Genomic DNA, 285,671 nt, shown 5'->3' with positions numbered 1-285,671 from the left:
GAAAATTCAGTGCAGATTTATCTTGACCTGATAAACAATTTTATCCCATGTCAGATTTGCTCTAAATGCTTTGGTTTTTTGAGTTATAAGCCAAAAAATGCATTTTACCACTATGTTCTATTTTTAGCCGTGGTGGCCATCTTGATTCGCTGGCTGGGTCACTGGACACATCTTTAAAACTAGATACCACAAAGATGATTGTGGCCAAGTTTGGATTAATTTGGCCCTGTAGTTTACTTACTACTAGTTTCAGAGAAGATTTTTGTAAAAGATTAAGATTTACGAAAGATGGTTATAAATAGACTATAAAGGGCAATAACACCTAAAGGGGTCAACTGACCATTTCGGTCATGTTGGCTTATTTGTAGATCTTACTTTGCTGAACATTATTGCTGTTTACAGTTTATCTATATCTATAATAATATTCAAGATAATAACAAAAAACAGCAAAATTTCCTTAAAATTACCAATTCAGGGGAAGTAACCCAACAAAGGGTTGCCCAATTCATCTGAAAATTTCAGGACAGATAGATCTAGACCTGATAAACAATTTTACCCCTGTCAGATTTGCTCTATATGCTTTGGTTTTTGAGTTATTAGCCAAAAACTGCATTTTACCCCTATGTTCTATTTTTAGCCATGGTGGCCATCTTGGTTGGTTGACCGGGTCACTAGACACATTTTTTAAACAAGATACCCCAATGATGAGTGTGGCCAAGTTTGGTTCAATTTGGCCCAGTAGTTTCAGAGGAGAAGATTAATTTTTGTTAAAGTTAAAAGGTTAAAAATTAGCACTTCGGAAGCTGTCAAAAGATTTCAAGGCGCCTTAAACATAAAATTGTCTATATTTTGAGTTAGAGCCTATGAAGTTTAATATAATTTTGATATAATTTGTCCCAAAAGTAGTACAACACATTGTAAAATTTTCTTTGAAAAAGTGCAGGTGTTTTTTTTTTGTTTTTTCTTCATTTATGTACAAATGCACTACGAAATAATTGTGGTCTCGGACCAGGAACAAAAACACTTGAAAAACTAAAAGCTGGTTTTTTCTAGAACTCAAAAAATTCAAATCTTTTGTTTAGAAATCAATTGATCAAGTTACATGCTTGAGGTGTAGCTGACCATAACTGAATTATGTTCACTTCTATTGAAAAAAAATCTATTCATTGAATTTAAATGACTAAGTGATTAATTATATTTTTGTCATCTCATAATTGATGAAAGATCAACCTTCTTTCCTATTGCTTCCTCTGCTTCTGCCTCAGATCATTTCATTTATTTTTCATTCATTTATTAAAGGGGCACTAGCTGTCAAATTCATGGTCACCGATTTGACTCAAATTTTCATATTTTATTTTTAACAATGTCAATGTAAAACATTTATCCGAACTATCAAAAGTGTGAAATAAACAGTTTACAGAGCATATGGTCAATAATATGTAGTTTCATTTCGTGTGTATTTTAGTCTAGACTCCATCTAATTAAATATCGAGTTGACCTCAGATGACCATATAAGGGATGTAAACATAAATATACTATAAATGATGAGATATAAATAGATAAACAGTGGCGTAGCTAGATGATTTTACGTGTACGCCCGAATCTCGGAGAGAGGTTTGAGGGTCCAGGTCATAGCACCTGTTTATAGTTGGGTTCAACCGAGATAATCCCCCATAAGCTAATAGATTAAAGAGAGTGAATTACCATTTCCATCATTAACAATTTTGATCAATAGCAACATACTTAAAGAATCAAAATGATTTATCTTTAATGTTTAGTTTATTCATTGTGTTAATTTGGAATCTAATCATCATTAGTCTTACAGAAAATGTCCAAACCTTTAAAATATGTTTAAAAGAAGCCATGGGGTAAATGTCGTTAATTAAAATGAAATAATACAAGTTCAGAGATGATCAGACACAATTTAAAATTTGCATGAAGTGTTCTGTTGAACCCTGGTTCTTGCTTGGGATTTCGCCCCCAAAAGGTGAATGCATTTACAGTTTTTTTTTACAGGATTAAAAAAAATCAAATATTTTCTTTAGATATTTTTATTTGTTTTGAAACTTCTGCCCAACTTTCCGACAATCTACATAGGTTTAAGAATTTATCACGTAAAATAAATTTGACTGTCATATTGCATAACTTGTCAGTACTGAAAGAATGGAAAGAATTGCTTTCAAATTTTGATTTAGACATTTAGCAGAAAAATATCATCTTCCAAAGTATCATAAAATTCAATCAAGGTTTGACAAAGTAATTGATGTGTAACAATTTCAAACTTTAACCCCAGACTGTATCTTCTTGCGCAAACAGAATTTATTAATTCTAAATGTTGAAAAATTAAATATTTAATTCATTAATATGCTCAGGATACTCTTTTTGACATTAATAATTTCTGTCCAACTTCCATAATAAGTTGAAAAAACTATTGATATCTAAAAGAAATAGACAAAATATAAGCTCACTATGTCTTGCTTTCGCGACTAACAAAAATGTCACAGGCTCAACAAAAATGCAAACCACATATCGAATCTCCAAAGATAATGAAATGCTTTAAACAAAAGGAAAGTGCACTGGGTAGAAGTATTAGTAGTTTCACAACTAGTAGATTCAGACCTTGAAAAACATTGAACAACTTCTAATAAAAATTGATACCATTTGGTTGAAAAGTAAATTTCGTCTCTTTTTTTCGAAATTACAAGCAATTGAAAAAAGAATTAGAAGGCTGATGTACTATTAATAAGTTATTTGTATTTTATTTACATTAAAATATTTTTATTATCCAAATTCAAGTGTACGCCCGGGCGTTTTGACGTAAACGTAGCTACGCGCATGGATAAAGCCAACACATGCATTTGAATTTTTACAGGTCTGTTTTATTTTATTTTATAGATTAAAAATATATGTTTCACGTTGTTTTTACATGTAGATTGAAGAAAGATTTTTAGTGGATCGAATCAGTCATCAAATGATTTACCTTTGTTTCACTTTCAATGTTGACATTCCTTTCCTTTAAATAAACAGTACACTACAAAGCATCTGTTGTCCTTCTCTAGTTAAGGGGTTTAATTGAAGTTCACATGAATACGGATTTAATGAGGTCGACTTATTCACTTGCAAGTGAATAATTCATTATCAATATTATTTACCTTAATTTGACAAAATTGAACCATTTTGTCTGATAAAAGCGAATTATTATTTTACTATTTCACTTTTATTATTGATTGAACAAAAACAAATCATACTTTAGATTTTTATATCTTGTAGCTAGTACCCCTTTAATATACAATCAGGGGCGGATCCAGCCATTTTAAAAAGGGGGGGTTCCTAACCCAGGACAAGGGGGGGGGGGGGGGTTCCAATTACATATCCCCATTCAAATGCATTGATCGTCCAAAAAAAAGGGGGGTTCCAACCCCCGGAACCCCCCCCCCCCCCTCTGGATCCGCGCCTGACAATTGTGCAACATCTTAAACTGTCTTTAATATTAATAATTTAAAAACATATTTGACAACAGAGTGGATTGATGTTTATTTACACTAATCGATTTACTTTAATCATACCATTTACCGGTCAACTCGACTCTTTGAATATGTCAACTTTTACACGTTTTATTGGTATGAGAAATTTGGACTTGAAATGGATAAAGTGGACTGGTAATAATAAGACATTAATCTAGTCATAAAGAGGAGAGATATGAAAAATCTCATAGCAAAATACAGGCTAAAGTCCCTCAATATACTTAAACTTCGTTCTTCTTTTTCTGGTACCAGTTATCCATCATATTTTTTGTGTTTACTAACTACTGCGCATGCGTACTAGGATAAAAAATGATAAAAAAAAGAAAAGTATCCGTAAAAAATAAATTAAATCCTAACATAACATGACGTGGTTAAAACTATTTACATACCTACTAAGGCAGCAACAATTTGATTTTCTGGGGGGAGGGGGGGGGGGGGGGGGGGGGGGCTGGTTATGGTTTTTTTTTGAAAAAAAAGTTTGTTTCCAGTTTTTGGAGAAAAAAATAATTTGTTTTTGATTCTGAGAAAAAAAAATTGTTTGTTTCACCCTCAGCTGCCACTATATGTAATGCTAATATTGAAAGGAAAAAATTGTTTTTGACTTGTCGCGAAAAAAATAGATTGTTTTTCGCCACAGGCGAAAAAAAAATTGTCCAGAAAAAAAAACCATAGCCCCCCCCCCCCCCCCTGAAAATTAATTGGTTGCTGCCTAAGGTTTACTGTTCTATATTGCAGAAAATGGGAGGTGTCAACTTTTCTCTAAAATACTTAGTATAGCGGAACAAGGGCGGGGGAGGGGGGGGGGGGAGAGGTCACATTTGAAAGTAGTTAATTCTATTGGGTAATTGTTAAAGGAAAGAAAGAACATTTCTACCAGTAATTTTTATAGCACTGCGACAATATGGTCCCCGACATTTGAACTTTATGAACAATTATGATTATAAAAAAAGAGGATGTGGTATGATTGCCAATGAGACAACTCTCCAAAATAGACCTAAATGACACAGAAATTGACAACTGTAGGCCCCGTAATGACAACGTAAAACAATTCAAACGAGAAAACTAACGGCCTTAATTATGTCTGAGGCTGCTATAACACATTATAGTAGTCTCAGTTTAAGTACATTATGAGTTTAGTTTTTTTTTTAAGTCTGCGTTGTTGAAATAAAGGAACTCCATTTAAGAGTATATAGCACGCCTGTATGGTAACGATTACAGTCATACCTAGTCGCACGCTGGGTCCTCTCAAGTTTATTGTATTGTTCAGCAGTATGAGGGTTCCAAACCGAGCAAGCATTGTCTAGTTTTGGTCGAACATGTACACGTGTCGTACGTAGGTATGCTCGTGACTTAATGACGTCCTTAATGTTTTTGATAGAGGTTGATATTTCTTTTAAGAAAGCCTAATGCTTTAATTTGCAATAATATCGTTTGTGTGGTGATCGAGCCTGAGTTTATTTCTAAATCAGATTGAAGAGTAGAATTAAAATGTGTTGAAGAGATGGTTCTATACAGTATGACTGTGACGAATGTAATTAATATGTTTGACGGTACTTTTCTTGTTTGAGGCAGTGAGGACTGTATATTGTCAGGGTGGAAAGCCATCATCTGTTATGAATGGTTGTATCATATACGGTATGTGAATAAAAAAAAATGTTTCTTTATGTGTTTTTAACTCGAACTCCACTTTCAAAATCACTAAAGCTGTAGTGTTAAAACATTTGCGTGTAAAAATCAAATTACACCGTCAGTAACAGGCCCGGGGTTGAGGTTATGGTTAGGGGGGGGGGGGGGAGTACTTTCTATATTTTTAGTGGTATGAGTGTGCCGCAAAACAGGGTCCCTTTTTCTACCCTGCTGGTTAGAATAGGGCCCCTTTTTTATGTTCTGCTGGTGAGAACAGGGTCTTTTTTTCAAACAAAGTATTTGTCTAGTACATTTAATTAACTGCTTAAGATACTATCTTAAACCTGGGTCTAGAACAGCCTCTATTTTATACGGTCTAGAACAGGGTATAAGTTTTCTGAGCGTGTTCAGAACAGAGTATGTTTTTCAATATTTCTGTTTAGAAAAGGGTACGTTTTCAATGTTTTCTGGTTAGAACAGGGTATGATTTGGCAAGTGCTGTCGGCACAGTTAGACCCGATTGTCAGTACCCATGGGGGGGGGGGGGGGGGGGTCGGGGGTCATGTTGCCCTTTTTTGTGTGGGGAAAAAAATTGGTTGATTATAAATTTTATGGAATCACAGAAGGAATCGACCGGGCCCCTCTTTAGCAGTGAGTGGGCCACCCCTATGGCACACATGAACCACTTTTATTAATTAATCTTAGATTATCTCAGACAATCCCGGTTTATCTCAGATTAATTCAAGTACGAGAAAATCGTAGTTTATCTCAGAAAATACAGAAAATTCATTATCTGGAGAAAATCCCGGTTTATCTCAAAATTTTAAGAAAATCTAGGTTTTTCTGAGCGATTTTCAGATAATCCTAATTTATCTCCAGACAGCTTATTAAACTTACCAAATTGCAACAAACAAATATTAACGTGTAATTGGGGAAAAGAGACAGAAACAAAAAAATAAATATTTACAATTTTACTAGCCAAGTTGAGAGTAAACATTGCTAAATTTTAAGATATAGGTAATACACAAATATTTTAAAAAAAGAAGAAAATAAGACATGGAAGGTTATCATAAAGCAAAGACAGCCAATGTGGTAAAATGTTGTAAGCACGCTCGTCCCAAGAGTACTGAGGTTGGCCTCAGATTTGTCCTGCGTTTGTTTAACCTATGGTATCAAACTAAGTTTTAAAGTTTCAAAACATTTTAAAGATAAAAAAAACGCCAAAAAATATTTAAAAAAAAAAACAGAATGTAAATCATATTACAAGACATCAAATTGTTATTTTGTGTTATTATTTTAAAGACAATTTTTCGCAAAATTAAAAAATTGTGCATGTAGTTGAAATTTTCTTTTATTTCAATGGAATTTTGCATTTGCACCGGGTTGAAGAAATAAAAGCATATAAAGAAGCAACTTCGAAAATCTCTGCACTTAAATCGGCTTTTTTTCACATGAGTAGAAGATAAGGTCAACGTTTGACACTTTCCGTAAAACAACGTAAAAAATCGTCGTTTTATTGGGAACGTCGTGTAACGCTGACTGGCACCAATTCCGTGTGTAACGCCCGTCCCTTGACCTATAATGGTTTACTTTTATAAATTGTAACGATTGGATGGAGAGTTGTTTTATGGGCACTTATACCACATCTTCCTATATCTAATTAATGACAAAGCGGAAAACAGATGCCACAAGACAGCAAACAAAACGACATTGACCATCTGCGACAATCACATGAAGATTTGGCATGGGAAAACATGTTTGTGAGCGCTCAACCTCCGTCTAATTTGGAAACAAAGAGTGCCAATACACATAGAAAAAAAACAACACTTTGAAACACCAAGTTATTTTTATACTCTTATCGAAATTTTAGAATCTTAATGAAACATGCAGTGTTATAATATCAGTATCATTAAGGTCCCTCTAAGTGCTGTTCAAAACTGTGAGACGTATTCTGTCATATAATTATTCATAAATATAGCAAATGAAATATCATATTCAGCGCTTTTTTAAACGTCCTGGTCTAGACATGTGTTTCAAATTTCAAGGAATGTGAATATAAGTTCGCACCAAATAGAAAACAACAAATTAAAATTCCTATTAGGTATTTATCAAACCCAAGGTCAACAGAGTAAGCGTCTTCTGCTTTACATGCCTTATCCGACAAGCTAATCCATTTTGAGTTAATTTTGAATAATATGACAGTGAATAGTACACCAAGTTTTTAGTTTAGACCACGGTTATTAGGTCTTTCCACTTTTCTGTGGATTATCTTTGAAATTAGTTAAAAACAAAAACAGGGTTCAGTTTTGGAAAAGTTAGGTCGGTTGCGTTTTAAAAGCAAGGTAGAACGTCTTGTGCCTTCATATCTGTTTGTATATGTTGGACTATCGGACCGTCGGACTAGAGAGCTGTCGGACTGTAGAGCGGACCTCATACCTCTTTTAATTTTTTTTCATATCTCTTACAAATTGTATAATTATCAATCTGTGTCTTGTTGTAAGTTTCCTCCTGTGACATAATCTTCAGTTTGTTGGAGGCGGTCAGTATATGGTAAAATAGAATAGAATATGCAGGGATACTGATTGTAGGTAACCTAATGACAAAGATTGAAACCTAAACCTAAACCTGATATGGCACCACTACACACAATTATTGTGTTGTAATGTTTTCACAACAGCAGTGGTTAGAATATGAATGTGTAAATAACAATTACTTTTAACAAACCTCAGACCTTTCTTTGTTAAAATTGAATGTAGCCGCCTACAACAAGAAACCTGTTCAGTCACAAGCTTCATTTTAATATCCTTATAAATGTCATGTAAATTAAGAGATCAATAAGGTTAACATAAGTATTATTTGTATTTTTCTGCGGGACATGATAGTTTTAGTTCTTTACTATATATAATATATCTTCATCCTCTATCACACAATGAATATATGTGATGAAAAATGTAACATTAACTCTAGTCCATGTCTAGTTTAGAGAAGCTAAAGTGTCTGAATAATGATAATGAATCCTATTTATTGCAAAGGATTTAGTACCTGTTTTTCTACAATTTGTATTTTTTTTTTTTTTTTTCATTTTCAGTTTCCAGTTGGCATGCTTCCTGTTGTTGTAATTAATTTGATTTGTCACAGTTAGGGGAAGTACTAGTATGTTGATTTCAATATAACATCTGGGACTTCCTCTCTTGTTTCAATTTCATTTTCAACACATTTACTGTCCCCGCTGGCTATTATAGTTAAGTATGAATATGGTTATCTCTGGTCAATGTTAAACACAAGTAAGTGTATTCTTATATTTTATGATATGGATGAACAGAGGCTTATTGATCAAACTCTAAAAGTAAAAATTAGAAAAAAGAGGTTTTCATTCTATCATCCAACTTAAAAAAAAAAGCAAGAGAAGCTGGTTGTTTCCCTAATAATATAAATGATATTATACATGAAAACTATATTACCGATCCGTGGGGGCCCACTGACAGCCTAAGAGGGGATCGCTCCGGTCATGCTTCAGTGGTTCTTTATATAATCAACCATTTTTTTCTTAGAAAATAGGGAGCCCGGGCCCCTGGGCCTCCCCCTAAATCCGCCTCTATATCTCAATTTTAATTTTCCAAATGCAGTGCCATATCTTATTTTTAATCCAGATTGAGAGCTTATGATAGAAATGCCATTGCTGACCCCCAAACTGTATCAAACGTTTTTTTTTTCTGAAAAGGTACTATTTTTTTTACCCTGATGAGTAAATAATAATAAGAGAATGTATAATGAAAATGTGATCTAATGTGCAATAGCCTTTTCTAAAACTGGTCTGGGTTTTAGAGAAGTTCTATCATTTCAGTATAAAATAGCAGGTTTAATTTTTTTTATGATCATTGAAATAACCAAACATTTTCCAGATTATAATAATGTCAATACAACAGTTATAGATTGTTATTAAAAGTTTAAATTTTGAAAGTTGAATGACTACCAATATTGTCACAGTTATTCCTCTCTTCATAGCCACGTTGGACTTATTTCTATTGGGATTCAAAGAACATGGTGTTGTTGCAGTGAAAAATGAGGCTTTTTTCTGAATTAGACTTATTGGAAACACTGCATTGCCTTAGAATTATGTATTGCCTAATTAAGGAACTCGGGATTAATAACACACTTATAAATCCTACAGCTTAAGAAGCAGGAGATCATTGAAAACCACAGATAGGTTCTAATCTTCTTTAATCGGTTTTAATCCAAAGGATGAAGATCAGGATCCTCCATCCTTATATTGGATTCCTACGCTTCACAAGAATCCTTATGATGAAAGGTACATTGCGGGTTCTATTAAGTGTTCCACTAAACCCCTTTCTAAAGTTCTTACTGCCATACTCACTGCAGTTAAAGAAGGACTTCAGAAATATTTCGAAACGGCATATTTAAGAAGTGGTGTTAATCATATGTGGATACTGAAAAATCTAAAGTCATTGGTGAATTTTCAATCTCAATCATTAAAACATTGTACCAACATTAACACCTTTGATTTTTCAACTGTTTATACCACTATTCCACACGCTAAACATAAAGCTCGACTGAAAGAACTCGTCAGCTTATGTTTCTTTAGCAAAAAGGGCATTAGATGTTTTAAATATCTAGTTTTGGGCAGGAATTCAGCTTACTTTGTGAAAAATCACACAGCGTCGAGCAAACAATACATCGAAGATTATATCACTGCCATGCTGGACTTTTTAATTGACAACATATCTGTTGAATTTGGAGGTTTGATTTTCCAGAAGACTATTGGCATCTCAATGTGCACCAATTGCGCTCCTCTACTTGCAGATTTGTTTTTGTATTCCTATGAAGCAGAATTTATTCAAGGGCTTGTACAGAAAGGAGAAAAGAAATTAAGTTTTTCTTTTATTTCACATTTCGGTATATTGATGGTGTACTTTAATTATAATAGATTCAGTGATCACTTACATTTAATATATCCAAGTGAACTTGCAATTAAAGATACTACCGACACAAATAAATCTGCTTCATATTTAGACGTTTTTTCTCGAAATGACTACTGATGGTAGGTTAAATACCAAAATTTATGACAAACGCGATGAATTTAATTTTCCTATAGTCAACTTTCCATTTCTGTGTAGCAACATCCGGGCGGCACCAGCATATGGAGTATATGTGTCTCAATTGATACGAGGAATACTGCTTTCTCAAAAGTTGCTTAGACAGGGCTATGAATCAATCAAATTAAGGTCATCACTCAAGAAATTTTACGATCGCCATAATGAGCTGATCGGTTGGTCATTTTGACAAAAGTGTGTCAAAAATCATATCTGATATTCTTCCTCAGTCATAATAACCTTCCATCATTGCCGAACTGAACAAAGAAATAACACGACGGGTGACGTATACGTTGCAGGAAATGCTTACCCTTCCAGAGCATCTGAATTCACTCTCGGTTTTAAGTGGAGTACGTGTTGTTTCTTGTTTATTATTTGTAACTGTTGATGTAAATGTCTTTTGATTTTATGAATCTTTGTTTACTTGTTGGTTTTGATTGTTATTGTCTTATAGCCGTATTTGCAGACCCATACTGAGGGAGGGTTGGAGGGGTCCTGATCCCGAAATCCCGGGCTTAAAAACACGAAATCCCGAGGTCCCGAATTTAAATAAATTAAAATCCCAAATCCCGAAATTCGAAAAAAGAATTCCCGGATCCCGAAAGGGTCAATCCCGAAATCCCGAGCTTAAAAACACCCGATCCCGGAGTCCTGATAAAGGTCCTATCCCCCCTCCATACTGTGCACTGCTAAAGTGTAGAATGGTAACGGATTCTCCTTCATCTAGTTTTTGTCGGAGTTTCCGCACTAATGCAAAAGAGAACAGTTTAATGTGTATTCTAAGTAGGATTTCTACTTCTTTAGAGAGTACTTGTACACTATTTACAGAGGTGGAAGAATATCAAGATACCATGCAGTTATAAGGCCACAACCAATTATGTTGACCGAAAATCGTGACAAAAATATAAAAGATGGTACAAAGTTATACGTGACATTTTGTTTTAATTACGAAAGGTTTAAACTAAGTTTTTGTACACGATCTAACTAACGGAAGATCGCTATTTTTTTCATCAATCATTGCTAAAAAAGAAAGCATTTAATTTAAACAAACTGTGTGATAAAAGTTGAACAAATCACGAGGGAACTGAATGTGAAGACATTATAATTTTGATGAAACGGTGCTACCGAAGTTGTAAGACCATTAAAGCAGTTTTCAAAACTGTCTTTTTCCAAATGTCTAGAATTGCAATAAAAACCAGCATGGCATTTTTCATCGCATGATTCTTCATAATTCTCATTTACACTAACTGTCCAGAATTTACGGAAAGATTGAAATTCGTGGTTCTTCTGAGTCCTCATCCGGGTAACAAGCTGTGCCATCGACGCAGGAGAGAGGTCAGCCAACTCATAGGCCGTGGTGGCATTATACTCGATTTTCCATTCAGATTGATTGTTCCTATTGACTTCTGGTAAATCCATGTAATACTGTGTAAAGTCTAGCAAGTTTCCATTCGATCGGTCATATTTTAGAAGCCTGAAACTTGGATTGTGAGCGGGTCCTGTTCTACCATCAAATTTGTACCTCCAAGGCGTTATGGAAGGCGCACAAAACTGCGCAAGTACACCAACACCTGTAACAATAAACATGACAAATAGAATATCAAAGCTTAAGTGATAAGTAGATCATCATGAAGAATGATTTTAAAATCTAACAATTTCATAAAAAATACTTGTAACTAAGATCTTTATACAAAGTATGTATGATCCCTATTTTTACAAAATGGCTACGTGTTTAGTAGAATTTAAAATACCTATACTATTATTTCATCTCAGTATACTCTTTCTCTAGTTGGAATAATGAATTTGTATTCTAAAAATTAATGATAATGGCATGAATGACTCTTCGTATGCAAAAAAAAAGAACATGATATAAAAACTATAAACACGAAGAGCATGTCACCAAATAAAATGTATCATTGCCACATCTTCTTTTTTATATATACTGACATTATTTCAGCTTAGTAAATTATTCGTTCTTGTTTGATTATTCAATTTCAGTTCTAAATTTCATGATACCATACAAATCTCAAATTATTGGTACCTGTGTCGTCATGGTAGATTCTAAAATTGTCAGAATGTTCGTGTCCAAAATGCATCCCAACAATCTGTTTTGTGTAGTTCATAAATATGTTGTTCAGTTTGGAATTATATTGTGGGTACATCCAGGGGATTCTATTAGGGGTGGGATTTACACCCGGTGGTACATGTGCTGTTACTAAAACCTGATGAAAAAGGAATGTATTTACGTTTAAGTTGTAGTTGTTTAAAAAATAAACAGGAACTTATTTGATGATATTTTATAAGTATTACTATATATGCGTTCCGTGGTATTCTCAAGTTATCAAAGTCGTTAGTCAAAAAGAGTTTAAGAGATTTTTACAGAACCTACTGAAGGTAAACCATAAATTCCAGGCAGCAGTCCTTTTGCGACAATTACTGTTTTTCATGGGTATCATTTGCGCCAAATTTTGTTTTCCAAATGTATCAATTGTGCCAATATTCGGAACTCATTTGCGCCAATTTACCTGTACACATATCTATGATCAAAAATATTAATGATAAATATTCTTATTTTTGGCTTAAAAAGTATTATAATTATGTTTGGAGATATTTCATCATGAAGATGAGCATCTGGAGAGAAATGACTTAAGATGCATTAATCTACAGTCCATGTACAGAGAGAGAAGAAAACGTATTGCTTTGCTGAATATTTAATACAAGATATGCCAAAAGAGAAGAATATATATAGAAGCTTTTGCTAATTATGTTTTAGCCATATTTTTTGATGGCACAGTGCTGAAACTATATCTACCACAAGAAGTACCTGTAATGGAGAAGAAGCATTCAACAGAAATTATTATGAACTGTTTTATGCAGTTCATTCTTCAATGTTTGTCTTTTTGGACAATAAAGTGAAGTTACAAACTACATCATACATTAAATGGGGAAGTAGACATGCAGCAGCAGTAAGAAGAAAGTATGTTTCAGAAAAGGAAACATTTGTCGTGTAAACTCCCGGTTCCAAGTCCAAATAAAGGTGGAGGGAAGTCATTTTTCTTCTAATTGGCGCAATCGTATGTTTTATTTTTGGCGCAAATGATACCATATAATTTTAAAACAGGTGGCGCAAACGTAGCATTGGAGAAAAAAGTTGTGGCGCAAAAGGACGCATTTTTGGCGCAAACGGATCTCTCCTAAATTCCAAAACATCAGAAAGGTATACAAAACCAAACAACATTTGTATATAACCATAGAAAAACTCTCATGTCGCTTCTCACTTAGGATATACTTCTGCAATCAATCCGAAACAGAACAAAATTTTCTATATCGTTTAAATTCACATACCTTCTCATTGGCTACCTTAGCTGCGTCTAGTACTTGTTCTAACCAGACAAACTGACCGGCGGGATCTTCTGTGGTACCAGTTTGTTTGTTAGAAGTATAATAAAGATTTGTATTCAGTCCAACTATTCTCATACCGGTTGCAGTCTTTAGTGTATAATACCCACCTTAAATAAAAGGATCAGAAGAGAACAATGGTGGGTTTAGAATAGAGGGCAAAAATATAGGCTTAAACAATAAAAATTGAAATATATAATTTAAGGAACTCAATCCAAACCCTCATATATAATGCATATAGAAATATATCCAGTTGTTTGAATTAATGTAATTATAACCAGTAGAAACTTTATAATTGCAGTATTTTGCACTGATCGTTAAACATGGTACCAAGAATATTACGCAAAGTTTTATATTTAGCGCTATATGCTTTTTAAAATCTCCTCGGACGGAGAATGAATATTCCAAACATTTACCTCGAAGAAAAGTATTCATGCTTTCTTCACCAATCCAGCTTTTCCATCTATCAAAAGACCTGTTATACAACAAATTACCGGTCTCTGGGAACTGGTTATGGGGAAAGTAGTCATGGTTTCCGAATGTGGCATATACGGGAACAGTCGTAAATACATCCTTGAGTAGATTTGTAATGTTTCCCAATATTGCATCATGGATTTCAAAATTAACGTTATCATCACTTGTATGGAGAGTATTGTCTCTGAAATCAATTCAAAATTAACGTTATCATCACTTGTATGGAGAGCATTGACTCTGTAATCAATTCAAGTTTCATCTTTACTTGACATAAACTTAAAGAATTTCGTATTTTTTTCAATGGATATCTGTCTTCTTTTTCTTTTTTTTTTTTTTTTTTTTTTTGTTGTTGTTTGTTTTCTCGATCTCGATACAATAGCAGCGGCCAAATTATAAAGCTTAATCACATAACTTTCTATACTCTCTGGACAGGTTTCAAATACATATACGTACAGAATATTTATCAACTATAAACTCTAAAGGTTTGACTTATCCTTTATGCCTACTGTCTTTTGTACAGTACAGGAAATTGTAAAATGGTGTAGGGCTATATATATCCTAAAAATCAGAGGTATATCATTGAAAAAGAAGCTAACATAATTTAAGATTCGACATAAGAAATTAAAATGAAGTCAAAAAAGTGTACCCTGTCCACAATATAAAGTCTGGATCAGGCTTCAGAGCCTTCATTGCTTCAACGCTGTCGTTCACAAGTTTCCAGGGCGCATCACACCAATAATCTCCATATAGACCATAGGTTTCTACGACGTCATTACAGGAAAGGTCCTCACTCATGTAAGTATGATCCCAGTGGAAATCTGTCACGTGCCAGAAATATCCTGTAACGATTTATTGGGAATACAATATCAAATAAAGGTAACATGGATGTATTACTAGTATTTCCATGCAAATGTATACAAAAACAGACAGTTAAGACAAACTACACCACTATATGTACGCCATCAGCATCTTCACTAGCCAAGGGTTACTATCCAATCCAAAACACGTGGAGAGGAAAGGGATGGATCGCAACCCTTGGTCTGCGAAAATGGATGTACACATGCTACAGGGACACTGTCTTAATAGCTTTAGATGTATCGCAGACGGGTCACTACGGTGCATATCATACCATTTATTAGTGCAGTTTACTTATGCCCGAGCTTTTGAATGATTTAATGCGGCGATAAGTAATTACCGGTTCCAACTATCATAGGGTTGACTGCTCTATCTTCTGTACAACCTTACTAGGGAAATGTTCATTTAATTAAAAACGCCAGTTTAAATAAATATAGGAGTTATAATGCTTTAATTTCTTCGGTGTCTTTTGTCTTTCAAGTCGAAAGAATACAGTTCTGATTCCTTCCTCCCTACCGACCCAAAATGTGCATGCATACTGAACAATTTTGGTTTAATATTGTTAAATTTATGACATATTTTGGTAAAGCACCATTAAAGTCTGAACATTTCCAAACAAGTTCTAGTCTGTATATCATTTCCCGTGTAAAATTATTGTACCTACCTACATACCTTATTTTATCTGTCAAGAGGCAGGAAAAAAACATATTTTTGGGGACCTAAATGATAGTAAAACAAAGAAGAAATCAGTACTATACATTTATATTACTATACACGTCTACCACCAAGTAATGTGTATATTATTCATTAGTTTCTTCAACTTTTGGAATTGCTGTAAGTAGATTATTAGTCTCGAGGTACCATTTCTTTAGCCATACAGAAGAAGTATAATTATGCATCAATGGTCACTGCTGCACTAACATGCATGACGGGCAAACATGTATCAAGTATTGAAATATTGATATATAAAAAATCAAACATGATTTGTACAATGTTTAATGGAATTATTCTAAAATCTACTCACCAATATCTGCTGTTACGGAAGAAACCGTCAGTATTAGCATCAAGATGATCATCTTTTCTTTGTTGCTGCTATAGCTTCAATATGATCATATTACAAAAAAATCTGTTTACAGTTGTGTCTTCGTGAGACATACCAGTCGAAAGTGATGTTTATTTTAAGTGGTGTTTCTTAAAAATTAAATGGTAGGTAGGTAAAATAATTCCACTTTCCATTTCATTGAATTTATTTAATGCCCTAATGATACTTTTTGAGCGAAAGAAAATTCACACGCACGTACGAAATTGTTACATTAATCTATACTCTGCCTGTACATACATGTATGTGGAATGCAGTTTACACACAGTGGTATTTATGGTAGCCCCATTATAATTATAGCATGTTGATATTGCGACAGGTAAACGATGTTTGTTTAGAGCATGTAGAGTGTCCTAGGTTTTGCATTTGAACTTAGTCAGGTAAATCCAATAAATCACGCATCCCACTTATTATAAATGAACGTGTTTTATGATTTATTGTATTATTTTACCACGAAAATGAAATTTTCTATGTGTCTATTACATATAATAAATATATGGAGTTGCACAAACATATTAGACTTAACCACCTCTGTCACCAACTGACCCAGTCTCATGTAAAACAAAAACAAATATTGGTTATCTCATTTTTGGATCAACTTTCAATTCTATCGAAAATCATCTATCGTTCTATACTACTAGTATTCTAGTTGCATATAATTTTTGACCATGTTGATCGTAATGCGTTCTACATAGCTTCTTGTATGCTTGGTATATATTCTCCTTAAAAACATATCATTCCTTTAAACTCGTGTGATAAATACTCGGACACACATCTAAATGCAATAGTTTAGCATGAAAGACAGAAATATCGACATGCATATACCCGATGATGAATCTCCTCATGTATTCTTCATTCTGTGTATTTCTCTTGATCGTGGCCGTCTTCTTATAATTATTATGGGTGTTGACTGTCCCTTACATCTAATGAAAAAAGAAGGCGCGGCTTAATTGGCATTGAAGACCAGAGGACAAAGGTTTGGACATTTTCAAGTCACATTCGGCCTTCAAACATGAGCAGAACCCCCATACCATATAGTAAGCTATAACAGACCTCGTTATGACTACAACTATGGACGGAAAAAAATATGAACGACAGAAACTAACGACAATCACCGGGCTGCCTTTAATATTCTGTGACAGTCAGTTTCTCAGTTTACTTTCAGGTTATTAATTAAATTTTCGTTAAAAAGAATCATTGCAACGTATTCACATCTGACTTTCTTCTTTTTCATATAATACTGTTTAATGGAAGAAATGTACCTTACGTCAAATGTCAGTTTTTTTTTTCAATTTCAATGTTTTTTGAGTGATAAGACCAATTTCTATTTGACTATCAGAATATCGTGACTACCTTTATTGTTCTACAGAATCATTGTAACATGTACATGGTCAGCTGACAAGAGACACCTGCATGGCATTAAACTTGGTCCACGCAGTTTACATTAATATTAAATGTAAGTTTGCTATTTGTGTTCTACAAAATCTTCTCAAGGTGAATATAGGCTATGTTATACTGTACATCAACCACCTAAGGATTCTGTTAGACCACAACTAGTAAAGCTAGTATATTAACTGTCAGTGGCGGATCCAGAACTTTTCCTAAGGGGGGGGGGGGGAGGGGGGGCGCTGACTGACCTAAGAGGGGGCCCGCTCCAGTCATGCTTCAATGATTCCCTATATAATCAACCAAATTGTTCCCACGAAAGGGGGGCCGGGCCCCCAGGGCCCCCCTGGATCCGCCTATGACTGTATGTGGTCTACATAATCTTTGTGAGGTGAATATGTCTAACCATGACCTCATCTTCATGATTCATTAATCGGTTAAGTTGGGTTCGACGACTTACAGAAAAGAGCGACGATTTACAGAAAAGAACCGAAAAGGACCGAAAAGGACCAAAAAGAACCGAAAAGGACCGAAAAGAACCGAAAAGGATATCGATTTTTTTTGTAATCGAAGGAAATAAGCAAATTGCAAATCATTGAAAACCTTATACTGTGAGAGGACTAATTTTAACTCACATGTATGTGAAAAATTACAGGTAGGGTTGGATGCCTATTTTATAGAATAGAAAAATAGAAAAGATTTTTTTTTATTCACCAAATAAGGGCCCCTAGGAGGGCATATAGCCATACAAACAATATATATATATATATATATATGCAATACACAGACAATAGATATGTAATATGAGTAATGAAAAAATACTACAGGAAACACGCAACAAAATAATAGCAATATACTCTAATAATTCAATAATACTAGTGTTGACATTGACTTATGCGCTCCAGGTTTATTAGTGTATTTTACCTATAAAAAGATAAACAATTTTCTAAATATTTACCTTAACAAGGACTGTTGGCAGTCAAAACTTTAACACTATAAAAAATCCATGTATATATACATGGTTTTAACTTTATTTAATAAATATATATGTATTCCTTTTCGGTTCTTTTCGGTCCATTTTCGGTTCTTTTTGGTCCTTTTCGGTTCTTTTCGGTTCTTTTCTGTTTTGTTGGTCTTTTCAACAACAAAGCAAAAGCCTGAAACATCTATACTTGTATATAAAAACAAAAAAATAGAGAATGTTTCAGAATATCCTTACTTGGGTCTGCTGATTAAATCAAATGGTAATCTTAGTCATAGTACAGCTGAATTAACAAAAAAGGCAAAAAAGGTTTTGTTCTCTATTAAAACATATACTAATTCTCTTGGCAGCCTTCCTATCAGAGTGTCAAATAACTTATTTGACACCTTAGTGAGACCTATATTGACTTATAATTCTGAAATAACATATTTGGACTCATATATAACATATTTCAAAGCTAAAAAAAGAGCTTTGGTTTCTGGAAAAATTGTGGACCCATTTAATTTTATTGACAAGACTCCAATAGAAAACTTGCATCTTGGGTATTGCAAGTTTACCCTTGGCACTAACAAGAGTGCCTCAAATTTTGGTACAAGGAACGAATTGGGAAGACTGCCTATTGAATGTCATATAAAAACCCAAACTATTATGTATTTAGCAAGGCTTTTCACCTCAAATTTGAATCCCTTATTACATGAATCTTTTCAATTAACTAAAACTTTGGATTCTAGTGGCACCTATTCATGGTTCACTTTTGCAAAAGATATTCTTTCTGAATCTAACATTGATATAGATAGACTAAAAACCTGTGATAATTTAAAACAATTAAAAAATATTAAAAGCTATATTAAACCCCAAATAAACTCATACTACAACAACCTGTTGATAAATAAGTTAACATCTATTGATGATAAAAGTAAATTAAATTTTTATAAAGCACTTGAGCCAAATCTATTGATCAAACCTTACCTCTCTAACCCAAACTTTGAATTTAGAAAATTAATTACAAAACTTAGAATCAGTGACCATTCATTATTAATTGAAAAAGGGAGGCATTTTAAAATTCCTCGCGAAGAGAGACTTTGCAAAAAATGTAAAGTACTAGATGATGAGAAACATTTCCTAATAAATTGTTCTCATAATTCAAATATTAGATTAACATATTTTGATTGCATTAATAGAGAAAGTAATTTATTTGCTAATCTCACTGACAATGACAAAGTTATATATATACTTAACCCATCAACACCAACACAAGTGAATAAACTAGGATCCTTTATAAAAAAGTCAATGGAACTGAGGACAGGGGACCCTTTAATATTTACCTGAATTTGTGTATATATATTGAGTTACTTAGTTATTGTCTTTATTTGTTTTTGTTGTTGTTATATGTCACAAACTGTAAAGTTTATATGGCAATAAAACTTTGAATTGAAAAAAAAAAAAAAAAAAAATTGAATTGTAAATCGTCGCTCTTTTCTGTAAATCGTTGGACCGGTTAGGTTTTGGTGATTATATGGATCTTTATGCCGGAAAGGGTTCATCTGTTACTGGAGACGTAAAATTATGTAATTAAATTCTGTATACCACGTAGAAACTGTGAGGTTAATTAGAAAGAAAATTTAAGCTTAAATAGACTGTAATCAAACTATTTCTGTTTATGCATCTTTCAATGTTGAACTTCCATGTTTTTATAGTTATATTTAATGGACAGATGGAATGAAAACCTGCTGTCCTTTTTATCGGAAATAGTCTGAATATTACATCAAGCTAGATTACCAGTTTATCCCGATTGCACCTGTTCTCAGTCAGGAATCTGATTTACAGTAGTTTTCGTTTGTTTATGTAATTTATACTTGTTTCTCGTTTCTCGTTTTTATATAGATTAGACCGTTGGTTTTCCCGTTTGAATTGTTTTACACTAATAATTTTGGGGCCCTTTATAGTTTGTTGTTCGGTGTGAGCCAAGGCTCCGTGTTGAAGGCCGTACACTGACCTATAACGGTTTACTTTTATAAATTGTTATTTGGATGGAGAGTTGTCTCATTAGCACTCACACCACATCTTCCTATACCTATCCAGTAATTACTGATAAACCAGATGCTATGAGGAACATTAAATCCATCAACTGGTCCAAGGACACAGTTTTATCGTCTTTTGGTGTGAACAGTGTATAACTTGCAATTTTTATTTGATACACTTTCCCAATTTATTTCTTGATATTTAATGCATGAAATATTAAGTAGGGGTTGGGGGGGGGGGGGAAAGGGGGGGGTGTAATTACATGTTAAAAATATTTGGGTGCTGAATCTTTTTGTTAAGTGGTGATTTGGTCCGGTTATAAAAGGTCAAATTTTATTACGTATGAAGCTGTCAAACTGAATTTTAGGCCCCCTAAACACATAATTGTCAATATTTTGGGTTAGAGGTGGTAGAAGTTTCTATAAATTTTATATTTTAATTTGAATTTATGATCTAAAAGAAATGCACTACAAAATAACTGTGTTCTCTGGCCAACTGGCATATAATTGCATATTAAAATCAATACAATGCGACAGGAATGTTCCTAAAAAGTGCAAAAAATCGGAAAATATCATGGCAACAACTCATATTAGGAATTGACTGGTGATTTTGGTTGTGTTATCTGAATTGTAAAACTTGTTTTGCTGATCACTCAAGTCTTTGGTTATCTAGTTTCAATGTATGCACTTAGTTGTGCAAAGACAAAACGGTGGGTATTAGTTGTCCATAAAGGGACTTAACTTCTAAAGAGGTCTGACGTTTTTGCAAAAAACTTAATTGTCTTCTGCCATTAAAATTTTCTCTATTTCTATGTCAGTTCCACAAAAAAAAACACGAAAATGAGTACAAATCTTCACTAACTTCTTTAATGAATTTCAGCCATACATACTTATTTGTTAATCTTGTCCTGTTGATCATTTTGGATTTTTGAAAAGATTCTCTTTATCGATTACCATTTTTAATAGCCTTAGGACAAAATTGGTAAAAAATGTCACCCAAGGGCAACAACTCCTTTAAAAAGTCTTCAGACACTTTTAATCAGCATAGGTGCAAGGTAGAAATTGACATTCACAACATTCTGTCCTAGCTTGTCTTAATAATCTATAATGGTTTACAAAGTAATTAACAATAAGTTGCATTGTACCCTATATTTTACAGTGTTCTCCCCAGGCCGTTTTAGCGTCGCGGTACCGCGACGCTATATTTTCTTCCCGTGACGCTATAATAATTTCCGCGACGCTATAATTATTTCCGCGATGCTATAATTATTTTCAGGATGTTATTTTTCTCGTTTCTATATGGCAAAGCCATGTCCTAAATTTTGAACTTTATTGTAATTACCGCTTATGATCATAAAAAATAAATTACCTTTAATTGTAATCCCTTCAAGTCGGACAATGGTTTTAGGTTATGTTTCATCCATTTAATGCATTAAAAACGTCATATTCATTTCCAATCTCTTGTCAAACATTGTTTATTTTCGTATTTTTCATTGCTATCGGCGGCCATTGATTATTTTAGTGTAAACTCCTTATCGGAACCGGACCAGATATGACAAAAATCCGCATTTTAGGATAATAACAGTAGACAGAATACAATGATACCTAAGCATTAACAGACTTTGTTAGATAACTTTGCTGGAAATAAATACTATTTTGATAAAAAGAAACAACTGGGACTAATTCATTGAGTACCATTAACCAATATATTTCATAACATGATAAAGAACAAGATTTTTAATTTAAAAGTTATTGCTATATGATATTTTCTCTTCCCTTTTTTTTTTTTTTTTTTTTTTTTTTTTTGTAAGAACCAGTGTTTTTTCCTACATATTAAGTGCAATTGTATCTATACAGGTTGCACTATAATAAACCATTCATTCATTTAGCTGGGTAGGTAGGGTAACTGAAACATAATATATTTTTATTTGGCCCAAGAGGAAAAAAATAATTCTGGAACTATAAATGAATATAGAAAACATAAACTGAAAAATCTGTTATCATGCATCATATGGTTAGTTTAATTGTATTCTCAGTTATGAATTCAACAAAATAGACACAAAGATTAGGGTGGAATGAAATATTTTATTAAAAAGATGAGGGGCAATAGCATACAAACTGTATAATAAATTTGTAATAAACAATAACGTATATAACATAAAGGAAATAGAGCATTGCCACGAAGCGACAAATTACATTGAAAAAATTACAATATTTTTTTTTACGCCAAATGTGATGCTATCCAAAATTTCTGGGGAGAACACTGTTTTAATTTTATGCTTGGCATCCATATTAGGTGGGACAAGGATTAGTATAGTATGTTATACAAATGCTTTGCTGGGAGGTGAGCACATGGTACACTTTTTCTTAACTATATACCAAAGGATGGTTGTGGTCAAGTTGGTCCCAATTTGCCCCAGAAATTTCAGAGTTGAAGACTTTTGAAGAAGTTAACAGACCACAGATGACAAGTGATTAGCATCACATCCATTAGGGACAGGCTAGCTAAAAATGAGGGGAAACTGATATTTTCATAAACATTTCTGACTCTCTGATACAGGGCTATAACTTTAACAACTGAAACTGAATCATAATCTGTGTATTTTAATATGAATACGTCATGTATATATCAAAATCTATTCAACAAACTGAATTATTAGAGAACAAATTTTGAAAAAAAACTTGATGGATGAGGATGAACTGCCAAATAAAAACCTAGTTCCCTTCTGCCCCTTGCCAGTATATGGGCTTACAAAAGGAGAAGTAGAGTTCAAATCAAAATAAAAGATGCATCAAGGAAAATAAAAGAGATTTTCATAGTTTTCAACAATGGACAGGTGTCTGCAAGATATGCAAAATTTATATCAATTTATGAAAAATAAAAATGAGGCTTAGGTAAGTGACCATGGACAGATGGACACCTTAAACCAATCAGAGTAATAATATCTACATCACAGTCGTTTGAACGAGACTTTACCTGCGCTATTTCTCGATACGCCATACTGTTTTGACACTGACAGCGTGTCTTGATCTTATAATTTTGGTAATTGGTAATTAGTTTTTTTAGTATAATAGTCCCAGTTAATAATACCATAAGGACATACCTTTAACTTTTTAAAAAGTATGTTTAATGCCAATAATAGAGCTGAATTCTGTCTCCAGGTGCTGGATTTTTTCTCGCTGTGTTGTCAAGACCCATTGGCAGCCTAATTCATCTGTGTGTTTTACTCTTTGCCACATTCCCCATTTTCATTCTCTATTTTATTCAATGGGTCTAAATCTGGACCAGGTAATTTCAATTTAGTCAGCATACACAATTACAGATAAAGTAAATTGTTGTTTGTTGGTGTATATTATTTTGTTTTTCTCTTGTTTTGTTGATAAATCAGGCCATTAATTTTCTCAAATTGTTTTACATTTTTCATATCTGGGCCTTTTATAGCTTCCTCTGAGGTATGTGTTTTGTTCATTATTGAAGGTCATACAGTGACTCTATAAGTTGTTAACCTCTATATGTCATTTAGTCTCTTATGGAGAGATGTGTCATTGGTTATGATATGTTTTCAAATTAAACCTCAGACCACAATTGCTGAGTGACTTTTATGTGTTCTACCAACATTTTCATGTCAATAGTGAAGCAATAATAATAATCTTCCTTCAGCATGTTCCTTTAGTAGGCTCCTATGATAATTGTCATAACATACACTTTCAAATTTGCTTACTGTTTGACATAAATTTCTAAACCATTAGTAAATTAAAAAATGGGAACATGAAGTACTTTCAGTACATTGATAAGTGTAATGTCAATTTTCATAAACATATTTTTTGTCCATTCACCATTCATGTAAAGTGATTATTAGAGAGTTCCGAATGAAAATGACGCCAATAACTTGACAAAATCTGTGTTGAATATTTGTGGAAATACTTCTAATTTGGTGAGTTTTTTGTATTGATATTATTGTATAAACCTTCCGTAACTTGTCTGAGTTGTATTGCTTAAGTTTAAGAACTTTTTTCAGTGAATATAGATGTCAAACTCCTCTCAGACCATTTGTAAAGTGTGAACTAATAATTACATTTTTGTGTCAATGATGTTTCATTGTTTTTTGGTTAATATTGTTTTTATGTATTTTCACTGGGTTAAACAAGATGTTTACAATTTTGGTATATAAATTTGTTTGTTTTCTGGATAACATGTATTTTTGCAATGTTTTGAACATTTATTATTCAAGTGAATGACAGTATTTTTCTTTTTTCTTTTCAGTAAATCATATTTACTGTATTTAGAGTATGACTTATTTGTCTGGAAAGTATTCGTATTGAAGAATTAAATATGGAACGTATTATGAAGTATTGAACTTTATTAGAATGTATCACTGTGTTTACTGTGTTCACTGGATTTAATAAAGGTTAATAAACTTTCTCTGGAATACGCATTTGCCTTAGAATATTTCCACACTCTAACTTTTTTAGCCAACACAATGAGACACAAAAACAAAACAGCAAAAATTTGAAAAAAAAGCTTCGCATTTAACAGCCTTCAGAAATGGACATGTGAAATTTACTAATTTCTAGGAGTTATTGCTGTCAATTGGAATCAGAAATCTATAAAGGAAAGACATAAAACATTGTCTTAGCATCAAATTCACTAAATAGTCTTTAAAAATCTTAAAACAAATCATAAATGTAAAACAAGCAATTTTATTAATAGATATCATACAATGTAACAATTTACAAATGAATTTATCAAAAATTAGCACTAGTTAGATAACATAAACACATTAATAACAACTAAAAAAGGATTTGTTCATATTAAATGATACCATGGCACTGTGACAAATTTTTTTATTTATAACATTCCAATTTTGGGAAAAGTTAAAGAAATATATTTAAAATTGAAGCCTGAAAGATGATTTTTTTCGAGGTGCTTAAACTGCAGATAAAACTTTCCTCCGAAAAACAGGATTTTATTTTAAGTTTTAAAAAATGCAATTCTTCACAGAAGAGTACAGCTATGATAAAACAAAATATATATTATGCAAGCACAAAGGAATGGGATTAATACCTTCTGTTATACCCTTATGTCTCCACCTCTTCAAATAAAATAAATAACACATAATTGTCTACGAATATTAAAATGTTTCAGATCTATTTTTTGGCTTTTCCTTGGTTTGCAACTTTCTCCATAGCTGCCTTAACTTGGGCTTCATCGGCCAGATAATAATGCTTAACTGGTTTAAGATTTTCATCTAACTCATAAACTAGTGGGATTCCTGTAAAAAAAAATAGAACAATTTTAAACTTTACCAAGTTTCCGCATTTTTATATTTATAAAATATACAAGAGTGCACACGCTGAAATGTCTCGCCTTCTTTAATTATCATTGATATTAGGTTGATAGTCCTAAACATAAAGCTTTATTACAACTGTCACATAAACTTAACATTAACCAAGAAAACTAAACATTGACCAATAAACGATCAAAATGAGGTCAAGGTCAGATGAACCATGCCAGGCAGACATGTACAGCTAACAATCGAATTCCATACAACAAATATAGTTGACCTATTGCTTATAGTTTTAGAAAAAGAGACCAAAACACAAAAACTTAACGCTTAGCATTGAACCGTGAAAATGAGGTCAATGTCAAATAAAACTGCACAACTGACATATAAAATATCTCCATATAACAAATATAGATGATCTATAGCACTATAGCATATAGTATCAGAAAAAAAAGAAGACCAAAACTAAAAAAACTTAACTTTGACCACTGAACATTGAAAATGAGGTCAAGGTCAGATGACAACTGCCAGCTAGACATAAACATCTTGCAATCATTCCATACACCAATATAGTAGACCATTGCATACAGTATAAGAAAAACAGACAAAAACTCAAAAACTTAACTTTAACCACTGAACCATGAAAATGAAGTTAGCTAACGCTGCCCCCGCCACCAGATCACTATCCCTATGTCAACTTTCTGCGACAAAAGTCGCCAGCTCAACAACAAATCTTAAGAGATAATATACATACCACAATTTTCAAGGGGAAACTAGCAATTCAAAGGCAAAATGTTAGTAAAGTCTGTTTTTTTCGCAGTACAATTTTAAAGGCATAGTGTTTTATTACAAAGTATGTATGTATTTTAATTTTTCACTGGAGATCTCTAAGTTTTGTGTTTAAGTAAGCAAGATGTGACATTTCTACATTGATAAAGTATTGGGTATTTATCTTATTTCAATTATAATACCATTTGCAGAATAAATGGAAAACACTTTTCTCAAAAACTTCTGTGATTTATCCATACTTAATGGTTCCGGTATATTTTCAATAATGCATGTATGGTTCGCCCGTTTTTCCTTTAAATTCATTACATTCTGACTTTATCAGATTTCTACAGTACATTTGTATTTTGATTTCAACACATTTATTTATCTTCGCCCAAAATTTAAATATGATTGAAAATGGGAAAAAAGTGTGTATAGACATTAACTTTTACTGACCTGTTGGGATATTGAGTTCTGGGATTTCTGAGTCTGGAATATTATCTAAGTACTTCACTATTGCTCTCAAACTATTTCCATGGGCTGACACTATAACTCTCTTTCCTGCCTATAAAAAGATTAAATATGGTATAACATTAAATCTTATTCATTCAGAAAACATATTTCATTTTTTTACATAAATAAGGCCGTTAGTTTTCTCGTTTGAATTGTTTTACATTGTCTTATCGGGGCCTTTTATAGCTGACTATGCGGTATGGGCTTTGCTCATTGTTGAAGGCCGTACGGTGACCTATAGTTGTTAATGTCTGTGTCATTTTGGTCTTTTGTGGATAGTTGTCTCATTGGCAATCATACCACATCTTCTTTTTTATATTAAATATCTATTATGTATATTCTAGTAACAGAGGAGCAATGTTCATTGACAGATGACAAGAGAAAGGAAAAGCTCACAATTGCCTTTGGACATGTGTGCATACCTTACAATGTAAACCTCTACACCCTGTATATATAAATTATAATGCATTCAAATCAGTCTTCACAAAAAACTTTCTTAAATTTCTTAAAATTCTTAAAATTTTCTTAAAATACTCAAATATCAAAAAGGCCCAAAACTCCTGTCTCACCTAATAAGTTACCCCATTTCTTATAGTATATTTCAACTAACTAAGTCATCAGGCTTGTGGTTTATCATAGATACAGAAAATATGGCAGGACAGATTTTTATAGCTTAATAAATTGAATTATATGTGTATTTAGATTTTCTTTTAATCATTTCAAAAAGTTACAATGGACAAGAATTTTTTTTTTGTTACAGGTAAATAATAAAATCAAGTTATAATATAGAAAAAACTACAAAACTAGCAAAAATTATAAGATTTATGTTTATGAAACATATACCATAACTTTTTAATCACTCCTATATCAATAACAATTTATTACCTTCATTGCTGGTACAATGGCATCATGCCAAAATGGTAAAGCTCTAATAACTGTGTCTTTTAAACATTCACATGGTGGAACAACACTTTCATCTATACTCTGAAATTAAAGAAAAACTCTAATAATTCCATGTCACCCTGAAAAATAGTTCATATTAAATTTTGCATTGCCCCCTTTTGAAAAATAGAAACCTTTGAAAGATGTTGTATTCAGAACATCTTAGATACAATCCATATTTACTTATTGATCCTTGAATTAACTTGTCCCTAAAAGTAATAAACTACAAGACAACACTGTAGTTAAATCTTTGGATATTGTCTTTATCTGAACTATAAACCTTGATTTTGTTTTTTATACATCAAAATTTAATATAAATATTTAAAATACATTTTGCATAATTTCTGTTTTGAAATATTTTTCAGTTAACCCTTATAGCAGTAGAAAATCTGCTGACTTCAACATTTTCAAATACAGAAGTTGTGTTTATTGTGCTATTAGCAATGTCTGACCGGTGGTATTTATGCTCATTCTATTATTTACAATTTAATAATTAACTTACTCCATATTTAACCTCATTAGCTGACCATCTCTTATCTGATTTCTCTAAAGCTGGAGGTGGTGTATCATAAGATCTTCTCCAAATCTGAAACAAACGTTTAATGTTGTTAAAAATACATATTCTAATAGCTGTTTGTACTGCACATCACATGCAAATTAAATCTTGATAAGGGTCAAATAAATAAATAAAGGGGATTTGACATGAGCTTATTTGGTCATGGTTTTATGCACCAATTTGCTCATGAAACATGTTTATAAGGCAAAAAAAAAAATATGTGTTTCTGGTTACCCGACCTACCCTATTTTTTTCCAGCCAAAATCCCGACCCTAAACTTTTTTGGGACGATTTCCGAAAAATTCGGATATCGGCTAAACGAATATATTGGCTATTGTAATATTATTTCAAAACACCAAACCCTTCCCTATATGTTTAATGTTAATTTCATCGTGTAATTGAATATCGGATAACAGAATATATTGGCAAATTGGATAAGAATATTCAGGTAAATTTGTTCAAATTCATGCACAATCGGATATTTTCAAAGTTTTTTCTGACAGGAAAATGGACCTGGAAGTTGCCAATTTACAATCTTGCAGAGAAGAAGATTTCATTTTTTCTTTATTTATTATCTTCCTTAACCATGTGAATAAGATGCCCTTTTACTTGAAATGGTTTGAATTTACAAGACTCAGTTGACAAGATCAGTACGTTGCTGTTTGGAGAATTTAATAAAACTCTAAATGCTCACATAATCAGAAATATAATCTTAACAGAATGTACATCTGAATGATTTATTGCAATGTAAATATAAATCCCTTTTGACAAGAGAAATCTGACTTTTGTCAGAATTTTTTTTTTCACAAGTGCAAAAGTAAACACAATGTCATGGACGCCATATTGGAATTTATACAAATTTGTGAGGAAGCCTCTAGAACCATGACCTAAAAATAAATAGTCTTCAGAAAATGTAAATTTTATGCAATTATATTTTATCAATAATGATTATTTTCATAAATTCAAACTTGATTATTTAAAGAAATAAAATTATAACAAATATGATCTATTCATAGCCAAATTAGTTTACCTGTGGCTGTGTGATAATGTAAATAATGGATATTAATTTGTTTACAAAACAAATAAAGACACAAACTATGGATGGTAGATAATAATTCATATAAATATTTTTGGACATTGATACTGCAAACAAATTTAATCAATTTCAACCCTCCTTTTATTAAAAAAAAACAAAAAAAAAACACCTACCTACCCTTTTTTGAAATTCCATGTAAGAGGAAACACACATATTTTTTTTTATTTTTTTTTTGTCTAAATTAAAAAAATTGGCTGTATATTTCCAACTGCATGAAATTTTAATTCAAAATATTTCTCAGACATACATTTCCCATACAAGAGTTAAACTGATTTTTTTTTTTATAAAGTAATCACTTTTACCAAATTTTTTTACTGTCAGTGACTCATATGAATGAAGCTATTAAAGGGATATCAACACAGAAATATGTGAAGTTTGGAAAATGATAACTCTTCACTTCATGCATGTCAGGTGCAATACAAATTTTAATAAAAAAAAACAAAACAAGACAACAAAACATGTGAAAATTCTGGAATAATTATAGATTATCGTTGGTTATCTCAACGAGATTGATTTTCTTGCTTGAGCCGGTCATGGCAATCGAGTTGAGATGACCAATGATAATCTGTTTATTACTATTTTTGCTATGACAATGTTTGAAAACATTGTCAATTTCATGTCAATTTTATTAGCAACGCCATGTGACTCCTTAGTTTCTAGCGATGATTTTCCATCTCAGGCGAGTAGCATGATAAATTGTCACAAAAAATGATCAAAGGAAAAATGCACAAAATAGCGATAATCACTAATATCTTACCTTCACTTGTGCCTCTCCATATTTTTCAGCTGTTTCTGATTTATTCAGTCCCTGTAAAGCACCATAATGTCTCTCATTCAACCTCCAATGTCTGACAACAGGGATCCAGTGTAAGTCCAGCTCATCTTGTACAAAATACAAAGTTTTTATAGCTCTCTTTAGTAAACTTGTGAAGGCTACGTCAAAGGTATATCCCTTTTCTCTCAACATCTACAAAATCATCATCATCATGTTAAAATTATCATATCAATATAAGCGAAACACTGAATAAAAGAAGCCTCCAAACAACTAAAAAAATTAAATTCGTAATCTTAAACTTATGCACATATATAAGACAACTTCTTTGGGTATTTCAAAAAAAAAAATAACATTTTGTGTAAGTTTCATTACCTTTGGATGAGATTATCTTTAGTTAGAGAACAGAAATAAAAAATTCTGCCATTTTTTTATTTTTAAAGGGGCATAACTCTAGAACAGTTTTAGGTGGCAGGTAGGTAAAACTTACATGAATGAAGAGATAAATGAAAAATGAACAGATTGATGCCCGATTTATAAAATTCAAAGGCCGTCAGATTACCCCAGAAGCAACGAGCCAGTGCATCTATTTTGGACAAGCAAATATCCACTTTTTGATATGGGACAAGCTCCAACGTCCCTAGCATGTCAGGCAAAACAGCCGCTGGACATCAGAGTAATCTTGGACTTTACTATAGGGGGCTAATAAAATGTCTAGGTTAGGGAAGGATTAGCATGATTAGCGCTTTGAGTTCAAGCTAGTTTTACATTTTTACCCGCCACATTCTGTATGTGCCTGTTTGAAGTAATTAGCAGCCTATAAATCGGTGTTTGTCTTTTGTTGTTTTTTGTTCATTATTTTGTATATAAATTCATCTGTTATGTTTTTGTATATAATTGCAGAATCTCAAAAGGGAATTTCGACAGCTGGCTATTATAATTTTTTTCTTTGACTTCATAAGGCGTCAAAGAAAAAAATTTGTAAGGCGTCAAAGAAATTTTTTTTATAATAGCCTTTCAACTTTTCAAGACGTCATAATTATTTTGGACTAGTCAAATTGGACTTAGGCCAATTAATTAATTGATAGATTTTCATCCCCGCCCGCCCCTCTGAAATCTTCCCGCCCCGATTTTTTTTATTTTTGAAAAAATTACGATTTCCGTATTTTGTTCATTTCCGTTACCGGTTACCGTCGATAATTTCGTTTCATGTGAAACTTCCTTTTTCTAATTTCGGTTTTCGTATTTCTTAGAGAATTCTTACTGAATGATTAAGTCGATATATTCTGCTGATATATAATGACAACATCATTTACCGAGAATAGAGATTGATTACGAAAAGGGCGTGAAATATTCAGGTTACGAGTAATACGCTGTGTCCAAGAACGCAAATCGCAGTATGTCACAAATGACACAAACTGACAAATGCTTGTGAGAAAAACACCTTGGATTTCTTTTATTTATACAATGACTTTGTGTCAAGAAATTTGGACTGTGAATGAAACCCAAAAGCGTAAGAATCGTGGAACACGTTTGACTGGAATACAGAAATTGACACAAGCATGGGCTTTATAAATTATAGATTGGTGACCGTATTTTGAGTTCAGAAAATCGACAAACATACGCATTTTTAATTTATTAATTTATAGCAAGCTCTTAGATTTAGATTTATCCATGCCTTTTCTCTTTTTGTAGAATAACAGCAAACATCCTCTGTCCCAATACCCACGATAGAGTCACTTTATGTTCTACATTGTAATTATATTTGCATCTTGCATATTAAGGACCAACCCTATTATTTCAACTCTGTTTGAGTTTTCATTTTATTCCGTACTTATCGTGCTCCTGTTGCATACCAATGCCTTTGTTTCATTTTATTAGAACAAAAAAAAAATTGCTTAGAAAGCAAAATACATTTGATATAGATAGTCCAACTTCAGAGAACATTTCTCCACATTTCTGTTGTTTACTTTAAAATAGGTTTCTAAAGGGGCAATTACATGTAGAACAGTGGTTGCCAATCAGATATATATATTTACGAATTTGAAAAAGCGGCATCAGCATATGGAATATATGTGTCTCAATTTATATGTTACTCTAGAGCTAGCTAAAAGTACCTTAATTTTGTTGAACAAGGAATACTGCTTTCTCAAAAGTTGCTAAGACAGGGCTATGAATCAATCAAATTAAGGTCATTACTCAAGCAATTTTATGGTCGCCATCATGAGCTGATTGGCCATTATGACAAAAGAGTGTCAGAAATCATATCTCAGTGATATTCTTCCTCAATCATAACAACCTTCCATCATTTCGAACTGAACAAGGAAATAACATGATGGGTGCCATATACGGTGCAGGAAATGCTTACCCTTCCGGAGCACCTGATTTCACTCCTGGTTTTTAGTGGAGTTCGTGTTGTTTCCTACTTATTATTTGTAACTGTTGATGTAAATGTCTTTTGGTTTTATGAGTCTTTGGTTACTCCTTGGTTTTGATTGTTATTGTCTTATACACGATACCTTATGGATGTATTTACATGATATAAGATTATTATTACACTTGCATATATTTTTAAGTAAAAAAATGAAATATTCACAATATGTACACGAAGAACATGAATTTATATTATAAACAACACACGATTACAGCTTTAACAGTAGTTATCATGATACGTGATATATCTGTCACTTTCCGGATTTTTGATCGAAAGTGAACCATTTCGGTATTTGTTTTAGTTTTATTTTCGTGTGGCCATCCATCTGTTATTCAGTATTTCCTATGTTGTACGAGAACGCATGTATGAAACTATGCTTTCGACAATTTTAAATTAAACTTAACTAATCACATTTATTTAGGAGCTCAATTAAGCAGAAGTTCCCTTTGTATTGTGAATCTTTTATGATATCGGAAATTCGTTACTGGTTGAATCAGTTGTTGGATAATTTTTTAAAGTGTCTAGTCTGACAGTACGTCTTGCGATCGTACGAGAACATTATGGTCAATGCCTTAGTAGTCAAACACTCCCATTCGTTGTAGTTTTTATACATGTCTGTTCAGCTTTCAACAATATTGAAATTCAAGGTCCTTGATGAAAACTTGAATAATCTTTAAATATGATAATTGTTTGCAAAACAAAAATATATTGCTTCCAGGTCCAAGCATTACTGATGAGTCTTTTAAAGTAACGTGTTATTTTAGCCATTTTACTGAGGGAAAAAAAATTCGGCGGTCACAATGTATTTAATGTTAATAATTAGCCCCACATGACGCAATTACGACTGGACACAATTACGAACGATTTCCAATGTTTGCCCTCTGAGATCATATTTGTCTATATTTATCAATAAATGTTTTTATAAATAAAAACCCTATTAAAAATCCCTTGTTTTCATGATAATACAATTTATGTGCACTTGGTGAATGTTGATGACGATGACCAAATCATTCTGAAAATATTATAAGAACGGCAATCTGACCTGGAAGTTATATAAAAAAATACATAAAGGTAAGTGTATATTGCCTTCTTTTGTTAATATATAGAAAGAAAAATATCTCCTGATTCTGTTCATATGCTTGATGCCTTTAATCATGCCCAAATAACCCCACTATTGACGTTTTTTAGGCTCTTGTGAACCTATTTATGGCCAAAAGAAAATATGTTAATTTTATTGAAAAGTCCAGAGAACTCCGAAAGAAATGTTGACCAATATAAAAAAAATCAGATGAATGATAAGTACACCACCGAAATGGATAAACTTGATTTTAGTGCTCCTTTAAAGGAGGAACTTACACAAAAACAAAAAAAATCAGAAATCTTTCCTTTACACATGACCGAGATTTCGTCTGCAACCACTGCTGAAGTAATTGAAGTAAAAAACAAACTTGTGCTTTTTATTTTCCTATGAAAATGTGTTTGAGATAAAGATTAATGTATGCTTTATCAATATAGACTGTTGTCATTGATTTCTTTTGCAAGATATATCAATATAGTGCTGTTCGGAATTGTGTCCATATGTGGCTCTCTTGACCCGTAAAACGAGGTCACGCAAATCTTACTAAAGTATCCCAACGTGCATAAAAATTTATGTGGGATATGATGCAAGATGGAAAGCCTTCATACATCTTAAATTCTATGCTATAAAAAATTCAAGAAAAGTAGTCTACATTAAAAAAATATTAATCACAGTTCAAAAATCGTTCGTAATTGTGTCCGGTGAGGCTATAGTTCAAAGTACGGCCTTCAAGACGGATGCTTGGCTCACCCCGAACAGCACTCACAGTTTGTTTTTGCATAAAAAATGCTTCCAGGTTCAAGCAATACTGATGAGTCATAAAGTAAGGAAATTGAAGAGAAACGGGTCATTTTTAGCCATTTTACTGAGGAAAAATTCGGCGGGGGGGCTGTGCCCCTAACCCTCCTTTCTTGGGGCCTCAATTGGTGACCCAAAATCCCTGCCTCCCATGAAATCGAACCCTATAGTTACGGCCCTGATTGTGATGGCTCAAACTGCAGATGTGCTTAACTGATGGTATGCAAATTACTTGTATCACTGTCTTTGTACACCCCAAGGCTCATACATGTACACCTATCACATACACAGAGAGAGTGTCAGACAACTGTCAAAATTTACCGTTCCAGCATTTTTAGCTTCAGCTAAGCCGGTTTCTGACAAATCAGCATCATGCCAGCCACAAAATAAGTTCTTTTGGTTCCATTCACTTTCTCCGTGCCTCACAAAAACGATTGTATATTTTGCCATGACTAGTCTGCTTCAGCTTATAGTTGGAATATGAGAAGTGACCTTCTGCCGGTGTCCTGTCCTTCACCTTTCAGGGAAGTAAGGGAGGTTATCCCAAAAGAGTTTCCGTGTCATGACGCTACTTTCATTTTGACCATCCTGCATCGATTTCTTAGCAGCCCTTTTATTGAAAATTTATATTGATTTCGACGAAAAATATTTAACTAGGTAATGCTATGAACTTATTGATAACATTATTAGTGAGTGTCAAATCCACTCGGACGAGGATTTGTATATTTCTCCCCCCCCCCCTTTTTTTGAAAGATTATTGTCTGTTATGTATATAATGATTTTAATGTATTGTCTTTATTTAGAACTTGATTGATTTGCTTATAATAAGCCCTATTATTAGGAAAACCAAAAAAAATATGCTATACTAGTTTACCACAGGCACAGAGCAGCTAGTGGCAGATCCAGAAATTTTCATAAGTGGGGGCCCAATGACTGGCCTAAGAGGGGGCCCGCTCCAGTCATGCTTCAGTGATTCCCTATGTAAGCAACCAAAATTTTTCCCAAAAAGGGTGGGCCCAGGCCAATTTCAAGTTTTTTATAGGCAGTGGCTACCGTTGCATACACCTTATATCGTTATTTCTGGCTAACCTGAGAATCTGTAACACTTGAACTATTGATTGTAATACAACAATCACTTTTCCATTGCAGCGTCAGATATTTTTGTATTATGACTTCAAAATTTTACGGGAACCTGTGTGATATCCAATAATCATGCGGCCATATTGTCGTGTCATATGTTTTCGTATGTCATATATGATTTTGTATCATCCATATTTCTCGGTTTTGATTGCACATGTGTATATATTGACGCGTTTTTGGTTTCTCTATTTGGAACAACAACAACGCTACAACTTGACAAATTTAAAACATATTCAAAGTCGCTTTAAAAGACGTTAGCACAAATTTAATAAAACTGACCTGTTTAGTCATTTTTATTTAATGTAAAAAATATGCATGACTAGAATAGTTGATGAGAAAAATTCAGAAGCATTTCATGAAGTACAGCTATGTTTTTTTCCTGTCAGACACTGGATCTTAAAGACATGTGACTTTCATGTGTTTTTTTGGTTGTTTTTATTACAAACAAGCGAGTTAAAATTTACAGGGTTCTTATATTAAATGGTTGTTCAAACTCCATTCATTCAATATTCTATTGACAATTTTTTTTATTTATTCTTAATACATAAAGATGAAAACAGTCTTAGCTTTTTACATTTAATCACAAATTTTGAAAACTGCATTTTAAGTTAAAAAAACTAATGTCTTTTGTAGAAAACCAGTGCCAATCTGGAAAAAAATCATAATGTTACAATTTCAGCACATGAAACATCAACTAAAAACTATTAACTAGTTAGTTTAAGAACTGAAAGGAATTAGATAACTTTTTATTTATGATTAAAGCCATTACCAGAACCACGACTTTAGAAAATACTCATTTCTGGATTTTATAGTCATTTCCTGTCTGTGTACTGATCCAGTTTTAACTTCATACGAAAACACAAGACAACGTTTTTAATCAGAATAATCGGAAACAGTAAAAACTCGTAGTGAGCCTTTACAAAATATATAGATACCTAAAATCATTCAACAGGACATGCTTTTAGAATTTGAGTACATACGTGTATGAAAACTCCACAGTGAAAACAGTAAGCAGTGAAAATTGTTATTAGTACGAAAACACATAACACGAGGATATATGGTGTATTGAAAGGTTACACAATAATAAAAAAAAAAAATGTTTAATGTTTGATGTACAGTACTACTACTAGCATGACTAGCATACAAAATTAAATCATGATTTCTTCTTCATTTTTTAGGCTGTACCTGTTAAGGAGATGATACTTAAACAAAGAATCATTTTGCTATTAACTATATTGTATACAGTTATAACTGATGCTAGTTTGTCTCCAAAAGACAAGAAAAAAGTCAAAAAGGATAAGGTAACATTCAGCAGAAATTACAATATCACACTACCACATGTCACAGACATGAATTGAATCAATTTTAATATCTTATTCAACTTTTAGCCAGTAGTCAGCCTACTTTAGTGTGCCATTTTGGAGACAACTACACTTACCATTAACACTTAGGACCATGATACCTTACCCATTATACAAATCTAGGATTTTTTGTAGTAGGTGAACTCAATAATGGTATACCAGAAAACAGTATTGTTAATAAAACTGGAATAAAATTTTATACAAGTATATTTTTCCCCAAACAAACATTCAAAAACAAACAAATGATGAATATATTAATTCTAATTTCCAACCATATATTCACATTCCTGCTGCTACAGCAATTTTGATTCTCATGCACCATATTTAAATGTACATTTTGAATATTAAACTGCTCTTTTTCTTCTCTATTCTAATAATTTAAACTTTTATTCAATGAAATATCTTGGCATCTTTCTGACATCATAATAATTCCTCTGCCAGATTTTCATAAAGTTTTGCCCATTTTTAAACTTTGGATGATGGTTATACGAATTGTAAAATTTTCTTTTCATTGTAGTTCAAACCAGTTACAAACAGTGTTATAGAAAGAGGTCTTGTAAAGGAAGAAATAAAACTGAAAGATATCCTGAAAGAATATGGTTCTATTAGTGAATCAAAGACTCCACATTTTACTGGTGATATTCTAGCTTATGTTACTCCTGTAAGTTCACATGAATACAGATCTTAAATTCTTCATTATGGAAAAACAGGTTTTATAAAACGAATTTGTATAATGTAAACATGTTACTTTTTGCAGCATATAAGTTTTGTTTGTCATGATATAAATAGCTTGTTTGTTAGTACTTTCATACCTGTCAAATGACCTGTATCAGGGTGTCACACTAGAGAATTTCACCCCATGCCTGGGATTTTTCAAATACCCTCCTGATTGTATATTCCATGATTTTATGATATTATATGTTCTATAAATATGGTTTTGTGTATGGTACAATTTTGTGTTCTTTTTTATGCATAAGCTCATATCTCCCAACCAACCGACCCAAACAAACTAAGATTCATATTTCAACTAGTTTTTGGAATGACTAACATGTCAAAGGATAGCACCAATAGGAGTTATATATTTGTTCTCCAAAAACAGGAGGTATGTTTTCTTTTAATAATTAGAAAATATTGGAAACATTGATTATAATGTGTTTGAAATTTCGATTTTTAATGGCAAGTATAAAAAAAAATCTTTAATTTTCTCAATTTGAATGATTAACTGATATTAATTTTGGAGAAGGTAATTGAGATTTATCACTTTCATAATAATAAGAAAACTGAAACTTCCTTTTCTTGATTAATTGAAGTTTATAAAAGAGTGTAAGACTTATGTGATTTATCAGCTAGATCTAATAAGATTATCTCCCCTGGATTAAATACACTTTGTGGAAAATTTTCTTCTTTTTTTCTGTGAATGAATCTTTTTAAGTCTGAATTGATTTCTAAAGTATATTCTTATTCAAAACATAAGATAGTTTGTCCTTTGTATATTAATGATGAATATGAATGAATTCTCAATTTTGCCTTTAAGTTTGTCAATACATGATATAAAAAATTATTTAAGTCCAAATTTGCAGGACATCTTGATAGATGTTGGCACATTATTTTGACTCACTGACTGTTGTAACTCTTGATGCTAAATTATATCCAGTGAGCAGCAATCACAGTCTTTGTTTTGGTTGAACTCAAAACCTCCAATAATCTGCCCCCTCCCCCCCCCCCCTGCGTAAGGGGGTAGACCTTGATTTAGGGAGATAACTCTTTAAGTAATTCATTCTTTTGTAAAAGTCAAGTTTCATCAATGTATTTTAATATTTTACCTGAGCAGATTTGAAAAAATGTCTTTAATCTAGAAGCTTGGAATATATTATGAAAATGGCTGACACAAACATACTGATGATTTTAAGAGTTATTTCTCTTGTCCTAGGCCAACCTCCTTAATTTGACTATTATTAACAAAGTAGTCTGTGCGTAGATATGAAAATAAGGAGATGTGATATGATTTATGATAGCCAAAAAAATAACTCTCTACCAGAGACCAAGTGATGGATAACCATTTCTGAATTAATTATTAATTCTTCATTGTAGTGGAATAGTCATGGATACGACATTGCAAAAACTTTCAGTAACAAATTCAGCATGGTTTCTCCTGTTTGGTTACAAGTAAAAAGAAGGCCTGGTGGATCATATCACATGCAAGGAGGTCATGATATAGATTCAGGTATGTTATATGTCACAAGCAAGGCCATGAATCATGATATAGATTCAGGTTGGTAAGATTTCAATCCTATCACTTACAAAGCCATCATATTTACTGGCGTTTGTAAATTGAGATTATTTCTGCCAGGATAGGAAAAAAGTAAGGATGTTAGTGTAACGGTTTAAATTTTTCCTCTGTGATATTTTATCCTGGGGATATTTTGTCACAGAATTTTTTTTCCAAAAATGGTATTTCACAGGTAGATTTTTTCCAGAGGAGTGAAAGTCTATGCAGATAGTATGAAACGGTATATATTTTCTGTACAATATTTCACAGAACCTTGTGAAACAGCGTACAATTAACTACTATGGAAGTTACTCCCAATCAATATATACCTGACTATAATTATAAATTGTTTCACAAAGGTAGAACAAATTTTCATAATTTATCAATCAAAGGGAGGTAATTATGAGCAATTTTAATATAATATATTCCTGAATCTATTTCATTGTGAAATTTTTTCCTTGAATCTTATTTTTAATATATTCAATTATATAAAAAGATGACTTACAACATGATTTAATAAAAAAAAAGATAACATTTCACAGATAAATACTATCCAGCTGTTGAAATTGCTTTTGTTCCAATATATTGTTATGTTATGATTTATCTGATTTCCATATAATCAACAACTACATCTCTGTCCCCAGACAAAACTATTTATTTAGTTAAAAATATCATCATACTCTAATTCTTCCATTACTGTTAACAGTATTAATGCAACTATATTTTGATCTTTACTTTTTAATTATATTTGTATTGAGATCTGAAAACAACTCACTTTTACATGTTTTTCACTTACCTTATTTAATCATAATATTATTTGAAATTACTTCTGGTTTTCTTTCTTATGTTTCATGATTATTTTCTTTTTAAAAGAATGATATTTACTTGAATATTTCAGGAAATTTTTTCAATGATAATTTGTAAAATTATTTTCCAATTTTTTAACAATTTAGCTTTAATTCAAATACACTATTATTATTTCATAGTATTTGTAAAGGTTAAGTTTTTTTCTATTAACTATTCAAAAAGTTAACTACCAAGATTGGAATTTCACAGCAAGGAAAAAATATCCCAGGGAAATATTTTCCTCTGGATGAAAATATAACAACAACTACTGTGACATTTTTTCCTCCAGATCAAATTTTACCTGGATATAATTTTGCTTTAGGCCACGGTTTTTTAATTTGTTGGTTTACGGATTTTCCCCATGAAAAAGGCGGGTCGGTCGGTCGGGAAAAAAAAGAAAAAAAATATCTTTCAAGACAGAAAAAAAAAATGCAAAATAAATATACATTTCACCATTCTAACAAAATGTTTTTTATGCTATTTTGTCATCATTTCAAATTTTAGTTCGATGAAATATTCTTGCTCAGCTGTCATAAATATCGCATGACATTGTCTAATGATTTGCCGTAAAAAAGGGGGGTGTTCACAGACAAAGACGAAATTAAATCGTTTTTTCACAAACAAGAAAAACAAATTCGCGTAGCTCTTAATCAATTCCAGAAAACTTGGTGAGTAATGATCTTCAAAAACGAAAACTGATAAAGAAAAAAATGTAAAAAACGTCGTACGAAAATAAGTTTCAACACACGTGTCAAAAACGTAATAGACTCGTCCATGGAAAAAACGAGAATATCGGGTTTATAATCTAGTGTCATGCATTCCCGTTTTTTATCCAAATGGACGATATTTTTTTTTTTATTATCCATGAAACAAGAAAATTCTAAATGACTTGTTGATATTCAGAACTTTTACTTCCAAGGTGCTTTCCACCTGTCCACATTTGGACAAGTCTATTTCTATGAGATTATGCATCTTACAGACTGATGACAAATAAGGGAAACGAACTTATTGTGTAATGGGTTTTAAACACAGATTTCGTTCCGCAAAATTATTTGCGTAAACGACATTTGAAGGTCAGTTATAATTGATTTGTCTATTTTTAGAAACGTAAACTGGGAAGTTTTATTTTTTCACAACAGAGAGTGTTATCAATTTTGTTAGTGATTCGTGCATTTCATTTCATAAAAAAAGAATCATTTAATTATTTTTCAGGGATAATGTATTTGTTTAGGTCGGCCGGAATAAAAAAGCATGAAAAGTAAATTTTATTTTTATTCTAGGAATCGGCAAAATCGGGTCGGCGGATCCGTAAACCAACAAATTAAAAAATCCTGGCCTTACATTAGCACATGAATCTTTTCAGCAACATTCTGAAATAGTTAGATTTTGAATTATGTTATTCCATAAATAGTTGATATATAAAACTACTGTTATTCCATAAATAGTTGATATATAAAACTACTGTTATTCCATAAATAGTTGATATATAAAACTACTGTTATTCCATAAATAGTTGATATATAAAACTACTGTTATTCCATAAATAGTTGATATATAAAACTACTGATTAAGTTATTAAAAAAGTTTGTTTATTCATACATTTCAGGATGGGTTGAAGAGGTCAAGGAAGGAAACACAAAAATGGGTGTGTATTAAACTATGCCTATAATTAAAGATCCTTGGTTTTCTTCCCCAAAGTTGTCAGGATGAAGAAAAATCCTTAAACAGCATGACTTCTATAACATACATATTGTGTAAATAAAGTTAATGGTATGACATTAATGGTAATCTTATTTAAATACAGATTATATATACATACTTTGCCTGCAAGGATCTAACAACTCTCCCTTCTACTTTATTTTCTGGTAATTATTTTATCAGCCAATGAAATTTCAGCCTGCATATTTTTGAAGATGTTTTTCATTATGACAATTTCACAAAATCAGAGCATTCTGAAATTACAATTAATTACAGATAATCTCAATACTGTGGTAGGCAAATAGAAGATGCAATTATATATACCTTTATCATATAGAATGTAATGACATTGATATCTATTTTAGTTCCAAGAGTATTATTTGATGGATGGAGTTTAAAAGATTTTGAAGCTACATTTTCTAGTGAAGATAACATTGAAGACTGTATAGATACAATGTTAAAGTTTACAAAGGTATTGAAAGAATACTACATGTAGTTTCTTGTTTCAAACCCTACGAAATTGTTTACTGTACACATGTTTTAGTCTGGACTAAATAAATATACAAGAAGATGCCTGTGAAATCAAGGTACAAAGGGGCAAGTGAAAAAACAAAGAGTGTGGACACAGTAAAAAGGTGAACACGGTTCAAAGACAAATTTAGGAAGTACAAAACACTACATTTATACCTCATATCACAAATATTGCCGGCTTTGTATGGTTTCAGAGGAGTTGCAGCTCAATGAAATAGGTCTTTTCTTTTAATAACAATATACATAAGTTAACTTAAAATTTGTTAATCAAGACTAAAACTGTTTTTTTGGTTAAAAAAATGTATTAATATAAATTTTAATGTTTTATAAATATTTCTGTATTCACCTTATTTCAAGTGAATATTTGTGTATGGAACTATTGAGAGAAAAACTTTCAATTATCTTGACTGATTTGGAACAACTAACAAAGATACAAACAAAAAAGACTGTAAAGTTTTATATTATCTCCCTTGTTGTTGTTAAACAATAGCTCTTAGAAAAAATGTGACAACTTCCTTTGAATTTGTTTTTCAGAAATATAAATTTGATGGATTAATAGTAGAAATATGGTCACAGCTTGGTGGACAAAAAAGAAAGTAAGAAGTTATTTCTATTTTATAGGAATGTACATTGTAAATATTCCTTTTTTATTAAATGATTGCATTTCAACATTTTTAAATTTCATTTCTGTCTAAAATTTCATAAATACAATATCAGACAAGTGGCAATATATTGTAAAACTATGAAAAAGTTCTTAAATCTCCCCTTTTTCTATTTAATTTATAATTTATTTTAAGTTGACAAGAAATTTTTATTAACATGAACTTGTCAAAGGTTAGTTCTGAAATACTTCTGACATACTGTCAAGAAAATTTATTAATAGATTTAAGATGGATCAGGACTATTTGACTGCACATAATTTCACATGTGAATTACCATACATATGAAAAGTTGTGTCATAGATTTACTATTATTTTTTTTATTTTCATAGATTAAGAATGCTAAATTATTGTACTTAGGGCTATTCCAGAAAAAAAAATGTATAGAGGGGGGCACATTATATTAATAATACATGGGTGATGGGTATCAGAGCAACTTTTCACACTATAATGCACTATAATTCTCAATTACAATTGTCTGGGTGGCAGGTGCTGATAAAAACTGCCTTGCACCCCCCCCCCCCCCCCCCCACTACCATACATTTTTTTCTGGAATAGCCCTTATGTCACAAACAAATTATTATCGTTATTATGTGTATCTGTGAAAGACTCAAAATGATATTTCACCCAATTTCACCATTTTCAAACCAAAATTTTAGGTGTAAGGCTAAATATATTTTTTTTCCTTATCTCTGACCCATGTTTTTTATTTGCTCATTCTTTAAAGCTATATTTCAGCTTTTTATATTTCACTTTTGGACCAAGTGTCATAGAATGTTTTTTTGATATTCTGATAAAAATATGTCATCACCTCTATTTTCTCTATCATTTCATTGAAAAAACGGCGCCTTTTACAGACCTCTTTAAAAGTAATATTCTGAGCTGAAATGGTCCGAGACCCATTATTTTTTTGAAAAAGTTTGATTCATTCTCTATAAAGATTAAAAAAACAAAAAATAATAGACTTCTGACAGAAACTTTGAATAGGCCGGAGCCACTACCCAAGATCTTTCATCAACACCTAATTCATAAGAGGAGAAAAGCACTGACATAATTTCTGGATTATTAATGAAACTTACTTATAGGAATGGATTTTTTTTTAGCTCACCATTCCAAAGGAACTGTGAGCTTTAGCCATCACTTGGCGTCTGTCGTCGTCCGTCTTCGTCCATCTGGTGTAAACTATTTCAAACATCTTCTTCTCTGAAACTACTGTACCAATTCCAACCAAACTTAAGCTGAATGATCCTTAGGGTATTTAGAATAAAGTTTGTGTTTTATTTTCTGTTTCTTCAAAAAACATGGTCGCCATAGAAAAAAATAAAAAAATAGAACATAGGGGTAAAATGCAGTGTTTGGCTTATATTTCAAAAAACCAAAGCATTTAGAGCAAATCTGACATGGTGTAAAAGTGTTCATAAGGTAAAGTTCTATCAGCCCTGAAATTTTCAGATGAATCAAAGAACCCATTGTTGGATTGCTGCCACTAAATAGGTAATTTTAAGGAAATTTTGCGGTTTTTGGTTATTATCTTGAATAGTATTAATGATACAGATAAGCTGTAAACAGCAAATATGTTCAGCAAAGTAAGATCTAAAAATAAGTTCATGTGACCAAAATTGTCAATTGACCCCTTAAAGAGTTATAGCTCTTTAAGGACAATTTTACACAATTTGTTTATCATGTTTTCTAACTTTGAAAAATCTTATCAAAACTACTGATTCTTCAAGTCAACTGCAGTTAATCACCTTTTAAAAACCTAACAAACTTCAAAATCTCACACCAAGCACCTTTTTCTTTTGCTTTTGAAAAAGTATGACAAAAAAAACTGCAAACTATGATGAAATAGGACACTTAAACTCTTAAACAAAAGATAAATGGCAAAAAATCAAGGTGAGCGATTCAGGCTCTTGGGGGCCTCTTGTTTTGGAACTGAACATTCCTACTTTTACTGCAAATATTGAAATAACAACAGGAGAAAAATGTTAAATGAAAAATTATTGCAGGAAAATCTTTTTTGTGATATCAATATTACAGATTATATAACAAACACAAAGTTGCACAAAACTGTATTATTATCAATTAAAAAAATTTGAATTGATTTATACCAGAAGTAGCTGATTTATAATAAAACACAAAGTAACACAAACAATTTGTGTTTAATTGTTGTTTCATAAAGGATTACCTCACATCTCTTATTTTCATTCAAAACAAGAATCAAAGGATATTTATATAGTCTTTAATGTTTTGTTTTTTTTAATTTCAGAGAGTTAGTACATTTCTTAACTCACATGGGAGAAACATTTAAAGCAGCAAAGAAAACATTAATTCTAGTTATTCCACCTCCAGTTTATGCAAGGTATATTATTTTACATTAAATTTTAATTTTGATAAATAGAGTTAAGCTAAGGAATTAAGTAGGAAACATGACTTTAATATTTCACTAACATAAAAAGGAATACAAATGAAAAACAATAAAACATAAAACAAAACAATATGTTTCTAAGGATATCTGTTCATTTATTGTGTGTCTGCATTAATTAGTTTGACTTTTTTTATCCTGAGTACAGATGATTCAGATTACCATTTTTAGTTGATAAGCATATACTTGGCTTCATTGTCATGGGTGTAAATGAAAATTGAATGGTAGGAAGATGGATTATGCAACTGTCCTGTCTGTTTCCTAATACAAAATCTTCCAAATGCTGCTTTTCCTTGAAAGAATTGACATCCCAATCAAATATCATTACCGCACAGTGTCACATGACATGTTTTTCCCAAATGGCCACAGATTAATCAGGTTAGTTCTTTCATAAAATCTAAATTAGAATGTTGTGTATTTACATTTCCTAAACATGCTATTCTTTCTACATTGTTTCTTACTCTATCTCTATATGTTTTGACTATTTTTCAGTGACCAAGCTGGAATGTTTGGTAAGAAGGAATTTGATAAGCTGGCACCAGTGATTGATGGATTCAGTCTGATGACATATGATTTCTCAAATCCACAAAGGTAACTTAATTGACCAATTTATAAGAAAATTGATGCACAATTCATTTTAGTATATTTAGGAGAAAAATTGCAAGTCAAATAGGAATATAAATAAATGATTACAAACTGTGAGTATGAATAAAAAGAGATGTAGGGTCATTTAGACAGCAATAACACAAAAAGAAGCCAAAAGAGACCCAAGGTTAACACAAGGTAATTAACAATACCGGTATACATGTATCTGTTCAGAATGTCAAGCTAAAAGGTAAGGTTGTTAAATATATATATATATATGCTGGTTGGTCGTTTTTATAGACTTTTATATATATATATGTATATACAACTCGTCTAAACATCAACCCAACAAAGTTTGATCTGTAAATTTGCTTTCGCAAATTTTTGGTTCTTCCCTCGCCGGGATTCGAACCCATGCTACTGTGATATCGTGACACCAAATCGCCTGCACTGCAGCCATCCCGCTAGACCACACGACCACCTGGGCTATATATATAATTTCAATGTTATATAACATGCATTTTAGGAATATTCATTGCTATTTTTTAAAAAAGGTGTTTCATTGAAGTTGAATAACTCGGAGAAGTAAAAGAACAACATCAATTTGAGTTACCACAAAAGCAAAATTGTGATTGAGTAAACTCTATTGCAAACTGTGTTTAACTATAAAGTTTAGTGAAAAATTATTTAACACTTTAAATTTTTTCCAGTTCTCATGTAGATGCCAATATGCTTGGTGTTTTTTTAGTTGATCCCTTTTTTCATTCATTATGGCATTTTTTTACTTTCTTATAACATCAGATCTACTTCAAAATGAAAAGGGGGAGACGATCAGTTGTAAGACCCTTTTTTAGCTCACCAGGCCCAAAGGACCCCATGTGAGCTTAAAGGGGCACTAGCTGTCAAATTCATGGTCACCGATTTGACTCAAATTCTTATATTTGATTTATAACAATGTAAAACATTTATCCAAACTATCAAAAGTCTAAAATAAACAGTTTACAGAGCATGGGGTAGATAATATATAGGTTCGTTTCGTATGTATTTTAGTCAAGCCACCATCTAATACCTATCTATTTGACCTTAGATGACCATATAAGCAATGTAAACATAAATAAAGATATGAATAGATTAAACCAACACGTGCAATTTGATTTTTATAGGTCTGTTTGATTTTATTTTATAGATTTAAAATAGATGTTTCTTATTGTATTTAACCGTCTAAGAATGATTTTATGTGCATCGAATTAGTAATCGAATGATTAACCGTAGTTTCACTTTCATTGTTGACATTCTTTTTCTTTAAATAACCAGTACACGTACAATGCATGCGTTGTCAATCTCTAGCTAGGGGTTAAATTGAAGTTCACATGAATACGGATTTAAAGAGGTCGACTCATTCACTTGCAAGTGTATTACTAATTATCAATGTTTCTTAGCGTAATTTGACAAAATTGAACCTTTTTGGCTGCAAAAAGCGAATTGTTATTTCACTATTTCATTTCATTATTGATTGAACAGAAAAAAGTCAAACTTTAGATTTTTTATATATCTCGTAGCTAGTGCCCCTTTAAGCCATCACTTGGCGTTTGTCATCATAAACTATTTCAAAAATCTTCTCCTCTGAAACTACTGGGCCAAATACCTTCAAACTTTATATTAATGATCCTTAGAGTGTCTAGTTTAGAAGTTGTATACAAAGTTTTGATCCATCAACAAACATGGCCATTGTGGCTAAAAATAGAACATAGTGTTCAAATGCAGTTTTTGGCTTTTATCTCAAAAACTCAAGCTTTTAGAGCAAATCTGACATTATTACGTAAAATTGTTTAATTGGTGTAGATCTATCAGCCCTGAAATTTTCTGACAAATTGAACAACCCATTGTGGGGTTGCTGCCACTAACTTGGTAGTTTTAAGGAAGTTTTTTGTTATTATCTTGAATATTATTATAGATAGATATAAACTGCTGTAAACAGCAAAAATGTTCAGCAAAGTCAGATCTACAAAAAAGTTTTCATATGACCAAAATTTTCAATTGACACCTTTATGAGTTATTGCCCTTTGAGGACAATTTTACACAAGTTGTTTATTGTTTTTTAATTTTAAAAATCTTCTATTATAAATTTTGTACTTCATTTCCTTGTATGTCAAGAAACATAGACACTATGGCTAAGGGTTGAAATGCATTTATTTGCTTTTGAAGAAAATATGACAGATAGTCATACAATGAACATTTAAATGGCATTTTTTAACCACTCCTTATTTAAATATACATGTTTATTGAAAAGCAAAAATAATCATTGATGAAAAATTTAAGCAAAAAATAACAGGTGAGAGATTCAGGTTGTTGATAGCCTCTTGATAAAACTTTAATATTAGCCCTTTTGTCTATGCCAATTTAATAACAATTGCAAAACACAAAGAACATGCGATGGAATCTAGAGTTCAACATAAGAGTTAAATATAGTGCATAATTGCCACTTCAAAATTTTGAATACTCATCAACACTTTTGTACTTTGTTATAGGCCTGGACCTAACAGTCCAATATTATGGATGAAACAGTGTGTAGAAGCTATAGATCCCAAAGCTACAAACAGGAAGAAGATTTTACTAGGATTAAACTTTTATGGAAATGAATATCATGCTGGCGGTGGTGGACCTATTTTAGGTCATCAGTAAGTGTATCCTTCATCACTTATTTTTTGATATTATTTTAAAGTACTACCACAATTACATTGCACATTTTCAAAGCAAAACACCTGCATATGGACTTTACTGGCTAATACTGGCAAATTTGTCTTAGGTTGAATGTTATAGTGCTTGAGCTAATGAATGCAGTTAATGCTATGTTAAGGATATTTTCACTAATTTTTAAGCTATAATCCTTTTACTGTATTGTAAAACTTTTATAATGATAATTACATGAGGTTTATATTTTATGGCCCTTTTGTTCATTTTGTGTTTTACATGTTTTCAATATTATACATCCAAGCATAAGTTTTGTTTGGTTATTTTTGTCAAACAAAAAATGTTTTTTTGCCAAACCAATATTGATTGAAAATGTAATTTGTTTATGTTTGTTTTTAGATTTATAGAGATTTTAAAGAAACAAAAACCTAAATTTAATTGGGATGCAAATGTAGCAGAACATATAGGTGAATACAAGTAAGTATTGTTTAATGTAAAAAAAAATATTTTTGTGGACAGGTCTTACCACACAAACTGTATTTTGTGATCACACATAAAATTAGACAGACTGAAATGTGCAACACTCGAACTATTAAAATGAACATTCCTATTTTTTCTGGTACATGTAATATCTCACTTTAACAAGTATAAAAATCTGTTTCATTTGTCAAAGTGGAAATAACACATACATTAAATTCTAAATTTACATTACTGCACAATATATAAACAGGTATTGAAAAATGAAAATAAACACATATTTAGTTTATATTGGTGGCAAAGAAATTTGCAATTTTGACATTAATATAATTCAGAATAGACAACTTTTGAGTTCGATGCATTTCCGTCAAAAACTCTGGTTTTAGTGAACATCAATCATGCGTTTAGGGGCACCGTCACTTCCATTCCAATGTTGAGCGAGTGGCTGGAAAATTATAATACTATATTGCACGATTTATTCAGCAAACTAAATTCTCATAATTGACAATCAGCACTGCTGTCATTAGGGAATTGTGCTTAAGTACCTACGAAACAAAAACTATTTCTAGTTTATCCTACACCATGACGATCACTTAGACGCTTGATGAACGTTGATAATAAAATGTATATTTATCAACATATCAACAAATATATTTTAAATAATTGTTTGATATAAAAAAAACATTACCTGATAACAGCGTTTCTTTGTTTACATTAAATATGACGTCGTAACTTAAATAACGTCACAATTAAATCCCTAACAACAGAACCAATATCGGAAACGTTACGGTATTTCCGTTTATCAACATGTTTGAATAAAAAAAAAATAATACAGACTTCGTCCCCATTCACAGGTAATGCCTGCCTCATATTAGTGCAGGGATACAGGCGACCCCCTCTATCTGGTAAATGACGTCACAAAGGCGCGCTAATTGACAAGTTTTTTCCGGTGATGGATGAACTCGAAAGTGGTCTATTGTCTTGCTGTTATTGATTGCTGTAATTGTCTTTAAACCTTGTAATTATTCATTTATGGTTGTTTATGAAGCTCAGATAGTTGCTCCTTAAAATATATATATGTGCATAAAGGGAGATAACTTGGATTTAAATGGATAATTTGAAATATTTATTAAATGCATGCACTTTAACAAACAAAAAAGGGGGAATCATTTAAAAGTTACAGTATCTCTAGATATTTCATCAGATGTTTTCAGCAAGAACATGCAATATATTATTAAACATGAAATTCTTCTAATAAACTGTACCTTTTCAATTTATTGTGATGTGTTATTTTTTTCAGACACAATCAGCAAGCAAATGTGATATTTTACCCAACATTAAAGTCTATTCAGATGAGATTAGATCTGGCCAGAGCATTAGGAACAGGAATTGCTATATGGGAAATTGGACAAGGACTGGATTATTTCTATGATTTATTATAGCATTAAAACGTGTGAAAAATTATCAGTTTATTTTTCTGATAATTGCAGAAACCAAACAATGAATGTCAAATATACAAAGGTTTATGGTTCATATCTAAAATTTTTAGTTGGGCTTTTGCATCCCTAAAATAGCACCTACTTACATACCTTTAAAGATTTTTAATACTGGATTTGCCCAATACCAAATTTTCCCAATTTGATTGTCTGGTGCAGAAAGTGTCAACTTTGATGATTTTTGTCCTATTTCTTGACCAAGAAGACTGAAGGAAGCTGATAGATGTATCCCAATGAAGTCTGTATTTAAAGTGGACTCTAGTGAACACATTAACCACAACAATGCGAGCAGAGTGAAACTGATCTAGGTACAGCAGTTTTAAGATTGTCATTTGCACAAAAAAAATCAATAATTCCTTGATTTTTCCTGATTTTAAGCTTCAACTGGACTTGCAGATGGAAGTAGTTGTTCACTTAGTGTATTTTAATAATAAACAGGATCAGTAGTTATATTCATGCTAGTTTACACTATTTTGGGAAGTTTAAGCCTTAAGGCGCTTGGACTGCATGTGTCAGACACCAATTGGAACTTGCTCCTCCAGAAAAAAAAATTTCCCAGTTAGTATATGAATTCAAAATGCATCATGAATCTGAGAAACATGACAATAAATAGTGTTTCATCCAGGAAACACTCATTCATTATGAAATAAATGTAATAAAAAGGACAGTATGGAGAGCCAATAGAGCCAAATATTGAAATAACAGTATTTTGGGTATTTAAGGCCATAATATTATGGTCGCTTCATGTAATACTGTCAGGGTTTAAAAGGTGGCACAAGTGGTCAATGTTTGTAACACAAAAACACCCATTTCTAATATATTTGGTTAATCTGCAATTTTCATCAAGTAAAAAAAGGTTTATAACTTCAAAATTTGTGGAATCGATCATGTAAAGTTCTAGGATTCTGGGTTGAAAACTGTAGGTTGATACTTGTACCCATTTTCATAAATTCTTGTTAAAAAAAGGAAGAAGTGGCCAAGTCTGAAAAAGTGAGAAAATAAAATCCTCAAACAATTCCATAATGCAAGTACACAACAATCATACTGGGACATTTGTGTAATCTTTCTGTGAAGTTTTAGGGATCAGTGTAAAAAATCTGTAGGAGGAGTTGATTACAAAAACCCTGTACCTTCTGTCATAAATTATACTGAAAAAAAGACTAACTTCCCAAGTCTGGAAAATGAGAAAAATATTCTCAATCAATACCATAATAGCAGTAGCACAACTTCAACATATGTGCAATCTTGCTGTGAAATTTCAGGGATCTGGGTTGCCATCTGTATAGAAGTTGATGACACAAATCTTGTACCCGCTGGATCAGAAACTGTAGGATCAACTAATTACACAAATTAGGTACCTACTTTTCAATGCCTGCATGTTTACCCAACATCAGTCATTGCCATACAATAAGCCAGATTCAGAACAACTTGGCCATACATAGAATTTTGAAGATAATATTTTTTCTGTTATAAAGAACAAAGCTCATGTCATTAATTAGTAGTTGTTGGTTCTTTGCAATTAATTATTTTTCAACTTTAACAGCTAGTATAGGATGTGTCAGCAACATTCTGGGGACTGGATAACTTATATATCAGTTACAACCTGGGGACTAGATAACTTATGTGTCGGTAGCATCATGGGGACTTGATGACTTATGTGTCAGCAGCTTCCTGGAGACTAGATAACGTATGTGTCAGCAACAACCTGGTGACTGAATAACTTATGTATCAGCAACAACCTGCGGACTAGATAACTTATTTGTCAACAGCATCCTGGAGACTAGATAACTTATGTGTCAACAGCATCCTGGAGACTAGATAACTTATGTGTCAGCAGCAGCCTGAGGACTGGATAACTTATGTGTCAGCAGCAGCCTGGAGACTAGATAACGTATGTGTCAGCAGGATCCTGGGAGCTAGATAACGTATGTGTCAGCAGGATCCTGGGAGCTAGATAACGTATGTGTCAACAGCATCCTGGAGACTAGATAACTTATGTGTCAACAGCATCCTGGAGACTAGATTACTTGTGTGTCAGCAGCAGCCTGAGGACTAGATAACTTATGTGTCAGCAGCAGCCTGGAGACTAGATAACTTATGTGTCCGCAGCAGCCTTGGAGCTAGATAACGTATGTGTCAGCAGCATCCTTGGGACTAGATAACGTATGTGTTAGCAACATCCTGGGGACTAGATAATTTATGTGTCAGCAGCAGCCTGAGGACTAGCTAACGTATGTGTCAGCAGCATCCTGGGGACTAGCTAATTTATGTGTCAGCAGCAGCTTGAGGACTAGATAACGTATGTATCAGCAGCAGCCTGGGGACTAGATAACTTATATGTCAGCAGCAGCCTGGGAACTAGATAACGTATGTGTCAACAGCATCCTGGAGACTAGATAACTTGTGTGTCAGCAGCAGCCTGGAGACTAGATAACTTATGTGTCAGCAGGATCCTGGGAGCTAGATAACGTATGTGTCAGAAGCATCCTTGGGACTAGATAACGTATGTGTCAGCAGCATCCTGAGGACTAGATAATTTATGTGTCAGCAGCAGCCTGAGGACTAGATAACGTATGTGTCAGCAGCATCCTGGGGACTAGCTAATTTATGTGTCAGCATCAGCTTGAGGACTAGATAACTTATGTGTCAGTAGCAGCCTGGGGACTAGATAACTTATATGTCAGCAACAGCCTGGGAACTAGATAACTTTTGTGTCAGCAGCAGCTTGGGGACTAGATAACTTGTGTGTCAGCAGCAGCCTGGGGACTAGATAACTTATGTGTCAGCAGCATCCTGGGGACTAGATAACTTATGTGTCAGCAGCATCCTGGGGACTAGATAACTTATGTGTCAGCAGCAGCCTTGGTATGTGATACCTCAAGTGTCAGTAACAACCCAGGGATATGATAATGCATGGAACAACAACCTGTTGATAGGCAAGCCTTATGAATAGGATATCCGGTTTGTCAGCAACAACCTGGGGACAGGGTAACGTATGTACCAACAACATCCTGAAATAAGGATAGCTTGTGTGCCAGAAACAAACTGGGGATGTGATAACTTATGTTTCAGAAAAAAACATCAGGATAGGATAGATAATATGTCAACAAAACCCCAGGTTAGGATAACTTATGTGTCAGCAGCAACGTGGGAATATGATAACGTTTGTGTTAGCAACAACCAGGGGTAGGATAACGTTTGTGTCAGCAATAACATGGGAAGAAGGTCACTTATGTTTCAGCATCAACTCCGAGATTATATTACAAATGTTTCAGCAGCAACCTGGAGATAGAATAACTTATGTGTCACTCGGCAACAACATGATGATAGGATAATTAGTGTGTCAGCAATAACCATTGGATAGGATAGCTTATGTGTCAGCAAGTACCATTGGATAGGATAGCTTATGTGTCAGAAATAACCATTGGATAGGATAGCTTATGTGTCAGCAATTACCATTGGATAGGATATCTTATGTGTCAACAATAACCTGAGAAGAGGATCACTTATGTTACAGCAACACATCGAGGATAGAGTCACTAATGTATCAGCAGCAACATTGGGATAGGATAATCTTTGTGTTCCCGTGAAAGGATCTTAACTTGTGTGTCAAAAAAACATGAGAAAGGATAGCTTATGTGTCAGCAACAACCTGGAAAGAGGATAAATTATGTGTCAAAAGCAACATCCGAAGAACCAAACTTGTATCCAAGCAATAAACCTAGGAAGATATAATGTACGCCGAAGTAGGATCAAGTAGTAGCTCGCGAAATAGATGTCAAAGCAACAACATGGGAAATGGATAAGTCATATCCACAAAACAACTAACTCATTCCAGATATATATTTATAGCAGTTACAATTACAAACTATAAAGTACATGCATCATATTGACTTTAGATAACTAATGTTGGTACTTTGCTACTTTCTAACAGATCAATTGATTCAACCAGGTTTGAAATATAATAGTTTTGGCAAGGCTTTGTTTTCTGTAGTCCTTTTTTTACAATCGTATTATTTTGCATTGACAAATATATTTTTTAGATTCTTGCTTTCCAGAAAAAAAATTATAACTGTATATTGACCTCAAAATCATTTTTGTCTACTAGTCCACCGTATCTCCACATCTCGATTTATTCAAATTAATCATGAAAATACATTTTGGTCTAAACCACTGATCCAATTTAGACATTTGCAAACCTTTGCCTAAAAATGCTGATATTGATAATAACGATTTTTTTAATGTATTGGGAAAAAACTGAAAATGTGATTCCTATTCCCGCTACCAGAAATGATTTTGTCCTCCCCGGCTTATTTCACGGAAAATTAATATTATTCGGCTCAAATATTGTTACGCAAAGATATCCGTACAAACATGCTTATTTCGAATTATTACAGATTGTTTTTATGTTTCACTATTTCTAAAAGAGCTCCTATATATACATAATACCAGATTTAAGTCTGAATATTTCGATAAGTTTCTGTTTGTGTGATGTTTCGTTTACTTTAAAAGATACTCTCGTCAGATCAAGATACAAGTTGACAACTACTTAACTTATATTTATTGTGATATCACGATCCAGGAACCTTTTAATTTAAAACTATTTGTATAGAGGAAGTAAGAAAAATAAATGGAAGGACGATATTTACAAGTATAAGGTTAGTCTCATTTTCATTATCTACCACGTGTGCAATAGGTAAACAACTTTTAAAACTATTATTTAACTACATGTATATATATATATGCCTGCTGTTCTAATTTCAACGTTCTTTACGAAAGACATTGAAAATTGGTCTAAAATTTTTAAAGGATTTGAATTTTCAATGATGAAAGAATTATAAAATTTGTGGTTATCGATGGACGGAAGAATGTAACTACTTATTAAGTGCATGCATGTAGTGCCATACTCAGAACGACGGATATAAGATAGTAAACAAATGCTGGCGAAGGAAAGGGGTTCGCAATGGTAAATTTAGACTGCCTCTGAAAAAGCTTTAGTGACATTTACAGCCCCGGTGTCGGAATTTGTTAACACTCCCCTACAGTGTGTTACTGATGAACATAGGTTCAAAACATCCTACAGTGTCATCTATCTAAATGTGAAACACTCTATAAAGCGTTATTAACTTTGATTTAAAACACTCCCCACAAGTTTCTAAACACTCCCTTTTTGTGGTTAAATACCAATGAGACAATTTCACACCAGAGTCCGAATGACGTTTGATCAAGGAATTGCCAGCGTATTGCATATTAGCTGTTTACTTCAACAACGAGCAAAATCCATACTATAAAAAGCGCAATAAAATGCTCAGAAATAATAAAATGTAAAACATATCAATCAAGTAACCCAACAGCCTGATTTTAGACAAAACAAGAAATGAAAAATGAATATTCTACAAACAGTCGATGCCCGCATTTTGGCATTGCACAATGCCATGTTTTCTCTGCATGACTGTTAATGACGTCTTTGCAGTTTACACTAAATCAATTGGATATTGAATGTGTCCTTAGTTTTTCTTGATCTTCAGTCTTAGTCCATTAATTGCGTTTAACATAGGATTTGTCGCCATAATAGCTAGGTTTCAATGTTTTGTATTAATCCCACGAGCGGAATTAACAAAAACAAAATTTCATAACAGCCAGTATATCAATGATATATGCCACATGTCTTACTGGATATATGGTAGAACTTTAAATCACATTATATATATGAAAACCGAACTGGTGTTGAAACTGTCACAGTCATGCGACTACCACGGGATCGTGACCCTTATATAGGAGTATACGACTGTTCAATTTCTTCTGGTGTAAATTGGATATGCTTCAAGTCAAAAGGATTGTATGTCTATATATAGGAATCTTTATAATTTCCCGGCTGTTGTTACCATAACAAGTGACGTTCCTGTGATAGTCGTTTATTTTTCTGAAAGAGCTAGTTTACTTTATCAAGAAAGTTCAAGATTTGTTTTTATACTCTTCAGTTTCAATTTTTTCAGACTTTTTCTATATCAGTAACGTCGTCCGTCTTTGTTCGGTGATCGATCAATAGGTCTCGATTTATTTTGAAAATGCCGCCAAATTGAGGGCCTTTTAAACAACATTTATTATCACACTAGACGTTAAGCAGACAACAATCGATCTTTTTTTAATTTAAGTTGCATCTTTAAAGAATAGTTTAACCATTATGCACTGTTCATCCATGTTCTTTTTATATAAACAGCAGTCGTTTTATCAACCAATTGATTGCATATTAGGAACAACTTTTAAACAAGTTGCCTGATGGGTGTGGTTGTAAAGCAAAATATTGTCCTATGAAATATTGTACCACAAGACAATATTTCATAACTATGTATCATGACATATTGTCCTCGTCAATGGAAAAATGTCAAGAGAAGGACAAATTTTCATAGTGAAATTTTGTCTGTATATACATGTAATATTTCACAGATGAATACTATGGAACTTTATCTTGTTAAAGGGAGGTTATATTTTGTGTGAATTGAGACAATATTCACAGATTAATACTATGAAATTCTTTCTGTTAAACGGAGGTTATATTTTGGTTATATTTTGTGAGTATTGAGACAGTATTTCATAGACAGATTGTCATGGAATTGTGTCTCATGAAGGGGGAGGGGGGTTATCAACATATTATATTCATGTTAGAGAAGGTACAATGTATATAGGAATTTTTGTGTATATATTTAACATACAATGGAGAGTTGTCTCATTGGCACTCATACCACATCTTCCTATATCTATTTGACAATTCTTAAATCTATTATTTACCATTTGTAAAGTATCTATGCAAATTTTAAACTCACTATTAGTAATAATATAAATTCCTTACTATAAAAACATGGCTATCGATGACTTCTTTACACTAAATCCATGGGATGTTGGATGTGTACGGATTGATAGTTTAGTCTTAGTTCCATGATTTTTTTATTAGTTGTTAGTGGCTTTGAACTAGCTGTCCGACCGATAACTGCGAGTACTCTTTTATACAGTTGTTGTACGTTTTAGATATTGCTTAGAGCGTTTGATAAAACTGCTAGATGCAAAACGCACATACATGGTGCAATTTCATACGTTTTATATGATAAACAATGCTGAATATCTTTTCGTGCATACACTTTTGCGTATTTTACCTTAAGCAATAATAAATAACTATACATTGAATTACTACGTGCCTTCAAATGTTCCCTAGAACTCAAAATAAACGCAATATCATACTTCTTAAGTTTTCTCTTACTGTATCGTTCGTCTCACCAAATGTGTCGAGTTCGTTGTGCGTTTTTAAATAATCACTGTACAGTTCGTTGACAAAAACCGTCATAAATCACTTTCTTATTAAGGTATTCGAGATGGCATCGACGACCCTTTTTCTGTATGTTATTGTAAATTTTTATCTGTTAACTTATTCGAAGTCGATGAACATAACATATCAGTCATCCAAAGCCAAAATTACAATGTTTAACCAGTGTACATCTAATAGGAATGTTTCTATCGAAAATTGGGACTTTCAACGTTATTCCATGCAGATGAAATCAACTGTAAATAAATATATTCCAGAGGAAATAAAGTTTCAAAAAGTATAGAACTGCCAAAAAAAACCAAACTTTAATGACTATTTCTTTTCACCATTTGAGGCTCTTTCAAATGCCGATGTTGGTCCAAATTTAGCCTAAACGAAAGCAGCCATAGGAGCTCGTTGAACTTAGTTTGCCGAGTGCCTTAGATTTCATTCCAACTGGTTTTTTTACATATAGATGTGGTGTTGGCCAGTGAGACAACTTTCCACCAAAGTTTATATGAAGTACATGTAGAGTTTGTATAAAGCAATTATTATAGTTCAACGTACAAAAGTCAACAATGAAGTAAAACTATACCGTATAGTCAGTTATAAAATTCCCCGATATATTTAAAAAAAAAAAGGTGAAACATATAAAGCTAGAAAACTAAGTAAGGAGCCTGTAATTCAGTGGTTGTCGTTTGTTTATGTGTTACATATTTGTTTTTCGTTCTTTTTTTACATAAATAAGGCCGTTAGTTTTCTCGTTTGAATTGTTTTACATTGTCTTATCGGGGCCTTTTATAGCTGACTATGCGGTATGGGCTTTTCTCATTGTTGAAGGCCGTACGGTGACCTATAGTTGTTAATGTCTGTATCATTTTGGTCTTTTGTGGGTAGTTGTCTCATTGGCAATAATACCACATCTTCTTTTTTATATTTTAGTTATAAATATAAAAATGTGCATGAAACATGCTTGTGTGCTACTATTTCTAATTATGTAATAATTCGGTTAAAAAAGATTTCCAAATCCAGTATTGATCAGTATTTCATAGTGAAGTATTGTCATGAACAGAATTTCATAGTGAAATATTGTGCAGAAGGAGATGACAAAATTTCATGGACAAGGACACTATTTCATAATAAAATATTGTCAATGACAATATTTCATTATGAAAAACTGTCAGTGGACAATATTTTATATGAAATTTTGTCCGACAGACAATACTTCATGGGGACAATATTTTATGTTACATGGTCAAGTTAGGTTTAGATGTAACAGTAGATTTGGTCCGGTAGGAAAATTTGTTCCCCAGACTTTTTCTCCTAGTTAATGAAGTCCATGTCCATGATTTTACTAGAAATATAAGTCCTAGGACAAGTTTTCCTAGGAAAATAAGTCCATAGGTAGTAAAATATGTCTGGCACTTGTTTTCCTAGGAAAAATGTCCCAAGACTTATTTTGCTATACATTTTTATTATAATATAAAAACTATTCAAAATAAAAAAAAGATCTTAGTTAAGATTGGAAAGTTTCATTGTTTTTGTTTTTTTCCCTGTTAAAATAAAGGACATGTACGTTATAACCTAGTCCTTGGAAAATTAATCTGGTACATTGGGACATGAATTTTACTTAAATAGTGATACACAACTGTAAAACTATATTAAAATATAACAGTTAAATTTACCTTTAAAATAAAGAGCATGGACATTTTTACCTAGGAATATAATGACATGGACATGATTTCATAGGAAAATTAGTCTGGACATGAACTCTATTAACTATTAATGCACAACACTTTAACATTATTAATACATAAATATTGAGTTGCCATTGTTTATAATATTTCCTTTTTAAAATAAAGGATATGGGCATCTTTACCCAGTAATATTAAACACATTGACATGATATCCTACGAAAATTAGTCTGGGGACATTCATTTTATCAAAAATATAAATACGCAACTCTGAAACAATAACAAAAAATAACATTTCAATTTCCCTGGTTTATAAGTAATTGAATATATTATACATATAAAATAGGATATTTTATAGGACATGATTTTCTAGGAAAATTAGTCTGGGGACATAGATTACTAACATCGGACTAAATTCTGTAACCATGGACTTTTTATACTAGACTAAAGTAATATTTGTCTGCCCAGACATATTTTACCAGGACAAATTAATCACTTACATAAAGTGGGCAGTCTACTAGTTTCGGACATGGTCTAATTGCCAGATGAACTATGACATCGGGCAAGTGTCAAGTCTACTTATATTGCAAATATATACTAATCGTGTAAAAAAACTGTTATTTACAATTTGATGTGTTTTGTTTTTTGCGTAAAAGTTGGAAACTCAGAACTTTCATATTAACGTAGTTATATATAAGCATCTAATTGTCTTTTTCATTAACAAAATGTTCATATTGTTAATTATGTTCTCTGCAGTTTTGTATACCTATAATAAAATTGAGAATGGAAATGGGGAATGTGTCAAAGAGGCAACAACCCGACCAAATAAAGCTTCGTTGGATAATTATCTTTTATCTAAAGACTAGGTGATTTAGTTAATCAAGGTCTCCCACGCAGCTACCAACCATTACAATGAGTGAAAGGCTGGAGATTCAAATTCAATAAAACTTATCAACCAAGTTTTTCATATATACATTAAGAAAAAGAAGGTATATATAGTACATACATCCATGACACAAAATCTGTACAAAGTGTCGTTCAGAACTTTTAACAATGGTACATCTGTAATTGAAATTACATAATAATGTCATCATTGTCACTTAGAGGTCATTTAGATTTCCGTATATATCATAATTATGTAATTCACCTTTTCTGTATAACAAAGCATTAGGTTTTACTTACTTAATCTAAATACTTTAAACTCGACATAGGCTTTCAGGACGTCCGATTTGTTTAAATCTACTCGTTATTGTTTTAGTGGTATAGGTCGTTAAAAATATGGAATTTTCTGTACACATTTGTTCAAAAATCATTTTCGACGAAAACTGTAATATATAATAAATGTTTAAATGGAAGTTTGTATGATCTATGAGTCTAAACATCTTCAATAAACACTTTTAACATCTATTTTGGTGAAATCAAAAGATATTAAATTTAGTTTTTGGGGTGGTAATTTAAGTGCGTACAGTTTCAGAGTACCATATTTCATGGTTAAAGTAGCTTTTTAGGACTGAAACGACTTCAAAAAGTATATGAATACATAGGTTTCTACATAATAAAATGATTAATTGAACTCAGATGAAGGTTGTAAAACGTCTTTGCATTTTAGCACACACAATATCTAATACAATTTTTATACGTCTTTGGATAACAGGATATACAATACTACTAAATTTTGTAATATATCGTAAACGTACGTTCATGTTACAAAAAAAAATAGGATAAAAGTAAAACTGTATTATGTGAGGAAAGTTATTGATGTTGAGTTTATTAGAAAGAGAAAAAATAACTTGATTTGAGGAATTTCGTTGTATCTGCCCGTTCCCGTCACCGATGGTACTTTTTATAATTTTCTTTAGTTATCTATTAAAACACCGTGAGATATGTAGATTTTTTAAAAACTACATGCAATGTATTGCTCCGGGAAAAACAAGCTTATAAAAAAGAAGATGTGGTATGATTGCCAATGAGACAACTATCCACAAAAGACCAAAATGACACAGAAATTAACAACTATAGGTCACCATACGGCCTCCAACAATGAGCAAAGCCCATACCGCATAGTCAGCTATAAAAGACCCCGATAAGACAATGTAAAACAATTCAAACGAGAAAATTAACATATTATCATGACAATTATGTACTATCCAAAAAATCAGTACTATTAAAACATGTAAAATGACAACAGGATAGACACATATATATATATTGCACCACACAAAAATGTTTCAGTATAAGCTTTTCGTTGGTTCATGTTCGTCATATTTGTTTTTCAGTTATTGTTTTGTTATAGATTAAGCTGGAAGTTTTCATAAATGAATTGTTTCATGTGTTTCATATTTTTCATATGCCGCTTTTCAGTATAGCCGACTGTATGGAAGTGTTTTTTCTCTTTGTTGCCTGAGGTCGTACTGTTTCTTATGATTACATCCACTTTATTTGAACTTTGTTAGATAGTTGTCTCATTGGCAAAGACTCCACGTCTCCTTATTTTTGTATTGCAGGTGTAATTAAGGTTGCAAATCAGTCATGTATGTTTTCAAAGAAGTATATTGAAATAAGAAGATGTGGTATGAGTGTCAATGAGACAACTCTCATGCATTTGAAGGCAACATTTACAAAGGTAAACCATTATAGGTCAAAGTACGGTTTTCAACACGGAGCTTATTGTTTATTTTGATTTTGCATATAAATACGATAGTTTAATTTTATATATATATATATACATATATAAAAAATATGTATATATATATAACACCTTGGGTTGACAGGAGCCCTCTGTTCGTATCGGTCTATCATTTGAACAATCCTGATGTAATATCGAAGCCATGATGTAGGTTGTCAACACCTCCCAATCGTAGTCAAAAAATATGTTTAAACAGATCTGAGATATACGAACAGACAAACGTACACACAAAAACATTAAGAAACCAACTATTGTGGACAAAGTTGAAAAAAATAGCAAATGATGAACCAGAGTAAAACGATACCGCGTAAAACCCAATCAGCAAGTCCCACATTATCAAGGGGAATCATATAAAAAAAAGGCTATAATTGTGACCATATGAAATATGAATAGCCTAAATGACATGAATATTTCTGCAATATAACAAGCAAGGGCAAACAACAGTATTTAAGAATCCCTCAACCATAACATACAGCAATTTAACGCACAAGCTAAACCAACATTTTGTTTTAAATGTTTTGACATCTTTGTTAGTTTCACTGGTGGATTTAGAAATTTATACTGTTTTTTTGTTGTTATTTTTTAGGAGGGTACTGAGTGAGCTCTCTTATGATAATATATCAATAACCGCTGTGGATAGTAAACTTGGAATTGATGGTTATATATAATAGCAAATTCTATCATACAGTAAAATGCAAAAACCTTTGAAATCACGAACGGAAAATTTGAAAAGGGGAGGGCTAAAAGTAATTGTGCTGTCCCAAGGTACTTATGGTAGCCAATTAGTGAGAATTAACAGCTATCTTTCGAAATTATACAACTATTAAATAATCAATATCAAAAATAATACTATAATAAACGCCGGGTTATCATCATTTGAATTGTCTCAGTTTGCACAGTGACACGGTCTAAAAAAAACTTTAATGTGAAAGTAAATGGTTAAAATGTAATGCCTGTCCTAAATAGGCCACTCATGCACCAGTTAGATCTTTCATCTTAATTCAGCCCGCACATGAGACTGGAAAACTTGACTTAAAGAAGAAGAAGCTACGCCCGTGTCCTTTAGGTTCAAATAAAACTTCTTAAAAAAACTATTGTTTCTGAAAGATGTATGTTATGTATATGTTGGTAGAATACGTATCTTATAGGAACATTCGTTGAACATTTATTATAACACTCGACGGTACTTTCTACCATGATATAAATAAAAAGATTATTGGTATTTAGCTAAATCATAAAAGTGGTCCAATTATCTCCCTTGATCCAAAATATCAACAAGGAAGAAGCTGAGCGTAAACAGTAGAAACTGATGTTATCTGCTTGTTTAAAAGTAATATACTCATTTTTTTTAAACAATGATAAACTTAATGTCGCATCTTACTATTTTTATATATTTAGTCTTTATGTATAACAATGCCACCTGTAGATTTTACTATTAGGGGCACCTGTCACTTAAGCTTGTTGATGAGACTGACTTGATGACTCATCTAATCACTTAATTGAAACATTAAATTAATGGCGTAAATAATTTTATGACATGACAAATGCAAATCACGATGGCCTAATGAGTTATCTCAAATTCATTGACTAATGCAGTAAATTTTATTGGTAATAAACTGAACAGCTACTCTACTGCCTGTTGCAGGTACTCAAACAGGTTTGGCATATAATTATAACATTTAAATTTAACTACCTATAGTCTATGAGTGAGGGATGATTTTAAGTCGTCTTAGTAATTTAAAAAAAATTAAAACATGGACTTTTTTCTTGAAATGGCAAGTATACATTTATGTATATATAAGTACGTCTGAACCAGTGTTGGCACAATAACAGATTTTATCCATCAGATCACCAGCAGTGATGGTCATACAAGGTAAAAAACACATTTGTAGATTGGTCACTGATTCAGACATAATTATAATATTTTACATTAACTTGTAGAATCCTTATAATAGATAAATGTTGTAGACCTGGAGATATAAAGGTAGTCTAACTAGTTGAGTCAGGGAAGATCATTTTCTTTGGCTCAATTGGTTAGAGCGCTGCCTTTAATAGATACCGTGATTGAGGGTTCGAATCTCGCTGGTACCATCCATGGATTTTCACAACATTGGCGCTGCTAGCATCTGCTACTGGTACAAAAATTGTATATAGAATATTGCCTGGCAGTAAGATGTTAGAATTGGTCATGAGGTTTGACCAGCAGGTCATAGGATATGGCAATTCTAGGTGGCATCTAGGGAACTGGCCAGAGGGTTTCCGAGAAGAAGTCTCGGGGTTGTACAGTAGTGGGCGTGTAAGTTGCTTGGATAGATGGTATGCAGCTCGAAAAAAGAAAAGGGGAAAGAGTGTTGTAGACCTGGAGATATAAAGGTAGTCTAACTAGTTGAATTAGGAAAGATCTTCTATGGCTCAATTGGTTAGAGTGCTGCCTTTAGATCCTGTGATTGAGGGTTCGAATCTCGCTGGTACAATCCATGGGTTTTCACAACAGATAATTCAGCTCATCTGTAACAATTCCATCTTCATTCCTTATATATCATGTACTGTGTTACGCTAGATTAAAATTGAAAAGGAAAGGTATCACCTGGCCACCGAAAGCTCTTCTAAAGGTTGTCACCAGAAACAGTTTAAGAATATTTATATGAAGTTCCATGTATCCCCCTTTTATCAGACATGTATCACATGGTAGGCCTTCAATTAAAGTTGATTCATACATGTACTATCTTAAAATGTTGGAATTAAAGGTTCTTTCCTCAACATTAATTCTTCCACATTGGCACAAGACGCCTTCCTTATCTTAATTTATTAGTGAGCACAACACAACACAACATGGAAGTTTATTTACATATTATGAAACAGAAAGTGATACCTTTTAACATGTCTTGCATGTTTAACCTCAAAGATATAGAAATGTACCAAAACTATTTATTTAGTTTTAAAAAGAAATTGAACACCAGGGATGTCTGTTGTAATAACTACTTTATTATTTTTCTTTTCAAAGTTTATATTTTTTTATTCGAATATGGAAATATTTTCATTTAAGTATAAGGTACTGTACATGTATTTATTTTTCAATTTTCATAGGGGCCTCAGTGGCCACATGGTCTAAGAAAAAGAAGTACTACTATTGTAATTACTAGCCAGTCACTACTGAGGTTGTGAGTTCAAATTCTGCTCGTTCAGGTGCACTCAACTCAAATCTTAATTGACAGAATTGTCAGTTTTCCTATCGTAGATCAGTGGTTTTCTCCAGGCACTCAGGCTTCCTCCACCCTTAAAAACTTACTGCTATAAAATAGCCCAAAAGTGGCACTTAAAAGTGGTGATAAAACATCAACAATCACTCAATTTTTCAATTGATCTGTAGTTTATCAGGTGCATGTTTTAATTAAATTAGTTGATAATTTGTTTAAAAGCAAATACAATGTATATGTACAGTCTATATGCATGATAAGATACAATTTGTCTGTTAAATGGTTTGAGGAAACTGAAGCAATAAGTTAATGAACCTGTACTTGTACAGATGATTTTTATACAACCGCAAAAAATTTGTGGTCGTATATGTGTATCACACTGTCGTCGTCCTCGTCTGCGTCGTTTGAAGACAGTTGGTTCCTGGACAATAACTTTAGTATAATTAAGTAAATAGAAATCTATGAAATTTAAACACAAGGTTCATAACCACAAAAGGAAGGTTGGGATTGATTTTGGAGGTTATGGTCCTAACAGTTTAGAAATTTAGGGTAAAAAAGAGGCCAAAAAAGGCAGTTTTCTAGTTTCCAGACAATAACTTGTGTTTAAGTGTATGGATCTCTCTGAAAATTATACCACAAGTTTCCATACCACAGAGGGATGGTAAGGATTGGTTTGGGGGGGGGGGGCTGTTATTGCTCAAAACGTTTAAATTAGGGGCAAAAAAAGGGGAAAAACAAGGCCAGGGTGTATTGTTTAATATGTTTATTAGACAATTAAGACAACTTTAGAGCAGTGTAAGGGAGGTAATCCAAATATATGAGGTAATCAAAACAGGTTTTGTATCCAGCTGTGCTCGGCAAAGCAGTTTATTGGCACATGCTTACAGAGGACTTATATTTCCTTTATTGTTCTTTGATGACAGTTTAATTGATTACTGTTAGTCAAACAGGAGAATTTTGACATGGGGAAATTAGTGGCACCAAGAGTAAAGCAAACAGCTGTTGCCATTTGAAGTAAAAAAATTCACTTTGTGACAGTGGTGAAACCCAATGCAATCCCTGCTTCTTTAAATAAAATTTGTCAGATTTAAATATTTCTTTTCAAGGTACAAAATTGAATGAATGATCTCATCTTATGCTTCTCAAAATATTTACATTTTTTTTTATACTATATATATATACAATAAATATTTTACAACCCCTGATATCCTTATAAAGTTTTGTGTGGTCAAAACATGTCTAAAGCATTAAACCTTTTATCTTGATAACAAAAAAAAACATGTTTTTGCACAGATACATGTGAAAAGTATCTACATGTATGCAAGGCGTAAACAAAAATGTTCCCTTGAAGATTGTATATGTACTGTATGTGTGAATAAATGTGCACAAATTTTATGAAGTTTGAGGGAATTGGGTCTAGAACTCGATGCAAATTAATTATTTAAATCTACAATTTAATCTTACAGGTTAATATGATGTTGCTGATCAAGTAGAATGTTATGGATAACGTCATTAAACAGGGTTACTTGAAGAAATCCAGACCAACAGCTCCTGGAAGTAATCCAGCTAACAGCTTTCTCCAGGTTAGTTTTGTCCTTCATCTTTAGAGACAATGGTTTATGTATTATTTTAGTTATAGGTGTCCAATTGTGTAAAAACAGTTATCTTGTTATTACACGAACGTTTGAATTTCAAATAGGGATTGTGGACCATGACTCAATGGGACAAAATAGTGCAGCAACGTCTTTTTTTTTCGAGAAAAAAAATATATAAAATTTCTTTTTGGTTTTGTTAATAAAACTTTCTTAAGGAATTTCCATCATTTAAGACGGCTCTGACTATTTCATAGATTAAATGTGATAATAGTTATCAAAGGTACCAGGATTATAATTTAGTACGCCAGACGCACGTTTCGTCTACATAAGACTCATCAGTGACGCTCATATCAAAATATTTATAAAGCCAAACACATAGAAAGTTGAAGAGCATTGAGGATCCAAAATTCCAAAAAGTTGTGCCAAATACGGCTAAGGTAATCTTTGCCTGGGATAAGAAAATCCTTAGTTTTTCGACAAATTCTAAGTTTTTGTAAAAAGGAAATTTATAAAAATGACCACATTATTGATATTCATGTCAACACTGGAGTGTTGAATACTGGGCTGGTGATACCCTCGGGGATGAAACGTCCACCAGCAGTGGCATCGACCCAGTGGTGTAAATAGTTATCAAAGGTACCAGGATTGTAATTTAGTACGCCAGACGTGTGTTTTGTCTACATAAGGCTCATCAGTGACGCTCATATCAAAATAGTTATTGTTTAAAAATGATTAATTTCATGAATGTGGTAAAAAGAGGCCTTTCTAGAAAACAGCATTATAGTATCTAACTAGTAATTGTCCATTACATGACAAGGTTAAATATGATACTGTGTACACAATATATGTACCGAACACACTGGCTTTTTATCTGCTCTTTGTTCAACTTTACTTGTCAACCTACTGGTTGGTTGGTAAGCATGCTGCTCCCAGTGTAAACCATAAGTTTCATGATGCTGTGTAAAAAAAAAACTAGAATTTACGTTTTATTTAAATTTGATTAACAAATAAAATAAAGTTTTGCTTTCTTTTACAGCTGTTTGAACCAACACGATGGTTTGTGTTTGGTCTTCGGATTCGTCGTCCATATTTAGAGTATTATGAAAAAGAGCAGCATGTTTTCACAGCTCAACCAATCAACAACTTTGATCTGTACGAATGCACTAAGGTGACTTATACTCTAGGTCGCAACAACAGAAACTGGACATTTTGTTTATTTCTACAAGACAGGGTTCTAGAATTAACAGCAGATTCAAGGTATAAATCTAATTTATTGCCATTTTTGGGTAAAGATTGCATTAAATGCATTTGACACTCTATGGTAGTATAAGTCACTTGATATCTAAGTATACACAAAATATAGTGCATTGATCATAACATTATAAACATCCTATACATGAACATTTTTCAGAAATTTATCAATGATATATATGCTCAGATATTCAAGTCACAAAATGATGTTATACTTGTCAAGAAAATTACTTAACTTTTGCAACGTGCAGGAATCCACTATCTTCTTTAAAAATATCAATGATGTTATTGTTTAAATAATCTCATCTTTAAGGTTTTGAGTTATCTCCCTTTGTCTAGAATTCAAGATGAATCAATTACAACCAATGCCTTATATAATGTATTTTTACCTCCCACTGATAAAGTGATCAATCTTTACCCTTCAAATTATCAAAATAATGTAATCTACGTACCTACCTTCTTTTTAGACAAAAACTGTCAGACAACTCTATATATGTAATTCATCAAGTAATTGTCCAAAATGAGGATATTTACAATCTTAAATTTTGGTGGTGTCACTTTCACCATTTTCAAGTTCAGATCTTTAATTTATAAGAAGAAAAATTGTTGAAATTTCAATTTCTTCACTCTAACTTTACTTTGCCTCAACAAAATGATATATAACATATATACATTATGCATATACAATGATTATTCCCACCAAACAGTGACAAAGATCAGTTTTGAATTTGGTTGGCAATACTGTCACTGTTTTTGAGTTATGTCACATAATAATGACAAATTGGTGAATTTGGCTGAAGTTTATCATAAAGTGATGTGAACATGAATTGTATGCCTATTTACAGTTTTGTCTCTGAGTTCATTGTAACTGCATGGGTATATATAGTTTTGTCATAAAGCTGGAAAAGCAAATCCCTGTAATAGCAATTTCATTATAAGAATTACACATGTATAAATAATCTTTGAGTGTCAAATACATGTACATATTTTGCATGGACATTTATTGGACCAGTTATACTTGGGAACATTTTTGGATAACTTTAAACAGCTGTATTTTGACTTTTTCCAGAGAGGTGATGTTAAGTTGGTGTAGGACTCTGGAACATACATTGCAAAATTATGGAGCTTTAGTGAGTATATTAAATAATAACACTTAATTGTCATCTTTCTTAAATATACATCTTAACCTATTCCTTCAGTGGCCTTATGGGATATGTAGATGAACATAACATAAGTTATATAAGATTAGATAAGACTTTTTAAAGAGATTTTTATATTTCTAAATGAGTTTTTACATAATCATGATAATTAAAGATGATGTCAATAAGACAACAACCCGAGGACATTATAAACCAAAAGTCAACTAGACCAACAAAAGACAGGTGTCTATAGATCTACAATGTGATTCATATAAATTAAATCATGTTGTGGTGTACTGTACTAGAGACTCATGCACTTTGTTACTCAAATGGTAGTTAGATATTTATTTTATCATATACATGTGTTATCGGAACACTTTTACAGTGATTATGCTGTAAGATATGTTGTTTTTTATGAATCAGAACACATTTACATTGATTGTTTATATTTATCAGATACTTGTGCCATCAGAGCACAAATACCATGTATACAGTGATTATCCTGTAAGAATTTTTTTTTATCAGTTACATGTGCCACCATAACACATATGCAGTAATAATGCTGTAAGATTTTTTTTTTTTAAATCAGAAACATGTGCCATCAGAACACATATACAGTGATTATCCAGTAAGATACAAACCAAAGAAGTCAGCCAGTCCTCCTCCAATAGAAGACAGAGATTCAGCCACACCCACTCCACCTCCCTCTGAACCAGCTCCACCGGTTCCTCGAGAGAATGGACTGGTGCCCTTACAACCCAGAGCAGGAGCTGAATATTGTAATTCAGGTATAGTTTAAGTCTTAATAGTATTTAACATTTTATACTTCTTTTGAAATAAGACAAATCTTTGATATTCATATATCGAGGGCAAATCTTTTTCCAAATGGGCAGAATAAAACCACAAATGTAATGGGATGTGTGACAAATTTTATGAAGTTAATATCTTAAGTTAAATGAAATTATCCCTAACTTGCAGAAAATCAACTTCTGATATTTATGTATATCAAAAAAATTATATGTATGACCGCCAATGAGACAACTTTCCAACACAGAAACCAAATGATGTACAAGTTAGCAACTATACAGCCCTAAAACCCTTACTGTAAAGTCAGTTTTGTAAAATGTCATCATAAATTAAGGGCTGTTTACAGTACACATGGATTTGAAGTTGCCATATCTACAACCACTGCAGAACTGTAGCAGACCAGTCATGATAGATTTTCTCGAATTAAATGATAAAAAAATTAGGATTAGTTGTAGTAAAGTCAGAACATGAAATAAGTTTATTGTTTGAACACAATGTAGGAAATAGAAAGGGAAGTTGCAAGCTTTTGGATTAGTCTTTAACTATACAATGTTTAATACATATAGGTAGTTTTACTTCTGTGTAGATAATGAAATATCTTTCTTTAATCTATTTTTAGACTGGGTAGGGGCTGAGAAACCAGAGTCTGAACACAGTGAACCAGACACATCAGAAGATGATTTTGTCAATGAAGAGTTCTTTAAACAGAAAAAATTGGAAGCATTTACTAGTAATACATTAAAACCAATATCAAAAACTGAAAATCCTTTCGTATTACACTCCAGATCAGTTGCTTCACTGCCCCTGAGGTCTTTTAGTTTGCCAGCAGAATATGCAAATGATACTCCTCAGTTACCAGCTAGACCGCACAGGAATAAACCAGTCACGACTGGTACCTCAGAACCTCAGTACAGTCAAGTAAACAAATTAAAACCCAAACCAGAACCAGATTCTGAAGATGTTTATGAATCAGCATTTGATTTTGATGATCAGGGTACACAATGTAATCATTCAAATAGAAATACATTAACTGACCTGTCAAGTTATACAACTGATGAATTAGACGAGGGTGTATATGAGGCAGCTTTTGATGTTTGTGATACCCAACCTCTGTTTGAGAAAAAAAATTCTGATCCAATTGTTGAATTACCAAAGCGAAAGTCTAAATTAAAAGATATCGATGAACTTTCATCTGAGAAAAGAAAAAGTCAGATCGCTATTGAAGAAAATATCTATTCAGGTTTTAATTGTGGTGAAGAGCAAATTGATGATGGAAAATGTGTTGACAAAAAAGCTGATCTCGCAAATAACAATATTAAAAATGAAAACATTTACAGCAATACTAATTCTAAGGACATTCCTGTGTCTAAGGGACTTTGGAAAGATAATACAAGTCAAAATCAAAATAAGGATCATATTTACTCCAATACTAATGCATGCATTAATGCTGAAGCTACATCAAAAGAAACAACGATTAATGACGAAGAGTCTCAAGGAACTGCTAGTCCTGTCAAACCCCCTAGAAGGAACTCAAGAAATGCATCGAAAAAGAAGGTAGATCCAGGCTATGCAAATTTTGATAAAGCAGGAAATAATAATTCCAAAAAGGTGGCAGAAAAACATGAAAAGACTGTAGAAACTGTTCCTTTACCTGTTAGACCTCAGCCTGTGAAGGAAAATATTTATGACTTTGGAAAATGTTTACCTCCTCCTGTGAACAAAAGTGAAATATCAAAGGCTGATTTATATAGTAATTTGAATTCCCTTCAAGAACAATCCCGTGGCAGTGCTGATTTAAAGCTAAGCTCAAAATATACAATTCCCCCACCATTGAATTTAAATTTTGATCATGCAAGATCTGATTCCTCCTCCCCTGAAACTCCTCGGAAATTAATTGAGTCACTTAAAATGCCATCTAAATTTGAACCTGTATCAACCAAAAATGATCTTGAGGACTTGCCGCCATCCCCAACCTCACCAACAACACCTGTCAACAATCCTGGTATAGACTTTCCTACTGTTCATAAATCCGTAATAAATGTGACTGATATGTCTCATAAGAAACAGTCAAGCCCATCACCAAAACCTCGTCACTCCAGAACAACATCACACTCACCAAAAATAAGACATTCTGACGACACAGTCAAGGAGGCTCCAAATGTACTATTACCTAAGTCAAGGCTCGCTTCTGGAAAACAGGAACGTCCACGGTCTTTGATAATGCCACAGCAGTATGACTACATGTCGTCTGTTCACCAACCTGTGCGCAAAAATACTGGAGAAGCATTATATTCCCCTGTGTTAAATAAGAAATGGTTTGGTTCTCAACCAATGCCTGGAATAAGCTCTCAACCAAAAGCTGTTGTTGCTTCACAACCAATTTTAAATCTTGGTTCCAGTATTGGATCTCAACCAGTATCAAAGAATGGATTTCAACCAATTTCTACAGAAACAGACGAAATTTATCAAGTGCCAAAAAGAGCCAGATCTGTAAAGGTAAAACATGAACCTCAACCGACTTTCATTAGTCGTGATATTGAAAGTAGTGCTCTTGGTTCTTCGCCAAGCCATGATGGCTTCCAGTTTAATGTCCCTAAGCGACAGACATCTGCTGAGGATAATGAAGATGATGAAGACAATGATTCACATGATTATGAAGATGCCACTATGCGTCATGGTGAACCACCTCTGCCACCAAGACGAACCAATGCAGCTGCTTTGAATAACCGTAGTCAGAGTGTCTATGTGCCATGTAATATTAACCCAGAAGCATCAAACAAAGGTAAGAATGAAAAGTTTAACTTCACTTGAAGTTATAAATGTGTGATGACTGTGGATTCATTGATTTTTCATGTGTACCAATTTTTGTAAATTGAGGGAAAAAATAAATTTCACAGATATTTTATCAACTGAATGTATTTAAGACTCCTCTTTTGTATCATGGCAAATTAATCCATTCCAATACTGGCTACTGTGACTAGCCATGGTGATTATATGTTACGGTAGGTTGTAAAATTTTTGGGATAAATTAAAACAAAGTGCATTGAAAAGCAACATTTCATACAACCAAAAAAATATCAATTAAATAATCAAATATTCAAAATGTAAATCATTCTGTATGTGTTTAACCGTTTATACTTGTAAAGAAAATTACATAGAACAGAACACCATATTGATATTTATCTTATAAGTAGTAGAATATGTACTTGACATCTGTCGTATACTAGTGTATCTTTTTTTAGTAATTGTAAGACAGACATCTTTACGTGAGAGACAGAGGATTACATCAGCACCAGGATTGGTGACTGTTCTGCCATTAAAACAGAGTGAAATAGACATTTTACAGGAAGAACAACAATCACATGGGATCATTGTTAAAATATCTCCTGCAGCTTGTCAAAAGATAGCTTTGGTGGATAGCTTTAATGGAGTGTGGTATGTATAAAACTTGTGGTGTATGTCATTTTTTTTTCAAGAGAAAGTATTGGAGGTTCATGAAAGCAATCTATCTGCCTATTAAAAATAGGGGCATATGAAGAGCTCTTTGCATGCACATAAAAATGACAGAAAAATAGGCAAAATATATAAAGAATTCATACAAATAATTAAAAAATTACAGACCCTCTTGTTTGTACAATGTACTTTAAAGTCATATGAAACGAGTGACTGGTGAAAAATAATGTTTATCCAATTCTTGAACCAATGCATGTATATATCATAAACTTAGTATTCTGTGCACGATTTTATCATTTTTTACGCAAAGATATCGTATAATCGTCAATTTTTTTTCTCTCTGTGTGTTATGATGGGAAAATAAGGCAGCTCATTAATTGCCATGTTTTGAAACCATATTTTACCGATTGTCATCATATATAGAAAACAATCAACAAAGAAGCATGGATATTAAGCACGTGTACATGTATAACATGTACAATCAGATAATAGTTTATTTTAATGACAGATCCATGCATATTGCGATCACCAGATTTTTACAAGAAGGGTCATGCTAAGGTCACTTGCATTAAGGGAAATATGTAGGAGAATTGCTTTCTGGAAGCAAGCAATTAAAATAAAGTAAACTTCTTCTAAATGTGGACAAATTAAAGAAAATCTATCTGCCAATTGCTTTCTGGAAGCAAGCAATAAAAATTAAGTAAACTACTTCTAAATGTGGACAAATTTAAGAATGTTCTTCTGAAAAAAGTATATGTACATAAGTTTTATAATGAAAACTATCCATTTAGTTATAAAAAACATATGCATTTTTTTTTATAATTTGAGGTTTCATATGACTTTTACTTGATTATTACAGGATTATAGGATGGGATTTCAAACATTATCCAAGGTTATCTGAGAGTATTCACATTGGTGACGAAGTTACAAAAATCAATGACCTCAGGGTAACTAATGCTAACATGGCTAAGAAAGTGTTGAAATCGTGCAATACAGAACAGATAGATCTGGTGATAAAACGTCTTCCTTACGCTAAAGTGATGGCCATACGAAGACATCAGACTGGTGAAAACCTAGGATTACAACGTCTAGGAGGAACTGCTGAGGTAAGAATGCTTATATTGAAAGGTCAAAACACTTTCAGCCAATCAAAAGTTGTGTAACATCCAAAATTAAATTATAATACAGAAAATTATTTTAATATCATTTACCATTGTTTCAATGTAATGGTTTGCTATTATTTGTGCCCATTTACAATTTAAAATTGAGAATGGAAATGGGGAATGTGTCAAAGAGACAACAACCCAACCATAGAAAAAACAACTGTAGAAGGTCACCAACAGGTCTTCAATGTAGAGGGAAATTCCCGCTCACGAAGGCATCCTTCAGCTTGCCCCTAAACAAATATATACTAGTTCAGTGATAATGAACGCCATACTAATTTCCAAATTGTACACAAGAAACTAAAATTAAAATAATACAAGACTAACCAAGGCCAGATTTGTTTGTGATATGTCACAAACTTTGAAACTCATTCTTAGGAAAATGGCTTTCATAATCCTAACAGTAAAAATAGCTTAATTTAAGACTTTTCCTCATTACCTATTAATATAGTGTGGTCCATATGTTCAATTGAACTTACATCTTAAGCTACAATAGATTTTTATGCCTCTGTGGTGTTAGAGGGGGCATTATGTTTTAATCTTGTTTATCTGTATGTCTGTCCGTCCATAGGTATATCTGTATGTCCTAAGGTTGGTTTCAGTCCTTTTACTTTACTTTGCCTCAACCAAATGATATGAAACTCGTACACAATGCTTATTACCACAAAATACCCTTTTGTAATGGACAATTTGCTTAATTTTTTCGTTTCTGTTCTCTAACTTTAGTTTGCCTTCACTCTTATACACAACACTAATTACGGTAATTAGTGTTGTGTATAAGAGTGAAGGCAAACTAAAGTTAGAGAACAGAAACGAAAAATTAAGCAATTTGTCCATTACAAAAGGGTATTTTGTGGTAATAAGCATTGTGTACGAGTTTCATTGCGTTACTTTTACTGTTCTTCAGTTATGTCTCTTTATAACTGTATATGATATGCAAGCATTCATCTGTGTCCCATGGACACATTACCCATTTATTTTTATCATATTTAATTCATAAAAATTCAACAAGATATAATTATTCCTCACAGCTGCCTAGCCATTCAATACTAATCTGTCTGTATTAATTCTGTCATTGCCAATCTTTGGTTTCTTATTTATTTATGTTAACATTTCTCATAATCAAATCGATCTGTAGGTCTACATTTTGTTTGGACTTATGACATGATATTATACTATTTTGAGTTATTGCATTCTAATGTTTCAGATAACTTATGTAGATCCCTCAGGACTAACTGCTCAACATGGTTTGACAAAACATGCTTCGTGTGTGGAGAGTGAGGGAACCTGTAACTGGTGGATTACAGAAATAAATAACAGACCACTCAATCTGTCCTTCAAGGGCAACGAGGTAGGGATATGAATAAACACTTAATCTGTCCTTCAAAGGCAATGCGGTAGGGATATGAATAAACACGCAATCTGTCCTTCAAAGGCAATGAGGTAGGGATATGAATAAACACTCAATCTGTCCTTCAAAGGCAATGGGGTAGGGATATGAATAAACACTTAATCTGTCCTTCAAAGGCAATGAGATAGGGATATGCATAAACACTCAATCTGTCCATCAAAGGCAATGAGGTAGGGATATGAATAAACACTTAATCTGTCCTTCAAATGCAATGAGGTAGGGATATGAATAAACTCTCAATTTGTCCTTCAAAGGCAATGAGGTAGGGATATGAATAAACACTCAATCTGTCCTTCAAAGGCAATGAGGTAGGGATATGAATAAACACTCTATCTGTCCTTTAACGGCAATGAGGTAGGGATATGAATTGACACTTAATCTGTCCTTCAAAGGCAATGAGGTAGGGATATAAATTAACACTCAATCTGTCCTTCAAAGGCAATGAGGTAGGGATATTATTTAACACTCAATCTGTCCTTCAAAGGCAATGAGGTAGGGATATGAATAAACACTTAATCTGTCCTTCAAAGGCAATGAGGTAGGGATATGAATAAACACTTAATCTGTCCTTCAAAGGCAATGAGGTAGGGATATGAATAAATACTTAATCTGTCCTTTAAAGGCAATGAGGTGGGGATATGAATAAACACTTAATCTGTCCTTCAAATGCAATGAGGTACTAGGGATATGAATAAACACTGAATCTGTCCTCTGAGGAAATGAGGTAGTGACATGAATAAACACTCGATCTGTTCTACAAATTTCTTAATGAAAGTGGCTTCTGAACAGATTTAAAAGTAAAATATAAAAAAGAAGATGTGGTATGATTCCCAATTTGATAACTCTCCACAGGAGACCAAATGGAACAAAATTTAACAGCTATAGGTCACCGTACAGCCTTCATCAATGAGCAAGGACCATCCCTCATAGTAAACTATAAACGGTCCCAAAATCACAAATGTAAAACAATTCATAAGAGAAAACTAACAGCCTGCCTGCCTGCCTGGTAATTAATGTACAGAAAAATAAATGAAAAACAAGTATTTAACACAGCAACAAACAACAACTACTGAATAAATTTACAGGCTTATGACTTGGGTCAGGCACATACATACAGAATATGGCGAAATTAAACATGATATCAGATACCCAACCAAAAGAAGTTTTCCACAGATACAACCAAACTTTGAATCCAAATCTTTATTATCTATAGAAAAATTGCAAGAGTTGTGAAATGTAAATACAGTAAGAAAGTATAAAATGTCTGCTTCTATGCTACATATCTTGATCTATTTCCATTTGAGTTTTCATACTATTAGTTACGTTACATAGTGTGTTAGTGACCTAATACGATATATACGGGTTCAGTACATTCTATATGGGGTGAGAGCGATGCTCAACAATTCAACAAATGAAGATAGTCGGTAAGATAAATTCAACAAATAAAGATATTCGGTAAGATAAATTCAACAAATAAAGATAGTTGGTAAGATAAATTCATAAATGAAGATAGTCAGTAAGATAAATTCGTTACATAGTGTGCTAGTGACCTAATACGATTTATACAGGCTCAGTAAACTTCATATGGGGTTTGAGCTCTCACCCCATATGGAATTTACTGACCTGGTATATATCGTATTAGGTCACTAAAACACTATGTAACTAATAATATTTGTTTTGCTGTGTTCATAGAAATCATGTAATAGAATTTAATCCAATTTTATGTTCAGCAATTATTCCTTTATTATTGTTATTTCTTTTGTTTGTAAAAAAATTTGCTCATTCCAGTTCAAAGGAAAACAAAACTTGGGTAGGGTGCATGGATCGGAGATACTTTAATTACATTTTGTTTAAATGTTAATAGAATACCAGAACATATGAATCTTTTATTTTTCAGCTTGAGGCTAAGCTAAATGTGAATAGTAAACAAGTTTACATAAAAAAAACTTTGTATTTCAGATTGAGGCTAAGCTAAATGTGAATAGTAAACAAGTTTACATAAAAAAAACTTTATATTTCAGATTGAGGCTAAGCTAAATGCAGTAGGCAAAGACATTTCTATAGTTGTTCATCCATCTGATTTTATAAAGGAACTTAAAAGACAGCTGAAAAAGATGAGAAACTTTAAAGACTTCATGGCTGTGGCGTAAAAATAGTACCAAACTGAAAATGAATGTCTGTATTTCACAGTAAATGAAATAGAAATGTAAATATACATGACAAATACAGTCTGTGATCACTTTTATATAGTCCCATGTAATACTGTCTGGCTAAATGGATTTATTTTCAAAAAGCTTGACTCTGCACCCTGAACCTGTTACATTTCATTTTGTCATCATTCCATTTAATCATATTATACATAATGTTGCTCTGATGAACAGTTTATGCAAGACCAATCACTTGAAATATTTCTTTTTTTAAAAAGACCATTCAATTTACAAAACTTTGTGACAAAATAGATGTCACCATAATTTTTTCTATGACTTTCAGGGTATGTCATATTTATACTACACTATCTCTTGAGATATCTGTGTTCTGTACATGTATTTTTCCACAATTGATTGTATTGGTTTTACATTTATGAAGGTCAAAAGATCATGTCAGCATAATCAAAAATATTATGTTCAGTACAGGTTTTAAATAAACTGTTTGAGTTATATTTTAGCATGATCAGTGCGCCATGCAAGCGTTTTAGAATTTAAAACATGTAATAAGAATCTTTTTTGTTTTTTCATGGATGACCAAAATGACTTGAAGCATTTTTTTTTATTTGTTTACATATGAACCATGTAGTCAATTAAGAATGCATAAGATAGTTTACTTTGAACAAATCATTTCTTGAAATGACTTGATATTTTATCGCTGTTATTGTTCAGATATTACAGGAACTTTTAGAACTTTTCATGCACATGTGATCTATCTGTCAATCTACAGGGTTATTTTTGTTTTATTCCTTGATATCTATGTAGTGGTTTGTAAAATTATAGTATTTTTAAGAGGAGTACATCTTCTATTATTTATTGTTAGAATATATTTGTAGAAGCGCTAGCTCTTTCAGTATTATAATACAATTATAGTTGAAGTGCTATGTTAGCCTTATGCACTGTTTGCCATTTATACTAGCCCTATATACTGGTTTGCCATAAAGATATGTTATTTTTATATATTTTTAATGTTCAACAATTTTGACAATTGTATAGTTTATTGTTTCATAATACATTCATTAATGATTTCATCATGTTATTTGAAGAATTTGTATTGCTTATAAATGTTATTTTTGTAATTTGAAACCACATTTTATTGTTAATTGTTGTTAAATGAGAATTTAAAAAAAGATATTTCATCAAATTCATTTAAACCGTTTAAGTAATGCCATTTGTTCAAAACATAAACATTTTTATTTGAAGAAACAAGGTACACAATTTGACAGTTTGACTGACATTTAAAAAAAGTTATATATAGAATTAAAAAAAAAGATTTCTTGTGGCAAGATAATAATGTAAATCCACAATTAGACAGAAAATTTCATAAAGAGCAATAGTTTTCACACTCACAACCAATTTATTATAAGACATTTCCATGGTAACTTGGGGGGTTTTGTAATCAAAACCTCTTTTACTCTTGTTTGAACAGTTTGTAAAAAATGACAGAGTACCAACTGTCTATGGCAGCTGTAGCCAAATATATGATATAAGCAGGGAAAATTTACATCAAAGTTTCAACTGTCTGATTTTTGTTTGCTCATTTGATGGAAATATGTTGTTTTTGTATGTAGAAAATCTGTTGTAAAATTTTCTACTTAATGCTACTTTTTGCTGCTTTATTGCCAGGAAAATAATTTGCAATTAATTTAAATCTAGTATCAGTAGAGCACTGTACATGTTGCATTCCATGATGACTGATAGGAGCTATTCCAATCAAATAGTTAATTAGGGACCATAATTTAGACTTAAATGAATAGGATTGTAATATATTAGCATGGCTTTGTTTTCAAGGAATAAACCTGGTTGAGGGGAAGTAACTCTTTTAATCAGTAATGTTTTTGTTATAGTCAGTTTCATTACTGTTTTATAAGCATTGGCATAACACAGAATGATGATAATCTTTTTGCATTGAAGCTTAGAAATGAATAAATGCATAGGTTGACACAAACATACCAGTGATTTTCCAGAGTTATGTCCCTTAAACCAAATTTACTTCCACCAATCTAGAACTACATTGGAGTTATAGTACCGGTATATATAGTTGCAAATTAAAGGTGCTTTTATGTAGTTTGTTCATAAGAAATAGATTTTTGTAGTTTTTTTATTTGTATAATAGTAAAATGCAATTGGATGATATTTATAGCCATGCAGGCATGGTAATTAATTTTTCTAATGTCTCAAAACTACAACATGCATAAATTCACACATATGTTCATGTTGTAAATATGTTTTTTATATTTTACAAGATTTCAGTGATGCTTATAGCAGATTAAAAAAGTATTTATTACTAAATAGTGTTTTTTCAATGAGTTCAGACAATTTACTTCATTTTTTTCATAAATTTCTGATAAGGTAACATTCATTTATGTTTTAGAATTAAAACTTTTATACAATCGAGAAGATCTTTTTTCAAACAAGTAAAATATATTTTATCTAATGTGCAATAAACATGTTATTAGTTGTCTCCCTCTTAATATCAAGTACTAGAACAAACAATGTAATAATTCCATGCCAATTTACAATAGTAAATTAATTATAATTGCTGCAGACCTGACAATTTTCCTTATTTAAGGGGTTCACTTTTTCCTGCTTTGTGGAGAATTTGCCCCTAGTGAGAGATTGACCTGACTTGAATTCTTTCATTTTAATACTCTGAATACATTTACACAGGAAGGCATCCATCTGAGTTATGAAAAGGCATGTAGGCACAAATTATTATGGAAAATATATGTTTTTTCAAAACCATGAAAAATGTATGATGTTTCAAAACCATTGAAAATATAAATATGAACAAAATATGTTGGCGAATTATGTAACAGTAGACACCATGCTAATTTATTATGCAAAATTAAGTACAGTAATCTTTAATCTTTGTATATGTACACACATCATCATGCAAAATTAAGTACAGTATTTTTTATCTTTGTATTTGTACACATACCTATTATCCATATTCATGATCACTGTACAATAGTTTACCAGAAATCGCTTAAAAAAGAAATACTAGTTCAAATATCTTTTTCTATATTAGAAAAAAATGAATTTAAGCATATGGTTATAAACATCTAATTACAATGTAGCTGCTGTGATTTTACAGAATCCACAGAAACATTTTTACTGATTTTATTCAATTCCTAACAAGTTATGAATATAAAATTACATAATAAACTTGCTATAGAGAGTTTACAAAAGTTTTACATATTTTTGAGAGCAGATATTATAAAATTTAATGTAACATAATATCTATATATAAATTTCATAATTAACAGCTGCAGGTCAGGCTGAGAATCCATATAACAATTTTAATTTTTCTTTTCATTTCATTTTCATTATTCCAGTATAAAATTTTGTAATTGTTATTGTAGATGATATATTTATAAGTAACTATAACTTTTTGTTCGTCATATATGATATATGATATTTTGAATAATAACTACTATTTAATGATGAAAGGAGGGAGATATGGTGTAACAATTCATGGAAAAAAAACCATAAGCACATTTAACACTAGCAGAGGATAGTACTTTATTTCTATAAAATACTAAAAATGGATTCAAAACAAAGCCCTTTGAACTTTCACAAATTTCTGAAAGTCTTTTAAAAAAGTTTGTTAATTTTAAAACCATAGTGCAGACATAGTTAGGATGCATTGGTTTGCATGTGGTCATGATAGTCATTGCTTCATTCTGTACATTGTATAATAATTACGTTTATTTGAGAAAAAAAATAGCAGAAGGGAAAATATAATATGTTTCAAAATAGTCACCAGTAAAAAAATAATTTGCACAAATATTTGAAATAGATAACATGTGCTGGGAGGAAATTTACACTACTGTACAAAATGATATGCAATTTTATATGTACACAAATTATATATTTTTTTTTTTATTATATCTTTTTTTGTTGACAGAAAAGTTGTCTTGCTTTCAGTGTTTTGAGAAAGTTTGCAGGATAACATGTTTCAGCACTTGCACACACACACACCATAAAATATGTTTCAACACTGTTGTACCTGTTCACACAAACATACACCTGAAAACAATTCCAGTACTTATGCAAACACAAAGACACAAACACACACCTCAAAACATTTTCAGTACTTTACTTGTGCAAACACAAACACACACCAGAAAACTGTTTCTGAACTTGCAAACACACCCCAGACATTTCTGTATAGTATGAATTTATTTAATTGATGAATATTACAAGAAAGTTATTTTCAGATATATTTTTATACCCTTATTATGTATACCTTACCTTATTAAAAGGATGTTTGGACATATGTGTCAAGTCTCTGTACCAGTATTTTATTTGGTACCTCTGAAAATATTTTTGAATCTCTCATGTTTTTCCTCTTTATATCTGTAGAAACAATTATCAAAACAAATTTTATTGCAAATTCTCCTTTTTGTAAAATGGATTTTTTGGGGTCTAAATATTTTTGTTCATACAATAAAGAGTGTTCAGACTATTTTAAGATTTAACTAATAAATACAGTTTATGAATTAAATACTAGTAATTTGATCTAAATCTTGTCAAGAAATATTTTAAACATGCATAATTCCACTGTAAATAAAAAGTCTATTAAAATCAAATTGCATAAAAAGTGAAAAAATTTTGTAAGGATCTTTTTATGTCAAGCGGGACCAGTATATAAATATTGACCAGACCAAGGAAATCAAATTAGGAGAAATATTTCGGTATACATGTACATGTTACTATGAAATATCTGAATCATTTCCCTTTATTTGGTTGATCAACGAAAGAGCACTGTAATTTTGAAGCATAAATAAATGTGATTTGTTAAAAATTTCGTTTAAATAGAGCTTTAGAATCTTATTGTTATTATGTTTAAATATATATGTTTTTATTTTGGAAATAAATGTTATTTTTTTCTAGAGTTTATGTGTAGTATATGTATGAGCATTTAATGCATGTTATATGTTTTTTGCTATTAAACTATTCAGAAATTAAGATTTGCTAAATATTTGTGTGGCCAATGAAGAAAGTTGGTCTGACAAGATCTAGAAAAGGCCTGACCATGGTTGTTTGTCTGTCTTAAAATCCTTGGGTAAAAAACTATTGTCAAAGTTTTCTTGACTTCTATGTAAGTGAATGAATTTATATTTAATCTGCAGCTTGATGATGAGCTGTAGAATTTAAGAAATTTCTACATCTGCTGTGCCAACTCTTCCTGTTTGCCAATTCTCTGAAATTTTACAACACTACTTTTACAAGGATATTATCATTGAAGTTTTCTTCATTGATTTTGGGGATTGACCATTTATACCTCATTATATTTGACTTACTTGCTACCTTAAAAGCACTATTTGAAAGAAATAGATAGATGCATTATCAGCCTTTAAGGCTGTACAATTATACATGAAAACATTTCTATGAAACAGTTCCATTCATTAAAAAAAGTCTTGTGAGAACAAAATATATATAGATATTAGAAGATGAGGTATGAGTGCCAATAAGACATCTCTCCATCCAATAAACAATTTATAAAAGTTAACCATCATAGGTAAAAGTATGGTCTTCAATAAGAAGCCTTAGGTCACACCGAACAGCAAGCTATAAAGGGCCCACAAAATTAGTGGTGTAAAAAACCATTTTAACGTCCTAATGAAATGACAAACTGAAAAATGTTTCAGTGAATTTATGTTTATTTGTAGTGAAAGGTTAAAGGGGAAGGAAGAGGTTCATCTGAAGTGTCTCACCAGGAGGATAGTACAATAGTACATACTTTCGAGACTAGTACAACCCCGAAATAAAATGTAAGGAATTTGCGATTCGGTAGATATGTTAAAAGAACAAGAGTAAGTGATTCTAAAGTCGCAGTCACAGTTTGGTGTTTCCAAGTTTAGAATACGATGTGACATACAGGGTCTTTAGTTTGAATAATTGGTACTTCACAAAGTACACTTCTTGACAAACAGTCTTGTGAACCGTATTACTTTTGCTCGTGTTGCCAACGGTGAAAGCAGATCAAGAACTAGTTCCTGCTTGACATGTCTGTTCATCTGTCCAAAATATCTAGAACAGAAAACAATTGTCATTTTTTGTTGTTGTTTTTGTTTTTGTTTTTTTTTGTAAAAAAAAACCATTTTTTTTTTGGTCTACAGCTTCATTATATTGAGATACAGTGGGTACACAACTTTTTCATCTGCAGTGAACTAAAATTTTGTTTGCTGATAGTCCAGTGAAAATTTACACAATGCATTATACCAAATTTCGTCAAGGATTTCCCAGCTTCAACGGAAGGGATTATCCAGTTTTGCTTCTGCTTCAGTAAAACATAATATCTCGATCAATTGTATGCAACGACGCAGGTCCAGTTCACTCATTAGTTACTATATTGTCTTCTTAACAAACCCACCGAATACTAGTTTTCATTAAAGAGATCAACAGAGTGCTTTTTAGCTCACCTGGCCCAAAGGGCCAAGTGAGCTTTTCCCATCACTTTGCGTCCGTTGTCCGTCGTCCGTCGTCTGTCATCGTCCGTCGTCGTAAACTTTTACAAAAAACTTCTCCTCTGAAACTACTGGGCCAAATTAAACAAAACTCGGCCACACTCATCATTGGGGTATCTAGTTTAAAAAATGTGTCCGGCGACCCGTCCAACCAACCAAGATGGCCGCCATGGCTAAAAATAGAACATAGGGGTAAAATGCAGTTTTTGACTTATAACTCAAAAACCAAAGCATTTAGAGCAAATCTGACATGGGGGTTAATTTGTTTATCAGGTAAAGATCTGTCAGTCCTGAAATTTTCAGATGAATCGGACAACCTGTTGCTGGGTTGCTGCTCCTGAATTGGTAATTTTAAGGAAATTTTGCTGTTTTTGGTTATTATCTTGAATATTATTATAGATAGAGATAAACTGTAAACAGCAATAATGTTCAGCAAAGTAAGGTTTACAAATAAGTCAACATGACCGAAATGGTCAGTTGACCCCTTTAGAAGTTATTGCCCTTTATAGTCAATTTTTAACCATTTTTCGTAAATCTTAGTAATCCTTTACAAAAATCTTCTCCTCTGAAACTACTAGGCCAAATTAATCCAAACTTGGCAACAATCATCTTTGGGTAATTGTGTTAAAAAAATTGTCCGGTGACCTGTCCATCCAACCAAGATCCAAAGCATTAAGAGCAAATCTGACATGGGGTAAAATTGTTTATCAGGTCAAGATCTATCTGCCCTGAAATTTTCAGATGAACCAGACAACCCGTTGTTGGGTTGCTGCACCTGAATCGGTAATTTTAAGGAAATTTTGCTGAGATTTACAAATAAGTCAACATGACAGAAATGGTCAATTGACCCCCTAAGGAGTTAACTACTTCCATTGATCCTTCAAAAACAGATGCCAACAATAACAACTTGTTAGGTTTAAATGTGTTTTATGAATTTATTACAATCTTAATCATCAATTTCTTCGTCTGTTGAAACCTTTAAGATTTTTTCTCAGTACCTTTTTGTTTTATTAAGGGACGTAACACCACTACTAACCGTGTATGAAATAAGCCCCGCCTCCCTATTGACTTAATATGAAATATACACAGTCTCCAGGACTCTTTTATCTTTTAACCAATCATATTCCTAGAAATTTTTAGGCGGTAAGATAATAGCCAGGACACACCATGTTGCTTATGAAAGTTTAGAGCAGTGATAGATCTAATTGGCTAGATCACATTCGGTAAAAGGGGGGGGGGGTGGGTTACGAACATATCCATCGTCAACTGTGAAACATGCTTAACCATTTGTGTTGATCTGGAAAGTAGAGTACCTTAGAATAAATGTGTAAAAACTTTGGAGATATTATTGTGTGAAAAAAGTGATTTTTTACCACGAAGAGCCGCACCACGAAAGGATTTTCGGGGTATGCTAATTCACGGAAAAATGAATCACACATTTCGTATCCCGAAAATTTAACCACATATGTGAAAATGTCCCAGCTTCGAAACGAGCCGTCATACATATCCAAGTTTAAGATATGGACTGAGCTAGAGAAGAAAACGTTTCCATTACCGCCTATGTAGAAACAGTTGCGCTTGTTGCCCTATCTATCAAGGAAATCAGGATAGGAGGTACAAGCCCTGAAATACGTATGTAGACGTTACTGGAATATTGCTACATAGTATTGAAAAGTTCACAATGAGGAAGCTGAAATATTTTGTTTTGTCTTGAAGTTTGTTTTCAACCGCCCTTCAGTGTCAATTTATATGCCAAGATATGAAGTAGATTTAATTCTATCTGCTGTGTCCTATACCTCAAGTACGATGGGATAAAGCCATATACTTCATAATAAAGACGGCATAAAGATAAGAAAGATAAAATAAAATTGATACCAAGACAATTAATATTGGTTACATACAAACATACAAACATATATATCTGACCACATTTATAAACATTATATATACATATATGTATCCCCTCCATTGTTAAAAGTAAATATGGTTACAATGATAAATGTATATAATCTCTGAGAGGAGGTGAATGACTGGGTTACAGGTGCCTTATTTTATGAATTTTTCGTCTGTCATATCTGATATTATTTAAACACCTTAAGCTCAGGACATATGTCCATTGTCATTGTCATAAGATCACTATATATAAATTTTGTACATGGGTATCCTTACAAGGTCCATATGGCTGTCAGACAGGGACCACATGGCCTTTACACTTCATGGATCAGTGATCAATGTTCAGTTATCGTGGGCAAGTCCATATCTCATATACTAGTTATGAGGTCAAAAATATTTTTAGAAATTTATTGATTTTAAGGTTCATCATAACAAATGGACAAATATGGCCGTATTTTCACCTCAAAAACTACTCTGTGTACAGACTTACCGGTGCTGTTTGAAAAGTTTTAAGGCCTAACATCCACTAGATATATAAAAGTTAAATGCATTTTGTGTTTAAGAAAGATAAAATCTTTCTTGGTTTTTGATGGGCATCTTTTTTCCTTTCTGCAGAAAGGTGTAAACATAAACGAACACCTGAATTACTTTGATACTGTCCACTCACTGACTCAGATAAACTCTTTAACTCACCTATACTAGTTGTGAAGATACCTCTTGTCCATGTCAATTAAGGATAATCGAAACAATACAAACCGGTTTTTTTTTTTACCTGAGAGAGCATCACAAAGTTGTAACTTTGTTAATTTTCACACCTTCTGCATGAAGGAAAAAAATGCCCATCAAAATCCAAAAGAGATTTTATCTTTCTGAAACACAGAATGCATTTCACTTTAATATATCTAGTGGATGCCAGGCATTAAAACTTTTCCAACTTCACAGGTTAGTCTGTACTCAGAGTAGTTTTTGGCATGTAAATACAGCTGTAAATAGTCTTAATGCGGTAGGTTTCATTCGTGAAAAATGGAAAGGGATAGTAGTAACAACATAAGGAACATATCCGATATCATCTATGAAACGGTTACCCCATGAACTGTGCAATTGATTACACTAGCAGTAGTACTACATTTAAGCAGCCATGTTCAGTTCTTCTTAAAGACATTTTAGATTTTGATGACTCTGAATAATACTGTCTCATTTACAAACGTGAAGCCAATGGCTGTAAAACTTGTGGAACTTTAAACAGATGCTCAATTCACTAGCAATTTAACTAAAACGTCTTATTTTAGCAGAAGATGTGATAATCTGAATTAGATAGCACCCTTTGCGGATTGTTATACGTCGGTGCTACGACAGGAAAGCTTAAAAAGTATATGCGACCATAGATCAGACATCAACAACAATTCAAGCGACATTGTTTACCAGCATTTTAATCGGCCTGATAATTCAATCGTTTCTATGAAAGTTTGCATTATCGAAAAAAAATAAAAATCCACAAAAAAAAACTCCTCTCCGTAGACAAAAAAGAGGACTACTGGATTCGACAATTGGGTACTGTGACACCATATGGTTGCTCTGACAAAATTGATGGTATAGGTATTCTATCTAGTCCTACCTGTAGCTCGGTGAATTTGACGAATATTTTCAATTCTACTTCTCGACGTAGACGCAGTCATGGTCATCGTCACTATACATCACCAACTCTGCATGATGTCTCTATTAACGACTTTCTGCAAGATATACCAAATCCGGTAGGTATGCATTACATTATCACGAATCTTCATTACTCCTTTCAAAACTTCATTCTCTGTTCAATTCAGGTTTGAAAACCATGGTTAAAACCCCTCATTCAAACCAATAAAAACTTACTACTATCATTTCGGATATTGCAAGTCCAAACGTTTCAAGCCAGTTCACATTGGAAACGATGAAAAAGATAAAACATCTTTCCTTAATGGAGACCTTTGTCAACAAAGATTCTCGATGTCGTCAACATGGGCAATATCCTACATTATGAATCGGTTCAATCGAAAATACCTCCCTATTTTAAAGATCAGTCTGAACAACTCATTTCTTATACCTATACCAAACCAATTGCAACTAACATTTTCAACTACACACATGTTTTGCAGGATCTCAATATTGACGACTAAACCTCCTGATTGCACCTGTGCTAGTTCCCAATTCACATATAATCCGACTTCCTACGTTATTTCCGGTGATCTCAACATTATCAGTAACACTTCCTTGTGAAATGTGTTATCTAAAGGTCCGAAATATTGTGAGCCTTAATCCATCAATTGAAAACACAACTTCAAAATACTGATGGAATCAATCGAAAAGTATACCAGGCAGTGGTCTAAACGCAAGAAAGAAGACGTAGATACTCTTTCCGAATGAATTAAGGCTGTGGGGTCGTTGATACAAATCGGAATTAAGAAACTAAATGGGTCTATCAATACCCATGCTACATCAACCTTTAAAGACCCAAATGTTGCAAAGCACTCGTCCTACCTCCATGACACATATGTTGTTGTACCCGCATATAAAGTCCCAAACAACATTGTCTTTGTATGAAAATTTCATTACATAAACTGCTTGATTTATGAGTTAGGTATTGACCATTCACTTGGAAACTCAACATATACCCCGACGACACTTACCAAAGAGGAAATCCTGGATAATCATAGGTCTGTACTTTTTCAATCAAAGATGCATACACTGGATCTTCCATTTCTGTATTAGATACCTAAACTACATAAGTGTCATTACACACAACGGTATGCCGGTATTGCTGGGTTTTCCAAGTGCTCCACGAAACATCTTTTTAAATTATAGACATCTATGTTATCAGCAATCAAAGTCGGGCTTCAAAGTTATTGAGAAACTGCCTGTTCTAGAGGTGATGTGAATCATATGTAAATACTAAAATAAGCCAATGATCCTTTAGAATACATACAGTCTAAGACTCTTTCATCTTGCAATAGTATAAAAACATTTTTTTTACCTTTCTACACTTTACACAAGTATTCCCCATTCTAAACAAAACGGGCAAATTGAAATAGTTGGTTTTGCTTTATTTCATAAAAAAAAAAATTTCCAACGTAGATACAGGTATCTTGTCTTATGGAGGGATTAGTCCTACTTTGTAAAAAATCACTCCGATTTTAACACAATAATTTCTAAAACTGACATTATCAAGATGCTTGATTTCTTGATTGACAACATATTTTTAAGAAAAAAATTAGATGAACCCCCAACATATTTGTTACGCTTGCTGGACGTGTTTTTCAACAAACTATCAGCATTCCCATGGGAACCAATTGTGCCCTTTTTCTTGCGGACTTGTTTCTTTATTCGTATGAGGCTGACTTCATACAGGAAGTTCTTAGGAAAAAAAATAAGTTAGCTATATCCTTTAAAAAGTACTGAACTCCGAGGAAAACTCAAAACGGAAAGTCCTTAATCTTAACTTTACCTTCTGCTATATAGATTATGTTCTCTCGGTATGTTGAATGCATCTATCCCATCAAACTAGAGATAAAAGATACAACAGTTTCAGTTAAGTCTGCCTCATATGTTGACTTACACCCAAACATTGACAATGGGGGTCGGTTGAAAACAAAACAAAACTTTACGACAGAACAGATAATTTCGGCTTCCTCATTCTGAACTTTCCATATGTTTGTAGCAACATTCTAGCAGCGACTGCATACGGAGTATATATCTCCTATTTGAAATTGATACGATATTCCCGGACTTGTATTTCCTATCATGATTACCCTGAAAGAGAGTTGTTACTCACAAGGAAGCTATTAAACAAAGAGTTCCAAATGGTTAAGTTGAAATCATCCTTTCGTTATATTTACGGACGCCGTCACGAGTTGGTCGACCATTATTGAAGATATATTTCACAGATGGTATCGGATATGTTCCTTATGTCTAACTATAAACCCGTTCCCTTTTCACTTATGTGAGCTACCGAATTAGACTATTTACTGGGTTTGTAATAACTTGAACAACAAGACGGGTGCCACATGTGGAGCAAGATCTTCTTACCCTTTCCGGAGCACCTGAGATCACCCCTAGTTATTGGTGGGGTTCGTGTTGCTTAGTCTTTAGTTTTTTATGCTGTGTCTTGTGTACTGTTTGTCTTTTTCTTTTTAAGGTAAGGCGTTATGAGTTTGTTTTCGATCTATGAGTTTGAATGTCCCTCTGGTATCTTTCACCCCTCGTTGGAAGATTTCTTGCTATTGCCCAATACTGTACTTTTGCGCAAATACTACGTTTTTGCGCAATACTACGATTTTGTGCAGTACTATGCTTTTCCGCAATACTGTGATGTGACGCAATACTGTGTTATTGTGCAATTATGTGCAATCGAAGATTTCTTGATATTGCACAATACTTTGCTATTGTGCAATACTGTGCAGTTGTAAATGTAAAAAATCAGAAAGTTCAAACAAATTTTAGAAAAAGTTTAATGATTCCCAAATTAAAAATGAAAAAATAAATTTCCCCCAAATATTGAACCGTCCTTGGAGTAATTACCCCCAAACTCAATCCCAGCTTTCCTTATGTTGTATGAATCCTTGTAGTACAATTTAAGAGAGATTCATACACTTAAACATAAGTTAGTGTCCTGTTAAAATACTTAATAAAGTGCAGCTATTTTAAATACTAAAAGGATATGCATTTACATTTCTTTCCAAGAACACAGTACATTTTAATCAATGCGAAATAACTACAAACTTTAACAGTACGAATCAACTACATTTCCGACAGTTATTTAAATAATAGGGCCTACGCATTGTTTCATGTACATGTACAAGTACAATTTATACTATTGTTTAAAAAAAAGAAAAAGAACGTACTAAAGGAGTACTAGAAAATAAAAGGACAACGCCATAGTTAACTGGAATTTCACCAAAATAAAGAAATAACGTCGAACAAGATACAACACAGAGAAAAGAAAGACAACAAAACGTCAGAATTGCCAAACTACTTACGTTTGGAGAATCCATGTGCACTGGATAGTCACAAGTTCTACTCATGTTTAGAAGTTATAATCTTCTTATAAAGCGATATGAAGGTTTTTTTAACCTAATAGATTACCAAATACTCGAAATCTTATTTTTCATTCTGACAGGAGAGGGATGGTTATTAAAAAAAAGTTTGCAAAAATATATCTATTTCTCGAGTCATATATAACGACAAGGTTTAGAAACTCTTGTTCTAATCATGTTGACTTTGATTGACATATTTTCATATGAATCAGATCAATTTATTTTCAAAATGCAGCTACGATCCTTTATAGTACCGGTGTCATATGGAATTTTGAACCCCCTAAAAAGTGAACCTGGGGTCAAATAACATCCGGTAAAATGACCACGGGGTCATTATACAGCATACTGAAAAATCCTAGCTTACCGAGTCCATGTGTAAAGAACGTAAGCTGGTGTCATATATTACATGCAAAAAAAACATAAATCTTTAGTCACTTTTCATTTTAAATTACAGCAGTATTTTTTCTTATGTGCAATAATTATTATTTAAGTAAGAAATCAAAAGATACAAATAAAGATAACAAATAAACAAAGACTGGGAGAAACGCTTGAACATGAAGTTAAAAAGGCAGCCAGACCAGTGCACCGATAGGAAAAGCATCTCAAGCACATGCTATGACCATAAAAACATGCCTTAATTAAACTGACACATAGGGACATTTCGGTGAAGCAATTTATCATAGTCCTCTCAAAATATATAAAGTGATGATTTCTTCTCTATTTTTCTTCTCCGTGTAGGAAAAGTTCTGCTTGAAAAAAACTAACTATCCTTTGAGAGAATTATAGTCTACACCGGTTTTTTTGGCAGGTGATTGCGGTGTTCGATCAATCTAAAAACATGTCTGTTGAGTGTTTTGAAAATTTTCGATTGTTACTTATACTTTATTTATATACTTAAGCCATGGTGATGTATATTAGCCTTTTTTTGTAAAAAGACTTTTTGGAATTTGGGGTCCTCAATGCTGGTCAACTTTGTATTTGTTCGGCTTTATAACGATTTTAATCTGAGCGTCACTGATAAGTCTTATATATACGAAACGCGCGTCTGGCGTATCAAATTATAATCATGGTATCTTTTATAACTACTAGTATATTAGTTTTTGACGGATAGTTTTTAATTGGACCCTTCTGTATCCTCTCCCCGTCTTTCAAACTTTTGTACTCTTATCTACTTACATAATGTACTCGTTAAACCCATGCATGTTTATCAATATTATAGCTTCACAGAAATAACTACATATACTCAAACTTCTCTTTTTACAGTACTATTTATACCCACCACTGATTTAATTTTAAAAGAATTTGAAAACAAGACTTAAATTTTTGTCAGCATATGCATGTTTTCTGATTCATTTGAAAGAAATGCAATCCATCTCATATTTGAATGTATATTAAGACAGCCTTGTAATTATAAACATTTTTATCATGTTTTAAAAACAGAAAGAAATGTTTATAAGTGCAACACACGGTACTTGAGACAAGAAATCAATGTTTTCTTACACTTTTAAAATTCAAATGAAGTAAATATTTATATGCAAGAAAAATTGTTGACGCAGCAATGACAATCTGTTACACAGACTACTGTATATCTACTTAGTTGTCCCTATAGTGGTGCATTTATTTCCAGTGATCCTCGACCAACATATACAGTAATCTTGGTAAGAATAAACTACCAATAGTTTTTAATATTTACTTATTTTAGCATGTTTAGATCAATTTGATAAAGAATTTTTCAGAAACGCATTTCTCCATAGATTCACACAGCAATTTCCTTAAATTCCTTGATGTTTCTACTTTTTGCTCTGTTAAACTCTCTTTCAGCTTACTTCTATGCATTTTGTTATATATTTTTTCAACGTTATTTCAAGATTAAAGTTAACAATTCCAAGACTAGTTTTAATTATTCCAAGATCAAAATTAGAAATTCCAAGATTACATTTGATAATTCCAAGATTTATGTTGGAAATTTCAAAATTAGTGTTGACAATTCCAAGATTAAAGTTACACGTCTTTGAACCACTTTATCGTTTTATTCAGATACTTCTCAAAGTTCAACGGGAACATCAGAAGAGAACCCGTATACGGCCAATAAGTTGGGTTTCTATATATCACAAACAACCAAGATGTTAAACCGGTTACCATGGTTTAGAAGTTTAGAACCAAAGAACCAGGATACTGAGAACAAAATTGCGTTCAAAAATCTCACGACTTTTTATACCTTCAACGTATTTTCCAAAATCGTTATACTGCAAACCAATTAAAGTCTGAATGGCCTATATCTGTACTCGACTCTCCTGATTTTTTTCGCGACGAGTCTGAATTGGTCTGAATTTTATTTGACATTACTCGACCCCAGTCTTAACCATACTCGACTGTAATAATATGTACTTGACCGTTAACTATGACATTGAAAATAGTCTGAACTATTACTCGACCAGTCTGAAACAGTCTTAACCCATACTCGACCTGTACTCGACCTATTTTTTCAGTCTATTAAACCATACTCGACCAAAGGACTGACAAATTCTCGACCAGTCTGAACCATACTTGACCAAAACACCCCTACTTATTCTTAATTGAAACTGTTAAAATAAAATTCTTTTTAACTGAAATGACAACAGCCACAATAAAATAAAAGATATTATAAAAACAGATTTTAAATAATTACTTGATTCTCAGATTTATCAATATATTAATTTTTTATTTTTAGACTTTTGTTAAAAAAAAGGGTTTTATAACCAACAATCCACACCTTAACTGAGGAAAAACTAAATTTTAAGGTTCCTCTTGTTTGGCATGTCTGTAAGTGTTTATTTTTTAAACTTATTTTTTCCTAAATTTCTAAATAGAAATAAGATAGGTTTCATGGTTACATACAATAGTTAAATACCTATCTTTTAAATGAGGTAACAACAGCCAACAAAATCATTGAAATTGTTTAACCTTATATTAGAAATAAATGATCTATTGGGCATATATTATGTATAATATATATAAAAAAGGACTTAAAGAAATGAATAAACTTGTTCTTCTGATAAGTGGTAAAGCATAACATATACTACTGTTGCCTTTATTTACTCACCCCTTATGCTATTGATATTGTATTTACATTGTGTCATAGATCAAATTTGTTCGTTCAATGTATGTTCACGTGTGTAAAATGTCTTTAATTAATATTTTGTAATGCGTCTTTCTCTGTTGTGATGTTACACTGTTGTTTCAGATAAGAGGGAAAGCTTGTACCTATTAAAACGTTAAAACCCGCTGCATTTGTTTGCACCTGTTCTAAGTCAGGAATCTGATGTTCAGAAGTTGTTGCTCATAAGTGTTTCTCGTTTCCCGTTTGAATGGTTTTACACTAGTCATTTTGGGGGCCTTTAAAGCTTGCTGTTCGGTGTGAGCCAGGGCTCCGTGATGAAGACCGTACTTTGACCTATAAATTAATGGTTAACAAATTGTGTCTTGGATGGAGAGTTGTCTCATTGGCACTCTTACCATATCTTCTTATTCCGGACTATAATATTATATAATTTAAACATATCGGATGTTATTAACCTATGAAATATATTACCGCACTTACATATATATATGAAATTGACTACATTTACATCGATAATTAATGATATTAATGTATGTGATGTAGTAAAGACTTTCTTCATTAAGAACTTTGAACTAAATCTAACTTTGATCAGTAAAGCAGGTGAGACATTTCAGTGTTTGCACTTTTATTAAATTTGAAAAAAAGTTATAGGAAAGATACAAAATACCAGTTCAAGCAAGAACTTACAATAGTTGATGATGGAATGGTGTTAAACATTTTAGTGTCAAATGTGACATGCATTTCAGAATGAGATTATATCATGTAAAACAGAGATGACCCTGCTTTGTAAGACCGACACGTTGAGTCATATTTTTATCGGTTAGTACAGTTTGTAAAAAAAGTAAAATCACAAAAGTACTGAACTCCGAGGACATTCAAATGGCAAAATCAAAAGATAATACTCATCAAACGAATGAATAACAACTGTTATATTCCTGACTTCGTACAGGCATTTTCTTATGTAGAAATGGTTTATTGAATATCTCACTTGTATGACAGTCGCGTCAAATTCCATTATATTGACAACGACGCGTGGACAAAGCAAACAGACACAATAGGAAAACATGTCAAAAAAGAGGCACAGCAATCAACATGGTGTTATCATCTTAATCACCATAAAAAGCAAACATTTTGCATTTTAATTATACGATTTTATATATACATATGTAAAATCCACCCATAAAGGATTGAAAGATTTTAAGTACTGGGACCGAATTCTGACTCTGACAGACACATGGTTAGATAAACATTAACTCTGACCTAGAATCGGGCGTTTGACGTCACACAGGTAGACCTGTCATCTTTATCCTGGTACATTATCCTGACACTGAACCGATCAGTCTGCTTTTGTATTCTAAATGTCGTTGGATTGAAGATGAGGCAGCAAATACTTATTTCATGTCTTTAGGTCAAACTGCCACGGATTGCAAGACATGGATGTATAAGTGTAATCCTAATCTTATATTGTGACATTTGATTTTCTATACTATAATGCTTAAAAAGGTGTTTCTCTCGTAACATCCTTTAAACTTTGTATTCCATCAGCATACAGTGTGAAGTCTTATTAAGGCTTATTTAATGGCAACTTCAGACATGTTATTTTATAAGCCGTAGGTTATGACCGAAAAAAAATCTGTTCAGGCTATTTAAAGGGCCAAGTAAATAATATTTTGATAATACGTTGTAGTTTCTTTAAAAACTATACAAACTGGTTTCGCCGTATTATTATATATACTATAAGAATTTACATCTTTTTACCAGATTATACATCATTTTACCTGGTCCCAGTGATAGAAAATAATTCATACAAAAAATTAAAATCAAGACGATTTTCGTTCCTTGTTGCAATTTCTATTTCTTTGTCTTACATTTAATGTCATCTGCCATCTTATTGAATCTCCAATTTGTTCCCGCCTCTGTTTTATATTTAATTATACTTAAATGAATATGACTCGAAAATTTGAACGTCGAGATTTGTATCATCGTCGATTTCTTTACAGCATTTTTTTTGTTTCATACAAATAAAGATGTACTATTATGACTCCCAAGTGCGTATGCTATATGCATTTGACGTTAAATTAGATGTACTCTATAGTTGTCGCTCTTTGTAATTCTCCGAAGTAGTGATTATATCATGACATAGAAACATTCATGATTTTGATTATAATCGTTATTATTAATCTTAACAAAACTTCAAATGATTGTTTTTATATACTTATATTTTCTTGTCTTTCTCAATGTAACTAGGATAAAAGAAATTTTCTATGATTTCTCTGCTTCATTTTACTACTGCTTTCAGGTAGTATACTATATAATTAAGGATGTTAGAACACAATAAATGTATTATGGTTATTTCAAAATCATATCCTTCAATAGTTTCGTTGGGGTCTTTCTGTTCAGGATAAGCACGATAAATACAGGATATCTGGTCAAATTTAATGGCATTATGGTGTGAAAATTAACAAAGAGAGTAGGATTGAGGATTACGCCAACGAGAATGCAACAGGCTAACTCCAAAGAAAGAAACCAAAAAAAATATTTAAAAGACCAAGGGCATCTAGATGTTAACATATGTACGGTCTTCAACAACTAACCAATGTAAAAGCAACACATCAAGTACGTCTAGTTTCTTGTCTAGAACAATTTGAATTTTTAACTGGCATCAATTCCGAATTCTATTTTACGACACAAAAACAGTAAGATATGATTAAAGACAACCGCTGATAAAGTTATTGATTTGAGAGAGACTCATATGTTGAGGTTACACAATAAACATTTTATTATGTCAACTATTATAAGTAATAGTTCAGATTTAAAAAGAAGTGCATGTGCGTAGTAAAGTTTAATTGCTATATAATCGTCGATGTTTAACATTCCAGTTTGATTCGCAATAGCATTGTGTTGTTAGGTCTGTTTACATATTTTTTTCATGAATTTCAAAGGGTTTATTTTTATTCAAACGCTGTTGACGTATATATTGATTGAACTGGTTGCTAGTTATTTGCTTAACGTCCAGTGGTGAACATTTCATCAATGTTCAGGACGGGAACAAATAAAACAATATGTAAAATGATAAACACTACAATTACATTTTCATAACTAAATTGGCGATCAAATAATTGCTCTAAAAAAAAGTAACAAAATTTGTAGCTGTAGACGACCATATATAGGCAACCTTAACGACTTTGACTGGAGAGGACTTTATAGCCAGTCAAGTTCGTTAAAAAAAGTACTGTTGACGACGAACGAACGATAATTCGAGAAAACATGGTTGCCTATATAGATTGTTTGTTGTTCGCAATAAAAATGACATACACTTTGTATTTGACAAAACGTTTATGAATTTTTGGTCCTCAGTACTCTTTGACATCGTACTTTATTTGACATTTTTAATTCTTTTTATTCGAGCGTCACTGATGAGTCTTTTGTAGACGAAACGCGCGTCTAGCGCAAATACAAAATTTCAATACTTGTATCTATGATGAGTTTATTTACATGTTAAGGACGACGATAATTAAAGTAGCATTGGCTTATTGTTGGTATGAAGATATCCCTCGTATAACGCACTTTCGTCCGAGTTAACCTGTTATTTTTAGAACTTTGAAATTCGAAATTTTTAATTTTCGTTGTTTTTTCTCTCCTACATTTCCTTATCAGAACAATTAACATTCCATATACGTCATGGTAATAATCATTACATCATCTCGATTTTGAGGAAATATATTCATATTTCCTTCTTTTTATTGTAAACAATACCTACTTGCGTCATCCTTTTTTTCCCCGCTTTTTGACAAGGTTTTAAAGGTCAAGTTCGGAGATGGGAAGAAAAAGTTGAAACATGTTTAACATCTAATAAAGATTATTTATGCTTTGTTAGTATCAGTCAACATTTTTAACTAAAATTGTTGAAGTAAAAATCATAAAAGCCTTGGTTATAAGTGTCGCATTAAACATAACAAATTAGACGTGAGTTGAAAGGTGAATAAGTTTTGTTATATTTCACCTGCTTATTATAAAAAGGTAGCCCGGATGTCTTCTCAATGTAATGACGAACGTACATAAATATAAGTAATAGTTTGATTTATTATGCCTCATCTACGATAGTAGAGGGGCATAATGTTTTCTGTTCTGTGCGTCTGTGTGTCCGTCCGTCCATGCGTCCATCCGTCTGTTCCGTTTCAGGTTAAAATTTTTGGTCCAGGTAGTTTTTGATGAAGTTGAAGTCCAATCAACTTCAAACAAAGTACACATGTTCCCTATGATATGCTCTTTTTAATTTTAATGCCAAATAAGACTTTTGACCCCAATTTTACGGTCCACTGAAGATAGAAAATGAAAGTGCAAGTTTCAGGTTAAAGTTTTTGGTCAAGGTAGTTTTTGAGGAAGTCCAATCAACTTGAATTTTATTACACATGTTCCTTATGCTATTATCTTTCTAATTTAAATGCCAAATTATATTTTTATTTCATTTTCACGGTCCACTGAACATAAAATGATACTGAGAGTGGGGCATCCGTGTACTGTGGACACATTCTTGTTTGATCTGAATCATCAATTTATTTTTCAGTTAAAAGAAGGATAAGGATAGACCACAATGTTCAAAATGGTATGACTTTATATATATATTTGTAATATTTTAATAACAGTATATAGTATATAATGTTAGATTCTATACTAATAAACATTTATTAAAAATGAGAAAAGGTGTCAATATTAATTTGAAACCTTGATCGAAAAAAATAAAATACAATGAATAAATGGACAAATAATATAAAATCGTAGGGACAACCGTGTCTACCGATAATACCAATCCTCACTTGAGGACATTTCAGCAATTCTCTATAGATGAAGAACAGTAACAGAAGTGATATATACTACTTTGTGTTATGTTTCAATATTTTATGTTTAATTTGTTCATTTGTTTAGCACTGGGTCGAAAACGCTGCTAATGAAATGTTAGTTCTTAATGTTGTTATAAGGTCAGTTGTCAGTGTTTCGGTACGAACTTGATTTATAAATACTTTTTTGAAATTCTCCATCTAATAATTTAGAAAAAACTCAGAAACTAAGGTTCCATGTCCCTTTTGAAATTCTCCGTTAGATATATAATTTTAGAAACTTTAAAAAAACTTGGGTTCCATCTTTCTTCGACAAAGTTGATCTTGTCTATTATTTTTATGTCCATTTTGGTCATAATACTCCTTATGTGTTCAGGAATTTATACATTCTTGGCTTTCAAAATTAAGATAGTTATTTTTACCTGATAAAGGTAAATCCAGAAGAGCGTCAAGGATGCATCTTAGTTATGTTATAGATTAAAATTATCATTTGTACGTCATAAAATGTTTTGTAAAATAAAAATAAGTTGTTTTGTTTTACCTTGTAGTCCTTTTTATAGTTTTATTGGAATTTTTTATATGTTGGCAGTCGTAGTGTGACACGCAGGTAGTTTGCTTATAACGAATAGACTATATATGTATTGTCATAAAGCCTCCGAAATATAGTTTCAAATATCATCAACATGAAATAAAATGCATGTTATACATAATAGAAAGTGCAAACGAATGAAAACAAAACAAAAGTTGTGTATCGACCTACTTGTTCAGGAAACACTTGAACCTTATTTACAGCTTGCTTTATAGAGATGTCATTAGTCAAGGCACAGTGTGACCTTAAGATATTTTTATCAAAACTTACAAGTCATTGGCATATTCATAACGAAAGAAACGCATTTGTATACAGTATAAAAACTGCAAATGAATTAAAAGTCATATCCGTTTTCCGTTTCAACCTATTAAGAAAATAAAAATAAAACACAGCGTTAACATATATACGAGTGAGTTCGATCAAAAAAGAGATTAACAATCCATCAGACAAAGTTGTCCTTTAACGGGTCAATTGTTTGAAATTATGCTTCTTAAGTTAATACAATTGGCGCCTTGTGTGTGTTGATATTAACTATAGTGTCTTTATCCACGAATTATTAATCGGATATGAAAAAACTACTGTAACGAGTCTTTAATTCATTGCATACTCAAATAGCATTAGAAGTCGCTTGAATTAGCAAAACGGACACTTCTAATTAAAAGAGCGAATCTCGAAAGTCAAGAGTACATAATTTTTTCAGGTCTATACTATTAAGTGGAGAGACGGTTGTTGTGAGAAAAGCTTCTCTGAAACTACAAAAGGAAGTAATGTTATGTTACATTGTATGTCACGTACGATATGAATAATAAGCATGTTCTCAAATAAAAGGGACAAAAATACTACGACTATCTGAATATCAAAATGGGAAGCGGAAAACCTAAATCGTATGTTGTATATAATGTGTATGTATAATCACAAGGATTTAAGTTAATTTTTTGGCGACAGGATCTTTAAGTATTTATATTCTTATTATAAAATTATATATTTTTCTCTCCAGGGACCTTCCTGTATCATACTATTGATTAGTGTGCTGTATGTAATAGTAAATGTAGATTGCTATCCCTGGTTTAGAAACAATATACCAAATGGAGACTTTGTCCCTTGTAATTGTTCAAACTTTTCTGAAATGGTCTGGGAAGCTGTTGGACATTTTAGTTTATTTGACGGTACAGCCAAGAAAAATCCGTTTGGAATTGTAAGTAAGATAGGATAGTAAAGATAATCAATTATATAAATAAATATATATATATATTTGAATATTTTTTTACTGTACATCATTGACATCGGATGATAAAAAGTAAAATACCGAACCCCGAGGTAAATTCAAAACGGAAATTCCCTAATCAAATAGCAAAATCAAATGATAAAACACATCAAACGAATGGATAACAACTGCCATATTCCTTACTTGATACAAGCATTTTCAAATGACTACAGTGTTTGAGAATAAATTCATATACATATAATCCATCAGTTAACATTGATCGAATAAATTTGCATGGAGCGTAGCAAAATTGGCAAGGGGGAGGGTAGGAGTTTATATATTGATGTATTAAGTTGGAGCTATTGAAAATTATAGGACGGGTTTAGTTTTCTCATTTAAATTATTTCATATCTTCAAAAGACCCCATTTAATAGACGATTTTATGGTATTGGGTTTTCACGTTTGTGAAGGTTCGACGGTTGCCTATAATTGCTTTGTACCTCCACGTTATTCGAAATTTGGAGGATAGTAGTCACAGTGGGAATCAGATCATGGGCTCCGTAGTTCTATATGGTTTGTGAGACACGCAATAAGTGGCTACTACATAATTTAATACGAAATAAACCGGTTTCCACATGATATAGGTTCAAATCGTAAACTGATTTTAATTTGTATAGGATCTCCGAGAAAATGGAATGAGATGGACACAAAGTTTGTGCAAAGGGGATTCCGACGGAGATGGTTTATCAAATGGAGAAGAACTAGGAGATCCAAACTGTACCTGGATAGAAGGACAAGAACCTGATTATGACGCTATAGGACATCCAGGTACTAACTTGATTATTCAAAGACACCCTTGTAGATTTCGAAAAAGAGCAGGCTTATGCCGCTACAAAGCAGCACTCGCACCTGTTAAGTGGAAAAGGATTAATATAAGTTGCAAAACTTGTTTTTCAATCCGCTTTAAATACATATGTTTACACTCAACTAGTTATTCGTGGATCTGGTTGAATATTCTGATCCAACATTTGATTCGTTTAAAAGAGGGACGATAGATACCAGAGGGACAGTCAAACTTATAGATTGAAAATAAACTGCCAACGTCATGGCTAAAAATAAAAAGACAAACAGACAAATTATTATATAATAGTACAGAAGACACAACATAGAAAACTAAAGACTAAGCAACACGAACCCCATTTAAAAAACTGGGGGATATATCAGGTGCTCAAGAAGGGAAGCAGATCCTGCTCCAAATGTGGCACCCGTCGTGTTTAATGTATGACATAACAAGTTTTTCGTTAGGAATCTTAAACTACCCCCTTTATGTCCGTGTGATCATACTATCAGCTTGATATGATTTTAAAAATTGGTATGAATTCAGACGGAAAATGTCCGCTCTATTCTCTTTATATAAATAAGAACGGTAACACCATAGTGGCAAAGTATCTAAATGACAAATATTTTCAAATCTCAACGGCTGTTACATTGAAGAACATGATATTAAAAATGTTCCATTTACATGAGTATCTACAACGACAACTAGAAAATTGTATCCTGGAGTAAAAAAGACTCCTATTTTTTCTTTTCTTTTTTTTATCAAGGACAACTAATTGTTTTTAAAACCAATTTTTACTAAATATTTATCGTGCAATATTTTACATTTTCAAACTTTTTATTGAATCCATTAAACTTTTGGTTCAAACGAAGGTTACTTTGTCTTATTTTTTGTTGCTGAAATGAGTTAATTGAGATACTGAGTATACTCAATGAGTATGCCAATGAGACATCAGCATCATCAATCACTAGCCATAGAAACAACATCAGTTAAAAAATTAGATCGAAACCGATATTTCTATTAAAGTAAACTCGATTGGTCTCGATCGTGATCGATCTGTGTTTTGGTATACATGAGCGGTATACTAAGGATGTCTTGCGTTATTCATTCTTTGTAATATTTTACTTATTATATTTTAGGTATTTGTGAACCAATAGGAAGTAAGCTCTGCATAGACTTAGGACAGTTGTTTACATGTGACTGTTTGGAAGAGGGTCAAGTCTGTCCCATTAACTTGGATGAAAGAAATTGAGTTGAAAATATGTGCTAAACGGAGACTTTTGCTTTCAGTGACGGATTTAAGTTTTTCTTTTGTTTTTTTTTTTTCTATGGGAAGTTTCATATGTTTGTAACTGGATCATTGAAACACAAACGTTGTGACAAAAGTGCACATTTATCACGCTTCAGATCGGGAAAACAAATATTTGCATGTAAATATTTACTTGCATACGAAAATGTATTACTGCTAGTCGCCTATCAGCCGTCTAGCAAAAAAGGACAATGTTCTACGAACTGTTGTGATTGCTTACCAAACTTGGAAATTATCAAAATATTTAAAGGCATTTTAACCATTTGATCGATAAGGATTATTTTTGAATTTGGAAGAAGCCTGTCATTAATAAAATTTTTGTTTGTTTGTTAGTGAACTATTTTGTTTCTATGCTTTTCAAACATATCTGAAGACCTATATGAAGGAATTGATTATACCCATCCACACTTTAGGTTAAAAAGTTTATTTTCTAGGATATGAGATCCATAAAGTTTGCACGAAATGTGCATTTTGAATACTCATATATTTATGTTATACATACATGTTTTTGTAACTTTCTTTGATGCCTTATGTTATGTTTTATAAATGTATATATTATGTAAATTTGATTAAATGTCAACATTTTCAAATGACAATAAAAATTTGAACATTTTTCTTGTTTGTGTCGTTTAATTTTCAGTTTTAAAATATTTTCATATGCTACTCGTACAAAGAAGCAGTCGTCATGTTAAAATTACTTATATTATTAAAGTTTGATAATATACGGTAGTGTGGGTTACGGTGACAAAAATAGTTCAAATCCAACGATTTACTGCCAATTGATGTAGGCAAAAGAAACATTGTATGGTTAACTAGATTTCTTTCATAATTCAACATAGTACTAGTATTGGAATTTCCCGTCTTTATTTATTGTCGTAGACTCGAGTATTGATTCTGAACTTCAGTACTATTTATACATATACATACATAAGAGTCCAGGGCTGTTAGCATAAAACTACTTAAATTAAGATTGGTTACGAACGGACAGATTTTTCTTCATGTCATACGAAAATTTAGTACTACGATTGAATATCTTAAGGTTTTATGCACATCAGCTCTGATCAAAATACGCCTATTGAGACATTATGGCTAAGGTCCTTAGTCCTAAGCCATAATGTCTAAATAGGAATATTTTGATTCAGAAAGCTCTAAAGTTTAAAAGCCACACTTCAATGGGATAATCGTCTTTCATAGCTTTTATTTGTTCTCTTCTGATCCGTCTAAATAAAACACACATTGGCTTTGAATATTGCGTCTTACCTACATCGGTAAAGACCAATATAAGCTGTCACATATCTTCCTTTTTACCACAATGAACCAACGTGTTTTTAATTCAGTCAGCCACGATTTTCATTGTTTTTAAGATTGTATATAAGAGGAATTAAAAAAAATTAGCTATAGTATAGGAAAAGTTATTTAATTAAAAAAAAAAGGTTGTCAAAGTTTTCTGGGATAATAGGGTCGATATTTGGCTGAAAATAATCATGTGTAGAAATCGACTGACTGCTAGTAACACTACAAAACTGAATAAAAAAAATCTTTTGGAAATTTAGTTTCACATTTTATCACCTAAGCGGTCTCAAAATTCAATACTGCCATTTTTCAATGAGTTCACACACTATTAACATTGATCTGAGCCTTACATTTGTGAGTATGGGAAACGAAATCGGATTTACTGCTCATGATATTACTGGAGAATAAGGGTAAAAACGCAAACAGAAGTAAGTTAACCAAACGTAATGATACGAGGTGTAGAATAAACAATTAATAACCAAATCAGGAACAAGACAGTTGTCGTCCATTCGTTTGATGTGTTTTGTCATTTGATTTTGCCATGTGATTAGGGACTTTCCAATTGAATTTTCCTCGGAATTCAGTATTTTTGTGATTTTAATTTTTACACACTCAGTCCAACCAGGAAATTATTAGTATATTTGAATCTTAAATTCTTTTGACATTTTGTTTGGTGTTTAATTCTTCGAAGGAGTACTTGGTACATTTTTTTCTCTTTTAAACTAATAAACAATTAACAAACCAAGGCAGAAATATGACAGTTGTCATCCATTAGTTTGATGTGTTTTGTCATTTGATTTTGCCATGTCATTAGGGACTTTCCTATTGAATTTTCCTCGGAGTTCAGTATTTGTAGGATACTTTTTACATACTCATTCCAACCAAGAAATTACCAGTATATTTGAATCTACAATTCTTTTGACATTTTGTTTGTTTTATTCTTCGAAGGATTACTTGGTACACAATGTTTTTCTTTTAAACTAAACAAGGTTGAAAAGGTTAAATGTTATATCAAAAGGAAATACAAAACACTGATAAATAGAAAATATGTTGAACCACAAACGTCAAAATTATATAATCGCGAAGTGGAATTAAACATTTGTGGATTCTTATAGGTTCTATATAACTTAAAAGCCTGGGTTATAAGTGTCGCATTAAACATAACAAATTAGACGTGAGTTGAAAGGTGAATTTGTTTTGTCATATTTCACCTGCTTATTATAAAAAGGTAGCCCGGATGTCTTCTCAATGTAATGACGAACGTATATAAATATAAGTAATAGTTTATGTTATTTGATCTGAATCATCAATTTATTTTCCAGTTAAAAGAAGGATAAGGATAGACCACAATGTTCAAAATGGTATGACTTTATATATATATTTGTAATATCTTAATAACAGTATATGGTATATTATGTTAAATTCTATAATAATAAACATTTATTGAAAATTAGAAAAGGTGTCAATATATATTAAAATCCTTGATGAAAAATATACAATGGAATAAATGGACAAATAATATAAAATCGTAGGGACAACCGTGTCTTCCGATAATACCAATCCTCAGTTGAAGACACTTCAGCAGTTGTCTATACATGAAGAACAATAACAGAAGAGCTTTATACTACTTTGACGTATGTGTTATGTTTCAATATTTTATGTTTAATTTGTTCATTTGTTTAGTACTGGGTCGAAAACACTGCTAATGAAATATTAGTTCTTAATGTTATTATAAGGTCAGTTGTCAATGTTTCGGTACGAACATGATTTATAAGTACTTTTTTGAAATTCTCCATCTGATAATTTAGAAACAACTAAGGAACTAAGGTTCCATGTTCCTTTTGAAATTCTCCGTTAGATATTTAATTTAAGAAGCTATTAAAAACTGGGGTTCCATCTTCCTTCGACAAATGTATCTTGGCTATCATTTTAATTTCTATTTTGGTCATAATACTCCTCATGTGTTCGGGAATTTATACAGTCTATGCTTTAAAAATTATGATAGTGATGTTTACCTGATAATGGTAAATCCAGAATAGCGCCAAAGATGCATCTTATTTATGTTATAGATTAATTATCATTTTTATCGTCATAAAATGTTTTGTAAAATAAAATAGTTTTTTTTTGTTTTACCTTTTAGTCCTTTTTATAGGTTTTTTTCTGTTGACAGTCGTAATGTGACACGCAGACTGTTGCTTATAACGAATCTCATACACATGTATTGTCATAAAGCCTTCGAAATATAATTTTAAATATCATCAACATGAAATAAAATGCATGTTATACATAATAGAAAGTGCAAACGAATGAAAACGAAACAAAAAGTTGTGTATCGACCTACTTATTCAGAAAACGCTTGAACCTGTTTTACAGCTTGCTTTATAGAGATGTCATTAGTCAAGCCACAGTGTGACCTTAAGATGTAAAGACATTTTAATCATAACTTACAAGTCATTGACATATCCATGACGAAAGAAGCACATTTGTATACAGTATAGAAAGTGCAAATGAAAAACACGTCGCATCCGTTTTCCGTTTTCCGTTTCAACCTATTAAGGATGTTTGCTTGTCATGTTTTCGACTTTTTGTCAGATTTTTGAAATCATCTGGTTTTATCCATTTGAATGCCTTAAAAATTGACCCCATGGACCCTCATTTTACTTGTTTACTTATAAGCCATTTTTTAAATTCTTCTAAAATTTTATTTATTTTTTAATAGTTTTTCAGAACTTTAACTGGTCAATGATAAAGATTTGAAAAATCAAGAGAGAATGGCTAATATCGAAAACAAGCACATTGACTTTTATATTGATTTTGCTTTTTGATTCTTCAATTTATCCCCTATCAATATATGTTATGGAAAGCTATTTATTTTGAAACTGAGCAGCGATTTTCCTTAAGAAAAAAACAAAACAAAACACAACGTTAATATACATCAGTGAGTTCGATTAAAAAAGAGATCAACAGTCCATCAGACAAAGTTGTCCTTTTACAGGTTAACTGTTTGAAATTATGCTTCTAAAGTTAATACAATTGGCGTCTTGTGTGTGTTGATATTAACAATAGTGTCTTTATCGATGAGTTATGAATCGGATATGATGAAACTACTGTAACGAGTCATTAATTCACTGCATACTCAAATTGCATTAGAAGTCGCTTGATTTTGCAAAACGGACACTGCTAATTCAAAGCGCGAATCTCGAAAGTCAAGAGTACATAATCTTTTTAGATCTATACTATTAAATTGAGAGACGGTTGTTGTGAGCAAAAGCTTCTCTGAAACTTCAAAATGAAGTAACGTTATGTAACATTGTATGTCATGTACGATATGAATAATAAGATTGTACCTGATATTCATATGATAAAGACATAATCTTTCAATCAGTTTAATTGAGGTCTGGAGCTGGCATGTCAGTTAACTGCTAGTAGTCTGTTGTTATTTATGTATTATTGTCATTTTATTTATTTTCTTTTGTTTCATCTTCTGACATCGGACTCGGACTTCTTTTGAACTGAATTTTAATGTCCGTATTATTATGCGTTTACCTTTCTATATTGGCTAGAGGTATAGGGGAGGGTTTAGATCTAATAAACATGTTTAACCCCGCCGCAATTTTGCGCCTGTCCGAAGTCAGGAGCCTCTGGCCTTTGGTAGTCTTGTATGATTTTTAATTTTAGTTTCTTGTGTATAATTCGGAGTTTAGTATGACGTCCATTATCACTGTATTAGTAAACATATTTTTAAGGGGCCAGCTGAAGGACGCCTACGGGTGCGGGAGGTTCTCGCTACATTGAAGACCCATTGGTGGCCTTCGGCTGTTGTCTGCCCTATGGTCGGGTTGTTGTCGCTTTGACACATTCCCCATTTCCTTTCTCAATTTTATGTTCTCAAATAAAAGGACAAAAAATACAACGACAATCTGGAAATCAAAATGGGAAGCGGAAAACCGAAATCGTATGTTGATTAATGTGTATGTGTAATCACACAGATTTAAGTTCCCTTTTTTTGGCGACAGGATCTTTGAGTATTTATATTCTTATTATAAAATTATATCTTTTTCTCTCTAGGGACCTTCCTGTATCATACTGTTGATAAGTGTTCTTTATGTGATAGTAAATGTAGATTGCTATCCCGGGTTTAGAAACAGGATACCAAATGGACACTTTGTCCCTTGTAATTGTTCAAACCATTCTGAAATGGTCTGGGAAGCTGTTGGACATTTTAGTTTATATGAAGGTACAGCCAAGAAAAATCCGTTTGGAATTGTAAGTATGATAGGATAGTAAAGATAAACAATTCTATAGATAAATATATATATTTGAATATTTTTTACTGGACATCATTGACATCGGATGATAAAAAAAGGAAAATCACAAAAATACCGAACTCCGAGGGAAATTCAAAACGGAAATACCATAATCAAATGGCAAAATAAAATGATAAAACACATCAAACGAATGGACAACAACTTTCATATTCCTGACTTGGTTCAAGCATTTTCAAATGTAGAAAATGGTGGATTGAACCTGGTGTTATAGCGCTTATCTCTCACTTATATGACAGTCGCTTCAATTATGACCCAGGTAAACATCAGTTAGTACCGATGACTTCTGTGTTTGAGAATAAATTTATATACATATAATCAATCAGTTAACATTGATCGAATAAATTTACATGGAGCGTATCAAAATTGGCGAGGGGGAGGGTAGGAGTTTATATATTGATATATTAAGTCGGAACTTTTGAAAATTATAAGACGGGTTTAGTTTTCTCATTTGAATTATTTTATATCATCAAAAGGCCCCATTCAATAGACGACTTTATGGTATTGGGTTTTCACTTTTTTGAAGACTCGACGGTTGCCTATAGTTGCTTTGTACCTCTACGTTATTCGAAATTTGGAGGATTGTAGTCACAGTGGAAATCAGACCAAGGGCTCCTTAGATCTTTTTGGTCTGTTAGACACGCAATAAGTGGCTACTACATAATTTAATACGAAATAAACCGGTATCCACATTATATAGATTCAAATCGTAAACATATTCTAATTTGTATAGGATTTCCGAAAAAATGGAACGAAATGGACACAAAGTTTGTGCAAAGGGGATTCCGACGGAGATGGTAATTCAAATGGAGAAGAACTAGGAGATCCAAATTGTACCTGGATAGAAGGACAAAATCCTGATTATGAAGCTATAGGACATCCAGGTACTAACTTAATTATTGAAAGACACCCTTGTAGATTTCGCTAAAGATCAGGCTAATGCCGCTACAAAGCAGCACTCGCACCCGTTAAGTGGAAAAGGATTAATATAAGTTGCAAAACTTGTTTCCCAATACGCTTTAAATAAATATGTTTAAACTAAACTAATTATTCGTGGATCTGGCTGAATATTCTGATCCAACATTTGATTTGTTTAAAAGAGGCACGAAAGATACCAGAGGGACATTCAAACTTATAGATTGAAAATTAACTGACAACGCCATGGCTAAAAATAAAAAGACAAACAGACAAATAATAGCACAGAAGACACAACATAGAAAACTAAAGACTAAGCAACACGAACCCCATTAAAAAACTGGGAGTTATCTCAGGCGCTCAAGAAGGGTAACCAGATCCAGCTCCACATGTGGATATATAGATTGAAAATGAACTGACAACGCCATGGCTAAAAATAAAAAGACAAACAGACAAATAATAGCACAGAAGACACAACATAGAAAACTAAAGACTAAGCAACACGAACCCCATTTTAAAAAACTGGGAGTTATCTCAGGCGCTCAAGAAGGGTAAGCAGATCCAGCTCCACATGTGGCACCCGTCATGTTTAATGTAACACACAACCATATTTTCGTTGGGAATCTTAAACTACCTCCTTAATGTCCGTGTGATCATACTATCGCGTGATATGATTTTGAAAATTGGTATGAATTCAAACGGCAAATGCCCGCTCTGTTCACGTTATATAGATAAAAACGATAACATCATAATGGCAAAAATATAGAAATGACAAATATTTCCAAATCTTAACGGCTGTTACACTAAAGAACATGATATCAAAAAATGGCGTTCAAACTTTTTATTCTGTTAACATGAGTATCTACAACGACAAGTAGAGAATTGTAAGTTTATATTTCTACTGTTTATTACCAAGGACAACTAAGGGATGAAATAACAAAAAATCAATGAAAGATAAACTTAATTCAATAAGTTTGGGGGGGGGGGGGGTCAAAACTGCTGCAAGTTTTGTATAATTGATATCGATTTTATATATATCCTTAATAGTCAATCAATTTTTCCCAAATTAATTTAAATGGGGGTTTGGGGGGTTAGGGGTCAATGGAAAAACTATATGAATTAAGTTTTTTTTATCCTACATTGAAATTTTGATGTCGTCCCTAATTGTTTATAAAACCAATTTTTATTCAATACACATCGTGCAATATATAACATTTTAAAACGTTCAAACAAAGGTTACTTTGTCTTAATTTTTGTTGATGGAATGAGTTTTTTGAGATACTAAGTATACTCAATGGGTATGTCACGGAAACATCAGCATCATCAATCACAAGCCAGAGAAACAGCATCAGTTAAAATGTTAGATTGAAACCGATATTTCCTTAATATGAACAAGTAAACTCAATTTGTCTCGATCGTGATCGATCTGTGTTTTGGTATACATGCGCGGTATTTTAAGGATGCCTTGCGTTCTTTATTCTTTGTAATATTTTACTTATTATATTTAAGGTATTTGTGAACCAATAGGAAGTAAGTTCTGCATCGACTTAGGACAGTTGTTTACATGTGACTGTTTGGAACAGGGACAATTCTGTCCAATAAACTTGAATGCAAGAAATTGAGATGAAAATGTGTGCTGAACGAAGATGTTTCCTGTCAGTGACTGATTTAAGTTTTTCTTTTGCTTTTTCTATGGGGAATATAATGAAAACTGGATCATTGAAACACAATTAACAAATGTAGTGACAAAAGAGCTCACTCTTCAAATTGGAAAAAAATATGTGCATGTTAACAATTTACTTGCAAACGATAACTTATTGATGCTAGTCGCCTATGCTCCGTCTAGCAAAGAAGGTCGATGTTCTACAAACTGTTGTGATTGATTACATTAGGAAATTATCAAAATATTTAAAGATATTTAACCATTTGATCGATAAAGATTATTTTTGAATTTTCAAAAAACATGTCATTAATTTAAAGAAAATTGTTTTTTTAGTGGACCATTTTGTATCTATGCTTTTGGCAAAACTTTTAGGATTTTTTGGACCTCAATGCTTTTCAACTTCATACTCTATTTGGCCTTTTCGACATTTTGGGATTCTAGCGTCACTGATGAGTCTTTTGTAGACGAAACGCGAGTCTGGCGTAAATGTGAAATTTTAATCCTGGTATCTATGATGAGTTTATTTCAAACCTATCCTTATACCTATATGAAGGAATTAGCTCATCCACCCATAAGGTTAAAAAGTTCCTTAAGTTTATCAACTGGGAAAGGAGATCCGTAAAGTTTGCACTAAATGTGCATTTGAATACTCATATATTTTTGTTTACATACATGTTTTGTAACTTTTTTTGGTGCTTTATGTTTTATTAATGTATATATTATGTAAATTTCATTAAATGTCAACATTTTCAAATTACAATAAAAGTTTGATTAATTCCTTGTATGTGTCGTTTAATTATTAAAAACTATTTTCATATACTGCTCGTAAAAAGAAGCAGTCTTCATGTTAAGGTAGATTCATGGTATACCCGACTATACCGCCATCTTGGATTGTACAATCACAGTACAAAATCGGTCTAGTTATTTGCCCAAATCAGCAAATTCGGAAACAGATTTGCAATTTAATGGTTAAACTGTTTATTTATATAAAGAAAACTTGTTAATTTATTGTATTATACAAAATATTTTAACAAATATCAACCTTTTTGGTTTTTAAAATCATTTTTTTTCAAATGAGCCATTTAAGGGGAGATAACTCTTTTAGTACAAAATTTATACTGGGCTAATAGGGAATTTTTTTATTTTTACTTGTGGCAAGAATACAAGTTCGGTGAGACCATGTTTTCTTTTTGTTTTCTTAAAACATATTATGAAACCTATCTTCTCACCATTTATTTCAAAATTCTATCTCATAGAATTTTTTTTATGCTCTCTTATGTGTTTTTTCATGAACAAACTAACCAAATTTAGGCAATTTTCAACGACTCATAGCTTGAAAAATAGCACGGTGACCCAGACTTTTTATTATATTTTTGAAAAAAGCATAGTAAAATCTTCATTTTGGCAAATTATAAGAAAATTCTGTCTCAAAAAACATTTACTTATGATCTACCTTAAAATTTCTTAAACTATTGAAGTTTGAGAATATATAGTAGTGTGGGTAACGGTGACAAAAATAGTTTGCAATTCCTTTTTTCGTCAATTTTAAAAATTGGTAATTTATCAAAGCGATGATTACGAAAACCCAACGATTTACTGCCACTTTATGTAGTCAAAAGAAAAAATGTATGTTAAAACTAGATTTCTTTCATAATTCAACATATTTCTTGTATTGGAATTTCCCGTTTTTACTTATTGTCGTAGACTCGAGTATACTATTTATACATATACATGTACAAATGTATAAGAGTCAATGGCTGATATGCATATAACTACTTAAATTAAGATTTGTTCCGAACGGACAGATTTTCTACATTTCGTACGACAAATTAGTACCACAATTGGATATCTTAACTTAAGTGGTTTTATGAATATCAGCTCTGATCAAAATACTCCGATTGAGACATTATGGCTTTGACCTTAGCCATAATGTCTCAATACGAATATTTTGATTCACAAAGCTCTCAAGTTTAAAAGCCACACTTTAATTGGATTATCGCCTTTAAGTTTGTCCTAGTACTCTTCCGTTACGTCTAAATATTTCTTAAGAGTGTTTTGGGAAACAAGTTATTGCAACTTATATTAATCCCTTTCCACTTTAAGAATGCGAGTGCTGCCTTCTAGCGGCATTAGCATGCTCTTTTTTCGAAATCTACAAGGGTGTCTTTTACGTGCAAGAGATATGGCTGTCTCTTAACACGGGTGAGCCATTTATTGTCCCCTTCCGACGGTCTATCATTGCTTTTCAAGACCATTCTCACAAATTATGTCGAGGGAGAGTAGAACTTTCAGTCCCTGCAAGTTGTCACATATCTTTATTTTTTTCCACAATAAACCAATATATGTCAATGCAATTTGCATAACTTTTAATTGATTTTGAAGACTGCATATCAGAGGACTTGGACATCTTAGCAATAGGAAAAGTTATTTAATTAAAAAAAAAGAGTTTATCAAAAATTTCTGGAAGAAAAGGGTTGATACTTGGCTGACAATCATGGAGAGAAAACGACTGCCTGCTGAACCACTGCGCCTGAATAAAAATCTGCTTAATCGAATTTAAATAAATTTTAATATGAAATCAAGCAAAAACATATTTTTACTACGTTTTTCTGAAACAAATAAATTTAAAGAACTAAAAGCAAAGAAAAACTTGTGCACTTTGTTTAAAAGTGGGACGAAAGATACCAGAGGACAGTCAAACTCATAGATCGAAAATAAACTGACAACGCCATAACTTAAAATGAAAAAAAAAACCAAACAGACAGACAGACAAAGGTTATCAGTCGTCAACAACATGACCGTTACACGCTTATGCAAGGCAAATGTGTTTAAACAAATGATCTTCGTTGGACGACATTGACAAACATTATTCCAAACTGTATTATTTAAGTATTGATGTTGTGCTTTTTGCTATTAGTAACACTACAAAACTAATACAAAATTACTTTTAGTAATTTAGTTGCACATTTTATCACATAAGCAAGTCCCAAATCCAGCCATTTGTCAATGAGTTTTTACGTACCCAGCCACGTTTACTTGTATTTTATCCATCTGATGAATTTAGCCTTTTTCAACTGATTTTTATAGTTCGTTCTTATGTTGTATTGTTAAACCACTGTCCCGGGTAAAGGAAGGGTTGGGATACCGAAAACCTGTTTAACCCCTCCACATTCTGTATGTATGTGTCTGTCCCAAGTCAGGAGCCTGTAATTCAGTGGTTGTCCTATGTTTAAGTGTTACATATTTGTTTTTTGTTCATTTTTTGTACATAAATTAGGCTGTTAGTTTTCTCGTTTGAATTGTTTTACATTGTCATTTTGGGACCTTTTATAGCTGACTATGCGGAATGGGCTTTGCTCATTGTTTAAGGCCGTATGGTGACCTATAGTTGTTAATTTCTGTGTCATTGTGGTCTCTTGTGGAGAATTTTCTCATTGGCAATCATGCCACATCTTCTTTTCTTTATATTTACACACAATTAATCTTGATCTGATCCTTTTTATGATATTGTCAAAAATGTATACCCAAACGTCTGAAAAGTTTAAAAAGGTTAAATGAATATCAGAAGGACATACAAAACATTGATAAAACATAATATTAACTACACGAGGATGTGGCTGGGGGTTTACAAAAAGGAGAATATCGTAATAGGCCAAATATATAGAGAATAGACAGAAAAAGGTTAGAGAACAACGAGGCGATTAGATATAGAAAATAGAGAATAGTGAACATACAGAAAAAATGCCTAAATATATAAAAAAAAAAATACAGAAATGGAGGACCCTCGATCCAGACCTCGGTATATGATCTGTAACAACATCATACCAAACGAATAATTGCAAAATTTATGTAACAAAGAAGAACTGAAACAATGAGAACAGTCATTCGTTTATGTCCAGTACGTGAACCTAGCAAGATGAAAATAGAAAATACAACACATACCATTGTGATAAATTCAAAGTCAATGATTGTATTGATATATAAAGCTAGATTGTGTTCAAAGATAGAACAGATCAACCATAAATTATCATAATTATATAAAAACATTTATATTCTTGACAAATAGTTAAAAAAAAACCAAAAACAAACATGGGTATATGCAGCTAGTTAATCCCGCACCCAGAGACGAGCTCAACTGACCTGTCAACATTAATGTATACTATTTCAGCGAACCTAAACTCCTAAAACATACAAAATTATTTATATATGTATAAAAAAAATACATACAGGACAAAAACAAAAATGAAGCGGGTGGAACATAATGATTGGTAAAATCCCCATCCATAGTCATTGTAGAAGAAGCATACTCACAGCAATATGCAGAATAAAGCTCAATTTAACAGAAGTCAGAGTTCGATATCATAAAAGACAACAGAAGAAACAAAGAAAACTTGTAATGATACACATAGAATAAATTAACTAAGTGCTACGAGCAGTTATTGGCATGATACCTTGTTACCTTAATTAGACTGATCAAAAGATTGTGTTTTCATCATATCAAAATCATCAGCAGCTACAATCCCAACCGTTCTATATTTCAATTCCTTTTGATGAAAACACACAAAATATTGTTTTAACTGTTATCAAAATAATTAGCAGACTGCTTGCTTTTAAGTGTGGAAATAATGTCAAGGCCATGACTGACATATACTTCTCAAACAAATCTGCACAAAACAATCTTGTTGACCTGTAATCTGTGAAAGTTACCGAAGAACAGAGAAAACCACTGAAGCGTAAAATAACATAAAAGGTACCAATTTTGCTTCACCAGATGCGCATTTTGACAATCAATGTCTCCTCAGTAATACTCTGGATCAATATATTTGAAAATCCAAGGCTTATTAAAATGATGAAGAACTATCAATCAACAATGACAAACTAGTATAACCTAAGACGGGCTAGGTATCAGAGCTTTGGATAAGGGAGATATTTTCCTTAATATAAAATAATTTTCTTAACATTTTTAACATCAAATTTTAATAACACAAAATCCATTTTTTCATGCCAGTACTAAAAAAACTGGCTACTTGAATTGTGATACCTTTCAGTCCACCGGCAGAGGTATTAATAACATAAATGGTACCAATTTCGCTGCACCATATACGCATTGCGTAAAAAAACATAGGTAATAGTTTGATGAAGGTATTGTTTACTTCTTACGCGATGTTTTTGCTTAAAAAACTCCCGTTTTAGCTGTACATGTTATATAAATACGCATTGGTCTAGTCGCAAATACGAAATTGGGAGGTTAAATCTAGAGCTTATATACTGGGAACTTATATCATTCACTGGACGATAATTCAAGAACATTTGCCAAATATCTCTGAGATGTGTGAATAATTGTTAAGCATTTTTTCTTATACTTATTTAAAGGCCATTTGCTTTTGTTTATCAATGGTACTGGATTAATCTTCATGCATGATAAATGTCACTAAAATTAAACTAAGTCCATATTTTGATTATCGATTCGTTAATATAAAGATAAGATTCACGTGTGATCTGTCGTCACATATCTATTCTATTTATACTTTTATACTTCCTGGTCCTTGATATCACCTCTTAAATCAGGTAAAATATAATAAAAACAAATGACATTCAATTTTGCATGTAATTGCTTTACTATTTCCCATATCTTGTCATTCAGAGCACCAGTTCATTAAGGCTCATGTTGCTCAATCTGCGCTGAGTTTTATAAGAAGTGGGAGTTACGAATTACGATTTTGAATTTCCCATTTGTATCTTTTGCCACTCATATGACAACTTATGGTAATTATGTGAATACCACTGTCACTCTAATATAATTATAATCAATTTAACTATTGTTAGTGTATTGTCTTAATACTGTATGCCATAACCATTTAATGTAAATGTGTTTGTGCTAATAAATAATGTCTATTTTCTATTTCAAATGACATTCTTAAACTGTTTTGTGTTTCTTTTATCGAAGTTATTATATATAAAGGAATTTTTGAAATAGAAAAAAAGATGATATGATCAACAAAATAAGATCTATCAAATAATTTACATGGCTGAAGTATTTGACCCCTATATTGGTTGTTATTGCCCTTGAAAAGATATTTAATTGAAAGAGAGAATCATTTAAAATACAAAGGATAAATAAGATGGATCGATCTACTCAGTAGTCTACATGGCCGAAATAGAGAATCAACTACTAGTTGTATAATTGCTCCTAAATGATGAATTTTACCATTATTTAATATTGTGTGTGGAAATCTAAAGTAGATTGAGAGAAGGTATAACAATTTAAATAAAATAATAGGCATTATTAAATTAGAAAAGTAATAAAGATTAAAAAAAAAATAAGTAAAATTGGCCAAAACGTTATGTAGCAACATCCAAAAACAAGTTATATTATACGAATTTATTAAAATCCACCGTTACATATTGCTCATTGACTGAAGAGAAGATCAATCGATTCGTAATCCCCGATTGATAGCTGTAGATAAAAGACTCGGAGGTGTATATTGCTTTATCTGGTACCCAGAGTATAATAGTATTGCCGTCAGATGGAAAACCAGCAAGAAAACTGCTTGGGACAGAGGACGGAATTTATGATCCCTTTGGACTCGCGTTTGATGTAAAGAAAGAAGTATTGTTAGTTGCGAATTATTATGGATCTATATTGTACGGACGATTTTAGCACACAGTTCCGACTACGTAGTTTATAATTGCAAAAGAAATATTAAAAAACCTAAAATATTCAGTTTAAACAGAACATTATGATATTTTTTTTACAAATTCTCACTAGAATTATCTGCTATTTTGTAAAATCATCAAAAAATCAAAAGATTATTAAAATAGAATTGTAAAAATATCAAAATCTTCTTTCATTGTAAGAACTATAACAGTGATAAGTATGCAATAGTCACGAGTGCAGTTCTCCTTTGATATAAAATTGTATGTTGTATATATAAAAAAAGGAGATGTGGTATGATTGCCAATGAGACAACTCTTCACAAGAGACCAATTGACACAGAAATTAACAACTAAAGGTCATTGTATGAACTTCAACAATGAGCAAAGCCTATACCGCATGGTCAGCTATAAAAGGCCCCGAAATGCCAAAAGTAAAACAATTCAAACGAGACAACTAACGGCCTAGCGTATAAGATATCGACCACATAGTTTTACTAAATTGTAAGTTGCGACATGTCGTAGCACATGAATTTTGGTTGAAAGGGTACGCTAACATTAAATTGGAGTTTTCTCCCCTCTTATATTAAAAATTAGACATATAGTGATTGGTTTTATCTTTGAAATTGAACTCAAGGTCATAGGTTAAATTGACGTTATAGATTTTGACCTTTGGTTATACATAATAAAGACATGGAACTTTTTGCATTATGTTGCAAGACACTTGACCATGGAAAAGCCAACCGGAAGTGACCTTGTGTAACCCGGAAGAAGGTTTTTTGTGTACTTATTTAACGATAAAGTATATTGAACAATATATTTTTGGAATCAGTATCAAATAAACTACCAAATACAACTGGAAGTGACATATTTCAAATAGAAAGTAATAATCTATCTCCCTTTTATAGAAAAAAATGTATAGAAACCATATATTTGGGAATCAGTGTACAATTATCTATCATTTGACGCTGGATATGATATTTTAAAATGAATTTCCATAGTTCTATATAAAAATTGATCTGTATGGGTCGAAAGAACTTCAATTGTTCTCTGAATAATTGGTTTTTAATTGTTAATTTGTTCTCTTCTCGTTCTGAATATTTATGAAACATTCGTCGCTTGACATTCACTAGTGCAACAAACAAAATAAGATCTATCAAATAATTTACATGGCTGAAGTATTTGACCCCTATATTGGTTGTTATTGCCCTTGAAAAGATATTTAATTGAAAGAGAGAATCATTTAAAATACAAAGGATAAATAAGATGGATCGATCTACTCAGTAGTCTACGTGGCCGAAATAGTGAATCAACTCCTAGTTGTATAATTGCTCCTAAATGATGAATTTTACCATTTTTTAATATTGTGTGTGGAAATCTAAAGTAGATTGAGAGAAGGTATAACAATTTAAATAAAATAATAGGCATTATTGAATTAGAAAAGTAATTAAGATAAAAAAAAAATGAAATAAGTAAAACTGGCCAAAACGTTCTTTAGCTCTTTTACAAATTTTATTGCTTTTTAACTACTATTTTGAAAACGGCTTTAAAATTAAGTTGTAACAGCTGGTTAAGGACGTTTTTCACCTCAAAATGAGAAACACAAGATTTAAAAAAAAATTAGAAGGAATTAAATTGGCAGTTGTCCCCTGACTGGATATATTGTCCTGAATTCCAAATGAACATACTTTTTGAAAATTGTGCTCTTGAAAAACATCATAACCTCCGGTTGTAAAATTACACTTTTGTATCCGCAACTGCTCCCTATCCAACTTAAATAATGTGTGAATTTTTTTTAACAATTTCTTCTCTCCTGATAAACCTTTGTACCTTGTATTCTTTTCAATCAAAGACATAATTTTTCGGTGTTGAAATGGACACTGTCTGATAAGTCTATAGCACAATTTCAGGATAACTGTAACGGTCTCAGGTCATGTGTTACTACACCAGGCCCATCCGTCTTCGTGGGAGAGAACTATTTACATCTTGAAAATAAGTCCATCAAATGATTCACTCATAACATAGTAAATATTTTTTTCATGAGCAGCTGTAGGCTGGAGCAGGTTTAGTAACCATTCGAATCTGTCCGTCCGTCATTCTTTTCTTCTCTCAAAAAATCCTTCGGAAGAATTACCTCCGAATAGTTTTCTTGGATTTTGTTTAAAGGAATCATTTTATTACGGTATTATCAGTAATCCTGTGTTGCAATGTGTATGTAAATTAAGTCTACATCTGCAGTGCATCCACTTCATGTTTGGTGTTAGTTTGAAATTTTACAAGTCTCATTCCACCTGAAATATTTCCGTTAGTTTTGCATTTAAATTATAAACCAACCTCAATACCAATTACATGCTGCAACGCTGGTTCAGATCCTGTAATGGCTTTGTTTAATTTGAAAACAAAAATAAAAATTTAAAACTCCAACTATTTGAGTGCGACGAATAGTTTAAATTACATATTCGATACAAACATTTTCGTTGCCAATTGTCATCGTGTTTTGTTTTTCCTATATCAACGGTTTGAGTTTTTTTAATACCAAAAACGTAAACAAAAGTGTTTGCCTTATTTATAAAAAATAAAAAAAAATGATATATAAATATACCGAACGGCAAGTTCAATGTCACGAGGAATAAATACCCACTCGCTGTATATCCTCATTCTCGAGAATAAAAAAAAATGTATGTCTATTAAAGCAGAAATTTTTTAAATTGTCAACGTGCTTCTGATCGCTCTTTATGACACTTGAGGTATTACATTTCTAATTATCCCAACCCATCCAAAGGCTGCAAAGTTTTTGTCTTAAGTTTCATGTCAAATTTGTATTGTATGTTGTTTTTACCATTCTATCATACTGCGTAAATTTAATCATGTCAAGCATTGATAATAAATTTGTACACATTACTACACATCTTTCTTTAAAATCAGTTCGTTTAACAATAAGAAAGAAAAAAAAACCATCAGAGGAGTTGTACTGTGATTTGGAATATTATTATGTTCTATTATATTTACCCTTTGAGACATCACAAGATGTTAATGGCACCTGTAAGGGTATTTGTAATCCTAATTGTAGGTGTATATCATTTCCCGCAAATGTCTTTTAATGAGTCTTTATAAGACAAAACGCGCGTTTTGGCGTAAATACTAAATTTAATCCTGGTATCTATGATGAGTTTATTTACAACCACTTGGTCGAAGCCACTGCTGGTGGACTTTTTTAATTCCCCGAGGATATCACCAGCCCAATAGTCAGCATTTTTTGCTGTCATGAATTTACATTGATATGGTCATATGTATAAATTAACTGTTTACAAAACTTTTGATTTTTGAAATACTAAGGCCTTTCTACCTCAGGATAGATAACCTTAGCTGTATTTGGCAAAATATTTAGGAATTTTGGTCCTTAATGCTCTTCATCTTTGTACTTTATTTTAACTTTACAATTTTTTGGGATTCAAGCGTCACTGGTGAGTCTTTCTAAGACGACACGCGCGTCTGGCGAAAATACAAAATGCAATTCTGGTATCTACAATGAGTTTATTGAAACTGTATTTAGAGAAAAAGATTACAACTTCAAAATTGCTAAGGCCTAAATGATGTACAGAGTATACTTCTGACTAGGTATGAGTGGAATAGTACGTTTATTGTCCCGAGGTGCAAGTATTGCCCTGAGGCGAAGCCGGGGGCAATAGTTGTATCCGAGGGGACAATAAAGTACTAATCCACAAATATCCAGTCAGTAAGTGTTTTATAGTACCGAAAAAGTCAACAGACAATAATAGCGGGGATAAATCAACTATCGTAATATAAAAAGCATGGGGAAACCCAACCATACTGTGAAATGTTGACTTCAAAAATATTCTGAAATGCTAAGGTTTCGTCCTCCACTGCCGTCCATGTAAGATACAATAGGTAAGACGCGACGTCGTAACACCCGCTGTATTTTTCAAAGTCCCCAATTCCCGTAGCTGCATTTGGAATTTTGCGAGATACAATGATGCTAGTGGTCAAATATTCTCAACGATTTCCAATAGTTGGAAACTATTGACCGGTTCAATAGTTCAATGCTTGCAATTTAAAAAATCATGAAAATATTGTGTACTTATTTCATATAGAAAATGATTACTGAGGTATAATAATTTACTATGGGTTATCCTATTGCTAAACAAATCCCCCACTTAATATGATCAAGTTTAATGTTTGAGGAAACTAGAACTGGATAATGTAAACCAATCACATTAAACAAAGGATGTGTATACTAACTATACGAATCCTTGTTTGAAAAAAACTGCAATACCAATTTGAATAAAAGAAATTTTATATTTTTTTGCAGGTCAAGACTTAAATGGCATCATGCAGCACAGTTTCATGTGGTGTTTGTGAATCTCAGCACACGACAACAAATGCTGACTACTGGTGTCCTGAATGTGATGAAGGACTGTGCTCACAATGTCTGAAGTATCACAATGCATCAAAAGCCTCACGTAACCATGATGTTATATCTGTCGACAACTATAAACAATTACCTCCCTCGATAGCCAATATATCGACAGACTGTTCACAGCATGAACGAAAATTTCAGAATTATTGTTCGCAGCATGCAAGTGTCTGTTGTCCACTGTGTATTCAGTCCAACCATGCTAATTGTGTTGGGATATTATCATTGGAGAATGTCATACAGACAGCAAAGACTTCTGTGTTGTTGGAAATCATTGATCAGAATCTGAAAGATATCAAAATGAATATCGAAAGAGTTGTAAAGGATAGGACACAAAATCTTGTTGAAATCAAGAAACAAAAGCAGAAATTTCACGATGAAATAAAACAGGTCCGTAACCAAATTAACGAGCACCTTGACAACTTAGAACAAAAAATACTTCAGGATCTACATGCAGCAGAAGACAAAATAAAATCACATATAGATGACAAACTGGGAAAACTTACTGAACATACGGAAAAGTTGGATATATTACAAACTACTATGTCAGCTTTGAAAGAATATGCGTCAGACCTACAGACATTTCTTGGAAATAAAATTATTGAAACCGAAATTAGGAAACATGAATTATTTATGCAGTCGTTATATAAGGACGATAGTTTACAGAAGATTGATTTAAATTGTAAAATTGAGGAGAAGATATCCGATTTAATGTCTGCTGTTACTTCATTTGGTTCAATATCTGTTGAATCGAGTTCTCCATTGGTGGTATTGCAGTCCGAGAAAGACAAACAGGCACAGATTGGAACATTAAATCATGCACCATCTACAACTTTTAGTGATATCAAATTGACATTAAAAAGAAAATTTGAATATACTGGTGTCACAGGGTGTTCTTTTTCTAGTACGGGAGATATTTTCCTGATAGACCACAGCAAAAACCGTCTTCTGATATTAAACGAAAGTGGAACCTTGAAGAGTGAAATACTTTTGTCAAAAAATTACCCCGTAGATATTACTTGTATCGACGACAAGACAGTCGCTGTTTCATTTCATAATTCAGATCATATTCAAATCATCAACATTTTAACGAAAATTATTGACAGCATGATAAAAACATATAGTGACAGTCACTGTTTATGTTACAGAGATGGCAACTTGTTTTCCTGTAATGCTAGCATAGGTATACAGAGAGAAAACGTGTCAGGCAATGGTTCTTCTACTTTGATTAAAGACGCTACCATGTCCCCCTGGAGTTTTGTAACAACATCCAAAGACAAGATAATGTATTCCAATTACATAAACTCCACTGTTACATGTTGCTCGTTAGCTGGACAGAAGATGTGGGAATACAAAGATCAATTAATTCGTAATCCGCGAGGAATAGCTGTAGATAAAGACTCAAACGTGTATATTGCTTCATCGGGTAACAATAGTATAATTGTATTGTCGTCGGATGGGAAACAAGCAAGAAAGCTGCTTGGGAGAGCTGACGGAATTGATTCGTCTTTTGGACTTGCGTTTGATATTAAGAAAGAAAATTTATTAGTTGCGAATTATAATGGACCAGTGTTGTACGAAATCTATTAAAAACAATGTTTTATTACGTGCTTTACAGAGCTACAAAATAAATAGTGTGACAAAACTAGAATCTGCCTGAAGTATAACAATGCCAACAATTTCAAACAAAATATTGTATTTTTCATTTACAAAATCGCATTCAAATTATTTGCTATAAGGTGAAATAGTATGTATAGTTCTCCTTTAATAATATATGCTATACAAAGGCAACAGTAGTATAGCGCTGTTCGAAATTCATAAATCGATAGAGAAAAAAACAAATCCGGGTTTCAAACTTAAACTGAGGGAAACGCATCAAATATAAGAGAACTACGACAAAACAGATACGCAACATTAAAATGTAACACACACAGAAACGAACTATAATATAATAATGGCCATTTCCCTGACTTGGTGCAGGATATTTTAAGATAACAATGGTGGGTTGAACCTGGTTTTGTGGCATGCCAAACTTCCCGTTTTTATTACAATGGTAATTATAACATTAAAATGAAAACATTACATGACAGGACTACAATACAAATAAATGGGAGAAAATATAGGACAGAGAAACAAACGAATATAAACCAACAAAAGGTACCTGGTTAAAAATTTAATACGGGAGACGCGCACTACGTCCACACAAGACTAACCAGTGACGGCCAGATGAAAAAAGTTTGAAAGCCAAAACAAGAACAAAGCTGAAAAGCACTGAGGACCAAAAGTTCAAAAAATTGTGATCAATACGGCCAGGGTTATCCGCCTGGAACAAGAACATCCTTATTATTTAGAATAAAACATACTTTTGCAAACAGGAAATGTTAAAAAATGATTATAAAATAGATATACATGATTAAACTGAAGTGGTGACTAGCTACAGAATAAAAACGGATAAATTACAAAAATACACAGCCGTGTTAGCCATAACCAGTGTTACGCTCAAAGTGATGTCATATTTGAATTTCTAAAACGAGTTCCCAGAATTAAAAAAATAATTAAGATGAAGTTCAATTAGATTTGTATGACTTATCTAACGTTTATTATAAACAGTGAAAATTACAATAGTGATTAATATCAAATTGTAGTAGTAATTAGATTATTAATTATATTATCTAGCTATGTCGGTGTTCTTCTGAATCAAACTGTAAACCAAATATGTATTGTAAATTTCGTTGATCCAACCTAAAATCCAATAAATAAACTGGATGATCAATTATCTCTACCATAACACACGAATACAACAGAAAAAAATAATTTATAACTACAAACGTTTAGACATTTGACAAAATCCGATGACAATAACAATTAAACATCAAAACTAAATAAATAAATTTTGGGATGGAAAAGTACCGTGACACGTCTTATAGAAATGCCAATTCACACTCGACAAACAGTCACAATCGGAAATAAAAGAGGGACGAAAGATACCAGAGGGACAGTCAAACTCATAAATCGAAACTGACAACGCCATGGTTAAAAATGAAAAAGACAAACAGACAAACAATAGTAAACATGACACAACATAGAAAACTAAAGAATAAGCAACACGAACCCAAGCAAAAACTAGGGGTGATCCCAGGTGCTCCGGAAGGGTTAGCAGATTCTCCTCCACATGTGGCATCCGTCGTGTTGCTTATGTGATAACAAATCCGGTAAATAGTCTAATTCGGTAGGTCATATTCATGAAAAGGAAGGGTATTGTAGTTACGGCATAAGGAACATATCCGATATCATTTGTGAAACGGTTATTCCATAACGGTCAACCAACTCGTGATGGCATCCGTAAAATTTACGAAGGGAGGATTTCAACTTTACTATTTGGAACTCTTGGTTTAATAGCTTCCTTGTGAGCAGCAACCCTCTATCATGAGAATCATGATAGGAAATGCAAGCACGGGGATATCGTATCAATGGGGAGATATATACCCCGTATGTAGGTGCTACTGAAATGTTGCTTCTTAGTAATGGAAAGATCATAATTGGAAAACCGAAATCATCTCTTTCGTCGTAGAGTTTTGTTTTCAACCGACCCTCATTGTCAATTTCTATATGTAAGTCAAGATATGAGGCCGACTTAACTGTATCTGTAGTATCCTTTATCACTAGTTCGATGGGATAGATGCGGTCAATATAGTCACCAAATTTTGAATTATTTAGTGAAAGAACATCATCTATATAGCGGAAAGTAGAGTTAAAGGATATTGCTAACTTCCTAAGAAGTTCCTGTATGAAGTCAGCCTCATAATAATAAAGAAACAAGTCGGCAGTCTGTTGAAAAACACTCCTTCGAACTTAAAAAGTATGTTGTCAATCAAGAAATCAAGAATATTGATAATGTCAGTTTCAGAGAATAAGTCACGTTCGGCAATAAAAAGATCAGACTAAAACGGTAAACCAAATACAGAAAGCAATAGGCGCACTTCTTCGATATTTACTTTATTTATTGTCAGTTGCTTATTTGTATGAGCCAAACTGTTACGTTTTAAAAAAACAAAACGTTATTTTGTGACTTTTTAAGTCATTATAGCCTGTGATTAAGATCTTCTCCCAAAACAAAGTGCTATCACGTGAACAAATATAGTGTCATAAGGCTTTTTATACTATCAATTCTCAATATTGTGACCATTTATAGCCTCACTAGTCTTCATACTTATAAGAATTGTGGCAAAGGTTCACTTTACACGAAAATGCAGTTGAATTTTAAATCTTGATAATTTTTATTATTCAAATAAAATGTGGTAACTTGTACTTTTGATAAAAACAAATTTGATTGTTCGATTTATTTTTTCGTTTGAAAGTGTTTTACTCACATTGACTCCATGTTCTGTATGTAGTATAAGCACAAAAAGAAAATTTGTACTAGCCAAAAATCTGAAATGTTTTCCAGCAAAGATCACAATTATCATGATTATCCCCTATTGTTGTCTTTTAGTTTTAAAATAGTTATTGTAAAGTTTTCCAGCAACAGACGATGAAATTTGGAGTGACTTTTTAGATGAGCAACACCGAGATAGAAGTCATTCTTTTGACATATCGGTTATTTCGTAATAATTCATGGAGGTTTTGCCTAATGTTTAGGATTACAGATTGTTGTGACTATCCAAACAACTGAATATAAGTTATTAGTATCTGGATACTTGCGACACTAATACACGGCCGACACTCGGCTAACCGAGAGATTGGTCGGTTAATCTATATTGAGTATGCGGCTATATGGGAGATTGGTCTGTTAATGGTGTTGGTTATACGTCTGTTAAGAGTAAAATGCACAATTTTATGTTAAACTCTATTAAATATACAGATTTTTGGTATATTATAAGAACCAAATCAAAAAGAAGAAAAGTGTCAAGTATGTATAATTTATGCTTATATGCATAGCAATTTTTTTAATAAAAGGCGAAATAAACAATTTTATATATCATTTAAAGGACACAAAATAGTACTTTGGTTCTAAAAAATATATTGATATTAGTAAATATTTCATAGTTGTAATATAACGTGAATAATACCACGTTTTAGTGAAAATTATGGGAATACAGTCTGTTAATGGGTTGGACAATTGAAATTGTGTCAGTTAAGAGTTATTAAGCCACGGTAATAGTTTTGCTACCTTTGTAATTTTAAGAGTTATTTAGCCACGGCAATAGTTTTGCTACCTTTACATGTTCCCATTGAAAAAGTTAAGAAGGAGATGTTCTTGAGTAAAAAAAATGACAATACGGTACAACAGTATCCTTCTAGTTAGAGCATTTTTTTACTTTCTTTGCATTTTATTGAAGGGTGTGTCACTTCAATATTATATATCGCGTGATATGGATTGGCCGCTGGAATATGCATGAATTTATTATTAACGTTTTCAATCAGCCTTAATCTTTGTATCTGTTCAAAGTAGCACGTTCTCAAATCCGAATGAAAGTGTCTTTCTAATACAACACAGGTACATATAACGTGTTGTCGTTCTCATACATGTATGTACATGATATTTGTCACAAAGGTTAAGCTCTAATTCGTCAGCATCATCCAATTGGTTCTTTTCTTCTATTACTTAATTATATGTTGTTTTCAAATCATTCTAAAGAAGTAGATGGAAAGGAGCGAATGCAGCTACATTTGGTTAACTTAAGTTTTAATTCATTTTAGTCCGTTTAGTTCCTTTCTACATAAGTGCAGAGGAGAACTGCAGTTGTCCGCATGTAACCGTCTAGTATTTGTCACCAATATGAGTACATCGCAATCTGTAACTGTTTCAACACCCAGGGGTGTTTCATGTCTGTATTATAAACAATTATTTTTTTTTTCTCTCCTTTTTTTTTAGAAATGCATCACTCTCTACTGTCCTAATCTACTATTCTATATTCTGCGTCTTCATCCAGATTTTCCAGATCCATGAGGGTCCGGATTGGGGGTGTTGTTAATTTCTGTATTCTTTATATTGTTATGTCACTTTTCGCATCATTTAATTTTTTGTGACGTCATGCTATGAATTTCATGATATTGTTTATAAAGGACATGAGCCAAATCTATTGATCAAACCTTACCTCTCTAACTCAAACTTTGAAAATATGCAAAGTACTAGATGATGAGAAACATTTCTTAATAAATTGTTCTCACAATTCAAATATTAGATAAACATATTTTACTTGCATTTACAGAGAAAGTGATGCATTTGCTAATCTCACTGACAATGACAAAGTTATATATATCCCATCAACACCAACACAAGTGAATAAACTAGGATCCTCTATTAAAAAGTCAATGGAACTGAGGACAGGGGACCCTTTAATATTTACCTGAATTTGTATATATATATTGAGTTACTTAGTTATTGTCTTTATTTGTTTTTGTTGTTGTTATATATATTATATGTCACAAACTGTAAAGTTTATATGGCAATAAAACTTTGAATTGAATTGAAATTGAATTATACATGAATTATATATGAAAGTTTTATACAAAAAATCTTCAAATATATTAGATGTAAAAAAAAAAAAAAAAAAAAAAAAAAACAGAAATAAAATAACAATTTATATGTTGTTAATGTATAGGACACAATATGAGATCTATAAGATTCAAACAATATCAAATGACGATTTTAATACAAATATGGTTGGTAATTAATGATATAACAGTTATAGTCTATGTATGAGGTCAATACAGGATATATCGATCCAAAGTCCTCAGTCAATATACTTCTTTCGGGTCAATACATCCTTCTATCGCTCTCATTCAACGGCTATAATTGTATATTATTCCACTGTTTATACTCATTGATAGTTTAATCAATTCTGATTGGTTGAGACTATCCCACGTGTCATTGAACAAATTTTCATATCTCCCTCAGGCACGGGAAATAAATGTATATTATTCTTTCTCTATTCTTTATATTTTAGCATCCAAATATATTTTTTCACTCATGTTTAGTTACATTACGACGTTTATTTCTGATTTATATACTGGTTACCAATGTAGATGACAAATTTGTGTCATTCATAACAATTAAACAGAATCCACATGATATATGCAACCATTTTTGGATGAAATTAATATTATTTTAACATTACACTTTTTGAAACCATTTTTATCAATTTTCAATTTCCATTGTCTACATTGTTCATTGTTCATGTGTTGTTACCGTATATTTTATGTTGCATTGCTCATGTGTTGTTTTCGTATATTTTAGCCGCTCGTCTTGAGCCTACCCATTTGAACCGATAACACCCATATAGCAATAAATTTATTCGTTTATTGCCATTCATAACTCTTAACAGACCAATTAACAGACCGGGTATCATACATCCGACCCATTAACAGACCAGGTTTTAAATGAAGATTGATTTATGTCACCAAAATACAGATTTTCGTGTAGATTTTTCACACAAAGATATCAATATGGTTAACAAACATAATGCCTGTCTTTTTTCGATGTTCAAAATATCGCATGCAAGTTTATTCAACCAACGTTTCATTTTGTGTACATTTTATGTGTGTAAATGTGTATAAATTTATTGATGAGTAACCCCCTTTTCGTTTTATAGATCGTACATCGAAGCTAGAAAAATAATGATTACACCACTGGATTCAGTATATTGAATTGTTTTGTTAGACATGAATAATGTTTATGAAAAAAATATATTTAAAAAGTTATACAATGAAACATGCTGAACATTCAATGATTTTGTCGATAACACCTGATTAACAGACTTTAGCCAACCCGATTAACAGACCAACCGCCGATATAGCCGCATACTCAATATAGATTAACCGACCAATCTCTCGGTTAGCCGAGTGTCGGCCGTGTAATAATTCATCTTCCTTTTATGTAAAAATTTCCATAAAAGTTTAAAGTTGTTTTTTTAATCAAGCAACAAACAGTAAGTTACAATTTTCTTCAGTATACTTATTAATAAAATCAAACTAACTTGTTTACGCAAAACACCAGTTTGTTGTGGATCCGTTTCTTTAAAAATCTTAAAATAAAGCAGTTTGTCCCAAATCTAGTCATCTTTTATGATTTTTTTGTATAGCTGATGCATGATATGCAGAACGTTCATAAATGTTTTTGCAATTTAACTCTTTCTGGGTCTATTGTTTGTTTTTCTTTAATCTTCTATGAGGTTTTTTATCCCCAGATAATCAACAATACAACGATTCCTTAGACTGGTAATGTTTCATTAGATTATAAACAATGTCTCATACGAAAATTTAAAAAGATAGATCAAGATCAGTGTATCTTAATTATATTTTTTGTATTAACTATACGAGTTTTTTAGATAGATTTCCTGCTGTCTTTTGCAATGTCAAATCTTGTCAAAAATGTTTTAAGGAAAAATTGGAAATGGGTTAAATATTTGAGTGCAGCAGTAGGGACCACCTACCTCGAATTACCGTAATAACATAACACTATACTTAGGTTTGGGGTCACGTCAGATCTCTACATTGAGTTGAACATGTTGAAATCTTGGGTAAGATGAAAGATGTAAGCAACCAACATTTTTCAGAATTACTCAGTGTATTGAATAATTGTGTAGATGGGTTGCTGTCTCATTTCCGCAACACATATATATCTCCTGTGTTTGTGTTGATCATAAATATGTGTAAGAATACAAATGATGAGATCAAAATATAAATTAAACGAAACGCGTGTCTGGCGTAAATTCAAAATTCCATCCTGGTATATATGATGAGTTTATTTTCATTAGTTGTGTACTAGTATTTGATTTCATACCGCTATATTATGTATCATGTATCATATGAAGAGAACTGAACCGGCGTCAAACTTAAATGAGGCGACCAAGTCAGAAAATAAAAAAGCAAGTTTATTATGAATGTATTATTGCACCAAATTATTGACGGTTTTCTTCTGTGTGTTGACAGGAAATTTTCAAGACCTATTTTCATCTAAAACACCACCATACAGGTCCTTTCGAAAAACCTCAAAGGGTTGAGAGGGGATATAAATGTGGTTATGCCTGGACTTCTCCAACTCTTCATTGATGATTTGATGGGCATTTTTTCATATTTTGCATTTGAGTGTGTCATAATTTGTGAAGTGTGTACTCATATTTCACTTGTGTTATACTTATTTAAATGTCCTCTCATTTTATTGATCATTGCTTCTGGATTAACCTTAGGCATGATAAATATCACTTAATATATCTATCATATGCTTAAATTGAACACATTCCGTATCTTGAATATAGATTTATCAATACTATAATAAGAGTCACGTGGTGTTGTCTGTCGTCACATTTCTATTTATACTTTTAACCTCCCTTGTCCTTGGTTATGATATCATTCAATGAATAAGGTAAGATATTATGAGCCAAATTATGTAGATCTCAGTTGCCTTTTATAGCTTTAATATTTCATCTACGCATAACCTAATATGAACTGTTGTACTATTCTAACAACAACGAATATCGAACTTTGTCTTGGAGCGTGATTGTATCCGACGAAAAATTCTCTAATTGTCTCATTTTATCTTTTTAGTTTTCTAATAGCTTAGCCGTTCGTCCAAAACTCATTTGTTATACATTTTTTGGAAATATTTTGTTTCAATTTATCAGTGCATAGTAAACCTTTTTGCCTGATTGTAATGTAATATTGTACTTATATGAATTTGTTGTAAATACAGGTTACACAATAATCAGCCATTTATCAATTTATTCCTTATTGATCAACGACAACCACTATACTACATGTCTGCATGCTCCTGACAAAACGTGGACACATGATCGTTGTAAAAATAGATTGTTTTGATTGGATATATAACTTCGGAATCGTTTATAGTAGCAGTCTTTATAAAACGATCTGGTCGACGTTGTATCTTTTTCTTTGGAAGTTCGTCCGATTCCATCAGATTTTCCTAATTTTTCAGACTACATCTTCAAATGGGTGGGTAATGAAGGCGTTCATTCGATACCCGAGAAAACAAATGCCTAATCCTGAATTTTCGTAAAAATAATGTGTTCATTCCGGCATTTCGATAGAACTACATCCCTATTTCTTTATAATCTATATGGCTATGGGATTCTGTGGAACCATACACAGTAGTTTTATTTTCATGCGGGACGATCTATGGATACTAGATGATTGTGATTAAAAATAACAAGTATTTAGCGGTGCGAACAAAAATAAATCAGCAGGACTTGTTTTAGAGGAGAAACACGAAATGTTTATTCAAGCTCATTAGTCCAAGACAAGCTCAATTGCCTCTGCAAATTATGAAAAACGACTATATAAGACAAAAATATATATAGGAAACTATACTTTACAAATCCGTGTTCAAACAAACAATTTGAATTATTAAAATATTTATTTTCAGCAGTGCAAGATTTGAATGGCATCATCCAGCACAGTTACATGTGGTGTTTGTGACTCTCAGCACACGACATCAAACGCTGGTTATTGGTGCCCTGAATGTGACGAAGGACTGTGCTTTCAATGTCTGAAATATCACAATGCATCGAAAGCCTCACGTAACCATGATGTTATATCTGTCGACAACTATAAACAATTACCTCCCTCGATAGCTAATATATCACCATACTGTTCACTACACGACCGAAAGTTCCAGAATTATTGTCCGCAACATGAAAGTATCGGTTGTCCACTGTGTATTCAGTCCAACCATGCTAATTGCGTTGGGATATTATCATTGGAGAATGTCATTCAGACAGCGAAGACTTCAGCCTTATTGGAAAGTCTTGATCAGAATCTGAGAGATAACAAAATAAATGCAGAGAGAATTGAAAAAGATAGGAAACACAATCTTACTGAAATCAAGAAACAAAGGCAAAAGTTTCATGACGACATAAAACAGGTCCGTCGTCAAATTAACGAGCACCTTGACAGCTTAGAACAACTTCTTCTTAAAGATCTATATGCTGCCGAAGAGAAAGTTATATCACAAATAGAAGACTTACTGGAAAAACTAACCAAACATACGGAACTATTGGCTGTATTGCAATCTAATATGTCAGCTATCAAAGAGTATGCATCAAATCTACAAGCATTTCTTGGAAGTAAAATGATTGAAAAAGAAACTAAGAAACATGAATTATTTATGCAGTCGTTATTTGAAGACGGTAGTTTACAGAAGGTTGATTTGAATTATGAAATTGCGGACAAGATATCCGACGTATTGTCTACTGTTACTTCATTCGGTTCAATATATAAGGAAACGAGTTCTCCGTTGGTGGAAATACAGACGGAAAAGGTCAAGCAAGCACAAATTGGATCATTTCATCGTGCACCACCTATAAATGATCTAAAAATGACGTTCACTGGAAAACTTGAATTTACTGGTGTAACAGGGTGCTCATTTTCTAGTACGGAAGACACCATCCTGGTAGACTACGCCAAACGACGTCTTCTGGTCTTAAATGGATATGGAACCTTGAAAAATGACATACTTTTGTCAAATCAATATCCAGTAGACGTCACTTGTATTGATGACAAGACCGTTGCTGTTTCATTTCAATATTCAAATCAAATTCAAATCATCAACATTTTAACAAAAACAATTGAAAAATGGATAAAAGCAACCAATTACTGTTACGGTATATGTTATATTGATGGTCATTTGTTTTACTGTGTAGCTTGCACAGGAATACAGAAAGTAAAATTGTCAGACCATTGCCCTTATACTTTGGTTAAAGACGATACCTTGTCCAACTGGAGTTTTGTAACTACATCCAAAGACAAGATATTTTATACCAATAACAAATACTTCACCGTTACATGCTGTTCATTGACCGGACAGAAGCTGTGGAAGTACAAAGATCAATCAGTTCATTATCCGCTAGGGATAGCTGTAGATAACGAATCAAACGTTTATATTGCTTCAAAAGGTAACAATAGTATAATTGTGTTGTCGTCGGATGGAAAACCAGCAAGAAAACTGCTTGTGCACGATGACGGAATTTGTAAACCATATGGACTCGCGTTCAATGTAACAAAAGAAAAATTAATAGTTGCTAATTATGATGGACCTTCATTGTACGGATTCTATTAGGACATGCATGACATAGTTCTGATTACGTGGTTCACAGCTGCAAAAGAAATAAATTTAAAAAATTTGTGCCCGAAATTTACTGAAATTGTTGACAAATGGATCTATAATGTCAGAACAAAATATTAGCAGAATGTATTTGTAGAAATATGAAAAAATCGTCCTTTATAATAAATGCTAAAACGATAAGTTAAATGAAGAAATCAACACGCGCAGTTCATTTTCTATATACAATTTTGGGTGATGGTTAGTTGCTCATTTGTATGAAAACCGTTATTTGTGATGCAGGACAGTCGGATTGACGTACAGAAACACAGACCAGAAAACATAATGCCCATAAATGGGGCATAAAAATTAAACAGGAAGAGCTTTTCAACTATAAATTCCTGAAAGATAGGGAATGTGTAGGTGCGATAAGGTCCTATTTAGCTTATAAAGAAGGTTTCACTGAGGTTGATGACAGACAGGGACACTGCAAAGGCCTTCCGCTAATCCATTGATGGGGTTCTTATAATGTCTAAGAAGTGTGGTCTGATAATTTAAATTGAATGGAAAAAAGATAGATATCAATATTCTAAATATTTGTTCCCCATCATATTTTCTGTATCTTCCATCTACAATTTATAAATTTTTTGACAATACCTGCATTTTACCCTTTTGTTCTTTCTTTGACCAGAGAAGAAAATCTTTGAAAAAATATTGATGACAGAAAAGGGACACTAATTGGTGACAATAGCTCATACTGGTATTTTGCAACCTGATAAAAAACCAACATATTTTTCAACAATCTGGGCAAGAAAAAAAGTTTATCAACTGACAATTAAAATAATAATCATTTGTGAAAAGTATGCGAGTTGAAATGTAAATCTGTATTCATAAAATGTATTTGCTGACTAAAAATAACATAAGTATAGGTAACAACGGATTTCTTCATGTATATCACAATCATTTTTAAAAAATATTCCTAAATATAAATATAAACTTTTTAATACAACATTTCAAATATAAATCTACTTAAAATACAATGTATATGAATATAAACAATTTGTATTTCAATACTTTAATAAAAAATATTTTAAAGGCACTGACTAAAAATAAATTTCTTAACATATACGAAATAATTTACTTTAAAGTCAAGTTTGAAAAAAAACACCCTAATTTCTACAACCGTTTCTCATTTATGAGTGAATAGATTTATGATTAACTGTTGGTGTTTAATGCCATTTTCAGCAGTATTGGTTATTGCGTGGCATTCAGTTTTAATTGGTTGGCTAAGCTGAATTGGCAGGATACAATCAACCACCTTCCGCAGGAAAATTCAGTTAAATGCAATGGCAATTAGTGCGACTCTCGTTTTTAAAAGAGGGACGAAAGATACCAAAGGGACAGTCAAACTCATAAATCTAAAACAAACTGACAACGCCATGGCTAAAAATGAAAAAGACAAACAGAAAAACAATAGTACACATGACACAACATAGAAAACTAAAGAATAAACAACACGAACCCCACCAATAACTAGAAGTGATCTGAGGTGCTCCGAAAGGGTAAGCAGATCCTGCTTCACATGTGGCACCCGTCGTGTTGCTTATGTGACTACAAATCTGGTAAATAGTCTAATTCGGTAGGTCACATTCATGAAAGGGAAGGGGATTGTATTTACGACGTAAGGAACATATCCGATATCATTTGTGAAACGGTTATTCCATAAAGGTCAACCAACTCGTTTAAGTTATAAGATATAAACAGACGCGGCCATGTCCCATCGGAATTGCGACGTTTAAAAGGATGTCTTATAATTTGAACGAGTTCCAATAGTTCTGGACGTATGAACTTATGAACATTTAGTAAATAATTTTAAAGATTTGCATCAAAGTAAAATATGTCTACCACTATGCAAAATATTGTCATTGACTACTAGTATTGACTACACGGAGTGTGATTATTTGTTTAATGGTACTCTACTAGTTCTGAATAATTGGACATTCACTGGTGAAACAATCAATCAATACTTTAAAACAGTTTAGAGTCAAGGGTCACTACTATAAGTCTATACTGTTAATAGTTTTAGAGATGTTTAGTGTAATCAAGTTTACTTATCTGTTCTTTTTTAGCTAATTTGCTAAGTGAATTTTCTCATCACTAATCCGTTGTATGTTGTCCGTTGTCCGTCGTCCGTTAACTTTTACAAATATTATGTCCTCTTACACTCTCAGGCCAAATTTTACCAAACTTTACCATTCATCACTTGGGCATTTAGTTTAAAAAATGTGTCCGGTGACCCCGCTTGCCAACCAAGATGGCCGATTTGGCTAAAAATAGAACATAGGGGTAAAATGTAGTTTTTGACTTAAATCTTTGAAACTAAAGCATTTAAAGCAAATCTGAAAGAATACAAATTTTCATCATGTTAAGATCTATCTGACCTGAAATATTCAGGAGCATCAAACAACCAGTTGTTGGGTTGCTGCACTTTTTAAAAATTGTTCTTAAATTTTTGTAATATTTTACAAAAATCTTCTTTTCCGAAACTACTCGGTCACATTTAACCAAACTTTACTACTATCATCACTAGGGTATTTTAATTAAAAAAAAATATGTCCGATGATCCCACCCACAAATCAATATGGCCGACATGCTTAAGTGTGAAAGTGTTCATTAGGTTATTATCTATCTGTCCTGAATGTTCATGATGTTTCAGACAAGCTGTTGTTGGGTTGCCTCCCCTGAATTAGTAAAATTTGCAGTTTTTTGTTATTATCTTGAATAATATTATGGATAGAAATAAAAAGTAAACAGAAATGATGTTCAGCATAATAAGATCTACAAATGAGTCAACATGACAAAATGATTAATTTTCCCAATAAGGAGGTATTGACCTTTAAAGTCAAATTTAACAATTTTTGATAAATTTTAGTAATCTTATATAGATCTGAAACAATAGAAAATGTAAAACGATTGCATCATTTCATGCATCAATTGTAAATAAAAGTATTAGGTGGTCGACACAGGCTCATTGGAGCCTCTAGTTCGTTTTGTTGTTGGTGATTTGGGAGGGAGCAGGTTGTTCTTTTATTTTCGTATTCAACTGTATCGAGTATAATAGTATTTCATTTGTGCTATACTAGTTAAAAAACAATTTTCTTTAATATATTCACCAATGCTTCTGGGTTAACTTTCAGGCGAGATACATGTCACTTAAATTGAAAAACATTCCATATCTTAAATATAGATTTAGCAATACTACAACGAGTCACGTGAAGTCTGTCGTCACATATCTATTTATACTTTTAACCTTCCTTGTTCATGATATCATTCATTAGATCAGGTAAGATATTATGAACCAAATTATATTCAAGTTACCTATAATAGCTTTGATATTTCACACAAATAGTTATCCAGAGCACATGAATGCACCCCTGCTTGTTTAGGCCCCTTATTACTTGATCTGCGCTAAATTGTCTAAGAAGTAGGAGTTATTGTTCTCATTTAATTTCGTGGTGTTTCTTTTAGGTCATGTTTTTCATGAGCTCACCTGATGACGAAAGGTTTGTTTTAGAATTTAAACACGGTAGTTTTGACTATATAAAAGTTGTAAGCCAGTACAAATTTAACATTTTAGAAAAATGAGACAACCTTCATTGGAATTATTGCCCCTGGTATTACATTGTTGTTTATTTTCTTGAAAATTGTTATAGCTATAGAAAAACTTTTATAATAGTAGAAATGACCGACTGAAATATCTTTAAATGATCATTTATGGTCATGTCGTCAATAGGTGCTACATGTAGAGTAGCCTCTGCTCACCGCTCTGGGGTACCTTGGTTGTTTTTGTGTTTCACTGTTGTTTGTCTTTTTTTACTTTCTTTTTTGCTATGGCGTTGTCAGTTGATATTCAAATTCGAGATTTGAACGCCCGTTTGTATCTTTGACGTCTCTTTTGACCCCTTATAGTGATTATTATACACTTGAAAACGATTTTTACCACTTTTTTCGAAGTTATTATAGTTAAAGGAAAATTGGATACTGAAAATATAAGCAGCAATTAAAATAGGATCTATAAATGAATTAGCATGATCGAAATATATGACCCTTTATAGGTAGTTATTGCGCTTGAATGGGGTTGATTTTGCATTTTCTGCAGAAACCGTAATGACCGAAATAGTCAACCAACTCATTTTTGGATTATTGACACTGAATTTTACCATAGTGGGTGTGGAAAACTATAGTAGATAGAGATAAGCTTTAAACAATGATAAGCAAAATTAAATTTAGAAATAAGTAAAACTGATCAAAATTATCAGTTTACTAGTTAAAGAAGTGATGAATTTCTACCAATTTTAGTTAGTGTCTTTTACCTACGTTTTTGAAAACGGCTTGAGCATTAAGTTGTTATGACGTTAATCAACCCTCTACTTGCTTATTGAGAGACAAAAAATTATAACACGAAGTTTTATTTTAAAATTATTAATAACTTGATTTCGAAAAAAAAACCAAAAAATAAAACAACAGTTATTGGCATGACACGGGTTATGTTCTTCTGTTATATTTTATGATAGTATGATACTAAACCCCTAACGGGAGGGAATGTGCCTGATATTCATATGATGAAGACATACTCTTTCAACCAGTTTAATTGAGGTCTGGAGCTGGCATGTCAGTTAACTGCTAGTAGTCTGTTGTTATTTATGTATTATTGTCATTTTATTTATTTTCTTTTGTTGTATCTTTTGACATTGGACTCGGACTTCTCTTGAACTGAATTTAATGTGCGTATTGTTATGCGTTCACTTTTCTACATTGGCTAGAGGTATAGGGGTGTTGAGATCTCATAAACATGTTTAACCCCGCCGCAATTTTGCGCCTGTCCCAAGTCAGGAGCCTCTGGCCTTTGTTCGTCTATTATGATTTTTAATTTTAGTTTCTTGTGTATAACTCGGAGTTTAGTATGACGTCCATTATCACTGTACTAGTATACTTAGTTTTAGGGGCCAGCTGAAGGACACCTACGGGTGCGAGAAATCTCGCTACATTGAAGACCCATTGGTGGCCTTCGGCTGTTGTCTGTTCTATGGTCGGGTTGTTGTCGCTTTGACACATTCCCCATTTCCTTTCTCAATTTTACTCAGAATAAGTTACAGTGAGAATTTTCCCATTACTGGATCTGTTGCCCTTAAATCAAGATGAACCCTTTTTTTAAATTCTGCTTTTATAACTTAAACAATGAAAGATATATACAAAGAATTGCGTCTTGCTAATATAACTAGCAAGATCGAATTGTTGGCCATTCAGCACAAGTGTTCTTGTTGCATTGTTTTAATTTGTTTGTTTAATCCAGCTTATATGCACGGACTCCTTGCTGCCTTAAGTTCCTTTTTATATGCAATTACAAATTCAGATGATAATTTAGATAATTTCTAAATAATAACGATAATTTCGTGCTGCTTAGTCTTAAGTTTTCTATGTTGTGTCTTCTGTACTATTATTGTCTGTTTGTCTTTTTATTTTTAGCCGTGGCGTTGTCAGTTTACTTTTTATTAATCTATGAGTTGACTGTCCTTCTGGTATCTTTCGTCCCTCTTTTAGAAGCATGCTTTCAATTCTATACTGCAACTAGTTGTGTCTATTTACTAAATAATTTAACACAGCTATAGTTTGTGCAATGTCAATTTAAGCATGGATAACTTTTTCTGCAATCAGAAGTTCATTGATTGACTATTTAAATAGCTATCAATGTATTAATTTAATTGCAGTATACAACAATATTAGGTCAATGTCAGAATGATATAAACTTTTTGTATTCGGCACAAAATTGGGCAAGGGCTCGGTAAAACCTCGCCCTTCCCCTGTGTCTCCTTAATTACATTTTAATGTTTCATCCTTTTCTTTCAATGAATAGAACTAATGGGAAAGACATCAACAATTGATATCCATTAAGGTCAAAATTAAAAGGTTGCATGGATACGAATTATGATGCAAGTCAGTAATACAACTGCGATGCTTTTTAAGCTTATGTTGACGAAATTGAAAAAAAATGACCGAAAAGAGCAAAATATTATTTTTATATTAGTCTGCTATAAAATGTTTGAAAAAAAGATTTTATTTTGTTTTTGTTTTTTGGGGTATGTAATGCCCCTTAAATTTTCATCATAAGTCGATATTTTTATAGTCCCCTTTATATTTAAGTGAACATGGCTCAGTTGACTGAATTTCATACAACCCAAAAGTGTAAGAAAGGATCTAAATCATGAAATCGTCAGCCTTATAAAACAGGTATTTTGTGGATTGAATAAACCTTTCAGTAATCGTAAATCTTTGTATACAGATACAAGGAGATAAACTTATATATAAACATGTACAACTCTAACAATAATAATTATTAATAGAGTAAACATTATGTAATATGCATTCAGACAGGAAAAGCATGCCAATTCTGAATTGTTTTATATAATCATATCTGTTCTATACAATAGCATTGTATTTATTTAGACAATATTCACACCTTTGTTCCTCGAATAGTGTTATCAATTTTAAGGGACCAGTTACAAAAGGAAACTTAAAATGAGATATATAAACAACCGCGTTAATCAATGGATGTGTATACCTTCTATACAATACAAATCCTTGTTTAAACAAACTGCTATTATAATTAAAAAAATCTTATTTTCAGCAGAGCTAGACTTAAATGGCATCATCCAGCACAGTTTTATGTGGTGTTTGTGACTCTCAGCACACGACAACAAACGCTGACTACTGGTGTCCTGATTGTGATGAAGGACTATGCTCCCAATGTTTGAAGCACCACAATGCATCGAAAGCCACGCGTAACCATGATGTTATATCTGTTGACAACTATAAACAATTACCTCCCTTGATAGCCGATATATCACCATACTGTTCACAGCATGATAGAAAATTCAAGAATTATTGTCCGCAACATGAAAGTCTATGTTGTCCACTGTGTATTCCATCCAACCATGCTAATTGTGTTGGTATATTATCGCTGGAGAATGTCATACAGACAGCAAAGATTTCAGTTTTAATGGAAAGTCTTGATCGGAATCTTAAAGACATTAAAATGAATGCCGAGAGAGTTGTAAAAGATCGGAAACAAAATTTTGATGAAATACAGAAACAAAAGCAGAAATTTCACGATGAAATAAAAAAGGTTCGTAATAAATTAAACGAGCACCTTGACAATTTAGAACAACACATACTACAGGATCTATATGCTGCCGAAGAAAAAGTTAAATCACAAATAGAAGACTTGCTTGTAAAACTTGCTGAACATTCGGGAAATTTGGATTTATTGCAAACTAATATGTCAGCTTTAAAAGAATATGCGTCAGACCTGCAGACATTTCTTGGGAGTAAAATGATTGAAACCGAAATTAAGAAACATGAAATATTTATGCAGTCGTTATTTGAGGACGGTAGTTTACAGAAGATAGACTTGAACTGTAAAATTGGGGACAAGATATCCGATTTATTGTCTACTGTTACTTCATTTGGTTCAATATCTGTTGAATCGAGTTCTCCATTGGTAGTATTGCAGACAGAGAAAGGCAAACAAGCACAGATTGGAACATTACATCGCGCACCACCTACACCTATCAATGATATAACAATGATGTTCAAAAGAAAACTTGAATTAAATAATATTATAGGGTGTTCTATTTCTAGTAATGGAGACATCGTCCTGCTAGACAACAGCAAAAAATGTCTTCTTTTCTTAAAGGCAGATGGCACTTTGAAGAGTAAAATACCAATAACTCTGTCATCGAATCAAAACCCATTAGATGTTACTTTTATCGATGACAAGACAGTCGCTGTTTCATTGTCTTATTCGAATCAAATTCAAATCATCAACATTGTAACAAAAACAATTGAAAGTATGATAAAAACAAACAGTTTCTGTTGTAGTATATGTTACAGAGAGTGCCACTTATATTATACTACTTGGACAGATATACAGAAATTTAATGTATCAGACAACTGCTCTTCTACTTTGGTCATAGACAATACCTTGGTCACTTGGAGTTTTGTAACAACATCCAAAGACAAGATATTTTATACCAATAACTCCCGCCATACAGTAACATGCTGTTCGTTGACTGGAGAGAAGATGTGGGAATACAAAGATCAATTAGTTAGTTATCCGCGAGGAATATCTGTAGATAAAGACTCGAACGTTTATATTGCTTCACCTGGTAACAATAGTATAATTGTATTGTCGCCAGATGGAAAACAAGCAAGAAAGCTGCTTGGTAAAGATGACGGAATTGATAATCCTTTTGGACTCGCGTTTAATGTTACGAAAGACAAATTGCTGGTTGCGAATAATAATGGACCTATATTGTACGAGCTATGTTAGAATACAGTTATTATTACGTAGTTTACAAAAGAAAAGAAATATTGAAAGAAAAAAAATGAAGTCTGGCAGAAATCTATTGAAATGACTGCAATTCTAAACAGAATATTGTACTTTTCTTTAGAAAATTTCATTTTATTTTTTGCTAAATGGTAAAATATTATGTCTGGGTATCAAATGTTTACACGTGATTGGCAATTCCCTGATTTTTTTATATAATATATTGTGTTTTATTTCAATATGTCAAAGGGGAAAGGTTGTTTGAACATCTTTTTATATCCGAAATGTACATAAAAGCTATATCCTCGATATGCAATCAGATGCAGATTTATTGTAAAACAATACATTTCAATAAAGTTGAGAATATAAATGGGGAATGTGTCAAAGAGACAACAACCCGACCATAGAACAGACAACAGCAGAAAGTCACCAACAGGTCTTCAATGCAGCGAGAAATTCCAGCATCCGGAGGCGTCCTTCAGCTGGCTCCTAAACAAATATATATACTAGTTCAGTGATAATGAACGCCATACTAAACTCCAAATTGTACACAAGAAACTAAACTTAAAAATAATACAAGACTAACAAAGGCCAGAGGCTCCTGACTTGGAACAGGCTCAAAAATGCAGCGGGGTTCAACATGTTTATGAGATCTCAACCCTCCCCCTATACCTCTAGCCAATGTCGAAAAGTAAACGCATAACAATACGCACATTAAAATTCAGTTCAAGAGAAGTCTGAGTCTGATGTCAGAAGATGTAACCAAAGAAAATAAATAAAATGACATTAATACATAAATAACAACCGACTACTAGCATTTAACTGACACACCAGCTCCAGACTTCAATTAAACTGATTGAAGGATTATGTCTTCATCATATAAATATCAGGCACAACCCCTCCCGTTAGCCGGGTTTAATATCATACCATCATAACATATATGAGAAGAACATAACACGTGTCATGCCAGCAGCTGGTTTTTAAATAAATGCGTTTAGTTCCAAAACAATGTTTTGATATTTGTGCTATTGAATCATGTAATATAATTAAAGATCAGCATGACCTATAATAGATAATTTTTCACCGAACGAATTTGTAGAAATATTTAGATGTGGTGTGATTGCCAATAAGACAACTATCCACCAGAGTTTAAATGCAGGGGATGTAAGAAATCATATATAAGCAACCGTACAGCCTTCAACACTCCGTATAGTCAGCTACAAAAGGCCACCATGCACTATGTGAAAAAAAAAATCATTTCTGAACAGATTTCAATATGTCGTTTGTTTAATGTGCTTTGGATGGGTATCGCCAAAGTTAAAGTCTAAATTAAAGTTCGAGTGGTTGTTCAGACTTATTTGGTATGAAAAAGGGGAACAGCAGACAATAATAAAAAAATAAATCCTAAAAATGTTACAGTAATTCGGACATAATTGGGATATCCCCAAAACACTTGGTCCTGTTATTTGATCCGAAGTTCTCAAATAGAAGCAGTATTATAATAAATTTGTAAAATAGTCCACGGAACGCTTTGTCTCGCCTGATATTGCTGCTTTCAGTGTAAAAGCGTAATGTTGATCGGCTGTACATTTATCGGTAAAAAAAAAAGTTTCTCTGTAGATGCTTTTTCTTGATATTGAGGAAAAACTCCTATACAAGTTTCAAAACACTTCATGGAGGTAATAAATTTATCATGTCAAAACAGTTTAATTCGGTTTTATTTAAATAAAACAAAACTGTATGGTTTTCAACAATGAGCAAACCCCATACCCCATAGTAAGCTATAAAGGGTCAGGAAATGACGCCACTATCGACGACATTGATGTCGCAGGCTCGACACAAAGATTAATACTTTTTTGTTAACAAATGAAACACATCAAATCAACTCACACTTAAGCCACAGGAAAATCGGGGGATGGGGGGCTCGGACTAAGCGACAAGCATTAGTACTATAAAATAAGAATTCTCCGATTTTTTTAGCGTTAATGATCATTTAAACATGTATACGAATATCAATCTTTTACTTTTAATCAATTGAATTCTCTGATCTACCTCGCACTAAATGAAAAATAAACTTTTTGGAATATCTGTTTCACATGTGACGACGAACATGTTCCAGTTGTCGTAACCATAATACTTTCTTCATTTACTCGAATGTGAACTTCCAAATAAAACCAATTCACTCGGTTTGTAATTTTGTGAATAACACGAAGAGTGCCACACGTTGAGCAAAATCTCATTACCTTTCTGGGGAACCCGAGATCACCCCGATGGATTTAAATTACCCAGTCATATCGATCTATTTAGTCTAGTCAGCCAATTAAAACTGTTCTTAAGCTACTGCAACTGAAAGTTGGGGGCATAGTGTTTAACCTCTGTCCGTCCGTCCGTCTCATTTATTATTGGTATATAGTTATTCCTCATAACTCCTCTAACAGTTTGAATCCTAGAAGTTTTCTCTTTACTGTCTGTTTGTACATATATTGAAGGTGTGGTCAGGGTTTAATTTTTATTAATATGTTCTCTTTTCGGAGAAAGTTGAACTTTGTAATTTTTGGAAACTTACTTGCATAAGTAGGGCGTTTCCAGGTAACTCTTCCTACAGTTTGAATACTAGGAATTTATCACTCTGCTAGCTGTATGTACATGTATTGATTGAATGTGTGCATGTGGTCAGGGATTTTTCTTTTTATTATTTTTCCTCTTTTGGGAGAAAGATTGAACTTTGTCCTTCTTGGGGAATAAGCGGTTAAATGAGTGGAGTGCTGGGGCATCACTTTGTCTAGTTTACATTTTTTTCTCGTGTTGTGCTGTTACACTACTGTTACAGTCCGATGTTTACTCACATACATGTTAAACTCCGCCGCGTGCACTTTCTTTATGTACCTGTCCCAAGTCAGGAGCATGAAGTTATATTGTGTTGTTGTATACATATGTGTCATATTTGGTTTTTTGTAAAATAGACCGTTAGTTTTTTCGTTTGATTTTTTTTCACATAGTGCATGGTGGCCTTTTGTGGCTGACTATACGGAGTGTTGAAGGCTGTACGGTTGCCTATATATGATTTCTTACATCCCCTGCATTTAATCACTGGTGGATAGTTGTCTCATTGGCAATCACACCACATCTACTAGTAACTTTATTTCAACTCCCATGTTGCGTTTTGTATACTGCAACATTGTTTATTCAGTACGCATATCCCAGAGCCCTCTTTTCGGAAGCCCGAGCAAAAGCCCTTGTTCCGCGATAGAAAATTTAATTACGAACTCAAGAAGACATATGAAATAGCTCGACTTTCAACTCGAAATCTCCTAAATGAGACTTACATTCGAATCTTCTCAAGAAGACCAAAGAATAGACAAATCATCATTACGAAATAACAAAACCTCATCATGTAATGAAACACCTACATTACGTTAAGTCACATACACATCAAGTAATGTTAAAACCACATTGACTAATGAAACAATCATATTAAATAATGGTGAAACCACATCGAGTAATGACAAAACCATATTGAGTAATGACAAAACTATATCAAGTCAACACGAAACCATATCGTGTAATATCGAAATATCATTAAGTAATGACTATTCCATATTGAGTTATATTAAAACATCACTAAGTAATGTCAAAACCATATTAAGTAAAGACAAAATATCATTAAGTAATAATAAAACAACATAAAGTAATATCAGTGTTCCATTTAAGACAGCTGTGGCGTTCCATAACAAATGCTGACTACTGGTGCCCTAAATGTGATGAAGAACTGTGCTCCCAATGTCTGAAGTATTACAAGGCATCGAAAGCCTTGTGTAACCATGATGTTATATCTGTTGACAATTATAAAGAATTACCTCCATCGATAGCCAATATATCACCATACTGTTCACAGCATGACAGAACTATTGTCCGCAACATTAAAGAATCGGTTGTCCATTATGCATTTAAACCATATATTCAAACCATGCTAATTGTCTTGGGATATTATCATTTTAGAATGTTATACAGACAGTAAAGACTTTAGTCTTATTGGAAAGTCTTGCTGATAATCTGAAATGGGTCAAAATCAGTTCCGAGAAAGTTGAAAAAGATCGAAAACAAAATCTTGCTGAAATCAAGAACCAAAGTCAGAAGTTTCACGATGAAATAAAACAGATCCGTAAAAAAATTAACGAGCACCTTGGCATCTTAGAGCAACGAATAATTCAAGATCTCTATGCCGAAGAAGAGAAAGTTAAATCTAAAATAGAAGACTTACTTGGAAAACTTGCTGAAAATGCGGGAAATTTGAATCTATTGCAAACTAATATGTTAGCTATCAAAGAATATGCGTCAGACCTACAGACATTTCTTGTGAGTAAAATGATGGAAACAGAAATGAAGAAACATGAAACATTTATACAGTCGTTATTTGAGGACGGTAGCTTACAAAAAAAAAGACTTGAACTGTAAAATTGAGGACAATGTATTCAACTTTTTGTCTATGGTTGCATCATTCGGTTCAATATCTGTTGAATTTAGTTCTCCAATGGTGGTATTGCAGACAGGGAAGATCAACAAGTGCAGACCAGAGCTCGTCGTCATACACCACCTACAAAATGTACACGTATCAATGATATAAAAATGACGTTAAAAAGAAAATTTGAATTTGATAATGTAGTAGGTTGCTGTTTTTCTAGTACGGGAGACATCTTCCTGGTAGACAACAGCAAACAAACGTCTTCTGATCTTGAAGGAAGATGAAATATAAATAAAGGCAACAGTAGTATACCGCTGTTCAAACTCATAAATCCATGGACAAAAAACAAAATCGGGTTAACAAACTAAAACTGAGGGAAACGCATAAATATAAGAGGAGAACAACGACACAATACTACAATGTAACACACACAGAAACGGACCAAGCATCAGACAAAATCCCACGAGAATAACAAATATAACATCAAAACCAAATACATGAATTTGGGATAGACAAGTACCGTGACACGTGAAAACCGTGAAAACTAACATACATCAGTTGTCGAGTCAATACCCGGTAGATGTTGTCGCTGTTTCACTTCCATCTTCAAATCAATTTCAAATTATCAACATTTTAACCAAAAAACTGAAAAGCACAATCAAAACAGCCAGTACCTGTTTCGGAATATGTTACAGAGATGGCCACTTGATATACTGTAATACTGGCAAAGGTATAGAGAAAGTCAATGTTTCATGCAATTGCTCTTCTACTTTGGTTAAACACAATACCTTGCAATTGACCTCATGGAGTTTTGAAACACCCAAAGACAAGATATTGTATACTAATGGATCAAACAACGCCGTAGCATCATGCTATAATATTGTTACTAGAGAGAAGATGTGTGATTGATTGATTGATTGTTGGTTGCTTTACGCCGCATTAGCACAAGAGCAGATGTGGGAAAACAAAAATCAATCAGTTAGTCTTCCGTACAGGATAGCTATAGATAAAGACTCAAACGTTTATATTGCTTCATATGGTATTAATAATATAATAGTATTGTCGCCGGATGGAAAACATGCAAGAAAAATGTATGGAAAGGAAAACGGAATTAGTCAGCCTTATGAACAAATTGATAGTTGCGAATAGTCATGGACCTTCAAATTTCTGAGTACGTGGTTTACAGCTGCGAAAGAAATGAATTAACAACATGTAACATCTGCCTAAATTTAAGAAATGATTGACTACTGGTGCCCTGAATGTCACAATTTCAGAGTTCAAACAAAAAATTAAAATTGTCTTACTGTACTTTGCTATAAGATGAAATATCATGTCTGGAAATGTTTTAATTACACACGATGAGCAGTTTCCCTGTTACAAAAAAAGGAAAATCACAAAAAAACTGAACTAAGAAGAAAATCGTTAAATTATTGTGATTATTTTTCAATACTTCAAAAGAAGGGTCATTTAAATCTCATTTCATCTCCGAAATGTGATTAATAATTATTTTCTTGACATTCTATCAGATATTGTTATTTTTTTTGTATACGTTTAACACTAAATGTTGTAATATTTTTGCACCTGCAATATCATATCAAAGATCGATATGATCTAAAACGGAACAATCTATTCGCAGAATGAAATTGTAGAAATATTTAAATATTCCTTTATTGAAATGCTTAACGGTACATTAAATGCAGAAACCGCAGTTCTTTTCAATATACATTTTGTGTAGTGGACAGTTGCTCAATTGTATGAAAAACTTTATTTGGTGACCTTTCATGTTTTAATATCCGTTTATTTAGATCTACCAAGACAAAACATATTACTTGAACAAGTATGGTGTCATTGGGCTTTTGGTACACCATCAATCCTCAATTTTTACTGTTTTGTCAACAAGTATAAAATTTAGAATGGAAATGGGGAATGTGCCAAAGAGACAACAACCCCATCATAGAAAAAAACAACAGCAGAAGGTCACCAACAGGTCTTTAATGTAGCGAGAAATTCCCGCACCCGGAGGCGTCCTTCAACTGGCCCCTAAACAAATATATACTAGTTCAGTGATAATGAACGCCATACTAATTTCCAAATTGTACGCAAAAAACTAAAATTAAAATAATACAAGACTAACAAAGGCCAGAGGCTCCTGACATGGGACAGGCGCAAAAATGCGGCGGGGTTAAACATGTTTGTGAGATCTCAACCCTCCCCCTATACCTCTAGCCAATGTAGAAAAGTAAACGCATAACAATACGTACATTAAAATTCAGTTCAAGAGAAGTCCGAGTCTGATGTCAGAAGATGTAACCAAAGAAAATAAACAAAATGACTGCATATTAAAATGAATTGACAAAGGAATGCTTTACTCACAAAAGATTAGTTGAAGATCTTAATCATTTTTGTTATTTAAATAAAATGTGAAATTTGGCATAATGGTCCTTGTAGTCTTAATAAAACGAATTTTGGTTATTCTATCTACTTGATCGTTTGTAGTGTATTGCTCGTAAGGACTTCGTGTAATGTAAGCAGTACTTTAAGCAACAACAGAAAATTTGTTCTTGCAAACAATCTTAAATAAAATTGTGAATGGAAATGGGGAATGTGTCAAAGCGACAACAACCCGATCATAGAGTAGACAACAGACGAAGTCCTCAAATGTAGCGAGAAACTCCCGCATCCGGAGGCGTCCTTCAGCTGACCCCTTAAAAAATATGTATACTAGTTTAGTGATAATGGACGTCATACTAAACTCCGAATTATACACAAGAAACTAAAATTAAAAATCATACAAGACTAACAAAGGCCAGAGGCTCCTGACTTGGGACAGGCGCAAAATTGCGGTGCATGGGTTAAACATGTTTATAAGATCTCAACCCTCCCCCTATACCTCTAGCCAATGTAGAAAAGTAAACGCATAACAATACGCACATTAAAATTCAGTTCAAGAGAAATCCGAGTCCGATGTCAGAAGATGTAACAAAAGAAAATAAATAAAATGACAATAATACATAAATAACAACAGACTACTAGCAGTTAACTGACACGCCAGCTCCAGACCTCAATTAATCTGATTGAAAGATTATGTCTTCATCATATGAATATCAGGCACAATCCCTCTCGTACGGGGTTTAGTATCATACTATCATAAAGTATACGAGAAGAACATAACCCGTGTCATGCCAACAGCTGTTTTTAAAAATAAATGTGTTTAGTTCCGATGCAAAGACCCTATAAGTGAATCAATATTAAAGCCAAAATATGCAGTCTTTAATGACCTGACAACAGTAACGTAACTATATCCCACTCTCAATAAGTCTGTTTAAAGGTTTTGTAAGCTTTTGAGGTGAATACTGACGTTTTTGTGCTTTGTAAAGAATATTACGTATAATATGTCTGCATGTTGAGTTATATTCACGAATTATTTCCTTATACCGATGATAAAATTTAATAAATGTTTTGACTAGTTTGTGATATCGAAAACCCTGGTGTAATAATTTTTCAGTAATACATAAATTTCTCTCGCTAAAATCTAATACGTTGTTACATACACGAGTGAATCGTACAAGTTGAGATATATATATTGATTCACTTATAGGGTCTTTGCATTGGAACTAAACACATTTATTTTTAAAAACAGCTGTTGGCATGACACGGGTTATGTTCTTCTCGTATATTTTATGATAGTATAAACACCATAAGATGGTGGCAAGGGAATGTCACCATCTAAAAATGGATAATTAACGATAGGAAATGAAAAATCATCTCTTTTATCATAAATTTTTGTATTAAGCTTCCCGTTAATGATATAGATATCAAGATCGAGGAAAGGGCAGTGGGCATTGTTAATATTAGTTTTATTTAAAGTAAGTTCAACAGGGTAGATTTCTTTAGTATACATACTGAAGTAGTCATTATTAAGAGCCAATATATCATCCAAATATCTAAAATTATTGTTAAATTTTTGTATCAAATGTTGTTTCGATGGGTCTTTGCTAATTTTAGTCATAAATTGTAACTCATAAGAATACAAAAACAGGTCCGCAATAAGTAGTGCACAGTTAGTCCCAATTGGAATTCCAATAACTTGACGATATACGGAATCTCCAAAGTGAACAAAAACGTTATCAAGTAAAAATTCAAGCGCATATAGTATCAAAGCATGTCCAATTGACATAGTTCTTTCAAAATTTAAAGAAAATGTGCGACCATTAAACGTGGACCTTACCGTATTGTTGGTGGAAAGACGGGGACATGTAAGTCATTTTTTGGCATAACACTTATCGATAGAAGGGTAACCACAATTTTTATTGTTAAAAATGTTAGCGATGGCAGTGTTTTTAGATAAACGATTTTGAAGATTGAGACGTGTAGATACCCTTTGAACGAGTTTAGTATGTAATATTTTTCCATGTCTAAGCAATGTGAAAATTCTAAAAATGATTACTTTGTCATGTTTTTCAAGCAACTATCACGATTATCAACTATGGTTGTCTTTTTCTTTCAAAATTGTTAAGACTGTCGAGCAACGAAGAGTCATGTCTGGTTAAAACTGACTTCTTTCAAAGTATTCACATAAAAAATTGTTAAAACATTGTAATTCTATATACTTGGGTTATATTTACTTGATTCAAAACCTAGTTCAAGGCAAGAACACAACAAATCTGCATACCAAATAGTGTTAACCTGTAACCTGTGGTGTGTATCTTAATTAACTACTCGAATGAGAAAATAAGCTCAAGGTCATAACTGACAGCTTCTCCCTAAACCAATCTACACATCAAATATTGTCGACCTGTCATCTATCATATTCTTTGGAGAACAAAGAACTGAATTCTAAACAGAAACTGCAGTCCTTCTAAGTGTACCTTGGTAGGGTTTGTTTTTCTCAGTATTTTGCTCTCGATGTTGTGCTTTGATGATGCCTACCCTCTGGGGAAGAAAACAGATAATTTAACCTGTAAATGCCATGAATCTATTATTTTAAAGGTGTTTTGCATAGAAAGCAATAACTGTGCTTTAAAATTATGCAAAACAAACAGATGTTCACAGTCAGTTCTTAAAACCTTTAGTGAAGTCATACACTAGACTGGTGACTTCATAAATAAAACTTTTGAAAATATGTCTTTGTTTAAACACTTCTAGTTCATAGCTTATTAGCTAAATTATTTAAGATTAAGTCAAATGAATATATACTGCCAGCAACCTATCAACATACTAAATATTTAATTTTTTTAAACATTGTTACTTTTTTCTAAAGTTAAACTATCTTATTTCACCTTTACTGTATACAGTTCATTCATATTTACAGCTTCATTTCAGTATTTCAAAAAATAAGTTATTGTGTATAGATAAATGTTTTGAAAGGTAGATAAGTTAGCCTTGTCAGTTTATTTTCGGTTGACTGTCCCTCTGGTATCATTCGTCCCTCTTTAGAAACGTTGGTTTATGGCCAGGATTTGTTTTTATTTAATTGATTCATGACTATTGAACAACAGTATACTATTGTTGCCTTTATTAAAGACTATACATGATAAACTGATTTAGGGAGTTCTGAATTCAACAAATTTGAATACACTTTTTTGTTTTACCTTCTTTTCCTTTCAACTAAAGTAAAGATTTGTGACCTACTGAAGAATAGTGGTAACTTATGGTAGGTGTGTAGTTTTAACCAATCATCTAGTTATTAAATTTGTTCAAGTTATTGAAAAATTGAACATTAAATAGATAGCTAACATAATATTAATCTATACTAAAGCATAATTACTAAGACACAAAACTTATTTCGAAAACTAAAGTTATATGGCTGCCAGAACATGAAAATGAGGTCAAGGTCAGGTGACAATGACTGGCTGATAAGATCTAATGATGATCTATCTGACATATATAGTTCCATAATTGTTTATGAAATTAATGATAAGTAATCAAAGTAATTTGCAAATTCTAATGTCATCTTACCTGAACTATTGTTTTTTATGGTTTACCACTTTGATGTATTTATAGTAAGTACACAATACCATGTTGGCTGATCAGCTGTATCTTTGATTTAAAATAACATACATTGTAATCCTTAAACCCCTTTCCTAATGTAAATGCATGAGAATTCACAATTGTCTTTGTTTCCCAAACTACCAGTATCCTGTATTACATGTTTATGCTGATCAGGATTATGTGGGAAGGTTAGCAGTAGTAAAACAAGACCATATAAGAGACTTTTTATTTAAAATTGACAATATTCAATACAGACTAGATAATGTTATGACAGTATGATAATATAATTATCAACAATGTGCTAAATTATTGTCATGCCAAAGAATTCACATTTATTCACAGGTCAGAGGAGATGGAAACAATATAGTAAATAAAACTTTAAAAAGGTTGAACTGGAATGAAAATTAAAACTTTTCCTCAACATTTTTTAATTCTTTAAAATCTTAAAAAAAGATTTCCTGATTTCATACCCCCCCCCCCCAAACTCCTTTTGAAGTTACAAAAATGGAGATTTCCTTCTTTCCAGTTGCAGAGATTATGCCTGATAACCTTTATTAATATAATTGTTGGTAAAATTTTTATAGTATTTTAATATTTCATCACAAATAGATAAGATCAAACTATCTAGACATGAATATAAATATTACTAGCAATTAGTTAAACCACAATTCTTAATTACCTTGGGTGTCCTTTTACTATGCTAACAACCATGTTTTTGCCAAACATTGTCAAACACATACCATGGCAACTCTAATAGTAGTTTTTTGTCAAAAATGGATATTTGGACCTCCCTCCAGGGTTACAGACTCAAAGAGGGATACATCTGATTTTATAAGAAAAAGAGTTTATTAAAGTCCCTCAAAGAACTAGGTGTATTGGCAAGTATGGGTTTGGTATACAAAACAAAAACAGATTTCGTAAAATTGTAATTTTTTCCAAACATCTGATTGATTGCTGGCTTTTTATTACCACCTAATCATATAATCTTTGATAGAATGTTAATGGCTATATAAAAAGTCTACTACAGCCATCCAATCATGTATAACAATTCTAAGTTTTCTTTTGATAAAATGTACGATGTGTTCGTGATTGGTGGCATTGATTTTCATTCATGTTGTAATGTTTAAAAATAGCACCATTGGTTTACCCTGTTATATAAGGAACAACCTACAGAAATAAACTCTTTAATCAGGCTTTAATGGAATGCATCTGTATAATACTAAATAACACTCTAAAACAGCAATAATATATATATATATAATATAATATACGTATAAAACAACATGTTAAATATTAAACAAAATAAACAATTAATATTATAATAATAATAATAAATCATAAATAATTAAAATAAAAATTAAAGCTTGCACAAAATCACAGTAAACATATACATGATATAATGACAATCATTTCAATCAATTAAATAAGGCTTGCAACACTTCAAACAGCCAATACATAATATTTCTTTACAATTAATATATATTAATTTGTCATGGGTTTCACTTCAGTCATACATATAAAGATGGCATATAATTGTTTGAAGCAAAACAATCCTTAATAAACATTAAAGTGTTTAAGAATATTATAAAAATTAAACAGGAAAAGCTTTTCAACTATAAATTACTGAAGGATTTTAAAGGTGTAGGTGTGATAATGTCCCGTTTAGCTTATAAACAAGCTTTCATTGAAGCTGATGACAGACAGGGACACAGTAAAGGCTTTCCACTTATTGATTGATGGGGCCTTTAGAATGTCTATAAAGTGTGGTCTGATAATTTAAGTTTAATTGGAAAGGAGATAGATCCCAACATTCTTAACATTTGTTCCCCATCATATTTTCAGTATCTTCAATCTACAATTTTGAAAATTTTGGACAATACCTGCCTTTTGTTCTATCTTTGACCAGAGGAGACAATCTTTGAAAAAATATTGATGACAGAAAATGGACACTAATTGATGGCAAAAATTCATACTTGTATTTTGCAACGTGAGCAAAAGCCCAACATATTCTTCGACAATCTTTGCAAGAATGCTTGTTCATCAACTGACAATTAAAATACATGAAAAACATGAAGTAAAAAGTAAGTGATTTTAAATTTAAATCTGTATTCATAAAATGTATTTGCTGACTGAAAAAACATAAGAATAGGTAACAATGGATTTCTTCATGTATATCACAATTATTTTTTAATAACTATTCTTTAATATAAATATAAACATTTGAAATATAAATCTACTAAAAATACAATGTATATGAATATAAACAATTTGTATTTTAATACTTTAATAAAAAATATTTTAAAGGCACTGACTAGAAATAATTTTCTTATCATAAAAATGCGTAAATATATATGTAGACTAGATGTTATCATATGCTAACATACATGAAATAATTTACTTTGTTGTCATGTTTTTTCACCAAAAAAAATCCTAATTTCTACAACAGTTAATCAATTATGACTAAATTGATTTATGATTAATTGTTGGTGTTTAATGACATTTTCAGCACTATTGGCAATGGTGTGGCATTCAGTTTTTTATTGATGGAAGAAGCTGAAGTGGCTGAAAAGAACCATGTATTTTCCACAGGAAAAATAAATCAAGTATGATAAACTTTTACTCTTAAGGAGATCAATAAGGTCACTTACTTGTACACTGGAATTTATAGAAGAAAAATCAAAAGTATAATAAATCTATTATATATTCAGACTTTCATTATTTTGTAAGATATCTGTATTTACATTTTGAATTATTTCATACATATTTTTATTATGGGGTTCAAACTGGTATCTTATGCAAAACTACCAACATTGCCTCACTTTTTTCAATCTTGTCATTAAAATTTAGATATGACCAAGACCTTTCCCATAAAGATATTTTGCTACAAATTGACTTGCACAAAAATGTTAATTCTGGTAAAATATTTTTTTTTAGGTAAGGGTTGCTTCATTTTTTATTTTGCCAAAATAAGTGTATAATTTGCCAAAATAAGTGTAAAATTCCCATTTCAGGTCAATTATAGCAATTTGACTATGTTTATGACTTAAAAGTGATGTTACACATGACTTTTCTGCACTTTAGTGTCCAGATTACATCATTATATTCATTTATTAAAATTTTCATAATTTTTAAAGGCTCAAGTAATTTAACTAAATTTGCAATATGGAGGGCAGCCACACACCAAATAATGGTTCTTATCATACTTTCTCCTTTCTATGCGTATATCCTACAGAACAGAATTATCCTTGTTTATTGTATTCATGCATTGTACATCAAATGTAGTCAATGTGTCCATTGCTGAGAACCTTTAATAGAGCAACTTACAAAAAAGTTTTGGCAGATGATGGACTAAAATTATTCTGTTATTTCTATGACTCTTGTATTCCTTTTCTTCTTTGTAAAAAAAGTCTGCATTTTTAAAAATAATTTGTAATTTTGTCATAAATAAAAGCTATATTATCATTTTTTCTTTCTCAATTTTTGATCCTGGTCTATGATTGACTCCAATCACATGAATATAATGAGATATTTAGTATATAGTTAAACAAAACAGTAAACCAACCAAAATAAGACCAACAAGAATGTGTCCCCAGTACACGGATGCCCAATCTGCACTATCATATTCTATGTTCAGTGGACCCTGAAAATGGGGGAAAATCTCTAATTTGGCATTAAAATTAGAAAGATCATATCATAGGGAACATGTGTACTAAGTTTCAAGTTGATTGGACCTCAACTTCATCAAAAACTACCTCGACCAAAATCTTTAACCTGAAGTGGGACGAACGGACAGACGGACGAACGGACAGACGGATGAACAGACGGAAGGACAGACGGATGGACAGACGGACCCACAGACAAGAAAACAAAATGCCCATAAATGGGGCATAAAAAAAATAAACATCTATACCACACCATAGTCAACAGTATGGCAAAATCTAAACATATTCACAATAAAAGTAAGATAAAGGCACATTTGATTTTTTGTAAATTAAACAACCTGATTTAAACATTTTGATTTGAATGTTACATTGAGCAATATTACAACTCTATACCAAGGCTTCCAAAAAATATTTGAGCCAGCCAGACATTTCATATCTGATCCCGATTTTAATCCCTTAAGACTTAGTCACAAAAGGCAATTATGGTAATCAGATGGCCATTTCAATGATTGACATTACATTAAAAAAAAAACGATTTTAAACTTTACTTTGATATGATATGAATTTGATGTTCGGATGTAACTGTTAAATTGGCAGTGCATCATTCAAAGTGTGCACATCAGCGTGCTCATATCTGCCTTAGACTTTTTATTTACAAGTGCAAAATGACATTGTCAAAAACTTCGTTTTCACATTGTTCTAACCGGATGTTGACTTGACAATGGTAAAACATGGACCATAAACGGATACGTAAAATCCGTGTACGTTTTACAAAGAACGACTGAGTTATTTCTTCAACAAAATACTTGAAATGAACGTTAGATACAGGTATCAATGATAATTTTAGCATTTTTGAAGAAATGTAGGATGCATAATTAAATTTCCCACCTTTGCACATGCGCACACGTGTTCTAGTTCATAGACAATAGACGATAGACAATACGACGTAGTTCTGACGAATTTTCATTTAAAACCTTTTTTAATTTTTCATCAAATCATGTTGATAAACTAATTTCTAATAATTTTAATCTTTTGGACTAAATCAATTAGAAACAAACCGCTAAAAAGTAATAAAAGTAAGAAAAAAACTGAATAAACCGATCAATTTATACGATGTCCCGTACTGAACATAGTTCGCCTGTCACCTGAACAGGTAGATTTCAGCTGTCCAACTACTAATTAGCCTTGATTAAAATTAGAAAGTATTGAAGTAGGTGTGTTGTTTTGATAGTAATTAATCATCATGTCACATTTATGACCGGAAATGTGTTGATGTTTTAAAGGTAAAGATCGTGAATTATGTAAAAATGACCGAAAAAGCCTTGAAAACTAAAAAGTATATGACCGTTTCATGCTTTGCCCAGCCGGACTTTTACCGGACATTATCCAAATGACCGGAATATATGACCGTTTTGGAAGCCCTGCTCTATACACAAAGATACTTTCCTATTGTCATTTTGATTCAGTTAATCTCTCAGAGACTTCCCAAATCTTTTTACATAAACCTTCATCGTAAGCTTGTTTACTTATCCAAATAGTGTTTTCATAGTCTTTACAATCCATATAATAATGTCCTGACACACCCTGTAGATCCTCACTGATGGCACAATATATAGTAGTCTGGGCACCTTCCTCACAAGTCTGTAAATATTGAAATTAGTTATAAAATTGATAAAAGAAAAGAAAATACGTTGATTTTTGAATGAATAAAAGCAAACATAATGCAAACATAATGCTATCATTGTTTAATACATGCCAGGAAGACAGGAAGTAAAAATTCACAAGAACATGTCACTTTGAATATCTCAAGTATGAGATGTACTAATTTAAATTACATAAGCTTCTTCAGTGTTATTAACCAGTGGTGGATCTAGCCATTTTCAAAAGGGGGGTTTAAACCCAGGATAAAAGGGTTCCAACCATATGTTTCCAATCAAAATCATTGATTGTCAAATAATAGGGGGTTTCAACACCTCACTCCATCCCCTTGATCCTCCACAGTTAACCGGCCATTTTATGTATAGATTCATGTAGGTTTTGAATGAAACAATTTGAGCAAGACTTACTTCCCTTTTGTCATAATGATCTATTTTTTTTAAAATGCCAGATTCATCACTATGATCTAGTAAGAATCTTTTATCAAATAAGAAAATCAACCGTTTACTCCTTCAAAAATGGAGGTCAAGGGAAATAAATCAAAATATGTCATATGAAAACCTATCTGTTAGTCCTAGTACATATTTGAGTTCAGCTGTTTTGGCCTTGACAACCACTGAGACTTGTGGGGTATCTTATAAAACAGATTGTCTCTTAAAGAAGGGAAACAAGTAAATTTTTAAAACCCTGTCAGATGTCTGTTTGTTCAACTTTTGGTTTTGATAAATGATCAAAGTAACATTGAAACTTTTGTAGAAAGAAATCAAATACATTATATTTTCTTTTATACGTTTATAAGATGTAACGGACCATCAAATTCAAATTAGGATATTCAATGGTCAAGAGTTATGGTTCTTTATTTGTTAAGAATAGAAATTTTGTTGGGTTTTCAATGAAGCAAATAAATATAATTTAACCAACAATCTTACTCATAAAGTCAATAATTTAAAAGTTTCATATTGAATAATACTATTTATGTTTATTGTTGGACACTATTGACTATTTTGTTATGACAAATTTATTAATGGAGGAAGATGGAGCGCCCAGAGAGAACAAACAAGCTGTCAATTCTGGTCAATCAATTTTAGATTGCATGATTTATTGATTACATATAGTTAGCCTAATCTTCCACTTTATAAATTTTTATAATTTCTATAGAAAAATATTAACTTCAAGCAGAGTTGTGCTACCTTTTTATACCCTCAAATATCTATACTTCATTTGGTTTCCAAACTTTGGGTTAGTTTTCATGATGACCCCCCCCTCCTCTCCCACAAAAAAAAACAAAAGAAAAGACAAAGGAAAAGACATACAACAAACATATACACCATAGTGTAAAATTGGGATGACTGGTGGTTGCAATGCATTCCGCAATCAAGACAAATGCTCTAAAGCAGTTATTCTGATATGTTTAAACTAAATGTTAATATTATATAACACTCTACTTACCTTGAAAAACAGGAGTCCCATTATTTGAAATGGTACTCTTACAAACACAGGAATGTTTCTAAGAAGTTCTGTTCTAACTGATCCAGGATGGAGACAAGATGTTGTCACACCTAAAATATAATACAATAATTCAATGAATTTTACTAATGCAAAATGTCTAATGTGTTTCTTTTATTGCATACGTGTCTGTCAAATTTGACAAAAGTTTGTGAAAACATTTACACAATTAAAGTAAAGAACATTATATTTCATAAATAAATGATTTGTTTGTTTGGTTTTTTTGTTTGGTGTTTAACACTACTTTCTAAACAATGGCTATTTCGAGATGTCCAGTAAACTGGAGTGCCTACACAGACCACAGACCTCCAGCAAGAAAACAGACAATAGTGTAATGTTGAAGTTGAATGCACCTGGCATATGTGGGGTTTGAACTCACAAATTCAGTGTTGACAGGCTAGTAAAACAGATGTTGAACTACTTGAACCACTAATCCACTGATGTCTCAAAATAAATCATTGGATTTAATTTAATGTTCAATGTAACACATTTATAATGTAACTGCAAAATTTAAGATAAAATATTAAAACAAAAACAAAATAAATATGGTAATTTTCTCTAGGGAGATCTTTCTATGAAATTTTACACAAATGATAATAGAAATTAATTTCTTTCAATCATTTAGTAAACTGCTAAGAATCAAGAATGTACAACAGAAGTGTTTGAAGTTTAGAAAATACAAAAATTCTTTATTCTTTAAACTCAGGCAGTAAAACATAGAAATGTATAGGTTTCAATTTCATTAACTTTTTTTTATCTTATTAAACTTTGAGAGATACATAAATACTTACTAGTTCCCTGTAATTTTCTTGATAGCTCTTTGGTAAACATTATATTTAACAACTTGGTATCGTAGTATGCTCCAGCAATGCTGTACTTTTCACCATTCAAAGTATCAAAGCTGACACTCCCAAACATATTCACTATAGACGAAACATTCACTATTCTGCTGTTTGGAGTCTTATTCATCAAATCTAAAATGAAATGAAAACAATTTATCAAAAATTGTAAATCAAATCTGTTTTTTTATAAACAAACTGTATTTCTTTAATACTGTAGAAATATTAATTTTAGTGTTTTTTCTCTAAATAATATTTCATGGGGATTTAATTTTGTGATTTCAAATAAATGGAAGTGATATTATGTAGGTTTAAATCTTCTAAAGTTTTAATTTCTTGGATGTATTCTTTCCACGAAATAAACGAATAAAAATCCTCCACGAAAATTTCTGCTTTTACAGTATTTATGGTATCACAGGACACAGATTTGAGGCTGGACTAAGTGCTACGGTCCTACTAAAAAGCGCCCGGGAAAAGAAAAAGCGCCCGGAGAAGGAAAATTAGCGCCTGGAGAAGAAAATTAGCGCCCGGGAGAAGTAAATAATAATATTTTATAACAATATTTTTTTTCCTTAAAAAATAACTAATCATTGCTTGTTTTGTCCTTAATATAAATGGGGATATGTACGATGCTACATCTAAAGTGTTGTTGTACTTTTACATTTTAGATTTCAAAATTGTATATTAAAGTAAGTAAATAGATATAAATAAGAGTACAGTATATAGAAGAATGATGAAAGACATTGTCCTCGATCAAAATGTATATTTTGTTACTAAAACAAGGAAATATTGTGTGTAGTTATAAAGAGTTGTGGTTTTGTACTTGGCTAATTATACAAATCAAAGTATATCTATCCACAGTGTAACCATACAATCTAATAAATTGTCTGGTAAAAATGGGTTTACATGCAATTCAAATTGTGGATAGTCTAGAGCAATTTGGGTATCCTTTTTTCCACAGAGACAAAGGAAAACTAAAAATCTTTGATGATACACCGTGTCTTTCAGATTTAGACCTCGTAACATAAATACAGCATCATTGAGTAAATGAATGCTGTCAACTGAAATATTCAAAATAGTGCATTCTTGGTTAAAGGCAGAACTTATTATGTTTTGGAGAGTTGCTTTACTGTTTAGTTTTGTAGCGATTATGGACATGGTATTGCATAAGTCTGTATCTGGAGCACGGATAAAGTGTATTGTAATATCAGAATTATAGTGCAGCAATCTAGAATATCCATAAATATCACAAGTGATATGCCCAAGGGGTGGATTTAGTTCCTGCAATAAGGTGCAGAAATGGCTATAACCACTTTCACAGTTTTTATTCATTGCCTCAATATCTTTCATAAATGAAACACATGGTTCTGTTAAGATATGTAGTTGACATTCAGACAATTTTGATATTGACGGCACTTTTTCTGCTGCCAAATACTGCAGAGTTGGAATCATCATTCTGTAGATGAAAATTAAGATATTTTATTACATCTTGTTGTTTTTAGAAAATTCAAAAATGATTTGCTTTCAATATTTATACAGGAAATTGATGAGCATGTTTTTTTTTACGTCTGCAGTTTCATTATATAATTTAGAATTGAAGGCAAGGAACTAATTGAGACTTAGTGCACTATTTTAATTTTTCATTTGGTACTAAAAATAATCGGTACCTGAGGTGAACACTTTTTTATACAGATGCTGAGATAGATTTATTATATCTTTTTATAATCAATGGCTATGGTTATAAGGGTTTTAATGCTTAGACTTAAATTTAAACCAAACTTCTGCTTTTTACCCCCTTGTTTTAACTACGGTACATATAGTTTTTGAAAAAAAAACATGTCTTTTGATGTCTTACATGTTATAAATCTTCCGCATAAACTGTGATCCATTATTATCAGTCTTTCGAAATAGTATTCATATATTTTTGTTAAAACTGAAATATTCATAATTGTTTTTGTGCTTTATTACAAACGTATATATATTATCTGAATTGGCAAATTACTTGTCTAAAATAAAAAAAAAAAATTCATAACTGAACAAAGGTGTCTCATGCCAATAAAATATAAATATAAATTTTCCCCGGGCGCTTTTTCTGTTCCCCGGGCGCTATATTTTCTTCTCCAGGCGCTTTTTCTTTTCCCCGGGCGCTTTTTCTTCACCCGGGCGCTCCCAGGCACATTTTAGTAGGACCCAAGTGCTACACTGTTTGAATGTCATGACTTCACAAGACACAGATCTGAGGCTGTACATAGATTTGACTTTTACATATATATCAATATATACATATACGATTGGGTGTCCTCATACGAATCTTACCTAATAACAAGTTAGTCAGTAAGAATGGCCCAAGATAGTTAGTTGCATAACTATATTCCAAACCTTCTTCTGTCATGGTTTTCTTCATGCCTGTTAATTTTAAGAAAAAATTTTCTTGCTATGTCATGTTTAAGATTTGATTTAATCAATATCTATGTAAGCCATCTATAAAGAAACATTAACAATAAGAACTCTCAGTGATATGATTTTTTTCAGTTTTAGAACGACACTCAAATAAAAACTCTTCTACTGTAAGTTATACAGTATTTTCAATAGCATATAAATTAAAATTAAATTTTGATGATTTTGATGTTGTTTATACAGCATCTCCTTTAATAGATTTTTTTGTCGTTTTCTTTGTATTTTGCATGTGCAATTACATGTACTTCAAATCTAAACATTTAAAGTGTAACCCTTCAAGATTTAAATATATGGCAACATTCCCTTCCTTGTTATTTAATGAATACTTAAAAAAACAACATTTAATGTTGAGCATTGAATGTTTAGGCTACCCAGTCCAGAGATATTTTTATTAAAAAAACTGAGTTTTTATTTAGGTCTTTCCACTTTTCTGTGGAAAGACCTATTAATTTTGTTCTGATTATTATTCTTCTTATTTTTTCTTCTTCCGCCACATTTTTTTCTTACAGTGTATAGCTGTTTCACAAGATGTTGCTTAGATTATTTGCATATGATATCAAACAGTAATTTTGTTTTTGAAACTGATCTTGTTTAACCGAACAATTTTATTGTAAGAGTTGTCTCCCCAATCACTGTAAACCATCTAGACATACAATGTAAGACATACCTGAAACTGCTGCATTGTTTACCAAAATATCTAATCTTTTCTCTTCTTTTGTAAAATCTTCAGCAAACTTTCTTACAGATGCCATTATACTGAGATCTATGATCTTCACAAATACATTTTGGTTTCCTGAGGTTTCTTTAATTGTTTTACAAGCTGCCTCTGCCCTTTCTCTGCTTCTACAGGCAAGAATCACACGTCCTTTACGTCTGGCAAAACTTAGGGCTGTTTCATATCCTATACCTAAATTTAAAACCATTATTTCCTTAAAAGTGTTTATTGTTTGTGTAACATATATGACAACAAAAGATAAACTAAGGAGTTTAAACATTCATAATTAACAATATAATGCTTATATAATTTGAATCAATAAAACAATCTGTTTTGAAGTAATTGTGCTCAGAAGCTTCATCACATAACAAACTTTGGTACCCTAAAATTATTTTATTTAAAGATGTCTTTTAATTACCAAAATTTTCAAAAAGGATGACATACTACATGTCAGATTGCACCTTAAGAATAGAAGCATATATTTTGCTTGCTTAATTTCATTCCATCATAGATTATTATATTGCCTAAAATTTGTCTGGAATACCAAAAGTTTTTCACCTGTGTTAGCTCCAGTTACTATTATTGTTTTCCCTTCTAGTGATGCTGTACTGTTGCATTTACCCTTCAGTAGTTGTACAATAATATATACCACAAGTAATACTGTACTTATGGTCACAATCCACATGGAATAATCCATCACCTTTAAAAGAGAGATAATGCTACAAGAAAAAGAATTCCAACATTAATTTAACTGACTATGCAAAAAAACACTGTAAAACAAAATATCAAATTAAAAACTGCTGGTGACAGATACATGTTATAACTTGAAGATAAATTGACAAGAACTGCCAGTTTTTTGGTTGAAGGTCAGTGGTTTTTTTCTGGTTACTCCAGCTTCCTCCATTAATAAAGACTAGCCCAACCATATTGCCACAGGGGCTGAAAGTTTCTTTAAACACCAAATATCAATTAAATTGAATAGTAAATTAAATATTCTAAATATTTAAATAGTAAATTTAGAATACATGATTGCTCTTATATCAGTTTATGATAAATTCCTATAATATTTATAAAATTACAATAATTTTCCTGTACTGTGTATTATTTTGAAATCAGTGTTCTATCTTGTATTTTAAGAACTTAACAAACAACTTTACTACTAAGCTTGGTTGTAAAAACTGTGTAACCCTATAAAATTGTTCACTGGAAGCTTTAATATATAATAATATAGATAGGCATTACCTAAAAGAAATAATAGTACATGTAAGTACATGTATTCATTGGCCCTATAGTTTTTGTTCTTAAATTTCATGAAAAGTAAAGAAAACTATTGTGAAGGAAACCAAAGTTGTAAGCTGTATAATTGTATTGCAGTAGCCACATTGATATAGAGAAACAACAACATAATAGAATGACATTACAATAGAAGTTCTTTACTAACATGTCATCCGTACGTCAGGTTTAAGTTCATGGGTTACGCAACAAAGACATAGAAGTAAACACTCTGTTATAGCAATGTAATCAAGAGAAGAAGAAGACAAAAATAAAAATGACTAAAGTTTAATCCTATTCATAGTTTTTGATGAAATATAATTAGAATTGGAGTTATTTCCCTTTGTCACATTTTGGAGGTGAAACTGGTTTATTTTCTTATTTGATAAACCAAATTCAATAATAGAACAGGGTTTTAATGTCCCTTGCATTGTTGTTCTATCCAAGGGCAATAACTAAAATAAATAAAGATGTTGTTCTTTAGGGAACATTTAAAAAAAAAGAAGATATTACTCCAGTAATGAACATGATGAATAATGGTAACAGTAGTATACCGCTGTTCAAAACTCATAAATCCATGGACAAAAAACAAAATCGGGGTAACAATTGAAGACTTTTAATTTAGCAATTTCTGATATGTTTAATATTTCCAAGAGAAAATCATTAAAAAATTGGCTGAGAAATTGCTGTGACATACCTTTGATATGAATTTGATATTAATTTTGCTAAAATCTTCCATGCAAGAGCACTTACAATGCAATTTTATGATGAATGTGTCCAATGGGCATAATTTAACTCTTTTAAAAGTAATTGATTAACACTGATTTTTGAAATCATTTAAGACATTGCTGATACAAACCTATGATATAAGTTTCATAAATATTCTGGTAAGAATTGTTCACATGATCAGAGCGCTTACAATACAAATGTACAATTTTCCATAAAATTGATGTTTCCAAGGGGTCCAGGTCTTTGTCAACTATGTGCCACATTGTATCCGGTAGTTCTTTTCTCCACCAAACACCACAGAACACCCCAAAAGTTTATTATTTTGTCTTTAATCGTTATAAATGTGACTTAAATATAATATTCAAGTTATTAATTCAACAAATCAGATTAAGAGTCCAAATATCTACAGAAAACAGAAAGGAAGAGTCTATAACACCCTACTTTTTGAACTCCGCAGAGCTCCATGGACACCTCAAATATATGTTTTTTAGTTTTTTTTCTTCTTCTATATGTTCTTTAAAATATTTCTACCAATAATAAGGAAAGAGACAAATATCAAAATCTAACTGATGAATAGAAATCCAGGATACTTGAACTGATAACTAATTATGAATATATTATTTTAATATGGGGACGAAGTCCCCTATTACAGTAGAAAATTCAATAAAAAAAAATAAAAAAATATCAGGAAAATTTCCTGAATTTTACATTGTACTAATGAACTCAAAATCGTTCAATTTTTTTTTGTCGTGTTTTTTAATTTCCGGATCTGCGCAGAACATATAACTCTACTTCCTTCTTCCGGTCTTGTTGTCGTGAGACTTTGATTAGTCTAGTAAAATATAGGAACTCAAGGAACACAATACCAATATTTCATTTTTAATCATTCTTGGTCTTTGGTATGAATAAACGTTAGGCCTACCTGATGCATTGCGTTTCTTTGTTTACATTGAACATGACGTCATAACTTAAATAACGTCACAAGTAAAATCCCTAACAACAGAACCAAAATTGGAAACGTTACGGTATTTCCATATCTTTATTTTTTTAAATATTTAAAATCCAAAAAAAAATAATTTAAACAAACTTCGTCCCCATTCACTGAGGTAATGCCTGCCTCATATTAACATACACAATGTAATCTGGAAAGTGATGAATCCAGAGACGTTTTCCTTGATATTGATTATCGATTTTACATAAATATGATGCCCATAAAAATCTAAAAAATTCATTAAAGTATACGTAATTTAATTTATTTAATCGTTTTATTGTATAATATTCATGGTTTTTCTTAGTGGTTGGTGGTTTTGTGGGTTTTCGGCGGTTTTTGGTGTTGTGGGGTCGTGTTCGGTGGTGAAAAAACCCACCACCATGTATCAGGTAAGTTTTATTCACTAATCCTCTATTATATGTGTACAAATTAAATGAAATGTACAAAATTACATAAAATAAAGCATTATGATTATAAACAAGGGTTCAACAGTTTAGTTTCATAGTTAATGGCAACGTTTGAACATAACGAACTTTTCATCTCAATACAATTTCAATTTCATTTAATTTTCAAAACTACCTACAAATTAAGAATTTGAATGAATATTTTGTCTTTTCCTTTAAAGGCAATGAGAAATCTTTCTGTGACCAGCTTTTCGGTAATTGGTTAAATTGCCCCTTACAACATCAAATGATAAAATGTAAACATTAAGAAAATTAGGACAACGGTACTTTCATCATCTTTAAAAGGTTGATTAAAATTTACCTGGTCATTTTATGATACAAATAAATGACCAAACGAATAAAACACTAAAGAATGTCAATATTTCAATATATATCAGTGTTGTAAGCGGCATACCATTTTGGAACTTCCTGCAATCTGTCACCACAGTGCCAAACGTTTATATTTATGTGTCTTTCAGAAATTAGCAGAGCTGCTTAGCTCGGTTCGGTTTCAAACAGAATGGGAAACCATAGTTCAAGTCATTCCGGGAAAGGTAATAGTTTTTAATGTCTTGATTTCCATTTTTTTGGTGGGAAAAGTTTAAGCGGTCACAAGACACACAACTCACAAGTTCAGTTGCATGAGCCTGTCTCCAGTCATTGGAAATTGTCCACCACTGGTTCCTGACTATTTGAATTTTTCAAGATCCACTTACATGAAAAATAAACTGCTCCCATATTTTCCTGAACCTTCTCTACAAAATGTATATAATAGAAATGATAGTTGATACGCAACTTCTTTTAAAAAAATAAATATTTACATATGCACCCAAAATTGGCATACTAATCAATTCACCCTACTAAGAAATATAATTTTACATTTGTTGCGTCATGTTAGAAGTTGAAGAGAAGGCTTGCCATACTGCTTTTCAGAATTTTTCGGTCCTCCATGCTCTTTAATTGTTAGCTGTCAGTGTGATGGTCTGTAATTTGTCGACAATTTTCATTAGGACCCACACATGTACATGTAAGAGCTACGGTTTCAAAGCTATAATACATTTAAACTTACAGTTATGCATATGTGACAGTTTATTATATAACCAGATGTGGGTACAGGTTGACTACAAAGGCCAGTCTGTCTACTTGTCCCTGCATGCGGGTTACTACCTTACGGTCACTGTTCTCTTTAGTTCAAGGTACGGCCTTCAACACAGAGCCTTGGCTCACACCGAACAGCAAGCTATAAAGGGCCGAAAAATTACTAGTGTAAAACCATCTAAACTGGAAAACCAATGGTCTAATCTATATAAAAACGATAAACGAGAAACACTTATGACCACGTACATAAACAGATGACAACCACTAAACATCAGATTCCTGACTTAGGACAGGCATGACAGGTGCAAACAATTGCAGCAGGATTAAATGTACCAAACCTTCGACCTTTTCTGAAACAATAGTATAACATCACAACATAGAAAAACACACTATCATGACTATAAAATATCAATTGGAAGGCTTATATAATTAACTCAATAAAAAAGGTAGTAACACAAATTAACACACAATGAACGAATAAAGTTGATCTGTGATACAATGGAATACATAGTTAATAAAAAATAAGGGAAGAATAATTAAGGTAAAAAGTAAATAAATAGGTTTGTATTTTTGTCCATTTGATGAGTTAAGCCTTTTTAAACTGATTTTTATAGTTCGTTCTTATGTTGTACTATTATACCCCTGTCCCAGGTTAGGGGAGGGGTTGGGATCCCGCTAACATGTTTAACCCCCGCCACATTATTTATGTATGTGCCTGTCCCAAGTCAGGAGCCTGTAATTCAGTGATTGTTGTTTGTTTTTGTGTTACATATATTTGTTTTTCATTCATTTTTTTTTACATAAATAAGGCCGTGAGTTTTCTCGTTTGAATTGTTTTACATTGTCTTATCAGGGCCTTTTATAGCTGACTATGCGGTATAGGTTGTGCTCATTGTTGAAGGCCGTACAGTGACCTATAGTTGTTAATGTGTGTGTCATTTTGGTCTTTTGTGGATAGTTGTCTCATTGGCAATCATACCACATCTTCTTTTTTATATTATATATATATATCATCCTCAGGATATTTAGGTCTATTAGGTCATAGACTTACATAGAGACTTCAAATGATGAACTGTATTGCAATGAAATATCTTCTTCTTACGTATACTGTTGGACTCACTGTGGCAAAAAATGATGAGTCACTGGACTCACCTTCAAAAACCCTTTAAATAGTGAGAACCCTGAATCCTGGTAAATAGGGAAATATGAAATACCGTCATGTTTCTAAAAAATATAGCATCACATTCATAACACTATCTATAAGAAACTAATTTTAGATAGCATCACATTGCCATGATGCTTGAAGACCCTACCCCTGGGGAGAACACTGCATTGGTGATTGTTTGACCATTACCATAATAACTTAATGAAAATCAATAAAAGAAAAAGGAATTTGTTAACAAAAGTAAATAAATTATCTACATGGAAAACATTTCAGATCCATTTATAATCTGAGGTAAATTTTCTGATTGTTTAAAACATGAACAACACGTTGTAAAAATCAGATGTCATTTTTGTGATATCATAACCATGTAGTTAACTTTCTGTCATACATGTAGTCCAGGGCCTAATCATGCTAATTATTATCTAGGGGCGTGTTTTATTGATCTCTTCTGTACATCACCAGAATGTCTTCTGGTGAAGAGTTCAAAAAAATGAATCTGGACCTCTTCTGGAGATATTCTACGGAAGATCAATAAAATAAAAAAATAAATTGCCGTCGAATACAGCAGGTTCTTGTTATGTTGGATGAATTGAATTAAGTTTACGATTTTTTTTAGAAAATTAAGATACGTCCAGTAGACCATGTAGAGTAGAAGGACTGTAAAATTGTACTCTGATCGTTACAATTTTCTTTATGCTTTTCTTCAATTCAATGTTGCTAAACAAATCAGGCTTTATCCCCCACTATTTGATTTTTAAGAATAATCTTATCCTGCACAAGAATTCGTTAATATCTGTCTGGAAAATTTACAAAAAGGACATCTTAGTCTATCTATTTATTTTTTAAAGTAACCGAACTGGATTATTTTTGTATAAAGCAAAGCTTTCAGAAAGTTCTCAAAATCATTTTTTTCTGGTGGTACCGGTCCTTGCAGAAAATCTTATCCGGTTCTAACTATTATTTCTAATGCAAAATTTCGATGGTCAAAACCTTCGGACTACCACTTTTCAAATGTATGCAACGTAAACCAGACGTTTCCTATACTTTTCGTTTAAATAAATGTTATCAGTTGGTTGTGTACTGATTGATACTTCAGTCTGGGAGAACAAGATTTATTTTAGAACTAGTTGCAACTAGCTTTGAACAAACTTCCAGTAATTGCAAATACTCTTAGTTTGATGTTTTGAGTCTATGGTCTTATGTTAGTTGGCCGGTTTCTTTTGAGTATCTCGTACCGACCTTTTCAGTTAATCAAATTGCAACTGATTTGCAGAGGTTGTTCTTATATTGTACTGCTACACTATTGTTTCAGCTTCGAGGAGGATCGAGCTCTCACAAACTAGTTGTTGTACTGTTAAATCACTGTCCCTGGTTACGAACTGGTTGGGATCCCGCTACTATGTTTAATCCCGCCACTTACAGGCTACTGACTTGGGACAGGAACTCGGTGGTTGCCGTTTGTTGCTGTGTTACTTCTTTGTTTTTCGTTCACTTTATTTTATACATTAATTAGGCCGTTAGTTTTCTCCTTTGAATTGTTTTACATTTGTGATTTCGGGGGCTTTTATAGCTCACTATGTTGTATTGGCTTTGCTTATTGTTAAAAGCCGTATGGTCAGGTGACCTATGGCTGTTAATTTTTGTATCATTTGGTCTCTTGTGAAGAGTTGTCTCGTTGGCAATCATACCACATCTTCGTTTTTATATGATCAACTTCTGCCATATTCGTTATGAACCTGTCCCAAGTCAGGAGCATGTAATTTAGTGTTTGTCGTTTGTTCATGTCTCAACTCATATTTGGTATTTTTTCAAATTGTTTTGTTTTGTATAATTAGACCATATTAGTTTTATCGTTTGAATTGTTTCACTTTCATGGCGTTTTATAAACGGCTTTACAGTATCGGGTTTAATTTATTGTTGAAGGCCTTACGGTTTTCTATTATTGCTTCCATCAACTACTTCATATTATTATAGTTGCGTCATCAGCAATCATATCACATCTCTTTGTTTTAATATTATATACCCGACTTTTTCTCTCGTGTTTTCCTGAACATGCATGAAATATTTGTCACTGGGCGTTAAAAATTAGCATCAATTTAAACTTGTGTTAGATAAGAAAAAAACATCTGATATTTATTTATTTGTTGGGATGCATGGGGGACAGGAGATTTTCGTTTATGAATATGGTTGCCTGGTAAAAGCAAAACAAAAATAGGCATGATTAGCGACAAATTAAAATGAATAATGATGTCCTCTTTCCTTTTTCATTCCTCATCTATTGATTTAAACTGACTACTAGCCCAATCATGAGTATTGAAATTAGCGTTAATCACTAATGAAAATATAATAAAAAAATGTAAAAAATTAAAAGTTCAATAAAATTGTAAAATTTAATAAATAAAAGAAAAATTGAAATGAACTATAGCAACCTCAATCAGGCATACGCCGGAAAGTAATTTTCAAAATGTTGATGGTTTTCTGTACCTTAAGAAGAATCAAAATTCCGTCTCTAGAATTTCAAATAGTTGTCCCTTAACTGTTACTGTCCGTGTAGTTCTTATATTCATCCAGCTTATCGTCCTACAGATATGTCCTACAAAGGCTGTCATACATGTACCATTAAAACGTTTATAACAAAGCTCACATTCTAGTATATCTTCATTCATTAATTTATGAATGTCATTTAGACTAAACGACGCCATGTTTGTTTTGTGCTTCTGCTGTCTAAACCACCTATTTAAAAAGAAGAGGTGGAAGAGAGCCAGAAGATCTTCCCAATGCAAAAAAATAGAAATGGACCTCTTCTGGCTCACTACCGAAGAACAAAAAAACACGCCCTAGGATTTAGGAGAGGGAGAAGTGACTTCTCCTTCCATGAAAGAGATGTGGTCAATTTTTTGGAGAAGTGAGATTCAATTACAGTTTCAGTTGCACAGAATCCTTGTGCTTATCACTAAGGAAATAGTGTTTTAATTTACATATGTAATAAAAAATATACTTGCAGTTTTTATTTAACCGCAAAATATTTTTTTTGGTCCCAGTCGTCAGCGGCTTCCAAAGACGGATTGTTTCTAGATAATAACTTTTGAATAAGTAAAAAAAATCAATAAAATTTTAACACAATGTTTATAACCACAAAAGAAAGCTTCCATATAACACGGGGAAGGCTGGGATTGAGTTTGGGGTTAATTTTCCCAAATATGTAGAAATAAGGTGCCAAAAAAGGGACAAAAAGAAGCATTTGCCTAGTTTACAGACAATAACTTGTGTTTAAGTGTATGGATCTCTAGAAATTTTTAACAGAAGGTTCAATTCCACTAAAGAAAGGTTGGGATTGATTTTGGGGGTTATGGTCACAATAGTTTAGGGAAAAGGGGCCCAAAATAATCATTTTTGTAGTTTTCAAACAATAACTTATGTTTAAGTGTATAAATCTCTCTGAAATTAAACCACAAGTTTTCATACCATGAAGGGATTGTTAGTATTGACTTTAGGGGGTTATGGCTCAAAATGTTTCGGAATTAGGAGCAAAAAGGGAAAAAACTAGGTATTTCTGGTCAATGGACAATTAAAAAGCAGCGTAAGGGAGGTAATCCTAAAACATTTAACTTGCAATGTTGGGTATGTTTGGATAAATCCTCCCTTACACTACTTGTACAATGTATATAATGTACAAAGAAATGTCAAGTTTTGGACTAATTGCAAAAAAAAGGGTTGCCAGGTGGTAGTATAGTTTTCAATTATTTTATTTCTCAAATTCCAGATTTTTGAAAAGTTTAAAGAAGAAATCGTTAATTGCATAATATTGCGCAATAAATTTGAATGATCTTGACATTTGTTTTGTGTGAGAAACTCGTATTATGTCAAAATTTTTATCGCAATCCAAATTCAGAGCTGTATACCAAGCTTGAATGTTGTGACCATACTTGCCCAAACTGTTCAGGGTTAGACTTCTGTGGTCATATAGACCTGCGCCCTGCGGAGCACCTGGTTTCGTGTTATTGTGCAAAATGTATATATAAAAATTTCTTAATAAAAAATGGTTAGACAATATAAATGTAGTTATAATTTATTTATTGATTTCTATTGTCAAATGTTCAAACCTATGATTGCTTTAGATAAAAATTGCAATTTTTATATGTATGCGTGTTACAAATTTTGTTGTAGAGGGGTCTAAATACAGTACAAACAACATTTTCAAAAGACCAAAAAAGTTAAAAAAGAATATTTTAACAAAACGCATTTGACTTATGATAACAGGTTGAACAGCTGATGTTCCTAGACCCTGGTGACTGCCATTGACTAATGCCAAATAAATTTATCACAAGATGTAACAAAATGGATCTTTATATTAATTTAATACCAAACTGAAAACAATAAACTTGCATCAAAGGTAGGAAACCACAAACATGTGGTGCTAAAAAATATTTTTTACACTATATCCAGATTCGATAATAAATTTCTCTTCAGTGATGTTAGGGATCAAAACAGCATTTGGAAGGCCATATAATTTACCTCTATTTAGGATAGACTCTTGAATTTTAAAGAATAAAATAGGAGGAACGGATTAAATTTACCGGAGGGAAAATATAATACAAGCCCAAACAAAATAAATATAAACAAGTCTGAATTGAAAACAACATTCAAACCTATGATTGCATTGGATAAAAACTGCAAATTTTATAGATGTGCATGTAAAACAAATTTCGTTGTAGAGGGGTCTAAATACAGCACAAACAACATTTTCCAAAAGACCAAAAAAGTGAAAAAGTATATTTTAACAAAACGCATTTGCCTAACAGGTTGAACAACTGATGTTCTTAAACCCTACTAACAGTTATTGAAAATTGCCAAATATATATAAATTGTTCACAAGATGTAACAAAACGGATCTTTATATTCATGTAATAGTTACATTTAGTTGTGTTAAGTTTGCTGACATGGACATGGCATTAATCATGTTAATGATATAAATACAGGTACATGTACAACAAAACCTGTTACAAAATGTATGTCTCTGTTTTATTTCATCATATTTGTTACTGCCATGACTGCATTAAGATAACAAATATACATTTTACTGTAATACGTTGTACAATGTATGTCTGAATTTTCGGAGAGAAAAAATGAAAGCCTTCACCGCATTTCAATGAATCTCAATTCAATGAATAACCCATTATGATAGATGTATATTAATGTATTGCAAAATAATACAGAATTCCATTATGACCAACTGTTCTGGCTATGGTAGTTAAAACTATTCAAACGAGCGATTACACATGTGTGTAAAATGGGCTGTAAATGGCCCAGACCTGATTATATTTGAAAGGATTAGATGAATCCAGTAATTATGGTACTACAATGTACTGATTATAACTTTTTTTTCCTTTGGCAAATAAACCCAACATTTAAAGCTTAAATTTTAAAATTTGTTGATTATATAGGAGAGAACTGAAGCATGAATGGAGCAGACTCCCATTGATCAGTTAGTGTGCCCCCTCCCCCATGAAAAGTTCTGGATCAGCCACTGGTGATTGACAATTAGCCCACTTCTCAAAACATGCCAAATGTTTCGATATTGCTAAGACACCTGCACATGTAAATTAAGGTTGAATAATTATACTAACTATTTTCCCTTTCGATAATATATTTGATATTGTTTTATGGTAGAAAGAGAATGAAAAAAAAATTATTCTGGTAGCTGATACAAGAAGAACTGTTGAAAATAAAGATGTTAGTTAACCCTTTCGCGGCGAGTGTATCCTTGAGGATACACAATGCGCAGGGCGGATGTATCCTTGAGGATACACGGTGCGCAGGGCGAGTGTATCTTTCAGGATACATAAATTATATCCCAATAAAAGTCATGAGTTTACGCTATTTAACTTAGGCTCAAGGATACAAAAAATTCAGCAAAAATTTAAACATTTTTTTTTTCGTTACAAATTTTGTTTATTACACTTACATTACTTATTAGTTGTTACTTTATGATATGGTACAAAAATCAACAAAAAAAATATTAGTTGTTACTTTATGATATGGTACAAAAATCAACAACAAAAATATTAGTTGTTACTTTATGATATGGTACAAAAATCAACAACAAAAATCTTTTTTACCTGAGATGACTTTTAAAATGTTTATATCATTGAAAAAGCTCCAAATTATCTCCCTTTGGTAAAAAAAAATGCCATTTTATTTCATTTATAACATCTTTTTTAACTCATCGGTGACCTATATTTTTGATTATTTTTTTCAAATTCGCTGTGCTTACACTAAACTATTGTAAAATTTAAGCAACTTCTGTAATTTAGTTCTTTTTTTATTTCGATATTACCTTTTTTTGTCTCCTATTAGTTCAACTGAAAACAAGTAGCTTAACAAAAATGCATGCTTCTTTCTAAGGCAGATTGTGAGATTAGATGAACAGTGACCCCTTAATTATACCTCCGCATTAAAACGCTTTAAAAAAGGGGGGGTATGCTGTTTTACCTCTGTCTGTCCATCCGTCCGTCAGTCCGTCCATCAGTCCGTCAGTCCGTCCGTCAGTCACTCCATCCCATGAAACTTTCGTCACATTTTTCTCAGGAACTACACATTCACCCTTTCTGTAATTTGGTATCAACATTTATATATGTCAGCCATACCGTGTGATGCGTTTTTAGATTCATCACTTGACAACTTCCTGTTTACCGAACACTTGTCTGATTTTACACATGATAGCCAAGTTGAAAATTTTCGTCACATTTTTCTCAGGAACTACAATACAAGGATTTCTGAAATTTGGTTTCAGGATTTATATAAGTCAGCTATACCCTGTGATGCGTTTTCAGATTCATCACTCGACAACTTCCTGTTTACCGAACAATTGTATGATTTTACACATGATAACCAAGTTAAAAATTTTCGTCACATTTTTCTCAGGAACTACAATACAAGGATTTCTGAAATTTGGTTTCAGGATTAATATAAGTCAGCTATACCGTGTGATGCGTTTTCAGATTCATCACTCGACAACTTCCTGTTTACCGAACACTTGCATATTTTTACACTATTAATATTATCCACTTGCGGCGGGGGTATCATCAGTGAGCAGTAGCTCGCAGTTTCACTTGTTTATTTTATTTTTCTATTAAGTATAGGATAAAGTTTAATTAGAGAAAAAAATAGCGAAATCCTATATTTTAAAAAAATGATTTATACCTGCAAGCCCTCTTAAATCAAATGTTGCTTTATTCTTTATTTTTGGACAAATTCAGACAACTCTTGTGCAAATGCAAGAAAAAATTGAGGTTTGCATGGTCTGAGAAAGGAATGATTGGTAGGCTTAAAACAAGCATATGTTATATTTTTGGCCTACATGTATTTAAGTACTGGTAGATTCAAGAATTTAAGGGGTAAGAAAATAGAGTTGGGAAATGTAGGCAATTTAACACCAGATTGATTTCTAATTAATTAGAATGTATATAGGTTGTAATAAATATTAAGGGAAGCTAATTTTGTAGGTAGTGTACTTTTTCATGTTCAAAAGTATTTTCTAGAAGAAAAAAAAAATTATTATTAATATGTCAGATTAATTGAATTGAAAAGGGACTCTTAGGCTGCATTCATCAGTTGTCTTTAAAAAAAACTTTTAAAAAAATCTCAAGAAGAGATAAGGAGAGAAAAATACACATTAATTTCTATGTAGCAGTTAATTTTAAGTCCTCCATCAATGGTTCAACAAATGTCATACATTATATATGCTGACTGAGTAACCAAGAGATATTTTGCCAGCTAAATATATAAGCTTTTTTTTTACATAATACATTGAAAAGTTGCCAATTAATACAAGGTTCTTTTAAATTTAACCAGCAAAGAACTTTTATTCAGTCCTAATTATTATTGTTAATTGAAATACTACGATATAAACAGGATGAAAGCTGTAAAATTCAGCACCACTTTTGACGTACTTCAGATATAACTTGCTGTATCTTTTTAAAACATATTGAAAGAATTAGGAGAAAAACCATTTCACTGTGCATCAGAGATCATTTCTAGTTATGTCAGCTAATTATACTGTAAAACTATTGAGCCTCAAATCTGTTGCTATGGGCAACAATAAATATACAAACTTTATCACTAAAACTGCTGTAGATGCCGACTTAGATAGGATGATTTCTTTATTTTGTCAGAGGGGAAGGTATCAACAGGCTGATTATTCTCTTGAGAGATTTGAAACTGTGTGGAAAGGGGGGAAATGTATTGAACATCAATTTAGTGGGGAATTTAACTTATGTGGCTTAAGAGGTCAAAGAAATTGAAATGATATTTTTTTTTATGTAACATTTTGCAGTAGATATTGTCAGAGTTTGTCTCTGTTTTTATTTATGAAAATGCAGTTTCTTTAAATGAAAAAATTGCTAAGCCATTTTGTCAAATTTACACCTGTTTTTCGTTGTTTTTTTCCTCTCCCTTAAAGGAATCAAACTTTATTTGTCATTTGCCAGTTGCTGGTTATCTACATGTATAACAAGAAAATAAAAATAAAACTTCAGTATTTGTATATATATTTAACACATGTATATTAATTTATATTTTATACAGTTAAGAATTGTACCCAAAACAAGGTCTTACAGTATACTTTTTATAAAAGAATTAAATAAATACAGATAATTATATCAGCAAAAAAAATTCAAGTTGAAGTTTCCCCTGAAGGTTACCTCTTCAAAATCAACAAAACATCTTGATGCATGAATGTGTGAACTAATAAAAATTGGCAAGATGATGGATTTTATCATATGATCAAATACCATTTGAGATTTTCCCTATCACACCAGCTGTTGTAACCTTTAACCCCCAGGACAAGATAGAAGATGGAAGAAATGGCAGTTAAATGTATCCCAGGGAAGGGAGATGTAATGCTGTGTTAGTTCATAAGACATGGGACTTTGTACAATGGAAAGTGTTATGTTTGATTTGAGTAAAAGTCGTAAACTCAGAAAACGTGGTTCTTTACCAGAACTTTTTCATGCTTTTGAGGGCATGCTTTTTCACAGACGAGGATTAGTTGACAGACGCAATAGTATGTAATTTTTTTATTAAGTTTAAAATTAGGTTCTATAGTTTAGAAGTTAGAATACACATGATTTAATAATGTGTAAAACTGATGTGGGGAAAAATTTTCAATATCATTTATCAGAAGAAAAAAACTGATTGACCTAGCTTGTTGGAAAAACCAGATTAGAACCATTTTTTGGCGTTTTTGTGTAGTATCAAACTTAAGTGTATTTTAAGTTATCTTTATTATATGCCAATGTGTTTGCATTTTACTGTTGTTCAGTTGTGAAACCTTGTATATGTTATAGGCATTTATAAAACCCAGACATTTCAGATGTCTGATAATAACTATTGTTTGCTTTCCAAAACACAAACTGTATGCAAGGGATATCAGAATGTTTAAGAAAAAAGGAAAGGCAAGCTCCCTTTCAATATGTTGATATATTTTAGTGAAATAACAATTATTTAATGAAGAAAAAAAAGTCAGTCCTTTCGCTTTATGCGGTTGTTTTCATCTGTTACAATACACTTCATGTCTGCTTTCCCTGACAACTGCATTAGAATTTGCCCAAATAAATCAGACAACATCATTGTTTATCCACGGACTTCAGATGTTTTGCAGCATTGTCACATTATGCACATGATACTGCAATAAATTATAAGGGTTTATCGTCAACCCCTTGCTGTGCATTTCATGCTCTAAAGTCCTGTCCTTGAAGTTAAATTTGTTTTTCGACAGGTACTATAAGATTGTTCTCTTTCTGTCGGTCTGACATGGACCTGTCTGGCCCTATCACATGTCTATAACTTCCACATTCTTCTCCCAAAATACTTAAAGTTTTGTAAACAACATATTTGTTACATTTTTCAACAGACATTAAGCATTCATATGGGAACTAACTGTGCCCCTCTGCCTGATGGCTTGTTCTTTTATCCTTATAAGGCATACATCTTACATGAAATGTAAGGCATGTATTTGCTATTTGGATTCCTTGATAGACAGTTGCTGATTACATGGCAGCTATTTATGTTTTATCATTTTCATTTTCTTGTACCTATTATAACATAGAAACTAAACATCACTTGGAACTGAGTTTTACAACATACTTTTTGCTGTTTGTTTGTTTTTTCCACATTTACTAGATGTATAGGGGATGTTTGAGAACTCACAATACTTGTTTAACTGCATGTTTGCCCATGTCCCAAGCCAGGAACCTCTACTCTTATTGTAATGAGTCCTGTCAGTTTTCAAAATTTTGGTATATTTGTATACTTCTCTGTTGTAAGTGTAGTGTCCATTTCCATTGATTTCACTGAACTAGCATAACTAGTATTCATTATTGTTTAGGGGTCAGCCGAAACAGACTTCCCCTTCTGGATTTTGTTGCTGCAATAAACACCCATTGGTAGCATGGGGCTGTTTTTCTGCTCTTTGGTTAGGTTGTTGTCTCTTTGACACATTCCCCATTTTCATTCTCAATTCTATTAGTTGACTGTTTGAGAATATTTGGGATAATGCATTTCTTTAGCAACACTCCTGGAAATTTTATTTGATCTTCCCTGAAAAGCAATCAATTCAAGTCAACTTTAGCTAAAACTAAATCATCTCAAAAATGTATGCAATGATAAAACATATGCTAGCTCACTTTTGATGTTTGTGATTTGGATAACTCAAGTTAAAAAGCTAAAGGTAGAAATCATTTAGGAATCAATTTCAATTATAAACTAGTACATTTTATAATTAAAATTAAGCATAAGATTCAATATTGTTATAAATAAAACCAATAAATTGTAAGGTTATGCTAAAATGGCTAATGGACTCTCAAGTTGATATCCTCCACAAGGATAAACCAATGAGAGCTTTTTCCCTTATTTCCAGTGTGGTCTTAAGCTTTGTTAAATCAAACAATCATTTTTCAAGATATCATGTTGTATAATAAGGACAAGCCCTTTCAATATTTATGATTTTTACTTGATGTCATATTTATGATGGCGTTCAAACATAATATCATGTGGACATGACACACCTGTTTATTGTTCTTCTAATCTTTAAGTAATATATCAATTAATATTTAAATAGAAAATACCACAAATAAACAATACAATTACATTGATATAACAATCTGGTCAATATTTATTAGGATTGATCAAATTAGATAAAGTTAGTGTGAAATAATATCCAAATAATGATTTGTGTATGCATAGGTGTTACCGGTTATGGTGAAAAGTAACCCCTCATCACAATTTTCATAAGACTTATTAGGTTGTAAAATTTGAGTCTACATAACCTACTTTTTATGCTTGAGTGACTACAACAAAGTATGCTGATATAAATTATTTATATTAGAAGATTATAATGATGTTTCTTATGCACCAAATGCTCTTGTGGAGAGTGTGCCATGCTGTCTACAGGTAAACAACCCTTACAGCAACTACATGTATTTGAAGAGTTTATTGGTTGCAAGGCAAAATTTTGGTCCCTGTCAGACTTGGGGTCAATTACATTGGAATGTAATTAATTAAATTACACATTACATTGCAAAAATGGTCAATTACACTAATTACACAGTTTTTGAAATGTAATTAATTAAATTACAATTACTTTACTAAAGTAATTAATTAAATTACACATTACATTTCATCATGATATTTTTTAGCAATAATTTACATGTTTATATAATGCATGTGTAAAATTTTCATGTAAGCAGAGTTTAAGCGTTGCATTTGATAATCATTTAATATAGTTATTTTAATGTTTTGTCTATTATTCTGAATCTCTCTGGTCTCAAAACAGCAATTGTACATAGTCTTTCGACAGGAGCTAATATGGTAAAAGATATTGTTTGATCAGGACATGGAAGTTTTTTGATTAGAAGATCATTATATTGATAGGAGAGGGAATTTGTTCCTATTAACTTGCCAATACATTAAGGGGTATTTTGACATCTCAGAAATGAACTCATTTGAATTAAACATATAATATGAATAAGGAAATTAGAAATGAATTTAAAATATTTTTTCATTTTACTTTAAAAATATAAAAAAAGTGCTTGTCACAATATTGAAAATAATTTTTAGTACAAACAATGTATATAATGTTTCAATATTAGCAATATTTTGCTAATTAGATAAAATATCTGTAATAGTGGCATTGCCCCTGGACATTTTAATCTGATTAATTGCTGTTTGTTTTTACAGCTGTTAATTTTTATTTCTATAATCATTTTGTGTACACTAATTTGACAAAATGATTGTATGCAGTGATTTTAAATTCTAAATGAACTGTCTCAGAAAGATGTTTCACAGTGACACATTTTATTGTTTTTGTTTAACAAGGTGTTTATTACTTATCAATCTATTTAGTTAAAGATCTTTCTTAAAAACTGAACAACCCTAATATATATGATTATCACATTTTTTAAATTATAAGACTATTAAAAAAAAATCTGTAGGTCAAATAAAATATATAAAAATTTAAGAAAAAATTACAGACTTCATATTTTAAAAAAGCATTGATATTAATATTTGAAAAATATATATAATTTTACAATTTATATTATAAAACACAAATCCTTAACTGTAACACCATAAAAGTACATGTAATTGAAATGTAATTCAAACGTAATTGAGCATTACATGCTTTTTTCAATGTAATTAATTAAATTACCATTACATGTAATTAAAAAAATGCTCAATTACACATTACATTCAATTACATTGAAAATTGTAATGCATTACACTTAATTACCATTACATTTTTAATTACCCCATCCCTGGTCCCTGTCCAATATACACTCATTTTCAAATGGCAGTCTTAATTTCCTGACATTCTCCATGACGGCCTCTATTGCAGGATCTATCTATTGAAGGTGTTGATAATGTGTTCTGGTCCTGAAAACACATGAAATATTTGCTACTGGACATTAAGCCACCAACAATCAGTAAATTTTAATGATGTATCAACATTTAGTCAATTCATTCTTGATTTCCTTGTAAAAAATGCTAATTGGTCAACTTGAATGGTTCAGACTTTCTTATATTTCCTTTTGAGCAGGAACTCCTAGTTTTACAGACACATCATCACATTTGCAGCAGATTAGCATATTTATTTTGTGCTGACAGATTTTGTTTCTAGAAATGTTCAGTGATATTATATCTTCTCCATCTTGATAAAATTCAGCAAGACAGATGTCAGAGTGTTGTAGTCTTATCATGCTGACCCTTGTTTGAATGGACAGACAGATACAGTCAGAAACAGATTATATATGTACAGTGTAGGTGGATTTTGCTTTGTCCACCTGCTCACAGTGAGAACCACGCCAGGCCTTGCGGTTATAAAACTTTCGAGCATGATTTTTGTACTCAGACTTGAGAATCAACCAATCAAAATGCTTGATTTCATGTTTCAAGCATGATTTTTGTGCTCTGAGCACTGAGCAAAGTTTTATGACTTCAACCCCAGGTGGGCAAAATTTTTAGCTTGTCCACTCTGCCCATCCATAGGAGTGGGCATATGGGTGGGCAGAGCTGCAATTTCTTTTCTTGAATCAGAAGACTTGCAAGTACAATCAATTGAAAAAAGCAGATTCACATTTGTAATCTAATTTTTTTTACAAAAAAGGAGATTATAGCTAGAATGGGCACAGGTGGGCTGTCCACTGTGGGCAGGTAGAAAAAGCAAAATCCACACAGGCTGTTGTGTACCTTTGCCTTACATGTTCCCCTGCTCCAGTAAGAGAGTGTTCCTTAATTTTTTATTCAACTGAATCAGATTTAAATGAATGGTCCCTTAATTAATAAAAGTCTATGAGCAAAACAGTCTATAAGCATTGTACAACCTGTTTTCCTAAGTTCTGTCTCTTTAGTTTTGCTTTCTCTGCAAAGTCTTTTATATTAAAATAAATGTAAACCACTGAAGTTAACTCACGTTGCAATGGTCCTGCCAAGCATATTAGTTACCAGAGTTGTTCCATTTTTACCAGCATTTCTGATAGAAAAAAACTTACATTAGTCCTATATTAAGCCTTTCTTCACTTATTTCTTCTGTTTATTTATTTATTAAGCTAGTTTAAAGTCGTATGAAACGAGTGACTGGTAAAAAATTATGTTTATCTGATTCTTGAACCAATACATGTATATATCATAAATTTATAGTCCTCTGTGCACGATTTTATCAATTTTTATACGACCGCAAAAATTGAAAATGTTTTGGTTGTATATTGGTATCACGTCAGCGTCAGCGTCAAATATTTTTTTTTGGTGGGTTGCTTCAATTTTCTTACCTATAATAAAAAGAAGAAAAAGCAGCAGAAAAATAATTTGGAAAGTTCTGTTGCTCTGTGAATCTTATTATCAATTCCATTTATTGTCAGTCCGAATCCTTTGAGCCAGGTGTACAACTTCATGTGAAGCTTAAAAGAAGTGTTTGAGGGGGTTAGCACAAGGGCAAACTAATTGGTTGTCAGCCTACTGAGTGTAAGATATTGATCAGACTTTGTAGCTGCACCTCTATGTATGATAAGACCATCTGTTTCATTGACCTGATAACTTATCTTTCTGTAGAGAACCAAAACATCTTCTCAAAACCAGAATAATTAGCCCATTTCTACAGAACACATCTATTTGCAAGGTCAATTAATGGTGTACTAAACATATTAACATTCCAATCAAGCTAAAGAAAGGAATAGTTTATTTGCCAGACTATTCTTTAAGAATCCCTCAGACCAGGTACACATATTTAATAATAAGAATTGTACATCTGCAGCACTTGTATTTGTGTATCAGTATATATTATCATGGCACTGTAGTTGCTCAGGTAAATTCATCAAATTGAAATATCCATTTTCTGAAGGATGAACAATCTTGAAAACATATTATTGTGTGTGTATAAAATATTTAGTTGGGCTGTATCACATTCATCTTTTCTGTCTGTCAGTCTGTGTTACCGGTATGGGCTGTATCACATTCATTTTTTCTGTCTGTCAGTCTGTGTTCGAACAATTATTTCCATCACATTTTTCTCAGGCACTATTTAATATTGAATGACCTCATAATTATTCATCAGCTTAATAGTGATAAGTTGTAACCTGTGAACACTTTTTGGTTCAGTTGGACCCGTGCTTCCTGTTTGCCCATAATTGAATTTTTTCAATATATATGTTGAATGAACTTCATCTTTTTATTTGCTATTTTCATTGATCATTTTGATAATACTTAAAAGTAAGTGTCTTAATATAATTTACTTGTTTGGGTGAACACTCAATGTGTAATAAGTATAAAGGGAATTAACTCTGTCAGAAGTAATAAATCATCATCCTTGAACTTAGAGGTGTTTAAGGTGCAGCTGATTACACATCATAATGATAAGGATAGTACAATGAGGATGTTATGATTAAAGAGAAGAAATTGATCAGATGATCTGTCATTCTGTATGTTTTGACAGTAGACTGCTAACATCTGTTGGTAATGATGGAGATCTTACATTATTATACATGACCAATCACATCATTAGGTACATAGTAATTAACACAAAGCCATGGACTGCTTCCAAAATAGTGATAAGTTGACTTTATTGTATTGTACTGGATTATTACAAGACACAGTCATAGTCTTTAGTCATTATGTAAACAAATTCTTCTTAGATACCAAACTTTGAAAAAAATTACACCATTGTTTCATCTCCAAAAGACTCATTGATCAGTAAGAGACACTCTAATAAAAAAAAATAAAAAAGCTGCATAAAGTTCTTAGTTGAAGATCATTTGGGACCAAAATTGTGAAAGGTTTGATGTTAACAACTTAGTTTATGTCCTATCAATAGAAACTATTAAAAGATAATGTTTTGTATACTGTAAACATGATAATGAGCCGATACACATGTAGGTGGTAGGTCCTCTACTCTGGTCAATTTGGCCAATCTGACAAAATCCTGCAGAACTGTGCTTAACTGGCAGAGTAGGCTCTGTAATGCTTTCTTCAAACATTTAAAATGTTGATTATTAAAATTTGCTGACTAAGCAAACTTGTAAATTTGACCTCATTTTTTTCTACATTAGATTTATATGGACTGGGTCGAGAAGTAAACATATTCCTCATGATGAAGATATGAAAATTAACCACATTTTAATAGACATTTTTAAATTTTTTATATATTTTACATGGCAAATGCAAGGATTTTACGTACATTTAATTTATTTATGTGACTGCATTACATGCAAAGATATGAAATACAGTTAACTGCACTTACTTTTTTCAGTCTTTGTGGTTATTTTAAGTCTGTTGATAAACATTAACCAACTAACATGTTGTACTCAAGTGCATATTTATGCTTTTTAACACATTCAATTTAAAAATTTAAATTACTTTTAAAGTGCAAGCTACACAGCTTTGTTTCATTGTTTACAGTATGAAAGAAGAGTGAATAACTACTTAAGGATAGTGGATCCGATCCGTCTTAACCTATACATGTTCAATTGATATCAAGACCAATAATGTGTGTTAAGGGTTTTCTGACAGACCCAAAATTAAGACCGTATTTGCAACTCTCACCCTTAAGTTTTTATAGATATTGCTTAACAATAAAATCAGAATTAAAGTTAATAAAATTGTGTATGAAGTTTTTTTTAAATATTGCAATTTTTCTTTACAGTCAACATGGTCAGTTTCATAATTAGTAAAGTTAAATATTTTTTTATTGACCTTGTCCTGAATATGCAACCAACAAACAACTCAGTAAAACCATTTTTTTAGGAGTGAAAATTTCTATTTATATCTCAGATATAATTATAAAGGTACATATATCATACAATGGTCTAGGGAAGTAATTTGACAGTCACTCATTAAAAGTTTAAAATTTATACTCTTTTTCATATGACATGGTAATTGAATGCCTTTTGGATAGCATATGAGCTTTTCAGATAAGAAGGTTACTGTGACCTATATTTAGTACCCTATTTACTTAGATTTTGTGTGTTTGTCTAATGCAGATCTCCACTTTTAAATGAAAATTTTGTATATGGACATGATGGATGTTTATATAAGAGGAGTTAATTTAAAAGAAATTAACAGCCTAAAATAATATGACATGTTATTGATTTAAATGTTTAATTTTATATTTGGGTACAATTTACAGATACTATGTGACTATTTTGATATTGACAATCATATGAATTGATGTATAAAGGATGTATTCAAGAGATTAGATGCATACTCATCACATTTTTATCCTTTTTATACGGAAGTTAAACTCAAGTGTTCTATTTATTTCATATGATATGTGGTATATCAAGCTATTTTTCAGATTATGTTTCAATAATACTATATCATGTAAATTAAAAGTAAAGGACTATACAGGAGTAAGGAATTTTTTGTGCACATGATAATTAACATTATGTTGTCATTCTTTGCAGGATTCAGTGCAGACCTTACAGGAGTGAACACTGATTGGCCGATACAGTTTCATGATATCCATGGTGACAATGTTGCTTTAAGCCATGACAAGGCAAGAGCTCGCAGAGCAGACAGTTTCTGTAAATCTATATGCTTTAGTAATCGACCAATAGCTATAAATGAAAGGGTCTATCTTAAATTTTCCCAGACGTCAAGCAGTTGGAGTGGAGTGCTGCGGTTTGGATTTACAAGTCTGGACCCTGGAAGTACACAGGGTCCGGACCTTCCGAGATATGCCTGTCCTGACATGACAAATAAGCCTGGTAACTGGGCTAAAGCATTAGGGGAAAGATACGCTGCAATAAACAATGTGTTACATTTCTGGTATAACAGAAATGGTGATGTTATGTTTGGTATTAATGGAGAGGATATTGGACTATTCTTCACTGGTGTAGCTACAAATACTCCTCTCTGGGCATTGATGGATATCTATGGCAATACAATTGAGATTGAATTTGTTAAATTTGGTGAGTTGAAATATGTCTATAGAACAAACATTGGCAAAGAAAACTACTGTGGATTCAGTAATATTTGTGCAATACCAATTAGGTTTTGTGGGTATAGTTACACAAGGAAAAAATAAATGACTCCTAGCTAGGTATATAGAGGGACAAAAGAGACCAAAGGGACATTCAAACTCATAAAAAGAAAAACCCAAAAAAACTGGAAACGTGTGATGCCTAAGAAAGAAAAAAAGACAAACAATAGTAGAGAAACACAACAAAGAAAATTAAAGACTGAGCAACATGAACCCCATCAAAAAAGGGGAATCCAGCTCCACATGTGGCTCCTTTCCTTTTACTCATGTTAATACACAAACCTGGTAATAAGTATGATTCAGTAGGTCACATTCTGGGAAAGTGGGACAAGATTATTGATACAACATTTTGGAACACATCAGCTGTATTCTATAACATTATCAACCAACTTGATGGCATTTGTATATATAGAAGATAGGAATTATTATTGTTTTCCAATCATCTTGACATCAACAGTATCATAGAATAAGAAGATGTGGTATACTATTGCCGATGAGACAACTATATCCATTAGGGACGAAATAATGTAGATATAAGCATCTATTAGTGTTGTCAAATCGTACACATTTGCCTAACTGGTTACCTGTATAATCGTTCGACCGATTAACTGGCTAACTGGTAGTTTAAGTTAATGTTTGAAGGCCTTATCAATAGTACCCTACACATCGATATAAGAAGATTTGGTATGAGTATCAATGTGACTACATTCCATCCAAGTCATACATTGACGTTTTTATAATACGATGAATTGAAATTTGGCCTTTGGTTTTATAAGGCTTGTCTGTGAAGATTCCTGTTTAAGTTTGACTTTTAATAATCAAATGCACGGTATCAACTATGGCATTGGTACTAACTTCAAATTGAAAAATTAAAAAAAAAAAAAGGTCTTGATCTCATAGAATTGAATATGTCTGAAACTGATGATTCTTCCATTTTGTCTTGTTGTCTCTGAAAATAATGTGAGGTGTTTCAATTAAAATTGATTAATCCTGATATTCGTACCATCAAGTATACATTGATTACATTCACGTTGGTTTGCTTTTTACAGTTATTGAGCTAACATTTAGTTTAAAGTATGACAAAGACTTGCACGATGGAGATTACACATTCAGATGTAGGTCTACACAATATAAGATAAAAAATGAAACAATAAAGTAAATTGTAAAATTTAATCCCATTACTGATAAAAATTACTGTTAAAAAAACAAGAAGCTAATTATGTTTCCTTAAGATCTTGCCCCAAGCTGAGAGACAAGTTCTAAATAATTTTATTAATAGACGAAAACACAACTATTTAATTATTTCAATACAAATTTATATCAATTAACCTATTAAAATTGAAAAAAAAGTCTGGTTAACTGGTTAGCGTTTTTGGTATTTCATATTCGGTAGTTCGAACGGTTAACAGGTTAACTGTTGACAACACTAATCTGTATGTATCACTGTATTGCCTTCAACAATGAGCGAAATGATAATGTATCTTTAAATGCTTACAATTACTGAAAATCAAGCAGATACCAATTTTGTGGGTTCAGGTGAACCATGATAGCAATAAATATCCAACTAATTACATATTTTATATAGGCTTGTGTGCAGACTTTGTCAAAATAAAGAAATTAAATATATCCATGAAAATGTAAGTTTTGCCTAGTCCACAAAAAATTTGTACCTACGAAAATAAATGAATTCATGGAAGTCTGCTATAGTCTAAATGATTATCTTACATAAACAAATGATGCAGTAGAAGAAAAAAAATATCTGATCAAACTATTTACCGGTGCATCGATCTTTATCTTTTACAGCTTTATCCAAGCAGGAAATAATTGTATAAGGAAATGAAAGCATCTTAGTTTTAAAAGTGCACTAACATGAAATAAAAGAAAAAAATAAACATATTTCCTGTTTGAAAATCTTGCAAAGGATGTGCTCTTTAAAAAACTATTGTATCTATATTATTTTTTCATGTATGATTCATACAATCAATTTTTTGTAAGCCATATTACAGAATTTGCTGACACTTCATAACTATTTATTATAACCATCAACACTGCATTGTTTTGCTGAAGTGGACTGATTTAACTTTTGATTCTGCCAATTAGATTTTTTTCATTTCTCTAGCCAGTAATTTTTCTTATGAACTATTTCCTAATAACAAATATTTAATGATTTATATATGGTATTTGTTCATGTTGTTCTATATTATAACCTGTTTACATAAGAAAATTATGTAAAATGTCAGTTAAAACCACATGAATAGAAAATATTGGACTTTTGTCACTAGGTCTTTATATGAATACAATATTTACTATTATTAACACCCAAACAGATGCAAGTAGATAAAAATCCCATTTTAGTATGACCCAAACAGATGCATGTATACAAAATCTTGTTTTACTATGACATGTATTTATTTCTGTTTGATGTCATCAATGATATATTTTACACCTGATCTCAGGTAACAGTTAAACCTGTATTGATCACCTGAATGTCGTTATTGATTTACTTATCATGCTTATTGACTATATCATACTATATGGTTTGCACGCATGGTCAGTTTTCTTACCATGTTATTGTTTATTAAGCAAATAAGCAAAGTTTGTATCCAAAGAGTAATAAACTAGTAATGCTAGTTACGAACAATCTGTTTACTTTTAAAAATATTTTTGCATGCTAACAAAAAGTTAGCAATGCATTTTGGTAATAGAAAAATGAGAAAAAATATTTAGATATAACTCCAAAAATTCTCAATTAAATATCTCTTTAAAAATTCAAAGTCATGAATAAATGGAGGAATAATTTGCATTATTAAAATCAACATGAAATTGATTACTGGTTGAAATATTCATAACTTTCTTTAACTTCCTTATGAATTGAAATAGATTATCTAACAAAAGTTCAGATATTTTGTGTTGTACTGTAATAGTACAAATGTACATGTTAACTTCCTTTTTTGGTCGGGGATTATTATAGTTTTTAAGGGATTCTTATAAGAATTCAGGGATGTTTTCAAAAAAGAAAAAGAAGAAGGGCTCAGGTATGATTATATTTTACTAATCTCAGGTGAAAGTTTACAAGAAAAAGATTAAAAATCAATTGATCAGATAGTTGAAGGATTCATAAACAAGATTGTGAAATACATTTTAGTTATTACTTTACATAGATATACACAAATTTTTAATATAGGTAGCAAGTACACCTAATTTTGAAGTTACTGCTTTAAATCATTATTACTCAAGATTTTGTGCATGTTAAGAATTTTGGTGCTTATGGAACATAATAGATTTTAGGGTATTTTATGAATATTTAATATTTTATGAATATGAAATAGAAAAGTCAGGTAAACTGTATTGACAATTGTCATTCAAACATGGTAAACTAAATTCCCTGTAAGTTTACTGTAGATAAATGTAGATAATATTAAACATACTTTTAAGGACATTCATAATAATATACATGATGTTAAGTACATTAAATATTACATATCTGATGACCTTAGGAAATAACCGCTTGAAACATATATAAGATTGATACAGAAAGTTAATGATCGTCCAATCCATTAGATTGAAAGAGAATCTCTCAAAAAACAAGTCTTACATCCTTATTTTTTTCTCCAGTAGATTTGTAATACAGGTCTCTAAAGCAATCACATATATATCACAATGCTGGGTCATTTTATATGTCAGATTCTACTATGCATTTGAATGTAACTTTTGAGATATTGTCTACATTTATCTGTCAGATCTAGTAAGAAATTAAGCCCCCCTTATTTATACAGCACCCATGTACCTTTGAAAACTTTTTTCATTACCAGTATTTATCAAAAGTTTAAGAGTTTTATATGTAACAAATAATGCATAATGTTAAATCAAAATAATAAGCTAGGCAAAATTTATGATAAAACATGTTAGAGATAGGTTCATTAGTTTGAATTTTGCACTTGAATGGAGTCCAATGTTAGTAGACTTTCTTTACATCATATATAAGTTTTATTTGAACCACCTGAGCATGCTCAGGTCAAATGCATTGAACATGAAACATGAAGGGTTGAATTAAAGGCAGGTTCAAACGAAAGATTTAAAATTAGTATTTGCTGTTACTCTGCTAAGCGTGCAGGAAAGACAAGTCTGAGCCTTGTGTCAGAATATTGTGTCTGTTAAGCCTAACCGTCAGATTGTTATCTTGTGTGTGCAATATTTGCAATTTGCTTGTCAGTGTATGTAATATTTGCCGTCAGACAGTTTAGCATCAGTACATTTTACCTGACTTCTGCTTATGTCTGACAGATACTAATTATGATTGCAATTGGCTGGGTATGTGGAAAATTGTCCTAGGGGTAAAGAGACTAATAATTAAATGTTCTAACTGCATTAATTACATTTCCACTATCTTTCAAGCTATAAAGCACACATATTATTAGCTCACCTGGCCCGAAGGGCCAAGTGAGCTTTTCTCATCACTTTGCGTCCGGCGTCTGTCGTCGTCCGTCGTCGTCGTCGTCCGTCGTCGTCCTGCGTTAACTTTTACAAAAATCTTCTCCTCTGAAACTACTAGGCCAAATTAAACCAAACTTGGCCACAATCATCATTGGGGTATCTAGTTTAAAAATTGTGTCCGGTGACCCGGTCAACCAACCAAGATGGCCGCCATGGCTAAAAATAGAACATAGGGGTAAAATGCAGTTTTTGGCTTATAACTCAAAAACCAAAGCATTTAGAGCAATTCTGACATGGGGTAAAATTGTTTATCAGGTCAAGATCTATCTGCCCTGAAAATTTCAGATGAATCGAACAACCTGTTGTAGGGTTGCTACCCCTAAATTGGTAATTTTAAGGAAATTTTGCTGTTTTTGGTTATTATCTTGAAAAATATTATAGATAGAGATAAACTGTAAACAGCAATAATGTTCAGCAAAATAAGATTTACAAATAAGTCAACATTACCGAAATGGTCAAATGACCCCTTTAGGAGTTATTGCCCTTTATAGTCAATTTTTAACCATTTTTCGTAAATCTTAGTTATCTTTTACAAAAATCTTCTCCTCTGAAACTACTGCGCCATATTAAACCAAACTTGGCCACAATCATCATTGGGGTATCTAGTTTAAAAATTGTGTCCGTCGACCTGGTCAACCTACCAAGATGGCTGCCATGGCTAAAAATAGAACATGGGATAAAATGCAGTTTTTGGCTTATAACTCAAAAACAAAAGCATTAAGAGCAAAACTGGCATGGGTTAAATTGTTTATCAGGTCAAGATCTATCTGCCCTGAAAATTTCAGACGAATCGATAGTCAATTTTTAACAATTTTCATAAAATTTGTAAATTTTTACTAACACTTTTAACTGAAACTACTGGGACAATCATTATAGATGGGGATATATGTACGCAGCAAGAATGTTCAGTAAAGTTAGATCTACAAACATATCACCATCACCAAAACACAATTTTGTCACGAATCCATCTGTGTCCTTTGTTGAATATTCACATATACAAATGTACCAAGGTGAGCGACACAGGCTCTTTAGAGCCTCTAGTTGGTTATACCCCAGTAATTGAATTATTATTAGAAGCATCATTATTACATGTATCAGAGATAAGCAAAATAATAACATTTCTGTCTGCCTCATGGGGATTTACACATACAGTTTGCATTTGTACCAGATTTCAGCAAATCAGATATACATACATGTATCTAAAGAAAAGCATGTATTAGTAGATAGCTGAAACACATGTTTATGTTGTTCATGTATTTTCTGTTAAAATCAAATGAACCCTGTTGCACTACCTGTTTAGTTCTAATTTATTTCTTAGATCACTGTCTATATAAATGGAAGTTTTTTGTAATTCTAACTTGAACAGAGACAGTCAACACAAGAATCTTAAAGTCCAATATTGGGATTGAAATCTAACATCACGGAAGATAATTGATTAAAACTATTATAATATATACACCCATTTCCATTCTCAATTTTATGTATTTTTAAGACAAAAAGTGAAAAAATAAAAAAAAGACCACTATTTTTCTTTCATTTTGACAAACTTATCTGAAAAATCATGCTGCAGGTCAGTGGGAGTGGGAGAGTCAATCTTTGGAAGTGACTAAATTGTGACTGAGGAGGTACAAATTTACAGACTGCTATCTTATACCATTATCCATATACATGCAATAGTATAGATAATGATATTACAAAACATATATCTAAAAAAAGTATTATTCATTATTTACAATGTATATTAAAATAAATTAAGTTTACAAACATCTAATTTGTGCTTCGAAATATTTTTTTTTCAGTTGAAAATTCAGCTGAGGGGGAGGGGTATGGGGTTTGGACCCCCCTTTATTTCTTGACGATCAATGCATTTGAATGGGGACTTATAGTTAGAACCCCCCTTTATTCTAGGTTGGAAACCCCCTATAAAAAATGGCTGATTCCACCCCTGCCTTTAATGCTATACTTACTGTCATAATATTTGCCGTCAGTAGGAAATATGAGATTAAATTTTTCTTGTTAAAAAAAATAAAGATGGTATACCACCTGAAAATTTTCTGAAAAAAAAAAAATATTATGTAACTCTTTGATTTTAGTTGACTGATATATCAGAATGTTACATACTGTGATAATTTTGAGATTCCTTTTCTCCAACTTAGTTCAAAACATCATTTTAACATACCTAAATTAATTTTTTGGCAGTACTGACTTTTTCCTGCAGTGTTACAAGTATAAATAATAAATACATGTACATAACCTATTGAGTCTGTGGCAGACGATGGTAGACATTTTTTTTATGATGAAGTACTTGAGAGATAAGATGTGTTCCTGTTTATGTTGTAAATATCTTCACCATAATGTTTTCATAATCTGAAGTGGAAGTGAGGCTGCAGATGCTGGATTTCTTGTAAATGTGTAAATAAATCAGGAGAGCATTATAGATAAATATTTTCTTTAGAAAAAGAGTCTTTGAAGAATATGATAACTTTATCAGATAATTTTGACATCAAAGACATATTTTGTCTAGTTTTTTCCCCCAATTTTTTTCATGAATGAGGAATGACAATTTTAATTTCATTTTCTTTTTGTATTTTGTAATCACAGGTTTTATGAAGGACTATCAATTTTGGATTAACATAAGTTCAATAATTCCATCCTTTACCTGTAGGATAGTGGAGACTCAAGTTATTCATATTCCTTGTAATTGATAATAGGGGAAACAGAGTTAATTTTTTATGAGAGTGGAGATTTAAACACATTGGGTTCTTTTTTAAAGCTGACCATAATTGAGCAGTTAATCATCATGATCAGATTGGTTGAATATTTTAGTCAATTATAAAGCAGCTGCATGGCTTAATAATAAAAATATTTCCTGTTTTTTTCTTCCTTTTGTTGTTTGTTTTGTTTTACAATTCATATGCTACTCTTTTTAAATTTTGGTGAGCATGTCCTAGCATAAATTAGCTAAGTTGAGAAGGTAATGGAGTAAACTGTTTTAAATTGGTTAAATTGAGGCAAACTATGTGTCCTTAAAACAAATCAGGGTCAGAAAAATTTAGTCTTGACTTGGATGTACTATTTGCACTAGTTGAAAGGTAGTTAGAGGAAAATATTTTTGTATGCATAAAATGGATGTCCCAAAATTTTAAGAAAGAAGTTTTCTTTTGCTGCATCAATTATTATAGAAGGAATGTATCGGTACCCTCAACAATCTCAGCTATGTTCTGTTACTTATTACATAGATTATTTTATCTGTCTAGTGATTTGATGATTATTTCTTATGTACAAGAACATTTATAAAATTGTTTTGAAAAGAGAAATTATCAAGTTGTTTTGATGTAATGTACTAAGTATATATAATGGTTACACCTAAAAATCTGGGTGAATTTTCATAAAATTTAAATTTAGAATTTTAAATTGAACCATGGTGTTTTTAAGTCATTATCAGAAAAGATATAGTTTCCAGTACAAGTAAATGTAGATTTCTGTTCATTAGGTTCAAGATGCTCTTTGTGGCTTACAAAGCCTCATTGTACCATTTCTTTTTTCATTTGTCACTATTTACATATATTGATATCTGTTTCCTGCCACCCAGCCGACCTTTTTTTTTATATCGCTGACCTGAAAACATTTTATTGCCTTGCAAAATATTTCCAGAAATTGTTTTTTTTGTGTCTTTATTATATTCTGTCAAGAATGCTGATAGATTGACCTCCTCTTTAATTTATCGAAATCTACTCTTTTGCCTTAGCCTACTCAATGATACCATCTTTTTCTTGCATTTGTAAGTCTGGTAGTGTCATTGTAATATGTACTTTTAATAATGGCAAAATAAAATAGTTATCAATGGTCAATTTAAACAGCAACAGTTCCTTTTGCTAGACCACTGTCTTGGTAATATGAATATATTTTTCCCTGAAATCTTTCAGACCAATTAAAAATACAATAATCCTAGCTGTCAAAAAATGATGGCAGGGTTACAGCTTTTCATCTTCCCTTCAAAAATAAGATATAGACAGACAGACTAGATAAAGAGATAATAGTATTGACAAACAGTACATCCTTGTTTTACTGTAACTATACATATACCTGTAGGGTAGACATGTATTATTATTAATAATATAGACATCATGATCGTGAATATTTATAAATACTGTATTTGGGAAAAAAAATCCCCCTGATCATGCGAAACTGACCACAATCATCTGTTATGTACAGTGTAATTTGCATGTGACTATACCTAGCATTCATAATTAAGTAGGTTTCAAAAAGGATAAAAGGGATGTTGAAAGAAATAAGATGCTGAAAATGCACAAACATGAAAAAGCCAGAGCAGTATACTGTGTAGTTCATATTTGTTGCATTCAGGTGCATCTGATGAAATGTTATGCACATGTTCTCCAGAGTGCATTTATAATCTTGTTATTGAAATGGCCTTAAATTGTTTATGAAAATACATGTAATAAAGAAAAAACTGACCAATTTATTTTTTGTGCAGTGAATTGAAAACAAACTAAAATTATTAAAATATTCTTATGTATTTTTGCAGTAAGAGCTTTTATTAAGTTGTAAGTGAAGGACCCCTGTCTGCCAAGCACACATTCAATTGAATTCTATTCTTTAAATTCTTTCAGTTGATTTATGATTTATTGATCAACTTATCTTAAGAAATGACAAGTTTTCATCCAGTAATCAACATTTCTGTTTGATGACATTCTTTCAATAGACATAAATAGAACTTGAAGTATCTCCTCAGAGTGGAGTTAAAGTCCCTAATCAGGTTTAAAACAAAGTTTTGCAATGTTTATTAACAGAAAACTGATTCCAAACTTTTGATGATGTCCCTTCATGGAAAGAGGTAAAGCAAAGTTGAATTAAGACCACTTGATCAAAGGTCAAGGTCATGTAACACACTTAAGTGGAGTTTGATTTTGAGAGTAATTTATTTTTTGAGTCTTGCATTATGATCTTTACCCAAGTGGTCAATCTCATGAGGTTTATACAATAATTATAAATAGGGTATGCAAAACAAGTGATTATGTATGGGGTAACTTGAAAGTTTCTACAGTTCCAATCATCAAATCAAATTGATTTTATTTGTATGAAGTATATGGGCTATTTCAAAAAAAATGATGCCAAAGTGTGACAAACATGGTAAAAAATTAAGTCATTGCTAATCTTTTTTCTATCATTTTTCTTTAATCCAGAGACATTCAAGTTTACAAAACTACCAAGGGTTAATGCAAAATAATAAAAACAAAAATTTTAACAACATTTTACTCATAAGAATTCATCCACTTTTCAAAGGAAACAACAAAATAATAATATCAACTGACAAACATAAATAAGAATATAAATATCAATGTAATTTTTTTGTTTGTTGCAATAAAGGTACTAAATGATTTTCCTGTAATTTTTTTTTACTTATAAACGTTTTTTTTTTTTTTATATGTAAATTTCACCAATTTTTAGTGTATTCTTTAATATCTTATTTCAAAAGTTTTTATATCTCTTTGCAAAAGCTTTAATTTTATATAAAAAGTATAAGGAAGCAAATATATATGATCTAATTACATCCTCTGAAAATTTCACAACAATTGCTTCAGTCAATTCTAAGTTTTCTTCATTTAAAAAATACAAACATGTGTTTTTTATCCTTTTGTTACACTCCTGACATATTTTTTCAGTAACTGTAAGACTGTTTTTTAATGGAATGTTTAGAAAATCAGTAATGATATCTATTTTAAATTTACAATCTCACAAATAAATAAATTTATTAGATATTTGATTACATATTTTTTTAATTTCTGAGCAAAGAGCAAACTTTTAACATGTTTCATGAGAATTACACTTTAATTTTTAAGAATCTTTGGTGAATAGTGTGCAGAAAAATCACTTTTACAAGACCCATCAGCTTTCTCATTACATTGTAAAGATGTTACAATTATTTTAATAAATAATCATGTTGAATTTTGTTATAGATAAGCTACATCAGAAACTTGTCAGGAGTGTAACAAATGTTACACTCCTGACCATAATTTATTGCTACCATATTTTAACCTGAAACTGACCTGAAATCAGGTAGAGTCTTTATATTTCACATATTATTTTAGTGCAAATTAAGAACAGGTTAAAAAATATTATATACTTCTTACATATTTACAAATTTTGCTAATTGTCTATTTAAAAAAAAAAAGGCTTTCCTTTAAACCTTGTTCAGTCTCTTGTTTGATACTATATATATGATATATGCTGTTTTTATGTCAGATAATGTATTATGATAAGTTTGTTCGTACTACCAAAGATGGTAGCAGTATGTGCTCTGTATATCAAAAATTGTCCAAAAATGTACCAAAAAATGTCAGGAGTGTAACGCTTTAAAATGTTTAAGTGTAACATTCATGTTATTTTTTATAGAAACAATGTTGTTATTATTGGTTTTCTTTTCTGGAATTTGAGTGTGAACACCATCTGTTGCATATTTTCAGTAACAAACATGCCATTATTATGGCCTTTATTGCTTGTTTATGCTCAATACTTGTATGTCAGGACTGTAACACATTTAAACAAGCTAGTTCAATTGCAATTTTAGTTCAAAAATTTTAAAAGTAATGATGTAGACTTGTATTCTGTGTTAAGCTGAGGTGTAGTAATGTCATTTTATAATAATTGTCAGCTTGTTTTTCTTCCAATAACTTACCTTTGCTAATAAGATTGAAATAAGGCATTTTTTTGTGTTACACTCCTGACATTGAAGTATTGAGCATACAAAAGCAATGAAGGCCATAATAATGGCATGTTTGTTACTGATAAACTGTAACAGGTAATGTTCACTGAAATTCAAGAAAAAACAACAACTATAACAACATTGTTTCTAAAAAAAATACATCTTAACCCAGTTGTTACACTCCTGACAGACCTGGGTAGTCCTCTTATTGTAACCATAATATTCCAGTAGTAGAACTTCAGGGTCAACTGGATGCACCTGTGCCAAGCTATGATACTAAACAAAAAAAATAAACCGTGCAAGATGTACAGAAACATGTTATTTCACCTACAAAGACATTTTCTGGCAGCATATTGACTTTAACTAACATTTTTTTTTTACACAAACTTATTTGACTTACCTTATGAGGCTCAAAAAAATGTAAATATATGGAAGAAAAGAACAAGAAATCATAGTCAAGATATAATAGTTGGATGAAAGATATTGTTTGGTATTGTATCTGCCCTTATTTATTCTATATCATCAATGAATGCACATGCTTTCTTCTAAATGTCACACTAAAAGCGTTACACTCCTGACATTTTGAGGTACAATTTTGGACAATATTTTTTAAACAGAGCACATACTACTATTATCTTTGGTAGTTAGGACCAACTAATCATAATACATTATCTGACCTAAAAACATTACAGATATAGTATCATACAAGAGACTGACAAAGGTTTAAAGGAAAGGCATCATTTTTTTTGAAATAGCCCATATATGAAAATAAGGAGATATAGTATTATTGCAAATGAGACAATTATCTACCAGAGTTTATGTGAAATGGATATACACTGTACAATCTGCAACAAGGAGAAAAAAATAACACCATATAGTAGGTATTAATTAAGGTAAAAAATGAAAAATGTGAAACAATTTAAAAGCTATGTCTTTTCTAGGTTATATGATGATTATTTCAATATTTTATTTATACAAACAATATGCTACTCTTGCTGTCTGCCTTCTGCCATATATACAAATAATTATGTGCTTGTTCTTTATTTTTCAGAGGCTCCATTACTGAACAACATGTTAAATCGTCCGTCTGTGTCAATGCCTTCTGAAATATCAGCGATCACATCACAGATGACAGCAATGACATCCGAAACACAACCATCAACCACTGTCGTTCAGTCAAACAGTTTGCCTATCAAATACTATACAATGGCTAGATTCTCTTTAATGCAATGGCATAAACTTCAAGGGAAAAACATACAGATTACTGATCCTAGTCGGACAATAGCTAATCGTACACCTGAAGAATTTTGCAATGGATATGTTTTTTCGTCACGACCATTAAAATGTGGTGAAAAAGTAGTGTTGCAAGTACTAGGAATAGATCGATCGTATGTTGGTGGACTAGCCGTGGGTTTTACTACGTGTTCACCTGATTCTGTGTCACAATCAGAACTTCCTGATGATGCTGATTTATTATTAGATAGAATGGAATATTGGGTTGTAAATAAAGACGTATATCGGTCACCAGAAATAGGAGACGAGTTGTGTTTTCATTTAACTAATGATGGTTAGTATTATTCTATTCAAAATGAAATACCAAAATACCAAACTTCAAGAAAAATTCAAAACGGAAAGTCCCTAAACAAATAGAAAAATCAAAAGCTCAAACACATCATACAAATGGATAACAAGAAACAACCGAGTTCCAACCTATCAACAACAAAATACTGGCCTAATGATTAACTGACTCATGGAGTCATGGTTGGCTCAAGAAAAAAACAATATACAATTATGGCCCGTTGAAAAGGTGAATATCCAAAATTGTCAACACGAGAAGGTTATTTCATTGAGGGCGCAGACCGAAGTGAAATAACTTTTAAGGGTTGACAATTTTGGATATTCATCGAATCTAAGGGGCCACAATTGTTTTATTATACCCAACTAACAGTGGAAGGGCATTTCGAACACTTACTTGTCTATATTTTTAACAAAACACACAGACTAACGTTCGAAAATGCATTTGTCTTTGAATTTCTCGAATTTACAACAAAAGTATAATCTTTTTGTAAAATATTGATGGCCATGAAAATGACCGTTTATAAGAGATATCATCGGCTGCTGGCACACTCAGCTCTTGTCTCTCGCTTCCAGTGTAAAGTGAACGCTGCCATTTTGTTTATTTACGTCTGTGTAATCATTTTCAAGGGAGGTAACTCAAGTATAAATCAACACACTCAAAAGGTTATTCACCAGTGAATAATAGGGTTATTCACAGCTGGTGTAAATTTTTAGGTTTATTCGTCCTTCCTTGCAATTGAATGAAAATTAACTGAAGTATTCCATGTCACGTGATAAAGTTTCACCCAAAAGAATTGTTTGAAATATATGTAAGGTATGATAATATCAATTTGTTCATTAGTATAGATTGATTATACAGAATTCATTATTTGATAACTGAATTATTGATGTAAAAGGGAAATTTGTCATCAATACAAACAAAGGAAAGAATACATAGAGCCATGGTTGGTGTTAAATATCTTCCAGGCTACACCCATGTTTGTGTTACATATTTTATGAAGGGATGATATTGATTTCATAGACAACTGTTTGAAAATGATAAGCACAATTACACAAATGTTCATTCACTGTCTCCTTTAACTTGTTTAATAGGGTTTCAATAAACAGTTGAAGTCAATGTTGAAGGCTGTGTATAGTTTACTTTTATACATTGTGACTTGAATGGAGAGTTATCTCATTGGCACTCATACCACATCTTCTTATTTATATAGGGTTAGGTGGAGTAATCATCCTTACTTCCCATTAATCTTTTGTTTGTTTATTTATTTCGTGTCCTTTAACATGTTTCCAGTCCAGAACTTTCAAAAGCCTTGAAGGATTTTGATGTTACTTTGTAATATTGTTGTCCACTGCTAGCCATGAATTTCATAAATTGGATTATTTTTCTCAAAAGTCAAGGTTACAAACTTAATTCAACCAGGATGTGTATGATTGGAATGTCTGTCTGTAAGTTCAAGATGACAGACATCTCAAAACTAAAAAAAATTAAATGCCTTAAACATGTTAAAGGATATTATTTCTTGCTAGTCACCAGCCAAATTCTTGCAAGTATGGTTGTTAACGAGGTCATAGTAAATATTCATATACTTAGATGAATACCAGGACTTTGGATATCTATGTATTAACTTATTAACTTTAATGGCAGTATATATGTACCTCTAGTTAATGTTGTACAATCTACATGCATATATTAGCCATCTATATATTGTTGTAGTTAGGGACATTGGAAAATGTACTTTTATGTTTGCACTCCGTCTGTGTCTGTCTGTCTGTCTGTCTGTCTGCCAGTGCGGCAAATCAGTTTTCTGATTTTCTGCAGAGTTATATTCTTTGGACTTTGAAAATTCACTCAAATAATATTTTACACCATGACAAGTTATAAATCAAGTTAGCATTTTGTTCCAGGACAATGAATTCTTAACCTGTAGGGGACTACTAATTGCTATGCAATACTCTCAGAATGCTTGTTGGTTTTAAGTTCCATTATCAAGATTTTAGTTTTTGTCTTTATACATGACATACCTGACACATATATGAAAATAACACTTGTTGACAGAAGGTTAAAATAAAGAGGAATATTTATATGCTCAGGAGACCAGCTCACAATACATTAAATACACACATTCAACATCATATTACTTAAAACATAGGGTTCATTGTCATTTAAGATTGAATCACTTCTAGGGGTTCTAGTCCCGCACATACATCTGTCACTGTACATTGTAAAAATAAGAAGATGTGGTATGATTGCAAAATTCAAATGACAAAAATAAAAGTAATCATAGGTCAATATACAGCTGTCACGTACTCGGTGTAGTGACTTCTGGGTATCGTACCAGAGTTTACCCCTGGATATTGGAAGATGCACCGTTTCTTAGCTTTCTATCTTTAAACTTGTATTTTGGCCTCTATCACACACTTACAATGTGTGGGACGTGTTGCTGTCTTTGAACAGACCTTGTGTTAAGCAACAACCAGTGCTAACCTGTGCACTATTCCAAACCTTGCTAATGTCTACCTATGTGCTACTATCCTGTGCACCGCTATCCTGTGCACTATCTGGCTTATTCAGCCTGTGCACTGCCTAACCAGTGCACGTATTTCCGCACAGTCGCCTATGCACCTATTACCCGGTGCGTGAATACAACTTTAATACTCCTGCAACCTTATTCAGGTACGCAGATAGATTCTTATTCAGATTCTATTAATTCTTTTATAAAGTGTAAATAATTACCTTTTCCCTTCTTTAAGGCGTCTGGATTATCCATCAAGCGACCCTTGTTCTGACAGCACATCAGCTTATATACTAAGGTTTTGGACCATACCATTTAATTTGGACGATACCATATGTCTTATTCATATGAATGTTTATAATTACCTAACCCTTAATGCTAAAACGTTTGAATGACGGCCCTTATGTTTACGACTACCGATCGGAATATTTCCGGGTATGCTAACCACGACCGGTCCGTTACTGATTCTAAATATTATAAATATCCATAGCAATGTAAACAAAACAAAACCGAAAGTAGACAACTGTTCAACTTTCAAACATAACGAGTTTGTATAACAATGTTTCAGCTTGATAAAAGAAATAAGATGAACCCTAGTAAAATAAAACAGGTGATCCATGTTCATCACACAGCCTTTAACAATGAAACAAACTATGTTTCCATTGTTACTTAATAGTACATGTATACAGATACAAGGTAGTGAAAGACTAAAATCATTCCTTTCTATGCAGTAACCCATCTTATTTGGTGTTATTCTAATGTGTTGTGAGTCTTTAGCTCTATTTGCAACCATATTGGCACCCTGTTTAATTGTATATATATAAAATGACTCAAAAAAATAACTATTAAGAATATACAATAGCAGTGCAGGTGATTTGCAAGAAAATTTGTGTGCAGCTATTTCTGTCATGAAAATATTTATGGTTGTAATTTTTATTCATTTTGATTTGTTTTCAGGAGAAGTTCGATATTCCAGAAACAACAGTAAAGTAGCCACTTTAATGCATGTAGATAGAACATTACCATTGTGGATATTTTTTGACATATATGGAAACATACAAAAAATGAGATGTTTAGGTAAGTTTATATGGTGAATATTGGAGTAATGTTTATCAACCATTGTGTCAACTACATAATTCTCAAAATACATATCGTCGCTGGGCTTCTAAAATGTCGTATATGACTTTTTTGGCTAAAAATACTTTTTGACACCAATGGTCTGGGCGGGAGGAAATCTTTGGTATTACAAAATAATATACAGTAAGACAATCAAAATGTGGGAAATAAGACATTTATATTACAAAATTGCCAATGTCAGTTGTTTGTAAAGTTTGCTTCCAAAATGTTGTATGAAAACTTGAGAATCGTTGTGTATGGCTTTGGGAAAAAAATAATTGTACATTTCTTTATTTCTGTGAAAATAATTTAAGTTCTTGGATAATCCAGAAATGTCAACGTTTTTATTTCACTGCTATTTACAAAAATGTTTAAGTTCACATACGACATTTGGAAGCATGCATTTTGCCAAAATTTTCAAAGCCTGTTTGTGAGAAAAAAAATTCTTGAAAAATTTGTAATATACAACATTTTAGAAGCCCAGCGACGATATGTTATTTTAACCCGAATAATTCAGTCATTATTATATATTTTCCAAATCTATGATTACTTCAATAACACCTGAATGCATTTATAGGCAATGAAAAGTCTTCAATCAAATCATTCAGAATTAGCTCAGAATTTTCTTATCTCAATTAAAATTGAGATGATTGCTGATTGGTCACCTCTTCCACAGGGCACCAAATGCAATTGCAATATAGGACTCTTGGGGAATTTTTATCGTGTTTGGAATTCAGGTCCTCACATGTAGAAGAGATCTATTAGGGGAAGGACTGAATTATTCAGGTTAATGTTGTTTTTAATAAAAAAAAAAAACAGGTAGCTATTTTAAGGAACAAAATAATATTTTTTGGATAGGAAGATGTGGTATGAATGCAAATGAGACAACTGAGACAACTCTCTATCCAAGTCACTATTTGTGAAAAGTAAACCATTATAGATCAAAGCACAGCGTTCCACACAGAGCCGTGGTTTACAACGAAAATAACAAGCTGTAAAGGGATCAAAAACTGACTATTTTAAAACCTTTCAAACAGGAAAACCAACAGTCTAATGATTAAATCTATATGAAAAACAAGAAACACTTATGAACCACATCAACAACCAACAAAAAATGAACAACAGTTTCATGTATTTACTATATTTATTGCTAAGGCCACACCAATTTAATTTCTTGTTCTACGGATTTTTGGACTCCAAAATTTGGGGCGAGCGAGCGATTTGAAAATTTTAATAAAAAAATATTTAATTTGCAAATTTTTGAGGCGAAGCTTGAAAAGTAAAGGCGAGCGATTATAATTTTTTTTTGTAAACATAAAATAATAGGTTTTGACAATACTAAAACTTGATTTATCACTTGTACTTTGACATTTCTTTAATTTCTGAAGTATTTTTTCCCTGTTCACCAAGAAATAATTAAATCTGGTCTATGTATGTGTGACTGACAATGAGACAATTTTCCATCTAAGTCATAATCAGTTTGGAGGCAACCCCTTAATGTTATAAATATCCCTTTTACATGTTTTATGAGGGATCAATATAAGTTATAATGTATTTGTTTGTACAAAGGGGCTCATATTTTCTCATAGAACTATATATCTATCTGGTATTAAATGGTCAAAACATGTCCAAGAATTTAGTAATATTCCTGGACTTTAACCATGTTATCACATTTACTTTAACAGTTTAATATTATTCAAAATAAGTGGACCCCTCTTTTAGAAAAATTTGTTTAAAATATGATGTAACTCTCCTCTTTTTGAGTACAAAATTCTAAGTGTTCAAAGGTTTTGTATAGAAGAACTATACAAATCCTTGGTATTTCTATTTTCTTTTCTACATCAGTAAAATGACCCATTGTCTGAGGGAGGGTTGTTCTCAACCTGATAATAACAAACACAGGTCAAAGTACGGCCTTTTACACAGGGCTTTGATACAGACCAAACAGCAAGCTATAAAGGACCCCAAAATTATTAGCGTACACAATCCAACAGGAAAACCAACGATTTAATTTAAATATCCAAACGGGAAAATACCAATGAACAACATCAACAAACGATAACTGCTGAACGACATGCTCCTGAATCAATCAGGACAGGTGCATAAACATGCAGCGGCTATGGATAGTTTTGTTTCGCCAGCATACAATATAATTGCAGTTGAAGGCAAATCCTTCAGAAGTTCTTTGTACTTTATTCTAACAACGAACATTTTTTAATAGGGAATATAAGTAAGGGGGAAAGAAACCAATTTTTTGTTCTTCACGGAAATACCCGCTGTTATAACTTTTTATCGGAGCACTCCAGGTTCCTTTATGCTGAAACAAATATTCTCACAGATATTTACAGTGTAGTGGGGTGCTTTTATGTTTAAAATCGTTATATACAGGTTAGACTGTGATTCTAAAAACAAATGTTGATATCTTTTTATAATATTTACCAAAAAAAACGGTGCGGGAAATGGACATGCTTACAATTTCCGGATGCAGGAAGCGGGAATATAAAAAAAATAAAAAAATTCTGTTTTGAAAAAAATAGGTGCGGGCGGGTCCGTCGAACAAGGGATCAAATTGGTGTGGCCTAAGAATTGTGAATACAATTTAATTTTGACACCAAAATGAACCTTCAGTTTGATTTATATTTTGTATATTTTTGCAGGTGTAGCACCTCATCAGCCACCAGTGCCACCTCGACCACGTTCAACCTCCTACCTAACCCAGGGATCACCACTTAGTGTAGCTCTACCACGTCAAGAGAGACCAGTTCAACCTACCAACCAAAACATAGCTAATTCTCATGCTAGCACGCTACAACAAAGGCAACTGCAGGAACAACATGCAGCATCCATGGTACGGAGTATTAGCGTGCCATCTGGGGTTTATGTTTCGTCCAAATCTTCTCCACCCGTTCCTCCTAAATCCCATTCCATTTCGACACCGACATCACCGACAGAAAATATGATCCCTGAAAATGATATAAGTGAATGTACAGTATGTTATGAAAGGGAAGTTAATTCTGTGTTATATAAATGTGGACACGTGTGTATGTGTTTCGAATGTGCCATTCATGTAAAGGAAAAAGGAGCTTTATGTCCTATCTGTCGACAAACAATTTTAGACGTCATAAAAATATATAAAACATGAAACACTGTTATAAGCATTATGTTTTATTCTTTATAAGGATAGAACCATTAAGTTTAGTTTAGTAGGTAGTGTTAACTTCCTTTCCTTCTATCTGTGATTGTATAATAAATTTAATTTAAGAATTATTTGTAACCTAAGATATTTACTAAGGTCCTTAAATTATTTTTTTTTGGCATATTTTTTTTCCAAAGCTTATACGAGTTAAAAATTGTCAGAAATTATCTAAGTCAATGTTTATGAGGTGAATATTATTTAGTGTACATTGTGAGATAGAAAAAAAAAAGAACATTTTTGGAGGTGCTACTTATTGGAAAGCCAAAGTAGATTAAGTAGATTAATGTAGTAACATTGTAATATTGCTGGCAGTATTACATAAAAATATGGCATTTAGATAAAACTATGATGTCTCATTTCTACTTCAATATGCATTACTTTGTACCTTTGATAACTATTTGTTATGATATTTGAAATAAAATTCTCATTCAGATTCAGTAGTTTACCATTTTAAGAAGATCGGAAAATTATCACACTAATTCAATTTGATCAGATTTTATGAAAAATAATCTTTTTGCTATTAATAACCATCATTTCTTTCTGTATCTGTTTTCTCCAGTCTATTTTTAGTCATCATTATTTTGTTCTCACTAATTTTCCCCTTTTCAATCTCAGGACTTTTTATACATTCTTTTTATTTCTTGTAATGTATTTGTTTTTTGAGTTATCCCCCTTTGAATGGTGCTCATTTATTGTTTTATCTTTGACAAGTGCTGTTTTGTACAATAGATATGATTGAGAATAATGCATTTTAAAAGTAAATAGTGTTGTATTGAAAAAGAAATTAAATTTCTTTTATATATATACTGGTCTATGGTCAAATTCACATACATTATCATGGTTTCAATTTTATACATGTTTTATTTGAATACTAAATTCAGAAATTTTTGCAATGTTTTTCATAATGCAATAAAGCATCTCATTACTTAAAAACCTTGTTTCTAAAATTCAAATTTACGTGAGTCAACAATTGTATCTGAAAAATTAAATCAGAATTTGTAAGGTTTTGAATTGAAAAAATAAAACATAATTTAGATCCTGTCAGAATAAAAAAATCCACTTTAAGAATCTAATTTTGTACTGACATATTTTAATGTAGTTTAATTAGCTTTAAAATTTGAATAACAAGGTCCAATTTGTCTATACATTTGTTAATACATGTTGATGATATTAGCTTTCATTAATCATAACATCAAAATATAGACCAGTGTTCTTTTGTCATAATGGTTGTTAAATATATTTGAAGAGATATTATATTTATATGTATATAATGGTTTAGTGCAATTGTTTTTATAACTCTTTAAAACTTGTTATCTAACAATGCAAGATGTTGGTATATATGAAAATATTGAAAGAGTTATTTCCCCTTTCATCATATTTCATTTAGATCAAAATTGTATATAAATGTTTCCTATAAAAATTTCTGGATATGAACTAATATTTTTTTTAAATATCAAATTAACATCAAATTAATGTTTTTTGAAGTTTCAATTTAAAACTAACAATTACCTACACATAGATTACCACTGTTTTCTGTGGTGATATGTTGTTTTCACTATTTTGTATACATGTTCTTACACATTGAATTCAAACTCTCTCCACTAAAATAATGTATATTAAAACATTTTACCAGATGATGAAACAATAGAAATCATTTTATATCATGTTGAACAAGTTTAAATGGCAGATTATTATTGTATGAATTTGAGAATTCTTTTCATTTCATTGAGTTTTTTTTAACTAACAGGGTGACTGGTTCACACAAAAAGTATTATATATTTTCATTCATTCATTCATCAAATTAGGATTTGTTTTCTAACTATTTCTATCAATTCTATAGGGATGTATTTATTTTTACACATCATTAGCAGCTCTGAAAGTCTTATTTGGTCATCAGAAGACTATTAGATATGAAAAAGTCAGAAATTATTGTGATGTTTTTATGAATTCAAAAATTGCAGTATTATCAGATTGCAATAATAAAAACTTGCATTCATAATTTCAGTAGTGATTTTTCTTCATAAAATATTTGCTTACTATATCATCATAATAGAATCACTAATTGGTGGCTGCAATAGTTTGAAAAACCAAGTTATTGTACTATGTACCATGATTTTCAACTACTGATAGCTGTGTCTCAGTCGAAAAAGATGGGATTTTAAAAATGAATTTGAATATGTTCTGTTCACATTCTGACTTATTTATACTATTTTTCAAGGCTATAAAGTTATAAATGAAGATGAATATCATTATCAGCTTTAATGTAGAAATTGTTCTACATTTCACCTAATTTCATTGTTATTATGTCATCTTGTTACATTAGATGAGAGTTGCTGGAGTGTAATATACAAATAAACATTTTAGTATGATTCAAGTGTATTTCATTTTAACAACAGATTTTAAGTTGAAGTACATGTATAAACGTATTTACTCTTTTGGTATTTAGCTGTATTTTGCCTCCGAATGACCTTAAATCTACTCTGAATCACATTAAATGTTTTGAATTATGATGTAAAAGTTAACAGAACCTGTGTGATTTTACATAATGGCAGACAAATTTGCTTACAAATGTAAATACGTCTATTGTCACTGTTTTCTGTCTGTAGACAATGGTAGTTCACTGAAACTTTAAAGTTGGATTGTCCTATCCTTAACTCACTATCACATGCCAAAAACAATGGTCCTGATTGATTTAGAGAGTAATCCCAATCTGCTTTCAAAAGAAGAGCTGAGAGGAACCCAAACCAGTGCTTTCACCAGCAGTCAGTATCTATTTTTCATTGAGTTTGATCCACTTGTAAGACCTTCAAGCTTGGGCTCATACTAAATCAGTTCTTTTGGATTTAATGGATTTAACAGGTAGGAGTATGATAAAAACTGAGACGTTTTTGATGTAGATGACTTATGAAGGACATATTGAACATAAAAAAACAAGTGTTATGCCACCAACAAAGGGGACAATAAGTGTTACCCTTGCAATTGTCTATCTGTATGTTCCAAAATTAGTTTCAGCTCACTTACTTAAGTTTGCCTCAATCAAATGATATGAAATTTATACATAATGCCTAATACCAGAAAACACAGATAAAGAGTTATATCCCTTGTAGATGGAACAAATTGCTGATTTTTTTTTACATTCTCGTACATTTTTTGTACTTTAGTTTTTTCCTGGACCATAGGTTATGAAACTTATACATGATGCTTATTTACACAAAACCATTGGTTCCAATTGACACCTAATAACCTTCATCAAAATCAACTTCCATTTAAAATGCAGAAAGTATAAATACAAGGCAGCACATGTAATGATAAAACCCTATGATTAGTTATTCGTTGATTTTATGGTGTTTATTTGCATGATTGGCTATTTTGAGGTGGCAAGTTTTTATTGGTGGAGGAAGCCATAATGCCATCTTCATTGTGTGGTACCACTAGATTAACATGTACATTACCTCAATGGTAGTATATGGACTATCTATGGATTTAAGATCTTGTAAACAATTTTAATAATATATATCTTTATTTGTCATATAAGTAACATTATACTTGTGACATAAACAAAAGTAACAACAACAATAAAATAACTGAGTTGAACACACACATATCTATATATATACAAGTAAAACTAACTAAGAGTCCCCTGTCCTCAGCTCTAAAGACTGTTTTATAAATGAACCTGTTTTTTTCACTTGGTTTATATTAGAAGGATTTAGTAGGACTACTACTTTTTGAGTATCAGATAGATTTGGAAACAGGATTATATATTGCCATGTCATTAAAAAGTTTTATACTAAAACATTATTAATTTGACAGTAGAGGAGAAAGTGATTTTCATCTTCTAAGGTTTTACAAGTTGCACATGTTCTATTGTCTCGAGGTATTTATAGATATCTGCCCTTCTCAATGAGCAAATTATGGTCACTAATTCTAACTTTTGTAAATAAACGTCTAGTTTCAAAATTTGGATATGTTAGATAAAATTCTTGGTCTTGTTTGACTTTAATATTTTTGTAAAGAAAAAGTTTGTTATTTTCCAGTAGTTCTGAATAAAAGCTGCTTGTAATATTCTTAATCCAAGTCTTTAGTTTGTTAACTTGTTTTATATCTTGACAGAACATTATTTTTTGTATATCAATATTCATTTCTTTTGTTGAATCTTTGATAAAAGTGGACCAAGTATAAATTCCTTGTGAATCAAGGTGTTTATTACATATTGAATACAAGAGAGCACACCATGAAATGTCGTGCCTGCTTAACTGACTTAAAAATAAAGGTTTGACTAAAAACATCAAAGGAACTCAGGTCAGATAAATGCTGTCAGACAGACATACACCTTACAATTTTTTAGTACACAAAATATAATTGACCTATTGCTTATGATCATTGAAAAACAGACCAAAAACAAATAAAAAACTATAACATTGACCTATAAACCATGAAAATGAGTTCAAAGTCAGAGGAAACCAGTCATACTGACATGTACCCATTAAAGTAATTCCATACACCAAGTATAGTTGACCTATTGCTTATAGTACATGAAAAACAGACCAAAACACAAAAACTTAACATTGACCAATGAACCATGAAAATGAGGTCAAGGTCAGGTGATAACTGCTAGAAAGACGTGTTAAACTTACAATCATTCTTTACACCAAATATTGTCAACCTGTTGCTTATAGGATATGAAAAACAGACAAAAAACACAAAAACTCAACATTGACCAATGAACCATGAAAATGAGATCAAGGGCAGATGATAGCTACCAGACAGACAGTACACCTTACAGCAATTCCATACACCAAATATAGTTGACCTGTATAGTATTTGAGAAAAGGACCTATTAAATTGCATAACTTTAACCGTGATCACTGATCCATGAAATAAGGTGGAGGTCAGGTTAACCCTGTCTGAAGAACATGTACAGGTTGCAAGGAACCTATTTACCAAATTTGGTTATCCAAATATAATAAATGACAAAAGAAATCAAGCAGTCACTGAACAATGAAAATAAGGTCAAGGACATTGGACATTTGACAGACCGACACTTTGTAGCAAAAGGTATCTGCATACAAAATATAAGACATCCAGATCTTTCTACCTTCTAAATATATAATAGTGGAGTGGTTATGCTAAAAATGAGTTTTAATGTCAAATAAAAGAGTAATAAAATTGCAGAAAAAAGCTGCAAGACTAGTTTTAAATGCTGATCCACTTTCAGCATCAGCACTACTGGTTAAAGCAGCTTATTTGGAAGACTAAAATCCCAAATCAGGAGCCATTAATTCAGTGGTTGTAGTTTGTTGCTGTGTTACATATTTGATTTTAGCATATTATTTTGTACATAAATTAGGCAGTTTAAGTTTTCTTGTTAGAAATGTTTTATATTTGTTAATTTCTGGGTCTTTTATAGCTGACTATGCTGTTTGGGTTTTGAAATTTTTTAAGGCTGTTAATTTCTGTGTCGTTTAATTTGCTCTCTTGTGAAGAGTTGTATCATTGGCAATCATACAATGCAATTGTTTGCACCTGTCCTAAGTCAGGAATCTGATGATCAGTAGTTGGCTCACAAGTGTTTCTTGTTTCTCATTTTTTATATAGATTAGACCTTTATAGCTTGCTGTTCGGTGTGAGCCAACGCTCCGTGTTGAAGACTGTTTTACTTTTATAAATTGTGACTTGGATGGAAATCTAGAGTTGTTTCATTGTCAATCATACCGTATCTTCCTATATCTATTCACAACTTCTTTTATAATACTATTTAGCCTCCAATGCACGTTTATTTGTTTTCTTTGAATAATGACTTTTTTCCCTCGCATTTGCTCAGTGTGGTTGCTGAAGTTCTATCAAGATGTCTTGTAGTTAAGGTCTCTGCATACAGAAAAGGTGTACAGGAAGACAATAAGTAAATTTCTGCAGAATTTGATAAAATAAAACTTTCTTTTAAAAGAAACTTCATGTACACATGTATTACAGTAAAACTTAGCCATTCAATATATATAACATCTTAAACTTTGTTTTTTTTTAGTTTCTACTATTTTGTTTCAAATAGGGTAAAGACATTTTTTCTGTTGTTAATACCATATGTTGACCTCTTGACTTGAAGTCTTTTGGTTGTTCTTTTATTTATGTTATATCTCTCCATTTGTCTTTTTATAGTGCTCAAAGGAGACTGGGATATATGGTCACTTTTATCTTTTGGCTGTAAAACCCTTGCCAGAATGGGGGTTCCAATGGCTGTTACGATGTATAGGTATGCAGCCACATCCAGTCAAAATGAGGAATAAATCTAGTACCTTGTAAAGACAGAGTGCCACACTCTCTGCACATTAAAAACAAGAATGTGTCCCAAGTACACGGATGCCCAATCTGCATTATCACTTTTTATGTTCAGTGGACCACGAAAATGGGGTAAAAACTCTAATTTGGTATTTAAATTAGAAAGATCATATCATAAGGCACATGTGTACTAAGTTTCAAGTTGATTGGACTTCAACTTCATCAAAAACTACCTCGACCAAAAACTTTAACCAAAACTTTAACCTGAAGCGGGACAAATGGACGGACGAAAGAACGCACTGACCAGAAAACATAATGCCCATAAATGGGGCATAAAAATCTCTTTGGGGAGTCTGCAGGTAACCTGTTGCAAGGCAAAAAATTCAGTTTGTAACCAATACACCTATATATTCTAGTGGAAGTCCAAATTCCCCCCTACGTGCATTCAGGACGACCTCTGTGACAGGACCTACCTATTGTGTTTATTGCTTAGTTATTCTTGTCCTGAACATGCATGAAAATTTCCCACTGGACATTCAGCAAACAATCTATTTATTCATATTAAATAATTCAAACTAATTTGTTCTTGTGAAAATCTTGTATTAATAAAGTTCATGTATATATAAGAAATAAAGTTAAATGCAACAAGTTTCTTGTAAATAATAAAACAAAAGTTATATATCAACTATAAATCAACTGGATTAGCACCTAAATAAATAGAAATATGATATGAATTATGATTAGTAATAAAGTCTTTAAGGTTACTACAAAATCTAAATATTCCTCTCACTTTTTCAATACCATATAAATGTGGATTCATTATTTTTAATGAGGGGAAATAACTCTTCATGGATTTCCAGGTTACTGTGGATTCATTTATTTTCGTGGGTACCAATTTTTGTGGATTGAGGAAAACTTACATGTTCGTGGATATTTAATTTCGTGGCTTTGGCGAAATCTGCTTACAAGCCTGTAGAAAAATGGGCATTCGTTGAATAATTAATTTCGTGGTTCATCTGCTCCAACGAAATCCACGAAAATTGGTGTCCAACGAATAATAATGAATCCACAGTATTGGTGAAATTTTCTATAAGCTTGTTACCTTTGAATGAAGACTTTGGCAAAACAACAAATTTCATATCCACGTAAAATACAATTTCTCATCAATCTACGAAATTGTTATCCATGAAAATTAATGAATCCATAGCATATACTAGTTACACTTCTTTCCATATAAGATATATTCTATAATATATTTTTATAATTTGGTTCCTGTTTTTATTTTTATTCAGTGCATTACTGCTCATACTATTTGATAATCTTCCTCGGAAATATCAAATGCATATTGATAATTAGTTTTGATCTAAACAAAAAGTGACTACCAGTATTTCAATTTTAAAAATCAAATCTTTAGGTATGCTTTTGAGCATTCCTATGAAACATTTAAAAAGTTTAAGGAAAATACTGAGCTTCAATGTCTGAAATGTGGCACAAAAAAGTGAACTAGAAGTTTTAGATTTTTCTATAAAATGTCTACAACCTGATTAGATACACAGCATATCATTGCACAATTATGGTTAACTAGAAGTTTTAGATTTTTCTATAAAATGTCCACAACCTGATTAGATACACAGCATATTATTGCACAATTATTTAAGGTTAAATAAAATTATAAAATGCATAATACAATATTGTAAATGGTTCGTTCATGTATAAAAATATTCACAACACAAGTTGACTAATAAAATAAATAAAAACAATTGGGAAATATTTTTTTGACATATATTCATTAATATTACAGATAATATATATATGGTAAAAAAGTACTTGTAAAAAAACAATAAAATTTAAATAAACTGATGTATATTGTACTAAACATCAGCTATCAAAGCCTGACGACCATAAAACATCAGAGCAAATATTAAATGCAAAAAAAAAAAAAAAAGCAACCAGCAGAATGCATAAGTATATAAAATAACCTTTTAAAAGATGATAAGTATGACTTGTGGAAATGCCTAATAATGAGCTATTTCATTAAAGCTACCCATTCCTATATATAATTTACTTTAAAAAAAGGGAATCTAGTATGATTGCCAATATAACAACTCTTCACTTTTTTCAAGGTTATTTTGGCCTTGTTTTTCTTATTAGAAATACACATGGTATAATGAGCCCTGATAAAAAAAGACCAATACAATAAGTTATCCTTTACACGTTTTTCCATTTTATGCATTAAAAATATACACATTATGCATCTACAATATTAGGTCAATGTTTTCTTTGTAAGAAGGTTTTAATCTGGGGAAGGGGAAGTTTTATTGGGGTGGGGCCTTCTATAGTTAATCGTGATTTCAAAAAACTTCAAGGGGGAGAGGGGGGTGGAGGCATGCACCCTCTGCCAGCCTCCTGGATCAGCCAATGGGAAGTGTTCTAGTTACATTAAAAATTGTATGCATGTAAGATATTTTTCAGTTGAGATTTTTCTAGTACATGGGAGATAATCCAATCAGAATAAAATCTCCACAAAAGTTACCAAATTTTGAAAGTTTCTGATTTGATATATTTAAAAAAAATGATAATTTTCACTGAAATCCTCCACCAATATATTTGTATGGAAAAATCATATGCCCAACATCCTTTATAAAAATCATATATTGCTGTCTTTTGAAATAAAAAGAGTAAAAATTATTCTGTTTTAAATATTTGTGTTAACTTTGGTGGCCTGTGCTCTTCAATTCTACGTAAGCCAAGATCGTCTCTGTCAGCATCAACAATTTCTCTTTGTCTCTGGCGAATGAGCCGTCTCTGCCACTGAGTGGCTAGGACAATGGCACTGGTGGCATCACTGTTACTGGAATCCTCAGGAGCCTTTAAACCCTAGAATAAAACATTTAGTATAAAGTTATCATGGATTCCTTTATTTTAATGTAGAGTACCAATTTTCGAAAATTGAGGAAAAAGAATATTTGAGGATATTCGATTTCCAGGTATTGCCAAAGTCTGCATAGCTTAGAAAAAATGTGTTCTTTGTTGAATATTCTGTTTGAACTGTTTCCATGAAATCCATAAAAATTGGTACCCAACGCAATGTTATTAATCTACAGAAACTTGCTACTGGGTAGTCCACATAAAATAATTTGTAAGGTAAATTTCAAAGTGTCAATAGATATACATGAAGACATTTTTCTTTTTTTAAGGTAATAATGCATCTTTATTTCAAAACTTGAACCAAAACACTTTAGTGCCATTATTCAAATGAGAAAACAGAAAAATTTAATTAAAATGCTTGAATACCTGTTGTTTACTGGCATCTTTGGTATCAATTTTAAATATAAATATAAAATAAAATAAAATCTAAGGTGCTGCAGCAAACTAGGATTGTATATAGAGAATATCATATTGTTTTTTCAATATCCCATCCATATCAACCAGAGATATCAATATACCCCCAAGAGCTCTGCTTGAGGGATTATAATCGTTGAGGGTTGATAGGGTGTTTGATATTGAAAAAGCCATATCATAAAGATGTTTTTATGTGACATGACGTCATACAGATTAGGGATTTTGATAAAGCCTTTGCAACAAGGACTGACATCAATGACGTAGATATGGCTAGCTGATACAGCATGATAACTGTTGACAGTATTACACATACAGTTATCTGTATTCACTATTTAATATAAAAATAAATGATTTTATAGGATAATCCTTAAACAAATTTCATGACGTAACAGTGTATTTGCCTTAAATGAGCAGACTGTGCTTATTGATTTTTCAATATGCACAAACATAAATGTTTTATTCGATAAACATTATACTGATTAACATTACAAAAATGCAGTTGTAACACAAGTTTCAACACTTTTACAGCTTAAATCTCCTTATATCAAGGGTATAATAGTTAAATCAATGATTATACAATTTGTTTCTTTTATTTCCTCATAGAAAAATCTTTGACATTTTGACTTACTGTCATTCCACAATCACCTTTGTGGTATTTAAATACCTATTGCCTGACCAGTATAAAAAATTGTCAACACAATTTGTCCATTTAAATTGTATGATAGGTATTGTGAGAGGTAATCAACAGGTGGTCATTAACTACCCAGTAAAAAAAAATCACTAAAAGGTAAAATTTAAATGACTGATAGATAGCTTGCTTTCCTCATGTATCATGACCAATGTCCTGAATAGACTATTCTATTTAGAGATGGGGCATTTTAAGCCATTTCTTTTTGTGTCTCTTTACAGTGAAGATGGAAATTCAATCAGTGAATTTAGTTTATAAAAAAAGGAGATATATGTTTGCTTCATGGTGTTTTAATGTGGGATATATTTTAAGTTTCTGATTCCTGATATGGAATTAAAGTGTTTGTGAAATGGATTTTTTTGGATAGCCCATCTAATTGTGAATAATTCTACAAGATGAATTATGTGTGGCTTGGTGTTTTATAATGGGATATATTTTCATGTTATATTACGATTCCTGAAACGGAATAGTAGTAATGCTAAGTTTCATTTAATATTCAGGATCTTCTTCAATCGGAATTACTGTGAAAAATTTATTTTCAATATATCAAAAAAGTACAAATGGCTTAGTGAATAGAAATTTCAGTGCTTTATTCTTCATTATGAAAGTGGGATTTACCAGCAATGATTTATTTGTGATTGTTAGCAAAAAAAAAAAATTTACAATAATTATCTTTGTTAGAAAGAACAAATAGTGTATCAAATGTAAAATGTCCCATACCTAAATAGAATAGTCCATTCAGGACATTGGACATGAGGAAAGCAAGCTAGCTATCATTCATTTAAATTAGCTCTGTTAAAAACAAACCAGGTAAATCTACAGGTAGTTAAATGACCACCTGTTGATAATAGCTCTCACAATACCTATTGTACAATTTAAATGGACAAATTGTATTGGCAATTTTTTAAACTGGTCAGGCAATAGGTAATTCACTACCACAAAGGTGATTGGATACCCACAGTAAATCTTTTTTGTAATAGTGATGGAGTCTAACATTCAAATGAATATAATTAATAATATATATGGTCAACCTTGACCAAGGGGGTGGGCCAAAAGATCTCCACAAAAATGAGATGTGCCAATGCTTATACAACTGCATACTAAATATCATTGGCTTACCGTTAGTGGTTTCCCTTAATAAACTGACCTAATCACAAATTTTAACATTTCAATTAACCATGACTGAGGGGGTAGGACCAAATAATCTCCATGGTAATGAAATGTACTAATTCTTATATAAATGTATATTAAATGTCATGGTTAGACTATAAAATTGTTTACATCATACATACTTTTACACATACAGCCTCTGCTGCCTTCATGGTCTGCAGAACTATCTTCATCAAGTTTTCTGCATTCTCTGTCAAAATTTTAGTCACCTGAAATTAAATAAAAAAATTGTGTTTTTAAACATACAAAATTCTTACTTATCCATAACATAATACAGATGTTACAGTTTTACTCCTGTTCATTAATAAATATAAACAATTCACCAGTTTCATGAAAACTGCTCAAAGCATATTTGAGTTTTGTTTGAAAACTAGAAAATTCCCCTTTTTTAGTGAATAAAAAGCCATAACTCGAAATCATAAAATCTAAAATCTATATAAATTGTAGGGAACTCACATCAATAGATATAAACAAAGTTTTATGCAAATTGGTTAAAGGCTTTAAAACAGACTAACAGACAGACAATGGTATACCATAATACATCCGTAAATAGGCATATGATATTCAGTAGTTGTCGTTTGTTGATGTGGTTCATAAGTGTTTCTCGTTTCATCATTTTTTATATAGATTAGACCGTTGGTTTTCCTGTTTAAATGGTTAACACTAGTCATTTTAAAGCTTGCTGTTTGGTGTAAAACAAGGCTACCATACTATAACCTATAATGGTTTACTTTTATAAATTGTGAATTGGATGTAGAGTTGTCTCATACCCCATCTTCTTATATCTATATAAAATTCAATTCATGGAAAATTACTCAATGGTATTCTAATTGCATGAAAGATGTGAGGAAACTAATGCACTTGCATGTCTACCTTTAAACCTTACCGAAAAATTCGATATTTTTGTGATGTCTATTATTTTAACAAAAGTTGCAAAGCTAGGTAGGTGATGCAAAATAATTAACTCTTATTTCAAATTTTGATAGCATCATGTAGATGCAGCAATTGTTGATATTGCTATAATTAAAGTCCTATTTGTGTCAATTAACCAACAATAAAAATAAAAATAAATGCACATAATAATTTCTGAATAAACAGTATTCAAATATTCCTCTTTAGAGAGAAAACTTGGTATCTGTATGTAATTTATAAAATGTGTATACAGTTTATATATAGAAATACTAAATAGGTGCAAAAAGCACTGCAAACAGTGATACAGAAAATCAAAAAATGTGAACAAATTGATAGTGATAATCTAGCATGGTAATTCTAATCTCGGTGGCAAAACTCACATGATGATCACATCTAATAAATGACAAATACATTCATTCAAAACTTTCTGGCTTTGCCACTAAGATTCTTCAACATAAGAATGATATCTAAAGCAAATTCGAGCTTATTTTTAAGAAAGTGTAAACGCTTCTAAACACATGAAAATTTTCACACAAATTTCTACCTTGTCTTTGTACCAAACAAACACTTCCTCATTTGATGGAATCTATAAAATTTCATATAAATTTTTCATCTAACATTTGATTCAATTATTGACACATAATATTTCAAGTTTCTTTTGAGTGAAATATGATTGAAAGGTATTGTTAAAATGAAAGCTTTACTAAAGCTTACAACCAAAAATTATAAGTCTAGATGTTACCACAAGTTCTATAACTGATTACACTCTTACACCATGAAACAAGCTGCATTAGTCACCCTTAGTACATGTAGTACATGTATACTGTTTTCCAGTAATATAAAGTAAACAAAACATCTATTCAAATATCTAAAATTTGACATCCATTTTCATACTTATCTATTATTCAACACATCTGAATTACAAATTCTACTCACTCAGCATACCCTTCAGGAACACCTGAGATCACCCTCAGTTTTTGGTGTGGATCATGTTGCTAAGTCTTTATTTTTCTATGTTGTGTATTATGTACTATTAAGTGTATGCCATGGTGTTATTAGTTTATTTTCAATTTATTGTGTGTATGCCATGGTGTTATCAGTTTATTTTCAATTTATTGTGTGTATGCCATGGTGTTATCAGTTTATTTTCAATTTATTGTGTGTATGCAATGGTGTTATCAGTTTATTTTCAATTTATAAGTTTACATGTTCCTCTCAGTCTGGTATCTTTCACACCTCTTGTTCACCTTAATTTCTTCTTTAATGTTGTATTGAGTATGCATTTATTTAACAAGAAACCATCTGAAAGAAAGCTAAACATATTATAATCCCTTCTCTTGTTCAGGTTCCAGCAAACAACCCTTCCAATAATATACATACATCACCATCTCCTGATGATCCTTGATGAACATTGGCTATGATACTCAGCTGTGTACTGACTGTTGGTATTTGGTTGGCATAAAATATCAAATCCCTGGCAAACCTAGAAGAGGTTAATATAAGAGTATATTTAAAGGTTAATTGTTTTTCCAAATGAATTCCCCCCCCCCCCCCCCCACTCTTAACTTAATTTTAGAAAAATTAATTGACCAATATGGATATTTATAAAATCGATGTTAAATAAACAAAACTTGCAGCAGTTTTTTTTTTAGAATGACTGAATGCTCAAATTCAAATTCTGTCTGTGTCTTCTGATTCTAAGCATTGTGTATAAGATTTTTAAAAATTTTGCATGAAGCAACGAAGCTCAACTTATGTAAGTAAGAGCACAGAAACCAATTTTTTTTCAATTTTCCAATTTATTAAGGGACATACCTCTAAACTGTAAGTGACTTACTGCCCAAATTTGAACTCTGTTTGTAAGTTATGGTTTTTAGAATTGTGTACAAGTTTTATAAAATTTGCATGTGGCTAATTAAATTAGTGTTAGGAAAGAAAATTGGGAATGGCGGATGAAAGGACGGAAGATCAAAAGTTACCTTAGTTTCCTCCTGGCATACGGAGGGAGCATAAAAACACAGGCAATCTTTCAGGATTTATGATTTTTAGAAAACTATTTGAATCCTGACAACTGTTCAATATTGTATAGGGGGTTATTGTTGCAGTGTGTTTATTTTCACTTATTTTGTCATTTGAGAGGAAATCGCGATAATAACTTCCTCTAAAATTTATGAATATGTTCAATACTTTCTTATAGCTAAGATGTTTTTGATACTATATATTTTTTACCGGTCAACAGATCAATAAGAGTTTATTTTAATTTAAACAACATAAATGCCAAAGGCCATTGTTCACTGGCTGTCAGGTGTTAATTAGTTTATTGGTTACATAATAAATCAAAAAAATTAATATGAGAGTGCTGTATTTGATCCTCATTTCAAAATTAGCAGTGGCAGATCCAGGGGGAGGGTTCCGGGGGTTGGAACCCCCCCCTTTTTTTGGATGATCAATGCATTTGAATGGGGACATATAGTTGGAACCCCCCTTTTTAAAATGGCTGGATCCACCCCTAATTAGTGTCAAATTATATAAGAGTTACAAGTCACTCATGATCATTTTATAATCTAAAAAGTACATCAAAGGTCTGGTCAATTCTGTAAGTAATCAGCTGTTACATTTATAAGAAGTTTGTACACAGGTGACAACTAACTATGTAAGGGAGTATTGCGTTTCTGCTAATTTTTCCCAAAGTTCCAATACTACATTTCCGGAAACTAAGACCTTGTTCACACTAGCATTTTTTTTATCGATCTAATTTGAATCGATCTAAATAAAACCAGTTAGCGTTCACATTATCTTTAATCATATCGATCTCTATCGGTCTAATATGAACCACTGTGTTCACAACTTCACACTACAATTAAAAACGCAATCGATTCCACCTTTTTGCCCGTAAAACTGTAAACACTGTGTATAAATAGAACTAATTTATCAAATTCATGTGCTGATACACTGATACACACACCTGGAAAAAAAAATTGGATAAAGTTATTGTTTCTCTTGAATCACAATTTAAAATTTTGATACTGGTGTTATTGCAGTTTTCTTTAATTTTGTAAAAAATAACTGTAGCAACGAAGTTACAACACGATGCCGGAAATACTGCAGTTCCTGCAAAGAAAATAAATCAACATAGGAAAAGAAGACACAGATTTCGCAAATCTATGTTATGGGGAAGACAACATGTTCACAGTTTGTTTTAAAGGTCTTTTAACAGAGAAATATGGGTTAAACAACGAACCTCTGAGATAGTTCTGCTGCTATACATGCGTTCACATCTAAAGTCAGATCGGTTTACCCTAGATCGATACAAACTAAACTACCTCTTTTGGTGTTTTAATTTAGACCGATTGAAGATCGATTCAATGCGTTCACATTAGCCCTTAAACCAATCTAAAGTGAACCGGTCTAGTTTAAATCGATAAAAATGTCCAAGTGTGAACGGGGTCTAAAAGTATATGTTTCCAGAATTTGTATTTATTACTTATCCGGAAATTTATCTGATAGTAAATTATATATATTTGAATATATCTTAGATAAATTATTTATTTTATGTTTTTATACAAAAGGGTTCAGATCTTATATCTACAATATACTTGATATAACCAGTTGACTCTGGTAAGGATTAGTTGAACTTTAGTTTTCGGTATTCTATTTATTAACTGTATAAAAATATAATCAATAAATAAGACATAATACAGGTAAAACAATCATCTAACCTTGTTTGTAAATTATACTTTTTAACTGAAACTATTTCAGTATCCTCCAAAATATTTAATTGAGATTAAAGAATGAACCAACATAAAAACCGCCAAAATACTTTGTTGCCCCTAAATTGGGAAATTTTACACCCGCCAAAACAACCCGTTATACGGTATGTCACAGTAAGCACATTGATAATACCAATGAAAGATTGTACATTTTAAATTATTTCTACAGAAAATTGTGCAAATGTCAGTAAGAAGAAAGGGTTTCCTGCCATGACATTAGACAACACTCACCAATAGAACACTGAAAATAGACAAAAGCTTTTCATTTAGTGTTCTTGTACCTAATTTGGCTTAGGCTAATTGAAATTTATGCAGATATTTATATTTAGTATTTTTTGCATGAACTAGGAGGTTAAAAAAACAGATAAAGAGAAAAGAAAAAACATTATGCACTACAAACCATTTTATGAAATGTATGAAATTCTGACAATATTTTGGAAATGTTCACTCATTTTAAAACTGTGATCCCTACAAACCAACCTTTTGTCCACACAATGCTGTGAGAGGATTTCTGCAAACTTCATCATCTTTCTTCCATTCTCTGCTACAGATCTTGCTGTCTTTACTAGTTCTTCATGTGTCTGCAAAATCAAATAAATAAATTATATTATTTTCTCATAGTTTCTCACAAAACAAAAAAAAGTTTCGACTGACTGTCAAATTGTCACCAAAGGACATCAGCCATCGTTATAGTATATTTACCTAGAATGTAATATATAAAGGAGTATATTAGATCACAGTATTCAAGAAATGAATTCATACCTACTTAATTCAGAAGCCTTTTTGTTCTTGCATTAAAGTACAACATCATTAAACTTTCAGTTAATGTTTCTAAAGCATTTTCAAAATTTAGTTTAGAATCTTAAAACTTTGCAGTTAATTGTAAATTAAGGTCATTAGCTAGCAGACAAGATAAACAAAGCCAATATCATCATTCTTTCGATTATCAACTCTTGGTTCCATAATTTTACTTCTAATTAAAATAACATTTTTTTTTGCTACTGTATTAACTGTAATTATATGGCTGTAATAGCATGTAAAAAGTTAACCAGAATAAACTATAGACCTTCTACATGATCAACTTCCACTCACGAGGTAGCCATTGAAGAACAGAAGAAATATTAATAAATTTCATTTAGTATATGAATAAACTCATCATAGATACTGAGGACTAAAAAGGTAATGAACTACGTAAAAAAAAACTAAAAACTAGAACAACTTTGAAATTCATTCAATTTTAGGATTAATTTGAATCCAACACCATCTGTTAAAATGTTTGTAAACTGCCTACTGTAAATTCTGAAATTATTGCGTGCATTTATTATTGCAATTTTGTCATTTCAGACTAAAATGCAATTTCAATTTTTGCCATATTAAGAAAAATCCTGTTTTTTTCATATCTAAAATATCAAAATGAGAGTTTAAATCATTGTGATTACAACTCTGTCGCTATTTTCACAATAATTTCCAGTATTTAAAGCACTGACGTGTTCATACAGTTTAAGTTATTCCAACTATGCCTGAAATGTTATTTTTTTCAATGAAAAGGCCAAATAAAGGTTAAATTGTGTATTCAACCCTGATGTGAAAAATCTGTTCCAAAGTAATTACATCTTAATTCACAAATAAAAATCATAAAATTAATATTAAATATAAACAAAGATGCTTTCTTCCTTTGTAGCTGTAATCTGATTATTTACTTTTTCCAAGAAATAGTGTGAATTAATTATAGATTATATATGACACCAGGTGTGTCACTCACCCTGTAAACAAAAGATTATGGGAGGAGCCTTATGAAATACCTCATTTACAGAGGTGTGCAGAAGCGTTTATTCCACGATGAGTTCTAATTTTCTTTTCTCTTCAAAAATGTATATAGAAGCAATGCAATTGAGGATTTTTTTTATTGCATAGCTATATATAGTCATGCATTAATATCTGTTCAATTACAATTACAACTTTTTCTGCATTTTTCTGTTGCAGAATATTCATTTTCATCCTGCTTTGGGAAAGTTTAATAATGGTCATGCAGCTCTTATACATGACCAAGATATTTCCAAGAAAATAGAATTGTATTTCCCTTATACTAATATTGAGTGAGAATTTCAAAATAACATATTGTACCTATATGTGAATTTTCCTAGAAATCCTAACCACAAATGTGTATAAGAATCTGTTATTTGTCTTGAATGTATTGAATATACATATTTATTCAATATTCCAATTTCCTATAACCTCTGTCTATTCAAGGAACCTATAAACTAGTTTCTATTATGATAAAAACAGTCATTTTGGATCATTGATGGTCATAACAAGGACTTTTCTGTACTTAGATCTAGTTGCAGATGCAACACTAAATACTTTTCTTCTATATATATTTTGATTAATGATTAAACAATGTAATACAAAAGTACATACTTGTAACTCTTGTAACCCATTTTATCCCTAAATGCATATTTTTTAAGAGGTGCAACTAAGTGTAGGCAAATGCATCATGTAAAATTTAATATAAATAAATAGAGGATCAACTGTTTTTAAGTGAGTATGAAAGTATAAACACATTAGATTTTTTTTAATTCTACTTTAGTATATTTACTATTCAATGTAAGAAGGGAAGGAAAAGATTTAAAAGGAAAACTATTTCTATTTAGGGTGCTATAAACAGTTTCGTATAAAAAACTAGGGGTTATTCCCCAACTAAAAATAACCATGGAGGGAAACCCCTGTTTATTTACTCAATTGGTGAAAAAGTATCATGTTTTTTGTATTTGATTGTAAAAATTAGTTAATTAGCTTTGAATTAAAACAGGTTGAATGATTGAAATAATTTTTAAAATTATATTAACTTTACATTGAAAATTGAAAACTTATTTGCAGCCACTGTAGCTCTTTTTGGAGCAGGAAACCGTACCCTGAAACAAGATTTTTTTGAAAGGCCAGGTAAAAACCTACAAATTTCATACAGTTTTGATTATGTAAAATGTGCATGGATCATGTCTTCATGGGTGTGCACATGACCTGGTTTCAAGTTTTTTTTGTTCAAATTAGACCTTTTTTCCCCCATGTTCATTGGATGGAATATTTTTAATATATTAAAAGTACACATTATTTTTATTTCATTATAAACTAGAGAACATTCTGATTCCAGTGATATCTAGTTTTATACAAGTATCTTTATTAATCAGTCCACCACTAAGGGTCACTTATGCATGGTCCCTCAAAATGTGACGTCATAGAAAAAAACTGTTGATTGCACCCTTAAAGGGACAAATATATATTATAGTGATGTTTTCGCATAGAAATGTGTACGCGAATGGAGTAAAACAATTCTGAAAAATATTGTACGGCACGTATACTTTAATTTAAAAGCATCAGTTTGGTATATTTAAGGCAAATATTACAGATTTGTACATAGCAACCAGAAATAAGAAAACCAGACTCTGCGCGAATATTGAAGTTTTTTTCAACTTTTTGTGACGTCTTGATATTTTATTCAATCTCTCATATATTTGGAACCAAAAGTTGCACATGCAAAGTGTAGATTTTTTCTACTTTGACCTGTATTTCTGATCAGTGTGACATAAATTATAATTCATTATAATATATATTTGGTACTTTTTAAAGTCATAAAGGTACAAGTGCCATTCCTAAGAAAAACACTATTTCCATATTTTTCTCAACTCAGCTATAACTTAGTTCACATAATACTAGGGACAAAATATATTTAAAGTAACTTTATTCATGCTTATTTCATAGTTTTTATTCTATTTATTCAAAAGAAACCCTATTTTATGATTTATTTTCTTTGTAAAACTGATGAAAATGAGATACAGGAAATGTTTGGAGTTTGCTGGTTAAACTGTTTGCCACTGGCCAATATGCCAGTACTACGTGACATGAAAAAAGAGCTGTATTTTCACTATTCGTGGTCACAATCCTTAAAGTCAGACACCATTTTAATCGGTATAGTGTACAGATTCAGAAAAGCTAAGAAATTTTAATATATCGCATATAAAGTTTTGCCTTAAGGGTGCTATAAACAGTTTCGTATAAAAAACTAGGGGTTATTCCCCAACTAAAAATAACCATGGAGGGAAACCCCTGTTTATTTACTCAATTGGTGAAAAAGTATCATGTTTTTTGTATTTGATTGTAAAAATTAGTTAATTAGCTTTGAATTAAAACAGGTTGAATGATTGAAATAATTTTTAAAATTATATTAACTTTACATGTTTAGAGGGGAGACAACACTGTAAACAACCTGTTTTTTTGGCAGTGAAAATTGAAAACTTATTTGCAGCCACTGTAGCTCTTTTTGGAGCAGGAAACCGTACCCTGAAACAAGATTTTTTTGAAAGGCCAGGTAAAAACCTACAAATTTCATACAGTTTTGATTATGTAAAATGTGCATGGATCATGTCTTCATGGGTGTGCACATGACCTGGTTTCAAGTTTTTTTTGTTCAAATTAGACCTTTTTTCCCCCATGTTCATTGGATGGAATATTTTTAATATATTAAAAGTACACATTATTTTTATTTCATTATAAACTAGAGAACATTCTGATTCCAGTGATATCTAGTTTTATACAAGTATCTTTATTAATCAGTCCACCACTAAGGGTCACTTATGCATGGTCCCTCAAAATGTGACGTCATAGAAAAAAACTGTTGATTGCACCCTTAGTTTAAAAACAGAATTTACACCACTGTCCTTAGAAAGGGAGAGTTGTGTGCCAACACACTTTATTAACTCTCACACTCTTTACATGCTTGTCCCAATTAAGAAGCATGGGGCCACATGTAATAACTATGTAAGGGCTGTCTGGGAGTGGTTGGTTGTTTTCTGTCATATTTGTTTTACTTAGAATGTTTTACTAAAATTGAGAATGGAAATGGAAAAAGTGTCAAAGAGATAACAACCCGACAAAAGAGCAGATAACAGCAGAATCAAGCTTGAATCATATCATGTAGTTTATTTTTTCTGTTTTATTGTGTCATTTCATACTATCCAGGGAAGTTATATATAGGTTGTTCTTAGATATGGGTTTTGCTAATTGTTGAAGGTTATTTTAAGTATTTTGACAAATTTGAATTTATAATTCTCCATTATAAGGGCATCAGTGAAACTAGTGAACAAGAACAATAAAATTCACTCTTCTTATGAAATGTGTGGGGTGGGGTGGGTAGGGTCGGGGGGAGGAGGTGATGACTCTGTTAACTGAAACCCTTTAAATGCCACAAAGCAATCTATGATGGTCTCCTAAACAGCCTGTGGAAAATAGCTTCCCAAAAACTGTTTAATGTGTATTCATTGAAAAATGTGATATAATCATGTCATGTTTAATAAACAATCGTTCTGTAGTACAAAATCTTGGGAGAAAATCAAATAAGTGACATAATAAAACATACAGAAATAATGTTGTTTCATCATTAAAAATATGAAAATATGTACAAAAACAAAAAATCATTCCAACATTGTTGTAAAAATCACAAAAATGCTGATGGATTTATAAACACTTTTTTTCTTGGGAACCAATATGAGGTTGAAGTTCCGGTACCTCTTCTAGAAATCACTGTCCCCTTTTTTAAAACATGATAAATAAAATAAAAATTAAATTTTTTTTTTTAAAATGTAAATAAAAAAAGATAACATCAATATTGTTAATCAAATGTGTATTTCCTGTTCGGAATATAGACCCAGACAAAGTAATATAAGTATCCTGAAGTCATTGAACCTTATTTAATACTAATCTGTTTACTCTAAGTACAGTTTAATGAAATCCAAGCTGTTCCCTCACAAATAAACTAAACATATGTACAATATATTCTATAAAAACTGCACACCATATCATCAAGGGATTTTTGCTTCATAAACAATAGTTATTTTCTACTTAATTTAACCAATCCTTGTTTTATTGTAAATTGTTTAATGCCTTGTAAATGAATATGAATAAATATTTGAAAACTAACTGTGAACCAACCAAGGTTAAGCTAAAATCTTTACGAATGACTTGATAAGGAAAAATAAGAAATAGTTGTGGCATTCTAAACTATATTTTTCTGCAATACAGACATGCATAAATTAATTATTGGTATTACTGGAGTATCTATTGTTTTGATACTGAATGTTTTATCGTAAGTATACTCTTTTGTTATTTCTTGTGTTTATTTATTTATTTTATCTATTCATTATTAATCAAACTTCAGGAGAAAAAAATAATGTATTCTTAACATTACTGATAGAAGATTATATTCCTTTTAACACACAATTATTTTTTTTTATAATTTGAGCTATTATGAGTTTTTACAATGTATATTTATTTTTTTGTGAGTTATACAAATAATTTTGTGTAAGCTGTATAAAACCCTTATATTTATGTTACAATGATTTTTTTGTAAAATAAGTGATTGTATAAAGTCCTTGATATTTCAGGATTTTTCTTATCACATAGTTCATTAATGAATTTATAAATAAAGACAACAGTAATATACTGCTGTTTAGTAGTCCTAAATCGGTTAAGCAAAAACAAATCCCGGAAACAAACTAAAATTGAAGGAAACACATCAACTATAAGAGGAAAACAAGGGAACAACAGAAACATTGAAGTGCAACAAAAACAAACAAAAAATCTCTTATTTTGAACACAGATTTCATAAAATCAAGAAATATTTAAAACATTTGCTTTACAGAATCAGAAAATAATAAATCAGTCCTTTATATTATTATAACTAGAACACACCCGCGAAATCGCGGGCATTCAGAGCGTAGTTTAAAGTATGTAAAGTGTTGTTGAAAGAATTTTGTGAAATATTGAATGACTGGAGAATTTCAGCAAAATTATCATAAATCATAGGTTATTGGGGACATGAAATTTTTTTTTTTAATCCCTCCTCCTTTATTTCCAAAATTCCCAATGTGTGGTTTTCTATCAATTTCAATATGAATATACATTTAGTATGTTATGAACATTTAAGTAAGGAGCCTGTACTTCAGTGGTTGTCGTTTGTTTATGCGTTACATATTTGTTTTTCGTTCATTGTTTGTACATAAATAAGGCCGCTAGTTTTCTCGTTTGAATTGTTTTACATTTTCATGTCGGTGCCTTTTAAAGCTGAGTATGCGGTATGGTCTTTGCTCGTTGTTGAAGGCCGTACGATGACCTATAGTTGTTAATTTCTGTGTCATTTTGGTCTCTTGTGGAGAGTTGTCAACATGGCAATCATACCACATCTTCTTTTTTTTTGTAATCAATGAATTTTGTAAAAGATTTAATGACTGGAGAATTTCAGAAAAGGTATCAAAAGTGCACATGAATAATTTTAGCGCTTATCTGTATATTATGAACATTCACTATATAAATAAAGTGTATTTACTTTCAATTCTAAGTTTTCTAATCGATCCATGGTGGTCATTGATATAGTATACAGACCCTCTCTATTTAATAAACTCTGTGACCACCGTGGATAGTAAACTTGAAAATGATAGGAGATATAATTCTGAAAATACACTTTATTCGTAGTATATGTATGTTCAAAGTATACAGAAAAACGCAAACCGGAAGTCTAATCTGACTTAAAATTTTTGTCCAATGACGGGACAATATCCGGATGCCCTTTTTCTCGATTTTCTCCCAAAATAACTCAATCTGAATAATCATATGAATGGATGACAAATGCGACTATGCACTGTACCTATAGGACACAGAGGCGTGTTGATTAATTTATTGTGGAAAGAAGAGAAGCGACACCCAAAATGAGGTCTTCTCGTTTAATAGTATAGATTTAGTGCTACACTCTTTTTCTAGCGACCAAAAATTTATATAATACCAGCTCTCTGAAAATGAGACAATCCTTGCATAGGTAAATATAACAAAATTATAGTTAAAAACTTAAAGCAAGACGCTTTATATTCTGCATAGAAGTTATTTCTTGTTTAAAAATAAAATAATGATAAGGACAACAGATAACTGCACCAATATACTTGATATTAGACACTCATTTAATTTTTTTTTATAACTATATTACAAGAAAGATTTATTGAACAAACAATTTATATCAAATTTTTTTTAAGACTGAATTGAAGATAAAACATGTCTTATAAGTTCCCTATCAAAGGCTTTCCAAAGTGTACTAAGACTTTTTATACTATTTTGGGGGGATGGAGAGGGTATGCATATCATAGACAAATGCATACTTTATTCTGACCAAATATGGTAAATGTCTTGAAGAAATTATGTTATATGTAAATATTAGTAACAGGTCTGATTTCCATTCATACATTCACTAAAACTGCAAGTGATTTTACAAAATCTCTTAAATATTTACATATCCACTGTAATATATATGTGTGAATATAAAATGCTATTACATGCTTCAACATTCATAATCAAAATTCAATATTTATAGATTATCGTTGATCATTTCAACAAGATTGACTCTGGCTTGAGCCGGTACGGTGAAAGCGAGAAAGCAATCGAGTTGAGATGACCAATGATAATCTGTTTATCGCTATTTTACCTATGACGACGTTGTCAATTTCATTAGTTACGCCACATGCCTTCTTAGTTTCTTGTGATAATTTTCCATCTCAAACGAGTAGCATGATATGAAAAATTATCACAAAAAAAGTTCAAAGGGAAAATGCACAAAAAAGCAATAATATAAAATAATCCAACTTCTTTACAATAAATATATTTTCTCCATAAAAAGATGATCATTTTAAATTCTATTCTTACAATTTCCATCTGCTACAGTATAATATTGTACAACTTCTATGACATTTCACCCAATAAAACAACTTTAGAAGTACACCCTTTTAATGATTTTATGAAACAACTTTTTTTTTTATTCAGGGAAACAACCACTCTCCTGGATGATCTGTACATATCAACAAATCTAGATGATATTCTATCCAAACAATTCAAATTCTATATATATGACCTACCATCTTCCATGAATGAGGACATTGTCAACTATGCAGTTCAAAACTATGGATTAAAGAACTGTATGTCGCTAAGAAATAATGGCATGGGAGATGAACTGCTCTCCATAGGAGAAAATAACGAGATCTCAGTTCGTAATACCGACCAGTTTGCTCTGGAAGTTATCATTCACCATAAGTTATTAAAAAGTTCGTACAGAACATTAGATCCTGATTCGGCAGACATTTTCTACGTTCCTGGATATGTTGGTACACATTGTATATTTTTCAACAAATATTATTTCACAAGTTTAAGTGACCAATTAATCATGAACTTAACTGAATTTCTACTTTCTCAAAAATATTTTACAGAAGGAAAACCTCACTTCTCGACAATCAGTAAAATTCACAGAGAAATGTGTTCCGAGTTTTGCCCATATCTGCAGTATACTATTGCCCAAAATATGACATTTCTATCCATAGAAAGGGAAGTAACCCCATCTGATAACTTGTTCATGAAAACTGCTGCCCAGTCCATTAATGTTGTTCCATACCCTTCTTTTATACACTGGGTACCAGGAAACATGACGAACAATTCACTACCGATTCCAAGCTTAGACCAGAGAGACGTGTTCATATTTCTACCTGCTGGACTTATGTGCCAAAATGAATTCAGATGTAAAATCATGGAACAATTTAAACATAAAACAAATAAATCATATGAAGAATACAAAAATAAAACTTTGCCCACAGAAATGGTTTTCTTTGAAGTTGCGCAATGTGATGAGGAAACTGAAAGAAATTTAGTTTTGTGGATGCATCGTTCAGTGTTCTGTTTACAGCCACCGGGAGATTCTCCAACCAGAAAATCATTTTATGATTCAATCATGAGTGGATGTATACCAGTTACATTTGGAAACCATTCTTTACAATATGCATTTTCAAAATATTTTGATTTTTCTAAATTTTCTGTATCAATACCTGTGGATATAGCTAGCAATGATAAAGGAATACTTAATTTTCTGAAGGATATAGATATGAAAACATTAAAAAGACTTCATTCAAATCTTCTACATATCATGAAATACATGCAGTATTCTATATCATCTGATGACAAAACTGAAGAACCAGATGATGCAATGAAGTTCATTCTTGCAGAGCTTGCAGACAAACTTATTCCAAAAACATAATGGCACATGGGCATATTTATAGATTATCGTTGATTATCTCAACGAGATTCATTTTCTCGCTTGAGCCAAGACGGCATAAGCGAGAAAAGCAATCGAGTTGAGATGACCAATGATAGTCTGTTTATCGCTATTTTACATTTTATGTCAATTTCGTTAGCAACGCCACATGCCTCCTTAGTTTCTAGCGATAATTTTCCATATCAAGCGATTAGCATGATTGGAAAAGTATCACCAAAAAAAATCAAAGGAAAAATGCACAAAATAGCGATAAATATATATATATATGTTCTTTAAAAGATATATTTATTTTTGTATGTTTTTTTTATAATAAACTAATTTACATTTTAACAGCATTTTTGTTATAAATAATATTACAAAATGTTTATGGAACTTTATCAGGTTTCAGATGTTAAGTTAACAAAAATCTTTCATTTACACATAAAATGTACTTGTTAAGTGAAAAACTACTTGCCTACTCAGAGGGCTTCCTACATGCTTAATATTTGCCTAATAAGAGGGCTTCCTACACGCTTAATATTTGCCTACTCAGAGGACTTCCTACAAGCTTAATATCTGCCTACTCAGAGGACATCCTGCATGCTTAATATTTGCCTACTCAGAAGACTTCCTACATGCTTTACATTTGCCTACTCAAGAGGACTTCCTACATACTTAATATTTGCCTACTCAGAGGACTTCCTACATACTTAATATTTGCCTACTCTGAGGACTTCCTACAAACTTAATATTGACTACTCAAAGGACCTGCTTCATACTTAATATTTGGGTCGCCTGATTGGTCTGAAAATTTCAGGGCAGATAGACCTTGACCTAACGAACAAATTTATCCTGTTCAGATTTGCTCTAAATGGTTTGATTTCTGAGATTTTAGCCAAAAACTGCATTTTACCCTGTGTACTATTTTTAGCCATGTCAACCATCTTGGTTCACAGGCTGGGTCATTTGACATATTTTTTAAACTTACACCCTAATGATGATTGTGGACAAGTTTGGTTAAATTAGTCTTAGTAGTTTCAGAGGAGAAGAATTTTGTAAAAGATAACAAAAATTGACAAAAAATTGACAAAAATTGACTATAAAGGGCTATAACTTGTTAAGGAGTCAACTGACCATTTTGGTCATGTTGACTTTTTTGTAGATCTTACTTTGCTGAACATTATTGCTGTTTACAGTTTATCTCTATCTATAATAATATTCAAGATAATAACCAAAAACAGCAAAATTTCCTGAAAATTACAAATTCAGGGGCAGCAACCCAACAACAGATTGTCCGACCCATCTGAACATTTCAGGGCAGGTAAATCTTGACCTGATAAACAATTTCACCCATGTCAGATTTGCTCTAAATGCTTTGGTTTCAGAGATATAAGCCAAATTTCCCCCCTATGGTCTATTTTTAGCCATGGCGACCATCTTGGTTGGTTGGCTGGGTCACTAGACACATTTTTTTTTACTAGATACCCCAATGATGATTGTGGCCAAGTTTGGTTAAATTTGGCCCAGTAGTTTCAGAGGAGAAGATTTTTGTTAAAGTTAACAACTACAGATGACAGATGCCAAGTGATGAGAAAAGCTCACTTTACCCTTTGGGCCAGGTGAGCTAAAAATGTGCAAAATCTATCTTTGTTTCAAATAAAGAAATACTTGGACAGGCATAAAATGTAGTGGAGTTGGAGTCGAGAAGTTTTGTGAGATCACAACTTTCCCCTTATACCTCTAGTCAATGTAGAATAAAGAAACACACAGTAATATGCACAGTGTTCGATGTATGGTTATCTCCCTTATTTTATGGTACTGTTATACATATTCACTCCACAGTTATCTCCCTTATTTTATGGTACTGTTATACATATTCACTCCACATCCATTCTAATCAACAAAATATAAAGATTACTTACTTGAATCTGACCTTCACCTTTGATATAGCCTGTCATCTTATTTATCTGTGAAGACATCTCCTTGGCAACCTTAACAATAGGATTGCAATCATCTTCCCATTTCTCTGCCTCGGACTGTAGGTATTTGGATGCTGCCTGTCAAAGCAATAGATCTTTGAATAAATTATGTGAAATATATTGCTATGCTTTTAAATGCTATATTGTTTCTGAAGTGAAAAGAGTTCATAAAACAAAACATACTTTCAAGAAAGGAGACCAACTTATCATCAATGAGTTTTGTTGAATCTAAAAAAAAACAAAGGATTGTACTCTGAGCTTTTCCTCACTAATCATACCAAAGCTGGATGTTGTTTGTTAAACTTTGATGAAAATTGCATGTATGTGAATTATTTTTCGAAAGAGCTTAACATATGTCATACAATATTTCATAACCAAATAAAGCTTGGAGCTACATAACGAGAAGCTATGACTAGTATTTATTGAGAAAAAAATATGATAGAAATGTGATAGCCAACTGGAAAGAGATTAAGCAGAATATCATTAGAATATGAATGGGAATATAAAAAGATAAACAAGCATGCTTTCTGTTGTACAAGCCACAACCTGCTCATTTTTAAAATTTGGATATTTTTAATTTCTGTCATGTTTGCTATGCTTGGCATTTCCTTGTATATGGAAAAAAAAACTGGTAGGACCATAATTTTTATCTTGTTTGCCAAGTATGGGAAATTAAATGATATGAATATTTCATAAATTACCAGAACAGAAGCATTTGGTTTATATGGTGAATCTGTTGCCTTCTTTTTCCTTCCTACTTTAGAAAATTGACCAACTGCCATATTCTGTTTTTCACTATAAAAAATAGAAAATTTAATATTTCATTTATATTCACAAATGCAGAGAACAGCAATAATAGTCAGCAAAGTAAGATCTACAAATAAGTTCAATTGTGATGCTCAACTTCTTCAGGCAATTTTTAAGATGAATTAGATTATAGCATTGTTATCAATACACAAACTGCTGTCTTTTAACATTATTTTATGTAAATAACAGATTTCCAATTTGCAGCTGGCCCGAGAACACAGTTATTTCGTAGTGCATTTCTTTTAGACAATAAATTCAAATTAAAAAAATCGCACCTGCTCTTTCTTAAAAAGATTTTTAACAGCGTAGTGTACTACCAGTGAGTCAAATAATATCAAAATTATAGAAACTTCTACCAGCTCTAACTCAAAATATTAACAATTCTGTGTTAAGGGGGTGTAAAATTCAGTTTGACAGCTTCAGACGTGATAAAATTTGACCTTTTTGAACTGGACCAAATCACTACTTAACATAAACATGATAAAGATTCAGCACCCAATTTTTTTTAACATGTAATAACATCCCCTAACTTAACATTTCATGCATTTAATATCAAGAAATAAATTGGGAAAGTGTATCAAATAAAACATGCAAGTTATACACTGTTTACACTAGGGACTATATTCGTAGACAACGAAAACCAAAGGACAATAACTGTGTCCTTGGACCAGCTAACCCTTATGTCAATAATTAGATAACTTGCTAAATAATTTCAATGTTATTCTTGAATATTGAATATTTATGTTAAATAAACAAGTAGACAAAACAGACATCGAACAGATTTTCACCTACATGGGAGCCCGATATATAAATACTTAGAGGCCGACCGGTAGCAAGTTTTAATTTCTTAAACCGATGAAATATTGGTGTCCATATTAATTATAAGCTAAACTATACAAAGAACACTGTTACAATGGTAAGAATAATGGGCATTATTAAATGAACTTTTTAATGTAACATTTATTTTTCTGGTAATGGATACATTTTCACAGCTATGATACAATAAGTTTCCATACATAGTATCATTTGGACAGTGATGTGAAATTTCAATAAGAATGACAATATAAACCTTGTAACACAGAGAAGTTCTTCATGTACTGTTTTAAATCCCGCTTCTTTGTTGTCATTCTCCTCCACTGGTTGGACTGAAGGCTCCAATGTGGCAGCAGGTGTACAATCTTCAGGTGTTTTAACACCTAAAACTTTATTCAAATCTGAAAAATGTAAGAGAAGATCCTTCAACAAAGGGTATATGACAGCTTAAAATATAAAATTTCCTTATGTGTATTAAAATTTTTGTGTGTTTTACTTGTATACAATTACTCACAGCTGTGAAAAAACAATGCTACATTCTAAAAAATATTAAGTAATTGTTATATGATGAAACAAGTGCTAAAGCAATTTGGAGACAGTTCAGATTATACACAATTAATATTTATAAGTGTAAATACAGATTATACACAATTAATATTTATAAGTGTAAATACAGATTATACACAATTAATATTTATAAGTGTAAATACAACTACACAAAACTGTAGAGATAATTCAGATAATAACTTTAATTACTTTTAACTAATCCAGGCTTTAAATCTTTCATCTGTTGTATACACACTAAAAGCTGACGAACTTTAGCTGCCCATGAAACTTTCTGCTTTGTGAATTCTTCCATTGTACATGATAAATCTCCATCTTCTACAACAAATATTTAAACAAGTTAAATACAGGTACTGAAATATTTTGATGACTTGTCTTTATATATTCTGGGGTTTTTTTTCCCCTTTAAAATCTGGGTTCTATAATCAAAGGTTTTTGAATACACAACAAGTAAAAGCTTCAATGCTCTTGTACCATGGGCAAATTAAAAATTATAGATAAAGACATGGAAAGATAACAAATCTATAAACACTTATTTTGTTTTTGTGGATATTTAATTCTATGATTTTGCCAAAGTCTCCTTAAAAACCGATAGAAAATTTCTACTTCATTTAATTCTTAACATTTTAATTTGTTGTTCCTTTATAACCATAAAATCCACAAAAATTGGTATCTCATGAATAATAATGTGGGTCTCATTGGGGTCTAAGTGTGACACGTGATTGCCGATTTTTTGTAAGCGTGACACGTGAAAGTCAAATTATTGTGTCGGGAAAACGGGAATTGAGGTCTAGCGGGACCAGGGAAATGACAAAACTAGAGGCTCTAAAGAGCCTGTGTTTTAGAGCCTGTGTCGCTCACCTTGGTCTATGTGACTATTAAACAAAGGAAGCAGATGGATTCATGACAAAATTGTATTTTGGTGATGGTGATGTGTTTGTACATCTTACTTTACTGAACATCCTTGCAGCTTACAATTATCTCTATCTATAATGAACTTGGCCCAGTAGTTTCAGTGGAAAATTTTAGTAAAAATTTACAAATTTTATAAAAATTGTTGAAAATTGACTATAAAGGACAATAACTCCTTAGAGGGTCAATTGACCATTTCGGTCATGTTGACTTATTTGTTAATCTTACTTTGCTGAACATTATTGCTGTTTACAGTTTATCTCTATCTATAATAATATTCAAGACCATAACCAAAAACAGCAAAATTTCCTTAAAATTACCAATTCAGGGGCAGCAACCCAACAACGGGTTGTCCGATTCATCTGAAAATTTCGGGGCAGATAGATCTTGACCTGATAAACAATTTAACCCCATGTCAGATTTGCTCTAAAAGCTTTGGTTTTTGAGTTATAAGCCAAAAACTGCATTTTACCCCTATGTTCTATTTTTAGCCATTGTGGCCATCTTGGTTGGATGGCCGGCTCATCGGACACATTTTTTAAACTAGATACCCCAAAGATGATTGTGGATAAGTTTGGATTAATTTGGCCCATCAGTTTCAGAGGAGAAGATTTTTGTAAAAAATTACTAAGATTTACGAAAAATGGTTAAAAATTGACTATAAAGGGCAATAACTCCTATATGGGTCAACTGACCATTTCAGTCATGTTGACTTATTTGTAAATCTTACTTTGCTGAACATTATTGCTGTTTACAGTTTATTTCTATCTATAATAATTTTCAAGATAATAACCAAAAACAGTTAAATTTCCTTAAAATTACCAATTCAGGGGCAGGAACCCAACAACGGGTTGTCCGATTTATCTGAAAATTTCAGGGCAGATAGATCTTGACCTGATAAATAATTTAACCCCTGTATCAGATTTGCTCTAAAGGCTTTGGTTTTTGAGTTATAAGCCAAAACCTGCATTTTACCCCTATGTTCTATTTTTAGCCATGGCGGCCATCTTGGTTGGATGGCCGGGTCACCAGACATATTTTTTAAACTAGATACCCAAAAGATGATTGTGGATAAGTTTGGATTAATTTGGCCCAGTAGTTTCAGAGGAGAAGATTTTTGTAAAAGATTACTAAGATTTACGAAAAATGGTTAAAAATTGACTATAAAGGGCAATAACTCCTATATGGGTCAACTGACCATTTCGGTCATGTTGACTTATTTGTAAATCTTACTTTGCTGAACATTATTGCTGTTTACAGTTTATTTCTATCTATAATAATTTTCAAGATAATAACCAAAAACAGTAAAATTTCCTTAAAATTACCAATTCAGGGGCAGCAACCCAACAACAGGTTGTCAGATTCATCTGAAAATTTCAGGGTTAATAGATCTTGACTTGATAAACAATTTTACCAATTGTCAGATTTGCTCTAAATGCTTTGGTTTTTAAGTTATAAGCCAAAAACTGCATTTTACCCCTATGTTCTATTTTTAGCCGTGGCGGCCATCTTGGTTGGTTGGCTGGGTCACCGGACACATTTTTTAAACTAGATACCCCAAAGATAATTGTGGCCAAGTTTGGATAAATTTGGCCTAGTAGTTTCAGAGGAGAAGATTTTTGTAAAAGATTACTAAGATTTACGAAAAATGGTTAAAAATTGACTATAAAGGGCAATAACTCCTATATGGGTCAACTGACCATTTCAGTCATGTTGACTTATTTGTAGATCTTACTTTGCTGAACATTATTGCTGTTTACAGTTTATCTCTATCTATAATAATATTCAAGATAATAACCATATAACGGCAAAATTTCCTTAAAATTGTCAATTCAGGGGCAGCAACCCAACAACCGGTTGTCCGATTCGTCTGAAAATTTCAGGGCAGATAGATCTTGACTTAATAAACAATTTAACCCCATGTCAGATTTGCTCTAAATGCTTTGGTTTCAGAGTTATAAGCCAAAAACTGCATTTTACCCCTATGTTCTATTTTTAGCAATGGCGGCCATCTTGGTTGGTTGGCTGGGTAACCGAACACATTTTTTAGACTAGATACCCCAATGATGATTGTGGCCAAGTTTGGTTAAATTTGGCCCAGTTGTTTCAGAGAAGATTTTTGTAAAAGTTAACGACGACGGACGACGCCTTCGGGCCAGGTGAGCTAAAAATGAGAATTGCCTACGTACATAGTGTAAGCGGGATACGGGAATCTGAGAAAATAGTAGGCGGAATCTGGGATCGTAATCCCCAATGAGACCCCCAATAATGAATCCACAGTATGCAGAAAAGGTAACGTTTATCACCTACCTGTTAATTTTTTGACAATATCAATAAGCTGAGGAGAGATACCAGTTACTTCATCTAAACACTTTCTAACAGCTGATCGTTTGTCAAGTTCTGTAGACAGCTGGATACCTTGTAGAGTTTTCTGTCTCAAACTCATCAAACTTTCACTGAATTTACTGAGAGACAACTGAAACTCTGACATGCACATTTGTTTTTCTGAATCTACAAAAAAAAAATCAAAGGAAATAAAATAAATTGAGCATTTATTAGAAATAACTTTTATAAATGAATTTATTGCAAAATGACAAAAAACAACCTTATTTAAAGAAAGAAAGCAATGGGTATTTGCTCATTTCTGAAAATATGCTATCAATTTTTATCAGTTTAATATTTTGTAAGGCAGATTCTTATTGTTTGGTTTTAACTACTTTGTGGTTTTCAAATGCTCCTGGCCAAAACGTGAACTAATCAAATCTTTTCTTCTTTAATATTTTTTTATGAATACATACATTTCCATTTATTTTACAGTGTTTTGTTCATCTGATTACATGACCAGAGAAAATGATAATTACTATTCAGAAAACTGAGAAGAATATTCGGTTTTGTATCTTTCAAAGGGTTTAAACCTAAAATGGGTTATTATATTTGTTCATCTCAACACTAAACACAATTTTTCACCAACAGTTACATTTCAGTTCTCAATTTTTTTTTCTTCATAATAGTGAGATTGCTCACTTCTTATTTAAAGGACAAAGTGGAAACACATTTTGAAAGGCTATATAAAAAATATTACTTCATATTTGGTAGTTTTCGCATATAGCAATAATGGTAGTTACTCACTCAAACATAAGTTTTTTTCGCAGCGAGATTTGAAATCAAAATATATTAATTTCAGGATAGGCTAACAACATCACAGATTTATAATATTTTTATAGTTATAATGACATGGAAATGATAATGCTACATTAATATTTTATTTCCAAAGAAAAATATTACTGCACATATATCTTTTAAATTAAAATGGACAGACAGACTGACGGACGGACAGATGTAAAACAGTATACCCCCCCCCTTTTTCAAAGCGGGGGTATAAAAATAAATTGCTATAGTGTGATACCATTTAAGGTACTGTCTTAAAATATGGCATCCATACATAATACTGATAAATACCTGTTTGAGCTGTCCTGACTTCCACAGCACTATCTGATAAATACCTGTTTGAGCTGTCCTGACTTCCACAGCACTATCTGATAATTTATTTAACAAAGCTGTATACATCAATGTCTGCTCTTGTAATATATCCATACATTTTATACTCTGAAAATAAAACCACTAATTACGATTTCTTCTATGTATTTCTTTTGGTGGGATTTTTTTTTTGAAAAACTAAATTGACAGATAATTGATGATGACCAAATTCAGTTCAATGATATTCCAGTACTACATTCATATATCATACTAATCAAAAATACTTTTTGGTAATACGACTCATAGTATTGTACACAAGTCAGGCTGCTAGATTTGTTTTTTAAACAGTTTCATATTTTTCATTTCATGGCCTTTTATAGCTGACTATGTTGTATGGGCTTTGCTCATTGTTGAAGGCCGAACTATGACCTATAGATGTTAAATTCTATGTCATTTGGACTCTGGTAGAGACAGTCATTGGCGACATATAAAATCTTCTTATCTTTATATCTATATAATTTTACTGTCAATTTTTCCATTGCACACATTATTGGTTTTCACTTTTAAAGTTTACTCCCATTAATCTGCGCATAAATGACAAACTGACATCAAATTTTGATTGTTTATGTATATCTTTATTGGAAAATATAATAATTTTCATTTAGTAGTGTATTTTGAATGAATATGTTTGGACTAACCTTAACAATCCACTGTGAGGAAAGTAGACCAAGTCTACAACATATGTAGGTCACTGCTATCTTATCTACTTCTCTTTTCTTCCTGGATGAAGTGGATTTTATACTGTCATACAATCCATCTTGATCTAAACAAAGGGATGTTGCTAATTCAGAAACACTGTCATTTCTGAAATAAAACAGTGATATCCATGTAGCTGTTGTTTATTCAAATATTTTACCAGTTGGGAAAAAAGAGTTTAAAACTGACTATGTTGAAAAAGATTATCATTTTAAAAAGAGCTTCCTGGTATGATCAGGTAAATGTCAGATTCAATAAACATCTTCAAGTTGATCAAGAATACTTTACTACATGTCTGCCTATATCTAAATAAACCAGTTAAAGAGTATTTTAGTTTAAAATGAAAATGATCTGACAATAAACTGTTATCACAGAGGTTTGTCTCACTTTTTGGTAATTTGTTAATGCATATGCTAAAATTAAAGAAGTCAATGAATCATCACTGAAAGTACATGGCAAAATGTGGTAAAATCAATCCTTTCTTTTGGGAACTTACCCAAGACATGCACTGTGCAAGAGATTTCTGATCTGGCTATTCTGATGCAGTATATGTTCAAAAAGTTGTGAGTCTTTTAAAGGTATGCTATCACTTGGCCACACTTTTCTATCACAACCTTTAGTGTAAAGGTCAGAGGTCAATCCTTCAAGGTCGTCAAGAACACAATATATTCTTACAGCCCATTCTCTGCAAAGTTGTTCAAGTTGACATTTATCTTGATGAGTAGCTGTAATATAGAAAGTTACATTATCAAATATTTGACTTTACAAGCTAGGCTTGATTGAAAAAAAAAGAATATATATTATATCCTTTACTTTATTCAAAAGGTCAACTACTAACTTCCATGATAAAGGAAAGCAATAATTATCAAGACCCAATTAGTTTTTCCTACAAAAACTGCTACTTTATCTACCAAACTAGAGTCACAAAAAAATAGTGGACACCTAAGCCATAGTCGTATCATCGCTGGGTTTCTAAAATGTTGTAAATTACAAATTTTTCAAGAAAAAAATATCTCACAAACAGGCTTTGAAAATTTTTGCAAAATGCATGCTTCCAAAATGTTGTATGTAAACTTGAACATTTTTGTTAATAGCAGTGAAATAAAAACTTTGACATTTCTGGATTATCCAAGAACTTAAATTATTTTCACAGAAATAAAGAAATGTACAATTATTTTTTTCCCAAAGCCATTCTACAACGATTTTCAAGTTTCATACAACATTTTGGAAGCAATCTTTACAAACAACTGACATTGGCAATTTTGTAATATATCTTATTTCACACATTTTGATTGGTCTAACTGTATGCTATTTTGTAATACCAAAGATTTCCTCCCGCCCAGACTATTGGTGTCAAAAAGTATTTTTTAGCAAAAAAGTCATATACGACATTTTAGAAGCCCAGTGACGATATTACATTATGTTAATAATTTTATGACGATTACAATATTTAGGACTTACATGATTTATATATGACACCTGATGTTGTTACTATGGTAACTGTAATGTTATCTAACTCGTTACTATTTTCTTGTAGACGTTGACATCTTTCTTCTCCAATATCTTTATCATCAATACTTTCTGTTAGATCCATAAGTTCTGATATATTAGTGGTATGTTGTTTTAATGAGTCAATCTGCAAAATAAAATCAGATTAAAACACATTTTATTAAGATAACCAGAAATATAATCATATCATCTTCTACAATCATTAAAGGGTCAGTTTGGACCATAGAGTCTTGTGCATATGATATTTCTGTACTCCCAAAAAGTTCAATTTACTAGTATTTTTAAATAAATTATCAAAGTTTTGATCAGAACTTTATTTGGTCACCATTATATTGGATGATTTTACCATTTAAAAGGACATTATAAATGGTACATTATTGTTGTACTATAGCCATTACATATACATTTTGTCAGATGGTTAAAGGCATGAAGCCCAACAAAAGGCTGTTAAAATTAGTTAAAAATCAGCTGATATCTATGTATGACAGGAAATAGTTCTTACTTGTTGTTTCATTAACCTCTGATCAGATGACGTGGTTGACTTATAAACAGGGTCTGAAATGTCTTTCCATTGGTCCACTGTAACATCTATAAATACTCTTATCTTCTCAATCTTTAATGGAAAGCAGTAGTATTAGACTAATACAATGTGTGTACTCAATAACGTAAATGTAAAATTTACAATTTGATTAGACAGCTTGATTTTAAAGTTAGAAAACTCTTCTTTCTTAATTTTTCCTAACAGTGAGCGTAACATAAAACAGATGTTACTTCGAAAGAGTTTGAGGTCTGTGTTATATACATGTCTTGTATCTTTTATTAATCATACACAAATCTTCATGAAATTATATGTTTTACAATAAACCATTCAAAAACCTGTGTATTGTATCTGTCAAAAGTGAATTATCAGAAACCAATTAGAAAGATTTTTGATTTATCCTAAATCTTCTATCATCTACATTTTTACTGCAATGAACACAACATGATTTTTTATTAGATTCGAATTTTCAGAAATTTTTGGATAAGTCATTTGGTGTTTTAAATTATAATTTAAGACTCCAAGATCAAAAGTCAATGAAAAATAAGCATTTCCTTTGGTTGTTCAATTTCTGATATTTTCGTCTTCCCTATTTTCAGAATTTGCAGTAAAATATTTGTCAAATTATCCATCTTTTAAGGACTTACCTTGACTTCCCATAGTTGACTTAGAGAACAAATATCAGATATATCATCTTGATCCCCCATTGCTACATATTTTAATTTCTCCGTTAGATCTGCAACTAGTTCATCTACCTCACTACACAAGGAATGTATACTTCTGTTAACAAATAAAGTTTTAAATATTATACAAGAAAGTATCTACATAGAAATGTTAAAAATACACAAATATCACAAAAATTCTGAAGCTTCACATTTTAAGAAGCATTTAAGTTATTTTGGGCTAACTGTTTATATGTTAAATCTAAAAATTCAAAAATAGGCTTTTCTCAGTTTTTTTCTTGTAATTTTGATAATTTAACTCAATTTTGTCTTTTTCAGCAACTTGTTAGCATCCAGCAAAATGGAATCAATTGACATTAACAAAGTTCATTAACAAGACAATATGTCTCATTGGCACTCATACCACATATTCATCTTCTGATATCTATATATGGTCAGAACAAAACTTACCTTCGTTTGGCAGTATCAGAGTGTACCAAAAGACATTCAGCACTATCTACTATATGATTACTCCAACCTAACAAATCTCCACTCACAGATTTTATAACATGCTTATCTCCCTTGGTTACAGCACCAGTTATCTTTTCTTTAATATGAGAGGTAGTGGTTGGATCTACAGAAAAAGAATACATTACATTCTTATGACAGACTACAGAAAAAAACTGTAACTGAAAAGATCAACTAATTACAAAGTCATAAGTTGATTAAAAATTTTATGATTTCAGGAACTTTGAAAATGAGGTAAAAAGCAAACAGCACATATATGCCAGACTATTATACATTTAGGGGAAAATGTAGATTGTTAAGATCTATCAGTTAACAAAATTAAATTTGTACAAATAGTTTGTCTTTGTCATCATTGGCATAATGTTAACAAACCTAGAATAAATTGATCAGTAAAATTTAAACATAACAAGAATGTGTCCTCAGTACACGAATGCCCCACTCGCACTATCATTTTCCATGTTCAGTGGACCGTGAAATTGGGGTAAAAACTCTAATTTGGCATTAAAATTAGAAAGATCATATCATAGGGGACATGTGTACTAAGTTTGAAGTCGATTGGACTTAAACTTCATCAAAAACTACCTTGACCAAAAACTTTAACCTGAAGCGGGACAGACGGACGGACGAATGAACGGACAGACTGACGAACGAACGGACAGACGGACGGACGGACGCACAGACCAGAAAACATAATGCCCCTCTACTATCGTAGGTGGGGCATAAAAATACTTATGGTCAAATAGTAGTGATTCCTTATACTGGGGATTCTTTTATTTTCATAGGTACCAACTTATGTGATATATTTACTTCATGGTTTTAGCATGTAAGCTTTTAGAATATTTTTATATAGTTGAACATTTAAGTAAGTGATTAACCTAGGCTTAAATTAAAATATTGTTTGTTTGCAGTTTACCGACCGACCCTTGAAAATCCTCCTGACTGTGAAAATTTTATTGCTTTAAATTTGAAGAAATTTTTTTAATACTTCTATTGACGCGATCCGGAACTTTGGGTCCTTTCCGGAAATGATTTAAAGTCTGGGTCAATTACGCATTTCAAGTTCGGTTTTTCTTATATTCCCGTCAAGTGTTCATGTGACCATTTAAGGTGGCATGGTAGTATTTCCTGGCCCATAGGGGATAATGATAGCCTTTTTAGAATTTTCACCCATTTCTAACACTGCGAAAAATTCTACATTCACAGTTAACTGAAGTACTTTCATTTTACTATTCAGAAATGAATTTGAATGTGTATCATGACCGTTTACTTTTTTTGCTATTTTTAAAAACCTAAGGCCACTAGTGCTTTTAGGTCTTTTATCGTGCAGTGAATACAAAATTAAAAAAAAATTCTCAAAAATTCATTTTCATCTGTATGTAAAATTATTTTATATTTTTCTACACCTGATTCATCCCTCAGTTTGGGAAAGTATTTCAGTTGATACTGTATTTTTTGTCCAACCACACTGTTTAGATACATTTACCAAAGTAGGGTACACAAAAGAGCAACCTAAATTCTGGAATGCAAATACTACCGTGCCACCTTAATGATAAAGCACATGGAAATTGTTTACAGGTATCCATGAAGTCACGGAGGAGTACTTTACGCTGTCGTCTCGTATCAATTTTAAGACAAATAACAAACAAAAAAGTTTATTAGTAAACTGTTTATACAGATTCAGGCACATGTAATGATGTGTGATGATATCATTGACGATGATGCAGCGGATATTCATAACTGACACGATAACCATTCTGTCTCAAACAAATCGGGTACAGAATCTGTGGAGCCTGACTTTATGGAACCAATTTCAGTGGTTAAATAATTCGACAGCAGCTTGAAGTATGGCATATTTTCTACAAATCGTTGTGAAGACGACAAAGATGAAACCACTCCTCCGTGACTTAAATCTTCATGGATATCTGTAAACACGCCTGTACGGAGAAAGGGCTCATTTGAAATGTTAATGGATATAGATCATGCCAAATCAATAAGAGGCCACCCTAACTACACAAAGATGTAGAGAAAATGAATGGTTAGCTTGAAAAATAAATATACTCTCTCTATATTAAATCTATCTTCGATTGCAATGAGTATGCTCCTTTAGGATAAGGGGGGCTGCCCCACTCATTGCAATTATTCTCTTTCTTACAATATTAAATATACCCAAACTGTGTGGCCTGTGTGAATTCAATTAAAACATGTCCTTAGGAGCTATGCTGCCAAATTTTTTTATGCATTAAAAACATTTCAGTACAGACCATTTACTTTTAATGGGGTGCTATGGATTTCACCCCAAACTTTATAGATTTCTTTGGTTTTCATTAAAGCCTGGCAAAAATATAACCTTTATCACATATAATTAAATATTGTTAGAAATATGAAAACAGTCGAATGTCTTAATACTTTTTTTTCAAGTTGCCTTTTTTTCAATTGAGGAAGATTCAATGGTTTTTTTTTTTATTATAAATACACTCTTTAATACATTGTCTTATAAATCTTTAATATCTACATTTTTCTGATGAAAATACTCTACTCATGAAAACATTCTAGTCAAGAAGCATACATGTCTGAATATATTTCTTTAAAACAGTTCTAGTCATAATGACATTCCTTGTTTATAAGTGTTCCAGTATTTAATAATTATACCATATTTTATGTCATAAATTGGATAATGACACTATGTTTGATTATAAATTTCTGATAATTGGTATCCTACCAATATAATGATTTATCAGTATCAAAATATTTCACAAAATTTTTCTGCTAACCTTGACTAGATTTTAACCTTGAGACACGTTGATATGATTCTACAGGCTTTACTTTGCTCTGTTGATAGGACTCCTGTGGATTGACTTTTGTTTGATGAAATGATTCCTGAGATGACGTAGATTGCAATGATTCTGTACTTTGCTGTAATGCACTTCGTTGTAATGGGACTACTTTTTGTAGCGTAGACATGGATGAGTGAGTGAGAAAGTCCTCCTTACTGCAGATATCCTCCTGTAGGAATCTGTTGTCAAGAGGTAGAGATTTCAAAGCACCAGTTGATGAAAATTTAATGTGACTAGAACTGGAAGTTTTCCTTCTTTTCTCAGCTTCTGTAATGATAAAAAATGTTTTAATTAGAAACAATTTTTAAATAATAATTCTAAATGCTATCTTTGTCCATATTAAATACATCCTTTTCATCTATTCCTTGTAAAGTCTCTTAATAACAGGCATATAAAGTATTTGACACAAAATTTGCTATAGCTTTTCATTTTCATTTTTTTCTTTCTCTCTCCATTTAGGAGGCTTACCTTGTGAGGCCCTGTCTGAATCTAAACCTGATCAAGATATATAAAATATATATACAAACAAAAAATTTTGAATACTATTGATTGTTATTTTGAAACTTGCAGCTTTTTTTTAATAAAAAATATCCTCAATTACTTTATTTTTTCTACAAATTTTTATCATTAAAAATATGACGTTCAAAACCATTTATTAGAAATAAAAAGCTTAAAGTTTAAAAATTTAAAAACCTGCAAATCTGAGATTCCGTCTCTCTGGACTAAGTATGCTTGGCTGATTATCTGCATTCAATCCATTTTTCACTTTTCTTACACATTCTAACAAATGTGATAATCTTCTAAGTAATGATTCCACTGCTGAATTACTGGTTACATCAGAGTATACATGGGTTGATCCTGCTCTTATCCCAGTTATTGCTGTAATTTGGTTAAAATTAAAAATACACAAGTCTATAAAAGTGAAATGATAAAGAAATGGCTTTCATAAAACTTAACATTCTATAATACATTGTTACTTTTTTGCCATAATTGTTTTTGGTCAAGGGAAAAAAGAAATTATCCCTAGAAACTAAGAAACTTGGAGACAATAAAATAAGTATAAAAGTTTAAAGTTTGTCCCAAATATGGCAATATATGTGTAGTCTTTGTAAGAATCAGGCAATTTAGGTAAAAATTAAAACATGATTAGAAAAAACCCACCGAGCTAATCATGCTATTTAATACTAACCACCATCCTGAGTTAAAAAGTATTAGTCTTTCCTTTGAGTGTGTCTGGTAATATCAAATAACTTGTTAGAAAATTGGTTAGAATGATAGCAAATTACAGAGTTATCTCCCCTTACTTGTTAATTTCTAGTGCATTTCAACCAAATTGTATCTTCTATTACCAGAACAGAAAATGGAAATGAATGTTATTTTTGTGCATAACTACATATTATAAACTGAAATCAATGTCAAATTGGGTGGGTTTTTTTAGTCATGTTTTCACCACTGCCTGATTCTTAGGCAGACTGGCACTTAAGTGTTACAAAGTCAAAGATGAAATGTATAAAAGCTGATATTACAGCATTTAAATTCTAAATAAAAGTAAATTATGTATGGCTTTATGATTAAACAATAACTCAACTTAATGAAACAAGATTGTAATAAGCTGATCATGACATGAGGAAGGGTAAAAGTAGAGAAGGGCAGAATGGATTGATTTAAAAATAGTTATGGTCAATATTTCTCAGAGCTTATATTTCATTATAATTTTCTGTAATTTAAGGGAAAATAACTTTATAAACAAACCTTTATGGAGGCTTTTAACATAAACCAGCAATCCATTACGATATAGTGGATCATCGTGGCTATCGACAATTCTCTCTCCGACCTGACACACACGCCTTGATCTACCCACCAGAGATTTAACTGCACTGCTGATACCTTCTACATCACAGGTCATTACATATCCCCTACATACACCTATATCTTCTTCTATTCTTTTCTCTGAAAAAAAAAATGTTATATATATATCAATTTCTTATTGACCAAAATTTACAATGAGCTGCAAAAGTTTCTTATCTGTCTCCATCTATGATTTCACCTGGATAGATGCATGCACCATGAAGCTAGATCTCTAGTGAAATATTGCATTTTTTTTATCACATTTTAAAAATAATTAATGTTTTTATATTTGCATACTGAATAGTTCTTTAAAAAAGCATTGTTAGTCAACCTGTAATTTTCTTTTTGTAATTGAAGTTATCTTTGTTTTGAATAATCCACCCTCAAATAGATTTGTATGTTATGTGTTGTTATTTATAGGCTCTTTGCTAACTTACACCATGCAAAATTTAATTTTTTGTTGATGATAAATAAGAAAACAACTTACCAGAAACACCCATAAATATCTGAGGGTCTGTCATTTCATCCAGGATTTGCATCAAAGTATTCAACTCAAAAGACCATTCTTTCATTAAAAGCTTGACATGACGGACAGCCATCTTGTCCAACTGGTCCCTTGCCATACATATAGCTGCTGGTACAATGTCAGGATCCAGTCTTTCAAGATGACATACACAAGTTCTAATTACTCTGACACCTGTAAGATATTCACATATAATATTTGTAAGAAAATGTTAAAATGTATAGCTATTTGACCAAAACTAAACCTAGTATTGAAAGGTCCAATTGATGTTACCATGTGATTGTTGAATTTTGAACATCAAATACATGTTTAGCCAAAACAGGGACAAGACTACATGCATGTTAATATGAATGTACCTATATGTTGTAAAACATTTGGTTAATAAAGAATTGAAGTTAAAAAAAAAATTAAAAAAAAAGTACACTTTTCTATTATAAGGTATCCATCAAGCAATTTGCAAACATTACAAATCTTTAATTTTCTGTAATAATCTACTATTATTTTATTGTTTTTTTTATATTTTCAATCACATTGTGTACAAGTTTTATAACATTTGCTGGCATGTCAGTTAACTGCTAGTAGTCTGTTGTTATTTATGTATTATTGTCATTTTGTTTATTTTCTTTGGTTACATCTTCTGACATCAGAATCGGACTTCTCTTGAACTGAATTTTAATGTGCGTATTGTTATGCGTTTACTTTTCTACATTGGTTAGAGGTATAGGGGGAGGGTTGAGATCTCACAAACATGTTTAACCACGCCGCATTTTTGCGCCTGTCCCAAGTCAGGAGCCTCTGGCCTTTGTTAGTCTTGTATTATTTTAATTTTAGTTTCTTGTGTACAATTTGGAAATTAGTATGGCGTTCATTATCACTGGACTAGTATATATTTGTTTAGGGGCCAGCTGAAGGACGCCTCTGGGTGCGGGAATTTCTCGCTACATTGAAGACCTGTTGGTGACCCTCTGCTGTTGTTTTTTATTTGGTCGGGTTGTTGTCTCTTTGACACATTCCCCATTTCCATTCTCAATTTTATTTAATGTGGCTTACACTAAATTAGTTATTAATAAATCTTATAAATCTTACGTGTGGCATCAGTTGAGCTAGCTGCAGCAAAGCTTGCCACTTGACACATTTTATCTGCATGTTCTTCAAACTCTGTTATCAAAATGTCATTTTCTCCTATAGACTGATCCTGACGTACAATAAAGTATTAAATTAAGTCAATATGAAAATACACACACAACTGATAACTAGAAATTGTCAAATTGTTCCCCAAATAGTTTACAAATAAGACATTTATCAATTTCTGTTTGCTTTAAAGGATCTGAATTCTTTTAAATAAAATGACACATCAGATTATTTTTTACCTCGATATAACATGTTTACAAATTCTATAACAAAGATATCAGAACATTTTCTCTTCCGGATGTCCCAACCAAATATCTTTTCTTTTATTTTTTCTATTCAGCAATAGAATATCTTGATAGCTGCAGTTGGAACAACCTTTCAAAAATTTTGGGTCCTCAATGTTCTTCAACTTCGAACTAAATTGGCCTATAATCTTTCCTTCAATTATTTTGAGCGTATGGAATACAAAATCATATTAAATGTATCTTTGATGAATTTCTTTTCCTATTGATAATTTCCATTACTCTAAGAACTATGTTGTAATGTCATAATGTATAAATAGCAGAAAAGTAAATGAAAATGAAAGATGTTCATGTACCTGTTTAGGATACATAGCTGCCTTTATCAATCTTTCTATAGGTTCTGTTGTTTCTTTGAATATATCTACTATCAAGTGAAGTAAACTCATGTTGACGTTCTTCTCCAGTTCACAAAACTCATCAATCAATGATTCACAACACTCATCGTAATCCTCTCTGTACCAAATGAAATTTTATTATACATTTAGTGCTGTGTTTTCATTATTATTCTTAATATAACATTTTTTCATCCATAGTTGGTATGGGTGATCAAAGAATCTAAATGTTCAACAATGTACAAACATTATGAAGGCTTGAATACATAATTTTACAAATTTCTCCAATCCACAAAAATAAATGAATCCACAGTAATCTAAATTTAGGTTACCATGGTTACTGTCAAAGAACAATCTAAATGAGTATTCAATTACCTTATACAATAAGGGAAGGCCATTTTTAGCTATAATGAAATATAAACAAGATCGCAAATGCTTAAGTGTCTTGCTGCCAAACTGATCATGGCTTAATTTTATGTTGAAATCTTACAAATTAAATAAAATCTAAGGTATCACATAATCGTAACATACATTATCAAAGATCCATAAAAATGAGATCAAGGACAAGACTGACATGTATACCTGTATTTCAATAATTTCTAATTGTATCTTTAAAATCAGAAACAAATATAACAGAATATATTCTGACACATGTTTATATATCTTTTGATTGTATCTACTAGTAATTATGCCTTTCTGTTGCTTATATCTTTTTAAATGTATTGTTGGTGACCTTTGTTCTTCTTTAAGTTCATTACAAATATACTGACCTCATTCTCTGTATATCTGTTTTCTCTTTGATAGTAATGGACAAGGCTAAAACACGACCTTTCAGTTGTAAAATCTACAAATAATAACATATTTATCACATTAAAAACTGGTTTCAATGGCACTTACGCATTTCTCATTGGCAAATATTATGAAAGTACATGGATATTCTAATACATATGTATTCTTTTTAATATTAACTTTTTTATCTATTAAAATATTAATCTCCATCTGACAGTTGTTGTATAAATTCTCAATAGGGTTGAACATGACATTCCACAATGCTCTATAAAGTTGAACTTGATATTGGCCTCTTTTTTTTTTTAGTGTCACAGATGAGTCTTTGGTAGACGAAAGTTTTTTTGCCATTAACTTAGGATTTTGATTTGATTGTACTTTGGTTTAAGAGAATAAAGATAAGTATGTATCAAATCAAAAAGAATATTATGTATGATCATGATGATGTTGAATTGAAGTATTAAATCAGTGCATTATTATAAACTATAATTTCTACTCACCCTTTGACAATTAATAATAATAAGATTTCTATATGTGTCTGTACAGAGATGTGCCACCAACATACTATGTCTGATAATTCCTTCTGTCCAACTTTCTACATCTATATCTAAATCCTCTCGGTTTTCTGTAGACAGTGCTTCTAATATCTAGAATTGTTTTGTATCAGTAACAATGTTTCTTTAATGCTAGATAACAAATCTGTACTAATGGGGATTCATTATTAATTGTTGGGTACCAATTTTCATGGACTTTGTAGTATAAAACAAAGTATAAAATAAAGTATAAATTTCCTATATAGTCTTGTACAAAACCTTTCCAAGGCCCTGATATCAAGTATCCATATAAAAGCTATTTTTCTTTTCAAGAAAATTGGTACCCATGAAAATATATGAACTAATAGTATTTGTATGCTCTAATATACATAGAGATTCATAAAACTGAAATATACACCTGACACTACGGTAAATATTTATCTTGATGTATAATAGTGTGATCACTTTAGCTCATCAATGAAGACATACATAAAAATTTCCAGATGAATAACAGCTATAAAAGGCTTGTTTCTATCGCATTAGAATATATACAAAAAAATCATAAAATTATTGTGAAATGTACAGCTTATTTTTTTCTTTTCCAATAATTTGTCCTAAAGTTGGTAAATGTTTGCCTTTGAGAATGTTTAAGGACGATTTTGAAATAAAACATACCTGATCAATTTTAGAAACAAAGTATCCAGGTTCCTCTACATCTAAATAATCTTCTTCAGTAAATTTGTTTTCTATGGCCTCAACTATATCTCTTACTGCAGACAAAACTTGGTTAATCACATAGGACTTGCTCACCTGTCAAAAAGTAGGCATTTAATAGTAATCAAAGATTATAAATGTTAAAACTAGGTGAAAGAGACTCTTTTCAGGATTTCAGATATCATATATATACAGTATTATACTATTCATCAAATAATGGAACACAATTCTAAAATATGTTCCTGCTTGCAATTTATTGACACTTATGAAATTCAGATTTACTCCAATTACTGTCATGACTATGACTGCATTTTAGGTCTAGGACTTTTTCTGTTCAGAAAGTCTTTTTAATAATATATAAAACCCTGATTCCCTCTTGGTGAAATAACAATCATAGTACAATTCTTAGCTACCTACATTATTTACACCAGCCTATTGATTAAATTGGTTGGAAAAAGATAACTATCTGTTAATCAAGCATTTTAAGTAATACATGATGGATGCTTATTCACAAGTAAATAAATATTAATTTGTATAAATTGATTTATTCCATATTGCTAAAACTTTCGTAGGTTTTTCTATATGAATGGGATTTGAATAAATAAGCATATTCACCAAGTTTTGCACGTCGAATATCCTTTTTCCGCAGGTGAATTAAACGTTGCATGCTTTTACGTGTTTAATTCAGGTAAACAATGTTTGATGAACAATTTGTTTTGGTAAATATTTTACATTAGATACATTTCTCTCGGAATATGGAATAAATAATTACTGTCTTCTGTTTCGGTAAATTTGTGGTTTAATTGACTTTTGAAAAAACTGATTTTCACTTTGACCGCACATTTACCTCATCAAAAGACAGTTATTGTATAAATTTATTGAATAACTGTTTGTTTCTGTGAGATAGGAGAGAAACTTGCATTTTCTTTAGAGATGTTTGTTCAAATTATTTTTAATCTTTTTTAACCTTTTGAATAATAAACAAATGTTATGATTACTACTGGATCTGCTAATTTGTGCAAATATACTGAACATAACATTGTAAAAATACTTACATGAGCCTGTGCATTGCTAGGATATTTAATACAACTTTGTAAAGCTACACTAATTGATGGAATGGATTTCTTCAGTAAATTGAGAGCAGTAATTATTTTCTCCCTTTGTCTATCTTGACACAGATCTTTTTGTCTCTTGTTTGCTAAAGATGTCAAAATGGAAGTGGTATCTGTGAAACTCTGAAAGTAAAACCAAGGTGTGCTAAACATGTAAGAATGGAAGTCGTATCTGTGAAACTCTGAAAGTAAAACCAAGGTGTGCTTAAGATGTCAGAATGGAAGTGGTATCTGTAAAACTCTGAAAGTAAAACCAAGGTGTGCTAAAGATGTAAGAATGGAAGTCGTATCTGTGAAACTCTGAAAGTAAAACCAAGGTTAAGATGTTAGAATGGAAGTCGTATCTGTGAAACTCTGAAAGTAAAACAAAGGTTAAGATGTAAGAATAGAAGTCGTATCTGTGAAACTCTGAAAGTAAAACCAAGGTGTGCTAACTATGTTAGAATGGAATTTGTATCTGTGAAACTCTGAAAGTAAAACCAAGGTTAAGATGTAAGAATGGAAGTCGTATCTGTGAAACTCTGAAAGTAAAACCAAGGTATGCTAAAGATGTAAGAATGGAAGTCGTATCTGTGAAACTCTGAAAGTAAAACCAAGGTATGCTAAAGATGTAAGAATGGAAGTCGTATCTGTGAAACTCTGAAAGTAAAACCAAGGTTAAGATGTAAGAATGGAAGTCGTATCTGTGAAACTCTGAAAGTAAAACCAAGGTGTGCTAAAGATGTAAGAATGGAAGTCGTATCTGTGCAACTCTGAAAGTAAAACCAAGGTATGCTTAAGATGTAAGAATGGAAGTCGTATCTGTGAAACTCTGAAAGTAAAACCAAGGTGTGCTAAAGATGTAAGAATGGAAGTCGTATCTGTGAAACTGAAAGTAAAACCAAGGTGTGCTAAAGATGTAAGAATGGAAGTCGTATCTGTGAAACTGAAAGTAAAACCAAGGTGTGCTAAAGATGTAAGAATGGAAGTCATATCTGTAAAACTCTGAAATTTAAACCACTGTCTAATCAATATGGATTAAGGAAATCACTACTCTGTTTCAAAATAGCAAGCTTTTCAAAAGACTGTTATAAATTAATTGTACAATGTTTATAAATAGAGGAACTAAAAAAGCAGAGAAAAATGAAGGATCTGTTTGCTTGTTTTCAAGATATAAGCCATTGAAAATTAGGTGGGAAATAGTTCTTTTCATACATTTAACATTTAATGATTAGCAACTTTTTTCTTTCGACACATATCAAGGATTTTAAAAGAATCTCAAATATGGCTTTTCAAACTATATGTCATAAAATTATGGAAAAAAGTAGGGGTTTATACTGTTAGCTGGGAATATTTTTTTTAAGAAAACTACAGGATAAAACCACAGAGGATTCAAATATCTTGCAAATATTAAAAAAAAAATCAAAAGTTAATTGATTCTGGCTTTCTGCTTTAATATGGACAAGACCTATAATACAAAATCCTTTTCAAAATGTGTCTGGTTTATTAATATCATTACCTTAAATCTAGATAACAGATCAGTCATATTATCAACATGACTTAGAAGTCCAACAGCATCTGAGACAGTATGGGCTGCAGTCAGAATTCTCCTAACTTCATAATCATCAGACACCAGTAATACCTACAAAATAGTAAACAATATTGTTTTCACATGAAAATGCATACAGTTGACATGGTTGATGGTTCTTTTTTGTTGCACTTAGATAACACATAGTGAATTTACACTTTTGTGTATCTTTTTGCTTTTATAATAAGAAATAATAATATTTACTATTTATTTATCTGTTAAATGTGAAGTTTGCAAAAATATCAATTTCAGCATAATACAGGAATTCTTCTTCAACTTTATTTTTTAACTGTTCATTCTGTTTTTTTTTTTTTAGCCAATTCACAATATATCATTATTCATTAAAAAACCATGAATTTTCTGAAATACTTTAATTCCATTCTCAGTTAATGAATGTTGATTGATTTGTTTTAATAAATTAACATGTAATCTTATCATGTGCTAAAATCTTAAGAGTTGCTAATTTTACTACGTTGTTTTATTTTCATATTTTAACTTTATCAGTAACAGTCAAAAATGCAATTAAATATCTTCATTTGTTTGCTTTTAAATACTTGACATCTTTAAGCCAAGAAAACAAATTTGTTTTTAACTACTAATGGCAAATATAGCAATGTATATATAGTATGAATATCAGGAAAAGATCAAGTTTCTGCGATTTCAATATGAACTCTGTTTTTAACCAGATAGCTGTGCTGAGTCAGATTTTTTAACCCAATGCAAGAAGTTTTTTCATTATTCACTTCAAAATAATCAGGAAAACAACTAGCATTTCATGGACTGCGTCTTACTTTCATTGTTCCTTGAAGAACATTCTTGGAGGCAGTTATAACTCTACTCTTATTTTCTTTACTGGCTGAGGCTGTTACTCTCTGTGATGCTATGTATAAATCACTGCTAGATAAATCTAAGATCTCACAAGCACTCTCCATCTGTCTCTTCAGCTCCTATTGTAACATATAAGTAAATATATTAAAAACATGTACAAAATCTATAATCTTAAATTATGATTCCTGCCATGGAGTTTAGTTCGTGTTAGTGTTACTCAATCTTTAGTTTTTTGTGTAGTGTTTTTAGGACTGTTGTCTTTTTGACCATTTTCGTGTGACTCAGGGGGTTTCATTATCTTTGATGTTGACCGGTACATTCCTATTTGTAGGTGGTACTTTTCAATCATTAATTCAATGAACATCTTATATAAAAATTCCTGAACTTATCAGTAGCATAGAAGCATAAAAGTACCAGGTACCGCCTCCTAATGAATGGCCTGGTGACTCATTGTTTTTTATTGCCATCTTGCATGTGTGTTGGTATATAATCAATGGGGTTTTGTAATTTTGTAAATAATTGAAATTTTTATTTGAAATATAGGTATAAACAAAACTACATTCAACAATTCAATTACATGAACTAAAACTGTGAAAGTACTTTTATTCGTGGGGAACCAATTTTCGTGGTTTTCGTGGATGACTGTATCAACGAATATAAGTGTCAAACAAAATAAAACAACCATTTTCCAAAATCAAGACATGGAAAGATCCCCATGTAGAGCTAATTGTATAATTGTAAATCTCAAATACATGTAGTTATGCTTTAAAAAATATTATTTCACGTGATGACATACCTCTGGATTTAATATGAAGCAAGTCAAGGAACTATGGCTTATTGAAAAATATTTCACTTTTACAAAGAAATGCACACCTCAGCTGTATAATGTTGAATTTTTTGATAAAATTATTTTAAATTAATTTGATTTTCCAGCCAAAATTTAGCAGGTTTTTCTACAGTTTAATACAGTTTGAAATACAAAAAAAAAATAGCTATATAAATCATAAGATATCAGATTTTTTCTCCGGTTTAACTATCTCTAGTAGATTAAAACATTAGTTTGAATCCTACATCATCTGCAGTCTTATTAGCTCTTTCTTTTCCTAGTGTCACAAGACGTTCCGCAGCCTGCATAACCATTTCAGCACAGGGCCCCATATCAGTTTGTATGCCATCTGAATGGTCAAGAATTATCAACAATGAAATCTGAAAAAGGAAAAAAATTGGGAAACGGTTAGTGATATATTTTAAAGTGTCCAAAAGATAATTTCTGACACACATATTGACTTGACAGAGTATAAGAAAATGTGGTGTAAACATTGAAATAACTTGTACAGGATATACAGGGGGAAAAAAAATTCTCTATCAAAATCTATAAAAAAAAACGTTTCTAGACTTATATTTTAAAATGTAGTAGTTAAGATCTTGCAGAATGGTGTTGAATGGTGTTAATTACATAATTATGTTTATTGTTAATTTTGACATCAATATGTTGTTTTTTTATATCTTGTTTTTTTGTATTGCATTATTTAATAATGGACACCTGGAAGGATTGTCATGAACAAAATAAGGCTGGAAATATAGTGGCCATCTACAGAATGAATTTGCTGATACAATGATACATGAAATATGACACAGACATAGGATTCCCACTATCATTTTCTCTGTTCAGTGGACATTGAAATTGGTGTCACAACTTGTTCATTCCTCCTATTCCCACTTTTTTATAAATCTAGTAAGAAAAGTTCAAATTTCATGAGGGAATAGGAGGAAATCTTGTACATACAAAAGATTATACTGTACATTTGTATGCACGTTGTTTAATAAACTTTTAATTGACCAGTGTTTTTTTTTGGATAGGTAATAGGTTATTTTTGTGTGTGTACATATATGAATTCTGTGTTTTTAATTTAAATAGATATGAAAGAAATAGGAACAAATATAGGGAGAGGGCCGTTCCAGCCCAGTCATGCTTCAGTGATTCCCTATATAATCAACCAAATTTGATTAAAAAAATACCCCCCCCCCCCCTTGGATCTGCCTACATGTATGATATACAAAATACTATATCCACATGTACATGTATATCATAAAAACATAAAAACAAATAGATATTAATGTCATTCTTAAAAGAATTATGAGAGAAAAAATGTAAACAATCAGCAAGCATTAAAGGACTTTATAAAACTGTGTTCTTAAAATTCCAAAAACAAAATCCACGAAAACTTAACAGTCTAAAAATTATCGATATGAAAAACGTCTCCCTCTGTTTAAATAAGTTATGCAAGTTTTGGCACATTTGTGCACATTTGTGCATACCATTAACATTTTGGCACTCAAAAGACAGTTTCTCAGGATTCGTAAACATATTAAAATTCTCATCTTCTGACACTATTTATGTGTTCATATATAGAGTTTGTTCCTTAAATTTCTATAAAGCGGACATTCAAGTAGTACATGTTCCTCAGTTTCCAACGTACTCATGTTACTATCACACATACAGCAGATCTGCACATGCTCTTCATTGAGCAGGAGATAACAGTGTTTTTAACTTAATTTGTTACCACCACTATGTCTTGCAGAAACTTGATGGAGATCATCCGACCATTTGTTTCTAAAATCGGTTAAAAGTTTATATTCTATTTTAGCTACATGTACATGTACATGATGTAACACCGTAGTTTTGTAAATGTTCGTGTCATTGTACCAGTCACTAATATTACACGATTCAAACTGCTGATAAAGACTATAATTTTCTTGTTGAGGTATCTATCCATATGCTCTTCTAATCTGTTGTTTACTATGATTGTGTATACCAGTTAGACATTGGCTGGTATTAGACTGTGTACCAGTGGATATAATGCAGTCAACCATTTGGTGAAATGTGTAAAGCTTGAATAGGCTTGGACACTCACAGGAGTAAAATGTACCTTTACTATATGATTTATGGTTCATTTTTGTATCTGCTGCTGCTAAAGATTAACACACACCAAACTATGTTGTCTGTTCAACAAGAATGTGCTACCTTTGGCATGTTTGGTAATATGTCCTCAGATACGTATACCCTCTATGATTATTTCATCAACGTTTTTTTTTTATAAAACTGCACCATAGTACTAGGTTTGTTTTGCATTTATTGTACATGGAAATCTTGTAAGCTGGGAAGTGTTTTTTTTTCATTATCTATCATCAACTTATGTGTTTGGATGGCAATTTTTTAGATTTACAAATTCATGATAATATTGCATTGTGATATCCGTGGCCGCCATGTTCGATATACACACTAAATTTTAAAAGTTTTCTATGAACTTATCTGCCTTCTGCAAAGCATTTGTAAGTTATAAAATACATCGATAATATATTATTATTTAATAATCAATGTTTAAAAGTCACAAATATGTGCTAATATTAAAATTTCAAGTGTTATTCGGTCATTACAAGTGTTATTCGGATAATAACAGTGTTATTCGGTCATTCATGTAACCCTACATTTTCCTTCAACATAATTTGTATCCAATGTATTGCCTATTGCCGTATACACCTTATGGCTATTTGTCCGCCATTACTGGATATCACACAGGTTCCCGTAAAATTTTGACGTCATAAAACAAAATATCTGACACCACAATGGAAAAGTGATTGTTGTATGCGTCAAAAGTTCAAGCGGCCGGGTCAGCCGGGATTAGCGATAAGGTGTATTGGAGACAGGGTTGGCAAAAACCCGGGTTTTATGAGTATTGCCCAGCCCAGTGGGAAATACTGGGAAAACCCGGGTTTTACTGGGTTTTATTGGGTAATACTGGGCAATACTGGGTAATAAGAAATACTGGCCTGCATTTTGAAGAGATTCAGTGATTAAACACAAATGCAATATACATTATTAAAGATATTTATAAACTCAGACTTTGATTTATAAATAAGTTTCATACTTGTTTAAGAGACTTATAATAGAAGTGTATACATTTGAGAAAGTATTACTCTAGCAACTCTGAGACAAGTGTACAAGAAGACACATTAGACAAATATAAATAGCAAAAAATCTTTCTCAACAATTATCCTAAAAATCTATTAAATCACGTTCTGTCTAGATTGGTCAAACTGTTATCATTTATGTAAAGCCAAAGAATTCATTTATTACAAATATATATAGCTAATATTAAGAATTAACAATTGCATTTAAGAAAAAATCCTTTTAAATAATATCTACATGTATGTACATTTTGTACATTGTACATCGCTAATTAGTAAGTAATTATTTAGATTAGAACACAGATATGTTTATATAACAATAATCAGCCTTTTCATTTCTATAAGTGCTAATGACATGACCATGTAGGGTGTTTATTTAGCAATATGATTGTATTTCTATTTGAATTTACCACACTGCAATAAAATGTATTTTTTTTTAAATAGTTTGAATTATTGAAACAATGCTAGGAAATTAATAGGGTATCCTAAAATGTACTAATCTGGTATTCTGCCAACATAGAATTAGTGGAGAAGAGAATGAAATTGAATTTTCAATCTTCTAGCAATGACTTTCTATGGTTATCTGTATAAAATGTATAAATTTAGCTATAACACTATGAAACTAGTCTTTACTCTTTTGTGTTGAAATAAGCTTAAAAAATCATATTGCCCAGTATTGCCCAGTAATACCCATTTCAGGGAGTATTGCCCAGCCCGGGAAAACCCGGCTTTTCCCACCTAGGTTTTCCCGGGCGGGTAATACTTTACCAACCCTGATTGGAGATTTGTTATGCATGTTTTAACAAGTCAAAAGCTTTTAGATTTATTGTTGATTTACTGATGTTTTAATTTTTCCTGCAATTGAAACGAACAACTTATTGTTTAATCGACTTTAAATAGGTGCCGATTTGACTTTTTCTAGACTATTATAGTCACTATAGCATATAGGTGCCGATTTGACTTGTACCTTGACAGACGAACGAACGAACAGACTAATAAACATGATGGGACATAATAAGGAAAAGGTTGAATAAACAGTATTGGCCGATGTCCATCCGCATATATATTTTTGGAGAAATAAAAAAATAAATCGTCTGCCACATCACAACATTTTTGTGATCTGACTAACGCGGGGTTATACATCTCACCTGTGACGCAATTGGTGCTAAAACTCGTTCTATTGATTTTGTTTGTACTAAATTTGACAAAAGTCCACATGTAACTTCCATCTGAATTTAAAATTGTACAAAACAAGCTGAAACTTTTTGTTATCACTGTACAAACATTTTCAAAACAATCCTCGGCTTTTTTCTTCGTTTTAATCGATAAAACCCGTCTTACCCGATAACACAAGGTTTGCACTAAATAAGTATGCGGTTCCGACCTAGGCACATACGTTTAATACTCTTTATTGTGTAATATTTTAAAATTGATATCAATTGAATAATCATTATTTTGGCACCATAACTGGTTAATAAAACTAACCAAATATATCATATCTTATCTTAAATTACCATCTTTACAACCTTTTCTATATAGATTATACTGTTGTATTTTCCCGTTTGAATGGTTTTACTTTTACTCTAGTAATTTTGGGGCCCTTTATTGCTTGCTGTTCGGTGTGAGCCTAGGTTCCATGATGAAGACCGTACCTTGACCTATAATGGTTTACTTTTTACAAATTGTGACTTGGATGGAGAGTTGTCTCATTAACGCTCATACCACATCTTCTTATTTAGTGTCACTTTTTAATTGTCTGTATTCTTCTCTAAAAGAAATTTGGTCTGTGTGTTATATAATGCCAAAATATCCAAAATAAAATTTTGGGTAACAATGCAATTGATTAAAATTATATGAAACAAGCTTTTTGTTATTCTAATGGTATATATCATTTTTCTAAAACAATGCACGGCAAATATACTAAATAATATAATCCCTGTATGCACGTTTTTAATATTTACTACAAATTTATCAAGAAGTATCGACACATAGTATTTCATTCGGTTTTTGTTGATTACAAGCTAATAAATTTTCGAGTGTGTTACCGAAGTTAAAATTGATAAACAAACAATACAAAACACGTAGGGCACGTATCAAATCGTATCAAATACGTGAATTGGTATAGCTATGATAAAAAAAATATATTTTCAATACGTTCCCATTTGTTAATAATACTTTTCCGTAACAGTTGTTTAAAAATGCTTTAAGTATTTAATTTGTACCAAGAGAATAACGTTTTACTACTAGCTTTCGGAGTTCCATTGGACGTTTGCTGAAATTCTTCATCGCGGTTTCCCCTCATACTTGCGCTGTGCGTTAAGGTCACTGCATACAGTAAAATATCGGCGAATCAGTGATTCCAATAGAAGTTAATTTATGACGAGTGTGTTAAGATAAAGGATTTACTTTTACAAGAAAGATCCCGTACACATTTTTTTATAGTAAAACTTGGCCAGTCAAGTATATAAAACATATGAAATCTTTTTTGAAGTTTCATATCAATTCAACAGTAAAAACCAATCAATCAATCGATCAACCATTTATCAATCAATTAATCGATCGAGCAATCGATCAATCAAATGCGGATTCGGATGAGACGAAAATACTGACTGGCAAGCCAATAACGCGCGTTGATTTATGACTCATTTTGAAGAAGGAATTCATTAAGGTTACGATAACTGATGCGGATTCGAATGAGATTGAAATATACTGACTTGTAAACCATTAACTATTTAGCGATGATCTATGATTCATTGTGAAGAAATTGGACCAATCTGACTACTTATAGCGAAGTATCATTTGCCATCACGAGTTGGTTGACCGTTATGGAATAACCGTTTCACAAACGATATCGGATATGTTCCTTACGTCGTAACTACAATTCCCTTCCCTTTCATGAATGTGACCTACCGAATTAAACTATTTACCGGATTTGTTATAACATAAGCAACACGACGGGTGCCACATGTGGAGCAGGATCTGCTTACCCTTCCGGAGCACCTGAGATCACCCATAGTTTTTGGTGGGGTTCGTGTTACTTATTCTTTAGTTTTCTATGTTGTGTCATGTGTTCTAGCTACTGTTTGCCGGTCTGTTTGTCTTTTTCATTTTAAGCCAGGCGTTGTCAGTTTCGATTTACGAGTTTGACTGTCCCTTTGGTATCTTTCGTCCCTCTTTTCTGTATTCCGCTTTTATAAATGTTTTAAACAAAATATATAATCAGTGCAGCTAATGGCGTATTTTTTAAATGAAATTCTCTATATAATTATCATTGGCAGCTAAACTGAAAATAATTCGTATTGCTTTCTTTAATTTTCACAGAACATTTGACCTTACACTTTGAAACATGATGTTTTACAAATCAAACATCATGTCAAATTTGTGATAGGAAATTGTCATAGGTTATGTTACTATATAAGACAGAATCATTGTGACATCCGAGCCCTTACGACTTGTACAGGAGACACGGTAAGTCAATAACCACTTCTTCAAACAGCACATGTATCATGTGCTAACTCACATTTTTCTGCCCTCTGGTTTGTAAATGGTCTGAAATTTCTATGAGAGTTCGGAGTTCAGAACTTTTCTTATTTTCTACATGTGAAAGAAGATACTCACATGCATGTAAAACGAAGGATTTGTAATAAAATACATTGGAGAACTGGCCTTAGGAGGGCCGATTGCACTGTTTGTCATTCTTATCATTTTAAATTTTATTCATCTGGTGTTTTAAGATGATAAGAAAGTTAATTTGTGAGTTTTTGATAAATTGTATACCTTGCATAATATCAAATGGGATTTATATATTCTCGGATACATCCCATCATCGTGTTTAAATTTCATGAGAGTTTAAGACAGCGAGACCATGTACAATGTTGTATTTCTTGTAGCTTTCTTTCTTACGGAGAGGGGTATTTTAGTTGTATTTTCGGTTTTAATATATATTAATATAAAAACAAGGCATGTGGTATTTATGTCGATGACATGAATATCCACCAGAAAACAAATTAATGCTCTTATCTGACAAAATTCTTAAGAATTATCGAAATACAATCAACTTGTAAAGGGTTCAGAACTTATGTAGCTAGCTTGCTTGGAAACTTAATATGATTTTTAATATTTTGATGAATAAACAGATATAAGCATACCGGTTGATCTTCCTTCAACCAAGGAAAAACCAGCAAATGGAGTTCTTATATTGCTGACCCTCGTGCTATTACAGAGAACGAGACAAATGAGCTACACAAGCTATAATCAGTAGCAATTCAAAATATTATTTTTCAAATCAAAATACTTTTAGTAAGTATGACGTCTGTCACTAAAAAACGATCATAGTAAATAATTTAATATGATAATATCTGGGGCTGTTGTTCATCGTTTAAATTGGTTTTGGCTGTATGTAACATTGCGATATTTACATAGTACATTTTTGATTTCTGAATATATATCTTAGTTGGGAGGGGGGGGGGGGCATGTAAAAATGAAAAAATCCTCCGCATATTTACTGCAGAATTTACGCAAGTAATAAAGCTTTGAATAAATCTATTATTTAAAATAGCAATACTTGTTCTTGTCTATAGATTTGGATATTTAAGTTTACACGGGAAACTCTATACAATAAAATTAAGACTGAAAATGTGGAATGTGCCAAAGAGACAACCCGAACAAAGAGCAGAAAACAGTAGAAGGCCACAGCGAGGAAAATCCAACACCAAGAGGCGGGCGTCATCTGGCCCCTAAATAAAAATGTGTATACTAGTGCAGTGAAAATGGACGTCATACTAAACTTCAAAACATATAAATGAACTAAAGTTGAAAATCATAAAAGACTGACAAATGCCTGAGGCTAGTGTATAGGCGCCGGGGTTAACTAAGTTTGGTGAGATCTCAACTCTCCCCCTAAACCTCTTACCAATGTAGAAAAAATAAACACACAGCAATACGCACAGTAAAACTCAGTTCAAAAGAAGTCCGATCCGATGTCAGAATAGGTTACAAAAGAAACTAAGCAAAATGGCAATGGTACATACATTAACAAAGGACTACTAGCAGTTACTGAAATGCCAACTCCATGCAGAAATCTATAAAACTGATTGAAGGATTATGTCTTCATAAAATGAAAATCAAGCACGATTCCTTCCCTCCCAATTACGTGTTTAATATCATTACATAATACAATATATGAGAAGAACATAATCCGTAGCATGCCAACAACTGCTTGGTTTGGAATACGTGTGTTTATTTCCGATGCAAAGATCCTAAAAGGTCTGTTTAAAGGTTTAGTTAGATTTTGAGGTGAATGCCGATATTTTTGTGCTTTGTAAAGAATATTATCATAAAAGATTGAATGCATGTAAAATACCTGAACGTATTATATTATGTCTGCATGTTGATTTATATTTACGAATGATGTCCTTGAACCGGTGATAAAATTTAGTTAATGTTTTAACTAGTGTGTGACATCGAAAATCCTGGTGTAATAATTTTTGAGTAATGCAGAGATTTCTTTCGTTAACATATCTTCACGAAAGAGCATATTTTTTTTTATAAAGTAACAGATTTCTATATTTACATCTTAATTATTTGTTTTATTTTCAAATATATTTTTTAATATTTTTCTTTTAATTCATTTTATCCAAGAGCTTCAAAAACTTTGCTTGTTATTCATCTAAAACGTCTGGTCTTGGTGAATATATATATATATATATACCAAGAATATGTATCATGCGAGTCAAGCAGGTTTGATAATACAAATCCTTCTTTGAACATAGGATTTATATTATCAGAATTCAGTCTAGCTATGTAAGATAAAAACTGTTCCACGCAGAGTTATTCTTCCTTACTCTGATTGAATCCGCCATATTTGAGACTTGTTCGTTTTTTTTTTTTTCATCTGAAAACTAACAGAAATTAATGGAAACCTTTTCAAATTGAGTTTTGTCAATAAATGAAATTTGACCATAGAATATGTTACTTCGACAAGCTCCTGTAATAGCTCTGTGGCGTGCTAACTAGAAGTCCACAGAGAGATCTCTGAATTATATCCCAAAAACTGACTTTAGTTATTAATATTCATTAAAGAGAAGGTTATCAAGAGCACCAAATGAAGTTGCATGGACTTTAATTGAAAAAACAACTTCTCTTGATTTCTTTGCTAGGTCTTTTAATTTTTTAATTTTTATATAGCATTTTTACTGGCCGTCCTTTGCGTCAATTTAAATTCATGAACATATATATTCACTTAAAGCTATTTGTTATACATTAAAACAGTCTCTTAAATATTGACCATTATGAAGTTTATGGACTAAAAGAACCGATATTGGTATAGGCCTGCTGTACTGTTGATTTTCAGGTTCATAAGTTCATAACATTTATACCTAGATACTATGATTTACAATTGTCTCTATAAAAAGATTGTAAATGCATTATATTTTTTTTAGGAAAAGAACCTGACTTCCTTATTGTAAACAGAAAAGCGTAAAGCTTAAATATACCTCATACTCAAAGAAAGTACATTGTAAAAGCAATTAGTTAAGGTGTAATATAATTGATGTATTTTATTATTTCAAGCATTCCAAATTTACATGTTGTTAAATTGTTGTTAACAAGCATTACGTGATAGTCAAACGCTAACATAAAACAGAAATAAAACACGTTAACTACGAAATACAAGATATATTCCCATGCTTGAACTAGTAAAACTTGTTAAATAAATCAAAGGTTAAAATTAATACTTCTATTTTTATGATATGAGGTTTGAATCACTTCCGTTCCAGAACACTTTTTTTACGATGGATTAAATTAGAACATATTTCCTAAAACTAAAGTACAACGATTTCGTCTCAACTAAGACATGTAGACGGAGAAAAAAATATTTCACTGACTGGACTGAAACACTTTAATAGGACCTGAATTACATTTCCTGCACTCGAGAGCTCGGGAATTTGATCAATCGATCGAAAGATTTAAAAGTTGATCATATTCTTATCTTGACTTTGCTTAAGCATATAGCGTTAAGAATGTGTATACTAAAATTGAATTTCCAAAGCATATAGATAAAGCAAACAAATAGTTCCTAATACAATCTTTGGTTAAACATATGAAAGTTATATATCAACGTACATGTATATATAAAGTTTAGCATCTAGTTGAAAGTATGGAGCCATATTGTCTCATACAAAGAAAAATATAATCATCTCGTAAAGAAAAGCGAAAGATACCAAAGGGATATTCAAACTCATAAGTTGAAAACGAACTGACCATTGGCGGATCCAAGGGGGGGGGGGAGGTTCCGGGGGTTGGAACCCCCCTTTTTGTTTGAATGGGGACATATACATTGTAGTTGGACCCCCCCCCCTCTAATGTCCTGGGTTAGGACCCCCCTTTTTAAAATGGCTGGATCCGCCCCTGCTGACAATGCACGTAGCAAAAAAAACATGTAAAAGACACACAACAGTCTTGAATAGGAAACGTGAAAGTCTTCGTTGCAGATGAAAAGTTTAGGTGAAAAAATATAAATTTCTAGGTAAAGAATAAAACTGCACGGGAGGCAAAATTTGAAATTTTCTGATTTTATCCACATTTTCAGTGCTAGACTGGACACTGTAAAAGCAAGAATATACTAACAAGATCCCTTATAATTTAATAGCCATTGCATATCATTTTATTCTTAATTTCAATAACGTTTAAATGAATTTTTTACCTTACACTCATATTTCTTAAATTTCCTTTCAGCGCCATCATGGGGCCCGGTGTAAAGCTTATGTTATGTATTGTTTTATACTGTTACTTCTATTTGGGACACGTGACCGCAGGACGAGAGAAACGTCAAATATCGCAAGCAGTAATCGGAGCATATTTGAAACAGGCACTGGTGGAGGCTAATCAAGAACTTGCACAAATGAAGGCTATTGACAAAATGATGGTAGATCAGGGTAAATATTGCTTCTAAAACAAGTGTGGACACAGATTTGTGTTGTCTGATTGGTGAATTTTGACAATGATACATGCTTCTAAAATATGGCTGTTTCTGTATGAAATACTGTCTCTCTCTCTTTAAGCATGTTTCTTTAAACCAAAGATGAGGTGATTTATTCATACCACAAATCAATAACATATGACATACGTCTTACTATATGCTATAGAAGAGTACATGTACATAAACTAGCCCACAAAAAGCAAAGAAACCTGAACGCTTTTATTTCTGTTCTTCATCTCAAATTCACAATTTCACCACTCTGCTAGTTTGAGACAGCCTCTATTTATGGTATTCAAATATTATTCTTCCTATTGATATACTCATTCGTGTCAATTTTCAATTAGAATGAAATTCATAACAGTGTAGCTATGGCCATTCATTGACTGGGGGAAATTAGGTGAACGTTCGTCTGTAATGCCCACTGCTCACGACGTACTTATCATAGAAATTTAAACTGTGAGGTCACCAAAGGTTCTAAACGCCTAAATAAAATAATTAAAAATACTTTCAGGAATAACCTTTGTAATTTGAAAATAAATAAAAATGGCCTTCAACACGGAGTCTTGGCTCACACCGAACAGCAAGCTATAAAGGTTGAATACTTAAAATTCTTTACTTGATTTTTTGTTATGGTTTGACCATCAATTTTCCTAATATGATATCGCACGTTCTTTCAGATTATTTTTTTTACTTAATTGGCTTTAAAAGTTACAATGCATGATGTCGTCTGTTTATGTAGTTCATATGTGTTTTTCGTTTCTCGTTGGTTTTCCCGTTTGAATGGTTTTACACGAGTAGTTTTGGGGCCCTCTATAACTTGCTGTTCGGTGTGAGCCAAGGCTCCGTGTTGCAGGTCGTACCTTGACCTATAATGATTTACTTTTATGAATTATTACTTGGGAGGAGAGTTGTCTCATTGGCACTCATACCACATCTTCCTATATCTATCTATATCAATACATTTTTTTTCCAACAAAAGAATACATCACAAGAATATAAGTTTTGTAAGAAACGTGAGAAATTGTGTTGGACTTGAAGATAAGGCAAAGTGACAAATATCTGAAAGAATGAATCGTTTTATGGTATTAAACAAAGAAATCAAATGATTTTTTAATTATCCAGAACTCTTCACAAACAAAACCCACATGTATACGCATTGAATAAATAGTAGGCCATTCTTAAATGATCACACCGTAGAAGTAGTTGTGCTCTTAATCAATGAGATATTTTGTGAATTAACCCCATCAACTTAATAGTTTTTTTTACAATGGATAAACCTATTTTTTTTATTATTATTAAATAATATCATCTCTGAACATTATTATTCTTATAAATGACACGGTTGTATGTGATGATTATAATAAATATTTAAAACAAATTCCTTTCAAGCTTTGTTTCATTTTTTGTATCGGAATGTGCAACAAGTGAATATTTCAATCCCCACTGGAAGGCCTCTGACAGACTGGGTGAGCATAAAATCATAGCCGTTGACAAACAAGTTACAACCTACAAACGTTTTACTGTCGACCACACTGTTATGCAAGTAATTCTAATTGTTCGATGTCACTATTTTTTCTAAAATTTTGCATATGTTTCTATTTTTTCTAAGTTGAGCATGTTTGAAGTTGATAAAATTGTGCATTTACCTCCTCTTAGTTTCATATACTGGAAATCTTTAAATAATTGCGAACTGTTATATAGCAAATACATTTCTCAAATAGTTTCTTAATTTCTTGTTTCTACAAAACAAGTTCATAAATAAAGGCAACTATTCGAAAGTCATAAATAGATAGAGAAAACAAATCCGGGTTACAAACTTAACTGACTGAGGGAAACACATTAAATATAAGAGGTAAAAAATGAAACAACAGAAACACTAAAGTGCAAAAAAAAAAAAAGACAATGCAACACCCAGAGAAACGAACTATAAGATAACAATTGCCATTTCATAAAGGTTGTTATCCGATCAATTTTTGTATTTCTTATGTGCTTTGTCTATATGCCTTTAAGTTTTCTTCAAAAACTTGTTTGTTGCTCGTCTTTTATTATTGCTATATGCTTTGTATATGTCTTTTTATGTTTCTTCGTTACATACACGACCTTGCTCTCATTATACATCCCGTCATTGTGTTATTGTACTATGGTAAATGTGTGTATGCTTTTCTTTAGTTTCACAATGTTGCCTGGTGTATTATTGACACTTTTACCTATCATGTCTGTTTGTTTTGTTCACGCATCGTTGTCAATATAATAGAATTTGATGCGACTGTCATACAAGTGAGAGGTTTTGCTAGCTATAAAATCAGGATCAATCCACCATTTTCTACATAAGAAAATGCCTGTACCAAGTCCGGAATATGACAGTTGTTATCCATTCGTTTGATGTGTTTGAGCTTTTGATTTTGCCATTTGATTAGGGACTTACCGTTTTGAATTTTCCTCGGAGTTCCAGTATTTTTGTGCTTTTACCTTTTACACCAATAAGGCAAACCAATAACACAAATAACCAACAGATATCTTTATTTTCATGATTATACTTTCATTAAATTTGGTTGTTAAAAAATTACCAGAAAACGTGAAGTCCAAGTAGTAAGCAAGGTCTTGTAATAATCTAAGAAGAACACAATATAAGATAATTTTCTGTATACAAATAGAAGAAGATATAGGATTAACACAAACAAGATAGTAACTCAATGACACCAACAACCAACAGACATTTTTCATTTTCTTGTTCATACTATTTATAAATGTTAAATTCTGAATAAAAGTTTCTTTGGTACTCCATTCAACTATAGGTATTGATGCACCAGCAGGAAGTAGATCTTACTCGTGGCATCTTGGTCGTTTCTTGTATACTAAAGATGCAAAGAAAGTAAGGATATTGTCTGATAAAGCCTGGGTTACAGTCAGGACAACAAAGAAACTGGTCGAAAGGTAATTCATAAACAAAAAATAGAGAACGTGAAAATCGTTTCCACATTTCAATTCAACTCTCTATAGTCAATTTTCCCCAATTTCAATTCAACTCTCTATAGTAAGTTTTTCCACATTTCCATTTAAATCTCTATAGTCATATCAATAATACAAGGATGAAACATTCATTTAAACAAAATTAAAAAAAAGCGCATGGGTAGTTGGCAATGAATTAGATGAGGAAAGCTAAAATTATACCTCGAAGATTATTTAAAACTTTAGAATCAAGTATTTGCCGATTGCAATAGAAATTCATCAATAAGAGTTATATATTGTTTAAAAGGACTGGCTGGACGTTAGCAGAAGTGCAGGTGAACCCATACATTGTCAATGAATGGAGATTGCAAGTAGCTGCATCATGCCCTTTCATGGAACCAAAATGTAATCCATACACCCGATACAGAACTGCAGATGGTGCCTGCAATAACTTAAATGATCCAAGTCTCGGAGCTGCGTTAACTCGTCAGAGAAGAATGATGGACAATGCGTACGAAGATGGTAAAAGATGAAAATATTTTAGTATACATAGATTTTTCCTTTGTTGCTGTGTAACATATATGTTGTTCGTTCATTATTTTGTACATTAATTAGACCGTTATTTTTCTTGTCTGAGTTGTTTTACATTTGTCATTTCGGGGACTTTTATAACTGACTATGCTTTGCTCGTTATTGAATGCCATACGGTGTCCTATATTTGTTAATTTCTCTCTTGTTGAGAGTTTGCACTGCTCTTTTTAGAATGAGATACGGAGCTAATGTAAGATTTTTTAAATTAAAGGTGGCAATTATATATATTTTTTATATTATCACCCTCCGAAGACTCTGTTTGCTATTCGTGATCATTCATATCTTCTGTATTTAGTTTACAACAATCCTGAACTTACTCAATTGAATTAGTCAAATATTTACAGGTGTTGATGTTTTAGCTTACAATAATCCTGAACTTACTCAATTGAATTAGTCAAATATTTACAGGTGTTGATGTTTTAGCTTACAATAATCCTGAACTTACTCAATTGAATTATTCAAATAGTTACAGGTGTTGATTTTTTAGCTAACAATAATAATCCTGAACTTACTCAATTTAAATATTCAAATATTTAAAAATGTTCTTACTACAGGTATTGATGCTCCAAGGATGCACTCAGTTCTCGGAGGATACCTGCCTAGTCCTAGAATTGTAAGTAATGTCATGCACAAGAGTGACTGTTGTCCACAGTTCAGTGACCGCCTCGCTGTAGCAGTTATGCAGTTCGGACAGTTTATAGAACATGACGTCATATCTACCCCAATGATTACAGGTAAATGTAAATTATGTGCCCGCGTAAAGAGAACATCAATGAACAACAGATAGTTCTGATGATCTCACTTGGTATGGGCACACCATAAGATTGGCTTAAAACCAGATTTCTGCTATCACAAATGTCCCTCTCTCTTTGCAAATATATCTAGATCATAAGAATATCGTACAAATGAAACACAATAAAAAACCTGAATAGAGAAGTACAAACATTTTTAACCGTATTAGTTAGTAAAGCACATTAGTAACTCTTGCTAACGAAAGTTGTTAAACATTTATTGATTTAAAACATTCTCCTTTCCAAAGTTTAGTACTATTTGCTACATTGCAAAGAAAACAGGCTCTTTTATTTACAAGGTGCTGAATTGATACATGCAGGTATAAGGTCATTATGATCGGCTTCGTTAGAACAGGAAAATCAAAATCTAAAAGAGGGAAAGATATATAGTTACGCAAAAGTTGAAATCGTCTCATTTTGTTGCACATTTTATGTTCATTTTTATCACTTCATTCCAACAAATATAATGATACCATAAAGGATCATAAAGTTTTCGTTTGATTAACTTATTTTGTTCTATTTCAGGATATGAAGGAGCTGATATTCAATGTTGTGAGGCACCAGCACACATTACTGCCCAAAGGTAAGTTTTGGAAATATCTAGCCTGACCCCCTCCACCAAACTTCTTCTTTGTGTGAGCCGGGATCCCAGGCTATTGAATATCTTATATTTACAAAAGTGTGTTTATTTACGAATCTTTTATTGTTTCCAAATGTTCTAGAATATAATTAAGTAAGCTTTATTATTAAGGTTTTTTTCATTTGTAGGGCAGCCTGCCTTCCAATTGCTATCCCCGCCAATGATGAACGATTTAAGGACAAGTGTATGAATTTTGTACGAGCTGTACCAGGACTTAAGAAGAACTGTGACATGGGTATATCATATTTTATAACTGAATCAAGGCAGCAATGAAAAGGCATTAATCGAAAAACATCTAGGACCTGAAAACCTCAGACGAAATAGACAAAATAGCAGTCCCTAATTGCTACACAGTAACTATATATTGAGCAACACGAGATACGCAATTAATAAAAAACGAGGGAGGGAGGGACTTATGAGGTCCAGGAGGATATGAGGTTCCTGCTCAACTTGTGACAAACATCGTGTTACTCCTGATAATATATAGGATAAAAAAAACCTTTTTTTACATGCGCTTCACAGATAATTTGTGTGAAAAAAATGTAATCCGTGATGAATGTAAAACAAAAAAAAAACAAAAAAAACCAGCAACTCACAAACTCTAGTTCAACAAATGTTGATTTTGAAAATTGTTAAAGATCGTTTACCGATGACTTAAAGTTGCTAGCTTCTTATTTTATTTAGGTTCTTGCGAAAAGTTCTCTAATTGGTAATCATACCACATCTTCTTATCTCAGTACAATCTTTTGTGGTGGATAGGCTCCTTCACTGTTGAACAAACTTCTAATCTACCCAAGTCAAGGCAATTCGCTAAGCTAGTTCAACTGCAGGGATAAACACCAATTCCAAAATACACTTAAGACAGAGAGAACACAACGCTAGTGGCATGCATAACTCTCAATGAGCACATATAACAAACAGTGTCTCGCAAATCCAACCATCCTTTATGTTAAGTCCTGCAACAGTAGCTCAATAATTTATTAAAACGCTGTCTCAAAAATTGATGTCTCAAAAGGTATTGCTTTCAATAATCACTTTTACAATAGACAAAGACAAAGCTGAGTAAATCATATTGACACTTATATATGACATACCAAAATACAAGACTCAGAACGATAGTGGTGTTCCATTCTCCTCTACTGAAATTCCATCACATATTTTATAACAACTTTCAATTTTGTACAGGAATTAGATCACCATTAAACCAAGCTTCAGCATATTTAGATTCATCCCAGATTTATGGTACAGACACAGCGGAACAACATAGACTACGTGCAGGATTTGGAGGTTTGAAAATAATATTTGTTGGTCGTATCTAAAACATGCATGGCAGTATACAATGTTTAAAGTATAAATCCTTTGTGGCTCAAAATATCTGGATAATTTATGTTTTTCAATTTGCAACGACCTTAATTTTCGTTTTGTTTCTCTATTTCAGTGTTGTTTATTTGTGTAGCGTACGGACAACATTAAAAATAAAATAAAAATGGGATATGTTTTTGTAGTAATCTTTACAGATAAACTGCATGCTCAATGTCAAATATTTCATGTACTAGTATACTCTTGTATGATCTTGTATTCAGGTCGAAACAAGACATAACAAAACAAAATATCAATTTGATATGGTCTATATTGTTGGTCAACCAGAATACAAGCCTGAAAATTTGGAATATCACTGGTAGGCTAGAAACACTCACCTAGAAACTGCTTTTAAGCTAGACCAAATTTACTTTTAATGCCCAAGTAGCGTGGAACACTTCTTTGGCGAAACACAAGGTTTAACGCACTTATTTCTGTTTAGAAGAAGTCTATTATGTATCCATGCATCCAGTACAACAGTGCATACTTTATGATGGAAAAGCTCACGTTACCGTATATTTCGAACCCCAGGTACTCTAAAATGTAATACTTCAATTTGGAGTATAAACTATGGAGGATAAAGTGATGACGATAGTTCTTTCTATATAATTATAATTTTGTTCTTGTGATTTAGGGATCAATCAGTTATTATATAAAACTTGACAAATTGAAACATAGGCTATCAAGCAGAATTTTTTAATGTATTTAATGCATTTTAAGGTTTGATGAACATTACCGTACTGGGACTTTTACCAGCAACAAGTGAAGATCACTGTATTAAAGAAATGAACGGAGACTACTGTATGGACTCGGGTGAGTTTCGTCTGTAAACGGGTGATTTGATTGGACAATGTGGCATTGTTGAAGGGGTTAAATTCATGTTAAACTTACTTTTTGCTCTTTGCACTTGCATTTAACTTTGCTATATATAATACTATGCTTAACTTAGCAATAATATTCAAATAAGAGTAACCATTATGCATTTTGATAATTGCCAAAGTCAATCTTAGATTTTACAATCGCAAATACTAGTATAGTTTTTTTTATCGTCTATACTAATGTCTCGCTAAAAACTCAATTTCGACATTAAAATCAGCGATAGTTATAGTACCTACGACCTCTTAGGACTGACACAACTATGTGATGCTGTTTGGGTGTCCGTGAAAACAGGAGTTAAACATCAGTTCATTATAAAAATGCATCTAAAGCTTTCTTCGTCTCGGTTTATAGATGAATGTTTTATGCTACCAGGTGAGTAAATAAACGGAAATACTGAACACGAAACTACAAACAACATCATACAAATAAAATGGTTTAATTTCTGTATCGCATCGGAAGGCATTATTGGATAATTGAATACTGGATACCAGCATGTACTAAGTATTCAAATTATCATTTAAGGTGACTTTAGAGTAAACCATGTACCAGGCTTGACAGTTATGCACACCATATTTGTACGTGAGCACAACAGACTTGCCACGACACTTTCACTACTGAACGTCCATTGGGATGACGAAACCATATTCCAGGAAACCAGGAAGATTATCAACGCCGTACAGCAACATTTAGTTTATAATGAACTTTTGCCAACCATTTTGAATCACGAATACATGACAAGGTATTTAGGATTCAAGATATATATCATGTTTAACCACACCCTGTAAGCATGCGGCCACATGGTCCCATCTTACTTTCCAATATTAAGGAATACATTGGAATGAGATAAATACTTTTCCCTATAGTAAAGACCTTTATAAAACTACATAAATCAGTTAATAACTTTGGCTTCTCTCGTATATGATATCTGTACATGGTTGGTTGACTACACCTTGTCAGCATGCTGTATGAAAATTAAGCAAGAAAGATTCGTTCGGTTATAACGGATGTATGTATTCCCTGTTAAAATCCACATAAACTATGGAAACATATCCAAATCCTTCCCAATTGAGAGGAATTATACCAAAACCCTTAATGTGAGATTATCATGGTTTATTCACTACCGATCTGTACAATCCTTTATTTTTGCATAAATATACTTGTATTTGCAGTAAAGGTTTCATGTCAATTTCACTTTGCTCGTGTACTTTTGTTTGGTTGCTTAACCTAATCTTGTTTTCAATATTCCTGTTACGAATTACATGTGCACATTAAGCAACAGACCAAAAAATAAAAATAAAGAAAACACGCTGTTTGTGATATACCAGTGTCATTTAAAGCTAGTAACCTGAAAATAAGTTTGTTTATATATAGTTAATAACTTTTTGCATTTTCTTGCTTTGCAAATTTAGTTAATTTTCAAATAGTTTACACAACAACATCATTTAAATAAACACATGTATATTGTTATCTTTCATTTGCTATAAAAATGAACAATATTTATAATTTCTCTTTCCTCTTTCTATAGATGGACTACATATATTGATAAGCTCTCCTTACTCTTTGCTTTTTCTGTAGATATGGACTGTTATGCTAATATCTCTTTAGTCTTTCTGTAGATATGGACTGTATTGCTAATCTCTCTTTACTCTTTCTGTAGATATGGACTGTATTCCAAAGCTCAGGGCTGTGAGGATACTTATAATATGAATGTCCAAACAGATATTATGATGGGTTTCTCTGGTGCAGCAATGAGATTCCCGCATACTAGGATTCCGAACGTTCAAGCAATGGTCGACAAACAATTTCGGGGACGAATGGACGCCAGAATTTTTGATACTTTTGACAAACCAAAGTTTATCTTACAAAACATGGGACAAGCCTTGAATGATTTTGCTAGATGGTTGACAACTTTTCCACAAATGAAGGACGATCGGTTCGTTGAATCAGGTGTACGAGATAACTTATTCATGGACGAGAGCGGAAAAAGTTTTGACTTGATATCCTTAAATATTCAGCGTGCAAGAGAACAAGGAATTCCTCCTTACAATGAATGGCGAAAGTTGTGTGGGTTGCCTCCTGCCAATTACTTCTATGCTGGTCAGGGCGGTTTGGTAGATCACAAACCTGATGTTGTTCATTTAATGTCCACTGTTTACAAGTATGTATATTTGGTGATGAGTGATTTGTCTTAGGTCAACGAACTACCGTTATTGAAACGTAAACAAGTAAAAAGTTAAATAGAATTTAAAAAGTTTATATTGAAAGGCTACAAACTTCAAAACATGAACAAATTTCTAATACATGCAATTGTCTATTTTTCAAATAATTATTTTATTCCCGCTCCGAAGGAAATCGTATGCTGGTTAGCCTCTGTGTTGACCCTTCGTCAGGTTTCTGTTTACCGAATACTTAAAGTGGGTATCAGTAGTGATCATTGTAGATCACAGTCCGCCTTGCTAAAACTATTTATAAATTACCGATTAATTAAAAATGTTATTTAATTGAAACTGTGAAACTAAAAGATAAAAAAATTATTCCCGGTATGGTTATGTAGCGCAATATGGATACCCAACGAGGGAGTCAAAAAATAGCAGCATCAAACATTTTAACGTTAATAGAAAAAGTAAAATAACTAATATACCGAACTCCGAGGAAAGTTCTAAAGTCACTATTGAATTAGTATGTTGTAATCGGATTTCGGATACATGAATTGACATAAATGAAATCATGATCAGAAACATATTTTGATACATCATCTTTTCTGTTTTAGACATTGCGATGACATAGATTTATTTACTGGAGGTTTAACAGAAACGCCACTGCCAGGAAGTCCAATTGGTCCAGTATTTTCTTGTATTATAGCAACACAATTTGCAAACCTTAAACAAGGTGACCGATTCTGGTATGAAAGAGATCCCCCAATTACAGGATTTACTCCTGGTAAGTTTTACACGAAAATAACAAATCTTTAGATGTCATATGGTAAAGCAATTGGAAATTTCTCATATACATAAAAACCTGTAAGTTTTATCAAAGTGTAATCAGAATTGTTGGCATTAAAGTTGGAAAATCCATTACTTAATTTATGTAGATCTAAATATTCATTTCAAGTTATTGAAGTATTTCGAATAGTTTCGCAAGACTACTTAATGTGGTGTATGTTTCATTTCTCGATAATGGGAAGTTGCACGTCTATCTTTGCCGAAGTCACACGTCCTTATAATACCAAAAGATAAACATGTTTCTCGTTTGAATTGTTTTACATTTGTCATTTTGGGGTCTTTTATAGATGACTATGTGCTTTGCTCATTGTTGAAAGCCGTACGGTGACCTATAGTTGTTAATTTCTGTGTCATTTGGTCTCTTGTGAAGAATGATCTCATTGGCAATCATTCCACGTTCCATGTGAATAAAAATCAGATTCTATTTATATAATCATAAAAAAAATTTATGAGTCGATTACATAATAAAAATGCCTTTCCTTATGCCGTTTTTCTGGGTCTGTTAAACTGTGGACCTGAGCACATCGTCATTTTTTTAGAATGATATATACTACCATCGGTTTCATTCAAAAAAGCCTTAGTCCACTGTTTTACCCGCCACTAGAGCTACCAAATATGTATTCAATTATAAAGTAAAAGAATTACACATACAAGTACGTATAGCAGAGACTTATGCTTGACGCCGTCATCTTAAAATTTATATGCATATTACAAGGCAATAGAGGTGTGTCCTAGTATGCATTTAGAATGAAATTCAAAACAGTGTGGCTGTGGCCATTGATTGACACATTAAATTCATCCATTGACTGGGACAATTTAGGTGAACGTTTGTATGTAACGACCACTGCTCACTATGTACTTTTTAAAGACACTTAAACTATGGGGTCACCAAAGGTTCTCAACACCTTAATAAAGTAATTCGAAAAATTAATCAGAAATAACACGATGTTTTGATTTATATCAATTATATAAATCAAAACATAAAGGTTATTCCTGATTAAATTTTAGAATTATTTTATAATTAAAGGCGTTAAGAAACCTTTGGTGACCCCACAGTTTAAATGTCTATCGTAGGTACGTCGTGAACAGTGGTCGTTACAGACAAACGGTCACGTAAATTGTCCCAGTCAATGAATGAATTTAATGTGTCAATCAATGGCCACAGCCACACTGTTTTGAATTTCATTCTATGTGGACCCAGGTTTATTCGTGGGATACCAATTTTCGTGGATTTTATCGATACAGGTGCTACACGAATTTAAATGTTCAAACGAATTACACTTTTCTATTGGTTTGTATGCAGACTTACGTTTTTTGATTGAGTTAAGCCTGCCAATTGATATTTTATCGTATGTTTTTCTATGTTGTGATGTTATGCTATTGTTTCAGAAAATGGGAGAAGGTTTGGTACCATTAAAACGTTTAATCCCGCTGCAAATATTTGCACCTGTCCTAAGTCAGGAATCTGAATTGTTATTTGGATGGAGAGTTGTCTCATTGGCACTCACACCACATCTTCCTATATCTATTTGAAAAAACCCACATATTCAATTTCTCCGTCTTTGAATTGATCTCAATCTCATAGCAATTTAGTTTGATGTCTTATTGAATAGAATAGCAATTCTGCTTCGAATTTGGAAAACAAGATATCTTTATTTATTGTAAAATTACTCTGTTTAAACAGTAAATAGTTTTGCCATCGTGTAATATTTATTGTTTTTGACACTTTACTTTTGTTAATTAATTGATATTTTGTAAATACAGTAGTATACTGCTGTCAAAAAAAACCAGTATAAAAATTGTCTGTAAAATGGCGCAGTGCATGCGAACGTATTTTGCAACAGATGCAAGGTTAAACAACAAAGTGAGAAAAGGCTATCAACACATACAAGCTTGAGAGATTTATTATATCATAATGGCACACATATATACAGAAATTGGCACGGTGTACTATTGTTACCTCAAATGAATCAATCAGATTTTGCAGTATAACATAGTCAGCAGATATTTCCAATATTCTATCATAAGAAATATGCTGGTTTCTGCCAGAAATATCTAGGACCACATCATATTTATCTAATTTAAAGACCAATTTATGTAGTTTTGTATTAAAAATATATACAGAACTACTATAAGATATTATATGTTATCACCTTACTACATATAACATATGAAAGTGGCCCTTTTTAAAAGAACTAAGTATTCGAAACTCACACTAAATTTTTTTTAGGACATTTGGTCTTTTTAGACATCATCATGAGGCGATTTTAGTTTAACATTTGTAAGGACACCTTGAGACTATTTATAACGAATAACATAGAAACATGAACGTCTGATTTGTATTTCTTTTCAAATATTTTTAAAAACTAATATAATCGTATACACGTATACTGCATGTTTTTATTAAGATTATCATAACTGTGTTCTTCTTTTCACTATAGCTCAAGTTGATCAAATAAAGAAAACAACGCTATCCCTTGTTATGTGTAAGAATTTAGACTTCCCGTTCATCCAAAGAAATGCTTTGCTTCTGCCAAGCCAAGAGTGAGTAGTCTCAACTTTTCTTCCATTTAGTGTGTTCAGTGAAGATGGCTAACCAAATAGTGTAGAAAGTAAAATCACAAAAATACTAAACTCCGAGGAAAATTCAAAACGGTAAGTCCCTAATCAAATGGGAAAATCAAAATTTCAAACACAATCGAAAGCAAAGTTGTTAAAGACATTAACCACAAAAATATAGTGACTTACTATCTATAGATATACCACAGTAGAGAATCGGGAAAATATCCCATATATCTGCATCTATGAGAAGGGACCGAGCAGTAAGACTGTTAGTTCCTCTACAATTTATTTTTAACTATAATGGACCTAACAAATTTTATACATGTTACATATATGCTAACTTAATGCAAAGCCCGATTCACATCTTTTGATTTCTTTTATAGAAACCCGAGAGTGAGATGTGACTCCATGCCTGAGATTGATTTAGACTTCTGGAAAGTTCCAGCTTTTAAATAATGATGTAGAATACTTAACAAATGTGTAAGAATGCCCGATTCTTATGTTTTGAACTTTAATCTTTTGCTAATGATATGTAAATATTCATCATGTATACTCTCATTAAAAATATATTCCGGGATATGTCATCCTAAGTGGAGATGTTTTAAAATCATTTATATTATTTTGAATCTATCGTCCGTCTCAAATAATTTGGTATATCTGGAACCGTGGAGTTGATTTACGACCCAGAGTCTAGCATAGTCGGTCAGCATCATTATAGTAGCAAATCTAATAATAAAAGAAGATGGGATATGATTGCCAGTGAGACAAATCTCCACGATATACCAAATGACATAGAAATTAACAACTATATATAGGTCACCGTACATCCTTCAACAATGATCAAAGCCTATACCACATAGTCAGCTATGAAAGCAATGAGATGACAAATATAAAACAATTCAAACGAGTAAACTAATATGTAACACTGCAACACACGACACCCACTGAATTACAGGTTCTTGACTTGGTCGGGACTGGCACATACAGAATGTGACAGAGTTAAACTAGTTTCAAGGCGCCAGCCCTCCCCTAACCTAGGACAATTTTGTAACAGTACAACATCTGAACACACTATAAAAATCAATTGAAAAATAATTAACTCATCAGATGGATACACATAGAAATACATTTATCAAATACACAAAGTGGACGTGGACGGGTACTT

At 31.9% G+C, this 285,671-nt stretch overlaps 14 protein-coding genes across 23 annotated transcripts; 10 read left to right on the top strand and 4 right to left on the bottom strand.

Annotated features, from left to right (window-relative positions):
• Window positions 1–11,195: 11,195 nt before the first annotated feature.
• LOC139520271 (acid sphingomyelinase-like phosphodiesterase 3b) lies at window positions 11,196–16,835 on the bottom strand. The gene is made up of 6 exons (XM_071312775.1): window positions 16,014–16,835; window positions 14,781–14,973; window positions 14,077–14,318; window positions 13,607–13,770; window positions 12,303–12,483; window positions 11,196–11,832 (listed from the first exon to the last, which is right to left on the bottom strand). Exons 1-6 carry the CDS (start codon window positions 16,063–16,065, stop codon window positions 11,303–11,305), a joined length of 1,362 nt encoding a protein of 453 aa, XP_071168876.1. The 5' UTR covers window positions 16,066–16,835; the 3' UTR covers window positions 11,196–11,302.
• An 8,323-nt stretch (window positions 16,836–25,158) lies between these two features.
• On the bottom strand, window positions 25,159–35,258 carry LOC139520267 (2,3-bisphosphoglycerate-dependent phosphoglycerate mutase-like). The gene is made up of 6 exons (XM_071312770.1): window positions 35,041–35,258; window positions 30,395–30,604; window positions 28,488–28,571; window positions 27,929–28,027; window positions 26,987–27,095; window positions 25,159–25,750 (listed from the first exon to the last, which is right to left on the bottom strand). The coding sequence occupies exons 1-6, from the start codon at window positions 35,167–35,169 to the stop codon at window positions 25,626–25,628; spliced, it is 756 nt and encodes a 251-aa protein (XP_071168871.1). The 5' UTR covers window positions 35,170–35,258; the 3' UTR covers window positions 25,159–25,625.
• Window positions 34,217–104,714, top strand: LOC139520268 (temptin-like). Of its 3 annotated transcripts, none has more exons than XM_071312772.1 (5): window positions 34,217–34,226; window positions 99,893–99,932; window positions 101,751–101,948; window positions 102,635–102,785; window positions 103,935–104,714. In XM_071312772.1, exons 2-5 carry the CDS (start codon window positions 99,921–99,923, stop codon window positions 104,045–104,047), a joined length of 474 nt encoding a protein of 157 aa, XP_071168873.1. In that variant the 5' UTR covers window positions 34,217–34,226; window positions 99,893–99,920; the 3' UTR covers window positions 104,048–104,714. The 3 variants fall into 3 exon arrangements, with proteins under 3 accessions (XP_071168873.1, XP_071168872.1, XP_071168874.1); XM_071312771.1 differs by lacking the exon at window positions 34,217–34,226 and adding an exon at window positions 93,708–93,884 and having other exon boundaries at window positions 99,894–99,932; XM_071312773.1 differs by lacking the exon at window positions 34,217–34,226 and adding an exon at window positions 94,936–95,028 and having other exon boundaries at window positions 99,894–99,932.
• LOC139520266 (chitinase domain-containing protein 1-like) lies at window positions 35,242–50,859 on the top strand. The gene is made up of 12 exons (XM_071312769.1): window positions 35,242–35,376; window positions 37,038–37,160; window positions 37,738–37,881; window positions 39,312–39,444; window positions 41,942–41,980; window positions 42,399–42,505; window positions 43,099–43,160; window positions 45,490–45,582; window positions 46,138–46,236; window positions 48,759–48,908; window positions 49,321–49,398; window positions 50,699–50,859. The coding sequence occupies exons 2-12, from the start codon at window positions 37,056–37,058 to the stop codon at window positions 50,838–50,840; spliced, it is 1,152 nt and encodes a 383-aa protein (XP_071168870.1). The 5' UTR covers window positions 35,242–35,376; window positions 37,038–37,055; the 3' UTR covers window positions 50,841–50,859.
• Window positions 55,397–83,765, top strand: LOC139520265 (uncharacterized). Of its 3 annotated transcripts, none has more exons than XM_071312767.1 (10): window positions 55,397–55,552; window positions 67,235–67,351; window positions 68,400–68,620; window positions 69,684–69,744; window positions 70,343–70,541; window positions 71,180–73,342; window positions 73,803–73,995; window positions 74,873–75,119; window positions 76,384–76,527; window positions 78,609–83,765. In XM_071312767.1, exons 2-10 carry the CDS (start codon window positions 67,268–67,270, stop codon window positions 78,735–78,737), a joined length of 3,441 nt encoding a protein of 1,146 aa, XP_071168868.1. In that variant the 5' UTR covers window positions 55,397–55,552; window positions 67,235–67,267; the 3' UTR covers window positions 78,738–83,765. The 3 variants fall into 3 exon arrangements, with proteins under 3 accessions (XP_071168868.1, XP_071168867.1, XP_071168869.1); XM_071312766.1 differs by lacking the exon at window positions 55,397–55,552 and adding an exon at window positions 63,801–63,901; XM_071312768.1 differs by lacking the exon at window positions 55,397–55,552 and adding an exon at window positions 64,038–64,228.
• Window positions 104,715–106,615: 1,901 nt separating the features above from the next.
• LOC139520270 (temptin-like) lies at window positions 106,616–113,080 on the top strand. Its single transcript, XM_071312774.1, has 4 exons — window positions 106,616–106,758; window positions 109,466–109,663; window positions 110,456–110,606; window positions 112,147–113,080. Exons 1-4 carry the CDS (start codon window positions 106,747–106,749, stop codon window positions 112,257–112,259), a joined length of 474 nt encoding a protein of 157 aa, XP_071168875.1. The 5' UTR covers window positions 106,616–106,746; the 3' UTR covers window positions 112,260–113,080.
• Window positions 113,081–123,296: 10,216 nt separating this feature from the next.
• LOC139521484 (protein wech-like) lies at window positions 123,297–124,979 on the top strand. The gene has a single exon (XM_071314959.1). The coding sequence runs from the start codon at window positions 123,297–123,299 to the stop codon at window positions 124,977–124,979; it is 1,683 nt and encodes a 560-aa protein (XP_071171060.1).
• A 7,731-nt stretch (window positions 124,980–132,710) lies between these two features.
• LOC139520264 (E3 ubiquitin/ISG15 ligase TRIM25-like) lies at window positions 132,711–136,109 on the top strand. Its single transcript, XM_071312764.1, has 2 exons — window positions 132,711–132,756; window positions 133,774–136,109. The coding sequence occupies exon 2, from the start codon at window positions 133,789–133,791 to the stop codon at window positions 135,463–135,465; it is 1,677 nt and encodes a 558-aa protein (XP_071168865.1). The 5' UTR covers window positions 132,711–132,756; window positions 133,774–133,788; the 3' UTR covers window positions 135,466–136,109.
• Window positions 136,110–142,147: 6,038 nt separating this feature from the next.
• On the top strand, window positions 142,148–143,836 carry LOC139521483 (uncharacterized). Its single transcript, XM_071314958.1, has one exon. The coding sequence runs from the start codon at window positions 142,148–142,150 to the stop codon at window positions 143,834–143,836; it is 1,689 nt and encodes a 562-aa protein (XP_071171059.1).
• Window positions 143,837–159,375: 15,539 nt separating this feature from the next.
• Window positions 159,376–168,789, bottom strand: LOC139520263 (retinol dehydrogenase 11-like). The gene is made up of 7 exons (XM_071312763.1): window positions 168,697–168,789; window positions 165,680–165,840; window positions 165,074–165,313; window positions 164,266–164,355; window positions 161,902–162,084; window positions 161,054–161,163; window positions 159,376–159,589 (listed from the first exon to the last, which is right to left on the bottom strand). The coding sequence occupies exons 2-7, from the start codon at window positions 165,816–165,818 to the stop codon at window positions 159,401–159,403; spliced, it is 951 nt and encodes a 316-aa protein (XP_071168864.1). The 5' UTR covers window positions 165,819–165,840; window positions 168,697–168,789; the 3' UTR covers window positions 159,376–159,400.
• A 36-nt stretch (window positions 168,790–168,825) lies between these two features.
• On the top strand, window positions 168,826–210,834 carry LOC139520262 (protein neuralized-like). 2 transcript variants are annotated; one of them, XM_071312762.1, is made up of 5 exons: window positions 168,826–169,110; window positions 188,267–188,773; window positions 201,114–201,629; window positions 205,111–205,230; window positions 207,927–210,834. In XM_071312762.1, exons 1-5 carry the CDS (start codon window positions 169,077–169,079, stop codon window positions 208,409–208,411), a joined length of 1,662 nt encoding a protein of 553 aa, XP_071168863.1. In that variant the 5' UTR covers window positions 168,826–169,076; the 3' UTR covers window positions 208,412–210,834. The 2 variants fall into 2 exon arrangements, with proteins under 2 accessions (XP_071168863.1, XP_071168862.1); XM_071312761.1 differs by lacking the exon at window positions 168,826–169,110 and adding an exon at window positions 178,971–179,883.
• Window positions 210,835–215,320: 4,486 nt separating this feature from the next.
• Window positions 215,321–265,078, bottom strand: LOC139520260 (uncharacterized). 5 transcript variants are annotated; one of them, XM_071312755.1, is made up of 33 exons: window positions 264,904–265,078; window positions 260,858–260,992; window positions 259,750–259,905; window positions 258,890–259,012; window positions 257,335–257,514; window positions 256,241–256,375; window positions 255,533–255,679; window positions 255,017–255,090; window positions 254,211–254,367; window positions 253,568–253,676; window positions 252,446–252,655; window positions 251,863–252,060; window positions 250,804–250,989; window positions 250,048–250,377; window positions 247,220–247,382; window positions 246,734–246,866; window positions 246,051–246,161; window positions 245,501–245,675; window positions 244,536–244,764; window positions 243,982–244,147; window positions 243,310–243,412; window positions 242,117–242,317; window positions 239,087–239,212; window positions 238,587–238,731; window positions 237,412–237,505; window positions 236,654–236,788; window positions 225,104–225,204; window positions 222,234–222,336; window positions 221,398–221,439; window positions 220,064–220,150; window positions 216,360–217,618; window positions 215,965–216,281; window positions 215,321–215,828 (listed from the first exon to the last, which is right to left on the bottom strand). In XM_071312755.1, exons 1-31 carry the CDS (start codon window positions 264,982–264,984, stop codon window positions 217,427–217,429), a joined length of 4,527 nt encoding a protein of 1,508 aa, XP_071168856.1. In that variant the 5' UTR covers window positions 264,985–265,078; the 3' UTR covers window positions 215,321–215,828; window positions 215,965–216,281; window positions 216,360–217,426. The 5 variants fall into 5 exon arrangements, with proteins under 5 accessions (XP_071168856.1, XP_071168855.1, XP_071168860.1 ...); XM_071312754.1 differs by having other exon boundaries at window positions 215,321–216,281; window positions 216,357–217,618; XM_071312759.1 differs by lacking the exon at window positions 221,398–221,439.
• LOC139520261 (uncharacterized) lies at window positions 230,585–235,082 on the top strand. The gene is made up of 2 exons (XM_071312760.1): window positions 230,585–230,759; window positions 233,477–235,082. Exons 1-2 carry the CDS (start codon window positions 230,698–230,700, stop codon window positions 234,732–234,734), a joined length of 1,320 nt encoding a protein of 439 aa, XP_071168861.1. The 5' UTR covers window positions 230,585–230,697; the 3' UTR covers window positions 234,735–235,082.
• A 2,015-nt stretch (window positions 265,079–267,093) lies between the features above and the next one.
• On the top strand, window positions 267,094–285,101 carry LOC139520254 (peroxidase-like protein). The gene is made up of 14 exons (XM_071312745.1): window positions 267,094–267,223; window positions 271,490–271,689; window positions 274,529–274,667; window positions 274,990–275,204; window positions 275,828–276,007; window positions 276,590–276,647; window positions 276,833–276,939; window positions 277,890–277,991; window positions 278,784–278,876; window positions 279,465–279,681; window positions 280,600–281,100; window positions 281,713–281,882; window positions 284,386–284,488; window positions 284,890–285,101. Exons 2-14 carry the CDS (start codon window positions 271,497–271,499, stop codon window positions 284,960–284,962), a joined length of 2,151 nt encoding a protein of 716 aa, XP_071168846.1. The 5' UTR covers window positions 267,094–267,223; window positions 271,490–271,496; the 3' UTR covers window positions 284,963–285,101.
• Window positions 285,102–285,671: the final 570 nt, after the last annotated feature.

The sequence above is a fragment of the Mytilus edulis genome, chromosome 4, assembly GCF_963676685.1.
Source record: "Mytilus edulis chromosome 4, xbMytEdul2.2, whole genome shotgun sequence".
In the NCBI taxonomy this organism is placed as follows: domain Eukaryota; kingdom Metazoa; phylum Mollusca; class Bivalvia; order Mytilida; family Mytilidae; genus Mytilus; species Mytilus edulis.
The sequence above is the reverse complement of the archived record's forward strand: the minus strand, read 5'-3'. Positions and strand labels throughout refer to the sequence as shown.

What these genes read in the sequence shown, in the direction of transcription:
- LOC139520262 (XM_071312761.1), top strand. Translation starts at nt 179,742, where the DNA reads ATGGGACTTTGTACAATGGAAAGTGTTATGTTTGATTTGAGTAAAAGT. An exon ending in GATTGAATTTGTTAAATTTG is followed by an intron (nt 188,774 to 201,113) that starts GTGAGTTGAAAT and finishes TTTATTTTTCAG; the next exon opens with AGGCTCCATTACTGAACAAC. An exon ending in ACAAAAAATGAGATGTTTAG is followed by an intron (nt 205,231 to 207,926) that starts GTAAGTTTATAT and finishes ATATTTTTGCAG; the next exon opens with GTGTAGCACCTCATCAGCCA.
- LOC139520267 (XM_071312770.1), bottom strand. Translation starts at nt 35,169, where the DNA reads ATGGCAAAATATACAATCGTTTTTGTGAGGCACGGAGAAAGTGAATGG. An exon ending in AAGCTAAAAATGCTGGAACG is followed by an intron (nt 30,605 to 35,040) that starts GTAAATTTTGAC and finishes ATGATTTTGTAG; the next exon opens with ATGTTGAGAGAAAAGGGATA. An exon ending in CCATTGTACCAGCAATGAAG is followed by an intron (nt 27,096 to 27,928) that starts GTAATAAATTGT and finishes ATCTTTTTATAG; the next exon opens with GCAGGAAAGAGAGTTATAGT.
- LOC139520265 (XM_071312767.1), top strand. Translation starts at nt 67,268, where the DNA reads ATGGATAACGTCATTAAACAGGGTTACTTGAAGAAATCCAGACCAACA. An exon ending in AGCTGAATATTGTAATTCAG is followed by an intron (nt 70,542 to 71,179) that starts GTATAGTTTAAG and finishes ATCTATTTTTAG; the next exon opens with ACTGGGTAGGGGCTGAGAAA. An exon ending in GATAGCTTTAATGGAGTGTG is followed by an intron (nt 73,996 to 74,872) that starts GTATGTATAAAA and finishes TGATTATTACAG; the next exon opens with GATTATAGGATGGGATTTCA.
- LOC139520260 (XM_071312754.1), bottom strand. Translation starts at nt 264,984, where the DNA reads ATGGAAGTTACATGTGGACTTTTGTCAAATTTAGTACAAACAAAATCA. An exon ending in TTCTTCAAGGAACAATGAAA is followed by an intron (nt 259,013 to 259,749) that starts GTAAGACGCAGT and finishes ACTATTTTGTAG; the next exon opens with GTATTACTGGTGTCTGATGA. An exon ending in GATCATCAGGAGATGGTGAT is followed by an intron (nt 221,440 to 222,233) that starts GTATGTATATTA and finishes GAAATTTTATAG; the next exon opens with ATTCCATCAAATGAGGAAGT.
- LOC139521484 (XM_071314959.1), top strand. Translation starts at nt 123,297, where the DNA reads ATGGCATCATGCAGCACAGTTTCATGTGGTGTTTGTGAATCTCAGCAC.
- LOC139520270 (XM_071312774.1), top strand. An exon ending in AGAAAAATCCGTTTGGAATT is followed by an intron (nt 109,664 to 110,455) that starts GTAAGTATGATA and finishes TAATTTGTATAG; the next exon opens with GATTTCCGAAAAAATGGAAC. An exon ending in TGAAGCTATAGGACATCCAG is followed by an intron (nt 110,607 to 112,146) that starts GTACTAACTTAA and finishes ATTATATTTAAG; the next exon opens with GTATTTGTGAACCAATAGGA.
- LOC139520263 (XM_071312763.1), bottom strand. Translation starts at nt 165,818, where the DNA reads ATGGATTATTCCATGTGGATTGTGACCATAAGTACAGTATTACTTGTG. An exon ending in AGTAACTGGAGCTAACACAG is followed by an intron (nt 165,314 to 165,679) that starts GTGAAAAACTTT and finishes TTTTAAATTTAG; the next exon opens with GTATAGGATATGAAACAGCC. An exon ending in AAGAAAATTACAGGGAACTA is followed by an intron (nt 161,164 to 161,901) that starts GTAAGTATTTAT and finishes ATTATATTTTAG; the next exon opens with GTGTGACAACATCTTGTCTC.
- LOC139520268 (XM_071312772.1), top strand. An exon ending in AGAAAAATCCGTTTGGAATT is followed by an intron (nt 101,949 to 102,634) that starts GTAAGTAAGATA and finishes TAATTTGTATAG; the next exon opens with GATCTCCGAGAAAATGGAAT. An exon ending in TGACGCTATAGGACATCCAG is followed by an intron (nt 102,786 to 103,934) that starts GTACTAACTTGA and finishes ATTATATTTTAG; the next exon opens with GTATTTGTGAACCAATAGGA.
- LOC139520271 (XM_071312775.1), bottom strand. Translation starts at nt 16,065, where the DNA reads ATGATCATCTTGATGCTAATACTGACGGTTTCTTCCGTAACAGCAGAT. An exon ending in CTAAGGTAGCCAATGAGAAG is followed by an intron (nt 12,484 to 13,606) that starts GTATGTGAATTT and finishes CTTTTTCATCAG; the next exon opens with GTTTTAGTAACAGCACATGT. An exon ending in AATCTACCATGACGACACAG is followed by an intron (nt 11,833 to 12,302) that starts GTACCAATAATT and finishes TTATTGTTACAG; the next exon opens with GTGTTGGTGTACTTGCGCAG.
- LOC139521483 (XM_071314958.1), top strand. Translation starts at nt 142,148, where the DNA reads ATGGCATCATCCAGCACAGTTTTATGTGGTGTTTGTGACTCTCAGCAC.
- LOC139520261 (XM_071312760.1), top strand. Translation starts at nt 230,698, where the DNA reads ATGCATAAATTAATTATTGGTATTACTGGAGTATCTATTGTTTTGATA. An exon ending in TTGATACTGAATGTTTTATC is followed by an intron (nt 230,760 to 233,476) that starts GTAAGTATACTC and finishes TTTTTTATTCAG; the next exon opens with GGAAACAACCACTCTCCTGG.
- LOC139520266 (XM_071312769.1), top strand. Translation starts at nt 37,056, where the DNA reads ATGATACTTAAACAAAGAATCATTTTGCTATTAACTATATTGTATACA. An exon ending in AGGTCATGATATAGATTCAG is followed by an intron (nt 39,445 to 41,941) that starts GTATGTTATATG and finishes CATACATTTCAG; the next exon opens with GATGGGTTGAAGAGGTCAAG. An exon ending in GGACCTATTTTAGGTCATCA is followed by an intron (nt 48,909 to 49,320) that starts GTAAGTGTATCC and finishes GTTTGTTTTTAG; the next exon opens with ATTTATAGAGATTTTAAAGA.
- LOC139520264 (XM_071312764.1), top strand. Translation starts at nt 133,789, where the DNA reads ATGGCATCATCCAGCACAGTTACATGTGGTGTTTGTGACTCTCAGCAC.
- LOC139520254 (XM_071312745.1), top strand. Translation starts at nt 271,497, where the DNA reads ATGGGGCCCGGTGTAAAGCTTATGTTATGTATTGTTTTATACTGTTAC. An exon ending in ACTACGTGCAGGATTTGGAG is followed by an intron (nt 277,992 to 278,783) that starts GTTTGAAAATAA and finishes ATGCATTTTAAG; the next exon opens with GTTTGATGAACATTACCGTA. An exon ending in AATTACAGGATTTACTCCTG is followed by an intron (nt 281,883 to 284,385) that starts GTAAGTTTTACA and finishes TTTTCACTATAG; the next exon opens with CTCAAGTTGATCAAATAAAG.